General features: G+C 50.3%; 3 protein-coding genes, 1 non-coding gene and 1 pseudogene across 9 annotated transcripts; 3 read left to right on the top strand and 2 right to left on the bottom strand.

The window, feature by feature from the left end:
• Positions 1-1,868: 1,868 nt before the first annotated feature.
• On the bottom strand, positions 1,869-16,146 carry KLRG2 (killer cell lectin like receptor G2). Its single transcript, XM_044246695.1, has 5 exons — positions 15,351-16,146; positions 9,667-9,768; positions 8,918-9,063; positions 2,570-2,673; positions 1,869-2,090 (listed from the first exon to the last, which is right to left on the bottom strand). The coding sequence occupies exons 1-5, from the start codon at positions 16,105-16,107 to the stop codon at positions 1,970-1,972; spliced, it is 1,230 nt and encodes a 409-aa protein (XP_044102630.1). The 5' UTR covers positions 16,108-16,146; the 3' UTR covers positions 1,869-1,969.
• A 19,016-nt stretch (positions 16,147-35,162) lies between these two features.
• CLEC2L (C-type lectin domain family 2 member L) lies at positions 35,163-48,464 on the top strand. The gene is made up of 5 exons (XM_044244605.1): positions 35,163-35,352; positions 42,519-42,593; positions 44,765-44,931; positions 45,779-45,879; positions 47,810-48,464. Exons 1-5 carry the CDS (start codon positions 35,163-35,165, stop codon positions 47,919-47,921), a joined length of 645 nt encoding a protein of 214 aa, XP_044100540.1. The 3' UTR covers positions 47,922-48,464.
• A 4,233-nt stretch (positions 48,465-52,697) lies between these two features.
• Positions 52,698-55,167, top strand: LOC122905453 (annotated as a pseudogene).
• Positions 55,168-70,579: 15,412 nt separating this feature from the next.
• Positions 70,580-242,653, bottom strand: HIPK2 (homeodomain interacting protein kinase 2). Of its 6 annotated transcripts, none has more exons than XM_044246701.1 (15): positions 242,486-242,653; positions 184,023-185,106; positions 117,776-117,899; positions 117,389-117,508; positions 115,487-115,573; positions 113,347-113,531; positions 108,974-109,136; positions 105,179-105,305; positions 104,138-104,259; positions 95,159-95,298; positions 92,014-92,193; positions 89,458-89,739; positions 78,484-78,728; positions 72,447-72,604; positions 70,580-71,142 (listed from the first exon to the last, which is right to left on the bottom strand). In XM_044246701.1, the coding sequence occupies exons 1-15, from the start codon at positions 242,502-242,504 to the stop codon at positions 70,672-70,674; spliced, it is 3,507 nt and encodes a 1,168-aa protein (XP_044102636.1). In that variant the 5' UTR covers positions 242,505-242,653; the 3' UTR covers positions 70,580-70,671. The 6 variants fall into 6 exon arrangements, with proteins under 6 accessions (XP_044102636.1, XP_044102635.1, XP_044102632.1 ...); XM_044246700.1 differs by having other exon boundaries at positions 95,159-95,301; XM_044246697.1 differs by having other exon boundaries at positions 105,179-105,386.
• On the top strand, positions 98,740-98,846 carry LOC122905729. The gene has a single exon (XR_006384419.1). It is a non-coding gene; the product is annotated as a U6 spliceosomal RNA (small nuclear RNA).
• Positions 242,654-243,793: the final 1,140 nt, after the last annotated feature.

Raw genomic sequence — 243,793 nt, forward strand, 5'->3', positions numbered from 1 at the left:
CCAGGCACTATCAGTTAGTTTTAAGGCAACCACTTTAAACTATTTTTGCCATTTCTTCTAGTACTGTTTCCGTATTTCTTTTTCTTTTCTTTTAAGATTTTTATTTATTGAGACACCTGGGTGGCTCAGTTGGTTGAGCCGCTGCCTTTGGCTCGAGTCATGATCCCGGCATCCTGGGATGGAGCCCCATATCCGGCTCCTTGCTCGGCGGGGAGCCTTCTTCTCCCTCTGCCTCTGCCTGCCACTCTGCCTGCTTGTGCACTTGCTCTCTCTCTCTCTCTGACAAATAAATAAATAAAATCTTAAAAAAAAAAGAAAAAGGTTTTTATTTATTGGGTGGGGAGAGGCAGAGAAGAGGGAGAGAACCTCCACAATGAGTGCGGGGCCCGAGGTGGGACACAATCTCCTGACCCTGAGATCATGACTTGAGCCAAAACCAAGAGTCAGTCATTTACCTACTGGAGGTGCCTCTCCATATTTCTAAATAATATGGTTACACTGCTGTTTCTTGGTCTGCCTACTTCGGGCAGGAACTAGTAGCTTCTTAGGACCTAGGTCAAAAGATCGCTCTTGTTCCAATTCCTCACCAGGAGGAGCTTAAGAACTTTAGGACTTCCAGGCTTTGGCACCACCCACCACACCCTGGCCATCCGTACCCCAGGTGTCCCCCACCTGTGGTTCCTGGCCTTGAGCTGGGAGCAGCCAGACGGCTGCCAGTGTCGGACACGCCTAACGAGCCAGGCTCAGGACCTTGCTGAGCGGGACTGTGAGGTGTGAGTGGAACATGTTACCAAGCTCCGGGGTTAAATGGTAGCGGGAGTGAGAAAGCCAGGAGAAACACCAGAGCGTTTCTAAGATTTTTATTGCTTGTCCGGTGTAGGACCCCACCCCTCTCCGCCAGCCAGCCCGTGCGTTCTGTACCAGAGACTGGTGTGAACGGATCAGTAAACGTTTCTGTTCAAGAGGAAGCTGAACGCATGGCCTGCCCCTGACGAGGGAGGTCAGTGGGCCCAGGACAGTCACGTCGAGTGCTTGGCACCAAGGGAACATGCAGGTACCGTCTCCGGTCACTGGGAGAGAGGTCTGGACAGCCTGCACAGACTAAATCAGTCCTCTGGCCCCCCCGGCCACTCCTTCTGGCCTGAAGGCCCCTCACTGAACACCAACACAGATATCTTCGGGCTGGTGTCCCCACACCTGTCAGGGGAAGAGCTGCCTCGACCTCCCCACAATTCTGATTTCCTTCTTCAGGACCCTGTGCTTTGCAGCTCCCAGGTTTTCCTGCCTGGGGCCAGGGGTGGGGGTGGGCGCGGGTGGTGTGCTCTGCATCTTCCCAGCCTTGGGCATCAGCTGCTCAGAGGCCCCGCCAGTGCCACACACTGTGAACCTTACCCTCTGCCAGCTCGGGGCCGGGAAGGACACCCTCCTCTTTCCTCCGGGGACAACCACTTCTCACTTGCTGTCCTCCAACACTGTTGGTCAGCGGTGTCGGCCGTGCACCCTGCTGCTGCATTCCAGCCTCGGTCCCTGCGCTCAGGGGAGAACTGCCTGGCAGCACCTGGGATCGCTAAGGCCTCCTGGTCCTCCAAGACTTGGGGGCGGGGGGTGTGCAGATGGAATTTAGCAGGTAAGGGAGAGGATAGGAAATGGGCATTTTAATGAGGGAGAAACCTAGGCTCAAAAAAGCAAAGAAACAAAAACAAAAACAAAAACAAAACCACACAGCATCTCAAGGCAATTGAACAAATCTGCTTCAGAAGCTGGACACTCACAGAAAGCCTCCTTGCCCTTGGACGTGACCCGCCTGAGCCGGAAGTCCAGTCCCTTATGGCTCAGAAAGGGCCCCTGTTGAGCACAGAGCAGGGAGACCTGGAAGTCTGGGTCCAGGGAAGAGGCTACCCCAGTCGGCAACCTGGCTTCCCCTGGCATGGCTGCAGGCCCCCGAGTCTCAGGATGGGTGGAAGCCAAGTCACTTGGTCCCCTTGGCGCAGACCCACGGTCTTGGAGAGGCACAGTCCAAAGCCACCAGCTTGCCTCCCTCCAGGCCCCCGCACTTGAGATCTGGCTGGTCTTCCTCTTCCTCCGGGAGTCTGGGGAAGGTGAGAAGAGGGGACAGAGCTCAGAGTGACGGCCCCTGCTGGCCTGTGTGCCCGCTGCCAACGCTGGCGTGGGTGAGGCTTCATCACCGCACGGGGTCGGGGGGTCCGGGAAGGGGCCTCAGATGGGAGCTGTGAGGATGTGCCATAGCACACTAGAACCATCCAGATCTCTCTGTGCAGCCCCCTCATCTACAGAACAGGGCAACGATCCTGCCTGGGTGAGTGCTCTGGGGGCCCGAGCAAGGGATGGGGTGACTGGGACAAGTGAAACTAAGGCTCCAAGCCAGACGGGGCCAGGAGGGTGGGGGCGGAACAGGGGGCTGAATCTGGGAACACATGGAGGCTCCAGATTGGGGTGGGGGGGTGTCAGCAGAGAGGAAGGCCCCAGCCCCTCTGTGGCATGTGCTGTGATGTCATTCCGGTCGTACTGGAGACAGAGGGGCCACCCACCCAGGCCCATGGTCACTCACAGCTGGGGCGACAATGGGGCCCCGTCGATCCAGTGCCAGCCCTGGGGGCCTCGCCGGGCTCCCACCCAGGAGTACTTGGGGACTGGGTATCCGCTCAGGAAGTCCTGAAGGAGAAAAGCAGCAGGTCACCCTTCTTCGGACACTAAGAGTCACCTGGGGCTTCTGTGGCCCCTCATCCCCGCCGGACCTCGGGCAAGTTCCCAGCTCACCCAGCTGTCCCCAAACACCAGGAACTGGAAAGCTGTATTGGATGCTTGCCGGTTGCCGGACACTGGGGACGGGAAATGGGGGGATCCCCGCTCAGCCTCAAGGAGAGAGAGCATGTTAAGGCCAGTCCCCACCAAGCAGTGTGAGCTGGGTATAGAGGGGACAGAGCAGAGGGCCGGCAGGGCACTCATCAGTGACATTGTATCAGCTCAGCACATTATGAAGAATATTTTTTAAAAAGATGAGAACAAAGACCATGGAGCCATAAGAAGCAAGTTAAGGGACATCGAGGGTTATGGTGGGTAAAATGCTGACTCCGAGGGAGGCACAATTACAGTCATGACAAAATGTGTTCGCACAAGAACGCAGACGCACGAGGGGAACGGCAAAAACCCCAAGGATGTCAGAGAGCTGTTAGAGATGATCTTCCTCTTCAATATTTGTCCTTGATGTCACACATTAAAGGAAAAAATGGCATTTAAAAATGTTTAACTTGGAAAAAGATGTTTTAATGTTGTAAGTCCCGGCATGAGGCCGCGAAGCTGGCGCGGTTTCAGAACTTACTTTGCCGCCACTTTGCACGCAAGGTCACACCCTTCCTTCCACTCCCACGAGTGATTCCGCTTTGGAGAATAAATCCAAGAACATAAAGGGGAGAAAATGAACTTGCCCAAAGATAACACAGTGCTATTTAGAAAGGAAAAATGGAAACCACCCAAATGCTCGGCAATCAGGAAATAACTGGGCCCTTTATGGGATATCAACATGATGGAAAGTTACAATGCTGTTCAGGATGCCAAGTACGTAGAAAATGTAACTATGAAATCACACCGAGTGAAGAAAAGCAGACCGCACCGGGAAGTACACTTTGCTCACGACATCCAGAAGCCTCTATTCATGAGCGAAAATTAGGAGACTGTCCTATGTGAGTTTAGGGTTTGACCAGTTCTTCACAAGAAAACTTGTTTAAGTTGAGAAATCCCAAACCTCGCTATTTAACCCTGGTTCTTAGAAAGTAAGCACGAAAGTAATGACTGTCCCCAAAGGGACGTGTGCAGACCCCATGTAAAGTGAGCTGCCCTAACCAGACTCCGGAGTTTGGTGCACGGCCTGTTGCTTTCCCATGTGGGACTGTGAACCTGGTGAGGACGGGAAGGCACACCCACGGCCACACATCGGGTTGGACTGCAGGCCGAGGCCCGCCAGCAGGGCCAGGCAGAGGGCTGTGCAGGGGAGGACAGCGAACCCGGAGGCGGCTGGGAGCTGAGTCAGTGGGCAGAGCAGTTCTGGGCAGTGGCTATAGCAGAGGGGGGCCCCTGCTGGCCGGCACCCTCCTTCTGGGAACGGGGAAGAAACACCGGGGGGCACAGGGCTTCTCCCAGCACGGGGATACCTCCTATTCAAATTCTGGTCCTGGGGGACCTTAGGCAAGGACACATTTCTGAGCTTCCATACGGGCCTCCGAAGTCGGGGCACGTTTGGAAGGAGGCCCAAGAGGATCTGTATAAAGCCAAGGGCATAGCGTACACACTCACTACAGGAGAACTCTGCGGTCTGGGCCGGAGGGTATGCAAACGCAGCCCCCAACAAGTTGCCAAGAAGCCCCTGTCCTCAGTTCGGGCCCCAGGCCACCTGGCTTGCCCTGACTTCCACCTCTGGGCCTCTCGGAACAGGAGGCACGGCCCGTCCCTGAACACTCACTCCTTTCCACCCTTCCTTCCTCGTAGTGCTGACGCCGTGCACTTGTTCTCACAGCTAGCAAAAACGACGGTACGGGAAAAGTATCATCCACAGATGGAAATTCCAGAAACTCGAGAATCACTTGAGTTCAAATCAATGCTCCCATAATGACGCCGCTGGCATCCCGGGGCCTCCACGGCCTCCAGAGGGCGCTTCTCCAACTTGGCCACGGATGTCGGGGCCCATGGGAATGGGATCCCTAGCAGAATGTACTTGAAATCCCATATCTGGCATCTTCAAGTGGAGGTAAATTATCTGCTCTGCCCTCAAACATTTCTTTTTTTCTAAAGTTGTGGTAAAATACACATCATGGAATTAAGCATTTTCACCATTTTTAAGTGTCCAGGTTGGTGGCATCGCGGTTGTCCACGCTGTTATGTGACCATCAGGGCCGTCCGCCCCCGGAACTACCTTCCTCGAGGGAAACTCCCTGTACCTCCAACACCCACCCCACAACCCTACCAGCCCCACTCTGCTTTCCGCCTGTGTACATTTCCGCTTTCATATGCAAATGATCAATTAGTTAATTGGCTTAATCCTTGGATGGGTATTTCTTCCTGTCTCTTTTCACCTTCCTGCAGTGAGGCTGACAGTCATGTGCACCCCTTGAGCTCCCTGCACCCCAGGAGACATAGCTGTGTGAGACCAAGGGCACCGAGGGCACCTCAACTTTCTTCTTTTTCGCTAATCTGGAGCAAACCCAGCTCTGCAGGAGGATGAGACCTGCTTTTCCAAGGGCTGGACGAACCACTGGTACCACCACAATGTCTCTGGGTGTGTGTCCCAGCTCCTGGAGCCTGGCCTTTGCCCACTGCCCCTGCCTGCCTCGCCCTGCCCCAGTGCCTCCTGGAGCGTCTGGCCCTCGTCCAGAGCTCGGAAGGATTCCAGACTTCCAGTCATCGTATTCCAGAATTTAACTGCCTGGGACCCAATCCTCTTTTTGTAAGGAACTTACTCAGACACGTATGTCTCAGACACGTATGTCCCAAATAATTGATCCTGAATGCTTAGTTTTGAAAGAATTCTTTATCTCAAGCTTGCAGTTTGGTTGGTGTAAGCCCATCTGCCCCCTGGAGGGTGCACCCGCCACGGACCAGAGGGCTGAGGTCATTCTGAACTGAACCCGTGTCCTCAGGGGCTAGAGGGCAGAGGCAGGCTTTCTGAGGATGCTTGCTGGGCTCGGTGGGTCCCTGCCAGGCTCGGCCCCCTCCCCCAGCGCCACCACTGTCCAGGGACCCACCTCTGCTCCTGTTCCCACTGGCTTTCATTTTGCGGACGCCAACAGGGAGGGGCCTGGGAAGGTTCCTCAACGCAGCCAGTTCTTATTTGACAAGTATAAGAACTCCAGGCCTGCCCCAGGCCTCTGGCAAAACCTTTATAAACTGGTCTTCTTCATAGGCTACTGTCCCTCTGGCATTTCCTCCAAATTATATACAGCACATATTATTTGCAGAACATTTACAAAGTTAAAAAAATAATAATTAAAACTTTAAGGAAGAAGAAGAAAAGACCAGTCATAAATCTTGCCCCCAGGGGTAACCACAATTAGAATAACGAGTATACATATTTCCTTCCTGTGTTTTTTCTTTGCGTGTATCTTTTTATCATACTGAGATCCCAAATTTGGTGTTTTTCAATCTACACTGTATCTTTTTCATTTCCCCATGTTTTTTGAAACAGAGTGGTATTCCTGATGATCAAATAACTCACTGTATTTCCCCAGCTCAGTGTTCTATCCACCTCCAGGAACTCTCTCAGAGAGAAAGAAAAAGGCAGGGACCCCCTTCCCTGTTGTATGGTGCAGAATAGCTTTCAGGTCAGGATTGGGCAGAACGGTCCAAGAAAACCAAATGTCATGTATGAGAAGTCCTAAGTAACAAATTAACAAGTCAAATCCAGAAGTCTTGGGGGAAGAAAAAATCCTGGCTAAGTAAACTATCACAAGAGCCCTAGAATATTTAAAAAACAACAAAAACAACAATGTAATTCATACAAAAAGAAATTCGGGAAGTAAACAAAAAGATATCATCTCAACAGACACACAAAAATTCATCCAATGAAATTAAACTCATTCATGTTTAAAACTTTTAAGAAAATAGGAGTAGAAAGGAATTTCCTGAAATGATAACAGAATGGGAAAATAAGAGACCAGAATGGGAGATGATGGCAATGAGAAATTCCCATAGCACTTGGGTAGTGGACAGCTGTGATGGGCTGAGCAGCCCCAAGAAAGTGCTGCGTTTTTTTCAAGGAAAAGGTCGAGTGAGAGGAAGCTGAGAAAGATGCCAGTCTGAATTGAGAAGTCCCCAAATGCTCAAATATTAGAGGCGACAGGTCCTTCTAGAGGCCAAGATACAGGAAAGGGGCCTGGAAAAGTCTGGTGACAAGTCTATAAAAGCAGCGGCGAAGGCCTCTCTCTTACCTCTTCCCACAAAATCCACTCACCCCTCCCATAGGCAGGTCACCAGGAGAACTGAGAGAGAAACCACAGGGGACCAGGGCCCAGAGCACCAGGTCTGGCTGAGGGTTGGAGGAAGTTAGACTAAAAAAGGAGAGGGATTAAGTGCTACATTCTTCCAAGTGAAACCTTGGCTCCCGTTCCCCACTGCTCTTGGAATGCTGACATCTTAGCACTCACTTAAAAAAAAAAAAGAAAAAGAAAAAGAATAGTTGAGGCCAGTGTGATGTCCCCATTGCAAAGCCTGCCCCTGCTAAAGCCCAGTGCAGCTCCTCCCCTCCACCCCGACACAGAGCTTCCAGCCTGTTCTCTAGTGCCTCGCTCTGGATTATAAGAGCTAGGGGTCATCAGACATTTCAGGACATTTTCTAACATGAAAAGACAAAAATCCCCCACAACTCAGTACATAGAATAAAAAGTACTTGCAGAAAAAAAAACAGATATAGTACAGGGAGCAGAACAAATTCCAAAACAAAGTTGGCTCTATCTATTATCTATAATGAGATAAGAGACAGGTGCCTGGGTGGCTCAGTGGGTTAAGTGCCTGCCTTCAGCTCAGGTCATGATCCCAGGGTGCTGGGACTGAGTTCCATGTCATCGGGCGGGCTCCCTGCTCAGCAGAGTCTGGTTCTCCCTCTCCCTCTGTGTGCATGTGCATTCTCTCTCTCAAATAAATAAATCTTTATAATGAGATAAAAGAAGATATTGCATCCTTGAAACAAATAGGACACCATAAAAAAGGATATTTGAAGAACCAAAAAGAGTTCTCAAAATTAAAAATAAGGAAGAAATATGGGCGCCTGGGTGGCTCAGTGGGTTAAGCCGCTGCCTTCAGCTCAGGTCATGATCTCAGGGTCCTGGGATCGAGTCCCGCATCGGGCTCTCTGCTCAGCAGGGAACCTGCTTCCTCCTCTCTCTCTGCCTGCCTCTCTGCCTGCTTGTGATCTCTCTCTCTCAAATAAATAAATAAAATCTTTAAAAAAAAAAAATAAAAAAAAAATAAAAATAAGGAAGAAATAAAAATGAAGAAAAACACCAATAAAGGGATAGGATTGTTCAATTTCAGGACAGAGCAAGAAGAAAGATGAAAGCCCTGAAATTTGGAGTTGGGCGGGGTCACACACAAAGGATCAGAAATCAGACTTATTAAATGGTAACACTGAACACTGGAAGATAATGAAGCAAAACCAGCACAATGCTAAGGGAAAACTCTTTCCACCCTAAAATTCTATACCCAGCCAAGCTATCAGTCAAGTAAGGTTAGAATAAAAGCATCCTCAGACATGACAGGTCTCAAGAAATTTACCAGGCATGCACTTTTTTTCCAGGAAATTTGTGTATGTACTGTGTATGTACTCCACCAAGAAAAGGCTATAAACAAAGAAAAAGTCTTGAGATCTAGGAACCAGGGATCCCACCTAGGAAAGTGTTAAAAGCATACCAAGGACGGAAACAAGATTCCAAAACAATGTATACCTTGAGCACTGTGCACCTTCCCTCCCTAAGACAGATCAATATAGTGATTAAACACACATTTCTGTGGTTTCTTGATTAACGCCTGCCACACTCATGGCTCTGTTGGCCATGTAAAGGTGAGGCTGGGTGTTCCAGCTCGTCCTTGAGTCCCCAGTGTCAAACACAGTGTAGGTGCCTGAAAATACTTATGAAAGCACCGGCAGAGGGAATGCTCCCTGTTAACTGCTTGGCCACAGGATGGACAGAACCGTCCCTGTCCCCATCTTCCCTGCTCCGCCTCTACTTCTTGGAGGGAAGAGTAATTTGAAGACCTTGGACCCCTGAGGTCTGGTCCTCTCGCATGTCACGTTATCTCCCCAGGCCTTGGTGATTTTCTCTGTAATGCAGAGATGCACTAGATCTTTGCCAGGAGTCTGTGGTCTGTGACGATACCCGCATCCTCCCACTGCCCACCGCCTCCGTCTCACCTGGGTGTGGCTCAGCAGCGGGAGGGTAGCCTGGTGAGCTGTGCAGAAGGCCTGACTGGCCTCCCAGGCCTGAGCTTCAGCAGAGAGGTAGTAGCAGTTCTCCTCGGACCACATCCAGCCCCGGGGACATGGCCGGCACCTGGTCCCTGCAAGCAGAGAAACCACTATAAAGAACTGAATGTACACACGTGAAAAAAGTCAAAATCCAGGGCACATGGGTGGCTCAGTCGGTTAAGCGGCTGCCTTCGGCTCAGGTCCTGACTGATCTCAGGGTCCTGGGATCGAGCCCCCATCAGGCTTCCTGCTGAGTCCTCTCCCTTCTCCCTCTCCCTCTGCTGCTTCCCCTGCTTGTGCTCTCTCTCTGGCTCTCGCTCTCTCTCTCTCATAAATAAATGAAAATCTTTAAAAATATATATAAATAAATAATCAAAATCTAGGCACTGTTTTGAGTGAGGGGGCAAATCTGGAGTGTGGAACGGGTGAGCCCTGGGAGAGCAAGCAGGGTACGCAGGGCCCCGGGCAGGCCGTGGAGTCTGTGCAGGGCACAGACCCCTCCCACAGGTGGGGTCTGCCAACCCCCTGTTTGTTAGAGCACAGGCTGCATCCAGCGGGAGGTAGGAGCTCTTTGTCCCTCTCTGCTCAACAAGCCCCATGGGGATGTCATTTTCTAATTCTCACAAAGCTGCCGTAAGGAGGAGACGCCCCAGTGGTGGACAGGGGAGGAGAGGGACCGGGAGGAGGCACCACACCTGCTCTAGACGCCAGAGCCACGATGGCGACTGCAGACATGGCCAGGAACAGGGCCATGACCGCCAGCGCCCAGCGCAGGGACTTCATGTACATAGGCAGCCCTGGAGGAGCAGACAACCGGGAGAGACGGGTTAGAAGGAGACGACCCAAACCACACCCGACTTGGAACCACACTGACTCACATACCAGCACCCCAGCCCCTTGGCCCAAGACACCACAAAAAACCCACTCAATTTAGGACAGAACTTCCTATTTGGGAGAAAAATGCTTGAAGATATTCTGCTTCTTAAATAACGAGAAGACCTAAGAGTCCGTTCAAGAAAGGGAACAAATGATGGCTGACAACCGTGCGCCGAGCACTGAATGGGCACGAGACACAGGGCACAGATCCCACCAAGAACAGGGCCAGACCTCTGCACTCACGGAGCTAACGGTACCAGGATCTATCCCTCCAAAGAGAGGGATGCGGGTTCCGTTGCAGCTTGGAAAGACCGGGGTTCAGGTCTGGCCTCCACAGGCCCCCCCATGTAGTTTTGGTCTTTTCTCATTTTGCCAGTGAAATCACCTGCCTCTTCTATCTCCCTAGGTCACTGGAGGCCACAGTGAAACATCGTGCAGGGTGTGCTTTGCAGGTAGGAGAGCAGGAGACAGATGTGAGGCTGCCTGCAGCTCAGGGCCTCGGGGGACCCAAGAAGGGCAGTGAGCCTGCGGTGGGCGGGGTGGGGGGGGAGCTCCAGAGATGGAGCAGGGAGGGAGGAAGGGCGGTGACAAAGCTCAGAGAAAGAGAGAACTTGTTTGATTGTCAGATGCTGCCCCGATGATGGAGTGACCGTGGAGACCAGATGGGAAAATGGGAAGAAGAAAACATAGTAAATGGTTAATCACAGTCATCGGCGGTTGTAAGCAGCTTTCCACCCGGAAACATCTAAAGTAATTGAGCGCTCCTGAATTTGATCTCTGCCTGGACACAGAGGTATGAAATCAATTAATGCAAAGAGGCCTCTCTTTAGATGCAAGTTCAATTTAAACTTCCCAATTTAAAAGCCAGGTGTCTGGGTGGCTCAGTCGGTTAGGTGTCTGTCTTCAGCTCAGGTCATGATCTGGGGGTCTTAGAATCGAGCCCCATGTCGGGCTCCCTGCTCAGCAGGGATCCTGCTTCTTCCTTTCCCTCTGCCACTTCTCCTGGCTTGTGCTCCCTCTCTCTCAAACAAATAAAATATTTAAAAAAATTTGTTTTTTAAGATTTTATTTATTTATTTGTTAGAGAGAGAGTACAAGCAGGCAGAGTGGCAGGCAGAGGCAGAGAGAGAAGCAGGCTCCCTGCTGGACAAGGAACCTGATGCGGGACTTGATCCCAGAACTCTGGGATCATGACCTGCGCTGAAGGCAGCTGCTTAACTGACTGAGCCACCCAGGCGTCCCAATAAATAAAATATTTTTTAAAAATTTAAGAAATAAACTTCCCAGATACCTGCTGCCAGGGGTTGGAGGACCTACTCACATCTCGGGGCCAAAGGCTGGGAATGTGACATGTCCAGCGTAAGGGTCCCAAGAACTCAATCATCATATTTTTGCCAAAACCCAGAACAGTGGAGGTTAATTCTCCAGCAAATATTTTATTATTTTGAAGAGAATGATTCAATTTTTAAAACCATATGCATATTCATATGTACCTCCATATGAATACACACAACATGTACACAAAGAAAGCTGGGACACATTTCCAAGGTTTTTCATAAAACATGTTTTCAATCATAACTCAACTCTAAAAGCACTTTTGAAGTCCTTGATTTCCTATTTCCATTAGAAAAAAACACTTGCTTCAAAGACTGAAAAGGGAAGTGTGTTACACAGATATATTTGAAGGGTCACATTCCATCTGTGACCTTTTTGGAGTTTGCTTTTTTATTTTTAATTACATAATCTGCTTCTTAAAGGGGTTTGACCCAAATTTTCATCAACTGATAAATAGATAAACAAAATGTGACATATCCATACAGCAGAACATTCAGCCATAAAAGGCAGGGCTGGTGGGGGCTGGGCTGTGGCTGAACAAGAGAACTTTATGCCACGTGAAAGAAGCTTGTCCCAGAAGGACACATATGAGTCCATCTATGAAATGTCCAGAATAGGCAAACCCACAGGGACAGAAAGTGGCTCAGTGATGGCCTGGGAGAGGCTAGGGGTGTTGGCAGCTCAAAGATACAGTGTTTCTTTTTAGGGTGTTGAAAACATGCTAAAACCACCTGTGTGATGTGTGATGACTGTGCACATCTGGGAATGTGAAGACCACCAGACCACGCGCTTGGAGCGGACTGTGCGGTTACATGAATTATAACTTGATAAAGCTGTTACCAAAAAAAAAAAATGACTTGAATATGCTTGGAATCAAAGACACATATAAATTGAGAGTCTTACAATAAAAGCAGAACTAAAAAGCCTGGAGAAGAAAAGGAACACAAATCTACCAGTCCTCTCGGTCAACGCAACAACCGTGACTGCGCGCTCTGGCCTTTCAGAAAAGAATGCGTAAAAGAAATAGAGCAGGTTACACAGCCCCACCCACCTTCTGCTCAGGGCTGCGTGGCTGCCCTTGGGAACGGCCCCCACAGAGCCAGAGTCCTCCCAAATTTCCAGACAGAGGAAGTCCCACCTATCCCTTTCCAAGGCAATTCCTTCTTTTTTTTTTGAAGATTTTATTTATTGGAGAGAGAGATAGCGAGTCAGAACGAGTGGGGGAGAGGCAGAGGGAGAGGGCGAAGCAGACTCCCCATTGAACAGGGAGCCCCACGCGGGGCTCGATCCCAGGACCCTAGGATCATGACCTGAGCTGAAGGCAGCCGCTTAACTGACTCAGCCACCCAGGTGCCCCTCCAAAGCAATTCCTAATTACACATGTAACCCCCAAACATTCTCCTTACAAAAAAATGAAAACACACGTAAAGCTAAAGCCTCTCTAAACCCGTCTTCACCCCACCTCCAATTCTGGACCCCCTTAAACCAAATCCTCTCGTGTGTGCAAACACACCCAGTCCCACGTGGCAATAATAACACACACTCCTTTCTCTCCAGCACCTTCCCCTCAGCTCCCCTCAGCTTCCACCCAATTTCCCTTCCCCCATCCTGGAATGACATCTGTGATGTCACATCTTCCGTTCACTCTCCAACTGTGAGTCCCTCTTAATCTGCCACATTTCCTACCCGCAGCTGATGCACTGTCTGCTTCCTCCTAGTCAGATCCAGTGGCCGGGGCTGGAACCAGGTTTTATGGGGCTTAAAGGTTATTCAATTTGAGGGGGAAATCTTAAAAAACAAAACAAAACAAAACAAAACTAAAAAACAGAAAATAAAAGAATGGAAAAAGAAAACTTCCAAATACAAAGCTCAGAATAGGACTGACTCAGAGGGCTCATGCCCATGAGTGTCCCTTTTGTGTCACTGCTTCAGGTAAATCTGTTACAAATGTCCTTACCCCTCCAGCTCGGCCTGACCGTGCTGGGCATCACCCTTCTGGGTCCCATTTCCTCCAGGTCCCCAGCGCCGAGTACATTCTTCCTGCCCATCCCACCAAAATTCGAACTACCTCTGGACTTCCGAGGCCACCCCACCTTCTCCAAAAGACACCTCCTGGGGCACCTGGGTGGCTCAGTGGGTTGAGCCTCTGCCTTTGGCTCAGGTCGTGATCTCAGAGTCCTGAGATTGAGCCCCGCATCGGGCTCTCTGCTTGGTGGGGAGCCTGCTTTCCCCTCTCTGTTCTGCCTGCCTCACTGCCTACCTGTGATCTCTCTCTCTCTGTGTCAAATAAATGAATAAAATCTTTAAAAAAAAAAAAAAAAAGACACCTCCTCCCCCAGCCTCTGTTCTCTCAGCTCCGGAGTCCTCCCTGCCCAGACCCCTCTGGCTCCAGCCCAGGCTGACCTGGGCTGTACTTTTTTTTAGTCCTAGACTCTTTAATTACTCCGACAAAAAGCTGTAAACTCATTCTGGTGGAGAGAATAACGTCTGTCCTTGCCCCAAAGATGCGCATGACTTAATCCCTGGAACCTGTGAGTAAATTAGGTTACATGGCAAAGGGCATTTCAGGTTTTGGTTGGAATTAAGGCTGCTTATTAGCTGACCTTAAGATGAAGAGATTTTCCCAGGTTTTCTGGGTAGGCCCAATGTAAACCCAAGGGTCTGTATAAACAAGGAGGCAGAAGAAGAGGAAAGTCAGAGAGGGCAGCAGAAAGAATCAGCCCAACATTGCTTGCTGGCTTGGAATATTCTGAGGGGCCCGAACTAAGGAATGCAGCCTCTTCTAGCTCCAAAAGGCAAGGAAACAGAATCCCCCCTTAAACCCCCAGGAAGGAACACAAGGCTGCTGACAGGTCAGTTTTAGCCCATCAGACTTCCGACCCACAGAACTGTAAGATAATAAATTTGTGTTGTTTCAAACCACTAAGTTCGAGGCAATTTATTAGGGCAGCGATAGGACATACATCTTTGGGGAGCCTGGGTGGCTCAGTGGGTTAAGCAGCCGAGCCTTGATTTTGGCTCCCGTCATGATCTCAAGGTTGTCAGATGGGCCCCATGTGGGGCTCCACACTGTGCCTGGAGCCTGCTTGGAATTCCCTCTCTTCCTCTCCCTCTGCCCTGCCCCGTCTTAAGTGTGTGTGTTGGGGGGAGACAATATACCATCATTTAGAAAATGTGCTCACGCCAAACTGCAAAATCCCGAGTGATTTGTGTCCCTGAACCCTCCCCGAGACTAAGATGTGGCAGAGCCCCTCAGGCTTTGGGGCCTGTCTAGCTGGCCTGGCCTTCCTCTAACCTGGCCAAACTCTTGGCACATTGCCTCCTGAGCCTTCCAGTTGGAAGCGGCCTTTGCCACCCCTGAATCCTACTCACTTTTCAACGCTTATTCCAGGAAGCTTTCCCATGCCCCCAAGCTCACCAACCACTCCCTCCTGGCTCCTGGGCCAGGATTGTTTATGCTCCTTCATTATTATTATTTTTTTTAAGAGAGGGAGGAGAGGGAGGGCAGAGGGAGAGGGAGAAAGAATCCTAAGCAGGCTCCATGCCCAGCACAGAGCTGGGGAAGGGCTCCATCTCACCACCCCGAGATCACGATCTGAACTGAAATCGAGAGTCGGGGCATAAACGATTGAGCCGCCCAGGCGGCCCTCCAGGCCCCTTCTTGTCCCCTGACGAGCACCCCGCCCCCAAGACGGGCCCCTCTCCGCCACACACCGCCTCCAGCAGTCTGGTCCCCAGTCCCCCCGCAGTAGCTGATGAATGGGGGAGTGCTCGGGGCCCGATGCTCCTCAACAGAGGCGGAGGGAGAAGGGGAGTCCGGGTCCGGAGACCCGGTTCCCGGTTCCCGCTCGAGCCGCCAGCGCCGTCAGGTGATCCTGGAAGACCTCCCTCTCCGGGAAGCCCTCCCACCTCTACTTCTCAGCCGTGCCGCGCGCACGAAGAGGGCAAGGTGGAAGTTCTCGCGCTGGGGAGGCGGAGTGGTGGCGGAAATAGAGGTTTTATTCTTTGCGCGCAGACGAACGCGGTACAGTTACCTAGCCCCGAATGTTACGGATCCCAGGCCGGACAGGCCAGGTGGGGCCGGGGCAGCGGCCGCAGTGGCCCCGGCGCTGGGCGGCTGTGGGGGGCGCTCAGGCGTCGTCGCCCCCTCCCGGCCGCGCGGGCTTACCTACGAGCTGTATGGCCCGGGGCAGCTTCTCGTCGCCTCCCGTCTCGGCGCGGTGCAGCAGCGCGCCGGCCTCCTCCTTCTCCAGCCCCAGCTCCCGGCAGCGGCCGCGGCACGTGGGGGAGCCCGGCAGCTCCGAGCGCCCGTCGGCGGGGCTCGCCCGGCCCTCGACGTCGAGGCCGCGCTCGGGCCGGGCGGGGGTCCGCGGCAGCAGCGGGTGCGCGGGGAAGGCGTGGCGGGAGAAGGCCGGGGACTCGGGCACCGGCACGGTGAGGAAGCGCGGGGACGGCGCCGGCGAGGGCGCGCGGCTGCCGCCCGCCACGCCCACGGACTTCACGCGCACGTCCACCTGCAGCTCCACCGGGGCCCAGGCGCCCTGCGGCGGCTCCCCCGGCACCAGCTCGGCCCCCGGCGCCTCGCCGGCCCGGGGCTGCTCGGCTGAGGCGGGGCCGGGCGACGGCGGCTCGGAGCCCGCGGACACCTGGCGGCGGAAGGCGCCGTAGCCCAGGCTGGGAGGCGGGAGCCGCAGGAGCGCCGGGCGAGGCGGGGGCAGCTTCTTCCCGCCGGAGAGGTCCTGGTCCGCGCCCGCCGCCTCCTTTGCGGCGCGGGCCAGACTCGGGCTGCTCTCGGGACTCTCGAGCTGTCGCTCCTCTGCGGGGACCTGCGGCTGCTCCGGCGCGGCGACCTGGCTCCCCAAGGGCTCCATTGGGAACTCGGCTCCGGGTTGGTCTCCTCCGGACCCTGCTTGGGCCCGCTCCATCCGGTGAGCAGAGCGACCGAGAGACGCAGAGCGAGCGCACCTGGGTCCAGGTATGTAGTCGGCTTCACCAACTGGCTCGGGATTGGTCCAGCCTGGTCCCTGAAGTTTTCAGGCCACGCCCCTCTGCCCCGCCCACCCGAAGGACCCCGCTGGGGTTGGCGGTGGCTGGGATTCTGTTGGCCACGCCCGCTCCGCAGGGCTGCGGGAGAACGGAGCAGAGGGCCCGCGGGGTTACCGAGAAAGAACTGGAAGCAGAGGCTGAAGGGAGAACCCAGAGTCCCACCTGACTCCTTCCTCTTCTTTGTCCCCAGTTCCACGGTCCTCTGCCATTGCGCTGATTTTGAAGATTACAGTTTGGGCTGAGAGCGGTTGGCCATGTCTATGAGATGCTGAGACCTCAGGAAACCAAAACAGAACAGCGGGGCCAAAAGAAATTCTGTGGCCTGGGGAAGAGTAGCAGAGCTGGTTGTCCTGACAGTGTAGTGGGGGAAGGGACACCACACCTAAGAGACTTCCTTACAGCAGAAGTCCCGGGGACAGCCGCTCTGGAGGGATGACTTAGTACCCTAACCCATTAAAAACTGAGGGATGAATAAGCATGCCCGCGCGTTTTCACAGGGAGAGGAGCCTGGCCCTAGTCAGCCGGTGTGGTGCAGTGCAGGGTTCCCAAACCTGGCTAGTGATCTGAATTCAAATCTCGAATTTGAACCGTCGTTGGCACCAGCATCGACCAGGGCCGAAAGTGCAGCCAGCACAGCAAGAAGGGGGAGCAGAAGCTGCAGTGGACCCAAAATGTGGCCCTGGCCAGTCCCTCCAACCTGCTTTCTGGATTCTGTCCCCTTTGTGTGCGGTCACACTTTGATTTCACAGACACTTAATGAGCCGGGTCCCTAGCCTGTGGGCACACAACGGATTCTTTCCCAACATCAGTAAACAGGAGCAGGTGGTAAAGCCTCCTTGGCCTCTCCTCCTCCAGCAGACACTGGTTTCTTCCTTGTACGTCCGACCTACTTGCACACTTTCTTCACTCCGTCGTCACATCCTAAGCCCTCCTTACACCACCGCAGTGTTTCTCGCCCCGATTAGTCTGCTGACATTTGCCTTACCACGGACACCACACACCTTCAAATCCCGCACATGTCTTCAGTGCTTGCTTTATCTTGAGGAAGCCACGCATCTGTGGCTCTCCTCACGTGCACTCTGCTGGTTTTATCATCTGCTCCCAAAGGCTTCTCACTCCCCATTAGGTCATGGACCGTGCAGCTGTCCCTCCAGCCCAGATCTTTCTCTGGACCTAGACCGTACGTAACAGGCCGTGGGGTGAATTTCATCTCTCCACCCTGCCCTGCCCCGAATTCATATGTCCAAGTCTTAATCCCCCAAGCCTCAGAAAGTGGCCTTCTTTGGAATTAGGGCGGGGGCTGTGATGATGTCATCCCAGAGTAGGCGGGTTCATAATCCAACATGACTGGGGTCCTTATAAAAAGGGGATATTTGGACACAAACACACACACACAGGGAGAACACTGTGTGAACATGAAGGTAGAGATCAGGGTGATGTGTCTACTGGCCAGGGAAGGCCAAGGATTGCTCGCAAACCACCATAGAAAGCAGACAGGCCCAGGAAAGATTCTCTTCCCACAGACCTGAGAAGGAACCAACCCTGCTGGTGCCTTAACCTTGGACTTCCTGCCCCCAGAGCTGGGAGATAATACGTTTCTGTCATTTAAGCGGCCCAGTGTGTTACCTTGTCACCACAGGCTGCCACAGCAAACAAGTCACCCGTCCAAATGGCTGCCAGCCCTGGCAACGGCTCTCTGGACAGATGCAGGTGGTCTCTGTGTCCCCGCTCTGGACCCCTTCCCCCACCGTGGCTGACACAGCTGGGCCAATCCGATTCTCCCTCGCAGGAATTTTGGCACTTGATCTGAGAGACTGAGGGCGGCTCCCTGGAGAGAAGACCCACAAACCCCTCTTCAGGTCCCTGGTCTCAGCCCTTCCTGAAGCCTGCTTGTTCATGTGTGTGGACTTCATGATCACACGATCACATGTGTGATCACAGGACCACATGATCCTTCACAGGATCTCTCCCCTCCCTCCCTTTTTAACCTCAAGTTAGGATATCATTTACCACTCTGACTGCAAGTGGCAGAAAACCCGAATTCTACCACCGGCTGCCTTGGGCTCTGTGGGGCTCCCTTTGGGTGAGAGCTGGGCTCTGTAGCCGTCTCCCTTGTGCCTTCCATGGCGAGCCACGGTGGCTCTGTGGTCAAAAGGCCACTGACAACTCGTGTGGTGGGAGACACTAAGGCAGGTGAATTCTCCAGCTATTTCAAGATTTATCTCCCAGCTGCCCCCAGAGAAGAGCCACTATCTGCTGTCATTTTTCCTTCCATCCTTGTCTCCCACTTTAAATCCTTTTTTTTTTTTCTGCTTGTAACAGCCATGCTGTAGAAAGTGATTTCAAGCCCCAGACATCCCCGTTGTTAACATTTCAATATAGAGTCTTCTGGACTTTCTTCTATGCCTATATTATTTATATTGTTATTATGGGTACATATATTTTATTTCTAAGACTTTACTCATATTATACCCATACCCATACATCATTTATTTAAGCAGTTTCCTGCTGGCCAACACTCGGATAGGCAGTCCCCTTTCTACAAAAACCAATTATAATTCAGTGCCATCCTTGTGCCTTGTTTTTAAAAACTCAACTGATGACATCTCTAGAATAGCTTCATCAAAATGGAAATGCTGGGCCAAAGCGTGGTCACGATTTCACATTTGATGGACAGTGTCAAAACGCCCCAAATTCTCCATGAGAAGCTGAAGTAACCACGGCGGAGGGGCCGTTCCCCATAGCACCCCGGGTACCGGATGTCTTTACCAATCTGATGGGTGAAAATACATTTTCCTGCATTTCTTTAGTTATGAATGAAGTTCCATTTGTGACCTGTGTTACTGGGCAGTGTCTTCACCAGTCTCAGGGGCTGTGGAAAGGGCTGCCTCTGAGGCCAGTTCAAGATCCCGGGCTGCTTCCATAAAGTGTTTCAGCAGGCACCCTTGTCCCGCCTTCCTGCCCCCACGCCATGGAGTTCACTGGTCCAGGGAGAGTGATGGTATCTGACTTGTCTGAACAGACCCAAGAGTTACAAAAGCATAAACCAGAGCATGGCTGGTTTCTCCCAGGGAGGAAACAAACACCCCCACCCCCCACCACCCCCAGGCTCTTGGCTGATGTCCCCTCTGGCAACCCGAGCCTTTCTAGGGCTCCTGGCCACACAGGGAGAGGAGGAGGGGTAGGTTCTGCACAGCCAGCCCCCTGGCACAGTCCATGCTCAGCTCACATTCCACCTGCTCAGAGGCTCGGAGGCGCCCCCACCCCCTCGGGTCCCCCGTCCTTCACCTGGGGACTGTCTTCGTAGCACATGAGCACTAGCTTTGGTTACCAAGTTCACATACTTATTTTGTTGTTTAATGTTTGTCTCTGGCCTTCTAGAAATCATTGCTATGACCCCAGAACAGTATCTGGCCGTTTCATCTCTGGTTCTTGGCTGACGTCACCCTCAGTGGCTTAGATAAAGACTGGGGCACGGGCATTGCGTAGGGGACTTGGCGTATCTTCTCATCTATTCCTTTTCTCCCCCATTATCGATGCATTTTATTTTTTTTATATTTTTAAAAAAGATTTTATTTATTTATATGCCAGAGATCACAAGTAGGCAGAGAGGCAGGCGGGGCTGAGGGGGAAGCAGGCTCCCCGCTGAGCAGAGAGCCCCGATGCGATGCGGGGCTCAATCCCAGGATCCTGGGATCATGACCTGGGCTGAAGGCAGAGCCTTTAACCCACTGAGCCACCCAGGCACCTCTTTGACGCATTTTAAACATTAGGAAGAAACGTTAAGAATAAACCATGAACACGTGCACCCTTTCCTCGCTTCAGCGGTTAGCACTGCACCATATTTGCTCTTCATCTCCATACATACACACTTTTGGTTGCTATTTCAGTGCGCTGCAGACCTCAGGAAACACGCCCTCAAACACTGTGGTGCGCGTTTCCTAAGAGTTCAGGTTGTCCTAAATAAGTATACCGTTCTCAAACCAGCAAATGAACCGTTAGTCCATACTAGACGATACCAAAGAGATCCTACTTCAATGTCCCCGATTTTTTTCAAAGCAGGATGCAATCAGATTCGTCCGTGGCATTCGGCTGTCGCGTCTGTTCACTTTGTCATCACTGGGGGGAAGGCACCAGAATTCCGACTGCAGCGGTGAAGAACCAGAGTCAGAGAGCTCGAGGAGCTTGTCCAGGAGCCCGTGCCTCCTGAGTGGGAAGGCCAGGATGCCATCACTCGTCCCTGACTCCCAAACTCTTTTCTCCCCCTTTCCTGCATCGGGCTCCCCTAGTCCATCCCTCTTGGTGCCCTGGAGGCTTCACTCCCAGTCTCTAGCTGATCTGGTCCATGCAAGTCATGCGCTGGGCTGAGGTCAAGGTGCCTCCCAGTTACTCAGCAGGCCGGTCCCTCCAGCCACACACCCACTCCGCACCCCTGGGCTTGTCTCCGTCGCTCTCGGAGACCTCAGCCAACAGCTGCGAGTGACAGGCAGTCCTGTCCCTGCCCTCAATCAGTGGCTGATCCACTTGCAGTGGCCTGGGCAGAGGAGAGACCCCCCACGGCTCCCGTGCAGGGACAAAAGGTATGTCGGTACAGCCACAGGAATCGAGAGAACATCCCGCCCGGATGCGTGCGAGCTCATCCGAGGAGACTTCGAGAAGAGCAGACAAACATCTCCCTGAGTCACCTGCTGTTTGCTTTCTGCAAGTCAAGACAGATCCCCTCTCGCCGGGAGCCCCACCCTGAGAACCATTCTTGTGGAGAGCAGCGCGCGTGCTGGATGACGAGTAACTATTGTGTCTGTGCGTGTGTGCACATGTGTGTGCACATGTGTGTGTGTGGGGAATAGACAGCCCCAACTTAGTAACATCTGAGGCAGAGCTAGCTCTCCCGTGGATCATGGCCCCTCCTTAGCTGCTCTCCATGCATCCGGGGCTCAGCATTTGAAACAATCTGCAAGGGGGGCTGGAGGAAGTACCAGGAGACCAGGGGGAGACAAGGCAGGTGGGGGACACGAGACTCAGACAGGCAGCCACCGTCACCGTCACCTCACATCACAAGCGTGTGGAAGACTCCATCAGGCTGAGGGGAGACCCCCATCAGCAGTCTGAGCAGCAGATATCCAGGAACACCCTGGTGAGGGGGGCCCAAAATTTGGCCTGGGGGGTGGGTCTCTGGCCTGCTGACTACGGATCTTGGGATTTTTTGGCCTCTATCATGGGGTGAGCTACTTCCTTATAAGATTGTAAATTACACAGTATCTATCATTCCTTTTAATAGGTATAAGGAATTGGCTCACCCGAGTAGAGAGGCTGAGAAATTCCAAGATATCTTCTATTGATTTGATTTCTCTGAAGAACCCAGGCTAATTCAGCCTTTGCGTGACAGTCACGGACTCCTCCTCCCGGCTGTCACTCCCCAGCACACTGCACTGAGGCCGCTTCCGCACATCATCTCGTCCCCTCCCCAGTGGGACGTCCTGCCCCCCTCCCTGCCCTTGGGGAGCTGGTCTCTGGCACTGTGGGGACACTGGTCCGTGCCCAGTATCCTCCACCCTTGGGCTGTTCTTTGGACTCAATCCAGAGTCCTCCTCTATCCCAGATCTCCTGTGTTATGATTATTTTATAAGCCTCGGCTTTTAAAAATAAAACACTCAACTCTCCCTTGGGGCTAGGAACGCTATCATTTTCAGGACAAAAAGTCCAACTGTCCCAAGAAGAGGAAGAAACACAAAATCCCTCTTTTTCGGTCATGAGTCAGTAGGAGAGGAAGGTGGCTAACTGGGGATCGGGCTAGTCCTACCCACCGGCTTTGTTTCCTCACCACGGTCAAGAGCAGGCCTGACGAGGTGCCCCGCTTGAGGGGGCCTCCATCCTCACTCGAGTTAGAGTTGAGGTGAGCGGAGACCCTGGGCTCAGCTGTTCCCAGTCCGCGCTACTGGTACACAGCCTGGTCAAGGGCCCCGCTGCTGGACCCTGTGCCCGGGGCCCCAGTGGGTGACTCGCTACAGAGAAGAGGTGTGCTGTCTTTCCGCAAGACCCCGACTACCTGCTCCAGGCCGGACTGTGCAGAGCTCAGTGAGGCCAAAGAGCCTGAGGTCCTTTTAACCGCATTTGATTCTGGTTCCACCTGGATCTAGAAAATGGGTCCTCCCAGGGAAGCTGGGGTGCCTGATGCCAGGCTAGACAGCCGCGCTGGAGCCAAAGAGTGGTGCTGGGCCGCTTGGCATGAAGGTCAGACATAAGGCCTTACTTAGCAGCCGCATCGCCAGCTGTGGGTCAGTCTCTCCTGACTGTCCTGGGCCCTGAAATTGGTCTGTCAGAAGTAAACTGACCTGGCTGCCTCTGCCTGTCCAAGGCATGGGGTCACCTGTCTGAGGTGCGACGTTGTCTATCTGAAACGTGGAGTTCCGGCCCTTCTAGGCCTTGGGCCATCTCAGTCCCGTTCTGCTTCTGTGATGGCTCCCCCTCACCTGCCTCTAACTGTTCCCTCAGCCCCCTCTGCTCACCTCAGTGTAGGTGGGTCTGCTTCCTGAGACCTGCCTCAGAATTTGGAAGGGCCTCGAACACTCAAGGACTTGTCCATGTGAGAGAAAGGAGGGTGCTTCGTGAACACTGTGACTCCCCAGAGATGCCCTCTCCTCTCACAAGGGAACAGCCCCAGAATTCAGGGATTCTCCACACGCTGCTCGCACCTCCCCCCGTCCCCATCATGGCCACTTCCCTGCCAGCCCCAATCTTCCCTCTGGCCTTCATCCAAACCACGAGTCCCTCTTCTCTAGGGCCTCAGGAGTCTGACCCCATTTCTCACCCACAGACGCAGTCATGCCTCAGAGGCCCCAATGACCCAAGACTGGCAGGAGCAGGGGAAGCCCGCAGCCGGGACATTGCTTTACCATGGACATTTGTGCCAGGCTCTCCTACACCCGTTGGGACCACCCCCAAGGTGTAGTCTCATCCCATCTGACCAAAGATGGCCCAGAAAGAGCCTGAAATCCCCTCACCAACAAAGTGGGAGTTGTAAGAGCCTTCTGTGGCCCATGTTAGCAACACAGGTAATGAGCTTGGCACTTAATGGAGACCAGGAGCACCAGACAGTAAGATACACTGATGCTAACACTGCCGCAGGAAGCTTGGCCGGGTCAGGGGTGTCATTAGGCCCCACCCTTGGTGCTCTTGTGCAAACGCTTTCCCAACAGCAGGAATAATTCCCCAGACGCTATACAGTCCCGCATGGTCATGAGCGTGATTGCCAGACTGTCAAATACAAGGAGCGGGAAGGCCAACGAGAGATGGTCAGAGCACACGGTAAGGTGGGGATCTTCTAGGGGCACTGTAGGTGTGCGTCAGAATGACCCAAGCTTTCTAGATGACATTAAAGAGAAAATGCAAGCAAGTCGAGAAAAAGAAGCTTCTCTCCCCAAAGTAAAAGCCATATCCATCAGTTAGTGCAGAAGTGACCTCTGTGGGCACCTGGGTGGCTCAGTCATTAAGCGGCTGTCTTCGGCTCAGGTCATGATCCCAGGGTCCTGGGATGGAGGCCCACATCGGGCTCCCTGCTCCGTGGGAAGCCTGCTTCTCCCTCTCCTGCTCCCCTCTACTTGTGTTCCCTCTCTCTGTGTCTTTCTCTGTCAAATAAATAAATAAAATATTAAAAAAAAAAAAAGGAGAAGAAGTGACCTCCGCAGGGGAGACTACTGATCTCTGGCTGTGAAAGAAATCTACTAAAGAAAATAGTTTATTAAGCAGTTTGTTAAAACTTCCTATTTTACTTCTGTAAAAGTTGATATCCCATTGTCCTTTTTATAATGCGGACAGAACTTTCCCTGCTATGTACCATGAATATTACCCATTATCTCTATCTGTAGATCTATATCTATTCTCTCTATATGTAATAGGGTAGAGTGGCAGAGGAGGGTCAGACAGATGGGAGCATGACTGAGAGAGAGAGAATATTCGATGAGATTCTGTCCTAATTTTAAACAGGTGAATCCTTTGGCCACACAGAAGCCACGTGCCACTCAGCTCTAGATGACATGAACAAAAACCCTCCACAGAGGCAAACTTCTGGGGGAAGGGCCTTCCATCCCTAACAATCTTGGGACCAAGTCCATGGGCTCCATCAAGGTCCCTGCTTCTCCATAAAGAATAGGCACTTCTATTAGAGGGACCCATCCGAGACCCCAGGCCACAGGGGACCACATCATATGCCAATTCATGGCCACTAGAACCTAGCCTACACACGCCAAATTATAAGTCCATATACATAACCTTGTCAGGAAATTCAAGGTCCAAACCAGGAGATGGACCACGGTCAAGTTTAAAGGTCTTCCTCCCTTTGCTAAAAATTCTAAATTTCATGATGAACTTCTACATGGTAGAAGAAAATGGAATTTATTGTTTTAGCATAAAGATGTGTGAGGGGAGGAGAGGTCAGTAGCTCTCAATCGGTTTGTATCTAGCTTCCTTTGAGAACGCAACAAAAGCCGGAATCCTTTCCCTTTTGTATTTTACTATGCAGTTTTCCATTTTAGGGGTTCAGAGATTACAGGCCACGCACAAATGGCAACGTAAGGACCTCTGGGCTCCAGGCTGAAGCTCTGACCAGCGGCTTTCTGATTCTACCGCATCTTTGCCCTTGAAGCCTCCCCAGGCCGTCAGTGGCCGGCTCCTCCCCACCTGCCTCACCAGAGCCCCAAACTGGGATGACAGATGACCCTGTACGTGACAGATTTAAGTAATTCAAATGCCATGATTTGGAAAGCATGACAGCCCCTCCAGCCACAGTGCTGGAGACTTAAACACTGATTTGCAGCCAGAATTAGGACATTTCTGCAAGCAAAACCCATCAACTGAAACAAGCATTTAAGTTATGGTTAACCTTAAGGAGACCTTCACGATGATGATTAAGAGAACTTATGATTTGAAAAGCCAAAGGGGCAAAGGGGCTGTGAGGTCCATGACAGCTTGGGCAGGCCAAGTCTGTGAGGCCCTCTAGGGATGAACATGTCTCTGGCTACCAAGGCCGCTCACAGCCTCTTCTGGTCATTGAAACCTCCCTCTCCCTTATGGTCTGGGAACACATAAGGAAGAGACTGTCTGGCTTATCTGCCTGTCTTGGGGATTTGTTTATCTGCGGATGAGACACAATCCTGATACAAACCTGAGGCAGAAAGAAAAACTTTTTTGCAGCTTTTTTGAGCTGAATGTCCCCTCCCTCCCACATCCCTTTTCCTGTCACCAAGGCAGTGGGTAGATGCCGGGGCAGGGGGGCTTTACTGCCATCTTGTTTGGAGTTTTTAATGGTATCAGTTGAATTATGTCTTCCCAAATTCAGATGTTGAAACCCCAATCCCCAGAAGCTCAGAATGGGACCTTCTCTGGAGATGTCATTAGTCAACGTGAGGCCGTTCGTGACAACGTGATTATGAAAAGGGGAGATCGGGACACAGACACGCATCCTGGGAGAATGCCACGTGAACACAATGGCAGGTGGGTGTGATGTGTCTACAAGCCAAAACCCACCAGAGATCACCAGCAAAGCCCTGGAAGCTGGGAGAAAGGCCAGGAGAGCCCTCAGAAGGCGCCAGCCCTGATGACTGGTTGATCTTGGACTTCTCGCCTGCCCCCGCATCTACCCACTGCCTTGGTCCACACCACCCAGGCTGTAAGTACTTCCTTGCAGCACCCTGAGGAAATGTGTATGTTTCCCTGGTCCTCTGGTGGGCCAGGATGAAACACCTCACCCATTTCCAACATCAAAAGGTGCCTAACCACTTAGATTTTATAGACCAGATGGAAGAAACATAAACCCACCTTTGGGCCCTCCTTAACATTTGTCCACTGGGATTGTAATGACCTTTCAGTATAGAGATGTGTCTTTGCACCTAAAAGATTTTGGGAACAAGAGAAACGAGGGCAAGCTGTTCACAGCTCGGCTTAAGGAAACAGACCAGAGTCAACAGAACAGTGCAAATACGTGGTTTTTTGCCTGAAAAACCTTACAACCAAAAACCAGGCTTCTATAAGTGCACTGGCATTGTGCCCCACCAGTGCCCTGATGGAGACCACAAATACCAGAAAAGGTCTGGCTCTCCCGCTAACACAGTGTGGACCTCCAAAGGAGTTTCTACTTGTGGGAGAAGTGAGGTGATTGTGGCCCACAGAAACCAAAGAATCCTGGGCTGGGGCTCCACACAGGAGCCTTTTCTCCAAAGACAGCCACCTAACTCCCCAAGGGCTGCAGCCTGCCCCTCTTTGTGCCTGAGAAGGAAAAGGGGGCCCCTGTAGATGGGCTCATGGAGAGCAGGTGAATCTGAAGAGAGCTCCCCTTCCTCTGGGCAGACACAGCCCTTACCAGGTTGCACGGCTCTGTGATCAGGTAAGGACTGAGTTCCGGATCCCAGTGCCCAGTGCCCACCCCTCTACCACCACCAGGTGCCTTTGTGCAGTGAGCAATTTGCACAAACATACATGGCAGCTATGCTTGCTCTCTCTGTTCGTGGTTTGCATCTGCTTCTATTAAGTCACTGATCACATATGGGTGGGAATCTGTCCTGTTGCCCAAGAACGGCAGCGAAGGTCCAACACTGTGGCTAAGAGGTGCTAAATGCCCCATATTCGAAAGCGAAAGAACCCCAGCAGGCCGACCAAGCCAATCTGCAGGGCTCATTGAGTGGTGCCTACTGAGAACTTTCTTTCCCTCCCAATATAAGATCTTGCAGGGAGGGAGGGCATCCGCCTTTGGGAGTACAGTGCTTGCAGAGAGAAGCTAGTCCCTTAAAGGGGGCGGGTGCTTTTGTAACAGCCGGCCAACCGGTCTGAAGGATTACCTTCCTTCAAGCGTATGCCCTCCTTGCTTGCTGACCTAAGTCCCTTGGTCTGCAGTAGGACTAACTTTCTTGGAGATTTGCAAACCACTGGCCTTGGGGATGAAGGACCAGGCTTTCCAGACGGTCAGGTCAGCTGCCGCAGATGCGGACAGGCCTGTTCCAGATCATGCCAACAACAGGACTACATCCCTGCACACCTAGTTTTCCACATGCAGCCCCCTTCTCTCCCCTCCCCTCTTTCTGTCCACAACCCTCTGGCTTTGCTTGGACGGAGAAGATCGTCTTTGAGACATCAGTCCACCAGCTTCCCAGCTGCTGACTCACCGAATAAAACCACCTTTCTTTTCCCACCATCACTTGTCTTGAGGGTACGGATTTTCCAGTAGCGAGCTCCCCAACCTGAGTTCAGAGCCCGTACTGTCCGGTAAGCCTTTCCCTCCACGAAGCCAACCTGGAGGGATGCAAGAAAACCCTTAGTGAAGTTTCGGGGTGACTACAAATAGGCGACTGGAGTCTCGTCCCCACCTGTGCTGCAGAGCGCGCTGGTTCCTTGGGTCTGTGGGGCAACCAGGGCAAGTGGGGGGAGGGGGAGGTGCTCGCCGGGAGGCCGTTTCAGGAACCTAGTTTTGCCCTCCGCTGCCCTGTCCTCTGGAGGCGGCACTCTGGGAGGGCAGGCCTGTTGCGAGCTGGTGCAGCTAGCGCAGCTAGTGGAGCCGCCTCCCGTCCCCCCCTCCCGTCCCCCTGAACACCTTTCCCCGCTCCGACAGAGGGTGGGCTTTCCTAAGCCAGACCTACTTGCACACAGGCCGTCTGCCAAGTGTGGGCTCTCGGAGCAAAGCTCCCGGACGCCGCGGGCCCCTTCTTTTGAAGACCAGGGCACTGTTCACACGGGGCCTTCCTCAGATGTGGCCCAGGCCCCGCCCTTCCTCTGCGTTCGGGCCCCGGCTGCGGGGTGCAGACAGGCGAAGGGCCCCAGTCTGCCTCCCCACACAGGGCCTGGGAGTGGGTCCAGTCCCCACCCCGAAGTGTTCCCGCACTAACCAGAATGTTCCAAACTTGGAACGTCGGCGGGTTTCCCGTCTGAACGCAGCAGTATACCCTGCTGTCACTAGAGGGCGACCCTGTGTAAAGGGAACGCGGGAGGTCGCTGCTCCGCGTTCCCGGCCGGGTTGCCTGTGGCGGAAAGGGGTAAGCCGGACGCCTCCCCGGCGGCGGGGTCCGCGGCTGGGACTGAGCAGGCGCCAGGCGGCTGGGGAGGGCGCCGGCGCGGTCTGGGGCCCCGCCCTCGGAGGCGTGGCTCTGGAGCGCAGCTCCGCCCCCGGGCTCTCCTGTGTGCTCCGCCCCTGCCCCTGCGCAGCGCTACCCCGGTGGTAGTCGGATTTTAGATGAAGCGCTAAGTCCGGGCAGGACGCGAGCCCTGAGAGGAATAGAGAGCAGGTCCCGGCCGAGCAGGGCCCCTGAGGCACAGACCCCGGGCTCAAGGCCACCCCCAAGGCGGGAGCTGTGCATGAACTGCAAGACTCGACCGCAAGAACAGTCTCCTGGAAGCACCAGAGTGGCTCCCCACCTTTATAAGTTTACTGTCCGTCCCCACTCCCGCCCCCACGCACACTCCAGCTTACACCGCCGGAGCAGGTGCTCAGTAAATACTTGCACGACGCAGGAAGTTTCCTGTGATTCTCCACACCGGCGCTCACCTGGGGTTTCTCCCTCAATCTCGCTCTGGGTACGACCGCGCTAGAGTCTGCAGTTCTCTGGAAGGGTTCCCTGCAACCACACGCTGCTGCTCCAGAAACCAAGTTCTGGGGTTCTTGTTTGTGGGGCTTCTGGTCCTCCGAGGCCGCTCCCCTTCCATACTGGCTACTCCGTCTGGCCCGTGGTAACTGAATTCAGGCCCCAGGGCAGGTTGAGGGAAAATACCAAGTAATAACAAGAGTCCGAAGTGGTTCCTGCGGTCAGGGACAGAGTCCACAGCGGCTGCTTGTCTTCCAGAGAGATACTGCTCAAGAGCTTCTTGAATCTCCAAGAGTTCAAAAATGACAATAGTTCAAGAGACATTAATGATGGTCACAACTGTTTGGGGTTGCTTGTGACATCTAGTGGATAGAAAGTGCGCAGGACCCAACCCTCCAAAGCCACCGCCTGACAAGAATCTTCCAGACCAAAAAGTCAACAGTTTGGAAGTTGAAAAACCCTGGACTATGGGGATGTTTATTTGGTTCCTGTGTTGTTCCTTTAAAAAAAAAAAAAAAAAAGTCTCAGCCCAGTGCTTTTCCTGTGCTTATTCTCATTTCAGAACCACATTTTCCTTGTCTGCTGTTTTATTTCTTATCTCAGGACCCTCTTCCAAACAGTTGTGTTACCTCCTATCACTTCTGGAACATTGCTGACTATTCAGTGATGTTGGGACAACAGCAAAAGTGCAGTGAGAACTGGCGGCCAGGCTCTGCTCACTAGGTTAGGGGAATGTTCTACACCATTGTCCGAAATTTCACCCGCACACGCCTGCTGACCGTGGACCTCACTCACAAGAGGAAAACACTAAGACCATACTCAGACTCACTAAGACTCACCCAGAGTCTTATAGTGGTATGTTGTATTAATTTTATTTAAGAAGAGGTTTCGACCGCAGATATTTCTGGGTGAGTTTAAGAATCAGCTAGAAACTGACCACCCCAGCTCATTGCCTAAAGTGGCCGAGAGATCAGTGCCCATGGGTGAGCACAGGTGCTGACATCCAAAGGCCTCTTGGAAGCGCTGTTCTCTCTTCAGAACTACACTCCCCCCTTGAGGGCTGGTGCTTCCAAGTGTCTCTGGCTCTGTGTGACCCAAACTCACGTGGCATCCACTGATGTGTTCAGTTCATGACTAATCCTGATGCTGACATCAAAACTTCTCTCACGTTCATGCCAGGGGGACACACCGACTCAGGAATCCGGCTCCGCTCATTTCCTGTCCTAACGAGGAAACCAATCGGAATATTTCCGACCAGGCGGACCCAACTCCACAAAGCACACCCTTGGACAAACTTTACAGGTTACTCTGAATTATCAATCCTGTCTATTATTTTGTAACGCTCTGATCTGCAGACTGTCCGCTTACACAGTGTTCTTCACCTCAAAATCAAGTTGAACCATCTCAGAGAAGTTTTGACCCACTGATTCCACTTCTAGAAACTTCTTGCACAGAAACACTCCTACAAGGGCACAAGATTGTATGTACTAGAATGTTCATTGCAGTGTTGTTTGTACTATTAAAGAATTAGAAACAATTTCAGTGTCCACCAATAGGCAAATAATGAAGTAATAATAATTTTGATACCTCCATACTTAATGGAATTCTATGTTGCTGTTAAAAAAGAATGCAATAGGGGCACCTGGGTGGCTCAGTGGGTTAAAGCCTCTGCCTTTGGCTAGGGTTGTGATCCCCGGGTCCTGGGATCGAGCCCCACATTGGGCTCTCTGCTCTGTGGGGAGCCTGCTTCCTCCTCTCTCTGCCTGTCTCTCTGCCTACTTGTGAGCTCTAAGAAATAAATAAATAAAATTAAAAAAAAAAAAGGAATGCAATAGAGCTATATGAAATGACAGAAGAAGCAAGCTGCAGAATATATTAACTCTACTTTTGTAAAAAAAATTATAAGTATTTATTTTACATGTATTAAGAAGTACTTAGGAGTACATACTGTATACCAAAGTCTAAAGAAAAAAGTCATTTTTAAAATGTATACATTGTTTGCATGAAAACATCCTATTTATTAATTTTACAATAGAAAAAGTGTTTATTTTTGTCCTTGTAGGAAAAAAATACAAAATTGGATTTGGTTTTTTTCCCCAGCTGTACTGGTTGAGTTTTCTGTCACTTGCTGGTTCCTATTACCCTCTAGGGAGCGGGCTAATGCATGAGGCAGTGGTTTTGGCAGGATCATTATTGAAGACATCATTCTCATCCAAAAGCCCATCTTTTGGCCAAGACCAGCTTTTCTGGACTGCAGACTTTGGTTCCGTCAGGCAATACTAAACATAGTTGCCTTGTCACTCTCAGAGCTGGTATCCGGGGCACTCAGCCTCGTGGTGAATGAGACCTGGTGGCCTCTCACTCAGGAGAGACCTGAGTCTCTCTAAAAAGAAATAGAGACCACCAAAAGGTCAGCTTCTACCTGCTGGTGGGGCCCTCATCAGGAAGTTCTGAGGGCCAGGACTGGACACACCATCAACTTCTGTATTCCCAGCCCCCACGCAGCACCCAGCAGGTCACTGATGGTCAATAATTGTTTTTTTAAACCCCACTGAGCAGGAAGCTCAACACGGGGGCTTGATCCCAGGATCCTGGGATCACAACCCTGGCCAAAGGCAGAGGCTTTAACCCACTGAGCCACCCAGGTGCCCCTATTGCATTCTTTTTTAACAGCAACATAGAATTCCATAAAGTATGGAGGTTCATGACCTGAACTAAAGGCAGATGCTTCACTGACTGAATGAGCCACCTAGGCGCTCTATGGCTCAATAAATGTTGAATGAATTTAAGGAGGAATTTTTTATTCCTGTTGATTTGATTTTCATGTATCATGGGGAAAATGGGTGTCCGTGAATACGGCTGGCAGTTCCTGGATGGCGAATCAAGGTTGTCTCCCCATTTTGTAAAGTTGTGAGCAGGTAGCCTGAGTACCTGAGTGGCACCTGATGGAGTCAGAACAGAGGAGAGCCCACTGTCCCTGGACTCAAAAACAACACCGTGGAGTTGATCTGACACATCTTGGTGATTTGCAGAATATGCCCACTACGCATTAACTATATATAAACAGTAATCGCCCTATACTGATAAGTGGTGTTAATGGCCTAAGCAAACTCCTTGGGACCAGGGTGCCAAAAAAGGGCCCCGGTGGGCTTGCAGCTGCCCTGAAATCCCTCCAAAGACCCTTTGCATCCCAAATCTAGGTCCCCTCTGTTTCCAAAAAGGGGTAAAGTCCCCCGACTTGCGTTCTCAGAGCCAAGCCCTCTGCTTCCCTCTCCTTCTGAAGGTCTTAGCAGCCTCTGCTCCTGACCAAGGCACATGGAAGTGAGCTTTGCTTTGCCCAGACTGGGCTAGCCCAGGCAATTGCCTCTCAATCAAAACCTCAGCCAGGTCACAGATTACACGCACGCAGCGATCATCCCATGAGGCAAAAATTCTAACACGGATGCACTGAACGCAACTTAAAGGTGGAACCTTGTTGGTGGGTGTTTAATGAAAATGTTCAGGTACTCAATTAAGCTTTCAGAAGGACAGAAAACAAATAAACAGAGACTTCTTTCCACCATCCACACCCCAGTGCCACTGTACAGAGATAAACACCCGTTCACTGTTTCTCGTGTATTCTTGCAAAAATGTTCACACAAGCACACACTCACACACATCTTGGTAGACACAAATGAGTTATACATTATACACACTCTCCTGCATGCTGCTTTCTTCTAACTTTTTATCTTGAAAGATTGTTCCCAATCAGCATATGCTGACTGACCTTATTCTTTTTAAACAGCTGTATACTATTCTAAATATACAGTATATAATTTTTTGTTTTTCTTGCCAGCAGGCTCTCCTCTTCCTTCCAGGAATATCAGCCTACCTTTCCTTTGGGGAATCATCTCTTCCTCCCTGTCAGTCCCGTGACTTGGATGGGGATGGTTCTGACCCCATCTCTGGCTTGGACATATGGCCTGGACCTTACCGTAATGATTGAGTCAGTGATGGACACATGGCCCTCGTTAGGGCAATGCCAGCCATGGCATGGACTTTATTCAAACTGTTAAGGAAAGAGAAGTCAGTAAGAGACAGAGATAGGACTGACTTGAGCAGTAGATGGTTTTGTGACCATTCCACTGCCTTAGAAGCGCCCCCAAATCCCAAGGGAATTGTGTTATCAGAGACACTGGCATGTGACTCGCAGTGGCTGGTGTGAGCTAACCCCCTCCCTCTCCCTTCCCAGCCATCTCCAAGCCCTGCTGCACAAATGAGAAGCAGACTGTGCCTCGGCCCCCGGATGCAGAAAAGATGATGTGGGGATTCACCAGCTACCGCCTTGCCCACCCTTATTGCTGTGGTCACATCCTTTAATTCTCATGGATTCTCATCCTTCCTGAGGACAATCTTTGGAGTAGCTTAGGGAAACCCTGGGCTGTGCCAAAATCTTTGCTGCTTCAGAGATTTATTCACCACGATCATCTTTTGATGTACACAGTCTGGGGAGCTAACCAAGGGCGGGCTCATTTCCTGGGCCGTAGTATCATTGGCGGTGTGTCTCACATTCGGCTCTGGGATTGGAAAATCTCTTGCCCAAAGTCTTTTGATGATCCCCACTATTTCCCACTCCGAACATTCTATTTGTGTGCTCCACTCGGGGGTCACAGATATGGGCTGGATTTTAGGGTGAGGCTGAGGATGAAAAAGATTCGAAATTATCACCTGGCCTGAGAAGGGGCTGATGGAAGAGGCTGTATCAAAGGCATCACTGGGAACCTGTTGGTTAAAAAGGAGGGCAGGACAGAAGAGTGGTCCTTTTCCTGCTGGGAAGACTTGTTCCAGCAAGACGAGCCATGGGCCAGAGAGAAACACTTGACAGAAGGGAGGCTCTGCCCCAGCAGAGAAACATTTCTTCAGTAGAAAGATACCTGCCTCCCAACCGGGTCCCGCTGCCTTCCTGAACCCAAAGAAGAAGGACCTTGAAGACCCCGTGGCTTGAGCGGAGTAGCAGTGAATCGTACAGCAATACTCACATGGACTTGGCAATGAGAATTTGATTGTTGACAGCCAAGAATAAACTCTGTGAAGGAGACTATGCCAAAATACAACCATGCAACAAAATATGTTCAGCTACCAGTATTTAGTTTTTCTTCTTTTTGTGTGGTTTTACAATTTTTCACTTTATTCACTTATGTAAAGTGAAATGATTATAAATAATCTGTTCCTAGCCCTATTTCTGCCAAGACCTAGGACCTCCCTGGTGTCCCACAGTGATGGGCATCCTGGCTGCAGATCTTAGGTGATTTTGCGGACTTGTGGGCGTGCACCAGTGTGGTGGGAAGGCAATTTGGTTTCTCAAGCCCAATCCAACGGAATAAACCAAGAAACCTACAGCTTGTACACAGATTAAGCTCTCATTCCAATGGAAAAACAGGAGTTGAGGATGAGGAAACAGATGTGGGATTGGGATGGGAGAGGGAACATTCAGGGGGAGGGCCTCAGGTGACTGTGGGTCAGTCAGGGAGGGAGAACAGGTGGAGTGAAGGTTATTGAGGAAGCCCGGGCCTGGGAGTGAGAAAACCCACCATCCACACACCTGCCCGATGCAGCCTTCAGAAATGCCCTTGACTTCCAATTTTCAACCTAAACCGGGGAGGTGGTCAGCTCATGTCTGTAAGAGTCCTTGGCGCTTAACGGATGCTCTCCAACCTGAAATGTTGCCCCACCTGTCCCCATCAGACCCTTGCTCTCTCCTTTGTCTCCTGGGTCAAGGGTCTGGGCCAAGTGACAGCCCCACCCCTCTGCTCCAGCTCCAGGACGCCAGAGGAAAGCCCCTCATTTTCCTGAAGTCTCGCTGCACCATCTCTGTCAACTTTATTTCCATTTTACAGAGGACAGGCCGGAGGCTGGGAGGGGCAGCCGGCTTAGCTCCCGGCTCCAGGATCCGCGCTCCTCTCTCTGCAGCATCTGGCATCCCGCCGAGGGCGCGGGTGGCCGGCGGGGCCGTGGCTTTGGGGCTGTCCCTGCTCTCGGCGCCTCCTCCCTCCCCGTCCCCCACCCGCACCCCTCCCTCCCTCCCCGCGCCACCCCGCCACCCCCGCTACCGCGCGCCTCCACCCGCTCCTCCCCGTGGCCCGGCTCTGCGCGGAAGCTGCGGCTCGCCGAGGGCAGGCGCGGCGCGCACGGCCGGCGGAGGCGACAGCGACCGGGCACAGGGCGTCCGGCGCGGGGAACCGCGGTCAGCCCCGGCCTGCGCGAGCCGCGGCCCTCGTCCACCCGAGGCCGGCCTGGGGGGCCCGCAGGGCGCGTGGAGCGCCGAGTGCGTGTCGGGCTGGGCCCCGCACCCCGGCGCAGGAGCGCGGGCGCGGCGCGGCGGAGCGCGGGGCATGGAGCCGGCCCGCGAGCCCCCCGCGCGGACCCGGCCGCCGCCGCCCCCAGCCGCCCGCCCCGCGCCCGCCCCCGCCGCGCCCAGGCCGCGCTCGCCTGCCGAAGTGGAGGGCCGAGGTCCCGAGGCGCTGCTGCGGCGATCCGGGTCGGGTTATGAGGGCAGCACCAGCTGGAAGGCGGCCTTGGAGGGTAAGAGCCGAGCGACCCTCCATCACCCCCCCACCCCCGCCCCTCGGCCCGGGGACCAGGGTACCTGGGGACCTGGGAGGCGGGTCAGAGTCACCTTGGCCAAGCTCCCGGAGGCGAGGGCGGAGCGCCCGGGGGATTGACTTCAGGGCCCTCAGATGCCACATGGTGGAGGGAGTGGGGGATGTAGCTAGGGACCACCTATGGTTACAACCTTGACCCTACCTGGACAGCTAACTTATCTTTGACCTTGGGAGCAGGTTTCATGCTCTGAGCCCCAATCTCCTCCAGAACTAAGGTGGGGGGTCAGCTACTGAGCGGCTCTCATCCCATGGGCATGTTGAGAGGGCAGCTGAAATCTGTAGTAGTGGAAAGGTTTGGGCAAAGCGACAGAAGCTCTAAGCTCAGAGATGGTGCCCATGCCCCGTGGGAAGTTGGGTGGGGGGAGGGTGCTGGTGGTGATGGGGACACATAGGGAGGGGAGATGTCAAGAACATGCCTTAGGCTCTTCCTTGCAAGGTCATGAGTGCCACATACCCCTTCCAGACAGATGGGCTCAGGGAGTGGCCTCTGGCTAGGGGGTCACTAGTACAGTACAGTCACTAGTACAGTACACTAGTACAGGGAGCAGTAACCAAGTGGAAAATAGATTTCAAGTTCATGAGTTCTTCTGGAAAACTTTGTGGCCCCTGGTGGTGTGTGGTGTGGGACATGCTGCAGCTGGCCTGGGAGAGCGCTGGCCTTCTGGGTCCTCCTGACAGCCCCAGTGCAAAGGCTGAGGATCTGGGCAGTATTAATCAGGGAAGCCCAGAGCTGGGGTCACCCAACCCACAGGAACAGAGTCTTAGAACAGGAAGGCTTCCTGGAGTAGGTGATCTCGTAGGTGTGGAGAGAAGACAGGGTGCGCTAGGCTCATGGACTGACACATTCAGGGACCAGGGGGCCGGGACTAGCCTGTCCCTTGTGTCAGACCGAACTCTGGAGTACTAGGATGGGGGGAGGGGTGGGAGGAGATGCATCTGGAGGGCTCAGACTGCGGATGGCCACCCAGACCTTGCCAAAGAGTTTGGACTTTGTTCGGCAGGCGGTGTTGAGAAGTTTTAAGCCTAGAGTGAGCCAGTGGATTTGCCCTTGGAAGAGTGGCCAGGTCGGTGAGGAAGGTGGGGTGGTGGTTGGGGGTGGGGGTGGTCGAGGTGGGAGAGGTGGGCGAGGCCTAGCCATTACTTGCCAGCGCAGGTGCCTTGTCGCGGAGGGAGAGGTGGGCACAGGAATGCCAGCTGTCGACCCAGAGGCTAGAGGGCCAAGGGTGTGGACGAACTCTGCGCTGACTCTGGAGGGAGGGGCAGTCCCACGCCTGGATGGGTGGTCCGGGACAAAGGAAGCAGAGATGTTGGATCACGGAGTAGAAGAGCCGTTGCAGGCTGGGAAGAGTTGAGCTGAATAAAGGTGGACAAACCCCTCTCTCTGCCGGGCATTGTTGGATTTGCCTGTGATCCTTGCTTCCCTCCCGCCTAAGTTATTTCTTGATGTTGCTCACACCTTTTGCCGGTATGTCTTCATTCACTTTTGAGCGCTCCTGCAGGGTCTGCCCTAACCTAACGCCAGCCTCCTGACGGTTAGGACCACTTCAGGGGGGATGTGGCCTCTTTCAATGCCTCTCTGGCTTGCTGGTTCCTATTTTACCTCCTGCCCCGACTTTGACCCATTCTGCTTCCTGCTCCTCACCGGCGCTGGGCCAACCACCTGCAGTTAGGCTGAAGAAGGCAGGAAAATGGCCCGATGACTGGCTCCTTCACCCCAGCAGAACCTAGCTGCTCCGTGCTTCGTGCCTACTTGTGTCCAACCTTCCAGCCTTGTCTTGCCTGTCCTGGTGAGGCTCTTTACCAGGTCTGGCTCTGTGTCTCCTGCCATCTCTGGTTCTCCCCATGGGTTCCCAGCAGCTGCCCACCCTTGATGCCTGTGGTCCTCGAGGGCTCAGCATCTGAAGCTTATGGACGTTTATTTACTTTTTTTTTTTTTTTTTTTAAAGTAGGGTCCGTGCCCAGCTCAGAGCCCAACATGGGGCTTGAACTCACCACCCTGAGATCAAGACCTGAGCTGGGATCAAGAGTCGGTAGCTCAACTGACTGAGCCACCCGGCATGCCACACCCCCGCGCTCCCCAGCCATGGACTTTTTCTACAGTAGTTTTAGCATCTGGGGTCCGAGTCCAGGGTGTTCTCCTCCACTGGTGCTCTGAGGGTCTGCTGGGTGTTCCCTTGACCCTCCCATCTCCTGCCAGAAGAGGGAAGCTCAGGGACCGGGACTGGTCTCTCCAGGGTGTCACCCTGTGGACAGAAATCATAGGGCTTGGACCGAGGTAGGTTGGTGAGGCACAAAGAACACAAAGTCTGGAGTTGGGTAAACCCACCTTCCACCACCATGGGCTAGCAGCTTTTCAAACTCATTTGAGCCTCAGTTTCCTTATGTACCAAACTCGTTAATGATTTCTGGCTCTCAGGACCACACAGAGGGGTAGGCTGTGCAGGTGACCCCTCTCGCCAGCTCTCTGTGCCTGTGATGAGGGAGCTCAGGTGAAACACTTGGACTTCTGGTCTACCTACCTTGAGTCGGCTTCCCCACTCCAGTCTGAAGTCCGTGTAATGAGCCCGGTCGGCTGACACTGAGAAACACCCGGGTTGGGGTGACGAGTCTGCGGGTCTGGGAACAAATGGCTGTGTGGCCCTTGCTTAGCCAAGTACCTGTCTTGAGACAAGTGGGAGATTTTTGGACTTGACCAAGCTAAACATTAAGGGGCACTGAGCTCCTTTATTTCCAAGCAGCTGACATCGCAGAAGCACGTGTTGCGTGCCGGAGCCCGGGCTGGGGGCGTTCACGATGCTGTCCCATTTAATCCTCACACATACCCTGCTGGGGCTGGTGAGTGTTCTGCAGGTGAGGAAACAGACTCGGAGGGGCCAAGTGTCTTGCCCAAGGACACAGGTTCGTTGCTAAGGTGTGTCCGCCACAAAGGCCCCCTGCCCTGAGAGTTCTTGTTTCATCCCACGTGGACCAAGGATTCTGGGCTTTGTGAGGCTCGTTGGACAAAACTGAAGTGTGTTTGGGACATGTGTAGCTCTCGGGCCCGTGCTCCCCTGCCATCTCCAGCCTGGACATTTTTTCCTTCCTCATGGGTTAAGTGAAATGGAGAACTTCTTCAATTTAAACCGGGATTAGAGCTCAGGACTCCTTACTTTTCTTAGGTGAACAATTAGCTCTATAAATAGAAAACCAAACAGAAGTTCTCCTGACCAAGACTTCTCTCCTGGTGGCTGTTCACTTTTCCTTCTACCTGCCCCCCAGCCGAGGGGGAGGGGCTGGGAAAGATGACCCAGCGCTTCTGCCTGGGTTCTAGAAAGACTGGGGTGACTGGAGATGGGGATATTTCTGGTATCGGGGGTGGGGTGGAGAAGAGTGGCCTGGAGGGGGCGGGTATGGCAGGGGACAGAGTGATTCTGCATATCGCCAGGCTATAGATTTTCCTGGGCTCACCGATTCTGAATTTTTAATGTTGAAAGTTTCTTGATTAGGCATCAACCCACAACTTCCTGATCAAAACCACACACATGCATTTAGCAAAGTCTTTTAAAAATTTAAAAATTACCAAACTCTACATTTGATAGTTTCAAAGAGTCACGACTATGCTCACCAGACTGTGGCTCTGATAACTGAGAGAGGTCAGCGGTGAGTCTCTTCTGGGCCCTGGATGTGAGGGTGAGGGGTCATCTGTCTGGGTTGGGAGCCAGATTCTCAGTGGGCACTGCTGACATGACGCTTAAATCGCCTACCTTTATAAACACAAGCTACTGCGTCCTCCAAGTCCGACTATTGTGGACCATTGCCTAGAAGGAATGATAATTGAGTTAGACACATCTTCTAGCTTGAACAGTATCTCCCCCCGCTCTCCCAAAGAGCTGTGTTGAAGAAGCTGAACCACCAGCTCCTGAGAATGGGACCTTATTTGCGAATATGGTCACTGCAGCTGTGACCAGTGAAGACAGGCTCATGTTGGAGTGGGTATGCTCCTAATCCCCTAGGACTAGTGTCCTTATAAGATGACAGTCAGATAAAGACAGAAACACCCAGGGAGAAGGTTGTGGGATGAAGAAGGCGGAGCCTGGAATGAGGGGACCGCAAACAGGGATGAGGAAGGTCGCCAGCAAACCCTCAGAAGCCGGGAAGAAGCGAGCAAGGACTTCCTTCGTCTTTGGAGGGACTGCGGCCCTGCTGGCGCCTTGACTGGAGACTTGGGGCCTCCAGAAGTGGGAGACAAGAAATTTCCGGTGTTGTAAGTCATCTAGTTTGTGGGGTTTGTTACCACAACGCTAGGAAACGAATACGACCTTGTTTTGGATTGTCCGGCCCCACAGCCATCTTCTGCGAGGGCAGCAGTGAGCAACGAGTCGGGACTTCCTCGAGTGTCCTTTTTCTGTCCCCGGTGCTGTGTCCAGAGCAGTCGTCCCCAGGAAAGAATGAAGAGCTCTTGGGTTCTGGTGGTGTCAGAGAAGCATATGCAGATTCTCAGCACATTTTTCCTCTTTCCTTCCGGAAGGCCGCTGATACGACAGTAAAGGGATTTTTACAAGGCTGTAAGGACAACAAGAAGAGACAAGACAATAGCAATCCAGTTGGGAGTTAGGCATCAAGGATGAGTAGCAACTGCTTCCACTGACCTGAGAAGGCTCAGAAAGCAAAGGAGCAACCTGAGTCACATGCAGGGGCCCCCGAAGTATGGAGATGGGCGGCACCAGTCATCATGGTAGTGAGTGAAGAGGGGGCTGGAACAGGAGGGCTGGTTGAACATTTTGGAAGGGGTTCAGTTGCCAGGTTCTCTTCCCAGTCCTGGAGGGGGCCTGGAGCTAAACTTGAGAGAGGGTCTCTAGAGGACAGGACATTTGGGGACAAAAAATTAAGGGGACATTTACATAATGAATGCTTAGGATGACCTCTCAGCCTCTCTTGGTTAAGCCCACACTCTTCAGGAGGGAAACAGAAGAGTCTTCTCCAGGAACCCTGGCCCACCCAAGAAGAAAACCCCCAGAAGGTTAGCACTCCCAGCACCTTGAGGACCAGCCCCGCCTGGTCACTCTCCTGAGACCCCACAGCCGATGAGCCCCTCCCCGGTCTCGGAGACGCCAATGGACTCCTTCCTCTTGCCTTAACCAGGAGCACATCACCAAGCATCTCCAGACATCTGAGGAAACTCGACGACATGGAAACTAGAGCCCAAAACAAATGAAGAGAAAAAAACAAAACAAAACAATTTAGAGGGAAAAAGAGACTACGCAGGGAGAGATAGGCTTTCTGCCCACCTTTTCTCTCCTCCCCCTCCAAAAAACCATCAGTAATATCCTCAAAGAGATAAGAGAAAATATGGCATCGTTTTTGAAAGAGATTTATTTATTGACTTTAGGGGCAGTGGGGCAGGGAGAGTCCCAGGCAGACTGTGTGGAGCCCGAGGTGGGGCCGTGTCTTACACGCTGAGGTCAGGACCTGAGCCAAAACCAAGTCAGACGCACAACTGCCTGCACCACCCAGGAGCTCCAGTACGGCGTCATCAGAAGCAGGATGCTGAGGCCGCTGGCAAAGGGAGATTCTAAGGTGGTGGCGAGCTAAGGCAAAATCAGACCGTCGCAGCAGAAGGTTCTGGGGGCCGCTGCTTCAAGAACATTGTTAGGGACTAGATGTTCATGTCCCCCCGGTGTGTCAATCAGCAGATGAATGGATAAACAACAACAGTAAATACACGTATATGCGTATATACATATGCATATAGTCATATAATGGAATATTACTCAGCCATAAAAAGGAATGTCATTCTGACACACGGTACAACATGGATGCATCTTGGAAACATTAAGGGAAATAATTCAGACACAAAAGGACAAATATTGTATGATTCCACTCATATGAAATCTCCAGAATAGGCAAATTCACAGAGACAGAAAGTAGATTAGAGGTAACCAGGGGCTGGGGGAGATGGGAACCAGGAGTGAAAGCTTAATCAGTACCGAGTTTCTGTTTGGGTGCGTGGTGAGAAAGTTTTGCAAAGAGACAGTGGGGATAGTCGCACAACATCATGAATGGAATTAATGCCACTCATTGTGCACTTAAAAGTGGTTTAAAAAGGGGTGGCTGGGTGGCTCAGTGGGTTAAAGCCTCTGCCTTCGGCTCAGGTCATGATCCCAGGCTCCTGGGATCGAGCCCCACATTGGGCTTTCTGCTCAGCGGGGAGCCTGAATCTCCCCTCCCCGCCGCCTGCCTCTCTGCCTACTTGTGATTTGATCTCTGTCAAATAAATAAATAAAATCTTTAAAAAAATCATTAAAATGGCATCTTTTAAGTTATTTCTATTTTATGACAATAAGAAAAACCTAAATAGGGGCACCTGGGTGGCTCAGTCCATTAAGCGTCTGCCTTCTGCTCAGGTCATGATCTCAGGATCCTGTGGTCGAGCCCTGTGTGGGGCTCCAGGCTCAGCAAGGAGCCTGCTTCTCCCTCTGCCCCTCCCTCTGCTTGTGCTCTGTCTGTCTCTCTCTCTCACTTGGTCTCTCTCTTTCAAGCAAATAAAATCTTTTAAAAAAAGAGAGAAACTTAAATAGAGCCGATGTCTAAAATCTAAAAGGGTTCTTCATTAAAAAGAAAATAAAAATTTTCAGTGATAACAAAAAAACATAAAAATTAAAAAGGGGGAAGGCAAGGGATCAGGGGAGGTTTTGTGAAGAGGATGGAAGGTGGGGGGGGTGGGATTCCAGGGGTAGCAGTGGAGGAGAAGAGCTCTCTGGGGGCAAGGACCCAGCCCCTTGGGCTGTGAGGACGGGCCGGGTCATTTCAACGTGAAACCGGGAGCAGGTAGAGAAGCAGCAGGAGGCAAGAACTGGAAAGCTCTTTGGCCCAGAAGGCAGCTGGTGCAGAGGCTCGGGGGAAGGGTTTTAGGCTGCGGGGTCATAGATTCTGACCTGCCCCCCAGAATGGCAGCCCGGCTTCAGCCAGTGGCAGATTCCCGCGGAGGGCTTGGGAAAACTCAGCTTGCTGGGCCAGGGTTCCGTGGTATCAGGACCTGGGGCTTGGCAGGGGGGTGTAGGGGTGGGGTGGGTGGCCGGGCACTGAACGGCTTCTTTCTCTCCTCAGACACCACCACACGTCTCCTGCTGGGGGCCATCGCGGTCCTTCTGTTCGCCATCCTGGTGGTGATGAGCATCTTGGGTGAGCATGTGCGGGCTGAGAGCACCCACCCTGTCAAACTCGGGTCTCACTTGGTAAAGAAAGGTTCTAGACATACCACATATTCCGCGGGGCCCAAAGCCTAGAAAACATTGTGCTGTTTCTAGGTGAGAGTTTAGCCTAAGATAATATGTTCACATGGCAACTCTCTGTGTCCCCTTTACTAAGTCATGTGGGGGCGTGGCTGGGTGGCTTCGGTGCCATTCCGTGCGCGCCGCAAGGACGCAGAGCCAACTTGAGGTGAGGGAGACAGGCACTCCTTCTTGGAGGAGATGGTTTGGGGACAATGCCGGTAAAGATCACGGTCATTCATTTAACGAACATTCGTGGATCCCTGCTGTGTGTTAGGCCCCCTAAATGCAGAGGATAGAAAACAAAAAAAGAAAGGATGAATGGGACACCACCTCCCCTGCCCAGTAAGGAGGTGTCACGGGTAGGGGGCTCCCCATGGGGGGACCGTAAGGGAGAAAGGAATAAAAGAAACGGAACCCTTCAAGGACAGGCAAGGCTCTAGGACTGGGAGATTGGGCTGCTTTTTATGGATTCAAGTCCAAGTGTGTGGTGCATTCCGAAGGGTTTGCAAAGTGGTTTCAGTGCCTCTGTCTTTAATCTTTGAGAAGCACCCAGAGGTGGGCGCCGTAGAAGGGGAGAGAAGTCCAGTGACAGCTTTAGCTCCCACCCAATCCTCCCCTTCGGGCATGCACATTAATCAGAGGATCTATGAGTGTTTCGAAAAGAATATGGTGACCACCAGTGCCAGCTTGGATTCATCTAGAATAATCACGATGAATTAAATGGGTTTCCTTTTGTCCTCACGCTAGGTTGGGGAGGTCAGAGCAATGCGAAGAGAGAGTGTATTGTGATTCTCATAAAGCAGCTGAAATGTACCCACGCCATGGGCAGGACTCCCAGTGGACTCGCAGCTCACTGAGCAGTCAGGCTGGACTGTCGATCATTCCGCTGGTGTCGGTGTGGCTGGGGTACCACGGGCCAGTTCTTGGCTCTGTCCCTGTCTACATTGTAATCAAACACTTGTACAGAAACAAAAAGATACCGATGGGTTTTGTCGGTGATACAAGGATGCTCAGGGTGACAGATGAAGGGTGCTTAATATGAGAGGTGGGAAAAAAATCAAGACTATAATCTATCTTTCAAAACGCAAATGAGCCAACGTGAATGAGATAAAGGTGGAAGAAATAAAAATAAGACCTTCGGACAGATTTAAAAGGTGACTGATACCTGTTCTGGACGCAGCGGAGAGCTGGCTTGGAAACAGATCCCATGAAAACAATCGAAGGGTGTGTCCTGCCCGCCCAGGGAAGCGCACGTCTGCACGTACCCGCCGATTCCTTTCCTGGAAGCGGTCTGCAGACTGGCAAGCCGGCAGCCGCTGGAAGGAGTGTGGCCGTCACTGTTGCTGGGCCTGGGGCCACAGCTGGCATGTTCCAATCTGTTCTGGGGGCAGCATTTGGGTGCCGATGTGGACACATCGCAGTGAGCCAGGCAGGATGGAGAAGAGTGTGGACAGTGTCCCCTGCAAGAAACTGTGGAAGAGAGGGTGTCTGTTTAAACCTGGACGAGGGGAGGCTGGTGAAGGTGGGCCGGGCTTGCTCTGGGTCACTCAGAGGCCGATCCTAGGTCTGAATGGCTGGGTCCCAGAGAGGCAGGTGGGACTCAGACCTGAGAAAGAACTTGACAGCAGCTCAGTAGTGGACCAGGTTGAACTGTTGGCTAATGAGGGTGTGGCCAATGAGATCAGACCCTCGGAGCCTGCCGAGGGTTCCCACTGTGGAGGGCGGTACACGTGGTCTCCAGGTCCTTCCTAAATCTGTGTTTCTGGGCTTACTTGCCCCAGGGAGTCTGGGGAGAGAGAGGAGCTCTTAACCCAGGGCTGAATCTGCTGGCACTTCCCCTTGGCGGTCACGCCCCTGCCAATCTCCCCAGTTTCCCTGTTTATTGGGTCACCAACCTTCTCCCCCGCCGGGCACCGTGAGAGGGGCTCGCCTGGGGAGACGGCTGCCCGAGGCACCCCCGGAGGGCACCAGCGTTTGGCAGGTGGAGGGAGCGTTGGGTCACCGAGTGGGATTCCTGAGGCGGGAGCCAGGCATGCTGTCAGATATGAGTCCGTCCCCTCACCCCCATCTCCCCTGCAGCTTCCAAGGGCTGTATCAAGTGTGAGGCACCCTGCCCGGAGGACTGGCTACTCTACGGAAGGAAGTGCTACTTCTTTTCTGAGGAGCCGAGGGACTGGAACACGGGCAGGCAGTACTGCCACACCCACGAGGCTGCGCTGGCTGTGATTCAGAGCCAGAAGGAGCTGGTGAGCGCTGGGCCGGGGGCGACCTCTGGGGACAACCCCACTCCTAGGGTGTGGCATCCCTTGCGACATGTTTCCAGAGCATGCACAGCATGGGGGTGTGCTGGTGAGCTCCGTGGGGTCTGAGCACGTCTCCAAGGGGCTCCTGTTTCCACCGCCACGGTGAAGGCCAACGATTTCAATCCAAGGCTGGCTTGCTGAGCCCAGCTCAGTATCCTAAAGTGTGAGCATCACCAATTATAAATACCCTTGTGAATGAGGAACACACTGGCACCTTCTACACCTCCAAATCAGGGCATGAGCTCCCGCTGAACACCCAAAAGAGTTTTCTCAGTAGGAAAGCGAAAGAAACACAATGAATGAGTCTGTTGATCTGTTTTGGATTTTGAGGGTAACAGTGGTATGGAAATTCAAAGTGGCAGGTAATCGCAAAGTCACTTCTGCTTGTCTCTGATACACAGTGTAGTAGTATCTCCCTGCTGCAGAGAAGGCTGAGAAGCCAAATGAATGTTGCAATCTGTCCCCCTTAATAATCCATTAAGTGGGCAATCCCAGGCTTCCTGCCAATCAGGAACACTGACTGGTTGGCTGGACCACAGAGCTAGGAAGACAAACCTTGTCCAAGGCTTCCTGGTCCAGTGGGCATGCTCGCAACTGCTGGGAGAGGGGTCAGCGTGAGTGCTGGGTGCTCGGTGACCCCAGCTCCTTATTTGCAGGACGCAGTGAGGGATCCCCCTTTCAGGGTCTTTATATCCCGGGAGCCAGTCTTCTCAGCTGAGGTGAGTCCAGGGATGTATGAACAGTTAGGAAACCACAGATGACTCGGGTTTCCCCTCTTTCCTTGATACAGGAATTTATGTTCAAGTTCACACGGAGGGAGCCCTGGATTGGCCTGCGCAGAGTCGGGGATGAATTCCACTGGGTCAACGGCGACCCGTTTGACCCGGACACGTGAGCTGAGGCTTCATCTTCTGGCTGCTGATCTTAGGCTAGGGGAAGCCTGGCCCCCCGGACACAGCCTCATGAGGGAGAACCAGTGGGTTTGTGCTAGCTAGAGCTCTAACCTCCAGGGTCAGCAGCGTGTGACCGAGAGAATGATAACGAAGACGGCTTTACTTCTCTCCCTCTCCCCTAATGGCCAGCCTGGTTTGGCGGCTCCACTGTATGTAATCATCAGAGCTTCCTGCTGCGGGGCCCAGGCTCTTTCCATCTTGTGGCTCCCCGCCTGGGGAGCGGCTCCTCTGTGTGGCTCCGTGTGGCTCAGAGGAGAGGGAAGACATGCCCCAGATGTCCCTTGGCGTTGGCCAGAACTTAGCCCCACGACCACAGCAGCCTGCTGGGGAGGGTTGGGATGGAGCCTCTGTTCTGGGCAGCCGGTGATGCCTACACATTAGTCCTATGGAAGAAAGGGGCTCTGACGCCGGGGTGCCGTGAGCACTCCCTTAGAGAAAACCGCACCTGAGGGTGCCGGCGGTTTGAGCAGTGGTGGGATTGCTTGTGCCCAAGGGGTGTGGACGTGAGACGGTGGTGGGGTGGCCGGTGTGTGATGACAGGGACTGATTTGTGGAGTGCTGGTGGCAGGGGACGTGGGTGGCGGGGTGGTGACTGTGTGTATGGAGGGAGCAGTCCAGGCTTAGGGGAGCACGGTGGGGGGCATACAGGGGAACAAAAACCTCAGTTTCTAGTCTGGCCCCTAAGGCTGGAAGCATAGGCCCTGAGGAGCTGAGGGGCGGGGTACAGCGGCTCACCTGAGGATGATGATGCAGGAGGGTCCCCAAGGCAGGAGAAGTGGGAGGCACCCAAGACCCCCAGCCCTCCACCATGGCTGGGAGCTGGTGACCAGGCACTTTCCCATCCAAGGCAGGCTTAGGGCTTAGCCTTCAGGCGACGAGCAATCGGTCAGCGTCTTCCCTTCTGGCTCCTGTGCCCTTCGTTTGCACCCCCTCTTTGTCCTCATTGTTTCTTCCTTTTTTTCCTTTTCCTTTTCTCCTTCATCCCAGATCTATCCTTAGAGCTGCTGAGAAGTCTTGCACTTTCTGCCTCTCTCTCTCTTCTTCTGGAAGCTTCCTGCTCCCTGAACCTGGGAGAGCCTTGGAGGCTGGGGTCCCCAGTGTGCTCACCATCTGCCAACCAGAGGACCTTTAGGCGTGTTGCTTTGGCACTGTGGTGGTCCTGCCTGGCACCCCCCTCTTGAGGTCATTCTGGTGTCCTCATGTGAGACCCCGGCTCCAGCCCTGGCAGGGATGTCATGTCAGGGTGACTAAGGTTGAGAAGAAATCTTGAAATTCAAAAGGAAATGATTTTAGGTAGAAAGAACCCCCATCCCCCACATCTACTGATGACGACGTCAGCCAACACCAGGGTGAGTCAGGTCCGCTCCTGTGAGATAGCTTCATTCGGCTCGTCTCTGCTGGGCTCTTCCTGTGCTGGACGCTGGGTGCTGTAGGGGAGCCCAGATGAGGGGGCATGGAGCCCACTGTGTGGGTGCTGACCGCCTGGGGGACAGGCAGGGACAGACGGACACAGGCCTCCATGTCCCATGGTGCAGGCAGCTGCTGTGGGGAGGGAGGCTGGGCAGAGGGTGGTCCTGACCCAGATTCTGACACATGGGATGAGTGAGCTGACTGGAAGGCTGCGGAAGCAGGATGGGAAAGCGCAGGGCGTGTTCAGGAGAGGTCTGTGGGCATGCCCAGGATGGCTGGAGCCGTGGTGCACAGAGCAGGCAGACTATGGGGGGACACATTAGAAAGTTCTGTAGGGGATAAAGGTATTAGAAGGTGGATCCAGAGGGAGGGACAGGTCGCAGGGCCTCCAGGGCCACCCAAAGACGGGCTACGTGTGCCAGCTTGTAAGCGCCTGCTCTCTTGTCTTCTGGCCGCAGATTTCCCATCTCGGGCCTGGGAGAGTGTGTCTTCGTGGAGCCCACCAGGCTGGTGTCAACCGAGTGTCTGATGACCCGGCCCTGGGTGTGCAGCAAGACGGCCTACACGTGAGCGGGGTCAGGCCAGAGGCGGGCCTCCAGCCGGGCTCCGAGACCGGCCTGGCCCCAGCTTGTCTCCACAGCGAAGCAGTGGAGGGTGCCCTCCACCCCCGGCCCCTGGTCCAGGTCCCACAGCCCTGGCTCCTCGTCTCCTTGGCCCCAGGCAGGTCCTGCGGCTCAGCCGTCAAATCCCACGTGCTCAGTAGTGTAGGCATTCCCAAGACACACACACGCACACGCATACACGCCTGCACAGGCATGCACACAGTTCCTTCTCAAGTTCAGAGTCCACTCTTGGTCACCCCAAGTCCCTCCCTGGCCCCGCGCTGGAACATGTCTCCCCCACGCGGCCCTGGTGCTTGGAGGAAGGGTGGGCGCTGACGCAGACCGAGTTTCTGTCTACACCGTCACTTCTCCCCTGGGATCTGGGGAGGCCAGCAGGCGGGCTTCCCCGGCCCCCTCTATCCACCCTCTCTGCCTGGCCCGGGGTTCTCAGGCAGGCCCCTGCTGTGTCTGTGGTGCTGTCATGTTGGTCACTGACAGAATAAAGAGAAGACTGGCATCCAGAGGAATCGGCTGCCCTTTGTTCCAGGGTCATGGGTTGGGGGGGTGGGGAGCAGAGGCACACATCTCTGGGGGCCTGTCTGCGGGGAGCCACCACTGAGATGCACCCGATCTAGCATGGCAGGTGATGACGTGTGGGAGCCGAGGACCAAAACCCATTCTGTGGCCTCAGGACCACTTAATGTGGCGGGGCTGCCGAGTTATTCTTAGATGGCTCGGGGATGTGCTCCGTCTGGGTCCTTCATCACTATGCAACTCAATATGACAAATTTATTCACATCACACCTACCACGTGCCAGAAACCACGCCACGCGTGGGGAGCAACAGCTTTATCCCCCAAGGAGCACACAGGGAGCAGACGCAACAGCTTGGGAAGCACCAGAATGTTCTAGAACACACTTGAAGGATGGTTTATTCTGCCTCAGGGGAGAAGGAGGGTGAAGTGAGCAGGAGGATTAGCCGTGCAGAAAAGATGGTGTTCATGGAGGGGGGTGGTAGGATAAGAGCGTGTGCAGGTCCTAGGGCCTCTGATCTTCCTTGATCTGCCTGGGGAGGAAATGGGGGTCCGACATTTCCCCTGGGTCTGTAGAGGCTCCAAGTGCCGCCACCCCAACACACACACACCTGGAGCCCCAAAGCTCACCCTAGTGCGGCCCAGGCTTCCCCAGCCTCCTCTCAGTGCCCCGGGCTGGCTGCCCGCGAGCCGCGTGCAGGTGAATTTGGGTCCTGGCCCACTTTCAGAAAATAGCTCAGAGGGAAACCAGGTCCTGCTCTGCTCTGCTCAGTCCTTTTACTGCTGCGTTTTCAGACAAAACTGTCAGCTTGGTTTTGTTGAACTTTCTGCCTGCTTTCCAGATATCTTAGTAGAATATGGACATTTTTGTGATTTCGTCTTTTGTCTTTAGTGGGAAAGCAGTGAGGAACCTGATGTAGAATAAAGAGGTGACAGCGACTCAGGGGTGGTGGGGCCCTATGGGGGTGGCAGGAAGCCCACCACCTCCCCTGCACGTGTGGGAAGCCTGTCTGGGGGCTGAGGACCGAGGAAATGGTCAGCAGCAGCATTGGCTACTGGGGCGTGGGGGTTGGGGGGAGTCTCCCTCCCACTGATTCTCAGTCATGCACAGGCCCATGGTCCCTCTTCCCCTCAAAGATGGCGAGGCTCAAAAGCCTTGTAGGTGGTGCCCACAGAAATGTCCGAGGCAGGAAATGCTGCCACAGGGGGCGAGGGTCCCTAGCAGGGTCCAAAGGTCCAGAGGAGGGGTCACGGCCTGCCAGGGCTTCTGAGCTGTGCCCTTGTCCTGCGGTGGGGTGGAGGGGGCACTCCGGTGGGGAGAGCTGAGCAGTGAGGGGGGCTGGGAAAGGAGCAGCGGGACGACAGGGACGGTGAACCCGTGGTATTCACATCCTACCTCTTACTCCGTCGTCCAAAGCCTGTCACCTGTGGCTTCCAAATCTGCACTGCCAGATAAGCTCTTCTGACCTTGGGTTTGTCCTGGGAACACACCACAATTCTAAATCAGTTTAGTGGCTAAAGGAACACTGACTCGGGGTCGCCAAGGTTTTCAGAGTTTTCCCATCTGGTGCCTACTAAGGAAGGAAGCACGAGACAGAAACCAAACACTGGCACGCCAGAATCCAGAAACCTCCTTCCTAAGGTTAGACAGCGGCCAAGCTCCTCACTCTACCACGTGGGCCGAGCCCGAGGGTTTGCGCGGCTGCGGGGCCCGGTGCTGTGCTCTTGGCGGCCACCGGGGGGCAGCACCGAGGGCGGGCACCCCGCGGGTTTCCGACCCTCCCCCCAGCCCTTCCCGCCCCCCACCGTCCCTGTCCCCCGCCTTCCCCAGGCCCCAGTCCCGAGCCCCTTGCGAAGGTTCTTCCTTGCGTTGAGAGTGTGCTTACCTTGGAGCCTGGGTGCCGCTTCCTGAGTGGATTTGAACCCAAACCGCAGTCCGGTCCTCGGTGACCCCCTGCAGCGGGCAGGGCCCCGTGGAAGGCTGAGCACTCACAGCAGGCACTCCTCAGACGGCCTCTGTGGAGACGGAGGGCGACAGGGAGGACTGGGTGAGCGTGGGGACGCTGGGCCGCCAGGTCAGCCAGTGTCCCTCTCGCGCGTCTCCTCCCGGCGAGGTCGCACTGCCCGCCCGCGCCTACAGAGAGGAGCGGACTCAGAGAGGTTGAGGGACTGCCCCGCGTCACACAGCCACGGGGTGGTGGAGGCAGGGTTTGAACCTACCCCCACCCCACAGGTCCTTGGGAAGCCACTTGTGTGGCGGGCATGTCCCTTGCCCAACCCGTTCTGAGGCCGGCTCTGAGGCCAGCTCTGAGGCCAGCTCTGGCGAGGGAGGGTTGGGAGGTGTCCGTGTGGGGGTGCGGGGCCACCCTGGGAAAACAAGGTGGATGCCCACAGGCAATTCTTTCTCGGGACACTTTTGTCTCCTTCATACGATTTCATTCAAATTAACCACAGCTGGTGAGGGTGAGGCAAATAATGACTTCTGTCCTTTTCCTTCTTCAAGGTCGGGCTGGAGCCTCCCCCAGACGCCTTGGGGGAACCACAGCAGCCCCCTTCCCCCAAACCTCCAGCACTTTAAGACTGAGCATCTCCCGGGACCCGAGTCTCCCGGTCTTGTCGTCTGTGACTCCTCTGCACCATCTGACTGCGCCGTCGTCTGATTGTAAACCGCTGGAGAGCCGCGATTGTGTTGGTGGCCTCTCCTGCCACACACGGCACCTGCTCCGAAGATGGTTCCCATGACAGCAAGATTGCCCACAGCGCCTGGAACCGTGTGCCACCGCCAGAGGGGGCAGAGGCTGGTGTGGTCACTGTTCTTTAAGCTTTGGTGGCTATGCTGTGGTTTTAGAGGGACAGCAGAGATGAATCTTTAATATGCTTTTTTGTAGACGTTTTATTTATTTGACAGAGATCAAGAGTAGGCAGAGAGGCAGGCAGAGACAGAGAGAGGAAGGGAAGCAGGCTCCCTGCTGAGCAAAGAGCCCGAGGTGGGGCTCGATCCTAAGCCCCTTAGATCACGACCTGAGCCGAAGGCAGAGGCTTTACCCACTGAACCACCCAGGCATCCCTTTAATGTGCTTTGCTTCAGTTAAATGAGCTCACTCACATTCCCTCAGCGTGCGTGTCCTGCCTGGGCTGGGGGGTGGGGGGGGGCCAGTGCAGTGAGGGAGAGCTGCCTCAGCCTCCAAAATGTCCTTCACATCACACACAGTCTGCAATGGGGACATGGCTGAGTGGAAACCAGGCTGACTGGGCTTGGCCGCTGAAGGTTCCCGGGCCCGCCAGGATAACCGCGCTAATGCCACTGCGTCATTCTGTAAAACATGACCTGGTTTTCAGAAAGGCCCACTGTCTGCTGAGTGCTCACACCAGGAGGGGGTGGAGGTGGGGGAGGGACCTGCCCTTTCTCTCTTCTTGGTCTGTAGCGTATGGGACTCAAGGTGGGGGCATCTGGAAAGCCTCCTGCCACCTTCGTCAGAGATCCCTGCTCTCTGGAGGGGCAGCCTGGAGTGGACACATGCTGGATCTGGCTCCTGAGACTTGCCTGGGCCTCGTCTGGGGCTGCCTCTACTGACCAGGAGGTGTGGAGCTCGGGCCACATTGCTAAGCCTCTCCGACCCCAGGCTTCACCTCCCTAAAGTAGAAATCGCACCTGCCCTGTCTCCCTCACAGTGTTTTGGGAATTGTGTGGGTTAGACTTTCAGGGGTTAGAAATTATCTATCCCATTCTCACTACCCACGAGGCCCAGAGAGGTTAAGTAACATCTCCAGGGTCACACAGATAGTGGCAGAGCCAGAACTCAGGTCTGTGGCCCTCCTGCTCCCTGTTTATACTCTTATCATTGCACGTGGCCTGCTTTATTGTTTACTTGTTCATCATCCTTGCAGAAGTGCAAGTTCCTAGAGGGCACTCTCACACTCCTTTGTTTCTGCAGCATCTGGTACATACAGACGGTGCTCAATAAATATGCGTTGAACTAAACTAACCTTGACTGCTAGTTCCAGTGCTCTTTCCTCTACCCATGCTGTCTCTGATCCTAGAAACCTGTACTTTCAGCTCAGTCTCCCACAAAGTATGAAAACTTGCAGATGTGTTAGAAAGATGCTAAACCACCTTGCCCTTCCCATTAGGGTCCTGTGGTTCATAGCACAGAACCCATCTGAGCAAATACAGACACATAAGACAAAATTGGAATAAGGGTAACAACTAACATGAATAGAGAGGTGAGTAGGTCCAGGAACTGTGTTAAGTGTTTCATACATGAAAAGCCAGCCCCATGGTAAGTGCTTAAAAAAAGGTACTATTTGGGCACCTGGGAGACTCAGTTGATTAAGCCTTTGACTCCTGATCTCAGCTGTGAATTCGGGTCCTGCATTGGGCTCCACAATGGGCTTGGAGACTACTTAAAAAAAAAAAAGTATTACTATCTTCTTTAACTATAATGCGAGTTGAGTAGAATATTAGAGTATGCTAGCAGCTTCTGCCAGGATGCCCAAATTTCAGAGGTTAACAAAGTAAAGATTTTTTTTTTTAGGCTCATGCCATAGACTAAATGCATCAGTGATGGGGAACAGCTTTGCTCTGTCTGGGGCCTTTGGATGTAGCGGTTCACACTGGATGTGTTTCAGAAGTCGTGGTAGATGGGAATGCCAGCAAGCCTTTTCATGGTCCTTCTGGGCACACGGAAAGATTGTCGTTCCCAGTCTCTTTGCAGTTAGGTATGCAGTGACTTGCTTTAACCAAGAAAAAGCGACACATGTCATTTCCAGGTGAAAGCATTTTTTTTAAAAAAACTTACTTAAAATTCAATTAATTAACATATAATGCATTATTTGTTTCAGGGGGACAGGTCTGTGATTCATCAGTCTTATATAACACCCAATGCACCTTACAACACATCCCTGCTTTAATGTCCATCACCCAGTTACTCCACCCCCCTTACCCCTCCCCTCCAGCAACCCTCAGTTTGTTTCCTATGATTATGAGTCTCTTATGGTTTGTGTCCCTCTCTTGTTTCGTCGTTTCATTTTTTCCTTCTCTTTCCCTAAGATCCCTTGCCTTGTTTCTTGAATTCCACATATCAGTGAGATCATATGACAATTTTTTTCTGATTGATTTATTTCACTTAGCATAATACCCTCTAGTTCTATCCACGTTGTTGCAAATGGCAATAGTTCATTTTCTGATGGCTGAGTGATATTCCATTGTGTGTATATAATATATAGAATATAACGCATCTTCATTTATTCATCTGTTGATGGACATCTGGGCTCCTTCCATAGTTTGGCTACTGTGGACATTGCTGCTATGAACGTTGGGGTGCAGGGGACGCTTCGGATCATTTGTATCTTTGGGGTAAATACCCAGTTGTGCAATTGCTGGGTCATGGGGTAGTTTTATTTTCAACTTTTTGAGGAAGCTCTATACTGTTTTCCAGAGTGGTTGCACCAGCTTGCATTCCCAACCAGGTGGGAGCATTTAAGAACCAAAGCAGACTTCTTCAAATGTTCCCTCCTTTCCCCAACCATGACTTGTTTATTTGGAGGCTTCATAAGGTTGAGACATCCTGGAATGCTAAGCCGCTATGTAGGGGACGGGTTTCCTGGATGGTTCTGGATCTGCAGCAAACTTTGTGTGTGAGAAATCAAGCCTCTGAGACTTGCCCCGATCATAGCCTGTCTTCCCCTCCACAAGCCAGGGGCCAGCCAGGAGGTGGCACGCATGCTGTCCACAGACCACTGGCCAGGACAGTCGTGGGAGGCTGAGGAGGGCAGTCGAGTCGATTCTGTGCGTTGGTGTCATTGATCAATTTTGGAAAATTCTTCACCTTTACCTAAATAATTTCTCCGGCCTCACCCTTCTTTTCTTCTCTCTTCCCGGGACTCCAGTGAAGGCTGTTGGATATTATCACATGGGTCTCTAATGCTTTATCTTTTTTTGTTTGTTTTTTGTCACTTGTACCAACAAAGCCGGGATTACAGTGGATCTGTAAATCAGTGTGAAGATCTATACCATCTTAATAATGTGACTATTCCATTCAACAGTGTAGATCTCTCCATTTTTAAAAAGTCTTTAAAAAATTTCAGAAACTTGTTACAAGTTTTAAGGGTGGAATTTCTGCATATATTTTTAAAAAACTTATCCTCAAGCGTTTTCAGGTGGCCAGGAAGACGGCAGACATGCAGGCTGAGCGCGCCAACCGAAAGCAGTGAACCATCTTTCAAAATAAGAAGTGGGTCCTGCTTGGAGAAACTGGCAAGGAGAAGCTCCTGCGATCCTACAAAAACATCGGTTTCGGCTTCAAGATGTCCAAGGAGGCCATTGAGAGCACCTTGATGAGACAAGAGGGACAAGAGACACCCCTTTCCTGGCAATGTCTCTATCCAAGGGTGGATTCTGTCCAGTGTGGTGACCAAGGTGAAGACACAGAGGACCTCTGTCATCTGCCGAGACTACCACTGCTACCCCCAAAACTACAAGCTCTTTGAGAAAGGACATAAGCATATGTCTGTGCACCTGTCCCCTGCTGCAGGGATGTCCAGATCGGCGACATCATTGCAGTGGACGAGTGCTGGCCCTTGAGCAAGACTGTGCATTTAAAGGTGCGCAAAGTCACCAAGGCTGCTGGCACCAAGAAGCAATTCCGGAAGTTCTGAGATTAGACATTTGCCCACATCCCTAAAAAAAGTAATTTCCCAACTAAAAAAATAAAACTTATCTTCAAATAATTTTTTTCATGCTTCTACAATTTTAAAAAAATATTTCACAGTCCAACTGTTTGTCACTGGTATAAAGAAATAGAATCAATTTTTGTGTATTGACCATTCCTCCTACAGTCTTGCCAGATTGACGTGCTAGCTTGAGTAGATCTTTTTGCAGACTGCTTAGGGTTTGTAGCGGCAGGATTATGGCACGTTTTATTAAAGCATAACATGGGGCATCACCTTTCCGGCTCCTGAGATCAATTTCCCTATCTCTCTGTCCAGCTGCTAAGCCAATGCTATGTATTCTCTCTGGTTTAGACGTTACAGCAGCACCTCGCTTTCAGGGACTGGTGTCTGTATGAATCGGGATAGCTTAGTTGTTACAATAAACAACCCTAAAATTGCAGAGTCTTAAATATAATAATAATGCTCGTAAGTCTAGGGAACGAGCTGAGGTCACTGGAGTGGAGGTATGTGGGGAAATGGGGCCACTGGGTGAGGGGCGGTAAGGACGACACGGGATGTGACGAGCACTGGGTGTTCTACCCAAAGGATGAATCACCAAATTCTGCCCCCAAATTAAGAATACACTGTAGAGGGGTGCCTGGGTGGCTCAGTTAAAGCCTCTGCCTTCGGCTCGGGTCATGATCCCAGGGTCCTGGATCGAGCCCCGCATCGGGCTCTCTGCTCAGCCGGGAGTCTGCTTCCCCCTCTCTCTCCACCTGCCTCTGTGCCTACTTGTGATCTCTGTCAAATAAATAAATAAAATCTTAAAAAAAAAGAATATGCTGTATGTTAACTAACTTGAATTGAAATAAAACAAAAAAAAGTTATAAGACCATTAAAAATCTATATATAACAAAAATACTTATTTCTTTTTTTTTTTTTTAAAGATTTTATTTATTTATTTGACAGAGAGAAATCACAAGTAGGCAAAGAGGCAGGCAGAGAGAGAGAGGGAAGCAGGCTCCCTGCTGAGCAGAGAGCCCGATGCGGGCCTCGATCCCAGGACCCTGAGATCATGACCTGAGCCGAAGGCAGCGGCTTAACCCACTGAGCCACCCAGGCGCCCCAAAATACTTATTTCTTGATCTTTTGTGGTTTTGTCCCGTGTGGGTTTATGAGGAGGTCACTCAGTGTCCTGGGCTGCTTCTGCCTGGAGGCCCCACCATGTCTAGGCCCTCAGAGTCCTTCATTGGATCTTCCTCATCTGGCCAGAAATGGAGGGAAGAGAGTGTGGATAAATGCGTGACCGTTTTTTAGGGCCCCGTTCTGGTCATATTTTTCAGCAGAGCAAGCGAGGACATATAATCTAGCTGTGTGTTCAGTAAGAGGAGGACTTGGCTTTGGGGTTTATGTGGCTGGCCAGTCTTTGCCAGATGTAGTATTATGCCCATTTTACAGTTAAGAAAACTGAGGCTCAAGAGAGTAAGGGATTTCCCAGCTTTCACAGTCATGGACAACAGCTCCTGGAACTGAGCCCGAATACGGCAGACTCCCACGCTTCCGAATCGTATGCTGTCAGTACAACCTTCTCTCCTATGCCTCCCTCCCCGGTTCCTGGGCTAGCTTTCTTCTCTTTCTTTTTTTTTCATTTTTAAAAAATGTTATTATTTTTAATTTTTTATCCTTTCTCAAGTTTTCATTTAAATTCCAGGTAGTTAACTTATAGTGTAATATTAATTTCAGGTGCAGAACTCAGTGAAGCTTCAGTTCCATACAACACCCGGGCCTCAAGGCCTGTGCTCTCTTAAGACCGCTGGTGTTTCGTTTCCCTCCCAGCTCGGCTTCCTCCAGACGGCCGGGTTTTCCTTCTGGCCTTTGAGCTACCTGCGGGTACTTTGTGTTTTCCCGAGCAGCCCGGTCCACAGGCTTGGTCTGCAATGGGTAAGGATCCTGAGAGCCACTGTAATAAAACATAAGACACTTAAACAGAACAGAAGAAGACACAAAAGCTGATGTCAAGTGTCATCCTTCCAGGAGTACCTATCCTCCTGCGTTGTTTCAGATGCGCTGTCACACGCCAAAGTCTTGTGAGAAAGGGCCGCGGAGCTCCTCTAGATCGGCACCTGTAAAACCACAGTGGAAACCTGGAGTTGGATGGGCTCACGATACAGGCTGTCCAGCTCCTCGATGTTTCTTCCCTACGGAATGGGGATTAGGGTTGTCGCTGGGCAGTGGGGTTTTTCCAACTTCAAGCGGTGCCAGAAGCGTAATGGAATTAGATCTTCTAAGGGAGATCTGCTGGAAGAAAACAGATCTCCCAAGGGGAGCTTTGCACGGCCCAAGTGGGACATACTGTGAAGGCGGGGGGTGGTCCAAGGCATCTGCTTTGAAGCTCAGTATGGGGGCGCCTGGGTGGCTCAGCCGGTTAAGCATCTGCCTTGGGCTTGGGTCATGATCCCATGTCCTGGGATCGAGCCCTGCCTCAGGTTCCCTGCTCAGGGGCCTGTCTGCTTCTCCCTCTCCCTCTGAGATCTTTCTTGCTTGAGCTCTCACTCAAATAAATAAATAAAACCTTAAAAACAACATAAAAGCTCAGTCCTGACAGAAAGGAGGGACTGAACAGGTAAGCTCAAAGGTCATGAGGTCACGAGGCCACCATCCCATTAGTGTCACATCTATACTTTGCCTTTAGTGTATTCTCTGCTTTTCCACGTATTTAATATTTGCTGAGGCTTAAATATTCTAGGTGGTTGTTAGAAAACAGTGAAGTCAGACTCATAAAGAACATATACCTGGTTGTTTGGGGGAGGCTCCTGGGCAGGCATGACCTCCATGTCTGATCCCTGGTGGTGTGTTTCTAATTTAAAACTATATATTCTGAGCCAAACTATGGAAAGAGCCTAGATGTACATCAACAGATGAACGGATAAAGAGGATGTGGTGTACATATACAGTGGTTACTGTGCCCAGGGGCTCCCTGTAGTCAGGGCCACAGGGAGAGGGGGAGGTTTCCGACTAGCCACAGAGGGAGCTGACGAGATCAGATGGCCGGACGAGGTCCAAGAGCGTTCCGGGTCTTCTCCGGCAGCTCGGGAGCTTGGGTGTCAGAGCAGAGCCGTGGGTGGTAGGACAGGTCCAGCAAGCAGGTGTGGCAGGAGCACGGGCGGCAGGAAGCTGAGGGTACAGGGGAGAAGGTGGATGCGGTTTAGGCTGCTTGTGAGCTCGTGAAAGCAGGAGGCGCAGCTAACAGGGGCCGGGAGTGGGGCGGTCCTGAGGGAGGCCCCCCGACCCCGGCAATGGAAGGCAGGCTAAGAACGACGGGTGAGGACCCCAGATCCCTGCGCACGGCTGGTGAGAATGCAGAACGGCAGAGTCGCTGGGGATAGTTTGGCGGTTCCGCAAAAAGTTTCCAGATAATCCAGAAATTCCACTCCTAGTACGCATCCAAAAGAACTGGGATTCCTATTTCCGTACTGATGTCCACAGCAGCATTAGTCACAGAATCCAAACACACACACACACACACACACACACATACACACACCCCAATAGACGAATGGATAAACAAAATGTGGCATTTCGATACAATGGGATGTTACTCAGTCTTAAAAAGGAAGGAGAATCTGATACATGTTACAAAATCGATGACCTCTGAGAAGACGGTACGGGAAACAAGCCAGCACAAACAAGTAGAGGGCAAATAGTGTAGGACCCCACTGCCAGGAGGTACCCAGAGGCAGAGAGTGGAAGGGTGGAAGTCACGCCTGGGGGTGGGGTGCGGAGGGGAACGGGGAGGGATTGCTTAACAGGTGCAGAGCTTCTGTTTGGGACGATGACAGTTCTAGAAACAGCGGGTGGCGACGACTGCCCCACGGATGAGGTGGGCCCTTCTCATGAGGCCCTCTCTCTACAGGCCTCCATGGTCATCTCGGCCGGCCGTAGGTGTGCTGGTGTGTGACGAAAGCGTTCAGGGTTAAACAGCTTCTGCAAGGTTAGCTAAGTCCCCAACGGTGTTACTTGGACCAGGAACCTCTTTAGTCTTATAGAACTAGTCTGGTTCTAGAAGAAATAAGCACGCCAGGCCAAGTTTACAGTGATTCCAAACAGTTTAATGTAATTCCAAGACAAAGTGTGATTACATTTCTACACATATACAATATGCATATGTGAGTTTACAAATTTTAATTAATAACTCGTTTCACCTCAGAGACCGAAAAAATGATCAAAAAGAAACTGTGAGTAACAAGCTATAACATAGTTCACCACAACGGGACCCCCCTTTCTCACCCTACAGTTAGTAATATTACAATTAAAATAACTATATTCTTCTATAATTTTTTTTCTGTTAAAATCATCTCATAAATTTACAATGCTATTATTAGTTTCCAAGACTAATATAAATTCACTCCATTTTTCTACAACGAAAATGATTATTAATTTAGAAGCACACGACATCATGATGAAAAACACAAGCATTTTAGTAGCAAGGACTTGATCAGTTAAGAATTATTTTTCTTGTAAAACATTCTAAAGCCAAGTAAAATATCCATTCTTATAACATACCTATAATATGAGACTAAGGAATAGGTTACATATAGGTCTACAACACATTGGTTTGTTTTTTAAAAAAAGTAGACATTTATAAATAAAAAAGAAAAGAGGGACAATTCACATAGGAAAAAGAGGTACACGAGAAAATACTGTTGCACGCAATAATTTTCACAAAGATTAACATGGATTAACACTTTTCATTACAGAAACCGTACAGTGAAGGAACACAACAGACCGGGGCTTTCATAGGGCTATTGAGCTGAGATGACCTGGTGGAGGAAGATGTAGGCAAGGTGACCTTGGGGAGGGAGCCGTGTTCCTTGGACTGTTGACCAATCACCACCGGGCTCTTCCCTCTTCCCGGCTCTCATTCTGGGGAGTGAGTCTTTCTATCCAGTGTCCGGAATTCATGGGCAGTTGAAAGGCAAACATTTCTACAGATCTGTTCTCTTTCCACTCTAATGGATCCCGCTCTTGGAAACGTGATATCGTATCAGAGGCTGCAGCTCATTACATATGGTCAACACAAAATGGGATGGAAAATTCCAGTCGTTCTGATGTGCTGCCCCCCCCCCCACCCTCACTCATCTGTGCCCTGGAGGCTGGGGACCCAGAGAGAGTGGCAGCCCCCCTCAGGGCCACCTGCCTCCGCTGTGGTGAGGTGGGTGACGAGAACCCCGCACCAGGCCTCGGGCCCACCTGGGGAAGGGGCAGCCTGGGGCCGGCCCCCCGGCTCGTGGACGACGCCGTCGCTGCCTGACTTCTGAAAGCTCCTCTTCCTCCTCATCCGTAAAGCTATACTCGTCCTATCAGAAATTTGGTTTGATATATATATACACTAACATATATATCACCATCTATCTCTACACAGTGGTTCTACTAAACTACAAAGTCTCCTGCCCCAAAGTAGGACTTTCTGGTCTACTTCATTTGGTTACAAAACGCACACAAAGAGGATGAGGAGATGCTTTGGGGGCCAGAAATGATTGTGCCCTGGAAAAGCCACGGAAGACAGCTTTAAATGAGCAGTAACACAAAAGTGAGAGGGAGCGTGAAAGGGTGGGGGGGGAGACCCGGAGGCAGAGGCAGCGCCCATGGGACGGGGGGTGGGGGGGGCTGCTTGGAAGTGAGGAGAGGCGAGTGGGGTGGGGGCCGCTTCGTGTTCCATTCAGAAGTCACAGAAAGCTACAAAGGATGGGCATGGTCAAGTCACTTTCCACTTCCCAAGTTCTTTCTTATAACCTGAGCCGAAAACTATTAAAATAATAATAATAATAATAATATTAATAATTAATAATGATAAGCATAATGATAAATCCATTGCCCCTTCCACCAAGCAAGTGAGTATCTAACAGGGAGGCAAGACCACCGCTCACGAGGCCAAGTGGGTCCTTCTTCCTGGCTCTTGAGAGCATCCTGGGAGTCCTAGATGCCTGCGTGGGGGTGGCCCCGGAGACACTGACCCGGACAAGGAGTAGGGAGGCCACACCAGGAGCGATCTGTGTGGAGCAGTTCAAAGGACACTAGAAGGAGCCAGTTTTAGATGCAGCGTCCTTTTTTTTTTGAAGCTAATTTCTATGCTTCTAGTTTTTAAACATATGATTAAGCCCCAAAGACAATGACATAAAATTAATTTGATGAGTTTCAAGCAAAGGAAAAGACCAGAGGGAAAGCAGGAGTATTATTAGGAAGAGTGAGATTTAAAAAAAAAAAAATTTTTTTTTACCCTAATGTTTCTTACAAGAACCTGTCATGAGAACGTACGGTCCACAGGGGTCACAGGGAAAACGCGAATGCATTCAAATGAACACACACAAACAGTTCCCTGGTCCCAGGCGTCCTGCAGTTCGCAAAGTCTTATCTGCTAACGGAATGCCCTTTATCACAGCAGGTCCTCTGCACTTGGGTTGTGGTAGGAGAGAAAACAAGAATCAAACTAAAACTCTTAGGGGAACCAGCATGTTCTAGGTTGTTCCTAGGAGACAGTGGGGCCCACTCTCTGAAGTGTCACAGGGACCATCTCTCCTTCGAGGGTCTCAATGACCCACACTCCTCCCCCAGCTGCCCCTTGGTTCCCCAGCCTGTCCCCTGCTCAGCAGCACTTAACAGTCTCGAGGGAGGAGTCTAGCATCCCCTCTCCTACCGACCTCGGCTTCAAATCTGAGTTTGACAAAGAGTAAAAAGTAAACACAGCCTTTTGCATTTATTTTGTTTTAAAGGAGAAAAGGAATGAGTGACAGCAGGTATGTGGAAAGCCCAGCCGAAGTATGTGGGCAGAGGGGCGGCTCCCCCTTGCAAAACACCGATCAGAATATTGCCAGGGGCCCAGAAATAGCAGCTGTACCTTCAGGGCCGCCTAAATCCCAGTGTCTTTTACTGCCTGGTGACTGGAAGTCAGTGGATCAATAGAAATTAAACATTCAGATCAAGACAAAATCAACGAACCAGGTATCTGTTCTCTCTGCCTCTTCCAGGATGTCAAAGAGAAGGCCTCTTTGGAGACAAGCGTTGATACAACAAGGCATGAGGTCTTCACATCTGGCCCAGGCTACGGACTCACCCCCTTCCCACTCAATCCAGAAATCCTTTCACATTCTCTCGCGTTCACATGGAAACCAGTAAGTAACGTGGAGGGAAACGCTCGTGTTGTGCTACACAATGGTACGGGTAGAAAACACCTGCCTTGGAGGGGCATGGCCTCCAACTAAAGAGGCCATTGCTGGGGTCTGAAGATTCAGTTAGAAACAGAAATTTTCTTTAAAAAGTACCAGTTCAAATGTAAACCATAAAACACTTTAACTATAAAACGTAGCCAGAAATATGCTTAAGTATCCACAGTCAATTACTTAGTTTATGCATTTAAAATGTGGCTCTCTTGATATCTTAGAAGGCTAACAGCATTTTACAGTAGCTAAAAACATATATACTTAACATGTGCATTTGAATATCACATTTCATTACAACACACAAAGAATAATCTCTTCCTTGGTTTAATTTTTGATGTAAAGATCAGCTATTTTCAGAATTCACTTAAGCAACAATGACCAGGGTGTGCATTAATCATTATTTTCAGCCCACACAGAGTTCATAGTCTTTTAAATCCCAAGATCAAGCTGGCTACATGATTTCAAAAAAGGCTAAAACCAGGATGAATGCCCACATTTGAGGTAATTATTGCCATTAGGTCACAGTTTGTGTAAGATAATGTATCTAAAACCTTCTTTAAAAAAATCTTTAGGTGTTCTGTCAGAATTCCAGAATACCTATTGAAACCAACCAGGATCTCAAATTCTGATTAGCTGGGTTTGCTTCCAATGGAGTCAAAGTTCTAGAAGGTTCTAGAACTCGTGTAAACTACCTAAGAATTTAGGCAAACAAGCCTGGAGCCAGTCAATAGAGAAGTTTTTTTGTTTTTTTGTTTTTTTAAATAAAAAAGAAACAAAAACCCACCCAACACAACTGAGGAGATGTTTCATAACACATGGTAATAGTTTTCTAAAAAATTAAAAATCTCATCATAAAGCATTTCTAAATTCTTATCACTTTCAACCAAATTAAAAATGCTTCTGCATTACTATTAATCTCATACTGCGGCAAGAGACGCTCCTTCTTTATACCCTAAAAGCTGGCTGATTTTTCTGTTTACATGACTGTTCTCTCCATTTCTTTGAGAAGAGTATCTCCAAACAAACCCTTATCTGGTTCCTCTAAGAGTCATCTTGGTTTTTCTCCTTCTCTCTCTCTCTCTTTTTTTTTTTAACACAAAGAAAAAAGTTCCTGGACACCAGACCCACACACGGTATTTACAGATTTGGTGTGAATCCCGCATCTGGTTCTACCCAGAGCTGAAGAGTGGATCGATTATAGAGACCAGAGTTGTCATGATATTTATCAGTGCAGTAAAAAATAGCATTTTAAAAAAAATATATACCTTTAGTATTGCCTTTCTAGAATTAACTATAAGCAAGAAAAAATTTATTATTTTTTTTAAAAGAAGAAAAGAACACTTTTTTTCTTCACTCCTAAGTTTGTTGTAGCAGCACTACTAAAGCTAGTTGGTACACTGGAAAGCAATCGGAAATGAGTTCTACTATGAATCAAAAGAAACTCCCCTAAGATTTTCTCTAAAAGTAAAATGGATTCTGCCCCTTCTGCTTGCATCCAATTCAGGGCTTCCTCTCATTCAGACCTTCTGCTGGGTTGCACGCATGGGGCAGGGATGGGGAGGGGTGACATTCCTTCGAGGCTTTTCTTTCCACACATACTACACACACACACACACACACACACACACACACAGAGGAGGTGGCCGAGGAGGCTGGTGGCTGCGAGCTCAGTTCTGGAGCTGGGCAGACCCAGGTTCAAGGCCCGCTCCCTCACCAGCCATGTGACCCTGGGCATGTCACCAGCTCTCCAAGCCACATGCCTCACCTGGAAAGGGACAAATGGGGCCCCTTTCATACCGTTATTATGGAAACTAAACAAAACAAGATAACCAGTGAGCAGTTTTGAGCACAGTGTTTGGCACACGGTAAACAGAAGTATCATTAGATGGTCTGTCAGAAGGCATGAAGCCACTCATTGCTGTTAATTAAAAAAGTGGAACAAAATGGTATCTCAGTGAAGTCCTGATTAACACAAATTTCACTAGAAACTTGGGAGATTTTGGACCACCGTCGTATTTCCTTTCCTTTAATGCGTGCTTTCTCAGAGCGTTGCTTCCTATGGGTAAAGAGGGCGTCCATGAGGGGCCCATGAGATAAGCTCATCCGGGGCTTGGCCTGGGGCCCTGCACACCGGAAGCATTGAGCAAGTGCTGCCTCCAACTTCCTAGAGGGACACTGCACCTTTTAGCAAATGGGCGACAGCCAACACGCGGCTCCAGTGCAGCCGTCTAGGGTAGGGGCCCTCAGAGACCTGTGGGGAATGAGGAAGATCTCTGACAGAGCATCCTCCGCAGGAGGATCACTTCTCTGTAAACGCTCACCACATCTCACAGGGGCGACTGGCTTGGAGCTGGCTCTCCTGGACTTCTGGAAGCTGCGAGAGAGATGTGATGGACCGCTACTGGCTTGGGCCATCCTGGGGTGCAAGGGTGCCAAAAGCCTTTGGAAGGTTTCTATTGCGTTTAAGGGTCGTTTCACCATCTTCCATTCTCTAGCAGCCCAGCTGGGATTTGACAGAGTCTAGTCTGTGGAGATTAGGAGGGAGAGTCCTAAGGCATCAAAGTGGGAAAGCACCGACACGCCCAGCGCAGCCCCGCGTGCACCCGACCCCCCGAGCTTCGGTCAGTCTCTGCGACAATGCGCCATCAGTCAAGCCCAGGTGTTCGCGCGGTGCCTCCAGCTTCCCCAAGCAGCAGCATTTAGGGTTACTGATCTCCACTTCTCTTAAAAGATGAATGCAGTTTGAAATCAATGCAATAATAATAATAAATAAATACAAGTCAGGAGAGAGGTCAAAGAGAGACACATGGAATCGCATCGCTGATGATGTCATTATTGCCCGGAAAGGAAAGAGGAATGCCATTTTGTCCCCATCTGGAGGTGTCTTGGAGAAGGGTTCTTTGGCTAAAGAAAGGAACAGTTACACCTTCCTTTCCAATTTGTTAAGGACAGCTCTGGCCTGTTCAGTTTTGAGGCTTCCCCATCCGAAAGTGGCGAGACACAGCAGAGCCAGAGCAGCATGCAAAGTACTTCTGGGGCCGCAACACTTCCTGGCAAAATGGCTCACGCTGGTGTTGTGAAGTCCCAGGCCAGGCCTGCGGAAGGGTCCTTGCCTCCCTGCTGAATTCCCTCTGCTACCTGAGAGCACCTCGTTATCTTCTTTCTGTGATCTGTCCTAGCAGCTCCTGGGCAGGCCAGCGGGGGCCCCACTCCCCGACCCCTGGTCCCAGCACCCGAGAGGGCCTGGGATGAAAGCTGGGGCCAGCTCACGGACACACCTCGCTTCACCGACCACAGCCCGTCAGCATAACTCCTTAAGCCTCCTCATCTCCTTCCTCCAGTTTCCAAGAAAGTCTGCTCCACTCACGCACACACACTCACACAACCCAAATCCTCCACCATAAGCTTGTTCAAAAATGAGTGTTCGCCCTTCCAGAGATCTGGTCGAGGGAAAGCAGCCGGTCGGCAGCTGTGCTGATCTCCCCTTCCCTTCCTTACATCCAACGATCTGGTGTTCGGGTGGGTTGACTCTTCCAGGCTGAAGAGTGCAAGGCCAGCTGGCTTCCCCAGCCTGCAAGCCCCTCACCGCCAGTAAGGCCAGAACGCAGCTTCGGTCCAGGAGACAGCTGCTGGTTCGCCTCAACCCTTCCTCGCCCTCTGAACGCGATCAACCACATGCACCACTTCACAGTTTTAACTGGCATCAAGCCTCAGACTCTCCCACCGGTCGGCCTGCTCACCTTCCCTTGGAAACAGCCAGAACGCCATGAACGAGGCACTAAGTGCAGAAACATGGATGTGCACGCCCAGATGCATCAGCGAGAAACCCTGGGGCAGAAGCACATCCCCCCAACTTCCTGAGGCTACAGACAGCTACATGGTTCTCCTTGACCTGTCCTTCCCAACCTTCCCCTCTTCCGCTTTGCTATGCTTCTTCAACTAGAGGTGGTTGAAGAACAGGTGATGTTCTAGGTCATTTATGGTCTCAACAAGGACGAGGTTGGCATCCCTCTACTTTAGAGAGCTTGGTCCTAGGGATGGGCAGGCTTTGATTCATCCGATTTGCTGGGGTGACTCAGAGCCTGGAGGAAGGGACGGGAGATCTGGGCAAGTGCTACGGAGTGCACGAGGCGCCTGGCCTCACACACGGGGGTCTTCTGATTCTGCAGCTCTGTGCTGGGGACCCGAAGAGGAGGGTGGCGGGGGACAAGGGGAGGATGCATTCCTGTTTGCCGGTCAGCACCAGGGCTGGGCACGGCCTGACCTCACCCTCGGTAAGCCTCAGTAAAACCAGCAGTTCAACCTAAGGCCTGTATTTCTGGGTTTGGTGGGCAGTATGTGGGCATCTCGAGCCAATTTTAAAAAACCCATCACAAACTAGGTATGGTGCACCAAACGGATGGCTCCGAGGCCCTGCTGTGCTCCTCTGCCCTCCTACCATCCCTCCACCTTTTTTTGGCTCCTAGTTTTGTCCCTAGAATTGCACGCCAAGAGGAGGTACTGGGGGCGGGAGGGGTAAGGGGGAAGAGATTGGAGAAGTGGGCAGTCTGGTCGGTGAGTGGGAGGAGGGGGAGTGAGGCTGAAGTTGCCCAGGGGAAGGTACCACCTGCCTAGCACCCTTACATCCGCTCACTCTAGCCAGTGGCTTCGAGGAGGAGACAACCGTCTCTGCACTGAAGGAGACAGAGCCACACCTCCAGGGCACTGATGGGAAACAGACATGTGGGGCAGCCCTGGGCAGAAGGGCTTATCTTTTGCATGACAGGTCAGTATCAGATGTGAAGCAGGCCAAGAATCTAGTTAGCGGATTCTAGAAGCACACGAGAGCACAGGGAATGTGGGAAAGAGCCACAGCTGAGGGCTGGGCCCTGGAGGTACCACCTCACAACTCTTCCCAAGCCACTGGGACTCTGGGAGAGTGTGACGTCGATGATAATTGTGTTGTCAAGAGTCAGTCTGGCCTGTGCACAGAAAAGGTCTTGATTCCTCTTCCAACTTTTGTTCTGTGGTGGATCTTTCTTAATAGCTCTTTGTGGACTAGAGATGACAGAAACAATCTTCCTAATTCCCTGGTCTTTCCTTTTTGTCTTTTGTTTTGTTTTTTGTCTTGTTTAACAAAACTGGACACTGTGTGTCCTTCCTGCCTACTCATATACTCACAGATATAATAAGTTTAAATATTAAAGAGAAAACACGAAGATACTGGGAATAAATGTGCATTTAAAACCCCAGCTAAAATATCAACATGATGATCTTGATAAAAATTACAATGGAGAAAATCAGAACAATTAGGACAATAATATTATCTTTAGGAGCAGCATGGAACGTTCATTCCTGATCTGGAAGAAAACAAAGAAAATCTCAGGTGAAAGAATGAGACTTCCAACTTAAGTCGACCAAGAAATTTTCTTTAAAATGGAAGGCTACGTTGTCTTTTCCCAGAGGAGATCAGGTCTAGGAAGGGCTGGGAGTCAGCTATATGAGGGGACCCGGATGCCACCCAGCAAGGCCGATGCGGTCTCACGTGCAGCCAGGACTTCTGTCGCTGGTCAGGAGGAGATGGGATGGGGCTCTGCTGCCATCTGGCTGCTGCCAAGTCAGGACAGGCGGCTTTTCCAGGCTGGCTCTGAGAGGGCTCTGGCTCATGTGTCCTCCAACGAGTTTTCTCCCCCACTGTCTCTGGACTGGTTTTAGGGAGATGGCCCTTCCCCATGTCCCGGGAAAGGAGCATCCATCCATCGGTCAGTTGGTGGGTCCCCGAGGAGAGTGTCCTGCCCTGGGGCGAACCTCTCATAGGCTCACTGGCCAGGGCCTGGGGGCTGCCCAAGCGTGTGCCTCCGGTGGTCATGGTGTGTTTCCTTCCGGCCTCAGGCCAGGCCGGCACTAAGCTGGTTCCAGTTCGGGGATCTAGTTCTTTGTAAGACGAGCAGAATTCATGGTTGGGGAGGAGGAATTTCCAGAGTTATTTCACAGCTAACAGCTAAGGTAATGGCCTGGCTTTGTTACTGAATTAAGGTGATCACGATAAAACCATTGTTCACAGTAGATGGTTGTGGGAAACGGCAAGGGGCAGGGAGCAGGAGGTCAAACTGCCCCAACTGGGAGCCATCTCTTTGCACCTTGGAGACTCGGCTTTGGGATCAGTTAGGACTCAGTATCAAGAATCAGACAATTAGGGCCACCCTTCTAAGCCCCATCTAAGATGAGTCTCCCAACATTCATGTACTCAGAGTAATTTTGCTATGAATGGAGATATCCCACCCCCCCACCCACCCCCAGCAGTGTTCAAAGCCTGAGAAAACTTCCAGAATGTATCAATGGTACAAAGAGGGCAAAGGGCAAATTTCTTTGGAAACTTAAGCGCCTGTGGGAGTGTTCCAAAGTGCAGTGTAAGACCCACTCGTCACCCTCATAAACGTCCCTCTGACCTTCTGCCCACCAGACCCCTCTAACACCAAAAACGAAGTCGAGTCTTGGGCAGGCCTGGCAACGTGAGGAAAGATGCAGCAGCAAACAAAGGTTGATGGTTGTCTACGAGGGAAGGATCCAGCAGAACTGGGAGAGCAATATGCAGTCGGCGCGATGAGAGAGAAGGACAGGGGTGTGCAAGAGTGCGGGGTCGGGGTGAGGGCCTGGGGCGGGGTCCACCTCGCAGACAGCAGGAAGCCTGTGCCAAGCCCGGAGGTGGCAGGTGGCCTCCTCTCCCCTGGGCTTCCGTATCAGGAAGGAGGCAGCCACCTGGCAAGGCCAACATTCTGACAACACGGGTGGGACCTCTGCCCCCACAAAGGGTAAGAGCCGGCCCCCCAAGCAAAACTGGAGGCAGAGTGGGGCGAGGTGCAGGGTGGGGAGTCTCGTGTTTGCGGTCTCCAAAGTGAAAGTCAAGGTTGGTGCACCCGCCCACCCATCTCCCACACCTCTCTTAAGCTCCCGGGGCACATGCCCGTCCTGCTCCCCGCTCCTGTCAACTCCCCGACACCCCCCTGCTAGCAGACAGCTCAAAAAAGACAACAGGTATTAAATTAAATTAAATTAAATTAAATTAAAAAGAAAAGAAAACAAGGAAAGACCAGAGTAACATGCTGCAACAGCAGGAGAGCTGAGCGGCCGGGACTCGCCTCAGTGCGCGGCTTGGAGCACCGCGGGACCCCTCACACCGCGTCTGTGGGTCGGTAAGGCACTAGGAGGGACCGGGGTCAAACCCAGGATGCGAGAGCCGTGACGGCGGCGCCGAGGGACACACGGGGAGGGTGGCATCCGCGCTCACGCCCGCACACACTCGCCCACGCTCACACACCTGGACCACCACACTGCTTACATGCCTATGTTCTATCACTTTTTTTTTTTTTTTTTTTTTTTTTTGTGCAATTACGTTGAGGAATAGTCTATTGGTATCACTGGAGTTGAACACAAAGTAGAAAACGGGGGTGCTGACTGCTACATTCTACCAGGGTGTCGGCGACGACCGCTAGTCCTATGCTACGTGACTAGGGATTGGTTCAAAGAGAAAATAAACCTTCAGGAAAGGAAAAAAAAGAAAACCCCTAAAGTTTGCAACACACAATACTAATGACACTGGAGGAGTAACATTGCTTAGGGATTTATCCAGAGTGCTCCGGAAGAGAAATGTGCCCTCCTTGCGGTGGGGAGGCGTCCTTCAGCCTGGCCACCCCCACCCCAATCAGTCCTGACACACGAACCACAACTGGGCTTGGCCAACCCCACGCAACCACTCCCCCCAATATCAGCCTCCTCAGGCCACGGCCTGACCTTCTAGAGGGCTGCTGACCCTTCAGAGTTCTGGAAAAATCCCTAATTCTTATGTTCCATCATTAAAAATCTATTGGATTTCCATATCAGGTGTCCCCGACAGCAAATTCTTAAATGTCACTTGCCGCCATATGAAAATAATCTTTGAGAAGTTCATAGATAAAGTTCTTTCAAAAACTGGGGCCCCCCCACTTCCAGAATCTTCCGTTGCTCTCTTCTTCTCCTTTCCAGCTTGGTGCAGAATGGGTTCGTGAGCTGTGTTCTTTGTTACTGATGCTTTCTTTTTTTTCTTTTTCTTTTTTTAAAATAAAAAGCATAGAATTCCCCCTCCTCAATCCCTTCTTTTTTAAAATGTTCTCTTCTCTGCTCTAAGTCCCCCCACCTCCTAGTTCAAGTTTCATTTGTATCCGTCCCTGCCCCCTGCCCCCCCTGCCCCGTTGCATTGTTTGTGTGCCGCATCTTCAGTATAAAAAGCCCAGCTCCCACCTTGCCCCTCCGCCCTCCTCCCCTCTGGCCATCCTCCCTCCCCTCCCCTCCCCTTCCAGTGTTTATATGTAAGGGTACTGGTTGACCTTGGCGGGGCTCAGTGGGTATCCAGTGTAGACGGTGGAGGCTGGAGAGGCGCTGATGTAGGTCTGGTGGGCAAACTGGGCTGGATACTGACTCGGGTGGATGGTGGGCGAGGGCAGGACCCGGGGGCCCATGCTCACGGGGACCTGGTGGACGATGCTGGCCGGGTAGGCAGTGTGCTGCACGGTGTGGCGTGCCGAGCCTTGGGAGGCCACCAGGTGGGCCACGGTGCCAGTGGAGCCCAAGGCCGCGGGTGCCGTGTAGGTGTAGAGGTGGGGCTGGGTGGGGAGGTGGGCTGCTGCGGCTGCGGCGGCCAGGTGGGGGTGCACAGTGCCGTGGCTGGGGCTGTTGTGCGGGAAGGAGTACGGGGCCTGAGCCATCGTGGGAGTGATGTAGGCCTGCTGCCGGCGGTGGCTCCCGGCGCGCTCTGCGGTGATGTGCTGCTGAGCCTGGAGAAGGAGAAGCACCAGGAGAGGGCTGCATTGGGGGCCAGACACGCGGGAGGAGAGAGAGGGGAGGAAGAGGACAGGAAGGGGAGGAGGGAGAAGTGGGAGGGAGGATGGAGAGGAGGAAGAGAGAGAGAAGGGAAGAGGGGAGCGGGGAGGAAGAGGAAGAGGAGGGAGGGAGGAGGGAGAAGTAGAGAGGGAGGAGGGAGAGAGAGAGAAGTGAGAAGGGGTAAGAGAGGAAGGGGAGGAAGGGGAGGTGGCAGGTGGCAGGGGAGGACAAGGGAGTGGGGAGGAGGGGGAGGACAGGAGGGGAGGCCAAAAGCCACAGGAGTGAGGGAAGATGCCTCTCTTGTAGGCTGGGAAAGCAACATCAGCCTGGCCTGAGAAAGGAACGCTTTCCCGAGTCCCCCGAGTCCCCAAAGTCCCCGGCTGGATAACACACAGACCAAGCCAGCCTGAGGAGGTTAACAGGAGACAGGATGTCTCCTAAGGGCCTACTATGGCTGGGAAGTGTCAGAGGAACCCCTCTTTGAGCCACAGCTGCTTTCTCTCTCACCGGGAAATCTTGCTCCCTGAAATCCCAGGCTCTTGGGAACTCTGTTGTGGGAAGAGCCTCTCTTCCAGAGACCCGGAGTACTGACGACACAGACACGCGCCCTCAGTTTAGCAAGCGCACCCCTTTGGACAAGGGGTTTCAGAACACAAACTCCCCATTGACTTCACTTCTGTGGCTCTTGAGGAACAGGCCCCCGAGGCCATTCTGCGGGTCAGACGAGACGCAGACCCTGTGCGCGCAGGCCGCTGTGCCGCGGAGACTCTGCTCACGTGTAATTCCCCCTCAACGCCACCCACTGTCTCCGAGTCCTCTCTGCCCTCCGCTTGGGGTTCCCCATGTGTGGCCTGGTCTCCCTCATGGCAATGGGCCAGTCAGCCCGCCGTTGTCAGCCTGCAGGTCCTCCCCAGGCATCCTGGTCTGACGGGGCCAGGACGTGGTGTGTTAGCCTCTGCCTGGCTGGGAGGGCGAGCTGGGGGCCATCCTGCTGTAAGGCTCTGACACCATGCCACTGAGTGCTCTGTGACCGAGACACCTTACTGTACTCGGGGCTGGCTCTCTGGGACCCAGGGAGACGTACTTCCCCCAGCGTCACCCATGGTGGCAAGAAGGCAGAGGTCCCTCGGGACCCATCCGGCCACCAGGGGAATGCGGCCCTCGGAGCCACGGCCATGGCCACCTGCTGGGCAGCTGAGGCGGGAGGGGACTGCGGTGATCCCAGATGACCTGCAGGCCAGGGCCGGGCGGCACTCACCTGGCTGAGATTGAGAGGCTGTTGCTGCTGGAAATGCGGGCCTGGCCGCTGCTGCCGGTAGGCGATGGCTCCGGACGAGCTCCCTGAAGAGTGACCGCTGGTGGAGGTCACGTTGCTGGAGGACTTGGACTTGTAGGACGAGTGCTGACTGGTGGTGACTGTGGGGAAGAGCCATGGGTCACAGACGGGTCATAGGCCCTCCCATGCCCAGAAGACCCTGCCCTCTAGGAAAGCACGGCTGCTCCGCCGGGAAGGAGCGCGTTCCCGGGACCAGCCCTCAACATCAGCCTCATCTCCCTGAGACCCGGTGAAGAGTCTACCGCGACGCTGGACTGGCCACTGGGCTTTGGAGCAAGTCCCAGCTTGTTGGACTTGGGACTCCCTGTCTGGGGACACCGAAGAGCTCAAAGAGGGTCTAACGGAGGAGAAGAGGAGAGGTCTCTGTAGCTCTTTGTGCCCCGTCCAGGGCTGTCTGCTGAGATCCGGAGACGCGGTGATCGGCAGGGTACAGGAAACGGAGCCTCAGGAAAAGGGCCACACACGTCCCGAGGGAAAAATCGCCCGTGGTGGCTAGGGGACAACAGGCGAGGCCGGGCCAGAGGATGCGAAGTATGAATGAGGCTCACATCACAACGAGCAGGCCCTTGATGGAACTGGGTTGGAGCAACTCTATTACAAGTCCCAGGGTAAGGAGATCAAGTCAGAGAGGAGACGGCTGGGGCCGGCAAGAGAGAACACTGATTAACTGCCGAGGGAGAGAAATGTGAAGACTGAAGGTCTGGGAAACTGGGCACTCGGGGATGGTGGACTGGGGTGCACAGTGAAGTCCACGGGGAGCCTCCCGGCCCCACGGGCAGCAGCCCCCCTCCAGGAAAGGGAGAGCTGCCTCACGGGGTGGGGAGCCACAGGGTCCTCACAGAGACCCCTAATCTGACCATGCATTGGCACAGTCCTCCCATGCCAGTGGGGGTCCTCCGATCCACCCACCATATCAGAACACCAGGGGAGGGGTGTCTGGGCATCTCTATTAGCAGCAAGCACCGCAGGAAAGGAGCCTGGCCGGCCAGGCCCCGGAGTATGGAGGTGTGCAAAAGCCAAACCCAGTCAGACTCTCCAAGGCCCTCCGAGAGCTGGAGGGTGGAGGGGTTTGGGGGACCCTGCCGGGTGAGGGATGGAGAAGGAGTCCTTGCTGCTCTGTAGCAGGTCACAAACAGTGCCTGCCGTCTGGGCCCCAGCTGGGGATGCTGTCTCTCTGCTCCTACTTCAACTCTCTGGACAGTCTGTGGTAATGAGCCTGAGCTCAAGGTATCCACAGGCCGAGACTGTAAGAGGTTAGGAGTTTCAGATGAAATGATGAGAGAGCCCAGCACGCACCTGCTACCACTGCGGGGACAGGGAATGGGGCCTGGGTCAGAGCACGAATAAGGACCCCCTGGCTCAGAGGGGGTCCTACAGGGGGGCCCTGAGATGAAGAGAACCATTTCCTCCTGCTGAGATGAATATAAAGTGCCAAGGGCAGCAGAGGGCAAGTGCTGAAGGTCAAGCCTGAGGTGTGGCTTGGAGCCACGAAGGACATGCTCTGGTCGAGCCCTGCCTGGCTGTTCTCAAAGATCCACCACCCTGGGAACAGGCTGTGGCTCCCAAGGTAGCCCCTGGGGGTCCTGTCAGCACTAGGTGAGTGGGAGGGTACTGCAGAGTGTGGGTGGGCTGGGGAGCTGGGCTCTGGCGAGGTCCAGTGCCTGGCCTCAGTCGAGTTAGTTAACCTCTCTGTGCTTCTGTTTTCGTATCTAGGAAGCTGGGAGAATAATGGTAGCTTCATGGAGGGTGGTCTTGAGGTTCACATACGGGACTGTACATGGACCGCTTAGTACCTGTCACGTTACGCTCTTAAAAGTGTTAGGTGTGTTAGCTACTGCTAATGTCTTGATTATTGAGCCCTGTTCCCCAGCTAATGCTGCTCAAGAATGGGTCTCCACTCCAAGCTGGGACAACCAAGTCCCGTCTTCTGGAAACGGACAGCTGGGAGGCTGGGAGTGGCGGGCCAGAGTGAAGCAGTGCTCCGGGAAGCAGGTGTCGGGCTGCCAGTGGCCCGGGTCCCGGGAATTCTGGCACCGGCCTAGCCTGGGACAGGGCTGCTGAACTCTTCCCTCGGCCTTCTTAATTCCTTCCAGTAAATTGTGTCTTAAGGCAGTGTAGAGTTCATTCTGCTGCCTTCCAGAAGAACCTCGACTAACCCAGAAGACCTGAGAAGGTGGCAGGAGAAATTCCCAGGGCTCCTTCCCGAGCTGAGAGCCACGGGAGGGGAGAGTTCTGTGAGGAAAGGGCCTGTGGCCCGCACAGCATTCTTCCTGACCCGGGCCCGGGGAACACCCAGACTCCAGCTGGGGTGCAGGTCGGGGGCAATGCTGCAACGTGGTCCCACCTTGGCCTCTCCGGGCCAGCTGAGCACCAGGACCCTGAGGAAGGCTGCTTTCCTGCTTTTTCTGAGCCCGGGATGCAGCTGGAGGGAGCGGTAGAGTGTTGAGAAACCGCCCAGGCTGGGGACGAGCAGGCGCCAGCCTGAAGTTCCTTCCTGCCTCTTGCCTGTCACCAGAAAGACCGTGCGGCATGTCCTCCCGGGGGAAAACGAGTCTCTCTCTGTGGCAGAAAATTATACCGCGGGCTTCCCCAGAGACAGCAGCGCCTGGCTGCTTGGAACCAGCAGCCGTACTGCAAAGAACGACCTTCCCCCCCTTTTCTCTTTTTGGTCAGAAACAGCCCTCAGAGACTCCCAGCCGTTCCTGGGGGAAGGCGGTGGGGTAAGTGCTCAGAGCGGCCCCCTGCCCACGTGGAAATGGTTAATGGACCTTGAAAGGCATGAAATGCGGTTCCACAAAGCTGTCCTCTCCCGCCTTTGTGGTTTCCAGACCCAAGGCTGCTGTCATGCCGGCAAAGCCGGCCCTCGGTCTCTGCGCTGCTCTCCACTCGGGGTCGGACTAGGTGGTCTTACAGTTTCAGTAACTGTCCTCACAAGGCTGTCACCTTCCATGGAAGGGAACCAGCACCACAGGCGGACACAATTCCAAGGCGGATTTCTAACCTGTGGATTCTGGCTCCTCTCTCATGCTGATTTAAAAGGCTAAGAAAAATTAGCAGCAACCACCTTTAAAAAAAAATTAATTCTAGGGCGCCTGGGTGGCTCAGTGGGTTAAAGCCTCTGCCTCTGGCTCAGGTCGTGATCCCAGGGTCCTGGGATCGAGCCCGGCATTGGACTCTCTGCTCAGCAGGGAGCCTGCTTCCTCCTCATTCTCTGCCTGTCTCTCTGACTACTTGTGATCTCTAATAAATAAATAAAATCTTCAAAAAAAAATAATTCCTAGGTGACCTCAAGAAAGTCTATCTTGAACCAATTTTTATAGATAATTAACCATATTTTAAAGGGAATGTGACTGTCACAGTGTTCCCTTGAGGTGTCTCGGAGGGGCACTCTTGATGTAACAAAACCCACGGTCTCATGCTGTAGGTCTCAATCCCTGATCTAAAATCCTTGGAGTCACACATTTTTGAAATTCGGAATTTCAGATTTTAGAAAGGTTCAGTATGTTAGGTTACTCCCAGCACGGCCTTGGGCACCAAACTGTAATCAAAGCCAAGAACATTTCTGCCCCCAAACCCAGGGATATTTTACGAAGCGACACAGAGGACTATGACAAAGAGACTGTGAACAGCCCCTTGCTAATTCAGGTCAGGCTTCACCACCACTGAGTTTGCTGTAAACTTAAAAATTTGGATTTAGGAAGGTTGTTTTTTTTTAACTTAAAAAAAAATTACATATTTGAGAGAGAGAGCGTGTGCACACGTGCACACAAGTGAGCGGAGGGGAGGGGCAGAGGGAGAAGCAGATTCCCCACTGAGCTGGGAGCCCATGGGATCACGACCTAAGCCCAAGGCAAATGACCTGAGCCCAAGGCAGATGCTTAACCGACTGAACCACCCAGGTGCCCTGGTTTTTGGAGTTTTTAAGACTGCAAGACTAGCTCAATAAAAGGCCAGACTTCCTTAAGGGTTTCGGCAACACAGTCTTAAGACCTTTAATGTTAATTAAGCAGGAGAGCCCTTCACACCAAGCTTCGTGCACTGCAACCTGCTATTTTTAAAATTTTTTTTTAAGATTTTATTTTTTTTAAACTCATCTCTACACCCAACGTGGGGCTCAAACCCATAACCCTGAGATCAACTGTCACACACTTTCCTGACTGAGCCAGTCAGGCGGCCCCTCGCAGGCTGCAACCGAAGCCAGCACATGTAGGGCTTCCTGAGGACTGGAAAGTATGTGGCAGTAGAGATTTAAAGGGCCAGTTTCCAGATTCTGAGTTTGCAAATGTTATCTTTTCCTGAACGGATTCACCAGCCTTAGCATCTGCTGGTTTTCCTTTCCCACCTTCTCTCTCACATCCATGTGCCTCCCCTTGCTTCTCGCTCTGGAAAGTGGACATGGTGCCCCGCCTCCAGGTGTGAAAAAGCTGACGGACTCCTGAGGGACGGAGAGTCCCTCGCTAGCAAAGCCAGGCCATCTTGGGTAAGAAACACCGAAGGCTGCCCAGCCCTCCCTTGTTCAGGCTACAGACGCTTTGGAAACTCCCTACTCCACTGCACGAAACAAAATTCAGAGATGAGGAGGCTGTCACAGGGAAGCCACTTTTGACGGAGGTGAACTAGCTTGGCTGCCCGGCTGAGGCAAGGAGGGCTGTTCATGAGGGGACAAGGCAGTGTCCCCATGGACTGGATGAGTTGAATCTGTAGTTCCGCGGCTCTGACACACATATTCGAAGTACTTCAACAGTGACACGACATACAACATGACAGAAATGACATCCTTTGCCAATATTTAAACTTAAAAGTATGCGATAGATATAGTTTCAAGCAATTACGCAAGGGATATATGAGTGGAAGAACTGCGAGGTCTCCTTAGAGCAGCGGCCCTCGCAGTTCCACTCCTATATCCCTTAAGTCATTGCTTGAAATTATATCTATCGCATATTTTTAAGTTTAAATATTGGCAAAGGAGGAACAACTCCTCAGTGAACAACTCCGTTTGCCTTACAGGTTCCTTTGGTTCTAGAGAATGTTTCTTCCTGCCGAGGTTTCTACTAAAATCCTTGCCTGGGTAGAGAAAGAAGGCTCTGGAAAGAGATGTCCTTGTGTCCCACACTATGCAGGCTGGCCTATGGCACACTGGGTTAGAAAAGTCCCTAGAGACCCCACCCTGAAGAAGGTCACTCTCAGTGACAGAACCTGGTGGGCTTACATGTGGTGACCACCCCAAGAAGGTTCCAAGGCCTCCTGCAGCACCTGACTTAGACGGGGGTCCTTCCTGACGAACGGCTCCCTGCATCTGAACAAAATCTTCTTTGACAGTTTGTGGCAGAAGAGCAGATGGCTTCTGGTTTATTCCCTAAAATTCTTCCACTGGTGAGCACGAACAAGGAAGTCGCTGAAGGGAGACTAGCAAATCGGGGGGAGCCGCTAAGTGTATTGGAAGGTTATGCTTTCAGCCTTCATTCTAGAGTCTAGTTTTCAAGCCTTCATGAGATGCGCTGGTAAGGAGACAAGCACACTCACTATGACCTCTCATCCCAACAGGGAGCTCTGAGGGGACGCCAAGGGGAGCCTATGTCACCCTCACCCGCCAAGACTCAGAGAAGGTTCTTTCCACACGGGAAGCTGCTCTGCTCGGTCAGGAACTCTCTAAGCTGGGTGTCATTCCAGACGAGCAAGGTGGGAGCTGGGTGGCTTTTATTTCCTATCTTTATCAGGCTCATCAGTGGGGGAGCCACTGTAAAGGCAGCAAGGTAGTCTTTACAGAAACAAAAATGTTGAAACAGCTGTTTCTACATGGTGGTAAGCGGAATCCCACCCTGGCTACCTGAGTGAAATCCTTGGGTTAGGAGCTACAGTGGCCCAGGGCTTAGGAGTCTTCACACAACACGACGCTTGTCGCAGGACCCAAGGAAACCCGTGCGCGGAGAGGCAGAGGGGTGTCCCGGTCCCCCATTACCTGGCACCAGGCTATCACACTCCACCAACACTTCGCTGGCCTGGGTTTTCAGGGGTGGCACGATGATCGTGCGGGGGTTCCCAGTGCAGTGGGTCTCCAGGCCCCCCTTGGTGTCAAAGGTGTTGGTGTGGTGCCCAGCGCGGTGCTGCACAGAGTAGGGGCTGGTGTTGCTGGAGGAGTCGGAGTAGGGAGAGTCGTGGACCGTGACACAGCTGATGACGTTTTTTCTCTGCTTGGAGACAGTGCTGAAAACAGAAAGGGAGAAATCAGAACCGTGAGGTGGCTGTGAAGTGAGATACAAGCAGCATTCCAGAACTGGCTGTGTGAGAGGCCCCTCTTGGCGTTCGAAACAGCAGAGGTGAGCAGAGAGGGGAGAGGGGAGTTGGAGAGGGGGCAGGAATGTGACGTCTGTCCTCCAAACCCTCATGAGGAGATGAAGCACACAAGTGTCACCCGTCCAACCAGCAGTGGGAGGAGGAGGGGGCTCATGAAGACAGGAGAAAGGGGCTGTAGCTGGACCCACAGGTGCTTCTGGAACCTAGGAGAAACTTCCAGGTGGCCCTGGGCTCTCCCCCTGCAGCAGGGCTTGGCAGAACTGCAAGGGAGACACCTGTAGCCCACAGCTGTGTGGCAGTACCCTCTGAGCAACTGGAGGGGGACAGCTCTGCAAGCAGAAAAAGCCCAGCAAGACCCTGCAGCCTGAGGTCCTGGGCTGGGAGGGGAGCACCGTCAGCTTAGGCTCAGGCCTTGGAGATCTGGTGAATGCAGGCAGGAGGGAGCGAAACATCCAGGAGGACGCAGGATGCAGAGGGGGGTGGAAGAGTGAGGGTCTGAGAGGCTGACCATACCCAGCCCGGGGGTCTGAGAGGCTGACCGTGCACAGCCCGGGGGTCTGAGAGGCTGACCGAGCACAGCCCGGGGGTCTGAGAGGCTGACCGTGCACAGCCCGGGGGTCTGAGAGGCTGACCGAGCACAGCCCGGGTCAGACACTCTGGGAGAAAGGAATCGGGAGCTGGACGGGACAGCCTCAGCCACGCCTGTGCTGTGTGGTCTTACGCGCAATGACTTTGTGGCACAGGCCACTCAGATGTCTGAGAGTCTCTTCCTTGCAGGAGGCCTGGCCCCCCTGTCACCTCGCCCCCAGCCAGGGCCAAGGACCAGGGAGGGGACAGCTTTGTGTCTAGTGGAGGTCAGAAAGGCTCCCACAGGGAGAGAGTTGCTCAGGATCTCTGGTTTTCCTCTTGTATCTGAAACTTTGTTCTATGCTGATAGAGAGGAACGCGCTCGGATGGCTTGTGGCCAGCACATTTTCTCTCCCAAGATATTTATGTTGGTGCGGCTCCTCTGGGAACCAATTCTGTCTGCCTCTAGGATATGCTGGTGGGATGATGGATATGGGATTTGTTGCTTATTGTGAAGGTTTTAAAAATGGATTTACATCTATTTTTGTATATTGATCACCTATTTTTAAGAAATATTGACTGCCTACGTCAGATGGTCAGTTTCCAACTAATTTGCTAAGAGAAGAAGCTGCTATTTATGGAGCGCCTAATGGAACGACCATGCCCCCTCCTGCAGGTGTCTTGCCCAAGGTCACGCGGCCAGTCACAGGCCAGACTCTTTCCAAGACAGATCCCTGCCACCCTAAGGGCAGCAGAAATGTGGGCAAGCTCGAGAGCCCTGGGCAGCTGAAGAGGGGCCTACAAAATGCTGGGAGGTGAGCCCACATAAGGTCTGAGTCCCCTCTGCTCCCCGAAGCCTGGAACGACTGACATTTGGGCTGAAGATGGCCACACATTTTGTCCTTCTTGGTTCAGGGTAGAAGGGTCCCTCCCTAACTGTGTCCGTGGCTCAGTACATGGGCCCTGCGGCCAGCACCTTCAGTACCTGCTGGCTGTGTGGCCGTGGGGAATTAGCTACTCAACCTCTGAGTGACTGTCGCCTTCTCGGTCAAACGTGGGTAACGACGGTACATGCATATACAGGCTGACCTTGAGAACTGAGAACATACACAGAAATGCTTTGGATAGCGGACGGCATGGGGTAAGCGCATACAAGTCAGCTGTTATTATGACCATTCTGGGTTGTGTTACCTCATTTAACACATGAAAACGGGTTTGCAAAAACAGACCCAGGCAAAGTGGATTCTGTCGAGGTGCGGATTGGATGGAGAAGTTTTTAGTCTATGAATAAACCAGAAGATCGATATGAAAGAAACGGAAACTCATTAGTTAGCTATCTTGGAGATCTGTGGTAGGTGTGATGGGGAATTCCTGCTCAAAGAGCTGTAATACGTGCCTCTGCCCTTGAGATGATTAAACTGCAGTGGGGGACTGTATAAAAACATGACAAGTTAAAGAGCAAAAGCTTTAAAATAATCGGTGAAAGAGAATAATGGATGTCACAAAGGCTCCTGTGACGAGCTGTCAAAGGAGTTCTGCTGATGACAACTGTTAGGAGCTCAAAGGCAGGCGACGAATGGATTGACTGCGTAGACTTACAGCTCTTCACGTTAACTTGGATAAAATAGATACACTTGAATTAGTGAAGACCTATGCTTCCTACTTTTAACAGCTGAAATGCAAAAGGCCCATATGCTTGTTCCTCAGAAAGCTGAACACAGAATTACTCTAGGACCCAGCAATGTCCCTCCTAGGTACCCGTACAAAGAAAGAGAGAGTGGGGACGCAGAGACACTCGTGGGCCCGCGTTCACAGCAGCGGCACGTGCAAGAGCCCAGAGGCAGAATTAACGCGGGGCCCCCCTTCCACCACGCATACACCATCACCAAACGGTCCCAGGACCAGGGGAAGAGGCCCCGGAGGCCAGGACTCTGTACAGCGCCCAGTTCCAGAGCGGATGAGGGGAGATGTGCCGCCCTGTCCTCCATGCTCTGCCACAGCTGGGTCTGTGTCATGAAGACACATAATGAGTCACACAGTATGCCGCTGTGTCATACACGGTGAGGCGGAGGTCATCTCGCCGCAGATACGTGTTCTGCTGCAGGTGCACGGACCCCACGTGAAGAACAGAAGCTGGTCTCCAAATGTGTCCTGGGAGCCGGTGTTGGGAGTCCTGGTTCCACTGTGCATTCACCGGTGTGACCCGGACAGTGGCCTGGATATTAGTGTGACCCAGGACATCCCTCCGCTTCCAACCTGCTTTGAAATCTGTCAGGGAAAGTGCCATGAAAGGATCTACTGGGCGGGTCCCATCAAGACTTATTAGTGAGCTTCTGGTCCCCGAAGGATGGCTTGCCGACAAGAGTCTCTCGGCGGCTGACAGCTCAGTGTGAATGAGCTGTGAGACTTTAGGGCCATCTGCTGATGGAAACCCTGATGGGCCTTTCCCTCAGAGGCTGAGGATCCTGCATGTCAGTGTCTTGCTATCTACAAGGAGTGTGGGATTAAACCTCCAGAAACAGTTCATGGGTCCTGCCTTTTGTTTTCAGAGCTCACTATACCTAATGAGCAAAGAGCCAACAACACAGCCCAGGGCTAATTTACGTATCTTTTTGGGTTTGCCTGTGACAAGCGGAAAAGGTGAATTGATTTGATAGCTCTGTTTTTAATCTCTCCTACTGTTAAAAATCTCTGCACTCTGCCCAAATACACTATGCAGATTTGAGAACAAATGGGAAGCTGTTAAATGAGTCACTTTAAAAATGAGCGCACATTTGACATCACCACTACGGATTCTTCTGGCTCAGAGGTATTGATTCCACAGGGGTTCATTCCACTACAGTGTCTAATTATTATTGATAGTTTATTAATCTCATTACGAATTGGGTAATGCAATGGAGAGAGAGAGGAGTAGAATGAGAAACATTTCCTTCAATGTCCTCAGCAGAACACCACTTCTGAGTGAAAAACAAAGCTCCCAGAGTTCACAAATTGCTTAGTGTTGTCATGGAAACAGCTGATTTTCATCACTTTAAAATGATGGGAAGAAATAAAGATCTTGGAAGTACAGAAATCAGCCCCGATGGAGGAACCCCTGCTGGAGGAACGGACACAACCGTGGGACTCCTGCCCTGTCAGGCCCTTTCTGGAACGGGTTTCTGATTTCTATTTGCCAGTCTCCGTCAACCCCATCCTTCAAGACCCGGGTCAAAACTCATCTCCACAGATAAACTTGGTGTGACTTCCTCCGTTGCTCTGCTTCCACAGTCAGTGCTGTCGGGGAGAAACCGCACTCTTCTCTAACTACAACACTGATTAATGACCACAGACAACATTTATTTGATGTACAATTGCTGGTCAAAGTGCTTCGCAGACGCTGTCCCCCTGAGGCTCACCGCAAGACTGCACAGTGAAGACCATTACGCTACCGGCTAGAATACCTAACAGGAGATCTATCCCCTTAACAAAGTCTTAAGTGCATGGTACAGCGCTGCTGACTTTGGGTGTAGGTGTCGCCTAACTCACGCCACCGGCCAGGGAAATCCCACTGCTCAAGTCTACGAACCTGACTATTTTAGAAACCTCGGGTTAAGAGCTTTTTACATATTGCAGAATTTTCCTCTTTTAAAGGCTGACTAGCATTCCACTGTGCGCACGTGCTGCATTTCCTTGACCCATTCTTCTGTCCGCTCCTGTGAGGGACACGTAGGATGTTTCCACATCTTGGCTACTGCGAATCATGCTCCGATGAACGCAGGAGTATAGCTACCTGTTTGGTCCTGGCTTTGCTCTCCTGGACGGACACTCAGAAGTGAGGCTGCTGGATCGACAGTAGCTCTGGTTTTAATTTTTTGGAGGAACCTCCATAGTTTCCCGCTATGGTTGCCTCGGTTTGCGTTCCATTCCTACCAGTCTACCCGCATTCTCGTCCACACCTTCTTGGCTTTTGTTCTTTTGGTAACAGCCATGCTGACAGGTAGAAGGTGATACTGTGGTTTTGATTTGTGTTTCCCTGATGATGAGTGATTCTGAGCATTTTTTCATAGAGCTGTTGGCCACTTCGAGTTTTCCTTAAGAAATATCTACTTGGGGTGCCTGGGTGGCTCAGTGGGTTAAGCCGCTGCCTTCGGCTCAGGTCATGATCTCAGGGTCCTGGGATGGAGTCCCGCATCGGGCTCTCTGCTCAGCAGGGAGCCTGCTTCCCTCTCTCTCTCTGCCTGCCTCTCCATCTACTTGTGATTTCTCTCTGTCAAATAAATAAATAAAATCTTAAAAAAAAAAAAAAAAAGAAATATCTACTCAAGTCCTTAGCGCACTTTGCAGTCAGGTTACGCTTCTCTGCTGTTGAGTTATTCTGGGCTTGCACTCAGTACATCACTCTGCCGCATTATCTCTCTTATGCTCCTCCTTCCTGCCCACAAGCACCGAAAATGCTAACTAACTGTAACTCCTCCTTCTGGTGCTGGTGACAGTGGTCTTCTCTAATGGGGCACGGGGCTGGGCACAGGGACGGCTGTCTCAGCAGACGGAGATGAGAGCTGCTGACCACCCACCTTCATGGGGGACGCATGCAACTTGCTGTCCTGTTCCCATTCCCCCTCCACCCAGTTAGAAGCACAAGGCTGGGTGCCTTGAACCTAGTGAGGAGAGAGGCCAGAAGCCGATGCCTCTAGGCTAATGAGCTCTTTCCAGCGCGGTACACAGCTCTCAATTTAAAGTCATTAGTGAGGCTACAAAAATCTCCATTTTCAATTTGGTGCATATGTTCTATTCAAGTTACATTATCCACACACTGATATCTGTGTGTACCTCTCTCCTTCTCACACACACACGTATGTAACGCTAGGAAGACTGTCGTATGTGACCACCTTCTAGAAAATCAGAAGCAAGGCATGGAAGGAGCCATGGGCCCCCCAAACCCCACCACAGAAGCAGGTGTTTGTTCTTCCGCTTCCTCCTGCAACCGGGCCATTGAGTGCTGCTCCGCCTTGTGGGACCTGGCCCTTCCCGCCTGCTCCTCCCGCGGCCCCACGAGGCTGAGACCACACATCCGAGGTGGCTCTGACACACGCTGTGGTGTCAGTGCAGGCTGCGGGGGAGCCTCTGGCGTGGTGTCTCTTCTCTAAAACGCAGCCCCTCGGCACAGCACTCCCCTGCAGGGGTGTTTCGAAGGAACAGAGGATGCGGTGAGGTCCGCTTGACTAAACATCCTTCCGTCTCCCCAGAGGAGTCGGACGCTGGGACTGTCCCTCAACCTGGGGCTACGCTGTGACATAACGCTGCAGAACAACACAGCCCCTGCAGTGACACCGTGCGTCGGGCTCCCGCTTCTTCCCTCAGGCCTACAAATGAGGAGGGGAGGAAGGAGCGGTACGGTGGCCAGTGGCCGGCCATGGGCACGGGGTCCACTCTGCGCTGACCTTGCCCGTGTAATCATAAATGTCTGTTGCCCTCTGTTAGGCTGATGTCCATTTTTCAGGCCCAAGTCTTCGGCACAGCAGTTTAGCGGTGTCCTCACTGTGCCTTTTTTTTTTTTTTTTTAAGATTTTATTTATTTATTTGAGAGACAGAGATCAGGCAGAGAGGCAGGCAGGAGGAGGCAGGCTCCCTCCTGAGCAGAGAGCCCGATGTGGGGCTCGATCCCAGGACCCCGAGACCATGGCCTGAGCCGAAGGCAGAGGCTTTAACCCACTGAGCCACCCAGGCGCCCCCTCATTGTGCCTTTTAAAAAGAGAGTAATCGCTCGAGATTTTCAATTTCGTATAAAGAACATCATTTAGGGTCAGATTCCTATTTAAAATACCGAGTGACAAAAACGAATCAACCTTTTTAAAGTTTACACTCTGGCAACCTTGGTGCTGGCACTCGGGACCGGCCGCTCACACCCCAAGTGAGGCCGAAAGCAGCTGTGCCCCGACGACCTCAGGAAAATCAAACCTGTCTTCCAGAAATATCCAGAAAACTGAATGAACAAATACGTGAGAGAATAAGAAGACTGGACAAAACGGTTTCTACCCGATCAGCTGACACGGGCTGCTTTGGCGACACACCCTCGTGCCCGGAGGCTGTGTGGTACAGCCCCTGAAGGACAACTTCGGCAGGAGGCAAGGCTGGCAAAGGGTCTGAATAGTAAGGCACGCACCCACAGATGTCGTCCCAGGAGATTTCAAGGGAGAGAAGATGGCTTATTCAGCACAGTCAGGTGCTCCTTTAATCAAAATCATTTGTAAATATTTAAAATAGGACTGGTTCTATTACCTCATCCTGGGGGACCCAGAAAAATTCCATTTTGGTTTTTCTCTCTCCAGAACAATTCTCCAGCCATGCCCATGGGGCCGCCTCTTCCAACAGCAACTCACTGAGGAAAAGCAGGTGGTGGGGTTTGATTGGCCTCCTCGCTTTAAAACATCTTCTCAAAGAATCAGAATCGCTGGCCTCTGCCCTCTTCCTGTGAGAGCTCCGGGTGGGGGCTGGGGGGATAGACTGTGGACATGACCGTGTGTGAGCACGGTGCTGGTCGGAGGATGGGGCGGGGTGCAGTTGACCGCTGTCAAATTAAGGACTGAGGAGAAATCAGTTGTCTTTGCCTATCATCAAGACTGCCGTGTTTGTCAACGGCATGGGACCTGATGCCTGATTCTGCTACTTAGAACCTTCAATCAGTTGGGGTAAGTCATCTACCTTTCTGGCTTTTAGCTTCCTCACCTATCAAATGAGACAGCTGTGTGCCTTGTCCACCCCAACCAATGATGCGCGGGACAGTGCAAATGAGAATGCGTAGCCAAGGTTTGTCAGGATACCTCTCGCCCTTAATTTGCTCACACCCAGCCTGCGCCCTCCTGCTCCGGGGTCCTCCTCACAAAGCAGGAGCTGCTGACCATCCCTGGGCTCCAGCAACCAACAGTGCCGAATATCGGGGGTCGGGATTCATAATTCTGCGTCGGCATTCCTCTAAAAATTTCTAGGCAATGTCATCTGGTCCCAGAGATTCCACGACACCCTCAATCAGGTCTAACACAGTGGGTCTGCCTTGATTTATCTCATGCTGCCTCTAAAAGCCACTGGCAGCACAGGCGACTGCCATGAGACACTGTGCTTACTGTCCCGGTGAGCGTCATCGGCCCCCTCCCTCTCGAGCTGCCGTGCCAGGTCACATTAGCAGAAGCAGTCAGCATTTTCGACAGAGTCAGGGCGCTAATCCTGGGGTGAGCAGCAAATGGGAAACGAGGCTGGGAACACAGCAGATCAGAATCAAGATGCTCACAGCGCAGGAGAAAGTGGGTTTGGGAATAAGCAGCAAAGTCTTGACTGTTCGAAAGGGAACACTGGTGGGTTAGAAACTTCCGGCCAATTGAGGCCAAGAGGCTCCCTGACCTGCATGTGCGGGTGCATCCTTGTTTTCCCAGGACAGAAGCCTTCACGCGAGCTCCTCGGTATCTCCTGAAGCAGACCACCCTCACTGAAGGGGAGACCCTCCAATCCCCTTTCTATTCTGAAAGTCCCTGTCGTCCCTGCCTTGCCCTTGCCCTTGGATCACCTGCCCCCCTGAGCTCCGGATCCTGCCAGCCTACCTCTGAGGCCCCAGTGCCACTGGGGCTGGAATTCACAATTTCACCCCCTCTCCTGCTTATCTACACCCTTTGGACCTCTGACCTTAGAAAGTCCCCTCTTCCCTGCTATTTCCCCAAGCTATTTTCCCTTTGAACAGCCACAGTACTCTTCTGGTTTTTATGGGGGCTGATATTCCATTTTGTGTCAGTATTTGTATGAGTCGTATCTCACTTATTACCCTGCAAACGTCCCAAGGGCAGAGCCCGTCTACCTTATTTATATGACACCTGCACTGCCTAGCATAAGGTCTTACACTGGTGAGGCCAATCAATATTTACTATGTTAAGCTTTATGATAATTCTGATTTTTAAGAACAAGTAATCATATATCCTCCCCCTTTTCCTCTCACTCCAAAAGGAAGTCACAATACCATGGACCCATTGTACAGTGGTTTCTCTATAAATAAAACAGCTATGGGCTTCTGTCTGATCCCACTCAGACTCAAATCCACTTTCCTGTCTTCTTGGGTCTTAACTTTTTTGTTAAGGCAACAGTCATTTGATCTCTCCAGAAAACATGATTATGTCTTTCTGTGAGCTTCCAGTCATAGCTGGACAGCTGGAAGCCTTCTCAAGAACTCCCCGGTTCCCGTGTTTGGTGTAATGTTGCAGGCGGGCCGCCGCATTTTCCAGTTTACGAAGCTCCGGTCCTCAGCAGCCCACTGTCAGTCACTTACTGGTACTTGTCCCTCAGACGAGAGCCTGCCCATCAGCTTGTTCCCAGCCCTCCCCCATGTTTCAGATGATTCACAACGAAGTCCTTACATTCTGCCAAGAATTTCAGTTCTGTCTTTCTGGGGCCCTGGGGAGCACTGGGGGAGAAGTCTATGCTCTGGCCTGGTGCAGTGCTCAGCCCCGGCAGCTGTCTGATAGGTGGAGAGATCGCTCTCTCGTCCTCCCTCCTCCTCAGACACGCTGTTCTCTCCTGAGCACGTAAGTGGAGGCTCCGTTGTCAATTCGAATCTCATACTTCAAAAACAATAGGCCCATCTAGTCGATTGTCAGATTTTTAAATTGCTTGTTCTTTTTCCCAGTTGTAGCAAAGGGCTGTGCGGGGCTGCTGGGCCTGTTTTATGACCCACTCGACAAACACAGGGACAGGCTGCTGTGGGCTGGGAGAAGCCTTTCTCTTTGTGATGGGACCACCTGAGCCCATGATATTCCTGGGCTGGAGGAGGGGGATGTGAGACATTGGGGAGGACAGAGTATTCAATCAACATGGGGATGTTATCAAGAAAGGGAACCGACACCAGTCCCAGAAGGGCTCTATGACATTCTTTTCTGAGACACACTGTGGACCAGGCTGAGACACTAAACAGGCGGAGAGGACACTGGAACGAGACATATACTAGCTCTCTCATGAAAAACAAAGCAAAATACTGAGTTCCTTCTAAAGGCGGGAAGGGGATAGCCAGGGCAGGAGTAGCGACAGCGAGAGGGTTTTAATTAGCCTATCTGTACATTTGGTAATGATTTCAGGTGTGAGAATTTATTATTTCATCAAGAAGATTTGTGATTACTAATTAGCGTCATTGTATTCAGTCAGGGATTGATAACGGGGGCCTAACTGTGATCGTTAAGCTTTGCCTCGGGTCCCAGGACACGTGCTGGCCACCAGCGCTAGACTTGGCAGCAGTCGGCCTTTCCCTTCCCTGCCTCTTGGTCCGGGGAGAGGCTGGCAGGTTGGAGCCGGGCTTGTGAGGCTTTGGGATCTACAAAGCCCCGGGTCCCCCTGGGCTGCAAAAGGCCAGGGGACCGACTGTTCCAGAGGGACACGGTCCAGGGGCTCATCAGGCAGCCCAAGTACAAACGGCACTCTATTCAAGTCTGGCTGGAAAATGTAGGAAAAGAGGCTTTGGCGCCAGGGCTAACAGTCTTACAGATATAATAAATATTCCTTTTCCCTTCCCAGGAAGCATCCACAGAGTAAAATGAGTTCTTACTACTTTGGAATAAACAGTAATGCTCTCTGGGTTGAAGAGCCAACTGGCAGTTTGAAAGATTGGGTTAATCAGACACCGAGAATTTCTGATTAATTGGACAATTATTTCAAATTCTGAGAGAGCCAAGGCGATGCTAGAGAAATATCCTGACCAACTGGGAATAAATTCAACAGCCCAAGGCAGAGATTTTGAAGCCTACAGGAGCTGAAATACGCCGGCATTGCGTACCATTGGTCTCAGGTCCCCCAGATGTATAGGGACTGTAACTATTTTTCATGACCAAAGTGACTCAAACTTCTCTGGGCACTGAATAATTATGGAAAATCTGTCAGGCATTCCCTTGAAATCACTTCAGGACTCTAGACCATGGCAAAACCACAATGTCGGGGCCAGGAGACTGCGAGCACCATGTCCGATGACGGGAAGGGGCCCAGTTCCACGGAGCACTGTCCGCGTGAGCCAGCAGCACAGGGTGCACCCCGGCCCTGCTCCCTCCTGGCGGGGAATGGGGGGGCTCACCTGGTGGGGGCATGCTTCTGTTCCTCCTCCTCATCTGTGTCGCTGCTGATGGTGATGACGCTGACTGTGGGGCTGGGGGTGTCAGGAATGACAATCGTCTGCCGCTGTCGCTCCCTGGTGGTGCTGGAGGCCCCGTCGCCCCAGCCGCACGTGACCGAGGAGCTGCAGGCTGGGCTGTTGTGCACCAGGGCGCAGCGGGGAGGCGTGTTCTCCTTGACGCGCTTGGACCGCTGAGGGGAGCTGACGGCCTGTGAGGAGGACACTTCGCAGGTGGAGACGTTTCTGGAACGACAAAGCCCCATACGCTCAGGGAGGCCCCTTTTGCTCCTCCCAAGGAGCCCAACTGTCTAGGGACACCGGCTTTGTCAAACCTCTGTTACCAAGTGAGAAGTTCAGGGCACTCAGATGTTTTCTGTAACTGCCGAAGCGGCTGCCCCTGGAGCTCATTCTTTCAGTCACTTGCTACACGCACAACAGCAGAGACCTGGCCTTCACTGGGCTCTGGTCCGGTGCCACATGACTGTTCCCAGTGGAAGAAAGGGAGCAGCCAGGGGCCTGAGAAGAGGGAGAGGGCTTAGGACTGGGCTTGTCTCTGGGGGCAGATGTAGTGCCCAAGGTCTCAAGGTTGTCTGCCCACCCTATCTTCACGGTCAAGGCCTCACTTCCTGAGCTCTGTCCTGTCATTCTGCAAATGTACATGGGTCTTGTTTTGAAGGGAGTTGAAAGAAATGTTATTTGCCACACAGAGCCTCGATTTTCTTGCTAATGGCTGTTTTGCAACTTATGAAATGAAAACACTCACGTCTTTGACACCTGGGCCTCATAGGAAGTTTACCGTCTGTTTGAACTGTAATGAGAAAAACTGGGCAAAATGCAAGAGGGAAAAGTGTACTTAAATAGGGACCTTTTAATCTTGACTTTGATTGGCTCAAAATTCCTTATCAAGTTAGCAAATGTAGTGTCTGCTACTTAAGGGAAAAAAATATCTTCCCCTCTCTTTTCACTACCTCAGCAGTTAATGGATCTCCATTTGGCACTGTTAAAGAACAGGGGGCCAGGCTGTACCAACCAACAAGGGAGAGCCTTCTGTTTTCCTTAAGGCATTGGTCTTAAAAATAGGCAAATACAAAAATTTCAGTATAATTATATCGATCTTGAAACGTACTGGCAATGAGCCTTCATAAAGCCAGCTGGGTGATGAGTGGGCAACAGGGAGGGGCTTGTCCATGGGTGGGCAGGCTAAGAGTTCTTACTGCCCCTGCTTGACAAGGTGAGCCTTGAGGATGCTAAGCTCAGCGCAGGGTCAGCCTAGTGTTCTGTGCGACCACCCACACCGCTGGGCATGACAGAGCAAAGGGCTGAGATGGTGGCCCCTGTTGGCAGACGATCTAATAATGACACAGCTGTGTTGTCACAGGGCTGCCAGAGATCTGAGATGAATTTCCCAGAATTGTCAGAAATACTCCAGTGAAGAATCGTGAAGAAAGACAACTCAAAGGAAGTCAGCTCTTAGGTTAAACTTCAAAGGAGAATGACAAAAAGGCAGGCCTAGTTTCTGGCACCTGGTTAAACGAGGAAGTAGGAAACCAAAAGTCACTGGACATTTTATGTACCGGACTTCATTCTCTTGAGCAGCCTATTCTAAATAAGCAATTAAGTGCCTCCAAGCCAGTGACTCTGGAGAAAAATGTAGGAGCAATCCTGCACCACACGACCTTGATTGCGATTTTTTTTTTTTAAATTTGGAGATCTTTTTAAAAGACAAGTTTATTGAGGTATAATTTACATTCAGTAAAAGTCATCCTTTGGAAGTGTTGGATGAGTTTTGACAAAGGTACACATAGCCCTGCCAATCCAGACAGAGAACTTTCCTGGAAAGTTCCCTCAGGCTCCCTTTCTGTCAATCCCTTCCTCTCCCACCCAGTACTCCCTGGCAACTCCTGATCTACTTTTGTCTTTTCCAAAATGCCATCTCAATGGGATCATGTAGTATGTGGCCTTTTCTGTCTTATTTTAAGAGTTCACCGAGGTGAAACTGGACTGAAAGGGACTGAAAAAGCTTATTCTGCTGGTAATGTCTAGGATTAACCAAAATTATTGCATATTTTTAAAGAAGCAGCTAAGTGAGTTTGATTTTTGTCCCCGGATATCAAAGAAAGCACATTTCTCTACCGTTCATTAAAAAAAAACCAGTATTATGATTTCCAAAGTGCAACTTCTGAGGCATGTCTGGGTGTTTTATGCAGAAGAGAAAGGGCATGAATGGCTTCAGATTATGGCGCTGGACACTGGAATTCCAGGCCCTCCGCGTGGGGAGCGGGCACTGCAGGGAGGATGGTAAGGCAAGTGGCAGGGAAGAGAAGTGAGACTGAATGTCTCCTTCAAGCCCTAGTGCTATGCAGTGGTACGACACATTCAGAAAACATTCTGCCGGCCACTCCCTGTCCCATGCCTGGGACTCAGAGCACATGCTGACACTCCTAATGATGGGGGACTGGACTCCAGGACCATCATGCCCGGAGGTCCCTCTCCTCCAGGGCAACTCTCACCACCTACCTCGCAGAGGACTGGTGCTGCTTACTCTTCCGGGAGGAGGTGGTGCTGGTTGGCTGCTGCCGCATCACGTGGGCCACGCCCACATTTAAGGGCTGGGCGGCTGGAAGGGTCACATGACCAGTCAACAGCGTAGGCTGCTGCATGATGGGATTGTAATGGCTGCCGTGAGCGTGGGTGTTCCTGTGTGGGAAAACAATGGGTAAACAAGGAACTTTACTGGTTTTATAAATATGGAGCTGCTTTTTTTTTTTTTTAAAGTTTTATTTATTTATTTGACAGAAAGAGAGAGGGAGCACAAGTAGGCAGAGCAGCAGGCAGAAAGGAGAGGGAGAAGCAAGCGCTATGCTGAGCAGAGAGCCTGATGGGGGACTGGACTCCAGGACCATCATGCCCGGAGCCCAAGGTAACCGCTTAACCCACGGAGCCACCTAGGCGCCCCTGGAGCTTCTTTTTTAGGATAAAGGTTCCTCCCCAGTTAAAAGCCAAATTAAAAAAGTTGATTCTCACGAGCTCATGGGGTTGTTGAAGAGATGAGCTCATCAGATCAGCCTCCCAGGTGCGATGATGTTTAAAGGAATGGGCAGAAACCCAGTTTGTTGGTGAGTGAGAAAGAGGACATTGCAACTGGGAAGAATGGTTAAGTTGCAAGTTCAGCTTAAGTTCTGGGGAGAGAAGATATATAGTCCCTCTACCTTTTAAAGTCCCCAGACAGGTGACTGTGTGTACATTTTTAGAATTTATAAGTGACTTTAATGGGTTATCACACTCTGTGAGGTAGGGTATTATGATAAAGCTATTTTATAAATGAAAAAAATTATAGCTTATGTTAAAAAAAAAAAGGAAACAACTTTGAAAACTAGACATTGTACGTTCTTGCTGTTTGGAAATGTTAACATTCTTTTGAATTCTCTCCTGGCTAGCACAATGCTCAAGCATGTAGCAGCTGATCAATTAATTACATGCTTGCTGAATGAACAATTAGATTAACTGAAGGTTGACTAGACGTGTACAGAATTTGGTACTAAGTCAAAATTAGGAAGACACATGTTGATAGAGGTACTACTGGTAGCCATTTTCCTGAAAATGGGTTATCTTTCAAGAGTTCTTATGATCTGGGTTGTGTGGAGCTCAAAGGCTTATTTTCCCACAGAAAGATTAAAGGTGGTGATTAATTCAGAGACTTGCCCATAAAAGCCCATTCAGCACCTAATAGAATTAAAAGTTGAAGGAGAATTTACTTGAATTTAAAAAATATTGTAAAAATCATCTTTGCAACTTGGGGAAGAGGATGAATAAAAAAAAAAGGACTATACAAGAGTGTAGAGATTTTGATAGCGTTTTTGGACATTTACACTTAGAAACTGATGTTATAGCTTCTTGAGTTTGTAGCTGCTGTTTCTTCTACAGACATGGCATTCTTTTGACAGGAGTCTAGCACTAGTACTTCTCTTTATTAGCCACGGTTATGGATGTTCTTTGGCCCACACATGAAATGGAGAAGAGATTGGAAACAAAGTGTCAGCTTTAAGCATTTCCTGTGGTAACCAGGTAAGAGCTATGGAGGGAGGAGGAATAGGAAAATCTATATGAGTGAGTATGTGAGTTTTGCTAAAATTAAATGAGCTATAAATGCTGAGAGACACAGGAAAAAGTAGTACAGCATATATCTGTGGTCTTTTAGGAGAAAAGGGGGAGAGAAAAAAACCAATTGGTCAGACAGCTTTTCCACTTGGTTGCTGTTCCTAATGAGCTGGAGAGGGAAGACAGTCTCACACAGCACCAGCCAGTGTGAATGGGGGGAAGGGAAGATAACAGATCTATTCATTTATTCATTGCCTGTCATACAGCAGATGCTAGTTTAATACATGTTAAATACAGGTCAAGTACTTTGTATTTTATCTTAATTTAAACCTCCTAGCCATTCTATAAAGTAGGGATTATTATCCCCATTTTACTGAAGAAGAAACTGAGGCTCAGGTTAGGTAACTTTCCCCAGGTCCTGCAGAACCAGAACCGAACCACTGCTTTGAAAGTGCTTCCAGTGACTGGGGATGGGCTTGGTGGCTGTTGTCAGTGGGAAGTGAGTCGGGCTGCAGGAAAGAGCCTGTGTCCTCTCTTGTTTCTACTGGTCAGAAAATTAAATGGAGGAAGAGAGGAAGCTGCCTTTGAGGCTTGCCTGGTGGGTGGGGGTTGGGAGGAGGGTTCTGTCTCCATGTCTTTTTGTTATACTGAGAGCGCTTCATTCACCATAGCCTTTTGGATCCGAAAAGGAACCTCAGGGAGGCTCCATGGTTGATATGGAGTCTGTCGGAAGGTGGAGGGATGCCTTGATGTTTGGGCTGACAGAGCCCAGAGGGCCGTGGGAAGCTGGAAACAACCTGGGGACTGCCATTTGGCTCTGCTCGGGTGAAGGGGGCAGTGGTAGTGTTGGGATGGAGAAGTGGAAAGTGGCCATAAAAACAGCAGAGCAAGGTGCTGGTGAGAAAGCCAGTGCATAGGATGGGCGGGGTGCTGGAATCAGATACAGGGCACAGTGGGCTCGTAGCTGTCAGCTGCGGTCCGGTGGCTGACTGACATCTGTAGAAAATGGACTTTGGTCTATCAGATCTCACTATTAACTGAAGAGACACATTCAGCAAACATCCCAGAGTTTACCATTCCAAACAAAGCCCCATTCTGTCAGGCTTTCCCCTGAGAGGTCAAATACAACTCCAGTGCACCCATGTCTCCAAACACCTTGAGAGCACTTTCTAGAATTGCTTTGGAGCCTCAAGGACTCCCTGCTGCATTCTTTCACTGCTGCCACATCTTTGTTCTCTGGGAGTGGAATTTAATTCTGAGCAACAAACCAAAAATCATCCAGAGGCAAGTCTGTGAATTACACGTGTGACCAAACGATGTAACTGGATTTGGGGTCGATGGCGGCCAACTGACCTTAAGGTAATGAAGCTGATTTTCTTGTGTCCTGGTACAGTTATTGAAAAATGAACTCTCATTACACTGTAGTCGTATTCCACATTATCTTCCTTTTACTTTAAATATTTCTCTCTAAGCCATGGAACTGACAGCATGGGCTTGGCCAGGAGCCCTCTGAGTGAGCAGTGGACATGTCTCCCGTCCCAGATATGCCTGTTTTCGCGCTTACCTCCAGTCAGCCAACTGCTGGGTGCCTGCCATGGTCTCGGGAATGACAGTTGCGTGCTGCACAGACGTGTGGGTGGCCACTCCGGTCAGCTGCTGCCATGCCGGGGGAAGCAGGATTTGCTGGGTCCCACTTGGCCAGGCCTGCTGCAGAACAGAGGACGTGTGCCATCAACACGTTTGTTAATCACACAGTCTGCCTGAGTCAAGTCCTGATTGGGCCTGGGGCTGAGCTGGACCCTGCAATGGGTGTTCAATGGGAGACCCAGTCTTTGGCCTTGAAAACCAAGTTAAGGGGAGATCGAATCGGTGACCTACACAGAAGATAGTAAGTACACGGGCACAGAGTCATATGGAAGGGATTTATTCGCGTGGAAGAATGATTTGTTTAGAAATTCGCTCTAAGAACAATGCTCAGGGTTTCCCAAAGTTCACTTCCTGAGGAGACCGAAACAGCTGCCTTGGGCCACACAAAGGTAACTTTCTGCCCTCAGGAAGTTTTCCATCTCATATCCTTTATTTTGCCTTTTGTTTAGGAATTAGAATCTAGACCTCCAACTTGTGTATCTTTTGAACCTAAAGTAACATAATTCTGAGATCACCAGACACTTGCCCACATCGGAGAGCAAGCAAGCATGAAGTAAAAAATTCTCAGCTGGGGATTTAACCTTCACTGAGAATTACCCTGATCCACCAAAGCCAAAATGACATATAGTTAAGCAAGTCACTGCTTGATTCTTCATAAACTTTAAGCTTTTTCTAAGAACTCTAAAATGAACTTTCCCGATTCTTCCTTAAATAGTCACTGGTGGGCGGGGGTGGGGGGGAGTGGTTTGCCTGGTGTCTGCGCTTCCTGTATTTTCAGTCACTCTTCTGCTTACCTTTGGTTAGTAAATGATTCAGACTAAACACTGTTGTCCAGAGTTGGACACCTAAAGGAACACCGCTAAGGTAACATACTTCTTGGGCAGGTCAAGAATTTAAAGATTCAGTTACATGTTGTTCTTTCCATTGGGCTGGGTATCACTGACGTTGGATAAATTCTTGAATACAGTGCTCCACTGACCGCATCTTTAATAGGTGCATTTTGGCTCTTATGTACAGACAAGCACTTCTGGAAGTGAATCACGAACTTGAGTCAAAACTTAATAAACAATGATGTGTATAAAATGATACAACATACTTTAGATCTGAGTGGATGGTTCACCTGGTCCATCCTTTAAATATTTCTCTCTAAGCCATGGAACTGACAGCATGGGCTTGGCCAGGAGCCCTCTGAGTGAGCAGTGGACATGTCTCCCGTCCCAGATATGCCTGCTTTCGTGCTTACCTCCAGTCGGAGGTAAGATGAGGCCAGTGAGATCGCGCATACATTTTTTACACTGCCTCTTTGCTTACTGATCTGTTTTGATACAGGCAAAAAGCTTAGGAACCACAGTTTATACAGTAAGTGTTTAATAAATGTTTGTTGATAAAACGAAAGAAGCAAATCTACCAAGGTAATACATTATCATTAACTATATTCCACGTTTAATGAATTCAGACACGGCAAAAATATAATTTAATTGAGTAAAACAGTTACAAGCTCAAAAAGTTAAATGACTAATAATTTTGTTGCAGTAAGGTTTATACTGACTTGGAGGCTCATTTCAGCTTTCCAGAAAAGCATGTCTTTTGACTATTACTTCTGAATTATAAATCTTGATATTAAGCCAAGGACATCGTTTTCCCCCTACATTCCCCAAATAGATGTTAACGTTTTACCTCAAAGAGACAGGGTAAAGGCTGTATTTGCCGCCTTCCACTGAATGTCAGGTTCAGCTCATGGGAGATGAACATCACTCTTTCATGATTACTTGTGTACACTTCTATAACTTATACTTTAGTACGACTTTATAATTTATAAGATTAGAGCTAATATATATTTTTTAAGATTCTATTTATACATTTGATAGTAAGTGAGAGAGAGAGAGCACATGCTCTCACACACGAGCAGGGGAGGGGGCATAGGGACAGGGAGAAGCAGGCTCCTGGCTGAGCAGGGAGCATGATGGGGGGCTTCATCTCGGGACCCTGGGACCATGACCTGAGCCAAAGGTAGACCCTTAACCAATGGAGCCACCCAGGCGCCCCTAGAGTGAATACTTCTTGATGCATACTGTGTGCCAAGAACAGAGCTAAGACCACAGATAGGTTTCTGACTTCATCTTTGTGTGTGTGTGTGTGTATAGAGATTTTATTTATTTATTTATTTGAGAGAGAGGACAGGAACAGGGGAGAGGGAAGCAGGCTCTGCACTGAGTCCAAAGCCAAACGAACGTGGGGCTCGATCCCATGACTGTGACACAGCTCATGTGACCTGAGCTGAAATCAAGAGTCGGACGCTCAACCGTGGAACCCCCCAGGCACGTCAAGTTTCTGACTTCATCTTTATACCAGTTTGGTGAGGTAGGGACTGTTATTTCTCCCCATTTCTCAGACAGATAAACAGAACTACAGAGATGCTAAATCACCTGCCAGAAATATAGGAAATGAAACATTTATTGCTCTCTTTCTCTAAACCCAACTGAAATGATAGTGAAGGAATAAATAATATAGAGATCTGTAAGGACAAAGACAACAGAGGAGACAACAGTTAACAAAATCTTAGAAACTGGAAAACAGACGGGCAATTACTGAGTTATCTAAGGTCAAGTCTGTGAGAGTCCTTTACCTTTCAGTTTGCAGACCCAAAGTAGGAGGCTGGAGGATTCTCTCTAGGGAAACTGACTAGTCCAAGAGGAAAAACTACAGATACTTTGGAGGATCAGGGAATCTGCCAATGAAAATGCTGGGCTCAGTCCTTATCAGACTAGAGAGAAGCCCGCATTCAGTAGTCCGTCCTCACCCTCCTGTAGCTTTCAAATTTAGTTTTTTAGTGCTTCAGTCTTAATATGAATGAAGAGCCAGGGTGCCTGGGTGGCTCAGTAGGTTAAGCCTCTACCTTCGGCTCAGGTCATGATCTCAGGGTCGTGGGACTGAGCCCCATATCGGGCTCTCTGTTCAGCGGAGAGCCTGCTTCCCTCCCTCTCTCTGCCTACCTCTCTGCCTACTTTTGATCTCTCTCTCTGTGTCAAATAAATAAAATCTTTTAAAAAAAGTCGAAAAAAATGTATGAACGAACAGCCAAGGACAACCAGATATTAAAGGAAGCTTCTACCGTGAGTCTAAAACAAGAAACTCAGAGGAAACAAAAACAGTGTAGAAATCAGAAGAAAATTTCCAAAACCTTAAACTATCCTCATAGAGTTAAAAAAAAAAATTATACACACACACACACACGAAACAAGATCATATACAGGATATATATCTGTTTGTCCATATCTATATTCAGAGAGTAAGAAAGAATTCTTAGAAATGAGAACTATAACAAAAGTTAATTCCATAGAAGGTTTTTAGAAGAAGCTGAAAAAGATCTCTTGGAAAGAAGCACAGATAGAATATATATAGAGAGAATAAAAGATGAAAAAAGATGAAAATCATTAGATTAATTCAAAAGCACCAACATCCAATTAGTAAGAATTTCACAAAGAGGAATCAGAGAAAGTGCTGGCTTCGGCAGCACACATACTGAAGTTGGAACAATATGGAGAAGACAAGCATGGCCCTTGCACAAGGATGCCATGCACATTCTCGAAACGTTCCATACTGAAAGAAGAGAGAGAGAAAATGGAGGGGAAAAACTTGAAGAAAAAATAAAAAACTTTTAGACTGAAAGGGAAACAGGGTCCAAGACAATGTATGAAAAAGACCCATGAGGAAGCATATAGTCACAAAATTTCAGACCAGTGTGGACAAGGAGAGTCTTAAGAGGGAGGAAACTAAGCCAATGGAAAAATGGAAGGCAGTATGCTCACCACTATACCACCAAGGCAGCCAATGGAAAAATGAAACCACCGTTAACTCCAGGACAAACAAACTGCACAGGAAAGGAATAGAATCAGAATATATTATGAAGCTCAGCAGAGAATAGTATATAATACTGAACATAATAATTATGTAAATAATGCAGAGTGGTTGAATAAGAAACTTCCTTGGGAAGAATGGGAGAATGGAAGAGAGTGAGAGAGAGACAGAGGGAGAGGGACAGTGCATGACTGGGCAGGTGCTGGGGGGATGGGGTGGTGTGGGGGCTAAGTCTTCATCTTCCACAGTAAGACGGAAATTCCAAAATGGAAATGTCAGGAGAAAGTAGTTTAAGCATGCTATTTAGAAACTTGGAGTTAAATGACAAAACAGTGAAAAGTTATTTTGGGGGGATCGGAAATTGGGGATGGGATAGAGCAGGACACTATTTTCTTGTAAGTTTATTAACTCATTTAACTTTAAAAATTGGTGCATGTATTATTTTGAAAAAAAAATTAAATTAAAAATAACTTTCCTAAAGTCACATAGCTGGCACATGGTGGGACTGGCCTCTGACTTGTAGGCAATCAAATCCCAGAGCTCCTGCCCTCAGCCAGCACACTACCTCTCTTCATAGCAAGGATACACAGGAACTGAAGATCAGGGACTCGAGGTAAATGCATGAAAGTAGCATGGAAAAGCCTGCCTTATTCATGAACAATTCAGACACCAAGCAAGACAGAAGCAGAGAGCAAGACAGAAAGGTTAGACAGACTCATTGCCAAAAATGTTACTAGAGGAGGTTTTGAGTGAGAAGCAGTGAAGTTTTAGATTTTGGACAGTTTAAGAAGTTCCAGCCAACTGTTTGTCCTTAGGGGAGCATTTAAAGGGATTCGGGTAATAGGACTTGACTGGCTAGAGGCACCTTAGTCGTGAAAGGCTGTAGTCTTCCATGAACCTCCATATTTTGGACAGGGGTGGGGGGTGGGGGAGGGTGGGGGTGGGGGTGGGTGAGAGAGAGCTCCAAATTCCTGTTCCAGCCTTGTTGGAACAAGTTGAAAAGGGTTTTGGACCCCGCCATTTGAAAAGTGAGATAAATTCAATACTGTCTTAATTGAGCCCGTATTTCCCGCCTCTCTGTCTTTACGCACCCGTTCCCAACTTCTGATGGCGGTCTGGGTGCGAGCTCTGGTGTGAGGCCTGAGAGGACAGAGGTGCCAGCCGCTGTTGGGCGGTACCAACAAGGCTGTACTGGTAAGAGTCTGGGAAGACCACTCCCAGATCACTGACACAAGAGGGTGTGAGTTCACTCTGGCCTTCTGTGCACATGTCCTGCCCCCCCATCCCTAGAGAGACGGTCTCCCTTTGAAGGACGTGAGAAGCTGCTGGAAGGTGGGGAGGAAAAGGCAAAGCGAACAAAACGAATGTGAGGAATGGATTGAGAAGACTCCATCTCTAAACTTTCACAAATACAATCCTTGGAAAGGTTTAAATATTTGTAAAAAGAGTGATGCCCACTTGCTGGATATACTTAAGGTAAGGAATACTATTTGGGAAGCCTCTGCCTGATACCTAGAAATTTACCCAGAGGAACATGAAGGTGCTAGTTTAAATGTTTAGTTACTGCTTTTTTAAAAAGCCACCAAACGAGTTTTATAAGTTAGCTTACTTTCATCCTTTGAAGGCACCAATTAAAAATACCAGGAGAGCTCTACCTTTCTAGGCTGACATACTGCTGTAGATTAAGTGAACAGAAAACAACCAATGGACAGAAAGACACACGGTGACACTGGATAGTACAGGAAGTTTTTTTAAACCTAATAGAAGAAATCTTTGCATGTCGAGACACATTGGTCTACCGTGTTTGTTTGTTTTAAAGATTTGATTTGAGAGAGAGTGCATGAGCGGGTTGAAGGGTAGAGGGAGAAGCAGACTCCCCGCTGGGCGGGGAGCCTGGCTCAGGGCTCGATCCCGGGGCTCCAGGATCATGACCTGAACCGCAGGCAGACGCTTAACTGACTGAGCCACCCAGGTGCCGCTATCGTGTCCTTTTTAATGGTTACATGGTGTTCCATTTTATGCATACACATCAATTTATTTAACAAATCTATGATGAACATTCAAATTGCCCCTAGTAGTTCCGTGTTATAAACACTGTAGAGACTAAACTCTTTGTACGGGTATTTTTTGTTCCCTCTCCCAATTAGAGCTTTAGGTTAAATCCACTTGGAATTTACAGCACTCTAGGGACTCTCTTTCAAGTAGGCAAAGGTAAAGCTCTTCCCTGCTATGATTAAAGGACAAGCAAATTCAGAAATGCCGAGCCTTCTGGTTTTCCCCAAGCCGAATAATGAAGAATGCCTAGGTTAGCTAATAAGAATGCTAATTACTGTTTCTTTCAGAAATGATTTCTGGCTTGCCAGGGTTAAGTGGGCAAACAAACAAAAAATCTCTAAGTATGTGCAAGTTCTATAGGTTTTGGCTCACAGAGGAAGACCATTGGGAAGCTGGTCTGGATTTCTGCCAATCAGAGAAAATAAGAACAAGATAGTTGGCCCCTGGAGTGAGCTTATAGTTCTTTCTCTTGATCTTCCTTGGCCTTTTCCGAACTCCCTCCTACCAAACTGTGTGAGCAAAAGGAAGCTATGAGGACTGGTGAGAGAGGCAGAAGTAGGCGGTCTACTTTAAATATGGAAGGTTCTCTGTTTATAAACTTCCAGCAACACAACTGCATAGGCCATCAGAAAGTGGCGTCAGTGGTCACTGCAGGGTCATTTTGGACACAAGAACAGAGATGAAGAATGATACATATCCACCTTAAATAAGTTGTTCCAGGACACAGAAGAAGAGGGTAATTATATCCAACATACTATACTGTGTGAGACTGGGATGACCTCGAAGCTCAAATTAGATAAGGATTTTGTAAGAGAAAAATTATAGGTGACTTCTCACTTCTGAATATAGATAAAAAACACTAACCTCAGTATTTACAAACAATCCAGTATTGTAAAGCGTAAATGCGTATCAAACACACGTGATCAAATGAAGCTCATCTCAGAAATACAAGACAGTTTAACATTAAAAACCTGTTAATGTAACTTGTCATATTAGCAGATGAATGAACAAAAACCACATGAGTATTTTAATAAATGCATAAAGAACATGTGATAAAACTCCATTCAAAAGGTAGCAAGCTTGGTAAAGTTTCTGTCAAATACCAATGGCAAACAAAGTATGGCAAACAGAAGAATTTCCTCTAAAGTTAGGTACCAGTCAAGGATGTCCAGAGTCCACACTGTTGTTGAACATGGCTTGAGGTGCTGCTGCACAGTGGAAGAAGGATTGTAGAGGAAGAAACAAAGCTAGTAAAAAGGTAGAATCCATAAGAGATCCACGGGAATTCACAGAAACAACCAGAACTACTCAGAGTTTAGAAGGACTGCTAGACAGGGGCACCTGGGTGGCTCCAGTCATGATCTCAGGGTCCTGGGATCGAGCCCCGTGTCAGGCCCCCTGGTCAGCGGGGAGCTTGCTTCTCCCTCTCCTTCTGCCCCTCCCTCTGCTCGTGTGCACACATGCGCACATGCATTCTCTCTCAAATAAAAACATCTTAAAAAAAGGACTGCTAAATATAACAAACTGAGTAGAGCCAACAGGTTTCATCCTGAAAACCAAAACCAAATAATCAGAAAAGAAAATTAATAAAATTATTAATAGCGACAAAACCTGCTAAATATTTAGGAATTATTCCAAAAAAGGGAAACTTTTAATGAAAAGAGTAAAAGATAAATCTACAGCTATGCTGTATTTTGTGCATGAAATGACTGAACACCATAAGGATATCAGCTTTTCCTCAGGTAAATACAAAATTTAACCCAGGTCCAGCAAATACAGTTCAGGGCCTTTTGTTTTGTAATGACAGTTGCTAAATGTTGTGTAACTCTGAGCCAGTGATTGTTTTGTTTGTAAGACTGATGGTTAAGTTCATATGGGAAGTGAAGGGACAAGGCTGACAAGGAAATTCTGAAGAACAAAAAGGAAACGAGGCTTTCCCAGACAGCAAGAAGGGTGCCAGCTTTAACAGTCAAGACAGCGGGGCCATGAGAAAGGCCAACTGAGTAGGGAGCCCAAACACATCTTTGCAATTCTGCTACATTAAAATTAAGCCCAGAAACTTCTATTCAACAGAAGATACCATATATGAACTGTCTGTAGGAACACTCTGAGAATAGGCTTTGGGAACCTACTTTGTTTACAAATTAATGTGCTTCTAAACTAACAACATTTAGGTTAAGCAATCCTTGCTGCCCAACGATGGAAACGATTCTGTAGAAGGGTTTGTGTCCTGATTCTCTCACCTGATGGCTATGGGACTCTGAGGCAGTGATTGTGCCTGTTTTCTCTATTTGTCACCTGGAGACAGATAACTTACTTATCATGCTGTTGTGGGAATTAAATCAATTAACAACTATAAAGTGTCTGGCATAATGATGATGTATTTGAGTGCTGTTAAAGACGGATGACTGTTATCACCGTGTCACTCTGTTGCCTTAAATTTCCACAACATGTTACACATTTTCAACCACTTTCACCTCTGTGTTCTCATTCTACCTTCAGAGTACCTATGTGAACAGATAAGGAAGGTTCCAGCTCACAGCTTCTGTGATCCTGGCTTTTCAGCTCCGTATGAAATAAGGAGATAATCTCCAAGGCTCTTTTTGGCTCTAAAAAATCATTTCTATTTTATAAGAAAGAAATTCAAGGCAAAGAAATGTTAACTGACTTGCCTTAGGTCACAAAGTTATTAGCAGAGTTAGGATTAAAACCTATGTCTCCCATATTAATTTGCATTATAAAGCTACAAAAGTAATAATAATTTCCCCAGACTCTCCCTGTGTCTAAATTTCTTTGTGGAATTATAAGCAAGATACGTAGGAAGGTGATTCACCTGGGGATCATTCAGAATATTACTGATCTATTCTAATGAGTCAAAGCACCTAACTCATCGCCAAGGAAGGAATTAGTGGAGATCTATCTCTTTTGTGAACAACATTAACACGGATAATGGCAGTACAAGTAATAATAAAGAAAGAATTACCTGGGCGAGCAGACCTGGTTGGATCTGAAGAGGCTGCGCTCCTGGGGCTTGAGTGACGATGGGCACGGCATTCTCCATTCGCACGGAATAGCCAGCGTGCTTCGAGGGCGAGGCCTGCAATCCTGTTCCAGACCCGGGGAAGGGAGAGAGGGGTTGTTGAGGGGTCAGAAACCGCTGGATGTGGAGAACCTTCCTAGCCAGCTGGTCGGGTCTCCTCTCCCCCCCAACTCCAGCCCTCACCAGCTGTCACCTGGTTCTTTGCAAGTCTCCCCTTTAGTTTCTAACTTAAAAATTTAAAAGCCATAAAAAACCCAACTTTGAACACTTTTAGAGATCAGAAGGTCAAATTAAGGAGTCTATAAAAGCCTGAAGGGGAACAGTTATGCCAACAAATCACAGCAGAAGAATGGCTTCTAACATGTAAATACACTTGGGGTCTGTCAGAGCCAGGGGTGTTGGGAAGAGTGTACGAATCCACTGGAACGGCATCGACACTGGAAAGGCACCGACTCTGAAACTGAGCCGCCACACACAGGTGTACACAGTCGGGGGAGCGGAAATAAACACTTGAGATTTCTGGATACACGGTAACCTTGTGCACCTCAACTCTGGCTTCTTAGAGCTCTCAGAAGAGCGCTGGGGTGTGTGGCTCATGAATCATTTGGGGGACCAGCCTAGGAGGTACTTTTCAGGGAGATTTGTGTTTTGCATGAGAAAGGAGGCTACGCTGGCTGGCAGAGTGGCAGCTCTTTCCAGATAACCGCCCAGAGGATATTTTATCGGACGAAACATAAGCTGACATCAGCCTAACAACAGAAGCGCAGACAACACGCCCCTTTACAGACAGCTGGCCAGGGACCAAAACACCAGCAAGGTGGGGAGAAAAACAATTTGGTGCTGAGGCTTAAGTCCTCTTGTTTCTAGGCTGGCTGAAGCAGGAGGGGGCCCTCAAGTTCAGTGATGCCAGGAAACTGCAGGTACCAGGGCCCTGGAGGTCCCGCGGTAAGAAGCAGGTGAGGGGCCGCGTCTGCTGGTGCTCACCTTGGAAGCCGGGCGGACACACGATGAGAGCTTGCTGGAAGGGGTCGGGCCGGGCACAGATCTGGGCTGTTCCCGTCTGCAGCGGCATGCTCCGCTGGGCCACTGCGGCCATGGACGCCGCTGAGGGCTGGTAGAGTGCAGATTGGTAGTTTAGTATGGAGACTTCGGGATTGGCTAAGGAAAGAGTGGCACTGGAGGAGGTGGGAGCCTAAAGGAGTGGTGGGGATTAAACAAAAATAAACAAAAATAAAAAATGAGGGAGGTGGTATGCTGGGAGCCACGAGTCTAAAGCAAATAAATGAACTCAAAAGAAGAGCAAACGAATAAAAACCAAGAGCAAAAAAGCGAAAACAGAGGGGGGTGGAGACACTGCTGAAGGCCCAAGGAGAAGCGGGCACCTGTGGCCACAACAGAATCACCTTTGGTGCTTCCACTCACGCCAATTCCTAACATTGGCAGGGCTTGGCCGAGAGGGCACACTGAAGCTTGCGTAACGAGGTCTAAAAATTGCAAAGTTAAAAATCAGGCCAGGAACTATTTATGTTCTGCCTTTTTGCTTTGACAAATGTACTTCACAACTACCTAGAAGGCCAGGTTTGAGTTCAGGACTCTTAGATTCCCTGGGTTCTGCACTGGACCATGGTGATGGGGTGAGGAATGGGCGAGGGCAGGGGAGGAGACGAGAGATGGCGTCCTGCCTGCTTCTCTTCCTGCCCCAGCTCCATCCCACAACTTGGGTGCTCTGGGTGCACGTATGTGGACCTGCCAGCTCACACGTGCAAGCTCTGTTCCCCCTTCCCTTGGGGCTGGTGGCACAGTCTGTACTCAGGAGGATGAAGCCAGGAGGAGGCCACCTGCAGGCACGGGCACAGGCACAGAAGGCACAGAAGGCACAGAAGCACACACACACGGAGGAAGGCTGCGGGAGGCCTCGGAAGGGGGCCCTCCTGCTCGGGCCTAAGGCGAGTACTGCTTACAGAGCTGCTCAGACGGCTGCAGAGCATGTAACTGCAAATTAACACGCTCTAGAAACAGCCAGGGAGAGGGACACACCGAGCCTGGGGCTTCCTGTTTGAGTTTGGGGCATTCTTACAGTAGTGTTCGGCTCCGAAGGCTGGAAGCCAGAGAGGAGAGTGCCGGTGGGTCAGGAGAATTTAAATGGGGAGGAGTTAAATAAACTCTGAAATTGTGTCCTCTCTCCTGCATCTTTCGGAAAGAGACATCATTTGAGAATGTCCATGGGAAGCACAGAAACGCAGTTCTGAACGGGAAATTCTCTGGCTTTGCCCCGTCTCAGCCTTCTTCACGCTGATCCTGCACACGCTAGGGGGAGGAGGGCGTCTGTGTCCTCAGATTCAACATGGCTTACAAGTTTTGCTGCTAGAGCTTCCGTGGACTGGATAAGGAGGCAAGAGCCACAAGGCTATCTTGGACACACGTAGAAATAGAATTTTAAGAAGGTACGCATACATCTCAAAATTGGTAAGAAGGATAAAATCTCACTTTACCAAAAAAACCCCAATTCATTTTACATTTTTATTTGTTTCAATACTTAGACTTTATGGTGAACTTTTGTGCAAAGCAAATTAATCTGTTTGAAAGTAATCAGTACGTTAGGTGACGTACATGTCTGGATTTTAAGATACGTGTTGTCAGAGTAAGTGGCTGTTTTGGGCTTCCAGGTAGCGTGACTGGGAATGTATGTGTGATGCGTGTGTGTAAGCATCTGTGTTTCATTACTGATGACATGCCTTGTGTTTCCTCTCTGTTCTCTCTGCCGCCCCACCTGTCCTGGAGACTCCTCCTCATACACATTTCACTGTCCCTTCGGCTTCCCTCTTTGGGGACCAACAGGCGAGTCCCACAAGGGGACTTGCCTGTTCCACCTCCTGTAGCTGCCTCCTTCAACTCATCCATTGGACCTGACTCTTTAATCCCGACTTCTTGAGCTGAGGGTCTCTCTCCTGCTGCCTGGACTCCTGTTTAGTGAGTTCCGGCCTCCACTTTCCCTTTCCAGTTCTTCTTGGGGCTGAGGCTAGAACATTCTTTCCAAAAGACTACCTTGTGCCTGTCACCCTCTGCCCCCAAATCTCCAATTACTGTCTAATGAACGCTGTCCACGCACTTCAGTCTGGCACGCCTTTCCCATGGTTTGGCCAAACCTCCCCTCCGAATTTATCTCCCTCTGCTCGCTGTGCTCACGGCACCAGCCAGAGTCCACTCACTTCGGGTTAGCGTGGTGCGAGCGCGGGGCCCACTGACTCACACACAGTCTACGGCCCACAGCGTTCTCTCCACGCCTCTGCGCTTCAGGGTCTCACCTGTGTCCCCTGTGCCCTGCACTGAACACCCTCCCCCTCCATCAATTTAAACGAACTTCTCTGTCCTATTAACCCATCCAGAGGCACCTGCGTGGCTCAGTCGATTAAGGGTCAGACTCTTGGTTTTGGCTCAGGTTGCGATCTCGGGGTCTTGAGATAGAGCCCCATGTCGGCATGCAGTCTGCTTGTCCCCCCTCTATGCTCCTTCCCCCGCTCACTCTTTCTCTCCTCAAATAAATAAATAAAATCTTAAAACAATCCCCCGCTTCTGCCAGCTGATGTGATGGGGTTCTGGTGATGAAGGACAAAACCACGGTGGTATTTTGTCAAGCAGCTCACAGGTCTGGCTGTGGACACAGCCTGAGCGCTGGGTCAGGCCCTGGGGGGTGAGGGGCGCATTCATTTCTTTGGAGTTCAGGTCTTGGCCTGGCTCTTCGCCCTAAGGAGAGTCTTAATACCAACAGCCCCGGGGGTGGCAGTCTCCAGGTGGCCTCTCCTGGACATACGCAGGGGGACAAAGGGCAGGGAAGAAAAGCTGGGCCTGGGCAGCTCAGTGTGCTGCAGGACTGGCCTAGAGACCCGGGAGGTGGGGGAGAGGAGGAGGAGACTGGGGGAGGAGGGGGCTGGTAGCTGAGGTGTTCGTATTTCAGGATTAGAACACAGGCACTCCTTTCCTCTGGAGGGGTGTGTGCAGACATACACAGGAGTGTTGTGACCACTGCAGATTTGATAAGGCTGAAAAGAAATCTAGGGACAGTTAGTTCTTTGGGGAAAGTGGGAAGACCGGAATTTGGGAATAAAAGCAAAATTCTCTTAGATATCAGAGGCAACCTGGACTAGGATTTGGAGATTACTTACTCAGTAAATAGTTCCTGGGCATCATTTATATTTTAAATAACGCGTGAGGTGCGGGGTTCTGCTAATTTTTTGCAAAAAGTTGGAAATGTGTGAGAAGAAAACCTTATGGTTCCAGTTGCTGGGATTCTGGTGACAGACTGATGAACTGATTTTCCCTGTGACTTGGAGAAAGGACGGGTTTTATCTGTCCTGGGAGATCACGTAGACCCCATCATGCGGGGACAAGGGGGAGGGGGGTCTGTACTGTACGACTGCCAGCGTCTCTTCCCGGGCTCGAATTCTTTACTGGCAGATGTCAGACACAAAGCCATTAGAGCAGGAGGCTCTACGTTACTCCCACATCGGGACAGAGGGAAACACAAAGAAGTATCATCTCAGAAAGAGCACCCCAAGAGAGTCCTTTCTGGAACCTTTCTGTGGGACCAGCAGTCCATACAGAGTGCCTGGGTCCCTCAAAGGAAGTAAGTTTGGAAGTAAACACTTTCTGACATAGTAGAGGAATTCTGCATATGACAGTGTCTCCTGTATATGATCTCCTGACTAGGTTTGGGGGGGAAATACGACTCTTGATGCTCACTCTCAGCCCCGCCCACCTTCCCCTTTGCTCCCCACTCACCTGGTTGTGGACAGTGTTCAGCTGGTTGTTGAAGGTCATGGTCAGGTTGGTGGATGTGCTGGGGGCCACGTGCGTGATGAAGGGGGTTTTGCTCTGGTTCACCGTGTCATACATGTTCACCCGACGCTTGCAAATCTCCATGTTCTGGAAACATGATTTGACACTGTTCGTGCAAAAGGCAGAGGCAGTAGGGAAAGGGAAGAAGGTAATGGAGAGAGGGGAAAAAATGGAGAGAAGGAGAGAAAGGGAGAACAACATTAATGCAGTAAGGAAGAATGGGGGAAACTTAACTTTAGTCTACATTTGCAAGAGTCCCCTTTACTCAGATGAACTGCCCCCACTGCCTTATGCTCCCTTCCCCCATGGAGGACCAGTAATGGTTCTCCATAGCATAAGAGATGTGACGGCTCTCCCTGTATTTTCCTTATACCCCTGATCTGCTGAACTAACCCCACCGCTCGTACTTGGCCTTCAGGGTGGCTTCTGACCGGGGACATGAAATAGCCGCTTCTGACCAGACAACTTCTCGAGCTTCTGGGGCACCGGCGCCATCTAGGGGATGGCCAAGGAAGGAGCCAGCCCAGCACCTTGTCCCTGTCGTCACTCTTTGGCCGCCTGGGATTGCACGTGTAACAGGAACAGTAATGCTCGTGGTAAATAGTAATCGTGCTTAACACTGGTTGAGAACAAGCAGGTGTTTGCCAGCACTCTTCACTCAGTCCTACAACTACAAGAGAGAGGACTGCTGCCCCCGTCTTACAAGTAAGGATGAAGTTTTAAGAGAGGACGGACAGGTCATCTGCCAAGGTGAAGAGCTAATCACTAGCAGTCTTCACACGTGCCCATACAGCCTCCTCAACCTCCCGATTCACCCTCCCTTTCGCTTTTCTCACTCTTGCCCAGTTACATGAAATAAAAATTATCTCCCGCACTCTCTTCCTCCAGTGCATCCGTGAATCAAAATAGAATCCTAGTTAGGAAAGTCAAGTATACAAATGTTGCTGACACCAGCATGGAGGAAAAGGAAAGCCATAGTGGCTTCCACCGCTGAGCTCTTGAAAATCCCCCACAGAGGATCCCTCAGAATTTATACATTGTTTCTCATTCACTTCTGTCTTCTCATGAAACTTACTTTTCCTCCAATGCTCACATTCAGGATAGTGAAACAGCACTTAAATTTCAATTTTAAATACTTATGTTACAAATAATGTAATAACTGGATATAAATATTCATTTTCTACTACTTTAAGATCACAAATGGATCCTATGGGTGTGCTAGATTTTGGACCAACCGGGTGTATGTGGGCTATCCCCAAACATCCTTTCCATGAACGATGTTTCGAACTTGGACGCGCTCAGAGAATCCTTCCTTTCTGAGTTAATGACCACTACACACACAGAATAAACACTTACTGACTGACGACCTGGAGAGAAAGGAAAACCTATTCTGTGGTAGCTAAGAGTTAAGAACTAGCAAGAATGCTGTGATGCCAGCGTGCTTGAAGCATCTACTAAGTACCAAGCAAATGGCTAAGTGCTTTCATGTGGAAGCTGAAAGAATAAAATGATGGGTTTTGTATTCTTTTTGGAGTGTATTTAAACGCATTATATGGTTTTGTGACAATTCTGAAGCTTTTAGACTATGAATTTTCTAACTGAAGTGGTCTGAGTTTTGAGTTTCATGAAGACAGGCAAGCACTTGCACTTTGGGTTAATTCTGTGAGAAAATGACTTTTAAGGAATTTGTGCACTAGCCCCCTGGTATGGAGAAGGGGTCCCTTTCACCTATTAATCTAGATGTTGGGGCAGCTCTGGCCCAGCCCCAAGGTTGAGCGTGGTCCTCAGCAGCGTGGGCTGGAGGTTTCTTCTTGCCCTACAGTTCTCATGGTCTTCCCAGCCAGTACTAGGGCCCCTGAGGGGTTAGGCCTACTCTCAGGTAAGCTAAGGTGTGCTCAAAGACCTGGCTTTCCTTCTGGGGCCCATTTTCTGAATTCTACATTGCCAGGGATCCTCTTGGACCTACACCGAATTCTGCACCTGAAGCTGATGCTCATGGTCTCCGAGCTTGGTCTTCATCGAGTACAATGAAGCATTTTATTCCCACTTCCTTCACAGGACCCAGAGACGGGCAGGGCCCTGAGGTCGTTCAACCATGCCACTGACTTTCTGTGGGGGACCGTGTCATCGACTGTGCAGACGGCTGACGGGAGCCTTCTAGAGAGCAGGACTCCACCTCCTGCCACGCTGTTCTACAAGTGTCTCACTTTGCCCCGAATACAGAGAGACTGACCTCATGGGAGCCCTATCCAGTAACTCACCAAGTGTGCCTTCCTTCTGTTGTACAGACCGACTGCTAGACTTACCCCTCCACCCCAAAAGCAGGACAAATCCTGTAATGAGATTCTGCTATGGAGGGGTTCAAGTTCCTTCTTTGTACTAGAGGCTGGTTGTTTCAAACCAAGGAAACACTGGTCGTGGCAATGTGATCTGACTTACTCAGTGTCAACCGATAAGGACAAGCACTGAAATTAGAGGTGGTATGGAGGGGGCCACGTACTCATTTCTTGCCACTCGGAGAGGGTCAAGTCCAGCCTGAGCGCCGGCCAGGACGGGCAGAGGTCTCTCTCATGCTCAGCCTCCCCTTGCATCCCTATGTCCTAACCCGAACTAAAATTGGGCACTCTCTCAAGCATATCACCTCTCCCCACACACACTCGGGGACTTCTTATTCTGTCACATCCCAAGAATCTCGAGGTTGAGAGGCTGAAGTGCTACCCCCCCGTCACCCTCCATTATGGGCTGAATTGTGCCCCCATCCCTGTGTTGAGGTGCTGAGCCCAGTGCTTCAGAATGGGCCTGCATTTGGAGACAGGATCTTTAGAGAGGTAAAATGAGGCCATCAGGGTGGGCCTCATCCAGTTCCCAGAGGAGGAGGAAATCAGGACACAGATGTGTACAGAAGGCCCAGGGAGGAGGGAGGGGGAGAGGGCCATCAACAAGCCAGGCAGAGTTGCCTTAGAAGAAACCAATGCAGCCAAACACCTTGCTCTTGGTGTTGGGTCTCAGTCTTCTGGAACACTCGCATCATCCTGCCACCCCCTCTCGCCATCCATCACTGTGGCCTGGGCTACCTTGCTCCTCCACTGTGCCCCAGGCCCGGCCCACCGGTGGAGGCTTCGGGTATCAGGCACTACGGCTTCTCAGCTACTTCTCAACCCGGTGACCTGCTGACATTGGCCTAGCCTGATGACAATGGCCTTGCACGCCTGGCCCCCACCTGGCCCCTCCGGGAATGTCTGCATCCTTCTCCTCATTCCCTCGCTCACCACAAACACCTCGCGCCAGCATCTGAAACTGTTCTAGTCTCCTTCTATCAGAAAAACCCCCTCGGTCCCCTCTAGTCACTCCTGTTTCTCCCCCGCCCAGTCCTGCAATCGGCTAAACTGGCTGCTGCTTCCCCTCAAACAGCTCTCAGGCCACCCGCAACTTCCCCGTTGCCGACCCGGACAGGCCCTTGGTCTCCCAGCTCCTCTGGCCTGACGGAGCAGCGGCAGGCAGGTCTCTGTTCAGCCTAACTCGAACGAGCCATCCCTTGCTCAGAAGTGCCTCTGTGGGACTGAAGGATGAAGATCTCCATCCTTACCACGGGGCCCTGCCCGGCGCATCCTGAGGCCTCTTTGCCTCCAGAACCCCGGCCCCCCTGCCACCCGCACTGGGAGGCCCCAGGCAGGAAGCGCCCTTCTTGCCCCCGCCGGCCTCCTCCCTGGTGCCCTGTTGCCCGTCCTCCCGCACTCACCCCGCAGGGGCTGCCCCACCCGGCCCGGACGGCAGCCTACTTTCCCCGGTAATAGCCGCTTCTCTGGGGATCACGGGTTTGGTGCCTTTCTCTCACCTACAGGCTGGGAGCCCCAGTGGGTGGCGGCTCCCATCTGCTCTGCCCCACCTGGTCGGTACCTGCCCGTGGCACAGCACACAGCGCGCCGAATGGATGAACGACTGAACCAACCGGAATCCCGGAACCCCCACTAGACCGAGGCCACTCCAGCGTGGTTCTGGGCATGACCCGTGGCGCCGAAGGAGGCTCTGCTTCACGGACGCTCACCTTCCGAGCAGCCGGTTCATCCCCCCCACGCTCTCCCGCCTCCACCAGTCCCTCCTTTTTGGTGTAAAGCGAAGTGTGGCCCTGGGCGCCCTATCTGGCCGCTGCCTGTTTTTACAAATAACGTTTGATTGAAATGCAGCCTCACCCACTGGCCTCCTGCTTTCAGCTGTAATGGCAAAAGCTACTCTACAAGCCTAAAATATTTACTACCTGGGACTTTAAAGGGAACGTTTGCTGACCCCTGGTGAAGAGCACCGAGCAGGACACCTACTGTGTACTGTGGGGAAAATCGAGTAGGTGTGTCATGGTGACGAAGGGGTGGTTCAGGGTTTCGATTGGAGTGATTCTCTTATCAGCATCTATGGTCAGCATCTTCTTTAACAGGTCGATGAACTCCCGCCGGTCTGCCTTCTCCACCAACATGTCACTGCCTTCCAAATCTGTTGTCATGTTCACCTGGAGGGAAATCGGGACAGGTCACCAAAACCCTGCTGTGCCTCCCCCTTCCCCCAACCGCCCTTATTCTCTGTTCGCAACTCTGTCTCCCTCTCACAGTCTCCCCTTCCCGATCCCCAGGAGGGTGTCTGTGCAGGGCTCCTGCCATCTGCACGGGCCATCACTGACTATAGGTTGTGGCTGCTCCCTTTCCAGGGAAGGCCGAGGGAGGCCAAGGGCACAGGCTGCGACCGGTACCCAAAAACACGCAGGAGTGACAGGATGTGCACTGTTCCTGCTTCCATCAGCTGAGTTGAAATGTACCTCACATTACACCTCACTGAAAATAATCCCAAGATGGAAAGACTTCTGGGCACTGGCTGCATAGCAATGTGGATGTACTTGGTACTACCGAATGTACCTGGTACTACTGAATGTACTTGGTACTACTAAATGTACTTTGTACTATTGAATGTACTTGATACTACTGATACTACTGAATTAGATCCTTAACAGTGGCTAACGTGGTCAGTTTTATGTGATGCATATTTTACCACAACTCAAAAACAGTAACTAAGTAGTAACCAAGTAGTAAAAAATGAAATACAAGAAAGGGTTATTTATTTAACCTGCAGAGGCCAATGTGACCTCTTCCTCTGTCTATAGTGTTTGTGTCCTCTGGCAGTGCCCTGAGTTAGGGCCAGAATTAATTTCATTCCCGTCTTTACAGGGCTTACCTCTGGCCAAGGCAAGGAGGTTATCTGAACACTGGATTTTTCTTCCAAGAGCAAGCCTAGGGCAGATTTTGAAAGACTTGTTTTGTGGTCCTTTCTATTATTTTCCAAGGCATGCTCTGGAAAGCAATTTCAGTTTTCTCGGGCAATCTAAGCTTCTAATCAACCAACAAGTATCCTTTACTCAGTATCATTTTTGGTTACACTCACCTTCAGTAAGAAGTGTGCTGAGTGTTTACTGGTCTATAGCTTTACTTCTCATTGCTTTTAAGAAAAACTCTCTTTGGGTTGTCCTGATTTTAGACTGTCTTTCCACTAAAAATAGCTAAAGTTCTAGAATTTTCTCTGGGCACAAAGGTGAGAGCCTGTGGTCCCTCCAGTGAGCTGAGAGAGACTGACTGAAGTGGGTTGAGTTGTGTGGCAGCAAAAGATATGTTTAAGTCCTCATGCTCAGAACCTATGAATGTGACCTTATTTGGAAACAGTGTCTTTGCAGATGTCTCCCATCCAAGTACTAACCAGGCCCGACCCTGCTTAGTGCAGATGTCAGTCAAGTCGAAATGAGGTCATATGGGATAGGGTGGGTCCCAAACCAATGGCTGGTGTCTTTATAAGAGAAAGAAGCAAGAGGTTTGGGTGCACAGATAAGAGGAAAGCCAGGAATAAAGGCCACATAAAGAAGGACGAAGAGGCAAGGGTGAAGCAGTTCCCCAACAGGGAACACAGAGGACCCCCAGGGGCCAGCAGACACAGGCCTGAGGCATGGGTCCAAGGCCTCAGTTTCTCTCTAGAGCCTTTAGAGGGAGCTGGTTCTGGTGGTACCTTAATGCCAAGCTTCTGGCCTCTTGAAGTGTGAGAGAATAAATGTCCCCTGTCTAAGTCACCCAGGTGGTCGTACCTTGTTACAACAGCCTGAGGGGATTAATACACTGAATCATGGGTGTGAGACTCAAATGTGCTCGGGAGCTTGAATTCTTCTCATGAAACATCACTAAGATTGGCCAGTACTTTTTTTTTTTTTTTAAACAAATGGGAACCAATCAACTGAAACTATTTTTAAAGAGCTAGTGTAAGGTTTTGAAAATGTTCCACCAGCCCAGTGGTTTTCTTACTAAGAGTGGTGTGTCACTGTCCAAGGTCAAGGTCAAACACGGCAGTTCCACCTGCCATCTTGTATTAGCAGAGTCTTGCTGCACTTGGTTTGTAAAGGGCTAATATTGCATACTCACCCCTGGGGCTTACCTGGGCCATGTCATCTAAACAGTTGAAAATGTACTTTCTTGCTTCTTTTGACTTAATTCCCGTCTCTGCTTCATGGTCGTCTGGTGTCTAGTCAAAAGAGGCAAAAGCTGATTGATTGGTCATGTGAATTCTTTCCTCGTCACGTCACTGACTCCAACCCTGGAACTTCTGCTTCTCATGGAGAAGTCTTTTCTCTCTTTCAGAGGACACTTGGAGTCTTCTTAAAGTGACCTGCTCATTCTCCACACAAACTCCTCTCTCTCTTCTCTCCTTCCCACAGACACCCAGCCTGGCGGGGGCCTACTCTGAATAAGATCCAGAGGGTTCCGACAAGAATATGCCCCATCCCCGATAACCTTCATTTTCTCCTGAGTTTAAGGGATAAGGTGAGGTTCCACATGTGGAAAAGCAGATGCCCTTTTCCACATGGTTCTATAAATCTCAATTTTATTTCTCAAACTCTCATCCAGAGGCTCTCACTGCATTCCAGGCACTGTTCTAAAGCCCATGAGCTCATTCCATATTCTTTCACAACCATCCTAGGTAGGACGATGACCAACCCATGTTCTAGAAGGACAAAGAGGAATGGCAAGCTGAAGGAGTCTGCCAAGGAGGCATGGCCAAGAGGCGGCAGCTGGCTGCAGAGTCAGCCTGTGGCTGGGTCATGCACATATGGTGCCTGTACTGGCCTTGGTCTTGGAAGTGGCTGTCTCCAATTATTAGGGGTTTCTGGACTCACCCATGGATCACAGGTAATTGATCTTCCAAATCTCACTCAAGGATGCCACGCCTGGAGCTGCTAGGCTCTGATCCCAGACAGAGAGGACTGAGGCTCCTTGCTAAGGCACAGAAGCAAACCCTGCCCCTGGCTGGCCTCACCTTCCTCTACCCTGGAACTCTTTTTCCCTGGACCTGACCTTGAGCTGCTAACTCTCGCAGTTGCCAAGTGCCATCCCTCTCCTCAACAGCTTCAGAGTGTTGCTTAGCTCTCAAATCTCTTTTCTATATCTACAACCACGGGCCATCCTTTATCATTAAATCGTATTAGAATTCGGCTGTGGTTTTTGTCAAAACAGAAAAAAAACCACACACAACCAACAAACAAAAAACCCCACCTACTCTCTTGCAAAAAAAGAAACACCTAAAATGAACATAAAACATACTTAAGACTTGCATTATTTTCTCCTTCCCAGGAAAATACATTAATTTTAATTACTAGGCACAGATCAAAGTGAAAGCAAAATATGTTTCCGTTAAGGTAAAACCACCCGAGAGTTTACGGTGTGCAATGGTGCGCTTTACCTCCTGCTGGCTGGGACCAACAGACCCCTCCCTAGAGCCTTGGATGCCATGTTGTTGAGGCTGTTTCCTCTGCCTAAAAGACCCTCTTCATCCTTTCGGGCCTGGCTCAAATGCTCCTTCCAGATCTTCTGTCCTAGGCAGTAGTCAAGGCTCCCTCCTTATGGCCCCACACTCTGTTCCCACCAGAGACAGAGCCCGTGTGACAGCGGGGGTGGAGCGGAGGGGCTTGGGCTCTCCACATGCATCCAGGCTCCCTTTGGACTGGGAGCTCCTCGAGGGTAGGGGGTGGTTCATTTCCGTCTCCAGCACAAACCCAACAAGTTGTGGTTTACTGGGATTATAGTAATCCCAGAGTTTAGCCACCAGAATTTGGGATCTGAGCTTTTCAGGCAGCAGGCCGAGCCAAGCAGTGCTTTTGAATATCCGAATTCATCCATCCCACACATCAACAACGGTCGCCCCCTCTCCCATGCTGCTGACTGAATCAAAGCGAAAGCCACAATCTGTGCGCCGGTGGCCAAAGCTCCCCACTAACTGGACGGTGCCCTTCATCCCCGAGTGTCAGGCATTGGGGAGGAGTGGAAGGGATGCTCTTCCTACCTTCAGCCTCCACAAAGGATATGGTGAGTCTGTGTCACGGTTGAAAAACCTAGTTGTCTTTGTCCCTGCGCTTAATAAATATTCAGCTGGCAAACCCTGTGTTTGTGAAATATACCGGATCTGCAAGAGAAGATGAGAACGAGGTCAGGGTGTTTCCTGTCGCTGTACATATGGTGTACTTGTGGCTCTGGTGCCTTTGAGAAAAAGATGACAATTTTATAGAGAAAGAAAGAAGTAACAGAAGAAAAAGGGGCAAGAAAGAGGAATAAAGAAAGAAAAGCGCTGTTCTGAGAAGCAAGGTTTGGGAGACAAGGAAACAGCCTACAAGCCAGCCACGTGTCAGGCTGTAAAGGAAGGGCTTGGGACGCCTGCACTGCCGGGACCCACCTGGTCGTACTCGGAAGCCCCCGGATAGAGCGGCCAGCCCAGGAACAGCTCCGCAATGACGCAGCCCAGGGACCACATATCAATTGCCTCACAAAACGGTAAACCAAGGATGATCTCGGGGGCTCTGAAAAGGAAGAATGGGAGAGAGATCATTAGCAATTTGGAAGTGTGGGCAGCTACTTCTACACGAACTCTCCATAAAATTCTATCTTTCAAACCCGGGGTGCCGTGACTGCCCCCCTCTAAGGGACCTGTGGTTCTTGTACTGTGTGGCCGTGACCCCTCCATTCTTGGGCTTGGTCCTCCCTGTAAGCAGGCAGTGTGGTCAGAGGGCCGGCTGAGATGAAGGGGAGGTCTAGAATAGACCTCCAGGGAGCCCCATCCATTGACTTCATTGCCATTATACTCCAACCAGATGAACTAGTAACCACTTTAGAAAGACTCACGCGTTATCTTTTGTAACTGAAGACCCAGGAAACCAATCTTTAGAGAATGCCTGGTTTTTACAAAGGAATTCTCAAATACAGGTGTTCTACTTTCAGTAATAGAGAAAGCAGGCCTCTACCCAGAATTAAGGGGATCCAACCCCAAATCCGTTAATGCCAATGATCCATCTTCTTAGGAGCCTGAATCACACTTTGTAAGGAAACACTAATTTTTTTAATCATCAGCTTCTAAAAAGATAGTCTCCTAGAAAGTCCTCTAATAGCATAATTACAGAACCCTGTTCCTGAATCCATAATCTGGGTACCAGTCCAAACCCCATTATAAACCCGTTCCTGACTGTAGGATTATGTCCCTTCATGGGGCAGACAAGGTTACCTGCCGGAGTTTCTGAAGGAAACCACCTAAATTCAAAGGGAAATTTTCATATGTAGTTAGTAACGAAAACCAAGGAGACCACAGAGCGCATTTTCTTTTCTAAGAATGTGTCACGATTAAGCAGGGGTACATTTTGGAGAAAACCAGGTTCAAAGTATGAGATATGAACACAGCTTAAAAAAAAATGTGGCTCAAGGCACTCTGCTGATAATGAGATGCATTAGCCCAGCTTCTGTTTTCTCTGTAAATTTCCCACTTGATTAAGCAATGCCAGAAGACGCCACTCTCCGACCCTTTCAGGAGCCTGGAGTGGGAGCTGGGGAGACGGCTCCGTCTGGGTTATCCTCACCCAGCCAGCACGGGAGGAGGGAGCCAGAGTGTGCTCAAAACACCCTCCTCGTCTTGGAGCTTCGAGCTGAATTTCCCCCACTTAAAAAGCATCGCCCCACCTTGCTCTTTTAAATTTGCTCTCATGGCTCATCTTTTGTCTCCAGATCATAGCGCTGAAGAAAACAAACAAAAACCAACACGTTTTGTTGCAAAGTCTTGATTCTTCGGGAGTAAAGAGGCGTTTCCTCACTTGCTCCTAGTTGGGGATTCAGCACCGCTGCCAGGTGCTTCTAGAAGGCCAGAGTCCTCAGTCTGGGCTCAAAACATCCTCTTGCTAGAGTCCGAGGCCGGGTGGGTCTTCCCCGTCCCCTCAGTGCTGGCGTCCCCAGCTGCTAGGGTTCTGCTGGCGCCTCCCCCTCCCGTGGGGCCCTGTGCCCTCCAGTCCCGGTTGCTGGTGGCTCCTGTGCACGTGGAAGGACGCTGCTGTCCTCCGGCACTTGGGCATGGGGCGGCGGGGGTGGGGGGAGTCCTGTGGCTGCTTTAGGCACATCCTTGCCAGACTGCCCTGTGTCATGGGGCTTTCAGTCCTACAACAGGCCGAGGTCACTGTGTCTAGGGTTGCCCCACACACCAAGGCTTCGTGAGTCCCCTGGAAGTCCCCTGCCAGTCACCTCAGGCCCCACGGTGGATGGTGTAAATGGATGGGATGACTGTAGGCTGTCTCTAGCGACGTAATCCCCTTATTCCATATGTGTTGGAATCTGCCTGCCTTTCCGCCATCTCCGTTCTAGAGCGTGTCCTCTCACACGCACATCAGGCCTCTCCCTGGTGGGGGGACGAGCTCCTGCCCTGGTTCCGGCAAAGCTCCCTGCAGGCGGGCGGCTGCAGGATCACCCACCCCCACCCCTGTCTCCCCACCCGTGTCTCCAGCTTGGGTCTTGGGAACACACGGGTCTCACAGGGCCGGCTTTCCTAACTGATTAATCACCTTGCTCTCATGCCCCGGAGCAGGCCGTGTGAAACCTCTGGAAACCCATTTCCCAGTTTCTGTTCCCTGAGGATGTGCAAGGCCAAAGTCAACACACAAGACAGGTGCAAGGGGGACTTCGGGCATGTTCTCTGGCAGGAAACACCAGATGTGGGTTTTGTCAACTGAAGTTACCCGAACAGGGTCTGTGAAGACCACTCTCAGTCCATTTTCTACTGGAAAATGAGGCGGCGGCCATTCGCCACGCCAGGACATGGACAGCAGAACACAGTTTCTTGCTGTGAACACGATGGTCCAATGCTCAAGTGTCAGGCTACACGCCTGCGGGACAAAAGCAATAGAAGGCAGGGTCCTGTCCCCGAGGGGCTGGGATGGCAACACGGGCCCACGTGACAAGGCAGGCTGAACACTACTCGTGTGCAACACAAACAGGCACAAAAACAGCTAATTCAAGTGTACAAGCATGCTCTGGGTTCTCCCATTTCAAAAAATAAAATAGAACATAAGGATAAAGCAAACTAAACACAAAACCAAACCCTTCCTTTATCCCTTCATGTCTCCGCAGCCGTGGCCCCATTTCTCTGCCCCTGACCCCCCAGATCTCCAGGGTCATCTCCTGTAGCTCCTCGGCCCCGCCGCCCCCCTCTTCTCGCCCTTCTCCCGCTGGACTTCCCTCTCTGCTCCACTCAAGGGCACAGTCCCGACCATTGTCACGTCACATCCCCTGGTCAGCTTCTCAGCTCTGTGACACATGTCCTTCCCACAGGGGACCACCCCGTCCCGTTCCTGTCTTGACACACGCAGTCGGGGTTGTCAGACCCCACACGCTCCCACATCTGTCCTGTTTCTTTTGCTGGCTTATCCTCCTCTAGCCACCTGCTCCGAGAGGGCGAAGCCCAAGGACCCTTTGTCTTCTCTCTTTGCACCCTTGTTCTAGGTCAGCCAGTTAGAAGCTGAATTGTGTCAACTGCCCAAACAGGTCGGAGTCCTAATCCCTGACTCCTCAGTGTGCGACACCATTTGGCGACGGGGTCGCTGCAGATGTAGTAGCGAAGATCATGTCGTGCTGGAGCAGGTGAGCCCTGAAGCCAGCAGGTCGGGTGTCCTCGTAAGAGGGACACTGGGACACAGACTGAGGGAAGACGGCCACCTGGGGATGCAGGCAGAGGTTGCAGTGAGGCCACCAACAGCCAAGGAGCGCCCGGGGCCACCAGAAGCTGGGAGAGGCACAGAAGGATGGTCCCCGAATGGCTTCAGGAGGAGCGGGTCCCTAAATCCTGACACCAGGATTTAGACTTCAAGCTGCCAGGCCCATGGAAGTAAACGGCTTTTGTTCTAAGTCCCGCGTTCTGAGGGGACGGTTTCCGCCGCCCTAGGAAGCTGATGGCCGTCACGTCCATTGCCACAGGTCTGAGCTCCATTTGTCCTTCTAAATGTCCTTCTCCACGCTGGACCTTCTCAGCTCCAGAGTTCTGTCCTGGTGGCCCAGTGCCTCCCTGGGAACGACTCACAGTCGCCTAAAACTCAGTCTGTTTACAAGGGACTTCTTCCCTTCGGCCTCCCTCTGTGGGGCTCAGCTCTGCGAAGGGACTCCTGGCCCCTCCCACGTGCTGCCCGTGCAGGGTACCCGGGACGCTCTCCGGTCCCCTTCTCTCCCTTTGGCCTCACCACCAATCCGTCCATGTGGCCGCTCACAAGGATCTCTCCGACTAGCCCCTGATTCTCCACGTCTGCTGCCACCGCGCTGGCCCTGGCCACCTGGAGCTCCGTCTCAGGTCATGCCTTTGGCCTTTCCTTCCACCGTGGCGGCCGCTCTCTGTGCAGCTGCCGGAGCAGCGAGACTGCCTCCGCCTCCACTCTCAGGCCTGCAGAGGCTCCCGGCGACCCTCCGATGGAAACCTACATCCCTCCACGGCCCACCCGACCTCAGCGATCGGGACCCTGCCCTGCACTGTCCTTTCAATTTCAGTTTCTGGAGGACCCCAGCTCCTTCTGGACCTAGCGCCTCCGTGCGGCGTTGGCTGCCTCCTCATCCTTCAAACCTCAGCATAATTGTCACCGCCACAGACAGGCCTCCCCTGACACCAGTTAGTCTCCATCTCCAGTGCCATAAATGTCACTTTACAGCACTTCCCCAATAACCTGCGTGCTGTGTCTCCCCCTGCTCCGCCCACAGGGCGGCACAGTGCCTAGCATTTGGTAGCCCCTCGATCAATAAGGACTTGCTGATTGAATAAACCTTCGTTAAACGTAAGAAGTGCTAAAATATGCGACCCAGGTGGCAAGTTCTCAGGCAGCACAAAGAGGAGAGCAGAAGGGGTAAATCTTCGTGAGGGAACAGAAGCTGGGAACAAGGGGCGGGATGTCACCTGAGGAACAGCAGGCCTCCGTGCGAGCAGGAACCTGGGAGTGGGGCCTAGAGGACAGTGACAGGCAGGCTCACCAGTGGGTTCCGACACAAAGGCCAGAGAGAGCGGCAGGGCTTGGCCGGGGGTTCCAGGGTCCTGAGGAGGCTGGAAAGGCCTCATGGCTCAGGCCTCCCAAGCCCATCTCTTCTGAACTCTCTGGAAGCCAGCGCCGCCTTCCGTTTGCTCGTGGTTCTTCAGTCCAGGACCCCAGCCCCCTACAGGCCACTTGCCTTTGGTTTCGATCTTTTCCAATCCTCCCTCAAAAGTCTCCTTCGCTCCTTTTCTGGCGCACGCAATACCCTGACCACATTTCTGCGGCAGCCTGGGCCCTCCCCACCTGCTTCCTCTGCAAACCCACGCTGCCCACCTTCCCTGTGCTGGCCACGCTGGGGATGAACTCATGACCACCAACAATCAGCTCGGTCCAGACGTTCTGAACACACGTTCGCACACCAGCCCCCGCTTGAGCCTCCTGGGGGGGCAGGCTCTGGGTCTCGCGTGCTCTGTGAGTGCCTGCTGGACGTCTAGGCCAGGAGCCCTCAGCTGAGGAAGGTGCTTTCCTACCTGGCTGTCCGGAGTCCTCTGGGGACTGAAGACCATTCTGCTGTGATCTCGCACCCACCCTGTTCCCTGCACTGCCGGTCCATACGGCTCTGAGCGTCTGGAAGTTCAAAGTGAAGCCTCAAATCTGTTTCCTTTTGTTCAGCGCACCTGAGGCACGTCTGATGGTGGCTGAAGCTTGTTTACTCCTGACTGAAGTGAGAGCCATTCTCGCCAACGGCTGGTCTGAGCGAGAAGTTGGCTCAAGCTCCGCTCATTCACTCAGTTCCTCGAATGTCCAAACCACCATGTCCTAAGTGTCTGTCGTGTGTCATGCACTGTGCTGGAGACCGGAAAACAAATGAACGCGACCCTATGGTCCCTCCAGGAGCTCACTGTCTGGCTGCAGGCGAGAGCATGCCAACGGCTAACATATAAGGAGCGGAGTGCGCGCCCAGTGCACAAGGCAGGTAATGCCGGGGGGTTGGGGGAGAGGCAGAGCCAGGAGGGCTTCCTGGGAGAAGTGTGAGCTGCGTCTCGGTAGGTGGACAGGCGGTGGTGGCCTCCGGGGCACAGAGCAGGGTGAGTGCAAGCCCCACGCCCGCCCCGTCCCCACGGCATGGCTGTGTCCGCGGCACGAACACAGGGCCCGGGCGTGGAAGAAGACATGCTCCTTACACGTCTGTAGGAACCTTTCTGCTCCAACCCTATATCCCCAGCGGCAGCAGCTTCCCCTGAAGCTGGCACCATCTCTCTGATGACAGGCCCTGTGACAAAGGGCACACCTCTTGGCCTTTCTGCTTCAAACCTGACACACTTAAAAACAAAAAGAAAATATTCTGGTTTCTTCCATGGGCGCGGTTTCTGTTCTCGGCTCAGTTCCACAGCAGGTAGGGCTGCTGGCTTAGGAAACGGGCCTTCCCCATTGGGCTCCAAATCACCCAGGTTCTGTTAATGACTCACCCTTCATTTGCCGCCCCACGGAATCACCTTACAAGTCTCCTCGTTGCTATTTTGGGACACCCAGGATACTTTAAACATACGTGAAATGCCACATAAAATTTGTGCCTAAGAAAGAGAGAGATTGTTCCTTTCGAACATTCCCACAGCCAGACACAGAAAATTCTATAGAAGGAGAATAAACAACTGTCATTTTCAACACGTAAATTATTGAAGCTTTGATATTTCACTGCCCTAGCTTTCCTCGCAGCACCCCGAGAGGATAGGGGACTCCCAGATCATGCCCAGACCACGTGACCCCGCGAGGCAGTGACCCCCGCCCCCTACAGAAGTGTGGAGACCACACAAGCTGAGTGGGAATGACACAGGCTTGGAGGCGGCATCCGGTGCTGGCAGGTTCTAGCTGTGTCCTCGACTTCCTGACACTGGTACGAGGCTGAAACGAAGCAGAGCACCATCGTAGGACGCACCGAGCAGAGCGCCTGCAGAGAACAGGCAATCGAAACATATTCAATCGCTTATCTGTAACGTGTCTGTTCACAGCAGTCGAATAAACAGCAACCCTTTTCCTCATTTTTAAAGCCCACTTTCTTCCTTATAGGTGGAAACAGGAAAACTGCCTAAATACATTAAAGCATACACATTATACATTTTTGTCTCATTTATTTCTATAAAAGGCACAGAAATGAGTATTTTTTGCTGTAACCAACAGCCAAATGCCTACCACCTCGCTTCAGAAAGAAAACTGCCTGGCCACAGACCCCGCACTTCCCCTTGGCACGGGGAGATGCTGTCCCGAGCCTGCCTGCCCTTTCACGGTACCATTTCTGGCTCACCTGGCCTCCCTGCCCAAGTGGACACCCAGAGTCGATGTCTCGATCATTTTCACGGTGCCTAGTAAAATAAGTGCAAGGTTCACGGCCACTCCCAACTTGGGCAATAAATCTGCAACACTAATCAGAGAGCCCAGGAAGAACTGTGCATTTCTGGAAAAATGTTACTCAATTTCTCTGAGTTTTTATTTCCCCATCTATGAAATGTGATTATTAATCTTTTCTTCTCTCAAGTCTCTATAGCAGTGTATGAAGATAAATGATGGTCGGTGGAATTATAAAGCAGTTTGAACTCCTTGGAAGCAAGACACTCTATTAGTCCATGGTATTTTATAATCACTGATATTATAAGGTGTGCTTGAATTGAACTGCAGTGAAAAAGCCCGTTCCCACAAATATATGTAGATTGAAAGTAACCTCCGTGTGGCTGGGGCAGAAGCAATCAAAATGTAAAATTGTATTTCAGATGGGTTGTTCAATCTTATGTTTCCACTGCAAATATAAGGGGACTCAGAAATGCTGACATGAGCTCTGAGCCACTATTTGTGCTGGTGACCCAGGGTGGGAGGTAAGGGGTCACATCAAAGCAACACAGGACCCAAGAAACAGCAGAAATCGGAGGACTGGAAGGAGGCTATTTTAGGGAAATTGAACGGCAAAGCTCGAGGGATCCGCACAGATGACAGCCTGCAGGGTGAGTGCAGGCGAGCGCATCTCAGGGCGGCCAGATGGAAAGAGAACCCATCCTCCGGTCCCCAGTGGGCTGCTAGGAAAATGGGGAGCAGCATCGCTGAAGGATGTCTTCATACCACGTCCAGGGTACCCAAGAAGGTCCCGTGGAGATCGAACTAGTGATCGAGGCCTGGTGAAGCCAAGGCCAACCTGGGATTTGATTTTTTTTTTTTTTTAAGAATTTATTTATTTGACAGAGAGAAATCACAAGTAGGCAGAGAGAGGAGGGAAGCAGGCTCCCCACTGAGCAGAGAGCCCGATGTGGGGCTCGATCCCAGGACCCTGAGATCACAACCCGAGCCGAAGGCAGAGGCTTCAACCCACCAAGCCACCCAGGTGCCCCTGGGATTTGATTTTGAGAAAGACACAGCTTCCTTAGTGAACAGGACATGTGAGAGAAATGGCTTTGTCTTTGACTGGGGAGCTGGGTAGATGAGAACGACAAGAGGACCAAGGGACAGAGCTTCAGGGACGAGCCACAGGGTGAGGCTGGCCAGAAGCCCACTTATTGCGTTGGCTTGCACTCAGCCACGGTGACGAGGAGTCTGACTTGTGATGGCCTGACCAAGCACTGTGGAGCGTTGAGATTTCTAGACACATTCCACGGAAGTAGCTTTGCCTTGTAATAAGCTGGGATAGCACCGTGGTGGAGGGCTGCCCCAGGGAGCAAGGCTCTTATTCTAAAAGGAGAGCTAGGAAGGATGCCCCACTCGTGCCGGGGGGTGGTCCCAGCTCAGTGATACTCATGCAGCAAAGTCACTGCACAGATGTTCTCAAAACATCCTGACGTCCAAGACGCTGTGTGCTGAGGAGGATCAGTTCAAGACCCTCGCTGGAGATTCTGTTCTAACTGAATGTCTCCAGCCATCATCAAGAGAAATGCTCAAGACATTAGAACAATTCATTACATCCATATGGAAGGCTGATTATAATAACCACGGTCTGGTCTAGATGTTGTCATTTCTCATGTCACACTCGGACAGTCTCCCAAAGGAAGCTGGCTTCTTTGATTCAACTGAGCACTTCCAGGGTAATGTCAGAATCAGAGTGACAGTTTTTTGATCTGTATGGGCAATGAACACCTTGGCTCTGAAGGAGACTTTCCTGATATACACTCAGTACATATACAGCTGACCCTTGAAAAACATGGGGTTGGGGTTCCAACTCCCTCTCTGCCAAGCAGTTGAAAGTCCACATATAACTTGACTCCCCCAAAACTTAAACTACTTGTTGACTGAAGCCTTACTGATAATTAGTTGATTACACATTTTTGTACATTATATGTATTATATACTGCATTTGTATGGTGAAGTAAGCTACAGAAAAGAAATGTGATTAAGAAAATCGTAAGGAAGAGAAAATATATTTATAGTACTGCATTGTATTTATTTAAAAAAGATAAAACCCAAAACAAAATCTGTGTATAAGTGGACTGTGCAGAATGCAGCACCAAAATCTAACTTTCCTGCTTACGTTCCAGAAGAAAAGGCTGGATCTGGAACTTAATCCCCACAGCTTCTAATGATGTTGGGGTAAATTCAAAACCAGGACTCAGATGTCTGGAGTATACTCTGATGATAGCCTTGAAATTCCTTCAAGATCTCAATGAGAAATGTCCCTACGAAGAAATCAGCCTAGACCCCACGATGGCTCATTTCACAGATGCTCACACCGCCCTGTAGTTCCTTACTCCGCTAACATACACTGCGTCTGCTTTGCCCATACCTCCCAGTCTGGTCTCGGGTGCCTCGACCACGAAGCCAGGGGCTGCTGGAAAATGCCTGGTCCTGCCTCCCAGCCCCCACAGGACTGTAAGATCATCAGGTTTTATGCTCTCATTTTTTGCCAAAGTATGTGCTCGATAAATGTCTGCATACGCGCCCATCAGCCAGGGAAAGAGAATCACAGGTTTCTGCACGTATCTACCTAGACCGATTCTTCTTACTCATATGCTGCTCCAGGTTCTTTTTCCCCATCTTTTTTACCTTTATTAAGTTTTTTTTCAAAGATTTTATTTATTTATTTGACAGACAGAGATCACAAGTAGGCAGAGAGGCAGGCAGAGAGAAAGGAAGGAGGAAGCGGGCTCCCTGCTGAGCAGAGAGCCCGATGCAGGGCCGATCCCAGGACCCTGAGATCATGACCTGAGCCGAAGGCAGAGGCTTTAACCCACTGAGCCACCCAGGCGCCCCTATTAAGTTATTTTTTATTGTATTAGATAAGACACAAAGAAGTACACAAAGCAGAAACACAGCTCAACGACTCCTCAGAAGGCAAGCACCAGGGTTCCCCACCCGCCGGGTGAAGACCCAGAGCGTGGTCAGCGTCGCAGAGTCCCTGCGCCTTCCCTCCCATGCGCCACCCTCTTTCCACCTGTGGTGGCACCGTGTGGCCAGTGCATCAGTGGGCAGCGTGGACCCCAGGCCTCAGGATGCGGTCTCCCCAGACAGGTGGGCTAGAGGGCGGGCTCAGCACCAAGCTGAGTCCCTTTTGTTGATTGTTTTTCTTCTGCTTTGTTGCTAGCCTGTTGACTAAAACTGAGGGCTGAACTGTGCATTGAGAGCTTCCCCGGGGAGCCTGCCCATTCCCACTGCCACCTGTGGCCACCTGTCAGCTTCCGGAGGCTGTTCCTCTTCTCTCGGCACCAGGAGGGAGTTTGGAATTTCAGTTCCCGGGGATCAACTGCAAACACACTCCCCCACTTGATTCAGAGGGTGATGTGTTACCCACCAGCGGAGGGAAAGGAGAGGTCAGGCCAGGGGGGAGAAGGCTGGTCTCTTTCACACTGACAGTCAACTCACGGCTCACCCGCCACCCCGGATATGAGCATGGGACGAAGGTAATATCACTTACGGGCACCTTTGCCAATTTAAATGTCAGTAAACATTTGGTTAATTATTTAGCTTCAGCGGGTTCATAGTGAGTCCTCCAAGATGTTTGCTGGATGGACGGATGGACCTACATGGGGCTGAAGAACCACGATGCTTTCCTGCTAGGGGTTTCTGGGCTCGCCCTGGAGAGGCCCAGGGCTTCACCGCTCTTAGTGAGTGAGCTGAGCTGTAACAAAGACGAGGCTCATCCTCAGCCCGTTTCCTTTCCTGCCAGCACCATCGGATCCCGCGGTGCATGGGGCGGAATCGCCAGGCCTTCTCCACAGCTAATGGCCAAGGATTAAGAAACAGGACCTGAAGATGGAAACCTGGTCCTTCTTTTTCTTTTTAAGATTATTTATTTATTCATTTGACAGAGAGAGAAATCACAAGTAGGCAGAAGCAGGCAGAGAGGCAGACAGATAGAGAGGGAGAAGCAGGCTCCCTGCTGGGCAGAGAGCCCGATGTGGGGCTCGATCGCAGGACCCTGGGATCATGACCCGAGCCGAAGGCAGAGGCTTAACCCACTGAGCCACCCAGGCGGCCCGAAACCTGGTCCTTCTTGCAAGGGAGATGCACCGAGGGTCAACGAATGGAGACACAGCATTCGAGAGAGCAGAGGCTGGAGACCTGAGCTATGAAAGGGAATCCCCTGAGTCGAGATGCCAAACACAGACGGGAGGGTCAGTTTCCACTGTGGCTATGGGGATACTCCCACACCTTCCGAACAGGTCTCCCTCCCCGTGTGGCGCTTTGGGGAAAGAATTACCGAGCAAGAGGGGCTGACGCCTGCTAACACACCACCCGACCAGTCTGCAAATAAGGCCAGGAGCTGTGCTGGCCAATGGGGCTGGTTCTAACCCAGGAAGTACAGCATCAGTTCTGTCCCCAAGCACGCTGGTGGGACGGGGGCAGTGGAGCCCGGTGGATGAGGCAGGCCTTGCTCCTGGTGGGGTGCACTGCATGCTGGCCTTGTCAGGAGACCAGGCCCACAGAAAAGGGCAGAGGGCGCAGCCTTCACCCAATTCGGTGTCAGGAGAGGCCACAGGGTGGGCTTAACAGTAGCCTGTTCGGACCTGCCACAGTCAGGACAAGGAGGGAGCACCCTAGGCAGGCTGGCTCATCTTCCAGCAGGAGTTTTGCCAAACAAAATGGGCATAAATTTTAGGTCTCCAGCCAAGCGCAGATTATTCAGGGAAACCCTTCCAACACTCAACTTTTCCTAAAGGAGCTGAGACAAAATAGAACAAACAAAGCCCAAGTTGGCTTTCTTGTGTTTGTTTGGGTCACGGAGGGAAAAGCTCCACTGGCTCTTTCCAGCTCACACTAGGGGGCGCTGGAGCGCAGTGGACTCATGCTTGGACACCTGCTCGGAAAGGCCTCTGAACCTCCAACTCCCAGGGCCGGAGGGTGGGCATCCCTCTGGGGAGAGCCGCTGGGCCTCACGGTCAGCACCGCACAGCCACACGTGGAGCACAGGGGACGTTTCTGTGAGGGGGCGGGGAGGTAGTGCCCCCCAGATGAAGATACCACTGCCCTATCTTCCCCTTAGCTGCTTTTCTCACCCTAACAATGGGGCTCTGTGTAACCCAGAGCCGGTCTCTCCTGCATGCCTGCGAAATGTAGCAGCCTCCAGCGAGAGCCACTAGCATGTTCCTTTTGCTCTCTTGAGCACCAAACACTACTTCAGCCAATGAGCTAACCAGCGCCTGGAATCGGGGAGATGCCACGCATCGGTGGAGCTCAAGGCACAAGGTGAAAAGAAAGAGAGGAAGGGGGAAGGGAGGGAGGGACTGAGGCAGAACAGTCCAGACTCACCCGAGTGGTCAGGGTGGGGACAGGGACAACCCCCCTCCCCCCACCCCATTGCTCCCAGTTTGCCTCTTTGGAAAGCGCCTCTTCTGGCTGCCCCCTAAAGCCTTCAGGGGCCCTCAACAGGAAGCCCGCCTCTTCCAGAAGCTTTCCATGCCTGGGGAACCCTCCTGCTCTGGGTTCCTACAGCACACCCACTGCCCGTTCTGCTCTTCCACTCGTGCCTGTGCCGATACTCATGATTGTTTAAAATAGGCTTCTCAGCGAGACTGGAAGCATCTCGAAGCGGCAGGTTGCGTTCTTTATCTCTGTGCGCCCCACGGCACCCAGCAGAGTCCTCCACAGCTGTCCGCTGTCACGCTTCACGCTCAGGAGCTAGAAGAGGCTACGGCTCCATTCTCTCTCCCGGACCGCCAAGCACCAGGCAAGAACAGAGGAAATGCTCGATCCATGATGTCTGTTGAACTGGACAGGTTATCTGAGGATGAAACTTACTGTTTGCTTGTTCATTTTAGGGAAAGAGAAGAGGTAGGGAGCAGGCAGCTCTTCTGAGTTCTTCTCTGATAATGGGGATTTCCATGGGGAAATTTGAACAGAAACCAATAAAACTCTATTTATTTTTAATGGGAGAAGCTTGGCATAGGAAGTTTGTTATCTTTAAAATATATATAAGCAGAGGAGAGGTGGGTGAAAAGGAGAAACTATTTATCTCTCTGGAGGTGAAGAAACAAATAGCCAGAGAAAATGGGAAGAAGAAAGGAGACAGGGAGATATTTTAGATTTTCAACTAAAAAACGAGCAATTAAGCGGATGTCTGAAAGAACGGCAGTGATGGCTGCTGTGAAGAGCTCAGTTTCTTTTTGGCCAAAGAACAGGAGTTCTGAGACGTCACTGACAGCCACCGAGTGCCTGCTTGTCACGCTTGCCTCTGTGGTGCGCCGGGTCTGTAAGTAGGTCTAGGTGTGCATGCATTTAGGCTGCCCTGGATTCCCCCAGGAGAGCAGAAGCTCCTTGAGGAGAAAGAACCTATATTTGCTTCCTTCTGCGGGTGGAGGCTGGGCGCACAGCAGGTGTTCGATCAACATTAACTCGCTAACCAGAGCTAACCAAATCCTGTCCCCGGTCTGAAAGGCCCTGACTGAACTGTCTAGTTTCTTTTCATTTGGCCTCAAAAGACTTGGTTTTTCAAGAAACAGAAACAATCCCAAATACGCCCAACATTCAACTCAAGAGTCAACTGCAAGGCTAAGTGAAACTCTTCTGCTGCCTCTTTAATGATGCTTATTTGTGTGAAAAATCAAACAGATCTTCCTTCTTTCTCTCTCCTGGGGTTCCCTGACTTCACAGAGGCTGACAGCCCTCAGCTGATCCCAGAGCCCAAAGTTAGGGGACTGATACCAGGGAGTCACAGTTGCGACCAGGAAATCGACAGCAGCAGAGGGAAGGGAGGAGGACACAATGCTGAGTATGACAGGTCACGTGGAGGAAGAGAAGGACCCCAGGGCACACGTTCCCCAGCCCCGGTATTCCTTTCCTCCTAGGAACGCACTGACAGCTTAAATGTGAATGAGCATCATCTCTGCGTGCACGTTAACATCTGGCTGAAATGACTGTTCTGCAAGTGGGAGCCTGCCGTATCCCTGGCTCCATCATCTTCCTACCAAACAGCCACGTCCCACACATTTCTCGCCGGTCTGCCTGCGTCATTACCAAGGACCACCCTGCGGAGCGCCCCGCTTGGCCGGGGTGGGGTGGAGGGGCGGACGGAGAGAAAGGATGTTGCAGGGTGATCTTCTTTTCCTGTATGGACTGTGTTCAATATGGACAAATATTTGTGTAGCCTCTGTGTTTACCATTAATACTGGGACAAAGTAATTAGCGACTACATTCTTCTTTGGGAAGCAGCAAAGCATGGTGGGGGGGGGCAGGGGAAGCAAAACCCTGAACGGAAGAACAGAAATGCTAAAAGCTGGCATCTGAAGGTATTATTCAAAAACAATATGGGAAAAGGCAGAACTGTATTTCCTCTGTTCTTCTAAGGGGAAGTTCAGAAAAAGGTCAGAAAGAGAACAATGCCGGCCATCTATCACAGCAGCCTCTAACCTAGAAAGGTTACTTACAACACTGCAGCCTCATTTCTCAATTCCGTAATTACCACCCCCCTTCCACTGATCGCACACCACCTCGGCCTTATGAATCAGACATTTCATTTCCATTTACCAACGCCCCGACTCGGGGACCACCGTCCAGGCGCAGTGGGAGGGGCTCGGTGGTGCTGGACCCCTCCCCAGGTGCACACGCGAAGGCTGCACAGTCCCTGCGCCCCAGGGCACACTCCCGGACTCTGCTAGTGTTGACCTTCAACTCCCAGCCTCAGGTTTTGTTTATTGAACAAATAAGCACTAGCTACCAGTGGGGATTTTCCTCGGGGAAATCACGTCGGGGCACCTTTCCTTCCCCTTAACATTTTTATTCAGGTGAAATCTGGTTAAAATGATTATTAAGGATGGTTCTTGAAGAAGGCAAAGGTAAGGTGCAGCCTGGGGGGTGTGTATGTTTGTGTGTGTGTGTGTGTGTGTGTGCACGCATGCGCCCCGGCAGCACCCACTCAGTCCTGCTGTTTGAGTTGGGGTGGGAGGCTGGAAAGGAGGTATCAGAAATAGATCCCCCGACAGGAACTGGAGTAACCCCTCTCCCTGTCTGTAGCCTCTGATTAACTGGCGCCCACCCCCCACTAAATTCAGAGGGCCCCAGGGAACCTCTGAGGGCTATTTGTCTTCACAAGGGCTATGAATATATCAAAGGGGTTCTACTCTTTATTCAGGACGCTACTTCTTGGGGATTTTCCTTTCAAATCCTTAAAAAACATTAGGTTCAGTAGAGAAGTGTCATTTCAGGCACCTGGGAGAATATCAGAACAAGGCATGCCCCTCGAAGCAGGCAGAGGGAAGCAGTAATTGAAAGGGTTTCCTTGAAAAGCAGCTGGTACACTTAAGTCTATCACTCCAAGAGGTGACACAGGTAAGTTTCCAAAAGTATTTTAAAAAAATGAGTTGACACATTTAGGGAAGACGGGTCTAGGATGGGCTATACAAACAGGATACTTAGGGGCGCCTGGTGGCTCAGTGGGTTAAGCGTCTGCCTTTGGCTCAGGTCCCGATCCCAGGGTCCTGGGACTGAGACCTGCATTGGGCTCCCTGCTCAGTGGGGGGTCTCCGTCCCCCTCTGCGTCTGCCCCGCCCCCCCTCATGCTCTCTCATGTGCGTGGGTGCACGCTCTGTCTCTCAAATAAATAAAATCTTAAAAAATAGGATATTTACTTTCTGAAGCTGATCCCAAGGACACAACAGTAGATGGGGTAACTGTTACATAACTGTTACTCCCTTAAGATTTTTTGAAAAACGACTCTCAGTGTTGGATCATTTGTTTACGAGGACTTCCGGAGGGTCCAGGCAGCCAGCCTCCAGGACGGCTCCGCGTGATGCTCACCTCCCAGTGTTTCAACACCAAACAGGATTTCGCAGAAATGAGGACGTCTGACATGGGAGATGAGGTCATAAGGACGCAGCGGCCGCCCGCTGGTCAGGGAGAAGCCCGTGCCGCGCTATGAGGACACCCACTCAAGCAGCCCCATGCAGATGCCCACAGGGCAAGGTCGCCAGGACGGCCTGCGAGCCGTGAGTGTGGGCCACCGTGGCGGGTCCTCCACCTCACAGGAGAACCTGGGCAGCATCATCCAGTCCAGCTGCAGCGCGTTCCTGACCCACAGGAGCTGTGAGGGAATCCATCCATGTTCACTGTGGTGCGAAGCCATGGAGTTTTGAGGTCATTTCTTGCACAGCCATAGCGGACGCCCAGCTGTGTGCGTGCTTCTAACCGAGGACAGAGCACAGAAAGAGCAGAAAGGAAGGTGGGGGCTTGATCTTTCCTCAAGCCTTAGCTGAGTATCTGCCTGGGACCCAACACTGTAAGAGACACTCGATTTGGTCCCTTCCCTGCAGCGGCAGAAGCTCTGGATAGGAACGAACTGAACCCCCTTAAAATGGGTGGAGGCATACGGAAAGTGGTAAGTGGTACAGGAGGGGGATTTTCAAGTGCCCACAGGCAGCAAGACCTGAAGGGATGGGACAAAGGTTGCAAACGACCCTTCCCCGGAAAGCATCCCACACAGAGCCAGAAACTGGGCCGCAAAGGATTTAACTTTTTTTTTTTTTTAATTAGTTACTAACATTTAGAAATCAGGTGATATTTCCTAAAATCCTGGATTCCCAGCTTCTCCTGAAAATCTAAAGCCCTGGCAAATCTGGGCTACACAAGTGCGCTTGGCAATAATTCACCGAGGCCGACTAGTGCTGCCCCCTGCTACAGCCCCGCGGGCTCTCTGACGGGACCAGACCGGACCTATGGGCCCTGGGGTCTGAGACCCATGAGGGAGAGACAGAGGCAGGAAGATGAGCAGTGAGGCCAAATTTCCGTTTTAGCAGTATACTGGGGACTTCTGTGGGGCATCAAACTAGTTTTCTCTTATTAAACTATCCCAGAAGCAAGGGACACCTTAGAACTTAGAAGGCCTAGGAAACAATTATTCCACTTTACATTAAACAGCATGAACTTTAATAGGAGAGATCCCACATTAAGTTTATGCAATGTTTGTTTACGGAGGTCTTCATTATATAAGACCTCAGCTGAGAGGAAGTGCAATGCCAGAGTCTCACTCTGCTGACTTGGCTTTCTACCCTAACAATAATTTACAATCACAGAAGAAAGGAAGGCTCTGGCGCCATAACTCAGCGACTATCTGCCGGATTCTCCCCTCCGACGAGATACAATAATATACCCTTTTTGGCCTTCTCCCAACTCTCCATTTGAAGCAGGATTATAATCAGTTTTCAAAGTGGCTTACTCAGGAATTAACTAGCCAACCACTGGATGAGGGAGTCGTGAACAATTCTATACAGCGCTTTGCAAATTTTTAGAAGAGGAATATAATGTTAGCAGCACCGTGCCCTTAATATCCTCCCTAAAGGGTCAAGGGCTGGACGGGAGGAGGGGGACCCTTCTGCTTGCTGAAAATGCTGCCCTCGGTGATTCTGTATGAGACAGCAGGGGCAAGACACTCTGCGTGCCTCCTCCCCCCGATCCCACTGCTCAGGGAACATCACTGAGTGATTATGTAATAAACTCGATCTCAGTACTTACTGAGCTCCTAGTGTGTCCGAGACTCTGCTAGAGGTTGATACAAAGCTACGGTTTCTGCTCTCAAGGAGCTTCCATCTGGCATACGTGTAAAAGAAGAAGAATGCAGACAGGAACAATAAAGGACAGGTGCCCCTAAGACTGCCGGCAATCACCGTCTTCCTGTTGACAAGTGTTTACTGAGCATCTACTATGTGCTGGTTGCTCAGTACTTGGTAATTAAGAAAGAAAACAGTTTCTGCCCTCACACAGCTTAAACTCTTTTGGACTCTTAAGCAGGCTCCATGCCCAGCACGGAACTCGACTCGGGGCTCCATCTCATGACCCTGAGAGCGTGACCTGAGCCGAAATCTGGAGTCGGAAGGATGTTAGCCATCATCTGAGCGACTGAGGTGGCCCTGGAGCTTAAACCCTCATGGACCTCGGCGGACTCCCTTCCGGGGCCGGGAAGAACAGGGGTGAGTTCCAGGAGGCAGAACTGCAGAAGACTGTCAGGGACAGGCAGACCTCAGAGAGCCCAGAGGAGGGCCAGGGCCTGCGGGCCGGAGAACAGTGTGAAGAAAGGTACTGAGGCAGGGACACATGGAATGTTCAAGAGAACCAGGAAAGGGTATGAGGGGCTCGGCCTGGACGAGTAAGGGGCAGAGGACACCAGGGCAGAAAATACAACCGTTTGACTTCCTGTGTCCTGGCCCAGGGGTAAGACAGTAAGCTGTTCTTTGATTCTTTCACTCAGAAGTGCAGACACAAGGGCATTTCTCCCTCCACGTGAGTAACTGGAAAATGCCGTGCTAAGAGCTGTCAAGTGACGCAACATGGATGTGGGTTTAGGGATTTTATGGGACCAGTGACACCTCCCTATGGCCACATGCAGACCTGTGGAAGGAGGCCCCCACGGGAGATGGGCCTCCGAGAGCTGACATGCGAGCAAAGGACATCAACTTCCAGGCTTCAAGCAGCACAGCCTGGGACTCCTGACCCAGTATGACGGGGCTCTCCAAGTGTCACATAGCATCAGCAAAGCCTGCCCACCTGCACAGTGTTTTCTCCTTCCCAAAGGTGGCGGGGGGTGGGGGTGGGAGTGGGGGGGAGGGTGATGGGGGGAACAAACCTCACCTCCTAGCCCCCAAGACCATGTCTTTATGAATGCAGACATAGTTTTATCTATGTGCAGCCTCGCGTGTTAAATGACAAAAATGCAAAATGGGGTCCCAATGGTGCAGAGACCCGACAGGACCACATTCCCACAGGCTGGATGGCACGCCCCCCGCCAACCCCGTGCTGGCACACAAATCAGGGGCTCCACGCCCCACATGAGAACCACAGCTCTGTAATGGCTACGGCACTAGGGAAGGAGAGGAGTCCTGGCCGCATCTCTGTCGCAGGCTGAGGCTGCACTGCGCCCATCGCCTGGGCCCACGGGGCCCCCCCTGTGGTAGCACCCAGCGCTGTCTCTGTGGGGTGGGGGGCACCGATCAGCGGGAGAGCCAAAGCCCGTGCAGGAAGGGCCAGGACCATGCGGAATCTCAAGAAACAGGCAAAATTCTGGTTTTTAAAGAAATTTGTTCCTCCTGATATTCCTGGTAATATCAACTCTCAAACCACTTCCAGGATCACCCACCCAGTATTTATTTTGGGGAACAGTTTAAATCCAGAAAAAAAAAAGCTATTAATAAGTTAAACAAAAGCTGTTGAAGGGAATTCCTTGAGCGGGCGGTTGAACAGGGTGATTTCTGAAGTCCTTGCCAGCACCGGGACGCTAGGATTCTAGCAACGCTTTCCTCCTCGTCACACGCAATCGCGCATTGATAGGCAACAAAGAGCAACGGGAAAGAAGGCATCTGCACCAGGGCTGTTAGGACCAGCGAGGACCTCACCCGATAAAGACGTGCTGCGGGAATGAAGGTCCTCAGCCTGGAGCTGAGACGCCTGGGAGCCAGTTACTGAGTTCCCAGGGCCCACGGGGTGCCCAGCGCATGGCGTTGACCACATGGAGTTAAGGGACCACAGTAACGAGAGGCAAACCAGGGGGATCTGGAGGGAAGTACTGAGCAGGGAACCAAATCCAGAACAAACAAAGAGATTTAGGATAAATAAGCAAATCTCAGCCTTTGGAACGATTAAGCTGTTAAATTACAGCGCAGAGGAGGCTCCGAGGGCCTGCGTGGGGCGACCCCGGGCGAGAGCTTTCTGCCGGCCGGGGAGGCGGCTGCCTGCGGGCCTCGGGCTGAACACGGAGGGCGGAGGTCTCAGTTCACACTGCACTTTCTTTTCTCCTTCTTTCTCCTTTTCTTCACTTTCTTTTCTCCTTCTCCCCTTTCTTTTTAAGTGGCGCTGCCTGTCCCCCTTCCCCTCCTCCAGGCTCTCCCCGCCTCTCCCTACTGACAGGGCACCGGCACGGACAGTGTATACAACCTTCAGTTCCAAAGCAGTGCACAAACCCAACCTAGACGTACCGTGTGCCTTAGACTCGAGGGGCGCCTGGCTGGCTCGGCTGGTTTAACCGCTGCCTTTGGCTCGGGTCATGATCTCAGGGTCCTGGGAATCAAGCCCCACAGTGGGCTCTGCCTGCCCCGCGGGGGTCTGCTTCTCCCTCTGGCCTCCCCCGTCCTGCTCTCACTCTGTCCTTCGCTTTCTCTCAAATAAATAAAATCTTAAGAAGAAAAAAACCCTAAATGTACCTTAGACTTGTAGTTCAGAAACGTAACTGTTAATTATGATTTTAAAGAAGTGCTCTCCTGACAGGTCCCTGCAGAGCCAATGGAGCTGAGAAGGCTTGGGGCAGGGAGGCTGGCGTCTGGACAAGGAGGCCCCCTCAAAGGAAAGTCGAAGGAAAGGAGAAGAACTGCTCTCACGCAGCACACCTGCCCTCCCTCCATGCGGCTCCCCTGGCCTCTTCCTGGGTTTCCATCCTTCACCTCCTCTCCCTTTGATGACAGATCCTGATGATCTCCAACTACCTTCGGTCTGTGATGTGTTTTCCTGGACTGCAGATGACTTCTCCCAGCCGCCTCTTCCCTGTGCCGGCTCTGGCTCCTTTGCCTTGTCCTGCTTCCTTACTCTGGAGCCCCGTCCCCTCCCTGGGACCCGTTCACCACCCGGTGCCCGTGGTCAGCCAGCTACATCCCTGGTCCCGCCCTCTCCTTGGGCTCTTGGTCCGCCAGGAATCTCAAAGACGGAAGTCTCCCAATTTGGGTGTCTCTGACTGAACTCTCCCCTCCCTCCTCCAAATCGGGTTCCTTTCTAAACGACCCCATTTATTGCAACAGAACCACTATTCCTTTGTCTCCCAAGGATGGCCTTCAGGAGTTTCCCCTTACCCCTCAAGTTTCTGCTTTCTTCTTGGGATAGACCTCAAGGCCACTTTCCCCCTTCTCAATCTTGACACCCCAACTTCCACGGCCTCACCCCAGTGACTGGCACGGTCTCACAGCTCGTTTCTCTGCCTCTAATCTTCCCCCATCCAAGCCTGTCTACAGACTGCTGCCAGACTGTTTTCCTGACACGACTTGCATCGTACCACGCCCTTGCTTGAGAACCAATGTGCTGATCACATGAAACCCAAATTCTCACGGTTTCCCAGGTCCCACAGCAGCCTTTCCATCTCTTATCCCACCCGGTGTCTGTGGACCATTCCTAACTGCCTCTCCTCTTAGGCTGGGGACCCCACTTCTTACTCCAGGCTTCGTGCCTTCTCTCTTCTGTTCAAACCCAATGCCTCCTCAGCGCCCAGTCCGACTGTCACGTCTACCAGCAGTCCCCCCAGGCTCGGCTGGGCTTCTGCCCTAACCAAGAGCCCCATCTTGCCCCCCACTGCGCCACACCAGCCCACAGTTTTCTGTGGGAGAGCATTTGCCCTGGCACCGCAGGTCATGATCATGCTGTCAGAAGGGCTCGAGATGACCCAAATGTCCCTTCGACCTAGTCTATTCGATTTGTCACTTCCCTGGTCCCGATCCTCAGGCTTTACCTATGCTGAGCTTTTCGGTCTCACCTTCAGCGTCCTCATCTCTACACACGGACAGGACCTGCACTGTCTACTTCGACCAGATGACCTCCTGGTAGCTAGACCATCATGCTTCTTGGCCTCTCCTGTCTCTGCTCAAGATTCACTTTTTTTTTTTCTAAGATTTTATTTATTTATTTGACAGACAGAGATCACAGGTAGGCAGAGAGGCAGGCAGAGAGAGAGAGAGGGGGAAGCAGACTCCCTGGCGAGCAGAGAGCCCGATGTGGGACTCGATCCCAGGACCCTGAGATCATGTCCTGAGCCGAAGGCAGAGGCTTAGCCCACTGAGCCCCAAGATTCACTTTCAGTTCTTGCCCCGAGAACCATGTGAACACACTCCAGAACTCTCTCCTTTCCCTTCACTCACCTTCCATTACACATAGTTGTATATATGTGTTGCAGTCTGGTCTCTCCAATTAAGCTCTAAGTTTCCTGATGCAAAACTATGGCATTTCCTTTCTTGGACACCCACATCACTGCATGGGGTATGATTATTTAATAGGCGCTCGCCAAGGCACAATGGGTTGAGTTATTTTCTCTCACACTGTATGGCTGGCCACCATTCTTCTAGAGGCAGATGCCCTTTAAGAGTTCGGGATCAGGGACCAGGGGTGAGGAGACCTGGATTCTATACCCAACTGTGGCACCTACCAACTCTGCACTTCTGGTTGAGTCACTTGACTGTTATGTACCTATGTTTACTCAACTTAAGATGGTGAGAATAATTCCTACCTGATCACCTTATATATTGGGGTAAAGATCAATGAAGTGTCACTGTATAAGAAAGACTTAATTATAAGCTTAATTCATTTCCTCGATCATTCCATGTATGCTACAGAAATGGCTATTAAGAGATAATGAGCCAAGAGTTTTCCACTCTACTTAATTATTTTCATAGAATAGTATCTATTAAAAATGGGAAAGCAAAACCAAATTTTCTGTATAGAAGTAAATTAATGCCAACTCTATGGGAAGTTTGGACCTGGGAGAGCCTTCAGAAGCACAAATTTGGTTTATTAGTCACTAAAAATAAAAGGATTTAATCCTGGGTCGAGAGAGGAGACAAGAGTTCCAATGATAGAGCAAAGCCGGCAGACGCTTCAAAGGTGGGCTAAGATCTTGTCTTGGACGTGCCAAATTCCGAGCGTCCACTACCCCAGCTGCTGCCTATACTCTTCTGCTGGAGGAACCCCATGAGGTCGCTACCGTATTTGCTGATTGATTACACCGGGAAGGCCTGTCTCCGGTCATGGCGCTGTCAGTCCTTCTCCTGGATGGTTCTTCATCTGAACCACAGAAAATTATCTGAGTAACTATCGCCTTGTAAGGGAGCACCAGGAGTCTGGGAGAGAAGTGGATTCATTACGCACAATGGACACCTTAGGGTGGAGGACTTACTTGTCCCTGGGAAGCCTGGCTGGGGAAGGTCAGATGCTGACCAGTGGCCATGTTTCTCACTAAGTCCAGCAGCATGTGGCTGACCAGAAACAATGGGGCCCCTGTTTCTTTGTGGCCAGCAAGGGCAAGGGGCCTGGGAGGGGTGTTCTCTACTGGAGAGCACCACCTCACTGAGCTCAGCTGCTTTTCTATGGCCCTGGTGTCCACGATTCCCTCATTGCCCTACTTCTTTCCTGGGACTATCTCTTTTTCTAACCTTTTCCCTGTCACACATCACAATTAAGCCATTCAAACCCAACTCTCAGTCCTGTAAGCATCTCAGGTGCACGGCTCATGCAGCTGAATTTAGTGCCATTCAATTTCTTCTGCACGCTTTCAAGTCCGAAGCGGTCCTTCCCAAGTCCATCCTGCGGCTCTCCAGGCTTGAAGCACAGGGGTTAGAACCCCGGCCAGTGAACACAACTGCGATCCCGGGCTGGGGCTGCAGCTTTTTTACGTCTCGAGTGGGAGTCTTGCGCGGGTTCCCAGCCACCCAGGTCAAGCCTCTGGTGAACATGGCCAGCGTGTCACCCCATGTCATCCTATAGCTTCTGCTACGGGAATGCCGCTCCCCTTCAGTCCCTGACCTTGGCTTGTATCACAGACCTTCCCTCGGAGGGCGTGTCTCCAGCCTGGAAACTCCTGCCGGGCTACACCCGCATTTTTGCTTTTCTTTTCTTCCTGCCATGTCCTCATTCCCTTACTCAGCCCTCCCTGACCCTCTTCACGCCCCATCGCCAGACTAGGGTAGGGGTGAGGGCTCAGGGGCTCATCTTCACGTGGTTCAGCTATAGGTGCGGCTTTGCAATACTTGCCTGCACACTAACACCAACACCTAGGATTCCACTCTCTTATTCATAATTCAAACATGGAGACGCGGAGTTGCTCACTTCCTAGTTCTAAAATCACCTTTGGATGGGTAATTTTGGCAATCGAAACGCTTATCAAATACAAACAGTGTCACTGGCTGCAAATATGAGCTTCACTGAATGGTCTCTCAAAGTAACAGAAGCTCGTATACCTGGTGGTTGCCTAATCACTCCTGGGTGCTACTGTCCAGTCTCTGGGGAAATCCAGAAGGGGAGGGAGTGGAGAGATGGCATCATGGGGGAAAACAGAAAAGCCTCTGGGGTTCCAAATGGTACATAGTAGACATATCAGAAAAATTAGAACAACCGTTTTTATTTTTTACTTACAGCCTCAGAACAAGCTAAAATAGCAATTTGCATGACCACAGATGAATTTGCCTATCATGTCTACCACAGGACATTGGCTTTTCCCTTCTGTATCATGACTCAGACTTTATGCAAATCTTTTCTTTAAGAAGAAATGAGAAATAAACAACAGAATTAAAATCACTATTTGCTCTCTGCCATAAAGCAGGGGGACAGGGACTTATCTGAGGTCAACCCACACAGCCCGATCATCTGGACGGTTACCGCCATATGGCCTGCAGGGCTTTGTTATATCCACAAGCTGGACCTTGCACCTGCAATCATGTGTTCTCCCAGCCCAGGTGTTTCCAAATCCCATTTCAATGGCTGAATTCATTTCTGATTCCCAGAAATGAATTTGGCTACTTCGGCTACTGGCTGAGAATGGGGTGGGCACCGCTGCTTGCATATGCTGGCCAGTCTAGGGACATAACAAGGAAAGAATTATTCCAAGAAATGGAAGATATTCGAGTTTCCCTGGCAGATCTGGTAACAGAGAAACTCAGAGGCCCCAGACCTTGGCAGGAGATAGAAAACGGTTTGCAAACCAACCAGGGGAGCTGCATACAATAAAAAGAAACAGAATCTGAAAAGTCCAAAGGACGTAATCACGGACATTCCCTTCCCTAGTCTGCTCTCTCACATTCTGGAGGAGCCCAGCTTCTAACAGACCCTCCTTATTCTGGACACTATTGGTGTGGTGTGGGTACACTGATGCTGGGAGGGGGTGGGGGGGGCAGATCCTTAACATCTGGGGACTCCTGCGGTCTAAAGGCTGCCCCCCCTCCCCCCCCGCCCCGTGGCTGCCAACAGTTTTGCTACTAGCTTGCAACATTCCTGACTACGTAACAGTTAGCTCCTGCAAGCTGGTACTAGCCAGCTCCAGCACATGGCTGGATGACATACTAGAAACCATGGGAGTATGACCTTAGACCCAACAAAACTCTCTTCTCCAGAATCCCTGACAACTGCTCATCATACCTGTTCAATCCTCCATTGATGACCTGCTTGCGGAGTCTGAATCTGCCCACCCCAGTATTCCCCGTCAGGCCCCAGATGAGGGCAGGATCAATCTCTCCGTTCATGGGGGTCGGGTCTCCCACGTGGCAACACTCTATACATTGGGAGCTGCTTGTCATGAACCTTGAGGGGCTTCTCCTCCGTGATGGACATCCTCAGATTTTTCACACGGGGTAAAACTGCTCCCCACGATAAAATGAACATGATCAAAATATGATAAAACAAGCCCATTACCTCCCTTGTTCTAAATATGGTTTTTCTTACTCTGTCCTAAGACTGCACTAACCCTTGGGAGGCCGTCTGATACTGACGGCTCTCACCCTCCTCTCTCCCACCGCCTCTCCCATCCCAAGGTCTTTTAATATGTTTTATCGTTATTTCTCCCCTTAATTGATTTTTTTTTTAAACACGCTAAGGCTAAACGGTTCTTACTGAATGTTATACAGTTAACTTGGCTCATGCTTCTGTCTTACTGAGATCTTTTTCAATTCTGATTTTATCATTCAGGAACTTAGATGTTCTTCCAAAGCTTGTGTTCCCCACAAAGTGGATAAACAAGCTTTTTATGTCTTCATTCAGTTCCCTCACATAGACCGAATCCTGCGGCATGCTTTGAGAGACTTTCTTCTGACTGGAACAAATCTTTATTCCATGCCCTTCGAGTGGGTCCTCCCGCCAGCTACAAGCCACCCAACTCTACCCCTGTCCACGCTCTATTTGTCCATTTTGCTCATGGAATTCCAAATGCTTATCAAACGCTGAGCTGAAATTCAGAATGTACTTTGAGCGGAAAAGAACTACACAAAGGTAAGGAATTCTCTGTTGTCCACCCCTCCCCCTGCAGACCTGTCCCTCTGAGAATGCTGTGTAGAAAATAAATGGGTTTCATTTTGCATGCTTTTTTTCTCAGGGAGGTCACATGGGCATCTTGTGATCGTTCCATAAACCACTTGCCCAATAATCCCTATTAGAATCTTCCTGGGAATTAGTGACAAGCTTTTCACGCGGGTGCCCACCCGGGGTTCCAGCAAGTCTTTCTCTAGTTCTCTTTCCTGGTGGCAGTTCTAAGCCTGCTCCCTGGCTTTCGGGGTCCTACGTCACCTGGCCTCCCCACACCCCCTCAGCTCTATCTCAGGCAGCCTCCCTTCGGACCACGGCTTGCCAGCTCGACACGATTTCCTGCGTACACCTGCCTCGGCCCCTACTCTCTCTCCCTGCTTTCCGCCTTGCTAATTCCTCCGCCATCTTCGAGGTACACTGTAAGCCCCTTCCACCATGAAGCGTTTCCCCCTACGATCTGGTCTCTAGTGCTCTCTGACTTCCTTGTACAGTATTCACTTAAATGCTTCCAGTCACATATGCATAGAATAATGGCCTTTGCCACCTCCAGTACTGGACTGGGGGTCACCATGTCAAGGTCCCTCTCTCCCTCTCTGTTTTTATGCTCACAGAAGCGGTGGCAAGGTGCAGCTGGAGAGCCACAGCGCCTGGGTCTGACGGATGGCTCTGTGGCTCCGGAGCTGGACCACATCACAGGCTCCTCAGCTGCCTGAGGTTCAGATGCAAAGACTATGATCAAAGGTTTCCAGAAACTGGAAGAGCCATACCGCTTGGGGCCGCAGGAACTATTACTGGTATGCCTTAGCTGAAGGACATAAGCCACAGAGCGACGGAGGGGTGAGGAAGGGGTTTTAAGGCAGGGTTGATCCCAACACTGTTCATACGTGTTAGGGACCCAGTAAACAAACTTTAAATAATAGCTTCTGGTAAAACTGGATTCCGGAGACACCCGATACAACCCCATGTACAAACACAGAGCAGAAGTTAAATTCAAGTAGACTCCGGGGTAAAATTTAACTCGGAGAGATAAGTACTTTCCCCTTGTCCAACCTTTGAAGCCTAGAGACAAAGTAACTGATAAGAAGCAACTAGCCCAGAAACCTCCTCGGTTCTCCCTCCGCGTCCTCGCAAGCCCGACGCAAGCCCAGTGTCTTGTGTCGCAGGAGTTCTCCGAATGGCTTCCCACAGTCATCGCTCTGGCAGAGGGCGCAGGCAGGCAGCCTTGCTCTCCCACGACTGCTCCCCTCACATTCGGTCACTTGCTTCGGGGCTGGGGCCTGCCCCTCCTTCACGGCCAACCACTCAGACTCGCCCCGACCCGGGAAAAGTCCTCACCCTGAACATCCCCCCTCTTTTACGCCATCATCGGCTTTGCCTGCCTTTGTCCTCTTTCCTCAACTGCTCCAGTAAGCCTTTCCCCCCAAAAGTCTCTCCCTTCCTCCAGTGTGGGTTCTGGGTCACAACGCCGTCTTGGGAGGGCACTGGGCGTGGCCTCTGCCCATCTGCTCTGCGGTGAGGTGAGCCTAGGGCCACACTGGGGCCCTACAGCTCTCTTGCTGTCCCTTCCCCCTTGCCACCATTAACTTAATCCTCCCCTTGACTTTCCACTTTTTCCTCCTGCATATTAACTCATTCGAAGCCCAGAAGACAGACCAGTCTAATCTCTGGCCCTAACTGCTCCCAAGTTCTAAACCGGAGTCCTCAGCGGGAACATCCTACTGACACTGGGTATTTACACCATGCCAGGACAGGACGCTCCGAATCCCTCCTCTGCAGCCGTCACAGGTACCCTGTCCCCAGCATGTCGTCTACAGCACCCCAACGACAGTTTCCGGAGGCTTAAACTTCGTTTTGGCTCTACTGCTTCGTTACCCTCCGTCCCGCTTCTCCCACACGGCTTCATTAAATGGAGCAGATTCCTTTTCTGCAAAAGATGTGACTTGGCTGTGCCTTCCTGTTCTCCCAGCAGGTGCCCTCGCGGGGCCGGCCCCGACCCAGTTCTCCTGACTGGGCTCCTGTTGTCAGGCCCCTGGCCACGTTAACCAAACAGCCCATCGCTTAGTCACCATTTTTAGTCCATTGCCCACTTAGCAGAAATCTACGACCGCTTTAAATTAGCCCCTGGTCCTTAACTTCCCCGGACGTGGGTGCGCGCTCTGCCCCGCGGGTGCCCCGCGCCGGCTCCGCGGGGCTCCGTCTGCCGCTCGCTTGCTCCCGCTCACCCAGCTTCTGGTCGGCACACGCCGGCGATGTGACCTGCTCTTCCTGGGCTTTGCGAGCGCTCTCTAGTTGATCTGTTTTCAACCAGACTGTAAGCGCTTTAAAACCAGTAAGCAGATCTGCCTTTTCAAACGCTGAGATGCCCAGATGGTGCCTTCAGTAGAGCAATTACTCACCAGTCTGTACTGCCGGGCAGTGGCTGTGTAGCCAGAAGCCAGGCTCGGAAAGGGCAGGCGGTGACTCGCCGTGCAGAACACATCGAGAACGGGACGGAGATGACATGGGAAGCGTGTTTCTGGAGACGGCAGGATTTCAAAATACTTGATCGGTACACGTGAAGAGCAAGTGTTCTCCCTGCCTGGGCCTTCTCTCCTTTAATTTAGGTCAAGACGAGCGCTTGTGAAATCGGTGTTAAAATGGGGTGTGAATGCTAAGCTGTTCCTTAACCTGCACCCGATGACCATGGGTTCGGGCGTTCTGAGACTGGGGAAGGAGGCTGTCCCCACAGCCACATGGAGAACCCGAGGCCCATGGAACCACAGGCACCCTCTGGCACCTTCTTAAAAGTCAGAGGTCAGGAGGCCAAACGTCAGTTTCTGCTCTGGCAAACACCTTCTTTACCTGGAGGGTTTAAACTGGGCAGACAGGACACCACAGCACTATATCCCAGTCTGTCAACAACTTTCGGGGAGTTGGGAGCGACTGTTAGAAGACACTGCTGTTCTTTGGGACACTGGGAATGGATGCGGTCACTAGTCAAACGGCACTGTCATGCCATGAGGCCCCTTATTGTCGCTGATGTGACACATGTGTGGGCTGATCCCTTCGGTTCCACCTTGCAGTGAGTGCTCTAGGACAGAAACACGCTGAGAAGTGCATTAAGCAACTTTGTAACAATATTAAAAAAGCAAATCGGGGCACCCAGGGGGGGCTCAGTCGGTTAAGTGTCTGACTTCTGATCTCAGCTCAGGTCATGATCTCAGAGCCATGAGTTCCAGGCCCACAGTGGGCTCTGTGCTATGTGTGGAGCCTCCCTTAAAAACAAAAACAAGGGGCGCCTGGGTGGCTCAGTGGGTTGAAGCCTCTGCCTTCGGCTCAGGTCAGGATCCCGTGTCCTGGGATCGAGCCCCGCATCGGGCTGTCTGCTCCGCGGAAAGCCTGCTTCTTCCTCTCTCTGCCTGCCTCTCTGCCTACTTGAGATCTCTGTCTGTCAAATGAATAAGTAAAATCTTAAAAAACAAAAACAAAAACAAAAAACCCCAGTAAATTTAAAAAATAAATCTGTGTTCCTGCTCTAACACCACAGTTATTTAAAATTTTATATACAGTTGTAATCAGTGCACGTATAATTTTATATTCTTCTGTCATTTGTCATTTATAATTACTCCTGTACACTTCTGGTCTTTACACCCTTAATTCAGAGGCGACCGACTATTAATATTCCTTTTTTTTTTCCTTCAAATTTCGAGACTTCATTGCTCATTTGCTAATTCTGGTTGTCTCTAATATTCAATTTCTTTCTTTTTTTTTTTTTTTAAAGATTTTATTTATTTATTTGACAGAGAGAGAGATCACAAGCAGGCAGGTAGAGAGAGAGGAAGGGAAGCAGGCTCCCTGCTGAGCAGAGAGCCCGATCCCAGGACCCTGGGATCATGACCTGAGCCGAAGGCAGAGGCTTTAACACACTGAGCCACCCAGGTGCCCCTTTAATATTCAATTTCTAAAAGAAACAGCTGGATAATAATATATACTCACACAGCTTTAAAAAAAATTAACTACTTGTAATTTTTAAGGAATGAGGTTATCAGGTGAGAGGATATAAAAATATTTATGGCTGCTGGTAGGACTTGCTAAATTGACCTTCAGTGAGACTATATAAATATACAGTTTTAAACTCAATTTTATAATTTTTGATCTACCTCCTTGCTGAGTCACTGCTGCAGAGTCCTAAAATAGTGACTGCCATTTCAGAAACAGTGCTGACTTGTTGGCTTATAATAAGGAAACAACAGCAAAGAATAAGCTCTTTAAAAAAAACTGCCAGAAACCCAGGACAACATCTGTACATTTGTATAATATACAAAACATAATTTCCTTTGCACATTAGAACAATCTGGTTTTTGTATGCAGTAAGTAGTGAATATATTCCATTTTACTTTGGGTTGTCTTTTAGGTAGGAGGGAAGGCTGCATGTATTTGCATACGATACACATCAATTAATCTATAATACCTTAAGGAACAATAGTCAGAGAATCTCAGTATTAACCAGTAAGTTTGACTGATGTTAGATGTCGTGGGAAACAGACATGAGTTACTTATTTATAGCTGGGTGTCTGGTAAGACCGCTTTCATTTCAAGCACTGCTAAGTGTGTTTTATCACATTTATTTTTTCTAGACTAACTAGAAGAAATTAACAAGTGAAATCAATTCTGTGAGAGTATAATGCTGTTAAGTTTGTGATTAAAAGTTATAAATGTTATTCAGATTTTTTGGGCTAGTCTGGTTAATGTTAGAAACTGCACATTAGACTTGACTAGTAGCTGTTCTATTTAGTTGAGACAAAAAATCCAGCTCTGAATCTAAGTGGTTAAAATGGTGAAGCAAAAAAGGGCTGATGTCTGTCTTTTCTTTCTCCTTGAAATATAACTATTTACACTGATTGGCTTTTGTCTATATGCCTTTCAAATGTCAAGATATTTTGAAAATAATCAAATAACCATAGAAGGATTCAAGTGGCAGGATCAATTTAACCTGTGCTTTCTCGTATAAGGTAGTGAATTTATAGAAAGCCCAATTCAATTTTCTTTCAAAAACAACAAAACCAAGGACATGGCCTTAAAACCCCTCCCTTTGGGTTAATCCCTTTAGCTAACAACTACATCAAAAAAATTGAGGGCTTCTCATCCTGGGGAGGGGGTGACCTTTCCAGAAGAATCACAGTGCCCTCCTCCCACCCAGGAGGCTACTTGTCCCCGGGGCCACTGGGTCACTGTGCACTCCACCCGACTGTAAGTCCTCTAAGAGGAAGAGCCATAAAACCAGAGCCAGGATCTCTCACTTGGAGGAGCTGGTGGTGTGGCGGTGGAGATAAAACCCAAGGATGGAGACAGCTGTACTCACATAACTCCAGGTGGAGGGAACATTAATAAGCCCCCCCCCCTTTTTTTTCTTTTGTAGACTTAGAGAGAGAAAGATCTTAAAAATGTCTCTTTAAAATCAGCCTTTCGAGACTCAACTGTGAATAAGAGAATAAAACTGCCATAGGTTCTCCAAATATTATCTGTTGAGTATAGTTCTTATACGGATAACATTTGGCAAACGGAGAGATGACCACGAGGCCACACACACGCGATGGGAAATTCCTTGGTCTCACCAAATGTTGCATTTGCAACAATACTGTCACAGTCACACACACAAATAAGGTACTAAACCCTAGAATAACCCAACGGCTCCTATCTTGTGAAAACTTTCATAGTGCTAAACTACGCCAATTATGAAGGGGGGAAAGGACTACAAACATTGTAAATTTGTTAGTATGGCTTTTAGAGGAAATGGATTAAGAGAAAGAGCTATTGATGGCAGTCATATGGCCATGAGGTCACCCCTGCAGCCAGGCACAGGCCTGCCCCTGGCTGAATTTTAAACTGGGAGAATTAAGCTTTATTTACTTCATGTAATGCCCATTATTTTAACCTTTATTTATGGAAATGCCAAGACACAGCAAAAACACAGCACAATTAATAGGTTACATTTACTTTCAGCGGATTTACTAAAATAAAAAATTTGGTTTAAATTACTCCCAAACTGCTTTCAGACATTCGGCAAGGGAGAACTGACCCGATAAAAACTAAACATTTTCAACTCGTTACTGACTTGAGAGGCCAGAGAAGGTTCAGAAATCATAAAAGGAGGCTGTTTTTCTGCGAGCAAACACATGGCTGGGTGGAGGGGCTCAGAGTCAAAGGGTCTCCACAGGTCTGCACCCGAATTAAGATTCTGAACGCTCCTGCCCAGTTCTTTATGTGGCAAGAGCAACATCATGTAATTACTGATCACGCCTACTGACGACAGCAAAGGGAGAGGGTGGGCTGCACCCCTGCCTTCTGGATGGTTACATGGATTCCCCCCACCCCCGCATGGATTTCTTGCAGTCAAGTTTAAATCTCCCCTAGTTTTGATTACAACTTGAAAAATAACACTTTTCAAAACCCACAATTTGAAACGATGAACCCAAAGAATAATTTGCCACAGAAAGAACATTAAGATATTTTTATAATACTTTAAAAACAAAGTATTACATCTGGAATTCAGCGGAGTTAAATTGGCACATCAAACAATAATAAAAGATTATACAAGTAAAAGGTAGAATAATTAAAAGAAATAGTAATTATACCAAAGACAGGTTTATAAAAAACAACACTGGTGAACTTTGTATTCATAGACTTCCTTGAAAAGAACTGCTAACGTGACATTTTCTTTAATATTGTGATTGCTCTGCACCTATCCTGACGCCAGCCTCTATAAACACTGCTGAATGTAGATCAGAAAATTAAAGCCGATTAAGAACTATTTATATGATCTCTGTGCCAAAGTGGATTAGACTCTCCGATAGTACTTTCAGCAGGGAGTAAAGTTTTAATGAAGTGACTTCAATGCATTTATTAGAAATAGGCATTGCCAGACTCCAGGCATGAAACGCTATCGTTCAGAGAGGCAAAGACTTTTTTTTAGAAGATTTTATTCATTTGGGGCGCCTGGGTGGCTCAGTGGGTTAAAGCCTCTGCCTTTGGCTTGGGTCATGACCCAGGGTCCTGGGATCGAGCCCCGCATCGGGCTCTCTGCTCAGCGGGGAGCCTGCTTCCCCCTCTCTCTCTGCCTGTCTCTCTGCCTACTTGTGATCTCTGTCTGTCAAATAAATAAATAAAAATCTTTAAAACAAAAAAAAGGCAAAAAAAAAAAGATTTTATTCATTTATTTGAGTGAAAGAGTTGAGAGTGAAACAGAGAGAGTGGGGGTAGGGGCGGAGAGAGGCCAAGCAGGCTCCCCGTTGAGCAGGGAGCCCAATACAGGACTCATCTCAGGACTCTGGAATCCTGACCTGAGCCAAAGGCAGCTGCTTAATAGACTGAGCCACCCAGGTGCCCAAGGAGCAAAGAATTTTTAGTTATTCCCACTTGTTCAGTATTTATGGTTCTTGTTTGAAATTACACATTCAAATTCTTTTAACTTACTTTTTTTTAGTATTAATGTTCAGTTGGCCAGCATATAGTCCCTTACAAGTTTCTGTTGTAGCGTTCAACAATTCGTTAGTTGCAAAAAACACTCTGTGCTCATCCCAACATACACATTCAATTTTTTAAAAAAAAATATTTTATTTATTTATTTGACAGAGAGAGATCACAAGTAGGCAGAGCCGCAGGCAGAGAGAGAGGAGGAAGCAGGCTCCCCGCTGAGCAGAGAGCCCGATGTGGGGCTCGATCTCAGGACCCTGGGATCATGACCTGAGCTGAAGGCAGAGGCTTTAACCAACTGAGCCACCCAGGCGCCCCTACACATTCAAATTTTAACACTATAATATACTGTTCTGGATTTTCATAAAGAGATTTTTATTGATTTATTTTAGTTTTAGGTCTATAGCCATTCATTCTTTCATTCATTCAATATTTATGCAGTGACCACAGTGGGTGCTGGCATGTTTTAGAAGCTCGACAAAACGCAGTAAATAAATGAGTAACAAAACAGACTCTTCTCTACCAGACATCCCTGCCCTCAGGGAACTGACATTCTTCCTCAGATCCAGTGAAATGTTAACAGAATTGATCAGCCTCTGACTTAGAGATTTGAAAATGAAACGTTACATTTAAGTTGGAAAAAATGATAAAACATCTTTGACATGGAAGCCCAGTCGAGTTTATAAGAACAACTGAGACAGTTCTATAAATCCTATCAACCAAGTGTTAACTGATGTAAAAAAGTCAGTTCAAGCCCCACTTTCACAACATGGGGACTTCAAAAACAATAATTAAAAGTAACAATTTTTATTAATCTTGGGAATTAATTAAGATCATTAGACCAGAATCACAATTTAGTTGATCATCGTGGGCTGTCTTTTACATGCCTACCTCATCTTTGACTCCTATCACTATTTATAAAGAATTTACACTTTCACTCTTCTTCGTCATGGCATGATTTAATATTTTTACAACTTACTCAGTATCCTCCTCACAAAAAATAATGCAAGTTGGAACAAAGCCCATAAGGCAGAATTTACCACCTGCAACAATTAAGACAAATATTTTAATAGCAATAAATCTCTCTAGAACAGAAAGTCCCAGTGGTTAGAACAGAGGTGATTACAGAAGTCATGGTTAGAACATTTTTTATGAAGAAGAAAAAAAGGGGGGGGTGGGGAGAGGATGACCACTAAACTGTGCCTGGAACCCACAGAGCAGCCCCTGCTGTGGGCCCCCCAGGGAGATGAAGAGCAGGAAGGGGGTGAACGGAAGGACTGCCAGGAAACACACAGAAGGAGCGTGCTGGCTAGCAACAAGTGTGGGCAGTAGCGTGGGCGTCTGACCTTGACAGTGATGTACCCTCATTCTCATTCATACTTTGGTCAGCCGGACAGCCGGCAGGGCTCCTGAGCTCAAGGTCAGATGCCCCTCTCTGCGCAGCTGCCCCGACATCTTCTGCTCCTTGTTGTAAGACTAAACCAGAAAGATGAAGGCTAGGGGGCCCCTGGGGACCGAGGTCTGTCGGGCCATCTGTGGGAGGGTTCCAGGGGCTGAGGAGCCCCTCCCGCCCGTGCTCCAAGAGAGGGAGACCCCAGCCGGGTACACGCAGGTTGGTGAGGATTGCCATTTGAATTCTTGTTTTTGCTTCAGGTGGGTCTTCCCTGTCCTCCTATTGCAATGGCAGTTAGTAACTGAAGAAGTCTGTTTAAACATTGTTTACTGCCAGCAAACTGTCTGGCTTAGGGTGAAGCCCATTCATAAAGGGTGTTTAAAAGCTGGATGAAAAGCTTTAAAAGCTTTAAAAGCTGGTTTGGAGATCTTAAGTGTCAGTGTAGTAGAGAAGCTGAGAGATACATAGCCAACAATGCTAATGACACCAACGGCCAGAATGTGGGTTCCCCTCCACTGTCTTATCCGACCCTCAGAGCTGAGCTGAGATCTGCTCATCCCCTCCGTGAGGTCAGATTTCATACCATGTAAAATGGGGGGAGAATTTTTGTTTTTAATCTGCTAACCGCTTTCCACTATTCCATACATAAAGTAAAAAGAAAAATTAAGTGATAAACTCTATGGTATTGAGTAGGGTAAAATGGTGACTTAAAGAAGGGGCGGATCCGTAAGGGCAAGACAGCCTGAATTCATCCAAAGGGTGAGCTGTGCGCTGAGCCTGAACTTGCAAAATTTTAGAGAGAAAGTGCTAGAGACACGGCCTTCCTTTGTGAAGGGAGCAGGAACAGAAGCACAGGGATGGGGATCAGGCCAGCTGTGTGGAGAGGAGCAAAACTGACTCCGGGCAGAATGATCTGGTCTAGCCCCGAGGACCAAACCCGGCAAGGGCTGAATCCTGGCTCCTTTCCATAGAAGGAAGAGAAATGAACACCATGATCATATTAATCAATTAGTCTCCTGTTTCCAACAGCAATTCCCAGAGCGAATTAGTTACTTCGTTAAGTAGGAGATTCTCCCTTGATTCAGGTCATTAATGAATATTACTAAGTAAAACCTGATTTGCATTTCCAAAACTTTTGCATTTCATACCCTTGACAGGCCTGAGGGCCTGGGAAAGAAGTGCTAGACGTGAACTTGAGGTCCCAGACCTGCGGTCACCTTCCCTCCATCCACCAGGCTCCTCCCCCTCAGAGCCCTCTCACGGAACTGTCCCTAAAGTCCAGATGCTTTAGCCTTCTGCCTCTATCAATCTTAAAACAAACACTGGGGTAAATGCTGTTGTCTTGACTGGATTTATGCTGTGTCTAATTTTAGTTTTATGGTACCCAAACGACTGACGAGGGTTGAACTACTTTGATCTGATGGGTGCCGGTGCATCAGACGGACAGATGCTTGCTCTTACCATTACTGGCCTGACGGATTCTGACTAACGTATGGAACGAGACAGGGTTTATTTCCTCCAAAAACACATCCTGTTCAATGACTGTATCAACATTTAGAAAGGTCTAGTTATTGTCCAAAATACCAGCTAACCACTGAGAGACCTGTGGCCAAAGCCTCTGGCCTCAGGGTATGGACAGGTTTTGATAGAGGGCACAGAACTCCGTGCAAACACGAGAAGTGAGAGACAGTCTGACCAGTTAGGTGGTTGACTTGAGTTTTCTGGAAGGAGCTTTGGGGTGGGTCTGCAAATGAGTGACACAAACTGGGAGAAGGGCAAAGGTTTCTAGTCCTGGGGACAAAGTGTGGCAAGTCAACTTTCAAAGAAGACTCCAAGTGACGGGCCCTCTCCAGCAATGCCCGAGCAGATGGACACTGTAATGTCCTCTTAACTGGTTCTTCTGTGCCAGTTCCTTTCCTGAAGCCCCGCCCCACCGAATCACTCCCACACAGTAACTTTCCTAAACTACGCCTCTGACCAGGTCAGTCCCCTGATCAGGACAGCCCAGTACACACTGCTATGTTACGATAGGGTCCTCAGCTAACTCCACCCATCCCTGTGGATTCCTCTGGAGCAAAGGTCAGCAAACTCTTTCTGTAAAGGGACAGATAACAAATATTTTCAGCTTGGTAGACTGAGTCTGACAATTAGAGTTCACCCTTAAACAACATGGGTTAGAACTCTACTGGTCTACTTATACACGGAGTTTAAATTTTTATTTATCTGTTTATTTAAAGATTTTATTTATGAGAGAGAGAGAGGAAGGGAGGAAGAGGAGCAGAGGGAGAGGGAGAAGCAGATTCCCCACTGAGCAGGGAGCCTGACTTGGGGTTTGATCACAGGACCCTGAGATCATGACCTGGGCTAAAACCAAGAATCGGCCATTTAACCGGCTGAGCCCCCAGGTGCCCCTACATGGATTTTTTTTATAGTACAGTACAGCAAATGTATTTTTTCTTCCTTATGATTTTCTTAACAATATTTTCTTTTCTCTAGCTGACTTGAATGTTAAGAATACAGTATATAACACATCTTAAATATACACAACATAGGTTAATTGATTATTTACTGGTAAGGCTTCTGGTCAACGTGGGCTATTCGTTGTTAAGGTTTGGGGAAGTCAAAAGTTATACACAGATCTCCAACCATGCACAGGGTTGGTGCCCCTAATGCCTGCATTATTCAGAGGTCAGCTGTGCTCGTTTTGGCCAGCGTAGCACCTACTGAGCAGTGGATGAGGCTGGCCTGTGACAGTCTGCTGACCCCTCCTTAAGAATCCCAAGGTTCAACCATGCTGAGCTCTCTGCTGTTCCCACTCCAGGCTCTCCAGACTAAAGACCGGTCTCCTTACCAGGAGCACCCTCACACTCACTGATTGTCAAGGTCAATGTCCTACGGCGTCTTCCGTTCACCTTGCAGGCCCCTGCTTCATAACACCTTTCTAGCCGTGCCTGTCAGCTCCTTCATCAGACATCTGTCAGCTGCCCACTGGGCACCAAACACTTGCTAAGTGTAGAGTATACAAAGTGACTTGTGTGTGAACGTTACAATCTAGCAGAGGCAAGGACAAGAAGCAATCTAGCAGGTGACAAGAAGTCGCCTGACTTCTTCCTTCAAGAGAAGGTAAAGCTCCCCTTCCTCTGACTTGCCGCGAGACACCACAGGCCTGTGTTTACACCCCACCTCACACAGGAGGTACTCAAAAAACACCTCTGAAAGTGAATTAAGGTAAACAGAAATCGACAGTGCCTTTTGTCCCACCTGACCCAGGAGTTCACGTTGCAGAACCTTAATGTTTCTCGGTGTGTAAAATAATCGTGTCAAGGTCAGGACAGACTTCTAAAGGACAGGGGTGTAAAAGACGCAGGTAACAAACAGGAGCTGGAGGCTGACCTGCTTTTCTTTTTTACAAATATCTTTTTTTTTTCCCCCCAATTTATTTATTTTCAGAAAAACAGTATTCATTATTTTTTCACCACACCCAGTGCTCCATGCAAGCCGTGCCCTCTATAATACCCACCACCTGGTACCCCAACCTCCCACCCCCCCGCCACTTCAAACCCCTCAGACTGTTTTTCAGAGTCCATAGTCTCTCATGGTTCACCTCCCCTTCCAATTTACCCAAATTCCCTACTCCTCTCTAACGCCCCTTGTCCTCCTTGCTATTGGTTATGCTCCACAAACAGCAGCAACCTTGACCATCCTTCTTGCCAGGTGAAGTGACTTTCCATCCAGCAGACCAGCAATGACGACGATTACACTAGAGAGACGGGGCTACTCAGAGTCGATTAGAAGGGAGCAGCACATGCCTGCAGGTCCTGATCTCTAACTTACACCACCTACTGAACCACCTTCACGGGGCACTGCTAGTCATCAATGTGCTCTACCTGATGGGAAGAAAATTCCAGGAGAGCTTACAAAACCTCGCTAAAAGCATTAGCATTAGCACATCCTAACCCTTTCATTATTTGTCATTCGGCGAATGCTAATATTTCTTTTTGTGTTCCTACTGAAGCTTGAAATTAACATGGCTTTTTGTTTATTTCTTCATTTCTGCGTCCTTGTCAGCTCAGCTCAGGAACCCAGTTTGTTAGCTGTCTGCTGCAGAGCCAGATAAAAAAGCCTAAAGACACTCCCACACTGACTAGTTAAAGGCTCTGCGTGAAAATACGTTTGTTTTTTTAACCTCTCAGAAGTAGAACATTTACCTTAAAATAAATACTTAACACCCAGGATGCCTTTATTAAGAATCATTTCGATGCGGACACTGGGCTTTCTCATTCCCGAAGGCAGAAAGGGTGTGGGGCAAAGATTCCTGCAGATCACAACAAAGAAGAGTGTGGACGGGGGATATGAGAAGGTGGGGAAGCAAGGGTGAATCCAGAATTTTCTACAGGTGAACCCTTCTCCGAAGAATGCCCCTCCACCCCCACCAAAGACTCCTGCGGCAGATTTCAGCGGATGTCTAACATTTTCAAACCACTCTGCCCTAGGACTGCTTGGGGCAGACCATTCCCTCGCCATTCCCTCTCCTGAGGACCAGCCTCCAGCCGGTCCTGATTTATACCCCAGCTTTGCTGGTGCCCAAACAGCTCACCAGGCAGCAGGTGTGGGGCCTTGGGGAAAAAAAGCACCCCACCCCCACCCAGACCCGGGCACGGCACTTTGAAGGAGAAGTGGCCACAAACTCTGACACTAGGTACCTAATGTTGAATTTATGTCACTGACTTAAAATGCTGCCCCACAAGGTGCCTAGGGTGTTGAGGGCAAGCTGTTTTACGAGGGTGTTTATGAGGCGAGAGATGTTTTTTAAAGTACAGACCATGACAGACATGGGTTATCTCGAATGTCCCCAGGAACAGAATTATCCGGGGCTGTATCCTAAACAGGCTTGAAGAAATGCCTCGAATGTGGAGAATCACTTTAACTTCACGTTAAGATCAGCTGAGAGTCTTCGGAAGATAGAATCCTTTTCACGTCTGTGGGCATGTGTAGGCTTCAATGTGCTTCCTGAACGTCCCAACCAGGACAAGAGGGCCCGGCCCTTCTGTTTTGGATCACAGCCACCTGCCAATTCAGCGGATGTCCCTCCAAGCTTTGTTTGACAAAGCTTGGAAGGCGGCCTGACAGTGATTCCGGTGACCCTCTGAAGCTTGCTTCCACGGGCTATGTCTCCAGTCCGTCATGGGGCCTGGGGGCCCTGTTACACCCCAGGGCCGCTGCCTTACACGGCACCCCCACCCCAGTGTGCCTGCCTGTGACTCTCCCGTGCAGAATATCACGATGCTATATCCATCCTTCCTCTTGGCTGCTACTGACTCACTAGATGATAAAGTCACTCTTCCATCTCTATTTTGGGTAGACTTTGCACTTTGGGGGAGCTGGTAACACACACCTTTCCTAATATAAACGTGCAGACGAGGCCATTAGATGCGGCTCTCTGATGGAGCCTCGAAGCTTCAATTGGGTCAATGTCTTGGCCACCACGTCACATCACCAACATGAAAAAGGAAATTTGCAAAGTTCTCTCTGGCTTTAGCTTTTAAGCTTTCTCTTCCTCAGCTTGTTTCTGTGTTAGAAGCATGCTGCCATCCCAAATGAGGACCGTGGACAGGCTAGAGGTGAACGAGGGAGGTGGAAGGGAGCAATCTTGCTTTCCAGTTGTCTTTATTAAAAGCGGATCTCGAAACTTCATGGTGAGTTTTCAGAACACCAGGCACCTCTTTAAATAAACAGAAGCACATATCCACTTCCACGGCCGAAAGACTCTGGATTACCTGCCGGTCCACACTCCGAGGCCCGGGAGCTCCGCCCTCCTAGGACTGGAAGTCCTGAAGTTCTTTGCGCTGGAACCTCCTGGTATCTCTCTGTCCCATGACCCAGGGCCCGCTTCCAGGACAGTCTCTCCGTGGATCTGAGTTGCCTCAGGCCACGGTGGCTTGGCTTGAGTCGGCTCTACTCTTCCCAGCCTGACAATCACAGAGGCATTCTTCAGGTCTGGTTCCTTCCCTTAATATGCTGCCTCTGTTAGCGGCACACTCTTGGGACGGATCCTGAACTGTGCTGGGGCTCGGCTCTCGGTCAGGAACCGAGCAGGCTGTCCCCCAGCTTCCGCCCCGTGTGTGGGGCGGACTGCGGGCTACACTGCTTCCTCCCTAGAAGGCAAACGCCCTCACTGCCAAGGACCTGTAACATTCATGGCATTCCAGACGCTTCTAATTCAGTCCAACTCGCCAACCCGGGCTCATCCTTCCTTGGAACCAACATACGTTCATTCATTCACTCATTCACTCATTCGTGAGCATCTCCGGAGGGACCTACAGTGAGCTGAGCACAGTGCTTGGTACCAGAGACTCTAAGTGGGGGAAGGGCTGGCCAGACCTGCAAGCATATGGGTGCAGTGGCGTGTCAGATGAGGGCCTGGGGCTCCAAAGAGGGAGACATCGATTCTGCTTCCTGCAGCCTTCCCTGGGCCCCCTGGGCTGTGTACCTGCCCTGCCCCTCCTCTGGGTCCTTCTCAGGGGCTGGGTAGTAGTGACCAGGCTCGGTGCCCCCCCCCACCACCATGAGGGAAGAGCTCCTGAGACCAGGAACACTTGTTGCTCTGGTCCGCGCTCTCCATTGCAAGTGGCTGGTCCACAGTGCGGGCTCTGTGCGTGCTCATTATCCATCTGAACGCACCCAATGGTAAATCTCGGAATCAGAGTTGACAGCAAATGTGCTGAACACAGAACACTTAATGTTACTGAAGAATTTCTGTTTTAATTTAACAAAGGGCAAGAGTAGTTTATTACCCCCACTTTCTGTCTCCCTCCCCCACCCACGCCTCAAGTCTACTGCCAGGCATCCCTCACCAGCACCTGGGGAAACACTGGTCTCCTGGACCCTTAAACTCGCAAACCTCAAGCAATGAGGGGGGCGGTGTCTGATAACTAGTCCCTCCTGCCCTAAACTAAACAAAATTCTTGCTAAAACTGCTCACCTTTGTGTTCGATAATGTTCTGAGACAGTTTTAGAGCCAGCGGACGAGTGAGAGGCAGGAAATAATGCAGATACGGGATGAAACAGTCTCCCACAGAGAGGGTGAAGATCTCTGGGGAGAAGGAGGCCTCGCGTCCTTCCAGCCAGGCTCCGGAAAGCGGAGTTTGAGCACATCCAGGAGTAAGTCTGCCCTTGTTCCTGAGCACCTCCGACCTTCTGTAACGTTCTGGCAAGGTCGGCAAACAGACGGCCTATGAGGCCTGGAAGGAGAAGTGTCGTGGGCCACCGAGTTTGGAGATGCGCGTGCACGGACACACACGCACGTTGTGCACACACACACACGTGCACTGCCGCTCACTGCCCCCGAAGTCTGGCCAGACCCAGCCCATTGAGGTCCTGCTCCTTCCTGACCACGTGAGCCTGGTGCTGATGACTCGTCGATGCCCGAGATGCCACCCGCCTCGCCTTCTCTGGGCTCTGCAGGCTCCTCACGCTCCTGTCCACCATCCTTCTCGGTTCCTCTCCTGGCGGCTTCCACTAACCAGGAAGGACTGTCAGGTACACGATCACTTGACCTCTGAATGTCAGCAGCAGCCGAGGGGCCACCAGACACTGGAAGACACAGAAAGGTCTGCAAGAGCTGGCTTTGTACTGTCACCTCTTGGGTCCAACTCCGATATTCAGGGCTGGGAGGTGGAAGCTGACGGCTTGCGTCTGGTTCTCTCCCAAGGGCTTTACCGGGGGCTCTGATCCCAGTTACAGGTAAACATCTCAGAGGGCTGGTCTCCTATTTACTTTCTACTGCGGCTTACACTTTTAGCATCAAATGCTTCCCTGCATAATGTGGTAGGGGATAATATTTGTGTATCAATCGTATGTCTCTGGTGACTACTATTTTTAACATCCAAGATGAATTCCCATGTAAAATTACTTTCCCTCTTACTACCTCCCACTCAACCAACACCCAGACAGCAAACTTAAAAATACTAACGTTCATTACAAGGAGAATTCTGCCTATGTGTATATATTTAATGCTACCAGTACAGAACCTAGGAAAAAAAAGTGAAGAGGACCATTAACTCTGAAGACTTTGGGGTACCTTCAACAGTTTACATGTACTAAAATATATTGCAATTTCATTTCTAGTTTGATTAAGAGCTCGTATCTTCTGGTATCACTGCCAAGTCAAACCCTAATATTCCCAAGGCATATGAAGAAAAATTCTCCAGATGAAAACATTCCTAATTATCAGTTGGCAACCCAGAGCAAGAGCTAAAGACTGACCTTGCTGTAGCTTGGAGGGGCCTGCTGAGCACGATGACCGCCGTGGTCGCCTCCCTGACAGGCCCACTCTGCTCTGGGTGGGGGAGTCTGACCAAACCAGACACACACAATCAGACAGAAGGGGTTCGCCTTTTGTTGGTGTTAATGGGATGGCCTAATTCAATGACCACAAGGAAGTTCACGGGCAAAAGAGAACCTGGAAGTTCTCACCATTATGATTTAGCTAGTTTAAGTGCGTCCTGTCGAAGTTACTTATGGTACGTACTCTCCTGTGAGAGAGAATCAGCTTGCTATCTGATTTGGAATGAAAATAATTATTTCTCGTGAAATAGCCCAGAATTGTCTTCATACCACATCATTTATACGTAGCAGCTAAACCAGTGAAGGTGCCTAGTACTCTGCCCGCTACAGGGGAGCGGCTCCGAGGGCTTTCTCACCCAGCGAGTCCGGATGGCTTTCCTCCCCGTACAGAACTGCCCGCCTCGGGCTGTCACCAGCTTCCCGCTGGCCCGAGGGTAATAGCTGACCTCACATTTAATCATGTGGCTCAGAACTTCAAAATGATGGCTTGGATGTTGCCAGACAAGAGTCAAGACTAATTGGGGTCTAGAGATTTCTGACTCTGAAATTAGAAAAAAAGGAGGAGGAGGACAGAGTCCAGAGAAATGTGTTAGTAACCCTGGGAGACAGAGTGTCCCTGACAGGGACAGGGACTGAGACGGCAGAGGGGCACAGGGGGCCCAATGCCAGGTACCCAAGGACCAGGGAAGAGCAGAGGCGACAGATTTTAAAGGGACGGCAGGCAAGTGCTCGGGAAGGAGCTGTGCCCGGAGCAGCTCCACAGCACCACAGGACACCTGATGGCCGGCACGAAGGAGCAAGGACCACATCAGCCCACGGTCCACTTGTCAGAGAACAGCTGTCTGTGTTGTGCGTCATGAGTACTGGACTCAGAGTCAGGCAGCTGGTCCCGCTCACAGCACGGGGGAGGGGCACCCAGCAGGCCCCTGACCAGTCAGGCATCTGAACCTGGCCAGTCTGCCTCAGGGGCCTTGAAATGGCTCCTCCTCAGCACCGGGCCATGGGCCTGGACCGTGTATATGTTTGACATAAGGGTGTCAAGCAGGATCTGCCCCAGAGGAGATGGGATGAGGTCACTTCCAAGATCGCCTTTGGTGCCCTAACGCTGGGATTCTGCAGGGAAGGCCTACCTCAGACCAAAAGAACACTCCCCTCCTTGTCACCCTGGCCTGGTCCTGGCTCCACATGGGGTTGGCGGCACAGCCTGGCTGACGCGTCCCTGTAGTTGCGCAGTTTCTATTGTGTAAACATCTGGCACTGGTGCGGATAAACCCAGCACCCGACGACATGGCGGCTGCTGGTAATTTAGCACTCAGACGCGCCCTTTACCATTATTGCTAATGAACTTCAGCGTTCGTGTCTGGGGAGGGAGCGCGGACCAACGCACGTCCTCCTCCTACACAATAAGCCTATGACGGGACAGCGGCGGTGTCACCGAGGCCTGCTCGTTTGAGGTTTTGAGGGTTTTTTCCTCCCCACCAGTATTATGCTACGTGGAGTCATTGACACTCTGACCTGGCATGACCATATACAATACAATTCCTGCGCAAGAAACCGGACTAACGTGGAAGCCTGGTGCTGGATGAGCTGGCGGGGGCCGGGGTGGCTGGTGCTGGATGAGCTGGCGGGGGCCGGGGTGGCTGGCCGGACTCCCTCCTGGCTCTGTGTCCAGCGAGGCAGCTTCTCAGTTTCCACATGTGTAAGTGGGGATGAAACGGAGCTGTTCTGATGATTAAACGAAATAGTATACACGACCGGACTCCGTAAATGATCAAATTACATATTAAAAATAAATAATGAATTAAGAACTGCATCTTATGAAACGAATCCAGAGATTCTTTAGAAATAAACTATGAGGTACAACTTACTTCTCCTTTCAGGGAAGGTACTGACTCTCTTAGGACCAGACTGTATGAAAAGGGAAATTAAAAAAAAAATTTCTATATTCAAAGATAAAATTTGTGGAAAGTTAAAAGATTTTAATGCACCAATGGGCATATCTGCATACAGCCAGCTACTACTTTTTAATTAATTATTTATTTTTAAAGAGTTTATTTATTAGAGAGAGTGATAACACATGAGCCTACACACAGGCCCATGCAGGCGGAGGGGAAAGGGGACAGAGAATTCCAAGCCAACTCCCTGCTGGGTGCAGAGCCTGATGTGCAGGGCTCGATCTCACTACCCTGAGATCATGACCTGAGCCGAAACCAGGAGTCAGACGCTTAACCAACTGAGCTACCAAGGGGCCCCTGTTGTTTGTTGTTGTTGTTTTAATATTTTATATATTTATTTGACAGAGAGAGCACAAGCAGAGGGAGAAGCAGGCCCCAATGTGGGGCTTGATCCCAGGACCCTGGGACCACAACCATAGCTGAAGGCAGATGCCCAACGACTGAAACACCCAGGCATCTGTTTCAATAAGCCAGTGCTCAGAGAAATGACCAATCTGACTGACCAATTTCTGATGAGTACCTGAAACAGTATTCTCTTTTTAGTAGAGATATACAAATTTAGCGGTGGTTGGAGCTCATTTATTTGGCATCAACAATTATGAGAACATAATCCAGAATTTGGAGGTGTACTCCAAAAGGCCTCTAAGCACCACAGAGGTCCTAAAGTCCACACACGAACCTCACATGCCCTGGCCGTGGAGATGCCTCCTCCAGGAAGAGCCTGCTTCACCCCAACACCGTTCTGCACAGAGCCGGCTGTGTCCCCGCATCCGGGACACGCACAGCGATCCTACTGAGGTGTGCAGCACGGGAGCTTCCCCTTCCCCCAGACTGCAGTCCTGGACATTCAACAGAACTTCAGTCCCATCTCTCACACTGGGGGTTGGGGGGCAGTCAAAGCCACATGGGAGTAACTGTACTTTTATTAGCTTCAACAGAAAATACAAAATGCCAAAAAAGCTATGGCACCCACATAATGTTTTTCAATATACTAATCAAAATAGCATCTATGTGCATCAGAAAAGAAAGCTGTGTGCATATGTACTAAACACAACTCAGCCTACACACATTATGTGGACAGAGCACACAGAAATTCTCCTCGGTGTATGATAAATGCCTGGGCAGGGAGGCAGGGACTAGGGGTTTACGCTTCTAAAATTCCAGAAGTTACTGACATGCTCAAAGTCACATGTTCAACCCGAAGCCAGACACCAGGTCCTCTGGCTCGTGGGCACTATTTCTTCAGGGCCTCTAACAAGTTTGGTGACTTGACCCTGCAGTCCTGAGCAGGTTGGGACATCACATTGCTGGGGGGAGGGGCGGATAGCACCCTGACAGCAGGAAGCACAGACGGCTGAACCCTGAGTCCACAAGACCAACTGCTCTGGGGAAACATGACAGGTCTGGAGGCAGAATGACCCAGCTCTGTACCTTCATGGCTATGGGATCACGCGCAATTTCCTTAAGCTCTCTGAGGCTGTCTCCCCACTGGCAAAACAGGCAAAATAGTTAGCTGCAAGAGTTGGCGGAAGAGAGATGATGTGTGTGTGTTTATAGTTCCTGGCATATAATAGGCACTTAATAAACAGCAGCTCTAGTTATTAAGAATTCAATGAACAGAGATAACAAGAGCCTTTTTACTTTGGAGCAAAGAGAATTAAGCATCTAACTAGAATGCATACGTTGCATCTCTACAGACGAGCACATTTTGGCGTACTCGTAATGATAACCCTGAGGGGTTAAGAAAAGGCTCAGTGGGGGCGCCTGGGTGGCTCAGTGGGTTAAAGCCTCTGCCTTCAGCTAAGGTCATGATCCCAGGGTCCTGGGATTGAGCCCCACATCCGGCTCTCTGCTCGGCAGGGAGCCTGCTTCCCCTTCTCTCTCTCTGCCTACCTGTGATCTCTCTTTCTCTCTGTCAAATAAATAAATAAAATCTTAAAAAACAAAAAACAAAAAAAAACAAAGAAAAGAAAAGGCTCGGAGAGAGAGAGGACACCCCTTGGCAGAAGTGTGTGTTTGGGAATCAGACACGTCTGGTTCAAATCCCAGCAGCTACTTACTGCTAGCTTTGTGGTACATGTCAACTGCTTTCTTGAGATTCGATGTTTTCATCTACTAGGTAGGGATAGGAAGGGTTGTCAAGAAGATTAAATGTAGGCCTGTGGCCATCAGCAGGTGGACTGCTAAAGCCCAGGGTCGCTCCCCCTTCGTCCTCTAATCTCTGTCACAAGGGAGTGGGGACTAAGATATCTTCTGGTCAGATTTCTGTCTAGAAAAGGGGTGTTGAAATGGATAAGTTTGGTGTTGAAATGGATAAGTTTCAGTCACTTTCGGTCACATGGGATATTCTTTATCCTCCAATATTGTGACTCATGACTATTTCTAAAAATATCTGCATTCAACAGAGTATTAAAATACAGTACTCAGCATGTAGTAGGCACTCAATAAAGAGTGCTGCAAACTGAAGACATGAAAAGGGTGATAATCTAATTCTAAGAATGAGCGAATTCTATGTGCACGAAGGGTATAGTCTTTCTGTGGAGTAATTCTAAACTGAGGTAAAGTCTGGAATTGAAAAAGCAGGAACACACTTTTCCCCCTCCTCTTCAGTAAGTAAACAAAAACAGTTAAATTTAAATATTCTCCATTCCTCACCACTTTGGGTTTCCTAGGTCTTCTGACCCTGCTGAAATACACCACTGTATTTCAAGTTAGCAGCACTGCGTCTCACCTTCCCGGCTCATGAAACAGGCGTGCTCGGTTAGACCTGTCCCCTCCAGCTCTCCCACAGTCCTGCACCACGCTGCCAGAGACACGTGCGCTCCCACGCTGCACAAGACACAAGGTTATGTGGCCGAGGCTCTGTCACCCGGCCCAGTGAGGAACATCTCCGTCTCCGCCACAAAGACGATGGGGCCTGACAGCCACACAGCCCAGCCACACTCAGCTCAGAGCTCCAGACAGCACCCTCGCGCAGGGAAGGACCAAAGGGATCACTGAGGGATGGCTCTTGGCCCGGCACAGGACCACCTCCCGTCGGTGGAGCCACATGGGAGCTCCGTTCTGGTCTGCCTGGGTCTCAAAGGGCCACCTGTCCCGGTCCAGTGGCCTGGACGAGTCTACTCTCACCTGCTGGCCTGGTGGCACCTGTGGTCACACCAGAACAGAGACAGACCGTAAGGCCCGAGAGGTGGGGGAGGCGTGTCCACTTTGGTTTGGTGGAAAGATGTCAGACAAGTCATGGAAGGGGGAGGATGAGGGCTGTGGGGTCCGGGCGGGGGCGCGGAGTGGAGGGTAACCCTCCCATGACAACCCCGGGGGGAGGTGACGGAATCACCTGGTGGGGGGCACTGCTGCAGCCACATGAGAAATTCCCCACAGAACGGCTGAGTGACGGTATTTATCTGCCTTTGGTGGTAGTTACAGTATAAAAATTCACAGGTTCATCCCATTTTATACGGGGCCGGCCATGCTGACAGGCGTTTTCTCCTCCTAGCTGCTCCTGAACACACCGCTGCCTGTGGCTGCTAGGTTCGCCATTTTGTCAAGAAAACAAAACGCCTGTCTATAGCTCAGCGCCTGAACTCCACTCACAAACACCATCTCCATGAAAACCTAATAAAAAAGCAATAAAAGTGAAATACAGTTTATTAATATTCATACTGTCTCCCACTGCCGGCAGCCGCATGTGTGCGACCATTAAGGAGGAGGCTGCCTGCAGCCTGGCTTCCGGCGGACAGCGGTCCTCGGCGTCAAAGTGACCATCACAGTGGGCAGCCCCGACACGGACGGAAGAGCTGAAATATAACCTCACAGCCTCGGAGAGGTCCAGGGCTACTTCCATTCCCCGCCAGCTGGGGGACCGTGGGGGACCGTGGGGGACTCTCCACGCCACCTCCTGGGGCCGCCTAACCATGCAAGGGGGCCGATAATGCCAACGCAATTACCCGACATCGCTGCGACAAGGGAGGACACGCGTCTGTGTCCATGAAACGCAAACGGATACGGCTGAGCCAGAGGACATTAAAAAGTTTCCCAAGAGGCCAGAGGAAAGCGAAGAACCAGAAGCCATTGGAGCTGTTTGACATAAACCAGCACAAACTTCCAGGAAAAGAAAGAACACACTCAAGAGAAAAACTTAGGGAAGGAAGACTTACAACGAGTCACAAAGCAGACCCTGCAAAAGATGTTTTGGACAAATTACCCAGAATTATGGGAGAACATGACTGGGGAATAAAATGGCTACAGAAACAGAGTTGAATGAACTCTTGGCCCCGCTTAATACAGCTTTGCTGTGATCACAGCGACTTCTCATTCTCCTTGAGCCAAAGGGCCTCCTGTGTTCATCCCGGTGCACTGCCCTGCATTTAGTGGGCGTCTGAGAAATGCTCCCTGGATGAAGGGGAAAGAGAAGGAACGACAGACCAAGATTTGGAGAAGAGTGGACATGTGACCGCTTACGACTGGGGAGAACTGGCCAGAAGGGGTGAGTATGTCGCCGAGTAACGGATGCCAAGGCAAGGAGAGGGTCCCTGGAAAGTCAGTGATAATGTCATGTTTGTTGAGCTTTGCTTTTCTTGATAGCAGTGGGGAAAGAAGTCAGTGTGTAAACCCGCACATGGGGATACGCCCATTTCTTTCTCACCTAAAGGTCCGTGAGAATGAAATACCACTATCCACGTGGAATCCAAGGGTTGGGGGGGGGATGCGGGAGTCTTTATCGATTAAGGAGGACAGTGGATGAAAGACTAAACAAAACCCAGGTCCTCTGCACTTCCCCTACTCGGCAGCGCAAAGAAAGTGTGCGATACCCGGGGACCTCGGGAGGGGGTCCCACACAGAGAATGAAGGGAGCCCCCAAGCTCCCTGGAGTCAACCCTCCACGAATGACACGCGGTCCCAGCCTTTGCCTCTTCAGACAGGCTCCACTTCCTCGGGGCTGCCGCGTCCCAGCACGTGCGCGCTTCGCTTCATTGGGCCGTTCCCGAGCCGGCCCGAGCGTCCCCAGGCAGGGACCACAAAGCTGAGGCACAGGACGGCTTAGCAACCTGCCCACGGACACGGAGTCGGGAAACGGCAGCGCTGGGGCTTCATTTCAGGGCTGCCAACTCAAAAATCAGCTCTACTGTATACTTTAGGAATACTAAAATACCACCAACAAAGGTCTTTTTCTCCCAGGCCAGGCCTGCCCCCTTTATAAGAGAGAGCGAGAGAGTGAGAGGGAGAGAGACAGAGGGAGAGAGAAAAAAGGGAGAGGAAGAAAGAGAGAGGGAGAGAGAGAGAGAAAGAGCAAGAGGGAGGGAGAGAGAAAAACAGAAAGAGAGAGATGGGGAGAGACACTCCCCACCCCCCACCACGGAGGCTCTGGGAACTCCTGGTCACTGGGCAGACGGCGCCTGGCCTTCAGGTAACATCCTGTTCGTTAGGGCAACACCAACTCCACTGTCACACGCCAGGCGCCGGGGGAGGGTGGTGGTGGGCAAAGACAGCTACGATAAAGCCGTTTCTTCCCAAGTCAATGACAAAAAAGAGAAAACCCCCAATTTACTTCAGTGTTTCAACCTAGCACCAGGAAAGTATAAATCATCCTCAAAATTCTGCTTTTGAAAGGATTTTTAAATCCACTCCTATAGCTACCACACAAATACAGCTCAGAACTACTCCTCTCCTGGCTGGCATTTTTAACAAGTCTAGGTCCCAGGTACAAACACACCCAAAAGGGCCTAAACCTCCGTCCACAGTACAAGCTCATCCCATCCCAAATTCTCAGCCTGCAAAAGTTCTTTCTTGTTTTTAAATATTTGATTTAGTGATGTGAACTCCACAGGACGTCAAATGAACCAAAGCACACCATTCAGTGGCATTGAGTAACCTCACAATTATGCCACCATCACCTCTATCTAGGTCTGGAACATTCCCATGGCTCAGAGGTAAAACCCCTTCCCCGGCAGCTGTGCCTCCCTCCCCTTACCTCCCCTTACCTCCCCCAGCCCCTGGAAACTGGCAATCTGCATCTGGATAAATTCGTCTACTCTGGACATGTCACAGACAAGAACTCTAACACCGCACGTCACGTCCGGCTTCTTCAGCCCGTCTCAGACGCCCCTCTGCTCCTCCACAAGCAGTGCACGTCCGTACGGCTGAGCCTGGAACAACACGGGTTCAAACTGCATGGCTCCACTTATGTGGGATTTTTTTCAATAAAGTACAGCACTGCAGATGTGTTTTCTCTTCCTTACGATTTGCTTTACAACATTTTCTTTGTTCTAGTTTACTTTATTGTAAGTATACAGTACACAACACTGGTAACACACAAATTACTCAGGGGCTGTTGACGTTATTGGTCAGTCAGGCTTTGGACAACAGCAGACTTTTGTTGTTTAGAGGAAGAGGGAGAGAGAGAATCCCAAGCAGACTCCATGCCCAGTGTGGACCCTGACCTGGGGTTGATCTCAAGACCCTGAGATCATGACCTGCACCAAAATCAAGAGTAGAATGTTCAACTGGCTGAGCCCCCAGGTGCCCCAGTAGTAGGCTTTTAGTAGTTAAGTTTTCGGGAAGCTGAAAGTTAGATGGGGATTTTTGGCTGCAAGGGGTGGTCAGTGCCCCTAACCGCACACTGTTTGAAGCGTCAGTTGTGTTCTCCTCCTTTCTATGGCTGAATGACACTCTGTTGTAGAGAGGGACCACAATTTGTTCACACATTCTCCCACTGCTGGACATCTGGGCTGTTGCCACCTTTTGGCTATTTGAATAATGCAGCTGCGAACATAAGGTACCACTTATCCGTTTGAGTCCCTGCTTGCAATTCAGATGCATACCTCAAAGTGGAACTGCGGGGATCGTACAGAAATTCTACTTTCTGAGGAATCTCCAAGTTGTTTTCCACATTAGCTGAACTATTTTGCATTCCCATAGGCAGCGTATAAAGGTTCCAGAAAGAGCTCTTTTAAACACACCTAAATTATTAAAAAAAAAATTCCTGAAATGATTTTCATTAATGCTGACCTTTGCAGCTCATGAAAAGCTTAGGGGATTTATAGAACAGCTTTCCTTTAACAGGCCTTGTGAAATCGCTAATCCTCAACTCCCCCAAAAAAGTATGGAGAATATGTTAATCGCTAGAACGGACACCCAGGACATTCACAGTCTAGCTGTTTGGCCAAGACTAACACACAGGTCAAATTATAAAACAAATGGAAGTCCAAAAGTTCCCTCACATGCAAGAAGGAAGGCATAAAGTATGTATTTCAAACACAACGAGAATTTACAACGGACAAGGGAGAGATGCGTGGAGAGCAGAGTGGCCCGGGAAATCAGACGTGAGGAGGTCCTTGAAGAACTGTTAGAACAAATAAGAAAGCCAGTAACTGTGCGGGGCACTCAGCCCCACGGCGCACCTCGATCGGCTCCAACCACCTGCCTCCCCGACGGGGACGCGCAGCTCAGGGAACACGGGTAGCCGGGACGGAGCGCGCCCTGTTCAGGAGACACGACGGGCTGGGACTCCTAGCCTCTCTCGCCGGCTCCGGGCGCTATCCCATTTCCTGAGGATGGCAGGGGGCATATCTCCTGCAGCAGATGCAGGAAAGGCAGTGCTGTCACGTTTTGTTAGAAATGTTCAATTTCTGTGGCAAAACCAACCCGGCAATCTGCACGCTGTGCAGGCAAAATTGGAAGTATTTAAGTGCGGTGAGTCTTGCTTGCTAGATGGGAAGACGGATAACATGAGTATGTGCAAAGTGCCTCCTGCCTCCTCTGTGGTACCCGGGAGAATGTGACCACAGCTGAGCCGCGTGCGCCCTCCTGCCACAGCAGGAAGGGAGAGTCAGTGCTGGGGAAGGTCTTCGGAGATCAGGTGCAGCCGGGGGTGCAGCTGGGCCCAGGGGTGGGGGCAGCACCTGACCCTCTGCATCATGGTGGGCTGCAGACATCCTCCTCATTCTTGGGCCTAAGCTCTTGGGGCCAAGGCGGACCCAGGCCTGAGTGCACAGTGGGGTGACGGGTGGGGCATGGCCCCTGCCATCTGGCCTCTGACCTGGACGTGTTCCCTTGACGGTGGGGGCAGACACTGCCCTGTCCGGGGGTGTCAAGGACACCACGTTTCACCACCACCAGGACCGAAGGGAGCAATGAACAAAACCCAAACATCACGCGAGTCCGCAGTGTCAGTGCGGAACCAAGCACTCCGCTCGGGAGCCCCAGCGTGACCTCCCTGGAGGTCCTCAGCACCCCTGGCTTTCTGCAGCGGGGCAGGAATCGTCTGGACAGAGTAGGACATACAGGCTGCCCTTGTGGGCTGGTCACTGACATGTGGGCAGCCCCAAGAGAGGCATGAACCACACAGTGAGAGGGCGATGCTCGTGCTGTCCGAGCTACCTTCAGAGTTAGGATGATGGTCCCACAATGCCACGCTCCTGGGACGCTCAGAAAACATGAATGACCATCACAAACCAGAGGCCTGGGCAGACACAAACTATCACTTGCCGCTCACAGAGAGATGCCGGCTCCCTCGGCACTTCGGCTAATTTCTTTGGTGCCTCCCATTCCTGACGTTTTCACCCAAACGTGTGTGCCCATAAGAGATGTTCTTTCCGAGGAAGTCACAGTCCCCTCCTCAGAGCCAAGGGCAGCATCCGCTTGGCGTCTGCGGCGACTTCCTTGCTGAATGGAGCTTATAAAACAAAGCAATGAGATGCAAATATGTGCCTTTCCATACAAACCATGACACAGAATATGAACATGACAAGTTGGGAGAAAACTTTAAATGGCACATTTCTCAGAGAAAATCTATCTTCAAGCTCACAGTTTCGGTCGGTGCCAGCAGAAACCATATTTGGATCTGCATGGCCTCCAACCGAGAGTCGCACATGAGTACGTTTCTTACGGGGGTGACCCTGACACAGGACAGGAAGGCAATCAACCAGTGACATTCGGAAAGCTGAAAGGGTCGCTCCCTTCCAAGTATGTGACGTCTAGACCCATTCCCATCTCTATGGGTATATCCACCTGGCTTAACTCGGGAGTACCCTGGGAACACAGGGAGAGGGGAAGGAAAAAAAGGAAGAGAAAGAGGAAAGTGAGATTCAACAACCTAGCCAGGCAGCCCCGACACGTGAAGAGACTTTCATGGTCCCCAAGGCCTTTATGGAATATTGCACGATCCAGACGCTAAGGAAATGGCTAAGACTCGTCCCGCGTCACACGGTGGGTGGGATGCTGGGACCCAGGTGCCTGACCCCTGTCACCTCCCTAGGTTAAGCCAGTGTTGGTGAGTGCTTTCAGCTCACCGTGAAACCGCCTGGAACGCCAGCCCTGCTTCCTCCAGAGGCTTGAAGAGCCAGGCTCTGGCCCCAGGAGGTGCAGCTTCCTTGAAGATCAAATGGACGGATGGCTAACTAGATGCATTACATTAAACCCAAATGTCTTGAGGAAGGAGCGATCACTTCTGGTCGTGGCAGATCTGGCCCTTGAGTTTCACAAGGAGAGCAGAGTGGGGTGGGGTTCGGGGGCCCAGTGTCCGGGTGGGATGTAGGGCAGGGGAGTTATCCTAAGTGAAGGCGACAGTGTGGGCTCCTGGCAGGTGCTGAGGCCTCATGGGGTGAGGGGAGGGCTGGGGCCCTTAAAATAGGCATTTGAATTCCAGGTTAGGACCTGGGATATGGGAGCTTAAGCAGGGAACAGAGGAAGAGCACAGAATTAAGGAAGGAGATTTGGGGAGCATCTTCCGAGAAAGAAAAGGGAACGCTTAAGGGCGAGCGAGGATGCCCCAAAGCTGCCGGAACTAATGCAGAGAGAGAAGCAGAGCAGCACAACAGGGACAAGGCAAACGGGCACGGTGTGGCCGTGAGCTCCCGTCTCCAAAGGAAGGACCTCTCACTGCCGGGACGGCCCAAGCAGAAGGCACAGTGACACGACGTTCACATGCTGGCAACCCTCTTGCTTCTTCCAAAGGAGGAAGTGAAACGCTCCTGTCAGTGGGGAGGGAGAAGAAGGAACGTGGCTCTGTGCCCAGCATGTGGCCATGGGCCCTGGCCCAGTTACTGGGGGGCATGACCCAGGTCCTGCTGTCAGAACTGGCCTCGTCATGCCTGGGAGGGCTGCTGGGGACAGGGGCCCCTCTCCAAGGTCCGTCACTGAGACGCAGAAGAGATAACCCACTGGCCCAAGATGGCATGTGGGCACCCGCTCTCTGTGAGGGACAATAAGAACTTTCCTGCAAAACCTGCTACTTCTCTGTAATATGCAGGAAAATCTCCTCAGATGGGGGGCCTGCCATCGGGAAAAAACTGGTTTGGGGAAAATGGTTTGTTTCAAACATGGGTGTGCTGGCCACGGCCACAATGGTGGGACAGCCAAGGGCAGGACCCTGCAGGCATCACAAAGCTGGGGGACCAAACTCCACAAAGTCTTCTTCTTTTTGGATTTTGACACTTCAGAAGGATCAGAAGGAACAGCGTGCCACTTCTCTGCTCCTGGCGGTCACTGTCCTTATGTGTTAGAGGAGAGGTCGTGACCTACACACAAAGCAGCACGTAGAATGAAGAGACAGCGTGAGAGATGGGCTTCCGTCCCCGGCAGCTGTTTACTCCCCAGAGTCGTGTCCATGGGTCCCCCCATCCGGCCATTTCCAGAAATGACTGTTCCCCCGTTCACCATCCTGTCACAGGATGAACAAATTTATCTCTTTTGCCCCAATGTACCACAACACAACAAAAACAGGAAGAAAAACCAGGCAAGATAAGGCTTAAGGGTTTAATGTTATCAACAATTTCCTTAGAGGTCTTTAAGGGTAAACAGATTTAAAATTTTTATTTCAAAAATTTTTATTTAATTTCTTGATGCGAGACCTCTGTGTTTTAGTCCACGTATGGGTTTGCGGCACGACATCCATCCACAACCAGGACGCAGAGCTGTCCCGTCTCCCCGAGGCCGCCCTGCTGCTGTTCAGGGCGAATATTCCATGTTCACAAGTGAGAACAGCAGAGCTCAGGGCCAGGTCTATTTATATCCTGGGGGGTCACGCTTACTGCATTTTCCTTTGCTAAGAGAAGTTCCAACTGACAAAAAGAAGAGCTAGAACCTTCACTGGAGGTCAGCAGACGATGACGAAGGGACACCAATAGCTCGTCCCTTGCGTTCTGGCCAAAAAACTTTGAGTTTCCAGTCCACATTTACATAAATAAGCGAGACAGTACACGTCCCCAGTCATGTGAAGCAGGTCCAAAAGGGGCTGAAATAGGGGGGATCCCACAGGCAAGTCTACCTGCTGCCACTGAGCTGGCACACCCACACCAATGCACACTCACACAGCACACACTCACATATTCAACACGCACACAGCACACACTCATATATTCAACACACACTCACACATTTAACACATATATACAATCCCACTCATAGCAACACACATCCATACCAACACACACACCAATACTCATGTACAATATACACACCCAACATTCTATACACACAAACCCACACCAACACACTCATACATCCAATATCCACACACGCCAATACTAACACACACTCCATGTCTAACACATGTACAATACACACTTACACATACCAACACACCAACACCAACACCCATACTCACAAATACCAAACACACATTCAACACACTCACACCGAAACTCACACATCCAATGCACACATACCAGACACACATTCAACACACACCAACACACAGTCACATATCTATACCCACACCAAAACATACTCACACGTCCAACACATGCACACACATAGCAACACACGTTCACACAACACACACACACACACACATGCCTTCGGGGGGATCTCTGAACAGTTTGGCTCCCTGACCTTCCTGATGTGGGCAGAGAGGGGGAGCGGGTGTGGGAAGTCACAGCAAGGGTCGAATGCAATCTGACCCTGTGGGGCTTCTAGTGTGCATTCCCCATTCTCCAGTGCAAGACCTCGCAGCCGTCCTCAGGTTCACCGGAGCCGCAGGAGGGCAGCAGCCCAGGCCCTCAAGTCAGGAAGAGCACCCCCTGCCTTTCTCGCCACACCAACACAGTTCTGTCACCTCCCTCCTGACGCAGGGGGAGACATCGCGCCTCTCCTCAAATGCTGACCCCTTCCCTGTGGAGCTGGACACTGTCCTTTCCTGACGCCGAAGGAAACTCAGCAAACACACTCCCAGCACGCGGCCCTCGCACCGACCGAAGGGGACGCGTCGTGCTGGGCCTCCACGTCCACAGAGATGAAAAAGAAACCGTGCGTGATCCCCAGAAGCTGGCGAATGCCGGGGATGTCGACAGCTACTCACCCGCAGACCAAATTAAATCAATGCTAAGCCAGAGGCGTGTAACTGTGAAAAAGCACGGCGGTCAGCAGAGAGGCAGGCGCCCTGGGCCCGGCGGGGCTCCCGCAGGCTCGTGCCGCTCCCTCCCGGAGTCCTTCCAACAGCTTCCACAACGGCTGTGATTTTCCCCTGGTAAGAGCAGAGGACAAGGAGCCTCGGAGAGGTGTGGGAATTTGCCTAAAGTCACAGAGCTCTAAGGGAGCAGCGCGGGAACGCAGAGCCAGGCCTGCTGCCACATACAGGAACGACGAGAAGAAGAATGACCAGCACAGCAGCTGTCGTGGGAGAAGCATGAGCAGCTCACGCCCGCGGACAGCTTCGCACGTGCCGAGCACGCGGAGCAGCGGACCAGCCCCCTCTCTCCACGGGAAATCTTCGTTCCCTCGGCTCACAGGTCCGAAGAGCAAGTTAGGGGAGTCCCGTCTCTCAGGCGTGGGAAGGCCCCCAGACGGAGCGGGGGGGGAGGAGGTTAGAGGCCCGGAGGGACGGCGCCGTCTCACGCCCCCAAGGCTCTCCAGTGAGAAAGTGCTGCCCTCGGCCCTGGCTCCGCGCCCCCGTGGATAGTCACTTCTAATTTTCTGCAGAGGTAAAATGGGACATGACAGATGTTGGCTGATTTCAGGGAGCTAATCTGTTAAAAGCCGAGTCAGCTGTCTTCAGGTTTTAAATTGAAATCTCACAGGTGGAAAGGCGAGATGGGATGAATGTTCCTGGTGAGACGTGGATGTTCCCGAAGGGCTGCTACTGGGGTCCCGTCTGATCCAGGGCTTGGAGATGCCGGACGCCACAGGCCCAGGGTTTAGGTGACCAGTGAAAGGCCACAGGAAAGTGGGTGCGTGAGGGCATCTGCCGTGTGGCGGCGCGAGCTGGGCCTCTGAGGCCATTCATTCATTCCCTGGGCCAGTTGGCCATTCACTCATTCAACAGTGGAGCCGCAGGGAAAAGTGTCAGGTCCCCTGCTGAGGGCGCGCAGAGAACAAAGGAGAACAGTAGTTCCCGGCCCGTCCCTCCACTCTTTCTCCCACAAGCTCCGACTTCAGTCCCCCGTGGCCCTGCCCCGGCCTGGGTATTCTCTCCCAGACCCAGCCCGGCTCCCACCTCCACCTGGCACCCAACCAGCTACAAAAGGTGGAGGCAAGATTCATGAATTTTAGTTTGCTTTATTTTGTAATTAATTTTAGATTTTAAGTAAGATCTTCAACTTCCAAACAACCCAAATGTTTAGAGTTCAACTCTGAATTCTTAGCCTGTAGAGTCCTTAAATTTCTCTAAAAGGGCATTTCCCTTTTATTCTCTTTCCATTTAAAACCATGGCACATGTAAGTGGCGGGGAGGCCCTGGGTGTCTCAGGGCAGAGCGTCACAGCAGACACCTGAAGCTGCTCCCTCTGATTTCAGCCACCGTCACCGAGGACCTCTCTATGCCCCATGTCACCTTGCTTTTCTGCTTCAGCCTCCTCTCGGTCCACCCAGCCCACCCAGCCCCAGCCTTCTACCCTTCTGGGGCCCAATCCCAAAGACCTTCATTGGCTCCCTGGAGGCACAATGGGGCAGCCTAATTTTGGTATCACTCCCCCATTCCCTTGCTCCTGTCCCCTGAGATCTCCCAAAAGGACTCTTGGCACCCAAGCCCTGTCTCTGGCTCGGCTTGCGGGACACCCAACTTAACACCTTCATTTCCACAATGCCACCCTCTCCACTTCTGTCTGGGAAGGAGGGCCACAGCCCAATACCCAAGACCAAGAGCCCTGACTCTCCACTGGGGTTTAAGCCAACGGGGCTGCGGGAGAAAGGAGACTCTGGGTTTGTCTCGCACACGCTCCCTTGTCAGTTTAATGAGAGATGTCTACACTGGGCGGACAAGGACAGGGGAGCCTGGCACACCCAACGAACGGCTCCCCAAGGACAGCTCATTCCATTACAGACATAGCGGCAGAACCGCATAGCTGAAGGCACTCCTCCCACTCATTGCTTGAAACCTCAGCACAAAGCACAGTGTCTGGCACATCTTCGGAATTCAAAAAATTATTTGCTCAATGCATAAATCGGGATGATAGTTCCAAACCCAGCTGTGGCTGCAGGGAGGGCCCGGTCACCACCCAGCAGTCAGTGCTACGTCTACTGGAAATCACGCAGAGAATGACACGTACGGTCGGTCATCTCTGCTGCTCGTCTGCTGTCCTCCCTGTCCCCCAAACAGCCCACCTCCTCCAACCCCCTGCTTCCCGGGTCACGTCACACTCGCCCTCTCTTAGCTCACCAGCTATTTCTGGATCTTCTCTGTCACCACCACTGGGGCAAAAGGGGTCTGACCACAAGGCAGGCAGTGACTGGGCCCCACAGAGGGGCTGTGAGCCGCTCAGGTGACCAATCCACAGCTCAAAGCCAGGCTGTCACCGGCGGTCCCGCTTCTCCCATCTTGACGGGGCGTGGGGTCCACCCGCAGTGGGGCCGGCGCAGGTCACATATTCTGGAAGCCCTGCCATTTAGAGCAACCACGGTTCTCCAAGGATAAAATCATGATGATGATGAACAAAGAGGATGGGAGGGAACTTCTGGAGGTGATGGCGTGTTCACGGCATAGACTGGGGGACAGCCTCATGGTGTATATTGCGCTCAAACCCATCAGGTTGTACACATTACATACGGACGGCTTCTGGATGCCATACCTGGGAAGTAGTTTCAACAGCACAATTTGCTGTCGGGCTTGTATGAATGTATGTCGCCTTGCCCCGCAGCCAGAGGGCCTGCTCACTCATTAGATTTGTTCTGCAACCCAGGGATCTCCGCTTTTGAGAGGGACCCGCGTGGTTCTGCAGCAGGAGGCTCCCTGGATTACGCTTTGGAAACACCTGGTTTACCCCTTGAACGCCAACATGGTTCCAGTCCCACTGTCCTCAGCTTTGGGGACATGTGGTTGGTATCCCTGCTGCAAGGCAGAAAATGGGGCCGTTTCTGGGGCATTAGGGCAGCTTCCGCACTGGGTCCTCAACCCACCTGCGTGTGGGGGGGTGGGGGGGGAGCATGTGCACGTAGGAGGGGAGGGGCCCTCAGGCCGACAGACCAAGTAACACACAAGGCTTCCTACTCCAGCTTCCCACTAAAGAAAGCTTTAATTTCAAATTTTTTCTCCGCATGGTTCAAGGTCCTAGAGCCGAGTAAAGGGAAACTGGAGATAAACTAACAGGCAGGTAGGTAGTCTAGTGGTTATTCTCCTTGGAAAAGCCGCAGCCCCGAAAGCTTCCACGTATTCATAACCGTCGCCCTCGGTGGATGAGCTTGCCAGTGGCACGACTGTTTCACTTAATACCCTCAAGGGCCAAGCCAGAGCCTTTTCCTGTTGTACCTGTCTGCTAGTAATGAGTGTAAATTAATTTAAAAAGCTAACGCCTGCCATGCGACTCCATTCAGGGCTCTTCTCCGTCAAACCGAACTTCTAGTCAGGTACGCTTTATACTTGATTATCTGCACAAGTTATGCCATTTTTAAAACTACTTACGCTTATGGCTTTAGGAAGCTGTGCCCCTTTTCTGAAGTGACGCATCGTACGGCATTTTGGAAAATGCTAGACCCCCCGTCCGTTACTGGTGGGGAGATCAGGGAGGGCTTCCAGTATGGGTAAGGAGGCCAAGCTCAACCCACAGAAGAAAAAAACCACAGGCTACACCATCAACTCTGAGGAACCGTATGCCCAAACGCAGGTCCTGGTCATAATGGGATCATCAGACGCAGGAGAGTGGAGAGCTCACACTGACGTTCTCCCCATGACTCAGTGGAACACGGTTAGCTGGGGACACACAGTGCTGGGATCGGACATCAGGTTCCGAAGAGACCAGAGCTTCAGAACTGTGCCTTAGAGAAAGCTCAATTCACAGAAAACTGTCGCCTCTAGGCCAATGACCCAGCCACGGTGCCTGGAAGGTTAAAAGCACTACAAGTGTTCACGTTCCTGCTGCTGGGGCGGACATTGTAATGCAGGGCCTCCTCCCTTTATTCCTGAACAATGACTATGGCCTCCTAGCCTCTAGCTTCCCCCCAACTTTTTTTTCTATTCTAATTGATTAACTTCATTAAATTACTGTTGTTAAATCCAAGCCCCAACTCCTACCTTAATAGTATCCCCCATGAGACCTCACTCCCCTAACCCCTACTCCAACCCAAGTCTTCAAGTCCTTCCAGACGTCACCATCTTGCCTGATTTGTGCCCATCCCAGTGGCTCCCAGGCTCCCTCACCCCCATCTCTCATTTCCTGTACGACCCACGTCAAGATTCCTACGATACAGCTCCTGCTCTAGAAATCCTCCCTATTAACCCCTCTGGCACAATCTTTCGCTGACTTTGAATTTCTTTCCCTAGTTTTTCCAATGATTCGTTCCCCTCCAGGCTCAATGAACATCTACAGAGTTGTCAAACATTTGCGCTGTCTAAACACCAGAATTCCACTCTAGGCGATTTGTTTCAGTTCTTTGATCACTTCAGAGAGACCATAAACTCAAGATTAGACCTTTTCCTTTACCTCCTTTCCTTTAAGAGATCCACTGCAGGACACACAGCAAGGCCCAGCAAACACCTGATGAACTGAACCGAATTAAAACAGATCTCCACCCGACCTCAAACGACCTTGTAACCAACCGGAAGATAATCTCTGCAATCAAAACAATCAGCCAAAAAAAGGGTTAGATTATTCTGAACAAGGAGATTACTGGACATTTTTACATCCTAAATTTTTATGCCCATTTTTTTGAGGTCTTAGTCAAGGTCTTTGTTCCAAATTAAGTCCAGAGTATTTTGAATAGCCCAGAGCAGAAACAAACAAACAAAGAAACAAAAAATCTACACATTTTAATCACTATCTTCTGCCTGAATGGCAGGTCTTTTGTTTGTTTTTCCGGAAAGTAGAGCTTAATATTTGGTCTTGTTCTTAGTTTCCTGGCCTCACCAATGGTGGAAATACCCCCACATCAATTTATTACTTGCTCGCTCTCCACCGAAACAAACAACAAAAAAAACAAAAACAAAAACCCCCCAAAAAAACCCATTAAAAACTGTCATCAGTGTAGAATCACATCGGGAAATGGCAGGGACTTCCAAGGTGAGGTAGCAGGAAGAAAGAGAATTACCTACGACTCCATTTCTTGGGGTGTGAGCATGTGAAAGGGGACACCATTAAGGAAATCTCTTTCTCCCCAGCAGTGTTTCTCAGAGTGGGCTGAAAACCACCTACACAAGCTCATATACAATTCCCTGCAGTAAACTCTGTGTGTGTGTGTGTGTGTGTGTGTGTACATGCACAGGGTGGAGACCTTCTTGGGGAGCACTCCTCTGGAAACTTCTGATTTGGTGGGTCTCGGGCAGGACCTTGGTGGAAACGTGTTCTTAACAAGCTCTCCTGGTGGTTCTTATGCAGAATACAGTTTGAGAAACAGTACACTGTGGCAGTTGCCTATGTAACAGACCTTCAAGTTGGAAGGTCAAGTAGGAAGGGGATACTCATGCATCCGAAGTAAAAACCCAAGAATGGAGCCTTTGTTTCCTGAAAAACACCCCGTCAGGCTTGCCTCTATAGTAATATGCCCCCAGCCTTGGCCAACCAAATCCTGGAGTTCCTCTCTGTGACACCACCGATTTTTCCATGTATCTCAGGCTGAGGACAGGAATGTCTCTCTATGTCGTACCGTTTCCATGTCACTCTCAGGGAAGAGAGTAAGGGAAGATATTTAATACTGTCCCATTTAAAATAAGGAGGGACATGGGAGTGTCCTCCCCTTTGAAAGTGAGAGGTCCCAGGGGATAATGCACCCAGCACAGACACAGGGGGACCCCAGGGGAACCAGGCCCTATGGAAGGACAGATCCGCAGTGTGCTGACTTCCCCACCCCAAACACAGACATGCTCTCTCAAGAGGTGGCTGAAAATGTCTTCCTTCTCAGATCAATAATGGACAACTGTAGAGATTGTTCCCGCTCCCAGGCCCTATGAGAGGCAAAGCAATTGGGAAAATCAACTTGGTAATCGTGGCCCAGAGCTGGCTGTCCCTCACGGAGAGCTGGGACTAACACAGATGGGGCCGAAGACTGTCCGGAAGCACCTGCATTGCTCTCTGTGGCAGCAAACCACTCCGAGGTTCAGAAGAGGCCTGGGGAGGGCACGGAATGAGGTGACCAACGTCAAGACACCTGAGGCAGAACAGCTGGGCTGGCTCTCGTGGGGACTGTGCCCACGAAACCAGAGCCAGGCACAGAGGCCCACCATAGGGAACCAAGGATACGCATCTTTTTGGCCAAAGGGACTGTGAGGAGGAAGAGGTTTGCCTGCCCAGAATGTTAGGCAACAGTCATCTAAGGGTTAAAGAAAGGGGTGCAGGGAGGGGGTGCAGGGGCCAGAGGTACGAGATGGGGGAGGGAGCTACGGAGAGCCCTGAGCCCTGACACTACGTGCAAACAAGCCTTCCACACCCACCAGACTCCCTGGTCCCAGGCATCGGGGGCAGAGACCAGTGGGTGGGAGGGGGTGGGAATGTCGGGCATGTACAAGGGGCACAAGGTGGCGAGAAGCCATGAGTACATAAAGAATCCCTAAAATCAACTTCGTTCACCCATCAAGTTTTACTCTCGATACGCAATGCCTTTCTGGCAGTTTTTAAAAAGTCTCTTGACAAGTCGCCATGGTCAATTTCTAGTGAAGGCGAATAAAACCGGTATCTGTTCGTTAAACAGCAATTTAGGGTAACCGAGTATTAGAAGCCCGAGCACCAGCGGGTCCTTCCGTGACCTGTGAAGGTGACCCGTTGAGACGCCACCCAGAGCTACCTTTCAAAGAAGGGTACTTCCTGAAGAGAACCTGGGCTTGCAGTCCTCCTCACGCATCCTCCTCCTTCAGCCCTGCCCTCAGGGTTCCCGCAGGGCCCTCTCCTGCAGGCTCCCGGCCCAGGTCCCCTTCCTCTGTGGCCACAGCACCGGGCACCGGGCTTCCCTCTCCGTGTGGCTCCAGAGCAGAGGGGCCCCCAGCAGACTGCAAGTGAGCGAGCAGCAGAGCCTTCCTTCCCTCCTGGGGCTGGCAGAGAGGGAGGGGGGCGGGGAGCAGGGGGGCAAGGGAGGCAGGGGGCAGGGGAGGCGGGGGGGCAGAAGCCAGCGGAGGCTGACCCTCAGCCGGGCAGATGCCACAGCGGGTGGACGCGGTGGGAGAGGAATGCTGGGGAAGGACATGGCTGGGGAGGGGCTGGGGCAGGAGTGGGGTCTGGAAGAGCTACTGTGGTTCAGGAGTTGGGGGCTGGGGCAGCGGCGGGGACACAGCAGGGCCTGTTCCCCTGTGAGGAACAGGAAGGGGCATGACCTGGGGCCCAGAGCGCTCAGGGCCTGGGTGTGAGATTATCTACTGAGACCCGCAGGGTGAGGAGGTGGACGGGGGCCGGTCGGCCTCCGGGATGTGAGCGGTCAGTTGTGCTCACACAGCTCTGGCACCTTCTGCAGCCTTTCTCTGTGGCCTGGAAGGAAGTCTGGAGAAAGCACAGCCCGATCAGAAGGTCAGGGCACAAGGGCTCAGGCACAGGAGTCCTGGGGCCCTGTTTTCATGGCCTGCATGACAGCCTCTTAAATGGGTCCCACCTTCTCACTGCAGTTTTAGGATGTTTCTGGCCAATGTCCACGTTCACTGGACTGCTCGACATCTCTGCAAACACAGCCCACCTGCTGAGTCCCCGAACGCTCTCCTGCTTCCCACTTCTCCCCACTTCTCACGCACCGACCCCGAGCTGGACAGCGAGGGAAGCTCTTGGGCTGCGTAACGCAGTCCCCTGTCCCAGCAACCCCCAGGCTGGAGACAAGACTTCCCCAGCTCATGGGTGAGGAAGAGAAGGCACAGAGGTACAAGGCGACAAGCCCACGCCACAGAGCTTAGCGAGCGGAGGTGTCCGGGTCAACCCAGGGTCTCTCAAAGCCAGTGCCGTATCCTGGCAGCCGGCACCGCACCCGGCACGTGCCAGGAGCGCGGTCAATCCTTGTGGAGCGAGGGAAGGAATACAAGCTTTGCACTCCCTACCCAGGCTGCCACAACCCTCCCTCCATCCTGCCCAGACCCGGAGCTCTCCACCACATGCGTGTGCCGACTAGCCCCCTCAGTCCTGGGGCCACACCGCTCCCTCCCCCCTCCTTCCTCCCTGGGGACACAGAAGTCATCTTCTCAGCATTGCTCAGGTCCTGCTACCCTCCATTCACCACCCTGCTACCTGTCCCGACGCCTCAGTGCTTGCTCCGTGTTTAAGGATACAGCCGCAACCCCTAGTCGAGGATTTAAGACCCCAACCCCCCCAACCCATCCTTTCTCTCATATCCGCTGTCACCTACAGGACCCCTGCTGTGGTTGCGCGCGGCTGTCCCCCTTGTCTCCGGTGCAAGTGTTGTGTGTTCCCGTGGCAGGGACTTCAATGACGCACACCCCTCCTGCCCCCCCCACCACGTCCGGCTCCCCACACCCGCCAGGAACTGACGGCCCTGCCATGCCCTTCACCCCAGCCTCCAGGAGTCCCTTCGGAGCCTGAACACCTACACCAAGCTGCTTACTTGGCTCCTCTCTCCTGTGGCTTCTAACCATCATTTTCACGTGCATGTCCTCATTTTCCGACCAAACGATGGTCACGTTGAGGGCAACAGCTGGAGGCGTGTAATTTTACCCCCAAGCCCGCCCCGGAGACCCCCACAGCACACTCTGTGCACACCAGGGGCACTCGGCATCTCCTGTGTCCGGACCAGCGGTCTTACCTGTAGTATCTGGACTGCAAGTAGGTGGAACACACAGCCTTGGACACGTGACTAGCTGACCCAAAGTCGATGACCTTTACTCTGTACGGTTGTCTAGAAGGATCTACCAGCATGATGTTCTCCGGTTTGAGGTCGGCATGGATGAGACCGAGGCTCTTCAGTTTCATCAGGGCTGTGGCTACCTGCTGGAGGACGGGGCGAATGTATTTGAGGGGCAAGGGGCTAAACTTGTTCTGCTTCAGAAAGTCATAGAGGTTCTGCTCCAACATCTCAAACACCAAGCACGTGTGGTTCTTGTGCTGGAAGCACTCGTAGGCGCGGACAAAGTTGTAGTCGTCGGCGCTCTCCGTGCTCAAGCGCGCCAGGATGCTCACCTCGATCTGACCCTGCCGCGCATATGACGGGTGGTTCTTCAGGATTTTGATGGCCACAATCTCATTGGTGCCCCGCTTCCAGCACTTGACCACCTGCCCGAATGTCCCTCGGCCCAGGAATTCCAGAACTTCGTAAGTGTTGGTCATGGAGCACAGCACCTCATGCTGGACCAGCTGGTAGTCCCCTTCGCTGTTGGAGCCACTGTTTTTGGACGTGGCAGTCGATGTGGTGGCAGTGGCTACAGTGGCCCCACTCGCATTGTTCTGAATCATGGGTGGATGTTCTTCAATGATCTGCACGCTGCTTGTGTTCTCAATCTCCTCGCTCTTACGCTTGAGTCCACATTTTTGGTAGGTATCAAGGAGGCTCACAGTGCTTCGACGCATCAGGTTATGTGGTCCGCCGAGGACTTGCCCAGTGACAGAAGTGCTACTTGCTGATGTTACAACTATGTGGCCGGTGCTTCCTGGGAAGATGATGGTCTGCTCGTAAGGTAGGCTTGGGTTTGGGATCGGCAAGGAGGTGCTGACGGTTGTGGTGGCTGGCTGAGAAGGTGGTATGTTCTTGCTCTGGCTATACACTTTGCTGTGGGAGCCGTACCCAGTCATGTCCCAGGTGGAACTCGGCTCTACTTTCAGTTTCTTCACACTACAGAAGGCACTTGATTGAAGGGTGTGAGGGGAGAAGACTTGCACATGTGAGGCCATACCTACAAGAAAAAGGAAGGGGAAGGGAAGGATTTTAGTCACCCTTAAATGAGTGAATCCAACAGATCCAACACATCCGCCCAGTGGCTTGGGTCCTAGAGAATATTTTCCTCCAACTTCAAAGCAAGGCAGGGAAAAGTGAATCTACTCCTCCCGGAAGCACATTGTGGCCACTCTGTGAGGCCAAGGAGTCTGAGTGTTCTAACGGCCATCATTAGGAGAATGGAAGAACCGTAGAGTCAGTCGGGAACACAACCACGATTCAGATACAGAATGAGAGTATCAGAAGTCTGTTCATTACTTCTTTTTAAATAAATACTGTGACAGGAGTGCCTGGGTGGCTCAGTCAGATAAGCCTCTGCCTTCCACTCAGGTCATGATCCCAGGGTCCTGGGATCAAGCCCTGCATCAGGGAGCCTGAGCAGGGAGCCTGCTTCTCCCTCTCCCTCTGCCTGCCGCTCTGCCTACTTGTGATCTCTGTCAAATAAATAAATAAAATCTTTTGAAAATAAAAATAAATAAATATTGTCTGTGATAGAAACAGATTCTTCCTACTAATCCTACTAAAACTGAGGACCTTATCAGGTGGCCCAGTTAACTGTTACAGACTAAGTTGTCCCACATGGTCTACTGCTCCCTGTCACAGACCCCAGGTTAGCTAAGATGTCTTCCCACACCGGTCCAATCGTGGAGTCACTCATGAACCACTGGCTTCTGGATGAACTGTAATTACCCTCTGGGATCTTAGTCATCTTAAATGAATTCTGTAAGGCTGAGGAGAAGAGCAGTCAGTCTGATATCTTCATTTAGATGGCCTAAATAAAACATTTTATCATCTATTTTATATGTTTTATACCATTAAAGCATTTATGTATTTGGGGGGAGGAGGAGGTAGCTCCATTCATGGGCTCCACTCACTAACTCTCCTGCTCAGTTCATCTACCAATGTGTTTATCTAGAAAACACTATTATTTCATTCCAACATCTCAGCCACAGTTGAGATAACCGCAGAAATCTGTAAGAGCATTAACTCTGGAATAGTACAATTTACAATTATGGTGATTCTAGACACAAACAAAAATTCATAAAAAACTATCAAGGGGACGCCTGGGTGGCGCAGTTGGTTGGACGACTGCCTTCGGCTCAGGGCGTGATCCTGGAGTCCCGGGATCGAGTCCCACATCAGGCTCCCAGCTCCATGGGGAGTCTGCTTCGCTCTCTGACCTTCTCCTCGCTCATGCTCTGTCTCACTGTCTCTCTCTCTCAAATAAATTAAAAAAAAAAAAAAGAAAGTTTAAAAAAAAAAAAAACTATCAAGAAAAAATAAGACAACGAGAAAGGCAAGTTTTTTTTTTTTTTTTTTTTTTCAGTTGAGAAAGGCAAGTTTTTAGAGGTGCAAGTGGAAAGAGACACTGCTCACCAGCTAACTGCAGCTGACAAACGTTTCTCCTGGAAGCACACGGGCAGGGGGGCTTCCTCAAGCACCGCTGCTGTTTAGCCACGCTCGTGTTCGTGTCTCTGATCCCACTCTGATCCACCCAGAGTGGTCATTTAACAAATATTTTCTTTCCCTCCTGGTCCCCTGTCACCCTGGCCACCCTTTCTCTCCCAGCAGACACCTGCCCCTTTGTCCAGGAGCCTACTGTCAGCAGCCTTGCTTTCCACCTTTATTCTCTTCATTTCAGAACATTCCAGAATCTACATGCACACCCCCCTGCCCCTGCCATCCTTTCTTCCTTCTCTCTGGTCTCAGAGGAAGCGGATTCTCTCCTTTCCAACACAAAAATTTTGTCTAATTCTCACAATTCCTCCTCTCTGGTTCCCTCCCCTGTCCTCTTCTTCTCTTAACAGCTTTCAGTTCCTGCCTGTTAATTAGTTCCAAGTCCTCAGTAGGCACTTAATAAAGTTTTGCCCAGCAAATCAATGACTTAATCTTTTCCTTCTGCCTTCGTGTGTGTGTGTGAACATACTCCCAACTTAAAAGCCAAGAGGAGTAAGAGCCATACTCTTCCCCATTTATTTTTTCCTTCTTCTCGCCTGTAATCAGTGGTTTATGCTCCCTTTTCTTCAAGGCTCATTCCTCAAGCCACGCTCTCCCAACCCCCACATCCCTACACTATAGTTCTGTGTTCTTAAAGGTAAACGACTTCCTAATTGCCTAACCCAAGGGCTTTTTTCAGCCCCTATTCCCCCTTGACCTCCCTGCAACATCTGATACACTGACCACAGCTTCCTTCTTGATGCTCTTATCTGTGCTTAGGAGAATCTGTAATCTCCTCCTCCAGTGTCTGATTGCATACTGTGTGCCTTGGTGGTTCCTTTACCTCTTTCTCCTTTAAAATGTTGGCATTTCCAACACTTTGACTCTTCTCTCTGGAAGACATTCATTCAGTCTGACCTGTCCTGTCTATGAAGGTGACTCCTGCCTTCACCACAGGCCAGACTCTCCCTCTTACCTTCCATGAATATATTTCTGCCCCCTGCTACATGAAAGACTATCTTCCAAAGCTGAACTCCCTTATCTTCTCCTGAAAATTTAGCCACCTCACACCCCTTTCTAACATCCCCCTTTCTGTTCATAGAATATTCTTCTAGTCACTGGGTTCCAAAAATGTGGATTTACCTTTGATGAATCTTCTTTTATCCACGGACAAGAAGGTGCTGAGTCTTAGTAATTTTTCCTTCTTTCAAAATGTCTTTTGTATCCATCTCTTTATTTCTGTTCCTGCTGCCACTTCCAAAGTTAAAACATTTATTGCTTTCTAGTAGGACTAGACCAAACAGACATCTGGTCTACCTGAGCAGTCTCTTTTCCTCTAATTTCTCCATATTGAGCCGCCAGATTAATCTTCCTAGAATATTTCTAAGCATGTTACTCCTCTGTCCAAAACCATTTTCTTTCTTTATTTTTGTTCTTTTTTTTTTTTTTAAGATTTACTGATTTTAAAGAGAGAGAGACAGAGAGAGAGAGTGCGTGCGTGTGGTAAGGAGTAGAGAGAGCCTTAAGCAGACTCCGGAGTGTGGAGCCAGATCTGGGGCTCAATCTCACAACCCTGAGATCACAACCTGAGCCAAAATCAAGAGCTGAACGCTCAATGAACTGTGCCATCCAGGCGCCCTGTCCAGAAACTTTCAATGACTCCTTGGTGTCTACAGGATAAAGTGGAGGATTCTTTCATTTAACACCATCAAATTTGACTTCAGTTACCTTGCTGGCTTCATCTCCAACTAGTAGCTTAGTAAGTGTCCTCAACGTCCACCTTGAATTAAGCTGCTCTACTCACTGTTTCTAGAATGTCTCTTATACGCCCTACCTCCACGCTCTTATACCATTCCCTCCTCTGGCAGGCTTTCACCATTTCTCTCAATTTATTCAAAGACAAGACAATTCAGATCCCTCCTCTTCCCAGACCTCTCCAACCCACAGTGATCATATCTCTTTCCCTACGGCACTTACCATATGTACTACCCATTTGGCCACAAATTGCACTTGTGACTTGCAAAATCTCTTTTGTCTTGTTGAACTGAATTACTTATCTTTTGTGCTATTTCACTTTTTACACATTTAGGTCATGGTTTCCATAACCAGGCTATACTCTGGGTCTAAGAACTCCAGTTTATACCTCGTCCTCATGTCTTCCCCAGTATTAAACCAAGTTTGTTACCCGTGGTGGACAGTCAGTTGACGGAACAAAGCACTCTAACTGGCCGGGCCTCCCAGAGAGCTTAGTTTTCTGGCTTTAGAGCAACGACCAATCACAGGCACCTATGGAATCAGGCCTCCCTCTGGAGAGTAAAGAAAAACCTACCACTATTTTCCCACCCAAACCAAGACGTTTAAAAAAAAAAACACAAAAACAAAAACAAAAAAACAAGGCAAGGGCTAGGCAGCTCCTGTCCTGGTGTCAGTGCTCACTTTGTCTATGCTTCAGACTGGACGTGCTCTGACTTCCCACAAGCAGCCTCAGCCTGACACCCGACACATGCTCTGAACCCCACCTTCATCCCACAGATCTGACAGAGGCTTCCCTTCTTGTTTGGATCCTGAATTCTAGTATCTACCAATGCAAAATGATACCTCCGTAGACATCCTTCTGCCCAACGAGACCATTCTGGCATGCTCATTCAGAACCTACTCTACCTGTTTTTTCCTATTGCTCTTTTTGTTCGAGTCAACCTCCCCCTAATTCTGCAATAACACTGAAAATGTTTTTTCCTATAGTTATCAGTATTAAATATTCATACTGTTTTAGATGTTGTGTGCAATATAGAAATAACCAATCCCTTGATTTTTAGTAAATTAGCCACTGGAGACAAAACAAGCACTTCCACTGTCCTTTGCTGCCTGGTTTGCCCCTCATTCCTCAACCTTCAAGTACTTGGGAAGGGAAGGACTGGGGGGCAGTAGAGGAAATATACTGATGTTACATTAAGGAGAAGTGGCTCTTTTTTCTATTTTTTTCCTGTTTCAAAAACATTTTGGTAGAAAGGCCAGGGTGCAGAAGTGGAATTTTACAGATGGAAAGAGGATGGCTTATGACTTATTTGTTATTGGGATGACAGCCAAGGGTCATAAAATTGTGGAAATCATCACTGGCTACCTCTGGTGATGGATGCCTGGGACCAGAGAGGAGATGTGCATGGCTAGAAATGCCCCTCACCATGCCGGCTGCCGCAGACTCAAACACTGTTCTTCGGGGTTATCACAATTCTCCAGATCTTAAAATCTGGAGCACCTAGCACATACTAGGATACAAGCTGGATGTTTTATGGACAGGAGGAGCACACACCAGACTCTGTCTGGCACAGTCCAGAGCTACCCTTTCCAATTCATTTTCACAAGGGTCCCACTTTGAAAGCTAGGAAGTCAAGTGATGGGTTTAGGCTCCTAGGATAAGTGGAAAAATCAGACCCTGATTCTAGAAGTTCAAATCAAGGTAATTCTATGTGCCTTGTTGTCTCTGTCTTAATGATTTAATGAGAAATACAGTTTTCTAAGGTTAAGAGTAATTTTTTCCACCTAAAAATAAAAATAGCCAACAATCTTCATGATTTTCCTGAAGTCTTAACTCATAAGATTTTTTTTTTTTAATGCCATTTATTAAAGGACTGGCCCATTTAGTCCTTTCTTCCCCCCACTTATTTGCTTAGTTTCTTCATAATTTTGTATTTCACAACTAGATGAACTGAAAAGTTGCTTCACATCTGAGTACATTTCCTTTCCATTTCACCACCCCAAAATTATCTACTGGAAGATCATACTCTGGTGAAACCACGGAGATGAGTGAGGGTTCAACTATGATTTAAAAAGAAATTACTCTGAACTCAACTTCACTGAATTCTTCCAAAGCTTGAGAGAAGGAATTATAAGTAAAATAATGGCACCATTTCCAGCAGTGGATTAAAGTTTAATTGTGGTTTGGCAGATGTGAAATAGGTTACCATGCAGAATCCAGTTACATTATTTAAAAAAACACAATTGTGAGGACCTTAGTGTAAGAGGTACAAATTTCCCCCACTTCCCCAAATCCTCTGACACATGCTTTTGCTGAATAATGAGTATTTATTTGATAGAAACAATCAGGAACTTGAAGGATTAAGTCCCATATCCAACGGGATGCCATATTTGTCTTAGAGATCACATTACCTAATACAATATTATAAAGGTGTAGAATACGTCAAAAGGAATGTCAAAAATATGTGAATGTTAGAAATATGCACCTGAATGGACATTTTTAGGCAACCAGAAAAGAGTTAACTTGAAAAGCTCTTGATTACCCTGTATAACATGGTAATTTGATGCCTTAGGAGTTGAAAAGTACTAGAAAAAAAATGTCTTCATGGACATGCAAAACTATATTCATAAAATTTTAATGACAGTCATCCTGCTTATCAAGTTCATATTTTACAAGTAGCGCAAAGATAATTTCAGATTAGCCAATTTTAAATGATACATTTCCAAAATAGTGTATACTAAATGTCTCTGGGGCTTTTATATTGTTTTCAATCAAAGTCTGTTTATCCACTAGTTATATAATGTTAAATATATAGTGTATTCCATCAGAGCACAGTTTAGGATCAGCCAAAGCTCAACAGAATTCCTCCATCAATAACAACAATAACAATACTACTGATTCCACCAAGGGTCCTCTCTATAAAAAAGACTGGGGTTGGGCACAAAAGGGAACACAAAGACATCTAACAGATCGGCACCGCCCTAAAGGAGATTAAAACCCCATGGGCGATGCCAAGTTCATTGCAAATTAAAAAGAACAACTGTCAATTCTAAGCAACTTGCCAAAGTAAGTATGACAGGAGCTTAGAGGAGTTAAGACTTGAGCTGAGGTTAGAAAAATAGTGTTATCTTTTGAAAGGCAGAAGGACACTGTTCCGGATCCTGCGAACAGATGTGAGCAAATTGTGGGGAGCAGCTAGCCCTATGGCCTAAGCCCTCAGGAAGTTTAGGCTGTGCTTAGAGACAATATAGGAGCACTTACATGCTAGCAACACAACAACAAATGCAAAGCCAAGAAACAACTATGTGCACCAACAGCCTACTTACCCGGAATTGTCATCTTCTGATAACTTCAGTCTTCTAGAGAAGTTAAGTTGGGAATACTCAATAAAGCCCGCAGGAGGCCCTACCACTACTGCCGCTCACTTCAAACCTTCCACCTTCACCCGGTCTTAACTGATTGTCCTCTAACACCAAGTACACTGTAGACAGACTGTCATTGACTCTGTTCTCTGGGTCAGACTCCAAGGGCTTATACCCCGCAACTGCAGGGTGAAGTGCATTCTCCTTGTTTTACAGCTGAGTAAATGGAGTTTTGGGAGATGACCTTGTTCGTCCAAGGTCACTTTGCTACTAGGAGCAGGGCTGGGACTTGAACTGAGGTCTGACTGACTCTCAGGTCTACGCTATTAAGCACTCTGCTTCACGTTGTCGGTTCTCGGACTAGAAGCACCAAACCAGGAGACAAGTAGAACGGGCAAGGAGAAACAGAAGCTGACACGTGAGAGGCGACAGACGTAAAGGACAGAGCACAGCCAACGGCACACCACCTGCTAAGACGATGGGCGCTTGCAACGGTGATCCTGGGTCATCTACTGTTTCTGTATCATCTGCTTCTGAGGATGTCTGAGAAATAAGACCATTTGAAATTATTCAAATAAATTAAATCTGCCTCAGTAAAGAGATAAACTTCCCTTATCTGATGCATAGAGGCACCGTGGACAGAGCGCTGGTCTGGAGTAAGATGATCTGGGCTTTCACAGCAGTGTGGGGTGGGGGGTGGGTATGCAGTGAGGATCTGGACTAAGGAACTGCCTAAGAAAATAGGAAGGAAGGAGCAGAATCATACGACTTTGTGGAGAAGAAAAGGGAAGACAGCACTAACAGGTGAGCTGTAATGGCAAAGGAGAGAAGAATCAAACATGTCTGGAAGACTCAGAGGAGTGGGGTTCCATGATGGTGACAGGAAAGATGGGACGTGGAGCCAAAGCTGCCTACCTTGGAGGGGGGGAAGGGATAACAGAGCTGGCTGTCCACAAGCTGAAGTACGAGCCCTGACAAGGTATCCAAGCTGAAATACCCAGTGTTGGACTATTCATGCTGAAACTCTGAGGCAAGGGATTGCTTCATTTGCGAAAGATAAGATGTCAGGGGCCCCTGGTCATGGATAATCAGCATCTAGTTCCCATTTGCTGAGATGAATCTTGACTGAGGACAAACCATTTTGAGAAGAGAATGGGTTTCAATAGGGTGCGTTAACCTAGCACAGGATTCGTCAGAGGGGGAAGAGGGAAGAGTGATCCTCAATCAGCTCATGCACACGCCAAAGACAAAGGGACATCGCCAAAAATATTGCTAAACAAAGATCAGCACGATGAGGTGACAAATATACCAAAAGGGGAAAAGACTGAAATCAAAAGTTCACATCCCAAAGAGACTAAGAAAGGAACGGTGTTGCCAATTTTGAGAGGAGAGTCCAGCTGGAAGAGCTCTCTTTTGGATAGATTTCATTGTAGGCATTTATAAGAACACAGAGGAAATGTTCTCTATGTACCGAAAAACAAAACAAAACAACACACACAAAAAAACCCAGGACAGGAGAATGGACAAGAGGCCGTGGCTAAAGATGTTGACCTAAGGACCGCCATCAACAACACCTAGATGGAAAACGAAGCCATGTGGGTATAGCTCTTTCCCAGGAGAAATGGTGTGGAAAGAAGAGCAGATGGCAAATAAAGAAATCCTTGGGGGCACAGACGTGGTCAAATAGCATGAGGAGGAAAGTATGAGTCACAGGGAAAAGTCAAGGATAAAATGATGATAAACACAATTAAGGGATTGATCCCGGAGAATGAAAACAGAGAAAGAGCTATTGGGCCTGGCCAGACCTTTTTTTCCACAGGGTCAAGAGGAGAGAAAGAAGGGGTGCGCTCCTGGGAAGAGAACCAAATGTACCATGTTATCTCCTGGCTTTTCCAAGAAATGTGATTCTCTTCAGGACTTTCAAAATCTACCTACCTACTGGCTCATCGTGTGTCGAAATCAGCTCCTCTCGTGTTCAGACTGACTTCTCTTTCTGAAAAGTTGCTAACCTCGCCTATAATAGCTGTGAGCCTCTCTCAGATTCACCTTTTCCATGACTCTGCCACATTGCCTTAACTAAGCCATAAACCGCTGGGGATAAACCAGCCTTTCACTGCAGTGGTTAAGTACATGGGATCCACAACGGGACTGTACCGAGGTCGTGTTACCAATCTGCCAATCTGAAAGTCACCAATCCAGTATAAGACATACATGCTTTTAAAATTTTTTTTATTTAAATTCAATTTAGTTAACACATACTGATCATTTGTTTCAGAGGGTAGAGTTCAGTGATTTCATCAGTTGCATAGAACACCCAGTGCTCATCACATCACATGCCCTCCTTAATGCCCATCACCCAGTTACCCCATCTCCCCCCTCAACCTCCGCTCCAACAACCCTCAGTTTCTTCACCGTAATTAAGAGTTTCTTATGGTTTGCTTCCCTCTGCTTTTATCTTATTTTATCTTCCCTTCCCCGTTGAAGTTTATCTGTTTTGTTTCTTAAATTCCACATATGAGTGAAATCATGTTATTTGTCTTTCTCTGATGACTTATTTTGCTTATTAGCACAATAACCTCTAGTTCCATCCGTATCACTGAAGATGGCAAGATTTCATTCTTTTTATGGCCGAGTAATATTCCATTGTATATATGTATACGTGTATATATACACCACATTTTCTACATCCATTCATTTGTTGATGGACATCTGGGCTCTTTCCATAGTCTGGTTATTGTGGAAATTGCTGCTATAAACAGATGCCCCTTCAAATCACTATCTTTGTATCCTTCTGATAAATAACCTAGTAATGCAATTGAAGGGAAGACACATGTGCTTTTCAGTTTCTTTCTCTAGGAAACTGGTGGCATCAATGAAAGGAAAAACAAAGTAACTCACAAACTCCTTTTTAAAAACCATAGTTGCGTTAACTCTGAATTGTTTTAAAAAACCTAAACTTCTACACCTAAGAGTATTAGTTTCCTAGGGCTGCTAGAGCACGGGACCACAGACTGGGTAGGTTAAGCAACAGAAATTCCAGATCAAGGCTGCAAGTCAAGATCAAAGTGTTGGCAGGTTTGGTTGCTTCTGAGGACTTGTTCCCAGGATCTGTTCCAAGGCTCTCTATGGTCTGTAGGAAGCTGTCTTCTCCCTTGTGTCTTCACTCCCTCTTCTCTCTATGCAAATCTCTGTGTCCAAATTTCCCCCTTTTTATAAGGACACCAATCATGTTGGATTAGAACGCACCGCAACAACCTTATTCTAACTTGATTACCTCTGTAAAGATTCTATCTCCAAATGAGGTCCTAGTCTGCAGTAATGGGGGTTAGGAATAAAGCAAATTTGGGGCAGGGGGAGGGGAGGGTTAACCAAAAGCATTTTACTAGAGTATAATTTTCTCAGGATATAGAGTCAGGATATTCCAAAAGAACTCTCTTTGTTCTTCCCTCCTTGGAGAGAAGACATTTCATTTTGTGATTTCCCTATATTGTGCCTCAAAGGACCTACAAGGGTATTTCAATTAGTCAAACATTACATACGGAAGCAAGCAAAAGCAAAGTGGTTATTTTAAATTCAATTCTGCCTCAGTGTAAGTTGCAGTGCTTCTGGAAAAGGCCATACAGGGAGGTACCTGTAATGTATATCGAGGAAGAACTGTAGTCAGTTTCGGAGTAAAGGAGAATCGGCAGCGACCCATTCACACCACCAAAGTGGGCAAGAGCCAGCTGCGTTAATAGTGCTCACTCTGGGTGGGTCAAACATTTCTGAAGTAGGACCTGAGAAAGCTCAAGAGAGAAATCATCTGCGCCCTGGGCAGGAGATGGAAGTTTCCTTCTCCACTTCCTCCTTGGGACAGTCTTGTCTCACACGCACTAATTCTCTTCTGCAATCCATGCTGTCCTTTTTCTTTTTTTTTTTTTAATTTTTCTTTATAGATTTTATTTATTTATTTGAGCGAGAGAGACAGAGAGAGCGCATGCAGAGGAAGAAGGACAAGCAGGCTCCTCACTGAGTGCAGAGCCCAACAAGGGGCTCTATCCCACAGCCCGGAGGTCATGACCTGAGCCGAAATCAAGCGTAGGACACTTAACCGAGTGAGCCACCCAGGCGCCCCTACACTGTCCTTTTAGTGCAGACTCTGTAGAGGCTGTTACATTTCTCAACTTTGCATTTTTCCTTCCAACTGAGGATCTCAAGAAAATAACCCTTCTAAACAAACTTGGTAGGATTAAAAGGGCAAATATCCATAAAGTATACAAGCACAATCAGCTAGTCTTCTGGTTTCAACACAGATGAAAGCTGTTCAAATACACACTTTTCAAAGATCTACAAGGATACTCCTTTTGTTCTTGAATGTTCTAAATTATTAATTTGCAGGTGTTTGTGTCACAGATCTTTGCAAAAGCCTTGTCCCTGAATCCTTCTGCCACTCCCTCTCACTGGCATCCCTCTCCCTTCACTACTGTTCCAAAATCACGACTGACCGCCTCAAGAAACGCGTCAGCCAGAGCTAGAGCAGGTACTGGGGAGGCTAGGTATATGTCTGGTAACGCTACGGGAGCCTCCCATTCAATTTTTCTTTTTTAAAGATTTATTTGAGAGAGAGAGAGACAGGGAGAGAAAGCATGAACAGGGGGTAGGGGCAGAGGGAGAGGGAGAGAGACAAGCAGACTCCCCTCAGTGAGGAGCGTGATGTGGGGCTCGATCCCAGGACCCTGAGAGCATGACCTGAGCTGAAGGCAGATGCTTAACTGAGTCACCCAGGCATCCCATCAACTTCTCCATCTTTCAGAAATGTCTTATAAAGTCTAATTCAAGACCAAAAATCTGGCAGGCTTTTTACTCTTTTATGCAAAATAGAGTAAGTTATTCTTCAATGTTTGGTATCATGTTGCAAAGTAAAATCAACTGTTTTACTTACTTAACCCTTACTCATTCCATGCCCAGCCCACAGTGGATTTGTCTTTTTGAGCTTACGTGGGTTCACCTCCAGAACTGCTTGGCAGGCTGAGACATCAGCACTGGAAACCGACTTTCCTCTTCTCCATTTGGTATTCTAATGCTGTGCCCCTGCCAATTCTCTTCTATACCAAGAAAGTATGTAAGTTCCATTCCTCCGTGGAACTCTATTACCGTGTGTCCCCTCAAAACATATGCTGGAGTCCTAACCCCCGACGCCTGCACATGTGTCCTCCTTTAGAAACAGGGTCTTTACGGATGTGACTGAGGTAAGATGAGGCCATTAAGGTGACCTCACCTTGGATAAGGTGACCTAATCCAGCATGACCGGTGTCCTTACAGGAAGAGGAGGAAAGATACAGACACACAGAGAATTCCACACGGCGACAGAGACAGAGGTCTCTGAGGAGCAGCCGTGAGCCGAGGCCTGCCGAGGGCCTCCGGGAGCCATCGGAGGCTAGGAAGAGGCAAGGAAGGCCCCATCCAGGGTTTCAGTGGGAGCGTGCCCCTGCTGACACCTTGATTTCAGACCTCTGGCTTCCAGAACTATGAGAGAATAAACTGGTCTTGTTTTAAGCCAGTTTGGGGTACTTTACTATGTCAGTGGTGCTAGGAACCTAACACACTGTCACACAATTTGAGATGTATTTCAGTGAAAAAACGTGTGTGTCTGCAACTTGTGACATAGTATCCATAACAACTGCAGGGTCGCGCTGGAGGACTCCCTCAGGGTCCGCCTCTGCCTCCTCCTGCTTGAAAAGCACTAGAAGCCTCCTGAGCTTTACCCCTTGTTTTAGTTACCGTTCCCGCCAGGGTACAAAACACCTCCTCTTCAGGCACAAATGCATTTGCTCATCGGGACCCACGTTCTGACTTCAAAACTACAGAACTTGGCACCGAAAGCCTGCGGAAGTTCGCTGTGTGCTCAGCGGCCGTGCACCAGCGGTGGAGGGGCCAGGCCGGCGGTTCCCCAGACCTGCCCTGTTCCAGCCTCAACTGCGTGCCGCGCGACGAAGCAAGCAGGACAAAGGCCCGTCATCCGCAAGCTGCTCCCCAGCCGCACCTCTCCGCTGCCTCCCGGACTCATGTTCATGTATGTCTTTGAGCCTCTCTCTCCTAGGCTGTTATCTCCCCTCGAAGAGACCTTGGTGGAAGAAGTCACGCAGACGGGGACACTCCGATGCCAAGCGCACGCAGGCCTCTCCCTCGGGTCCTGTGCAAACTGGGGATCCGGCCCGCCCTCTTCTGAGGACGCGGAAACCACGGCCCCTTGCCCTGCCGCAGACGGCCGCTCCCAACAGTAACTACACGGCGGCTCCTCTGCTTGCTGCTGAGGCTCTTCACTCCCCTCCGTCGCTGACAAAACGCAATGAGAGATCATTCCGGGGAAGGGAGAAGAAGCGCCGCTCCCACGGCTGGAAAGAGAAGGGGAGGCGGGGAGACACCAAGGAAGGAAAGTCCAAGAGACGGGTGGAAAGCAGGCGGGGGACGCTGGGAGGAAGGGAGCGGGAGGGGAAAGGGTGACAGGAGAGCCGCAGGATGGTAAGAACGGGCTGGGCAAGCGCGAGCGGACGGGGAGCTCGCGGAGGGTCACAGAGCAGCGCGCCCCTGTGCTCTGTACGCGAGAACCACATCCACGCGACGCAGTCTTCTTCCTGTCACCCCAGCAGGTGTTCATGCGGGGACGCGCGGGTGTCAAGCTGGTGGAGGGCTTCCTTGGCGGGGCAGCCAGGGGCCGGGTCTATGCTGCGCAGATTAAAGCAGGCTCCTTGGTCTGCCGCAGGGATGTTTCTATGCTCTGAGTCATGGTCACCCAACCGGTTCTGGTGTGGTCACCAGCCAACGACCACAGCGCTGGGCCACCCACATGCCGCACTGAGCGGAAGCGCCTAATCTGACCGTGTGGGCTCTTGCCCCGGGGGAGCCCTCAGCATGGCCAACAGTCAGGACAGCCTGTCTGCGTCCTGCCTTCTAACGCAGGGAGGCACATGCCGGCAGGGGGTTACCGCTGGTCTCTGCTCCCGGAGCTCATTCCAGATGGTGGCTGGGTTCCCAGCAGCCGGGGCTCTGCCCCTTGCTGGCTGTGCAGCCTCAGCGCTCTACACAGCCTCTTTATGCCTCAGTGTCTTCATCTGTGAAATGGAGGCAGTAACAGTTTCTCGGGAGGTCCTGGAGAGGGTTAGGTGAGTAAGCATACTCCAAGTGCTTAGAACAGTGCCTGGCGGGAAGCAAGCCCTGACCAAGTATTTCGTGGAAGGGGAGGACAGAGAGTCGGCTGGTTCTCCAAGGCCTAACATACAACGCGCCTTGGAAAACCCGTGCTCCCAGTACTCAGCACAGTGCCCACCACGTACAACGGGTCCAGTATGCTATTTTCCAACGGACAAAGGAAAATAGAAAAACAGTGAAATGGGACTCATCTGGTACTCATCTCAAATGCGATTCCATGAGGAAAAGCAGGTTTGGTCAAGAAGCAAGCAACTTCCAATGACTCCCAAAGAGGATGCCCAGGAAACTTTAGGAGCTTGAGAAGATACAGACACAGAGCCTGTATTTTACCCACTTTACCTAAAAATGTTTTTTTACAGAAGTTCTACCCCGGGGCACCTCAGTGGCTCAGCTGGTTAAGCATCTGCCTTTGACTCAGGTCATGATCTCAGGGTCCTGGGATGAGCCCCACGTCCCTGCTCAGCAGGGAGCCTGCTTCCGCCCCTCCCCCTGCTCATGCTCACTCGTTGTCTTTCTTTCTCAAATAAATAAATAAAATCTAAAAAAAAAAAAGTTCTAACCCTGGTCATAACCAGGATGCAGTTCCTTTTCTTTTTTTAATTTACTGAGGTATAACTGATAGGCAATATTCGTGTCTGGTGCAGAACACGGCAACTCAACATTTGCATACATTGGGAAATGATCCCCAGCGAGTCTTGTTACCGTCTGTCACCTTAGCGTTAATACAGTATCACTGACCATCTTCCCAAGCCATACATTATACGCCCATGTCTCATTTTATAACTAGAAGTTTGTAGCTCTTAATCCCCCTCACCAATCCCCCCACCCCCCTCCCCTCTGACAAAAGCCAATCTGTTCTCTGTATCTGTGATTCTCGGTTTTGTTTTGGTTGGTTGGTTTTTGTATTTTAGGTTCCAAATATAAGTGAACTAATGGGGTATTTGTCTTTCTCTGTTTGACTTACTTCACTTAGTATAATGCCCTCAAGGTCCATTCATGTTGTAACAAGTGACAAGATTCATTCTTTTTTTACGGCTGAGTAGTAGTCCAGTGTGTGTGTGTGTGTGTGTCTCACGTCTTCTTTATCCATTCACCATCTGATGGACACTTGGGTTGTTTCCGTATCTTGGCTCTTGTAAATAATGCTGCAACGAACACAGGGGTGCATATATTCTTTTGATTTTCTTTGGAGACACTACCTAGTAGTGGAACTGTTGGGTCATGTGGTGGCTGTATTTTTAATTTTTTGAGGACCCTTCATAATGCTTCCATTGTGGCTGCACCTAAATTCACATTCTCCCCAGGAGTACATGAGGGCTCCCATCTTGCCACATCCCCTGCCAGCACCTGTTGTCTTTTTGAAGGTAGCGATTCAGATGGGCGTGAGGTGATGGGACCCAGTTTCTAGGTACAACATATTCACTGCAGGTTTGTATCTATGACATAAACTATCCTCTTTTTTGATTGAGCACTTGGTTAAAAAACTGAACACTTCTAATGTAGGAGACATTTACTTTTAATAAATTATAGACATGTTATTTTACTACCATAATAGGCTTACTAAAAGCACAAAAAATAGAAAATTTTAAAGGATGAGGTAAAAATGTATGTTTTTCCAACATTTTCTTCTGTTTGCCCATAAAGTGTCCTGAGCCCTTCACTTTGAAAGCCCCTGCCATGACTCAGATACCCAAAGCCACAGAACTGAATAGCTAGCTTTGGCCTCATGGTTAACTTCAGTCAGTGAAAAGTGCATGTCAACTGTCGTTTCTGGGCAGAAGCTCTGCGGAGGCTGCATGTGATGATCTGCCCAGGATGACCCGGGTGGAGGCTCCGTAGCCTGAAGACGGAGAAATGGGCAAGGATGAGGGGCAGGGACCCCAGCCAAGCCCCCACGAGGCGCACCAGCAGCATGGCAGTGAAACATGCCTCGTGTTGGGAGTCCCTGAGCAGTGGGGCTGTTCGTGGCCGCAGCGGAACGCAGCCCATCCCAGCGAGCACCGTAATCCTCCTTAAGGCTGCTGTCCACACGAGTCTGAATCAGTGAGGTCGACTGCAAATATATTTTGATGCTTATCACACTCGCCCGTCAAAAGCAGAGCACGTGTTTTTTGAGATGGCTTTAAAAGTCCTAAGTGGTTCAATCCCTACTTTCCACATTCAGGCATCACTTCTGTGCCCTGCGGAAAAGCTTCGTGAACAGCTATGATCCTCAAAGCCGTTAGTGATTTCGGGTGCACACCCGCTAACCCCCACCCAGTAATTTTCCCAAACCAGGGGATGCCACAGGACCCTCCGTCCCACAGGCCTTATTTGGTCTGGAAACTTGGGAGACAAATGACATCGTAGTGCCCGAAACGGGCAGCTGCTCTTCACACCGGCCATGGGAGCTCCGCGTGGCCACCCCGAGGCTTATGGGCCCTACCAGGAGCAGCAGCTTATACCCTCTGCGGCCTTTCTCCTGGGAAAAGCACTTCTTAATGCCCTGCCCCTCACTGCATGATGCAATGCTTATGTTCTCGGTAAAGAATACTCAAGTTCTGACATCATAATGACCATGGGTATTAGTCATGATAAGCTCACAAGCCTGGCAAGGCACATTCTGTACCCTCTTTATCACTGAAGTCAGCAATGGGCTTAAAAATAGCTTTGGCTCCCACACCCAGGGTACCACTGATTCACTAATGGATGGACAGACACCGTTCCGAACTCCTTACTTATAGGGAGTTTTAGACCGAGACCCCTAGAGCTGACACACACAGTGCTAGGGTGCGGCCTAGCGGAGGGGCTACGCCGTACTGACCTAGGAACAGAGGTCTGCAGATCCCGAAAGAAGGAATGCTCAGGAATTACAAAACCAAGATTTAAGGTGCTGTCATGCTGGTGACTCAAACGTGATCGTCCTAAAATGTCACTAAGGGGAATATCTATAAACTTGGGACTGTAACGTGCTGAACACACCAAAGAGCAGTGATGTTACAATGGTAAGTGGCAGTCATCTGTGAAGACTATAAACAAGTCTGAGATTTTTCATTGTTAAGGGAGAGAAAGAGTATTTGATTTCAGGGGCCTGATTCAGGCTCTTTGGAAAGAAATATCCCTAGAGAGCGTTTTCATAATTTATAGTTACCTGTAAAACTACATAATACCTTTTGCTCAAATTCTATGTTCCATAAGCAATCTGATGTCTTACTGGGATTCCACAAAGGCTTCTCTAACCGAGAAGGAAATACCTAAGCGTGCCTAGCCTCTCTCTGTAACGATCCAGATTAATCAATCAGTCTTCTAGAGGATTAGTTACTACAGGTCAGTCCTTCAGAACCTCATAATCCTCGATGTAGTTATGAAGTCACACTTCCAGGTCTGCCAGGTGGAGGGTTCGAGGGGCCATGGTGGGCATCCAGAAACGTCCTGAGAGCCTACTCTGTTCAAGCAGCACCCCGAGGGCTGAAAGAACAACATGAGGAGACAGGGAATGTTGAGAACAAGTAACTGACCGCAGGGGCCATTGTAACTGTTACTGAGGATATGTCGCGGGGCTCGGAGGGAGGATGGAGCCCAGGACAGAGCACCCCAAGACAAAGCAGGGGTGATCTGAAGCAGTGAGACCACCACGTCGGAAGACACACATCTCTGCTGGGGAATAAGACTAAATACTTTTATTTAAGATTTACAAGCCATCGACCTCCCCCAGGACCTGGACTGCTTTGCAGATACAATATAAAAATAAGATCACTTCAGATCCGACAGGAGCAGCCCTATCTGAAGGGAAGACGAGGAAGAACAGGGCGCCTAAACACAGCTGGGGGCTCCCGCAGGGAACGGCACGTGCGTCTGGAAAGACGAGCTGCAGGCAGGTCTGGTTTCAGTTTCGCCCGCAGGCCGCGGGGAGCCAGGAGCGGTGTCTGTAGGGGAGGAGAGCAACAGTCGGGCGGCGGAGTGGAACTCGGCCTTGCGGGGCCGGGGGCCGAGAGGCTCCCAGCCCGCCCTGGTGGAGAAGCACCTGTGAGGGGTAAGATCCTGAACAAAAGGATGACTTGGTGGGAACATAAGCCAAGGCCACAGACAAGAGACTGAAGCAGCAGTGTAATGCCTGATGACTGGTAGGGAAGGGAGAGGACAGGAGAGACATCTGGCATGCTGCCCAGCCGGGGTGACAGATGACAGAACCAGGGGCCCTTGCTGGTTGGGAGTGGCGAAGAAGGCATGACCCCAGGCCAGGCCTGGGGGCTCTCTGAATCACCAGGATTCTCACAGGTCACTGTGGCACTGACCCCTCCAGTCTCCCAGATTCCCTGTGAGTGGATCTCCAAGGTCAGAGCTGATCTAAAATGAAATCTGCTCTTAGACACTCGATCAGTTACTGTCCCAAGAAGATGCTCTCCCCCTGCAGCTGGGAGGACATGAGCAGGGAACTAATAAAACCTTAACCCTGAGGCTGGGGGTCCAGAAGTGACAGGGATCTACAGCCCTCGAGTGAAAACACTCAGTAACGCTTCTAGAACCACATAGGTCAATCAAACCATCTAGCCAATGAGGCTAGCTCTTGTTACACACGAGCTATTAAGGGAGAACATCCAAATTTCTGTGTTCCTTCTGATGGCAGATGCCCTGAGAGCTCTCGGTCGTTCACTAGCATCAAATACATACACCCCATCTACTGCCCCCGCACCCCCCACCACAAAGTGTGCCAAGCGGACCCAGGGCTCAAAGTCCTCTGTATGTCAGTTCTCAAAAGGTAGTGAGGGACGAAACTTCCCCGCCATCCAGCGCCACATGGCTCTCAACTGCTCGCCTTGTGGTCTTGACCCTGCCAGCCAAGCCCTTTTCATTCCTTTTTAGTTAAGCAGAAAATGAACCATCAGCTCCATTTCCACTCTCTCTGCATGAATCCTTTTCCCTTTTCTTTCTTGGCTCAAACTATATGGCTCATATAGGAATCCCACCGTGTTCTTCAGTGACTCTTACCTTGCTAAGTATTCTTTTCTTCTAAGAAATGCTGAATCCAAATAAAAGGTGGGAGAGAGTATGAGAACACGTTCTAAGGGGCAAACACAAGAAAAGCAGAAGAATAAACCTGTTGATTTCTCGTTCTCCAGCTCTTACTCCCACAAAATGCTAGAAATTACTTGGGGGGAGTAGGGCCTCTATGGAAGTGAGGTCAGCAGCCCGGGGACCTGCTTCCTATGCTTACTCATGCCATAAAATCCCATTAAGTCACCAGGACTCTTGGGGAGAATAAGCTCTAATACCGGTTTGTTCCAAAGCAGAAACCGTTCTGCAATTTGCTCTTTCCCCCCTACTCCTCACCCAGAGCACGGACGAGAATCATCAAGAGTCGGCCTCTCCCCAGGCCTGGAAGTTAAGCGAGGTGCCAATGGCCAAGGTCATGGTGGGCAGCGCTTGGAATGTGTGAGGGGCAGTGCTGGGCCTACCGACCTGGCCTCCGCGCACAAGGACTTGGGGGCAGGAAGCTCCTCCATGCCCCCTCGTTCCTGGGTCCCACCAAGTGACTCAGAGCTGTGGGATGACAACTCAGCCATAGAACAGAAAATAAACGAGGAAGAAGACAAGCCTCTTTTTAGATGCAGGCTGAAGTTTGGGGAAAAGTTATCAGAACAAAAAGTTATCAGTGCCTGCTGGCTGGCCGGTTTCCTTTTACTCACAGGAAACCTTTCCTGCCGACCTAAGAGACAGCCCCACCTGCTTGGAGACTGACTGTCGGTGCAGAAGGACAGGGAAACAGTACCGTGAGTTAACCAGTGACAGGCACCAAAAGAATTCTAAGCCGGGGAGATGCAAGCCGGCCCCAGCACGCGCGTCAAGTCTGCGGCAAGAAGGGCCCTGGCGAAGGATCGCCCGCATCAAAGCTTGACGTCTTTAGCTCAGACACTTCCCCTGGGCACAAGCCACACAGATTGGGGCCATAGGCGGGACCAAAGACCTCATTCCACGAGGAGTGCGAACATGCCTGGGTCAGTTGACAGAACTGGGGTACAAACGGTTAGATACGAGCTCTCGCGTCAGTGTCACGTTCTCTAGCGGGGACTGCGCCGCACCGCAGAGAGGGCACCCCGCTCTCAGGAAACACGCAGGACGCTCGGGGGAAAGCGGCACCACACGCCGGAACTCGGTCATCCCGGCAAGGCTCTCTGACCTCTGCTGCCCGGCACAGGGGCCACTAGCCTCAGGGAGGTGCTGAGCAATGAAAATGTGGCCGGCGTGGCTGGGAACCGACTTTTACTTTTTATTTCATCCTAATTTAAACAGCCACGTGTGGCCTGTGGCTCGTGTATTCGATGGTGTAGAAATAAAGGGCCACGACACCTCGAACATACCCTCAAAATCATTCCCTGCAGTACACGTATATGAAAATAGAGATGTGTAGAGATGTGTACACACACACACACACACGCACGCACACGCGATAAAGAGTGAGCGAGTGTGCATCCCTGCAAGCAGCAATGGGGTAAAATCATAACTGGTGGGGCTGGCTAACGGTATGGGGCTAGTCTTTCTAAGGTTTTTTTGCACATTTTCAGTAAGCTTACAATTATTTCTCAACAAAATATACATTTTTAAATGTATGAGGGTGAACATTAATTAATCAATGAAATCTAACAGGATCCAGTCAGAACTTCCTTGGGGTGAGGAAGTTCAAGGCATCCTGAAATTCTGAGCGAACACAGTACATCCCACAGAAAACTCAGTGTGTCCCCAATGTGTCATCCAAACGCATCACCTGCGCCGCTTTCCAGCCGCAGGATCAGTGCTGCTCCTCCCCTGCTGGGGGCCTTCCCACCTCCTTAGCCTTAGCCTGCACAGGTTCACGAAGGACCTGACCACAACGGCAAGTTCAGGGCAGTTTTCACCGAATAGTTTTGTCGACACAAATTCACATCCCATAAAAGTCACCCTCTGAAGACGTACAGCTCAGTGGTTTTAAGCGCCTTCGGCGTGTGACCGCCGTCACTACCCAATGCCAGACTTTCTCACGCCGGACCCCCCGCCCGTCGGCAGCCGCTCCCCGCTGTCCCCCGCCGCCCAGCCCCTGGCAAGCTGTCCCCTGCTCTCCGTGTCCACGGACTGGCCTATTTGGGACATTTCATACCAATGGTACCATACGACAAGTGGCATTTTGTGTCTGTTTTCTCTCACTTAACATAAGTTTTTCAGGGTTCACCTGTGTCATCACATGAGTCAGCACTGCCTGCCTTTTTACTGCCAAATACTATTCCGAGCGGACAGGGCTCGTTCGTTCACCTGCCCCTCAGCGGAGGGCCACCGGGGCTGTGGCCGTGCACAGCGCTGTGAGCCCGTGGACCGGGGTCTGCGGGGACAATGTCTGCCGCTCTCCGGGGCACAAGCTCCCAGTGGAGCTGCTGGGTCGTGTGGCCCCTCCAGGCTTGACCGCTGGAGGAGCGGCCACCCTGGGCGCTGACGCGGCGTCCCGACGTCCCCAGGAGCTGGGCCTCAGAGCGGTCCCCGTGAAAGCCCGTAGATGGCCGCTCCACAGACACGGCCGCCCTCCTGTCAGCTGTGAGCTACCGCAGTCTGCATCCGAAGCAGGAGGCAGGCTCTGCTGGACTTGCGGGACATAAGCGAGGGAAGCGGCCTCGCTGGCCGCCAGCCGGGGGCTCCGTCATCCCGGTGCGGAGCAGGAGCCGGCACCTGGCGCGGCCGCCGAAGAAGAGGCTCTCTGTGCGGGGGCAGCTGCGGCGGGGGTGAGCTGGTGCTCGCTGGCTGTCCCCTCGCCGTGGCAAAGCTGTTGGTGCTCCCGGTCAGAGACTCGGCGGGGGGGGGGGTTATTTACCCCCAGACAGTATTCCTAGAACAGCTTGGCGACACCCCGGCAGGGTGGGGGCCTGGAGCCGGGGGCAAGGGCCACGAAAAATCCAGACGTCGAAAAGGCTGGCCCTTCGGGGCCTGCCACCTGTTAGCCCTGGGAACTCCCAGAATGAGGGCAGGGACCAGTCCCCCGAGATGGGAGCCCGGGAAGGCGGCCAGGCCCAGCCCCAATGCAACTGGGATATCCCACTGGGCACATGGCCCCTCGGAGCTGGCGGTGAGCAGACGCCTGAGCTTCATGTTGGGGCGCCGGACCGAACCGCTAGGCAGAAGTCCGAATTCCAACGCTACCTAACCAAGTTTTGAGGCTGGGAAGATGGGCTGGGGATGCAGGGGTGATTTTTACAAAGAAGGGAGAGAGAGGTCCTGGAATGGCCGGCTCCCCACTCTGCTCCCGTGAGAACTGGGGGAGCCCGCGGGAGCCAGAGGGAGCCCTGTGCTCTGCACTGCCTGTCCATTTGCCGTGGTCCACCCTCCGTCACCGTTCCCGCCTCAGGACCAACTCCGTTGCCAAACCTTTTAAAATAAATTCTATTCCAAAGGCCAATGGCTGCCGATTTCATAAAGAGACCTCCACCGTGGTTTTGTGCTGTGGGGATGGAGAAAAGGAAGGCAGCTGGCCTGAGATGCTGGCTATGTCCTACCTTGGCCACAGCCATCCCCAGAGCCCCCATCGATCTACACATTCTAGCCCATCTCTCCATCATTTCTTCCTCAGTTCCACAAACAGCGGTTCCCTATAGCTCTGAATGCTCCCAAGTAATTACTCCTAACTCCTGCTCATCCGTTCTTCCTGCCATCATTCAATAAATATCAGTTATGATCTGTATTCACTCTTGAGGTCTAATATGCTCAGCCTTACAAAAGTCCTAGGTAATGGGGCCCAGCAGCGCCTGGGCTGCTGAGAGCAGGCAAAGAAACACAGACTTGATCTTCATGCTTACTGTCTCAACTAATGCCCACAACTGCCCCTCGAGGTCACTACTGTTATCCACACGTTACAGAAGAAGCAAGACACTCGGAGAGACAAACAGGCTCAGCCGCCCACGGTCACATGCTAGTCAAATGGCGAACCGGGTTCCTATGCACCGCAGCGTTACTCTGAAGCCTGCCTTTTTGTCATTAGTAGTATAAATGACATTTCCAATGCCACACACCCTCATTCAAGCGTGACAAGATTATTAATTGTAAAAAGAGCAATGGATCAAGAGTTAGAAAACTTGGTTTCAAGTCTGGCTCTGTGTTGTTGACTTTGACCGAGTCACTTAGTCACAAGGTTTCCTTGTCTGTGAAAGACACAATGTTTCCCGATGTATGTGCACTGTCCTGTGTGAGCTATTGATACTTATTATGGAAAAAGAAGAAAAAAATGAGATTCAAAGAGTTGAAGAAATGCTCGGCCCAATCCAAGTGAGCTGCTTTACTGCAGGACTCCTCAGAGCCTTCAATCCACTAGTGAGCACTGTGCATCTCCAAGAGGGGACCACACAACATACTCTGTGACCCAAAGGTCTTTACCAAAGGAAAACAGGTTTTTTTCTCCACACAAAGTATTCTTGGTCAAGAAAGGAGATTAGCAAATACTGAACTGATAATCCCCAAGGACCCTCCCAGCTCTAACACTGAGTAATTATCTGATTCATCTCCTCCTTCTAACTAGATGGCACACTATTTGAGGGCAGGGTGTGCTTTCGCTTCTCTGTGAAATCATCAGGAGGGCAGCCAGGTAGAGGCAGGTCCAAATAAATGTTCAGAGGAGAAAAGGAGCCAGAGACAGCCACCTGTGGACAGTCATTCCTATAAAGGACAAGCATACCAAGAGGTACCTCCCCTCCCTTCCTGACTTTTTTTTTTAATTAATTAATTTATTTGACAGAAATCACAAGTAGACAGGCAGGCAGAGAGAGAGGAGGAAGCAGGCTCCCTGCCGAGCAGAGAGCCCGATGCGGGACTCGATCCCAGGACCCTGAGACCATGACCTGAGCCGAAGGCAGTGGCTTAACCCACTGAGCCACCCAGGCGTCCCCCTTCCTGACTTTTTAATGTAAGTAAGCAACATCCAACCCAAATGCAACTGGGCTGGCTTTGTTCCCCCAAAGCAAATTTTCTGGGCATTAACGAGATTTCAACCTGTCTTGACGGACTTAAGAGGAGGGATCAATATCATCTGTCCGTGACCCTTCGAAGCCACATCTGAGTCTTTAGGGCAAATCTGTGGGTTGGCAGTTTCACAGATTGGTGGAGATGGCTCTCTGGGGTGGGAGCAGGGGAGGGGGTGCAGTCCAGGCCTTCACTGCTTGGCAGGCACCGTTCCCCCTGGAGCGCAGGAAGAGAGGGTCCTAACTGAAGAGACCCTGCTGGGCCTTGAGGGATGGTTATACAGGCCAGGCTGGAGGGATGGAGAAGGAGGATGACAGGTACAAAGGTGAAGGGGCAGTAAAGTCTAGAACATATCTCGAGACACCAAGTACAGTTCTCAGAACAGAGAACAATTTCCAGGTCTTCAAAGGTCTCCCATAAAACTCCCTTCTTTTTATAGCAGACCCATGATTTTCCTCGGGACATTTTTATATATGACTTATAATTGCCAGATCACTCTTGGAAAATATGCTACTCATCTTGGTGGTGGCACTGTGGGAAGAAGCTAATGTTCTCAGATACAGCTCCACATGGTCCTCAGCCCCAACTTCCAGATGCCCACGGCACAGAACAGAGGATAACCTGGTACAGGAGCAGCAAGAAAGCAAACCAAACACACACACACACACACACACACACACCAAACAAACAAACAAACAACCCAAAAAGCAAAAAACAAAAAAAACCTGCACAATTACCCCCCTAAGGCCTCCATCTAGAAAAAAAGCCCAAGAGTTAGAGATAGAAATAGCCACTATCCCCATAGATTCACCCAGAGCTCATTTCCAGACCCTAGCTACCCCCTGCTGTTCCAGGTTCCAGATTTGGGCTCCAGGATCAGAACGGTCATCAGACTGGCTCGATGCTAAGAAGAGCTCTGGTGAAGACAAAATGGTGGGGTTTAGACTCAGGATACTGGGTCTTCAGCATCTGAGCAATTAGTTCTAAATGTCACCTCATAGGTTATAGGCTTCTGTGAAAAGCCTGGAGAGCGGAAGTGACAATGACTGCATGCCTATTTAAAAGTGCACGTCATGGGGCGCCTGGGTGGCTCAGTGGGTTAAAGCCTCTGCCTTCGGCTCAGGTCATGATCTCAGGGTCCTGGGATCGAGTCCCGCATCGGGCTCTCTGCTCAGGGGCCTGCTTCCCTCCCTCTCTCTCTCTGTGTGCCTCTCTGCCTACTTGTGATCTCTGTCAAATAAATAAATAAAATCTTAAAAAATAAATAAATAAAAAATAAAAGTGCACGTCAGGCACTGTACCCAGAATATATTCAGAGCTCTCAGAGCTCAACAATAAAAAGACAAATAACCCATTTTTAAAAAGTAGGCAAAGAATTTGAATAGACCTTTCTCCAAATACACATACCAACAAGCACATGAAAAATGCTCACCATTATTAGCTGTTAGAAAAATGCAAATCAAAACTACAATGAGGTACCAAGAAAACTGAAAATATAGGTCCATATAGAAACTTGTACACAATTGTTCACAGGATTATTCGTAACAGCAAGAAAGCAGAAACAGCCCAAATGCCCATCAAGTGACGAATGGAGAGACAAAAATGTGGTATATCCATTACAGTGGAGTACTACTTGGCCATAAAAAGGAACGAAGTGCTGATCACAGGAAAAAGGTGGGAAAACATTACACCAAGTAAAAGCTGGACATAAAAGACCATCTATCATATGATTCCATTTATACAGAATGTCCAGGACAAGCAAGTCCACAGAGACAAGAGGTAGTGAGTGGTTACTAGGGACTAGGTAAGGGGAGGGAGGATGGGGAGGGACTGCTAATGGGTGTAGACTTTCTTTCTGGGGCGAGGAGAATATTCTGGAATTAGGTAGACGTGACCAACGCACAACTTTGGGAATACACTAAAACCCAATGAGTTCAGGGTACAAATCAAGGCATTTCAAAAGGGGTGACCTTATGGCATATGAATAATATCTCAACAAAACTGCTGAAAACAAGGCACAGGCACAGCCCCTTGACGCAGAGTATGACCCAATGACCCTGAAAGGGGTATTATCATCCCCTTTTTACCAGCGAGGAAACTTGAGGACTGGCAAGGAATTGGAGTTGCCAAGAGTCGCACAGCCAGCTGTGTCACAGAGGGGTTTTAAGCTTGGGTCACTGACTCCAAAGGCCACATTCTGACCACCTCTCCACGCTGCTTCTCACCAAGGTGATCAGCTAACTAGCAACAGCAGAACGGTTCCTATGGAAAAAAATAGCACTCCCTGGACAAAGGCAGGCACTGACCGACATAAAGCACTAGTGTGGGAAGTCGTGTTAAAGGGCACCTCGCCAAATCCCTTCAATTTACAGATGAATGAGCAGAGCTTCAAGGCAGTCCACTGACCTGTCCGACCAAGGCGGCAAGGCCGGTGGGAACGTGCACCCCTCTCGTCTTACAGGAGACAAGCTGGTGCATTGTTCACTGCGATTAGTCAGGAATCAAAAGGTAGACGAAGTTCACCCAGTTGGGGCATGCGGGTCAACAGGTATTCGGCAGCCTTCAAACACGCCCGTCTCACATCCAGATCCCAGCCAGAAGATCACTCAGGCCGGTTATAGCTCACACTATTCTGCAGTTACCCTGAAATTTCTCTCCCAACCCCAGGAGTGCTCTGAAAAGTCCCACCAGGGTGCGACTGTTCCAAGGATCCCTCAGAGCTTTTGAACTACTTGGCAGGAATGGGGAGTTCTGGATTTAGCATTCAAGTGTGAGGATAAAGGCGCAGGAGACTTGAGCAATGTTCCCCCGTCAATCTGCAGTGACTCTAAGGGGAGCCACCTACCAAGGTAAGCCGAGGAGAGCTGGAGCCACATGAACTCCCACTGTATTACGGGGCCCTGAGTATTCCCAAACTGGAGAGTTTTAATGCCTCCTAAATGTCTCCACGGGGATGTCCTGTCTCCTACTTAAAATGTCCCAAATCAAGGTCATTACTCTATTCTCACCCCACAGACTTACTCTTCTCTCGTATCCCTGTCTTGGGCAACTATGCTGTCCTGGCATCCCCGCAGCGGCCGGGGTGAAGCACCCGGCTCGCCCATCCCGTCCTTCCCCTCCTCCGGCCCTAACTCCTCCTGCGCTCCAGGGCAGGAGTCCGCTTCCTGTGCGCATGCGCGGGGGCTGTGTCCTAGACTCCGTGCGTTTACTGCACTGAGGTCGATCCCGCCCACGAACCAGACAAGTCCTTCACAGTAAGTAGCAGCCAAGACTATTTAAACACAGAAAAAGAAGAGATGAATGACCTCACATGAATAGGTGATGGAGAGGTTATTAAATAAAAGAGCCAGGAAGAGCAGAGCAGATGAGGCCGCGAGCGGCTCCTTGCATGGATTCTGCTGGAACGGAGAGGCACCCGACACACCACGGCTAGCTACGACACACCAGGTAGCTACGGACTACATCTGCAAATTATTAATGATTTCAGGGTAGTCCCTCTGAACTCTCCATCTGCCAACGGCAACTACAGTCAAGTAAGTACGTTCAAATGGAAAAACCTGTGACCTGTGACTTGCTCGGGTCTCACCAAGTTTGACACCCACGGTCCCCCAGCTGTGCCTTGGGCGCCACTGCCTGGAGCAACCCCAGGCTCCAGGGTGGCCATCCAAATCAAGGCCATCCTTCAAAAACCAGATCCAATAAGGCATCCCTGGTCACGTGGGACCCTCAGGGTTTTCTCTTGATGGGGCTCATCGCAAATTACCTTGCATCACTTGGTATCTTTCGTTGCTTTGTCTAATCCTGGCTACAATGAGTATGAAAGTTCTTGGAGAAGAGAGAGCTGGTGCCCAAGTGGGCTAGTCCATTGGGGGCACCGTTCGGGCATGAGTGCTACTAGTCTCACTGGTGTCTCCCACGTCCTGGGCACGTGACACCAGCTGCCAAACGTGCTGAAGGCTGACGAGCAGTTTTTCCTCAGCTTCTGCTCAAACAAAACCCCTGCCCTCCAAGACCCAGAAACTCCTGCTGAACATCCACCTGCTCCCCGTTCAGTCAAGCATACCGCCCCTTCCTTCCATCACTCCCCCTGCCCTGCTCTGAGACCGGTCCCCCAGAGTGAAGGGGGAGTGTGGGGAGAGGCAGGCACTGTCCTGCCGCACACTATCCCTGCATGCACCCATCATTTGTCGCAGGGGTTAGAAAAATCCAAGACTGATGGACACTTACTTCTCTGTGAAATCAAAATGATAACTATGTAGAGCTGGAAAAAAAAGCGATTTTGAAACTATACTGGGCACTGAGCCAAAGGCAGTGGTGACACAATGACAAGTCATTTGTCCAGGGCTGGCCAAAAACATTCAGAGGGTGAGCTCTTTTTCACGTAATAATGAGTGGATTGGGGTTCCCTTTTTGATCCCAAAATGTCACCTGTGCACTCCCTCCATAACAGCACCCTAGAATCACACATCCCGTGCAGGGACTGCCAATGCAGGGGTGGGGCGAGAGGGCCCTAGGACCTTGTACTGGGCCTCTGCAGCCAACCAGTCTAATACCAAAGACTCCAAGGGAGGCCCCCCTGCCTCCAGAGAAGGTAGTCTCATCTGGATATCACTGCAGTCCTGACACTGGAACTACTGGTCCCTTGGGGCACCTCAAGGCCCACACACATGGCCTGAAAACAAGCTCAGTCTACCTGGACCACAGACCCAACTTCCCCATGTCCTTCCCACAATTGTTAATCTGCAACCCCCCGCGCCAGCACTAAATATTGTATCTGGACTCTGAGGAGCAACATCAAACAAAGCCCTGTATTAAGCATCTTTTCAGTAAAGCATCTGGAAGATTCTGCCGTGTTCTTCACTTTCACTCACACCAGAGCCCCGTCAGCTGAGGACAAGACCACACGTGAGGGTGATCAGTTGGCCTATCCTTCCCAGGAGCCTTGCTGAGGCTGTTTCTTCTCGGGTTCCTCTGGCAATGCTCTGCTTCTGTTCTAGATCCACACTTCCACACTGTCCGATGCAACGGCAGCCACAGTGGCGATTTAACTTAAAATTAAATAGAATTTAAAACTACGTTCCTCAGCTACACCAGCCAGGTTTCAAGTGTTAAAACGCCACAGGGGGCAAGCGGCTACCGTGTTCGTGAGTGTGGATCTACAACACAGTCAGTGCAGAGCGCTCTATCCGACAGCACTGTTCTGGATAGTGACACCGACACTTGTAGGCAGGCAGTTTTTTAATAAACCGTCACCTTGTACTCTTGAGGAAAACAGATTTCCAACCCCCAGGGGCAAACTGCTTCACCTAAAACACCCAGTGAGCCAGGCCCTTCACGTAACCAGCACTCACATTCTTCAGACCTCGGTCTGCTTGTCTGTACTGCTTGTCTTCCTCTGTTTCCTGACTCTCTCTGCCTTCCGTCCGACTCCACACTCTGATAGAAACTGTAACCGGAGCATATGAGTGACTCTCGTTTCTCTCCGGGGTTGGGAAGTCACCACCTCTCCACGGGCTGGCCCTGTTTGCATTCGCCAGGGCTGCTGTGACCCTGAACCAGAGACCAGCTGGCTTACCCAGCACTGGTTCAGCTGTCTCCCCCAGCTCTGGGGGCTGGGAGTTCAAGATCAAGGCATCAGCAGGGTTGGTTTCTTCTGAGGCTGTGGAGGAGAATCTCTCCTAGCTTCTGGCGGTCTCTGGTGATCTTCGGTGTTCCCGGGATCATAGGAGCACCGCCCCATTTCCACCTTTGTGCTCTCATGCCATTCTCCCTGTGTGTTTGTCCGTGTCCAAAATTCCCCTTTTTTATAAGGGCACCAGTCATATAGGATTAGTTCTTTCCAGTATGAAGTAATCTTTAATTACATCTGCAATGATCCTATATCCAAATAAGCTCACATTCTGCGGTCCTGGAGGTTAGGACTGCAAATATAAATGGGGGGGGTGAGATGAGGTAGATCCAGTTCAATCCATAACAGGCCCTCAAAGCCTCCAAGAAAAAGCACTCCTCCTAGCACGCCATCTGTTCCCCATTATTCTATTAATGCAAAAAGATCAGTAAGAAGTCACCAGCTACTCAGCTTTGTGGGCGCAGGTGGGGACCCCAGTGAGGAGCTTGTACTGCATACAGCTATCTCCATTATACATAAAGTCAGTTCAAGCCCACCATACTGGATTTCACAAGGGCCAAAGACAAAGACAGAAACACAGACTCCGGCAGAAGCACTAAAGGAACTATGACAACTGTCACGGTCACAAAACACAGTGCTGGTAAGCTCGGCCGTCCGTGTTCCTTGGCCGCAGGACCTGACTGCATGGGTCTGTTCTCCAGGGGGCGTGGCCAACCCCAAACGGGAAAACCTGTCGTGGGCCAGACCCCTTCACAGGGCGCTCAGTCGCCACAATCATCACACAAGGTTGTCAGACGTGAGCACAAAGAACAGAAAGTCATTCACCAGCACGGCGTGCCCAGAAATGTGCTTGAGTTCACTGCCTAAACATCTCAGGGTGGGAGAGGAGAGCTAGTCATAAATTCGGGTAGCAAGGATCAGAGAAAAACCAACAGCCTCCAGGGCTAGAAAACCTGGTTTGAATCCTAGCTTTGAGACTTCCTAGATGAAAAATCGTGGACAAGGCAGTTAACTAACATCCCTGAGGCTCAGTCTGCCCATCTGTAAAATGGGGAGCATAAGATCCACCTCACATGATGTGAAGAAACTAGTAACTATCCTTTACTGAGCGTTGGTGGTATATTCGCAACACCTCTCAACAAGTCTGTGAGGTAAAGCACCATCTGCCCCGATTTTTCGAATGAAAGAACTTGGGCTTAGAGCTTGGAACTGGGTCCCTGTGATGGCAAAACCACACTCCTAACCATGTCATGATATGCCTGGTACACAGCAGGAGCTCTATAAAGGCTTGTTCTCTCTGCTTTCCACCCCTACCCCTCCCTCTGGCACTGTGCTGTGTGCAGCAATGCAGGCTGTACTAGGCTGTGTTCTACCACTGACCACTCAAATCTGTACAAGCACAGGTCATCAAAGTCACTTGAGACAAATATCACTGGGTCAGGACAGAATTATTATCTCACGTGTCACTTCTCCAAACCCTCTTCCATAACCTTTTTACTATATAACATTCCTGGCAGCAGGTGGTGTCACTTACTACCCCCCACCCCCGCCCCGCTGCCCTGCATCAGTGTACCTGCTCATTCCCACCTTCTGTCTATAGGCTTGAGGCAATGGACTGGTCTGGCTGTTTTGACTTCCCCATTCTTTTTAACTGCCAGCCTGTATAGGGAGGACACTGTCCCTGGTAAATGGTGGTTTCTTGGTTATGGACTCATGGTTTTAACAGTTAGCTTTGTCCCTGGGAGTGGTTAAATAAAGATAGACATTAGCACAGTTTTCCACCCAATTATCCTATTTACAAAAATAGAACTCTCCTCTGTGAGTGTTTCAAATAGAGTCCTTAATTTCTACAGAAGATGTCAACCTTACCAGGTCGATGCCTAAAGCCTCAATCAGTGAGCAAGAACACAGTATGGTCTGCAACAGAATATATCCCTGAGCCGCCTCTCCACATACACATACATTCATTCACACACACACACACACACACACACAGTATTATCTGAGTATACATAGATACACACATCTATCTATTAAAAGAAGTAATGCTTATGAAGGCTGTCTTCTGGATATGGAGACCAGCAGTTCTGCTGGAAGTTTCGGGTTCTAGCACTGCCCCGAACCACACCTGCTGAAGGCTAGAATTTCTTCTGCCCAGCTGCATTCTGAAGATCTGCCTTGAGCTTCCAATGAGGACAACTGTGAGAAAGAGCTGTGAGAACCCAGCTGTCCATTGGCTGTGGGAATGTTACACCCTGTTCATGAGGCCACCAGGTTCTTCTAGATAAAAAAAAAAAAAAACCACAAGCAAAATTTAGTTTAAAAATGTGGGTAGAGCACACAACTCCTGATTCCAGCTCAGGTCCTGATCTCAGCGCTGTGGGACTGAGCCCCATGTCGGGCTCTGCACTGGGCCCGGAGCCTGCTTAAGATTCTCTTCCTCTCAAAGAAAGGGTTGGGGTGTGCACCTGGCTGCCTCATGTGGCAGAACATGTGACTCTTGATCGCATGGTGATGAGTTCAAGCCCCAAGTTGTAGGGGAAGTTAACAAACAATACTCTGCTTCTCTTAGTGATTCAATATATCTTCCTTCTCTGGCAGCAAGAATTACTGAACTGACCACAGGCCCCCCTTCTGTTTGACCCTGTGAAGCTCGGGGACAATCGGGGGCTCAGCTAGAGCAAGGCAGAGGACCGCTCGCTGACCGCAGACCTGTGATACTCTTCCTCCTGGTTTTGAACTTTTATAATATCTGTATTTTTCCCGTTCCTGTTCTTAAATTCTTTTTTGTAGTGTACTGGTTATTATAGTATATGTGTTCATACTATAAGACAAAGCATAATTTGTAGCATAAAGTGAGGTATACTTAGTTGAATTGAACTCAATGGAAATAATGACCAGAATAAATAGAGCCAAATTTAGAGAATGCCCATAGTTTAAAAAAATTCAACGTAATCAGAAAAAAAAAAGGAAAATAATTAATATGTTGAACCAGACACTGTAAGTTGCCTTCCTAATAGCCATTCCTGCTTTCTCCTCCGGTGGAATCCTGATTTGGTTCAAATGTCACCCCCAACACCACCACCACCTGCAATCACCTTCCCTCTAGTGGCTCAGGAGCCTGTCTTGATCAGTGCAAGCTAAGCATTTCCTGTGCCTGGGGGGCACTGAAGTGGACGGGGCTGTTACCAATTCTACCCAAGAGAAGGGAGACGAGACAGCTGGGGGCCTTTAGGGAAGGTTTCCTTGTTTGATGAATGGTTTATTTGGATGGACGGACGGATGCATGGATGGATGGACGGACACATGGATGGACGGACGGACAGATGGATGGACGGACGGATGGACAGACAAACATGAATTTCTGCAGGTCCAACCAATCTTTACGATCATTAAGTGCTAAGCACTAACCCCAAGTTTGGGAGATGGAAGATGGACGAGAAATGACAGAGGCTGGACGAGGGAGTCCCAGAACCACACCACTCCCAGGAACACTCCTCCGAAGCAGCTCTCGCGTGCTCCTCCGAACCACAGGAAGGCTAGAAGGTTCATCTCGGATCAATGCTTTGAGGAACTCCCCCGAAGTAAAAATCCTGCACCACTGTCTAGGCGCAGCTCTTGCTCTTCCTCAGAAGAGAGGAGGAGGGAGGGGAGGAGGGAGGGTCGTGGTGACACTTGCTGTCTGTTTCAAAGACAACTGCGCTTCCTCGGGGCCAGGGAATTCCACACCCAAGTGTGACTGCGCTGGGGCACCGGCCATCTGCTTTCTCTCTCCGAGACCCCAGACACACGTGGGCACCCCCACATGCTGTGGAACTATTTTAAATGTTCTCCGACCCACCCACTCGGCTGCCCCCTCCCACACACAGAAGCATCTTCTTCTGGAGGAGCCAGGACTGAAGTCCAAGTGCTCTCTGTCTCTCCCTCCCCGCCGCCCCCCTGTTGCCGCGGCCCCAGATGTCCGCGGTTCCTAGCCCAGTCCTTGCCCCTCCCGCAGTCTCGGGGACACCCGAAACGGAATGCGTCACACAGCTCTTCTCCACGCCCACAACCATCTTGCACGCAGCCACATAAAAGAAAGTTCTCTCAGATTCCAGTCACCTCCAACGGCCAGACTCTGCAAGGCTTCCCCAGGTGCATGAATTCCGTCTGAGGCCTTCTGGTCACTCGAGGCATCTGCGTGTGATTTCCCGCTTCCCCACTCACCTCTCCCTTCGGCACCAAATCACAGCCGTCTCACTCCCGACCTGTGGGAAACCCAGTCTTCTGAGCACAGCGAACCTCCTGAGGCCAGGACCACTTCACGCACTATCCCCCCAGGCCTCCTACCTTTAGGCTTCTTTTGCTTTTTAGGACGAGGTTCTCCAAAGCCACCTCTGATCAAGCAGATCCCTGTTCTCACAGACCCGGGTTTCCTCACAGCAGGAATACACACCGCCGGCCGACGCTCGCGGTGCACCTGCTCCGCGGGGGGAAAATGGGGCTTCCTCTGCCACCTCTCCAGCCCGCCGAGATCCCGAGTCTGCCGCCACCGCTGGGGCCTACGCTTGGGCAAATCATGTTTCATCACCGAGGGGGTCTGGGCAACCAACGAGGCAGGCGTGCGCACACGTGTGTCCCCACTGCCGGGAAATCACTGCACCCCGCCAGTGCGCGCTCCCCCAGACGGCATCTGTCCCCATGCTCAGGAGAGCCCAGATGGGCCTCTCTCTGTCCCAAGGCTCCTTGTCTGTCCTTCAAGTGCCCCCAAGGCACGGTTATGTTTTTTCTTCCACTTTCCACTATACCACCTAGCGCACAGCTTCGCACATACTGGCCTCCAATGTCGCTGCAGGTCTGACTTCTGAGCCAGAAGGGCCTGGGGACCGTGGCTGCCTTCATGGAACAGAGGGCTGCGGCAGTCACAGGCGCACCTGGAGAGAAGCCTCTGGTTTACACCACGTGCCAGGTCATAAAAACCCAGGTTCCAAAGGAGCTCAACCAAAGGGGCCGGCTTGTCACTGGACTGGAAATCAGAGGATGAGCGACCCCGGGAGGCCCCCCACATCTCACTCTGTCCTCTGAGCCCCGCCGCAGCTCAGTAGATGGGGAACACCGTGGTGCGCCCGAGGCCAGGAGGTCAAGACCAGAAGGGGAAAGATCAGCGGAGAAGGATACCACATGCCACAAGTGATAAAGCAAATTCAGACTTGGGGCCATGCAGAGAGAGGAGTATCTCTCGGCCCAGCATGCACCTGTTCCAGCAAGATACAAAAAGCAGTGTGCATACAGTAGCAAGCTTGCTTTAAAAAACGTGTTTTGGGTTTTTTTAGGTTGAGCACATAGAAGAAATACGAAAGTAAAACTTATATATATCAATGACTTTTTTAAACGATTTTATTTTTAAGTCACTTCTACACCCGCCATGGGGCTTGAACTCACAACCCCGAGCTCCAGAGTCACATGCTCTACCGACTGAGTCCAGACCCCTGGTCTAGGACTATTCACACTGCTGAAAATGACCACTTCGAGGACCGAAGGACAGGGTATTTGTGCACATGTACACTCGCATCCGCATGAACACACGCACACACCCACCACGGGCTCCAGCCACCCACCTTGATCGAGCACTGTGCAAGCAGTTAAAAAGGTGAACCAGTTCCTTTAATGATGCCGATCGTGAGGTAGGGAAGGCGCCAGTTGAGAAGGCGTTTAAAGCAGCGTGCCCCGTTTAGGGAGAGAGGATTCCTGGAAGTGAAGACTGGCACTCTTCCTAGACTAGCGCTTGCGCGGAGCAACCACGGAGCAGGAGGCACCCGCACTGAGCCCGCTGGGCTGCAGCCGGACTTCAAAGACAGAGACACGGGCCGTAGGCTGCGACCTGCTCCAGGTGAGGGTCGAGGCCTGTCGCACTTCTGCCTGGGAGGCGCCCTTCGGAAGTGGGGGGCTGCTGCTAATCAGGCCTCAACTCAAGGGCTGGGAAGAGGAGCTAGGGCCCTTCAGGCCCTGGTCTGCTGACACCAGAACCATTTCAACAAGAGCTCCTTTCTCTAAGTCTCCCACAGCAGAAGGAGCACGTGGGCTAGGTGCTCAGGAAACGCTGTCACCTGGCTTTGGGTCAAAGAAACACCTGACCGAAGCTTCATTTTGTGTTGCTAGAAAATAGCACCGGGTGTACCAAGACCTTTTTGTGGACGGCGCGAGGAACAGAGATGGAACCACAACCTTCAGACACGTTCGAGCCTATCAGGACGACTATCTTCACTCTCAGAAGGAATTTTAAAGGTCATCTAGTCCAATCATCCATCTTATACCGGACCCTACCCTCTAGCAGGCCCAGCAAAAGATGCTCATCTTGAATTCCTCCCAAGGAATCACTCTCCTCCAGAACTGTCCATCTGTGGGGAAATTTCAGCATCATAATGTTCTTCCTGTCAATCTGATTAAATCTACTCCCTGTGGGTTTCAGATCATTGGCTCAGGTTGGATCCACAGCTACCTCTCTTGTTCCTAACCCATCGCCCTTCAGGGATTGCTTCTGTCTCATACAGTCCCACTCTCGGCTCCTTTCGGGCAAATGCTTCCTCGTGGCAAGCATGTGCTTCTGACCTGCGTCCTACCTTCCCCATCTCTCAGGCCCACACACTTCAGGGAAATCAATCCGTCTCAGTCAATGAATGAAGAAATAAATCAGTGAATTAATCAATCTTTCTCTCCCTCTTATCCCCAACCTAAACATGCTTAACAGTATACGGGTAACAATTACGTACAAAGTCACATATTTCGGAGAAAACCGCGGTGATATAAAAATCCAGGATTCTCGGCCGCTAAATAAATCTTTGGACAGTGTCCCAAAGTCTCCTGCAAACACACATACACTCTAACTCTCTCATCTATTTTTATAATTAAAACATCTTTCTTCATACACTGACATTAAGGAAAAGTAATCATTCCTTATTCAAGATTATTTTTCTGCCATTTAATTATTTCCTATAAAAATAGGTATTTGGGCTATGTTCTTAAAAAAAAACAAAAACAGGGCGCCTGGGTGGCTCAGTGGGTTAAGCCGCTGCCTTCGGCTCAGGTCATGATCTCAGAGTCCTGGGATGGAGTCCCGCATCGGGCTCTCTGCTCAGCAGGGAGCCTGCTTCCTCCTCTCTCTCTCTGCCTGCCTCTCTGCCTACTTGTGATCTCTCTCTGTCAAATAAATAAATAAAATCTTAAAAAAAAAAAAACAAAAAAAACAAAACTTAACATAGACATTAGGTTCAAAGCAAAAATGAGCAGAAGGCACAAAGATTTCCCACATACCCCTTGCCTCCACACACACATCAACTGTGTTGTTAAATATTCTTTTTGTTTGTTTTTTTAAGATTTATTTGAGAGAGAGAGAGAGCAACCAGAGAGGGAGAGAAAGATCTCCAGCAGACTCCCTGCTGAACGAGAAGCCCAAGGGAGAGCTTGGTACCAAGACCCTGAAATCATACCCTGAGACTAAACCAGGAGTTCGGGTGCTCAATGGACTGAGCCACCCAGGCACCCTATGCTGTCAAAGAGTCTTTAAGGCTAGCATGAGACCTTAATCTTATTGGATGCCACTTTTTTCGATTGTTAAAAGCAATCCGTGTCTACGCAGCTACCTTAAGAAGGAAATTCTGGAACACAGCCCTTGGTAAACTTGGGGCTTCTCAAAAAATGTAAACTGATCGATTTAATTCAAAATGCCCAGGCCCAGAACACCTTTACCTAATTTCTCATCTTTAATTTTTATGTGTTGCCAAGTAGTCCCCCAAAACAACTGAATCTATAGCTTAAAATCAGCCTCCTGAAAAGAGAGTAAGTCTCCTAGACATATGTACCAGCCATTGTCACTCATTCATTCTAATGCAAGAAAAAATAGTGCTGATCATCACAAACCGTAGACCATACAGAATTGCCTTTACTGGGCTGTTAGATTAACACACGACTTTCCCAGAGGAGGAGGGGAAACACCTTCTAATTGTTTTGCCCAGGGTAAAATAAAAATTAATTTATAGGTGCTAAATCACATTTTAACTTTAAATGGCCCAGAAATATAACAGAACCAGTCATTCACTAAATAAGACTTTATCAAATATTTGCCAGGCATTATGGTAGGCACTTGGGATTTAGAATCAGAACCCTGCCCTCAGGATGTCTCCCTGAGGGGTGGGGGGTGGCAAAAGGAAACGAAATACATAAAGAAACCGGCAAATTAGAGCCACAATGAGATACCACTTCACACCAACAAGGAGGGCTATGATAAAAAAGACAGACATATGGGGGTGGGGTGGATGGTATTTCATGATGAATTAAATATCTTTAAAAGTGAAAAAAAAAAAAAAAAAAGACAGACATACCTGAAACAACATGGATGAACCTTGAAAACATCACGCTAAGTGAAAGCAGCCAGTTGCCAAAAACAACAACAACAACAAAAAACCCCATGTGCTGCATGATGCCATTTATAAGAAATTCCAGAACAGAAAGATTAGTGGTTTCCAGGGACTGAAGAGAGGGTGGGGCAGGGGAATGACTATGAATGGGTGCAGGATTTCCTTCTGGGGTGTGAAAATGTTATAAAATTGGATAGTGATGAGGACTGCACAATTCTGTGAATGTCCTAAAAACTACTGAACTTTACATTTCAAGTGAGTGATTTATGTGAATTATGTCTCAATAAAGCTGCTTAAAAAAAAAAAAAACGCATTGAAATCAATAGTACTCATAGACACAACCAACCAGTTAGAAGGCAATGACTTTGTTTATAAGAATAAAGTTAAGATCTCTGCATAAGCTCTACACAAATAACTTCAAACATTAGGAAAGTGCAAACAAAAAGAACACGTTGAAAGAAAACATGATCTTAGATGAGAAGACTCGACCTTGTCATTTGTAAATTCAACACCATCCCAACAGAAATGCCAACAGGTTTTTCTGAAATCAAGACATGTAGATTCTCAAAGTCATATGGAAAAACAAACAAGGAGGATAGCCAGGAACACTCTGAAAAGAAAGAGCAATGCGGAAGAACTTCCGTATCTTTCAGATATTAAATAAAAGACAGCATACACCTCAATATAGACAACAGATGGATCAATGGAAAAGTATAGTCTAGAAACAGACCCCATGCTATAGGAATTTAGTACACAATAAAGTAGATATTACGATACTCTGGGAAAAATATAAGCTTTTCAATAAATGGTGTTGGGACAACTGAGTATTGAAAAAACATAAAGTTGGCTCCAAATCTCAGAACATACCCGAGTAAACACCACATAAACATCACATGAACCAAGATGTAAGTAGAAAAGATGAAATGACAAAGTGCCAGAAGGACTTAAAAACCTGAAATAGGAAATGTCTTTCCGATTCTGACTCAAAATACAAAAGCTGTAAACAGAAAGATAAATTCGATTACATAAAATTAAAAAGACTTTCAAAGGGCAAAGTCACCATCGTAAGGAATCAAAACACACACAGCCAAATATGAAAAAATATTTTAACTCATATCACAGGCATTATATAAAGAGCTCTCAGAAATAAAGAAAACCACCAAAAAGGTAGGAAAATGTATAAAGTTCAAAACCCAGTACACAAAAAATATATATAAAATGACCTTTAAACAAATGAAAAGATGTTCCACCTCACTGATAAAAGAAATATAAATTAAAACTACATCAAAATATCATTTTTTGCCTATCAGCAAAAATCCAGAAGTCTGACAACAGATTCTGTAGGTAAAATTCTAGGGAAATAGGTGTGTTTTCCTATTGCTTGTGTGAGTGAAAAACAGTACAAATCCTAACAGGAGGAATTTGTCGTTATCTTTAAAAAAAAATTATAGACGTTAAAAAAAAAATTACAGACGTACTCACTCACCCTTTGACTATAAAATCCCACTTATAGGACTCTTTGCCCCAGATACACCTGCATGAGTATGAAATGACACGTATGTAAGGTTTACCCTTTACAGGTGGTTTGTAAACAGCAGAGGAGTGGATTCAATCCAAGACTGTGTTACTGTTCCATAACCCATAGTATGTCAACAAAATTGAGTACTTTGTGACCATAATAAGACCGAAAATAATCTCTATGTACTAACAGGGAGAGTGCTAGAACATATATATATATATTTTTTAAAGATTTTACCTATTCGACAGAGAGAAATCACAAGTAGGCAGAGAGGCATAGAGAGAGGAGGAAGCAGGCTCCCCGCAGAGCAGAGAGCCCGACGCGGGGCTCGATCCCAGGACCCCAGGACCATGACCTGAGCCGAAGGCAGAGGCCTTAACCCACTGAGCCACCCAGGCGCCCCGAGTGCTAGAACATATTAAGAGAAAAAAGTTAGTATGTAGAACCATATATAAGGTGTATCACCTTTTGTGTAAACAAAGGAGAATAAAAATACACACACACACACACACACATAATCTGAACCTGCAAAATGAAAGGGTTAATGAACAAGACACTAACAAACAAGACACTAACAAAAATGGCCATCTGTGAGGGGACAAAGCAAGAGCTCATTGTTCATCTTTCTATATGCAGTTACCTCCTCCCCCATCCATGATTTCACTTTCTCTAGTTTTAGTTACCCAAGGTCAACTGTGGTGGATAAGCCAATAATCTTCCTTCTGACGTATGGTCAGAAGGTCAGTAACAGCTACGCAGCAACATCTACAGCCCCAACCTCGCAGGCATTTTACCATCTCACATCATCCCAAGAAGGGTGAGCACAGTACAATAAGGTACATTGGGAAAGAGACCACACTCCGTAACTTTTGTTATAGTACGTTGTTACAATTGTTCTATTTTACTATTGGTGACCGTTGTCATTCTTAATGTGCCTAATTTATAAATGAAACTTTATGACAGGGAGACATCATAAAGTGGAGGACATCTTAGGGTTCAGCACTATTCACAGTTTCAGGCATCCACTGGGGGTCTGGGAACGTGTCACCCACAGAGTGGAGGGAGTACAGAGTACAGGGAGACTGCTGTACTTTAAATTTAATTATTTTAACTTTCAAACATAAAGAAATGTAGAGAAAATAACTTAACAAATCCCTATCTACCTTTCATCAAGATTTAATACCTACATAGGGTCATCCTTTCAGTCATGCAAATGCATTCGCTATCCCAAAAAAAAGCTAAACTCAAAAATTTCTTAAACTGAAAAGAAACGAAAAGAAATGAACCTAATGTATGTCAACCTGGTGACACCAACATCCTGAGGAAGAATTTATTTTTAGGTGCTTTAGAACACAGTTGTTTTTTTTTTTTTTTTAACTATTTTATTTATTTATTTGACAGAGAGAGATCACAGGTAAGCAGAGAGGCTGGCAGAGAGAGGGAGAGAGAGAGAGAGGGAAGCAGGCTCCCTGCTGAGCAGAGAGCCCGATGTGGGACTCGATCCCAGGACCCTGAGATCATGACCTGAGCTGAAGGCAGCGGCTTAACCCACTGAGCCACCCAGGCGCCCTAGAACACAGTTTTTTAATTACACATCCTTAGTTGGATACATTCTCAGGACAACAAAAATCATAAAGATGTCTTAAACCTTCCTCTATAGTTTTTGGTTATTTATAATAATAGTATGTATTGGTATTTCAAAACTTTATTCTTGTAAGTGAAACAAAAAAATAAAGACTTTCTGTAGAACATAAAGAACTTACAATGATATAAAACTGAAGAAACTGAAAACACAGGGAAATGTCAATCAAAACTTTTTAAAAATATATTTTATTTATTTCTTTGATAGAGAGAGCACAAGCAGAAGGAGCAGTAGAGGGAGAGGGAAAAGCAGGCTCTCCGTCCATGGTACTCTATCCCAGGACCCTGGGATCATGACCCGAGCTGAAGATAGACACTTAACCGACTGAGCCACCCAGGTGCCCAAAACTCTTAACTTTTTAACAACATGTATTTTTTAGTTCCATCACTGGAATTCCCTAGAAACAAGTCACCTCTGTAGCAATAACCACCCCTAATGCACAGACTGTGGTCTCTAACACCACTGTCTGAGACCACCGAAAAGTCCAAGAAGAGCCTGGGCATCTTGTGCCACTTAGTAAGAAAGCTTTTCGGGTTTATGAAGGTCCTGTCAAAAACATCACAGCAGCTAGCTGATGGTGTCTCACCGCCTGAAGATGTAACAAAAAGATGAACAATTAAAACACACCAAATCAATGAGAACCCACGCCTGTACAATGATAAAGACAGAAAAAAACCTCATTCCTCACTATTTGAAAAGGCTATTACACAACTCCTTTCCTTGAAAAATTAATGATCAGGGGAGAGAAGATTAGCAAAGATCCTGCCTTTCCCATTGGAACCACTATTTCAGGGCAACCAGAGAGCCCCTGAAGATGAGAGCAAACTCTACTTTATCCAAGAAGTGAAGGAATTACAAAAAGTATCATTTCACAAAACCTAATGAATGTATGAGGATAGGCAGTACTTATGTGGTACAACCATTTGGTAAGTCTATATACCAAAGTTATACCACACAGGTCACTTTTGGTGTCAAAAGGAGAAACGACAAGGAGTTAAATGAAATGCACTTTACTGAAATACAAGGCTGGACACTAGTCATTGAAAAAAGCGATTATAAAATAGCACTGTATCTAAACTTGGCTTTTCTAAAAAAGTATTGGTACATATACACACACCAGAAAGACCCGCGAGGTAGAACAGTGGTCATCTTGGTAGGCAGACGCACGTGCATTTCTTGTGCTCTGTGTGCCTTTATTTTCTAACTTTTTATAATGCAGAAGTAGTACTTCTATACCAATACGTTAGAAGAAAAGAAATTAAATGGGCTTTAAATCTCACCATGCTAGGGGTGCCTGGGTGGCTCAGTGGGTTAAAGCCTCTGCCTTCAGCTCAGGTCATGATCTCAGGGTCCTGGGATGGAGCCCCGCATCGGGCTCTCTGCTCAGCAGGGAGCCTGCTTCCGTTCCCCTCTCTCTGCCCGCCTCTCTGCCTACTTGTGCTCTCTGTCAAATAAATAAAATCTTTTTAAAAATTAAAAAAAAATCTCACCATGCTGATCTACAAAACGCCATCTAAGAAACGATGTATTATCCTTCCAAAATATGCTGCCTGACCACCTCTAGTATGCAGGATCGGTGGGACGACCCGGGAACAATCTTTAATGTGGAATTCACTGTGAAAATGATTCTCTGACAAATCAAAGATCTCCCCAGACTAATACTATAGGCAGTCTTTAAAAGAGGTGGCCAAATGCCTCCTCGAGCACACTTGACCCCCACTTCCCCATGAGAAGACATTACCGGCAGAGTTCAAAAACTCTCCAGGAGCAAAGGCAGCCTAACAGGACTTAACACAGCACTCAAGTCCCAGGGAGAAAACACGGGACTGCATATACCTGTTGGCAGAACAATAAAGACACCTTCACACCCATTTACAAATCCACTTCTCAGGATGACTTTTCAACCATCACTCTCAATTTTAGAAGATACACTGTGCGCTCTAAACGGGGGACTTTTTCAGGTCTCTGTGTTGTAGCATCATACAAAAATCCGAAAGAACAAGACTGGGCTGCACGCTCTGTCGTGGAGTTAGCAAGTCTCCGGAAGTGTGTGCAACGTGTGTGAAGAAGGCACCTGGGGCAGAGAACGGACACACCACGGGCGTGATCTCACCCTCTCGGAGCCCGTAGTCTAGAGGGGGGAGACAGGTGCCAGACAAACCCTAAGTGCTGTGAAGGAGAACAGGGTGCCTCGAGATCAGAAGAGGGGCGTCTAATTCACGCAGGAGGCAGTGACAGTTTGGTTAGGGCTGCCGGGTGAGCGGCAGGGAGTCAGGCAGGAGGCGGATGGGGATTCCAGGCAGGCAGGCCGGTGGCCACAGTGCCGGGGCAGGAAACAGCTGGAACAGGCACAGGCCCAGAGAGGCCGGGACAGCGCCGAGAGGGGGAGTAACTCAGCAAGGAACCATGCTGGCGCCGTGATCTGCAAGAGCTGGGGTTTCATCTGAAGTGTGATGGAAGCGGTTGTCCATCTGCCGTGGGAGAGGGATCAGATCGAATGTGCACGTTAAGATCACCACGGACGTAGGCTGGAGGCTCGGGAAGGGACACGGGGGACAAGCAGGTCAGGAAGTCCCTCCAGGTAAGACACCGGGGTGGGTTGGACTGGGCTCATAGCGTCGGAGCCGCAGCCTGAGGACCAGTCCAGCCAAGCCTGTTCCTGGAACCCAGGGACGTGCTGTCTACAGCTGCTCTCACCAGCACAGAGCTGAGCGGCTACTACACAGACTGGCCCGCAAAGCCTGAACTACCAGTGACCCTTGAACAACGTGGGTTTGAACCACAGAAGTTCACTAATATGCGAGGTCTTTTTTTTTTTTTTTACAATAGAGTCCCAAAAATGTATTTTCTCTTCCTTATGATTTTTCTTAATAACATTTTCTCTTCTCTAGCTTAATCTCCGGTAAGAATACAGCATATAATGCACATACAAAATATATGTCAATCATCTATGTTATCAGTAAGGCCTCCCATCAATAGTAGGCTATTAATCCAGTTTGGGGGGGGGGGAGTCAAAATTCATACATGGATTCTTAGCGCTGTGTTTTGATGCCCCTAACCCCAGGGTCAACTGTACCTACTGTCTGGCCCTCTCCAGAAAGAGTCCACTGACCACTGGGCCAGAGGATGGCCATGTAGAGAGAAGTGGACAGGTTTACCATACACAAGCAGTCCTTCATTATTCACGGATTCCATACTCAACTCAACAACTCGTGAGAATTTATTTGTAATCCCACAAACAGTAGTCAGAGGGCGCTCTCAGTCACTCCCAGCCACGCCTGAGGCACCTGTTCCCCGCGGAGGCCGCACCAGGCCATGCTCTGCCTTCTGGGTTGTTTTGTACGACAGGCAAGTAATCCTTTCCACTGTCTTATTAGCACCATGTTGCTTGCATTTTTGTGTGTGTGGCTTTTGTTGGGGATTTAAAATGACCCTTAAGCACAGTGCTGAAGGACTGTCCAGTGTTTTTCAATGCAAAAAGGCTATGATATACCCTACAGAGAAAATACTTGTGCTGGTAAGCTTCATTCAGGCACGAGCTAATAGTCCTACAGCCTGTTAGCTCAGTGTTAATGAATTAACGATATGTATTAAAGAAGGTGTCCTTAAACAGAAGCACACATAGACAAGGTTATGTATTGATCGGCTGACGAAAATATGACCAGAGGCTTGCAGGAAGCTAACCTAGGAGCATCGTTTCAGTATTTGCTAATTCAGTGTTTGTGGCAGCTTTATAGAACATAACTCTGGCGAAAAACAAGAATGGCTATATTTGGGAGGCAAAAATCAATACAATTTGGGGATGGAATAAATGTGAAGTAAAATGAAGTCAAGAATGACTCCCAGGTTTCTGATGTCAACCACTGGAGGGAAGATGATGCCATTTATGGAAATAAGGAATTCTGGAAAAGGCCTGTATTTCAGAGGACTGACCCAAAGGTTTTCTTTGTACATGTTAAACGTGATACCTGGGGGACATCCAAGTAGCGATGGCAAAGAGATTGTTAGCTCTATGACTTTGGAACTCAAAATATAAATCCAGGGAGAGACAGAAGTTTGGGAGCTCCTGACACACAGAGATGGTATCGGAAGCCCTTGGGAATGAGGAGGGCTGAGCCCCCGGAGCCGTGAGAAACTCTTCCTTCCTGAAAGAATGGGTGGGTGAACTTAAGGCTCTATTTGTTTAATATGAAAATACTTTGGGGAGGAACGTAATCTTGGTGGCACATATCTAGAAAGCGATAAATGTTCATACCCCTGGACTTACTAATTCAACTTTGGAGAATCTATCCTAAATTTCGGCCACACCTTGTTACGCTGAGTAATGCTGAGAAACATCTCATGATAGTAAAACCAGAAATAACCTTAACATTTGGGGAACGCTACGCTGACAACACTACTAATGTTTCCCTCTATAATTTCTTCTACAGATTCTAAGCTTAGAAATTTCAACTTCTCCAGAGGTTTAATAAATATCCACTTCTATTTCTTTCAAGCTTTAAACAAAATAAACAAGCAAAAAACAAAAAACAAAACCCAAAATTGGTTCTTTCCCCTGACCTACTGAAACGCACACAGCTTCGGGGCCAGGGTCTTGGCCTGTTTTGTCCACCGTGGGGCACACAGCACTGAGAACGGCACCTGGCATGTTGAATGTGCTCTGCAGACTTCTGTTGAATTTAACATTTTAATCACGTAGAACTGATGCTGGTATGATGACGTGAGGTGAGAATACCCACTGGGAGTGTTCAAACTGCTCTCATGTGGTCCCGCTCCCATTGTTCAATCGGGTTTCCTTTCGCCCACTGCCTCGTGGCACCTCCTTCGTCATCTATTAGATGCTCACCGACAACGGCCTTAAATCTGGCTCACGCATTCTGCCCCACGGATGGGTCAAGCTTCGTGCCAAATCTGATGCTTTATGGCTTCTTTTCGCGCACGGCAGAGCTAGCCCCTTCGCTCCTCTCTCCTCTTTCAGGCCTGCACCACCTCGTCTTTCAAGAAGACCCACAGAAGGCAGCCTCTCTCCCAGCTCCACGGGGAGTCTGCTTCTCCCTCTGACCTTCTTCCCTTTCATGCTCTCTCTCACTGTCTCTCTCTCTCAGATAAATACATAAAATCTTTACAAAAAAAATAATTTGAGAAGTTAGCTTCTCAAATTTTAAGAGGCTTTGATTGGAACGAAGAACATCTATATTTGGCGAAAAACCACAGCGCACATTCCATATTTTAGGCCCTCACTGAGGATTGGGACTCTAGCCTGGCGGTCCAGGGCACCAGCTCCAGATCCGGATGGCCTGGCATCGGGGTTAGCGGCCGTGGAGCCTTCCTGAGCTTCCATGCAGCGCGATGGTAGCATGACCTACCCTACAGCAAGGCTTCGAGGATTCAGGGAATTAATGCAGGTGAAACCTTATAGCAGAAGCAGCAGCACCCAGGGCCCGACAGGCATTAGCTGTCATTTTCATCTTTTTATGACACGTTTTCTTCCTTAGAGGTCTCAGCAAGATTATTCTCAGATGTTTTATCTGTTCTGCTACTCAAAACGGGTTCACGTCTCAGCTGCCTGTTACTATATCCATCCTGTGGGCCAGCCACCAGCCTAAGTGCTAGATCATCAGGTCAGCACGATCCTGCTTGATGAAGACAGGCAAATGGGACAGCAGAGCCTCAGGGAGGTGTGTGAGACATTAACATTTGAGAACCATCCGCCCCTTCTCCCGGGATAGTGACTGCGTATCTCCCTGTCGCGTGGTGCACGGACCACTCCGACTCACCTGTGAGGACAAGACAAGGGCACGTTCTGGCATCAGCTGAGGCACAAGCCCCTGCCTCTACCAGCTGCTGCTCGGGAGACCCGAGACACATTATCTAACATCTCTAAGCCTCACTGTCCTCTCGAACAAACAGGGAAGATCACAGAGCTCTTTATGTTAGTTAACGGAGACGTATCATTACCGTGAGAATGACAGCTGCCCAGTACACTCTGGGACCCCAGAGCCAAACTAGGGCCAAACTAGTTGAGTTACAGACTGGCTGAGTTTGCTGGACCAAGAGGCAGTAGCTCAGGCCGTGGAGAAGATGGGGCCTGGGGCCGGATCTGTACATTGTCCTACGGCTTCGGGAAGCTTCGGCCACAAAAGGGCAAGAGAACTAAAAATAATGCTAACGTCAGGTCTCTGACTCTCACTCCTTCAAGGGAAGCTCTAATCAAAACAGCTACCATCTTGTTTGAAACAGGTACTGATTTTTCATTCTGAATGCATTCATTCTAAAACCGGGGTTCTCAATTAGAAATGCAAATTCTCGAGCCCCACCCCAGACCTACTGAAACAGAAACTGAGGGCGGGCCCCCTGATGAGTTTTAACAAGCCCTCCAGGTGACGGATGGTGCCAGGATGGTGCCAGAGTCGCAGAAACGCCTCTCCCAACAGGGCCAGACACAAACGGCCCCGGACGAGGGTTTCAAGGGTCCCTCGGCTTAGACCCTCACACCTACAACACATCGGGGTGAAAACACAGCCAAGATACATAAAGTCAAAGAACAAACGGGCAGGTTGAGGAGCCTGGCTGTGGGCTGAAGAGTGGGAAGTAATAAGTAGGTGGAAGCAGAGACGTGAGATGACATCAAGGAAGGCGAGGAGAGGCCGCGCACCTCAAGGGCTCAAACAGACGGAACAGAAAAGCTGTAGGATTTACTAGGCTCTCTGTCAAGTTTCGCTGTGGGAGGGACAGACACACTGGTTCCGGAGCTACCTGAGCAAGCAACAGGAAATGGGTCAGTTTCATCAACTCTGCTTTATGGAGCAACCCGAGTCTGAGATCCAGGTTGAGGAGGGAAAGAAAGGAAAGCTGAACATCCAGTGAAGCAACCACCAGCCATGACTTGTATAAACAGGAAACATTTCAAGTTGCCTCCGTTGCCCCAGATTTTACAGCAAGAAGTCCCCTTATCAGCACTGCCCTTAGAATGGGGGAGGGGCAGGGCTCCAGCTGCAGAAAGTATGAAAGACCCCATACTTTCAAGGTCCCAGCCCCGTGTTCCCAAGGTCAAGAGGTGCGCCCCCTCACGGAGGACATGGAGTGGGCACGGGTTTGAGCACGGCGCTCTTCTGATTATGCTCTAGGTCCCTGGCACCCAGGCCTTCCCCAGGGCCCCTGGGTGCATGTTTTGGTTTTCTGAGAAAAAAAAAATGATTCTAAACTGTACCTGGAAGATTAGAATTAAAAAAAAAAAAAAAAAGCTGCTTAAGGGCTGGAAGGGACTCTGAGGTCCTCTGAAACTCATTATGGTTCCACTGGTTTCTCTTCTGTGATTTTTCTGTTTTTGTTAATAAGTAGCTCATAATGACAAGCTGCAAACTTTCTCAGAGAAACAGGAAGAAGAGCTTCCTAGGAGAGGACTGGAAGCGATGGAACTGACAGCAGGTAACCCTGCTTTCCTCGGGAAAGGGGGAAATACTCCCTCGGAAAAGGGGGACGGCAGGAGGTACCGTGGGCTGCATGAGGACTCAGAAGAACCCCCGCATCAGCCCCCTTACAGGCAGGTCTGGGGGACAAGGCGAGGGCTCTGAGAGGCTTGCAGGAACCACACGCCCTGGACCGCCCAGGGAAGCCCCCCCACCCCCCACCCCCGGCCTCGCTGTTCTGAGCCTTTTATGCACACTGCCCTGGGGGCTGAGAACCCCAGCTCTGCCTCCTCCCTTCTCTCCAGGCAACATCAGGGCAGTCTCTTCACTGCTCTGGGCCTCAGTTTCCCCGTGTCAAAGGTTGATACTAGCAGGTGATGATCCCACCAGGTATACACCGTGCCCAGTAAGATCCTGAGATACTCTAATCTCAATGTTGACTCTGAGAGACCCTCTAAAAAGAAGAGATTCTTCAGAAAAACAGGATAAATAGCATGATATTGCCAATCCCTGCAAGATTTCCTGACGGCCACAAGTTGTGGGGAGGAGAAGCGAAAAGGAACAAATATGTACTGAACCCCTGGGTCAGGCCTGCTGAGAAGGGCTCTAGGCACGTTCTCTTGAGTGACCCCCACCAGAGCCCCCGTTCCATCTCACAGCGCGCCCAACTCCCACGGCAGCACACGGCCTCCCGGCATGGCTCACCCTCTGGCTGCCTCGTTCCACTATTACAGCCAAGCCAGGAAAAATTACCTTGTTCAAGTATCATTTTGATTATATTGGTCCCCTTCTCCTCACCATAAAATGTCTCTTGAATTAGAACCCCTTTTAAACCTTTCAACAACTGATCCCAAACACTTACCATTCTCGTCTGCTGCTCTATTTTGTGCTTACCACTCCAGCCAAGCAAAAATTACTTTGCAAATGAATTCCATTATGCACCCTGCTTATTCACCTTGTTAAGCCAGCACAAGAGTTTTGACTGGTTCTGTTTTCTCTTTGTACGGGAACACCTCGCTTATCCGACATCCACGGCAATGAGCTGCTCCACAAAACCGATCTACATAAATTAATTTCCTATCTTCCAGAAGTTTAACCCTTGAGGGGGCCCTAAATCCTTTTTGAAGTTGTGCTATAATTAAACGAGAATTTCTTTAACTATTTTCTAAAGGAAACATTTCTGTAATGTATTAGAGAACCTCCCAGTCTTGGTTAACGGAACGTAATGAATATCGATTGATCTTCCCTGATGGTGCAGGTCACACTTGATGAGTAACCCTAGGCACAGCGCTGGGGCTGCAAGTCTAAGTGGCGCAGGGCTGAAGCTGAGCGTGCAGCGTGCCCGCGCTCTCTGCCTGGAACGAGATCCCCTGAAATTTACTTTCCTGCACGAGGCTGCTCTCAGCCTGGATGCTGGGGAGGAAGTGCAGGCACAGAACCCAGGAGGGTGTAACGTGCTGCCTTTCCGCACAATTTCGGGAATTTACATGCTGCTTTTTGTCAGAGCTCTGTAAATTCTTCATCAGGGAGAGAGAGAGGAGGGGGGGAAAAAAAGCATGGGCTTCCACAACCAGCAATAAACCAGGGTTTTCCGAATCTCCTTACCAGACTTTTCACAGGACTGCAGGGCCACTTGCCATTAAAATTTGTTCTTTAATGCCTGTGCAACCAGAAGTTCCACACAGAACTGGCATGATGGATCCCTTTGCTTATGACAAGCTCTTGGAAAAATACTTTTTTTTAAAGATTTTATTTATTTATTTGACAGAGAGAGAGAGCGAGATCGCAAGTAGGCAGAGAAGCAGGCAGAAAAGATGGTGGGAGGGAGCAGGCTCCCTGCTGAGCAGAGAGCCGGATGCGGGGCTCAATCCCATATCCCTGAGACCATGACCTGAGCAGAAGGCAGAGGCTTAACCCACTGAGCTACTCAGCGACAGGAAAAATCCTTTTATGTTGTGAATCACAACTCCACAGGCTGAATCCCTGAGGTGATACTGATAAGGAGGAAAACAGTAAAAATACAGAAGGCGACCTGATCGCATCAGGATGCAGACGCAATCTGGAAAGTATGTGACCCCAAAGTGCTTTTCTAACCAAAGTTAGGGCCGCTTCTATGGTGCTCTTTCCCCGAGGACGGTGGCGGCACACAGTGGCACACCTGAAGGAGAAGGCCCTCACGTGCTCACCCAGTGCTTTGGCAGAGAAGGTTTTAGAAAGTCTAAAGCATTAGCACATCAAAGAGTCAATCCATCTTCATTCTGCTTAAACACAGTGGCATTTAATTAATCAGAACTAAGGAGAGCAAAAGAAGTTAGGCAAGGATTGCTAAAACAGACCACTTTCAAAACACTACAAATCTCTTCAATGCCATGTGCAGAAATAAAGTGGCTGTAAAAACCACAAAATTATTTGGCTGTTTTCAAGGTTTGCCTTTTCTTTCTTTCTTTTTTTTTTTTAACTGGCAACTATTTCACTAGCTTACTTCCTAATGGTAAAGTCCCTCCTCAGAAAGCTATAGGCTGAATGGCCTTGCCATCAGTATCTTCTGCCTTTTCTGTTGGCTTTAGACCAAAGACAGGGAGGAATCCTGGCTGTTAAGGCTGACTTGTAGCCACTCTCATAACACTTAGCTTACTTGTCACAGAGAACCTGGAAAAACAGGTATGGCTTTAGCTGACTCAGAGTCTGTCCAAAGAATTTGACAAACTTTCCTTTCTAAACCTGGGCAAACTGATATTACACGGAATCAAAATTCTTGTGTGTGTTCTCTTCTCTTCTTTCGATGATCTGTTCAACTTCATACATGTGAGTCCTCTGCATTCTGTCTGTCAGCTCTGTAGGAGACAGTAAGTAAGGTTCTAAAGAGCTGGAGGTAGAGGGGTGACTTCAAAGCCATCAAGCACATTCAGAGTCAAGCAGAAGGTGGTACTGTTGGGGTGAAGGAGGGCCAGACATGCGCAGAAGGCACGGAGACCACAGTGAGAGCAAGCCAACTATTGGTTACCAACCCAGGGCTGGTGTAATGTAAGTTATTACTTAGATGTATTAGGAAGAGTCAATTCAGCAAATATTTACGAAGGGCCTACTAGCTTTAACGAACTGCCCAGCTACTGTGGGGGATACAAAGATGAATCAGATTTGGTTCTCCCCTCCAGGGGTTCACAATGATGCAAGAATCCTGAAGTCATTTTTCTTGTGTACGCTGTACTAATGAGACCATTATTAAAGAACTGTATTCGGTTTCGACCACCACCATTTCCTTTTAATGTGGACAAACTAGAGACAGCTCAGAGGGAGGGAACGCAGAACAGGCTCCATGAGGAAGCGGCTGTAGAGACGCACTTCCTATCTCCAAATACATGAAAGGCTCTAGGGGAAAGAACTGAGTAAAAGAAAACAGGTTTGAATGCAGGCAGGTGAGAATCAGGCAGCCCCAGGAATTTCTCAGCAGTTGGGTTACCAGAATCCTGGAACTGGTTACTGAGGGAGTTCCTAGTGTGGCCTTTTCTGGGGGCAGGGGACTGTTTCGGCGAACTGTCAATTTCAAGTCATGGACATTCACCTTCCTGAAGGCAGGACGATGAACTACACTTCCCCCAAGGTCCTCTCCTGCCCTGGGTCCCAAACCCCTGAGATGCCGAGCTGGCTTTTCTTCTACAACTCCCTGAGAGATCTGCTGAATGACCCTTTGGATCTAGATCCCTTCTAATAAGCACCACAAAACCACCTGGAATACAAGATAGCAGCTAGGCAGCAAAGCCAGGAATTAAAAAATTCTCCAACACCCACAAATGAGGCAGGGGTCCATCCAGAACAGAAAGCAAGACCCTAAATACCAAAAAGGAAGCCTCCCAGTGGTGTGTGCAAATTAGAAACATATTTGCATTTACAAGGATACAAAATGTGAGTAATGAAAGAGGAAGAGATGGTAATTAGAGAGGGTGATTTCTAAGGAAACTTGTAATAGGAATTTCCAACATTCCAAAATACTTGTTTGGTCCAAATTAAAATATATATATTGTTTCCAGAGAAAATAGGGAAATGGGGTCTTCCCTTTACACCTGAAGAAACACTAGTATGTTGAGAATTAAAAACTGGCGCACGTGAGCCGCCTGGGTGGCTCAGTGGGTTAAAGCCTCTGCCTTCCGCTCAGGTCATGATCCCAGGGTCCTGGAATGGAGCCCCGCATCGGGCTCTCTGCTCAGCAGGGGGCCTGCTTCCTCCCCTCTCTCTGCCTGTCAAATAAATAAATAAAATCTTAAAAAACAAAACTGGCACACGTGCAGGCACGCGCACACACACACATCCCAGCTTGAGTCAGGCCACTGTCCGGGGAGCCCAGAAGTACTTTTGACTCTCAATTCCCATAGCTCCTGAATTCCTTGAAGACAGGGACCAAACGTAAATGCTCGCAGGTGACGTCATTAAAGAGGTGGCCTGTCTGTGAGACGGGGGTGACAGCACTCACTTCAGGTCCTAACAAGGACCGCGAGTTCACAAAACTGGAGTGAGCAACACGGACCAAGTGGAGCCTCGGTCATGCTTTGTGCTGCGAACTTCACGTCTCAGTTTCTTTTAGAGGAAAAATAAAGACCTTCCTATACCAGCTTTTCAGTTTTCTTCCCCGCCCCACTCCCACCCCCAACTAGAGTTCTGCCATGTGAATTGGAACTATTACGAGTTTGGGCCTTTCGGGTTCACACTCTATCGGTGGTTATAAAAAGTCGGCTGGCATTATCCTGAGTCCCATCTTGGATAGCTGCCTGAAGTGCCCGAATTGCCACCATAAGACTACCAGAAATCTCTGGCAAATTACACGTTTAGAGAACAATACAAAATGGTTCCATAGCATACCCTCTTGATCATCACTACTTTGTTTCATATAAACTTCAAAGGTGGTTCCCCAACATTAGTCTCTACGGAGGAAGAGAAACGAAACATTTAAAAAAAAATTTAAGTATGAAGACTAGAAGCAGCTGTAACTTGCATAAGGAACCACATTTTTTCTTCGAGGAAAACTATGTTGAATACGCGATGAGCCAGACCCTGGCCTGGGACTGAGCGGCTGCCGCTCCTCTGAGGAGGTCCTGGGGGAGCCACCTCTGGCTGCTCCCTCTCCGGGCCTGCCTGGGGTGGGGGCATGGATCTGGGTCAGGGGCGAAGGTTATCTTTCCTACTTAGGGATACTTTCAAGGAGGCACAGCTGCAGCTCCTGAAACTGCTCTAACGGTTTGTTTCCTCATTTTTAAAGTGGCACAGAATGTGAGAAATTCTCTACCTGAAACCAGCAGAAACTCAGTGCGAATGGAAATCTAGAAAGGTCACAGAGGGGGTCAAAAAGGCTCTTTCTTCTGTGGCCATAGGGGGTTTATTGTTGCTGGTGCCAAACTGGAGGGGGAATAGCAGGAGATTAATAATTGAAATGCTGCTATTATTGGTTTTCTAAACTATATGTGGGCTAGTCCTTCCCTGGAGCCATCATGCCTGTAAACAGCCCCCCAAAATAGAGGAATTTAACGCATGCCTAACAAACTAACAAAATACCTCCTACAGCCAGGCACTTCACAGGCACTCATTTCTGATGGAGTCTTGCACAGTCCAATGAGGCTTAAAACACTACAAAACTCCGAGAAGTTAAGTAACGTGCCCAAAGTCACACAGCTAGATTCAAACCCAGGTCTCTCTGATTCCAGTGCTAGACCACACTGTCCGGAACTGAGGGTAAAATTAATGAACCTTGATTCACTGCTCGAAAGTAGTGAGAATGAAAACAATATTTATACTTACTCATTTTAAAAATATAAAACACAAACACAGGAAAAGATATTTTAGAGCATGTGTCATCAAATTCTTTTAATGGAAGATGATTCAGAACCCATTTCTTGGTAGGCGTTTTGGTAGGTGTCTTCAGACCCATCTGACGAGAGCTTCGAGTATTAGAGTTTTGGTAAGTCGGACTGTGTAAGTCAATACTAATTGACATGACACATCTCGGGTACAGCGGAACATGATTAACTTGGATTTTAGGGTCCTCTAATTCAGAACCCATGGCAATATAGGCCTGTAGTTCTGTGTGGCTGGCCTTTGCACTATACTGAAAAAAAAGGCTTGCTAAGCAAGTTGATGGAGTAAACACAATCGCAGGGCAAATGTTTAACTTTCTAAAGAAAATAAATCTTTTTTAAAAAGTCTAACTTAATCAGTACCAAGTTACTGAAAACGAATGTCCTATTTATAAACCTAACCTTAAAAGCAAGTAGCAGGAGACTGGTAACACTTTGCTACCCATTAGTCTGTATTACTAAACATACCCTGTTTCAAAGACCACGTTTCTCCCTCAACAGTGGGCAGTTCAGAAGGCCCCACTGCTGCATTCAGACCTTGACCCAGTATCCCAACTTGGGGCAAATGCACTCCATTCAAGGAATGAGTGCGCTCCCGAATTCCAGCTGAAATGCCTCACCTGTCATTATATTGCTCCTGAGAAGAATCCCATGTTCGATTTTTGTGGCAGCTTGAAAACGATTAGGAATCTTCTCGGCGAATTCCCCAGGAAAAGCCCTGCTCCTTCAGGATACACAGCGGGGACCCATGCATTCTGACTGGGATATGGTAAAAATCAGGCTCACTGAATCCAGTGGATCTCGCCAAGGAGGGAAAAAGGAGGTCACCAGAGTCTTAGATGCACTCATCACACTAAGTAAATGTAGGTTCCAGCAGCACAATCCTTTATAGAGGTCACCTGTCTGTTTTAGAGCATGACCAAGAGTCTCCTTCCAAAAGACCCAGGCCTGAGCTTGTGCCCGGGGAGGCTGGACTGGCTGAGAAGCGAGAGGAGGAAGCCTAGGGAAATAAGGATAAAGAGGCAGAGAAACTCCAGCAGAGTCGAAGGGTATGAGGTATAGGAACAGTTAAGACAGCACGCAGACAAGACTGAGCAAAACCCAGGGTGGAAAGAGGTGACCAGGTAGGTCATCTGGAACAGGGAACGGAGCCTGCAAAGAAAAACAAGTGAGCTCCCGAGACCTTTGAGATCCACGATTATGCATAAACCTTAACACTTTACCCACCCACAATTCTTTATCTGGTGTAATGCACGGAAAGAACACTGTAGTCAAACGAGAGTGCCAAGTCTTAGCCTCTGGGGTATGGCCTACATTCCATATGGATTTAGAAGGAAAGGAAAGGGAGAGAACCCGCACAGTTTCCGAGATGAGCTTCTCATAAAGTTGACAAAATACATCCCAAACGCACGTACCCAGGCCCTTATAAAACGGAAAGCAGCGTTTACTATAGTTCTGAATTCAATGCCAAGTTCCCTCCCTAATGCACACGCAGAGTGTCCAGCAGAGGGAGTCTCAAGGAGGTACTTAATAAAGAGAAAATTGTTTCATTTTAACACTCCATAGACAGTGGGAGCATTGACTGTAGCCCCCTCCCATAGACACAGACGAACAATGACTGCCCGACATGGGTTCTCCTGCCCTGTTCACAGAGCCACCGGCTCGTTCTATTCTGCCTGGTGGAGTGATCAGAAATTTCGTTTTGTTTTGTCGAATGGTTAAATGGACCTTGTGTTCTTCAGAATCAAAGAGGAAAGCCCCTGGAATAACATCTCTCTGTTGCCTTCTAAACAGCCCCTTTGTTTCTAAGAGAGTCTGAAAAAAAATATTTACAGTCCATAGGTTATTTACAGCCTCATTATCCAGGGCCTGACTGGTAACTTTATTCCATCCAGAAACCAAATTCATTTGGAGCCCTGGAACTAATAACAGATTTTCTTTTCAGATATTTTTTTTTTTTAATCTGCCTCTTGTAACAGAGATAAAACTATTAATGCGTTCCCTGTCTCACTCGCCAGCACTGTTCTCGGGATTTATAGAAGGATTAAAACCTCCTCTCCCAGCCCCTCCTCTCTGCTCCACACAAACCCTTTCCCCTCTCTCATTTGCCATTTCATCCACAGAATATCGGAACAAAACCGAAAGAAAGCCAGATGGACCAACGCTAAAAGTATGTAAAGGCTGCTATTTCAATGATTTCATAAGAAAAACATTTTCACGACGAAATGACTGAAAAAAATCGGGCACCCTTCGGCTTAAAATTCCTTCTACTACAAGCACACAAAAACACACCGAAGTGTAAAAACTTAGTTGATTCTGGTTTGATTTCTGGCTGGAAACTGACAAGAACTGACTGAAGAGAAACGAAAGAGAGAGAGGGAGGGCAAGGGGAAGTGGAGTGCTTTTGCCCTCCGTTCTTCTCTTTCTTCCTAAAGAGTCAAATGAGAAAAACGATCCCACGCCAGGTGAAGGTGCACCACGCAGGTTTACCCAGACCGACCGAGGAAAATGTCTCGGCCGCCCCCCCCCGCCCCGACTTGAAAACCTAAACTATATTTTCCCTTACACACGCTAATGCGGGGAGATTTTAGCCAATTTCATTGTTCTGCCTGGGTCTGAAATGGACTTTTCCTCCGTACCCCCCTCTCATCACCTAGCCCCATCATTCCCATTCGACAGCCCCCCCAAATCGGAGGCTCGCGGAGAATAAAGGAGTGTGGGGAGGGAGTGGAGAGCAGTGGAAAGGGGAGCCGTGGGGACAGAGTGGAAAGATCACCCTAAAGGTAATTTTGTTGGGGGGTGAGGGGGGGGGGAGGAGGAAAGCGAAACCACATCACCTTTATTTATTCCAAATAAATGAAAAGCACAGTCACGGGTCTGTCTTTTCCCCGGCGCCCCCTCCTAATTTCTTTTCTTCGGGCAGTAGCCCACCCTCGCACACACACACACACCCCCCAGCCCCTTTTCTCCACCCGGGAAATAAGATCCTGTTAAATTCCGGATCCCGGCCGTTCCGTGGGCAGGGGAGGGGGAGGCGGGGAGGGGTCGGGAGCCGGTTAAAGCCCCGGGGGTGGGGCGCCGGAGGCCGGGCGCCCGGGGGGCTGCGGGCCGGGGGCTGCCCGGCGAGGGGCCGCGGGCAGAACAAAGCTGCGGGGGCCGCGGCGGCCGGGCGGCGTTGGGCGAGCGGGGTCGGCGGGCCGGGCGCCCCTTACCTTCGTACACGGGGGCCATCGGGGCCGGGGTGTCCGCGATTCATGGCAACGGAGAAGGGAACGCGGCGCGCGAGCTCGGCCCCCCCAGCCTCAGTCGGAATCTGCCATCTTGAGCCTGTGTCTCCGCTCTCGGCGCAGCCGGGGCCGCCAGCGCCCGCATCACCGCCTCACTTGGCCGGCGCCGGGGGAGGGGGCCGGGCGCCCCCGCCGCCGCCGCCGCGGCCGGGCCCTGCGCGGGGCTCCGGGCGGCCGGGCGGGCGGGCGCAGCGGCCGAGGCCGAGGGGCCGGGCGGCCGCGGCCCCCGAGCGGGTCCGCGGTGGGGCGGGAGCCGGGGCGGGCAGCGCGCGGCCAGTGCCCGGCCGGAGCTCAGCTCAGCATGGCTGTGTGTGGGGGCTTCGGCAAAAGTTGCACGGGAGGCGGAGGAGGGGCGGGCGGAGCCGGGAGGAGGGGCGGGGGCGGGGGGCGGGGGGCGGGGGCGGCGGGCCGAGCGCGAGCGAGCGAGCCGCGGAGCGCGGAGTCCGCGCGCAATCGAGCGCCGATGGCACGGATGCGAGGCGGGGAAGGCCGAGCCGAGGGCAGGAGCGGCGGGCCGGGGCGGGCGCGGGCGCGGGCGGGGCGGGGCCGGGGGCGCGGGCGGGGCTCGGGGCCGCGGCCAGGCTCGCGGGCAAGGTGCGCGCCGGGCAGTTCCGACCGGCCGGGGACCGCCGGGCCGCGCGGGGGGGGGCGGGGGCAGCCAGAAGTTTGTGTGCGCGCGCGAGCGGGGCGGGAGCGGAGGGGAGCGCGGGGGGCGCCGCGGGCGGGCAGTGCAGCCGCCTCGCTCCGAGCTAGGTGTGGAATGAATGGAGGGAGGAGTGGGCGCTCGCCGGCCTCGGGGGGGTGAGGGGGGAGGACGAGTGAGGGGAGGAGCTTCTGGCGTGCCCGGGAGGTCGGAGGTGCGGAGCCATTCCGCGCACGCCCCAGACAGGCGGCCCCGGTGGTGGTCGAATCCCTGCGGGAATCGGGTTTGCACGCCGCGCTCAGGGCCGCGGAGTCCTGGGGGCCCCCGACTCTGCCGCCTGGACGGTGGCTCCCAGGCCTCTGCCCTGGTCCTCGCGCTCGGATCGGGGCTTCAACTAAACATGCTCCAAACTCCCCAGCCCGGAGTCTTTCCCGGTTCACTTCAGCTCCCTCCTGGATTCTTTGAAAGGATGCCCTGCCGTCGCCTCCCACGTAAGAAGACTCGGGTCCACGCTTAGGCAGTGTTTTTGAAGCTGTGGGTCGCGACACATTAACTGATCATAAAATTGGTTCCGTGGATGGCGACCCCTT

The sequence above is a fragment of the Neovison vison genome, chromosome 4, assembly GCF_020171115.1.
Source record: "Neovison vison isolate M4711 chromosome 4, ASM_NN_V1, whole genome shotgun sequence".
Taxonomy (NCBI): Eukaryota; Metazoa; Chordata; class Mammalia; order Carnivora; family Mustelidae; genus Neogale; species Neogale vison.

Coding starts and splice junctions, on each gene's coding strand:
- HIPK2 (XM_044246696.1), bottom strand. Junction 113,532..115,486: donor GTTTAGATGACATGGCCCAG/GTAAGCCCCAGG, acceptor ATTTCCCTCCAG/GTGAACATGACAACAGATTT. Junction 95,302..104,137: donor AACCAGGTCTGCTCGCCCAG/GTAATTCTTTCT, acceptor TCTGTTCTGCAG/CAGGCCTGGCCAAGTGGGAC.
- KLRG2 (XM_044246695.1), bottom strand. CDS start 16,107: ATGGAGCGGGCCCAAGCAGGGTCCGGAGGAGACCAACCCGGAGCCGAG. Junction 9,064..9,666: donor GGCTCTGGCGTCTAGAGCAG/GTGTGGTGCCTC, acceptor CTCTGCTTGCAG/GGACCAGGTGCCGGCCATGT. Junction 2,091..2,569: donor GCCCCATTGTCGCCCCAGCT/GTGAGTGACCAT, acceptor CACCTTCCCCAG/ACTCCCGGAGGAAGAGGAAG.
- CLEC2L (XM_044244605.1), top strand. CDS start 35,163: ATGGAGCCGGCCCGCGAGCCCCCCGCGCGGACCCGGCCGCCGCCGCCC. Junction 42,594..44,764: donor GGTGGTGATGAGCATCTTGG/GTGAGCATGTGC, acceptor TCTCCCCTGCAG/CTTCCAAGGGCTGTATCAAG. Junction 45,880..47,809: donor GACCCGTTTGACCCGGACAC/GTGAGCTGAGGC, acceptor TTCTGGCCGCAG/ATTTCCCATCTCGGGCCTGG.